The 262154-nt window shown below is 41.2% G+C and overlaps 4 protein-coding genes, 1 non-coding gene and 2 pseudogenes across 8 annotated transcripts; 5 read left to right on the forward strand and 2 right to left on the reverse strand.

Annotated features, from left to right (window-relative positions):
* Positions 1 to 200: 200 nt before the first annotated feature.
* CCDC92B (coiled-coil domain containing 92B) lies at positions 201 to 15856 on the forward strand. Its single transcript, XM_054575665.1, has 4 exons — positions 201 to 310; positions 8707 to 8859; positions 12963 to 13010; positions 15258 to 15856. Exons 2-4 carry the CDS (start codon positions 8730 to 8732, stop codon positions 15854 to 15856), a joined length of 777 nt encoding a protein of 258 aa, XP_054431640.1. The 5' UTR covers positions 201 to 310; positions 8707 to 8729.
* Positions 15857 to 25320: 9464 nt separating this feature from the next.
* CLUH (clustered mitochondria homolog) lies at positions 25321 to 45993 on the forward strand. 3 transcript variants are annotated; one of them, XM_054575891.1, is made up of 26 exons: positions 25321 to 25538; positions 32280 to 32482; positions 33304 to 33475; positions 34411 to 34554; positions 34750 to 34874; positions 34970 to 35124; positions 35204 to 35329; positions 35893 to 36040; positions 36247 to 36339; positions 37182 to 37876; positions 38576 to 38799; positions 38983 to 39087; positions 39237 to 39337; positions 40157 to 40309; positions 40397 to 40459; positions 40564 to 40808; positions 41051 to 41135; positions 41291 to 41444; positions 41525 to 41664; positions 42464 to 42544; positions 42626 to 42751; positions 42834 to 42955; positions 43255 to 43348; positions 43442 to 43576; positions 43660 to 43733; positions 44539 to 45993. In XM_054575891.1, exons 1-26 carry the CDS (start codon positions 25439 to 25441, stop codon positions 44723 to 44725), a joined length of 4050 nt encoding a protein of 1349 aa, XP_054431866.1. In that variant the 5' UTR covers positions 25321 to 25438; the 3' UTR covers positions 44726 to 45993. The 3 variants fall into 3 exon arrangements, with proteins under 3 accessions (XP_054431866.1, XP_054431867.1, XP_054431865.1); XM_054575892.1 differs by having other exon boundaries at positions 38986 to 39087; XM_054575890.1 differs by lacking the exon at positions 25321 to 25538 and adding an exon at positions 29379 to 29709.
* A 3542-nt stretch (positions 45994 to 49535) lies between these two features.
* Positions 49536 to 117360, reverse strand: PAFAH1B1 (platelet activating factor acetylhydrolase 1b regulatory subunit 1). The gene is made up of 11 exons (XM_054575893.1): positions 116978 to 117360; positions 95205 to 95426; positions 68547 to 68631; positions 68223 to 68297; positions 66946 to 67152; positions 61740 to 61908; positions 59560 to 59662; positions 58621 to 58849; positions 56966 to 57067; positions 54385 to 54541; positions 49536 to 53453 (listed from the first exon to the last, which is right to left on the reverse strand). The coding sequence occupies exons 2-11, from the start codon at positions 95234 to 95236 to the stop codon at positions 53380 to 53382; spliced, it is 1233 nt and encodes a 410-aa protein (XP_054431868.1). The 5' UTR covers positions 95237 to 95426; positions 116978 to 117360; the 3' UTR covers positions 49536 to 53379.
* On the reverse strand, positions 82657 to 85725 carry LOC129072392 (glycosyltransferase 8 domain-containing protein 1-like; annotated as a pseudogene).
* Positions 102611 to 102717, forward strand: LOC129072396 (U6 spliceosomal RNA). Its single transcript, XR_008529346.1, has one exon. It is a non-coding gene; the product is annotated as a U6 spliceosomal RNA (small nuclear RNA).
* A 27256-nt stretch (positions 117361 to 144616) lies between the features above and the next one.
* LOC129072268 (mitotic spindle assembly checkpoint protein MAD2A-like) lies at positions 144617 to 145221 on the forward strand (annotated as a pseudogene).
* Positions 145222 to 184479: 39258 nt separating this feature from the next.
* On the forward strand, positions 184480 to 250517 carry METTL16 (methyltransferase 16, RNA N6-adenosine). 2 transcript variants are annotated; one of them, XM_054575894.1, is made up of 10 exons: positions 184510 to 184622; positions 190161 to 190288; positions 209400 to 209599; positions 213738 to 213878; positions 215781 to 215896; positions 221561 to 221703; positions 231175 to 231244; positions 232306 to 232395; positions 246241 to 246414; positions 246532 to 250517. In XM_054575894.1, exons 2-10 carry the CDS (start codon positions 190161 to 190163, stop codon positions 247294 to 247296), a joined length of 1827 nt encoding a protein of 608 aa, XP_054431869.1. In that variant the 5' UTR covers positions 184510 to 184622; the 3' UTR covers positions 247297 to 250517. The 2 variants fall into 2 exon arrangements, with proteins under 2 accessions (XP_054431870.1, XP_054431869.1); XM_054575895.1 differs by lacking the exon at positions 190161 to 190288 and having other exon boundaries at positions 184480 to 184622.
* The last annotated feature ends 11637 nt before the right edge of the window (positions 250518 to 262154 follow it).

Genomic DNA, 262154 nt, shown 5'->3' on the forward strand with positions numbered 1-262154 from the left:
AGGTCCCTCCCCTCCCCCCTTATCTTTCCCGCCCCCTCAGCTCCCCCCTACGGCTCGTTCGCCAGTTCCGGTCACGTTGCTGGGTGTTTACGCCTGGAGGCTGCCCCGGACCCCCTTCGGCGCCCCGGATCCCCCCCCGCCGGAGCCCCGGCGCCACGGCCCCGCAGCCTCGGAGCAGCTGATGGCGCGGCAGCCGGGGCGGGCGCTGCGGAACCCCGGGTGCAGCTAGTGTGGGGAAGGAGAGCTCCTCCCCCCGCCCGGCCCGCGGACCCAGGGCTCCTCTGGCCTGTCGCTCCCTCCGGTCCTGAAGGTGAGGAGGCCGGGGGGGGGGGGGGGGGCGTGGGGGTGGGCGCCGCGGCGGCCCGAGTGAGGAGCAGCGCGGCCTGAGCTTCAGCTCCCCGGGAGGGCCGGTGTGGGGCTGGGCGCCGCAGCGCGCGGGAGGCGGACGGGACCCGCGGGCTGCTGGCAGAAGTTGTCCTCCACCCCCCGACTCGGGCCCTTCCTGGCCCTGGCAGAGAGTCTGGAGTAGTCGAGGTCAGGCCACTGCCACCTCCCACTGCACACATCTTTCTTTCTGCTTGCCTTTCCCTGTCCTCCCCGGTACCTCTTCTCCGTCCTGCTTAGTCTCCACAACACCCCCCCTCACCCCCCCGCTTCTCTGGGAGTCATATTGGAGGAGAAATCAGGGCAGAACATCAAGACTGAAGAGGGTGGAAGCTCCGGTTTCCCTATACATCCCACTCCATTGCTCCTGGATCCTCTGCTTTGCTAAGGTGGGGGGTCCTGGATGTTCAGTGGAGGGGGGAGCATAACCTAGGGGTCTTCGAGAAGGGCTCTGGAGGGGAGAGGATCACCAGACCCCTAGAGGATGTGGTTCCACCACTAGCCAAGGGACCCCACCTTACACACAGTCTCAGGCATTTGTCAAAAGCTGACTCCTTGTTCTCAATGCAAATCCCCAGGAGAGCCAAGGACTTGGGCATGTGGGGAGTAATTATTTTTTAATACATGCACTTACTCGCCCTGGTGATTGCCAGTAACACTCAACTCAGTCCGTGTGCTCCTGGTCATGCAAGGAATTCCTGGAGACAAAGCCCTGCCCTCAGGATGCTTCCTGCTTAGAACAGCGCGCGCGCGCACACACACACACACACACACACACACACACCACCCCCACCACCCCCCACCCCTCAAAAGTGATTCGCGGTGGAATGCTTGGGGCACATAGTGGCAGAAGAGGATCATTTCAGCTTGGTGAAGGTCAGGGAAGCTTTTGAAGGGGCAGAGATAGGGTGGGGGAATAATAAAGGAAGGATGTTCACAGGAATGAAGAGAATTTGTTTTGAGAGCAGCAAGAGGTAGAATCCAAAAGAGGAGCGGATCCGACTGCAAACGTGGACTGCTTTCAGATTGTGAAGGGCCTTAAATGCCAGAGCGAGCAGCATGTGGGGGTTGCAAGTTGCCAGGCACTGTCAGTTGTGCGTTGGGCAACTACTTAACCTCCTCTAAGCCTCTGTTTCCTCATCTTGGAGTGGATAGATGTACTAATAGAACCTTCAATGTAGGGCTGTTACGAAGATAAATAAGTTCGTGTATGTAAAATGCTAAGAACAGTACCACTTATTATTATGATCAGTATCATTACCTGTGCATTCATGTCTGAGAAAGGTTTCTCAAGTTCCTGCTTCTCCTTACTACCCAAACTCTCAGAGTCAGATAGTTAAGAGGAATAACAACTAAGAAAAGGAAAGAACATTTTAATTCACTCATTTATTCATTTATTACCATGACTGTCCTATCTAATTTACCTCCCCTGGCAATTAGAAAGATAAAAATAAGTTTAACTTATTCCTTGAAGTAAGAAGACATACTTAAATAATTTTAACAAAATGTGGATATTGAGTGTTCAGAACAGCGCTAGAATATTTGTTGACCGAATAAATATTTTCGGTCCCATAGGAAAAGAAATACGAAGAATGAAATAGAAACTGGGACAAGAGAAGCAGTCAAGGGTGAGGGGAGGCAGACGTTGCAAACTCAAGGCAAGCGGAAAGCAGAGGCTTCAGCTCTGGTTCCTTTCCCAGCCACTGCACTTGAGGGAGAGCTGGGGGCAGCAGGGGCTCCGAGACATCGAGAAGAGGAAGAGAGGGGAGTAGTTAGCCACCCATCAGAGTGGCTTTCCACCTTTTGGTTAGCAGAAGCCTTTTCTCCAATGAATTCGTATACGCAAGCCCACCGTATAAAAGAGGGGTAAAAAAAACACTAGTGCCCTTTTCCCCAGTCCTTTTGGCAGTATCAGCAACCCCTCCGCAGAGCTCTGGGGCTCTGTGGAGCAAACTTGAAAATCACTGATTGAGGTGATTCTCAAGGCCCTTCAGAGCTGTGAGTGCTGTGCTTCTGTACTTTCTGCGGTTCTTCCAGTCCCAAGAACCATAGGAAGTGGCGAGGGGAGAGGACCGCAATTTCCTACTTGCCAAGTCAGTTGTGGGCAGATGGCCGGGGAGGACAGTGGGTACCCGGAAGCTCCAAAGAGACAAGCAGGAGGTGAAGCCTTTTTCAGGGATCAGGAACTCAGGCCTTACAGAGTCAGACTTGTGCCAGGATCAGAGTGTTCCTGCACCTGACACTTAGTCTACAGTTGGGGACTTGAACACAGAAGGTTCCTCCCACTAACATCCCCAACGGGAAAAATACTGGTAACTTTCTTTCTTTCTTTCTTTCTTTCTTTTTTTTTTTTTAACTGAGTTGAGTTGAATGTATTTGAGCCAAACAGATGGCCTGCCAGGGAAGCAAGATCTCAAAGCTCCTGTAACTTTCAGAGATGAAAGGTGTGTCAAAAGTACTTGGAATTAACTCTAGAAATTGTGAACCCTGTATGACGGGTCCTTTTTTATTCTTGATGATAATTCTTTAAAATGAACATTTTTCATCAAGCTGGAAAATTAAAACAGAGAAGTAGTCATCTTTTGCTGGGCGAAGGCGGAAGGCAGAAGCAGCGCAGTCCCCGCAGCAGTCAGGGCGGGGCACAGAGGTGAGGGGCGCTGTGAGCCTTGGCACGTGGTGGGCGGGGCAGGGAAGATGGAGCCGATCGCTCCTATGCCTTAGCTGCTGCTACTGGCCTGGCCTGTGTCCTCAGACACGAGGTCCTGAAGCCGGGAGGTTCCAGGACTGCATTTCTATGTGCAAACCTGACATTTCTTTCTGGGTCGGGTCTTCCAAAGTACCTGTGACTCCCCAGCCTCACACAGGGGACCTGTGTTGTCCCTGGTTCTGTCTTCCCCACTCCATCTCCCGCCCTCCTCCACACAAACTAAATAATGTCTAAGAAAGAATATTTGCCAAGATCGTTTGTGACCCAAATTTCTGCCCTGAGAAGAGCAGCCTGCCTAGTTGGAAGCAAATACCCAAGTCCTTCTGGGAAGGCACGGAAACAGCTGGTTGGCTCAGTCTGTCACTGTGGCCAGGGTCCAGTCTCCAGGGCTGTGTGGAAAGGGCTTTGACTCTTCCGAGACATTTGCATTTCAGCAGCTGGGAACAGATATTTTCTCTCCTCATTGTAGGCACCGGCCCACACACCTTCATCCTCCAGTTGTGCACACAGCAGATGTATAGATTCAACAGATGCAAGACCCCCCCACCACACATGCCTGCACACATACATACACGGGCTCAGGTACCTGTACAGACACACATCCCAACACAGACAGACGAGAGCACAGACATAACTCACCTGTTTTCTCCTGAATAATGCACCAGTATGTCTGACTGCTTACTTGACATCTATTTCTCCTTGTCTGAGGTCTCTTGAGCACATCAAATGTAACATGTCTCAGGCTGGATCTTACCTTCTCTGTAAATCTGCCCCTCCACATCCGTTCAGCCCGGCTTCACAAACTCCCTCACTCATGCATTCTACAGATACTTACAGAGTACCTCTTATTTGCCAGATTCTGTCCTAGGTACTAGGGAACAAAACAGTCCATCTTGTGTTGCCAACAGTCTGGCAGGGGAAACAGACAGTAAACAAAAATGTAACATATGCATCTGGTGATCAAGGCATGGAAGAAAAACAATGCCAATTCAGGGAGTGGAGAGAGACAGAGAGGTCTATTTTAAATCATAATGGAGAAAGTCCCTGATCATGTGACATTTGAACAGAGTCCTGAATGAAGGGCCATGAGGATATACTGGCAAAGGGCATTCCTGGTAGAGGGGACAGCATATATATGGAGTCCCTGAGGCAGGGGTGTTGCTTGGCATGTTCAGGAAACAGCAAGGAGGCCAGAGTGGCCGGGGTGGAGCCAGCAAGGGGAGAACAGTGGGAGACAAGGGGAAAAGGAGCTGCGATGAGGTGCAGGGTCTGGTGAGAACTTTGGGCTTGGCTCTTGGTGTGACAGGAAGCCATTGGAGGGTTTTCAGTGAGGGATGGGGTGACCTGATCAGATTTGCTAAAGGAACTCTGGCTGCCGCAAGGAACACAAGGGCCAGAGCAGAAGGAAGAAGCCAGTTAGGAGGCTCCTGCAGTGGCACACCGGAGGGACGGTGGTGACAGGGACTAGGGAAACACAACAGATATGGTGACAACTGATTGGATGTAGGGTGTTTTCTGAGGATAGAACCAACAGATGGATACAGAGATGACTAAAAGATGACTCCTAATCATTTGTCCTGAGCAGCTGAGTAACGGGGCCAATAGCGGTGCTGTTCATCAAGACGGCGAACATCAAGTAAGCAAGGGCAGGTTTGCAGGAGCGATCACGAGAGCACTGGGACCAAACAGATGTGTCTGGTGCTCAGTCTAGTGTTCAGGGGAGGGTTAGTTTACGAGGAAATGTATAAATAGCATTCACAGTCATGGGATTAGACGAGATCGCCTTAGGAGTGCTTAGGTAGAGAAAGGGCCCAATGTGAAAGAGGCGGCAGTGGGGAACGTCGGGCAAATGTGCCTTCATACTTGAGTTGCCCAAGCCAGACAAGTGTTAAACATCCCGGACAGCCCCCGCCCCGCCATGGCCTAAGTCAGCGATTTTCAACCAGTGTGCGCTAAGAATTTTTAAAACATGCACTACCTGACTAGTCAGGGTCACTGACCTCTTTTTCTTTAAATTGTCAAATAAAAAAATGATAACAGCCAACATAACAATGGCCACCTGGTGTCAGTGAATCAAAATTATAACCATTTTTGGTCAGAGTGGCAAAAAAATAAATATTTTTGGTGTGTTGCAGAATTTTAGTAGTTTGTGGGCCTTGCGATGAAAAGGTTGAAAATCGTTGACCTAATCCAATCTGTCCCCGTGCCTTGCCAGTTCTACCCCCAAAACACGCCTCGAACTTCTCCCCACCTCCACGTCTGCCATGCGGTCCCGCCGCCGTCCTCTCTCACTTGGACCGCCGCTGCAGTCCCCCGCCTGGCCTCCCGTGTCCACCGCGCCCTCTCATCTGCCCTCTCCACAGCAACCATGCTGACCTTTAAAAAAAAAAAAGATTTATTTACTTTTAGAGAGAGGGGAAGGGAGGGAGAAAGAGAGGAAGGAAGCATCAATGTACAGGAGATATATCAACTGATCGCCTCACACACCCCCATGCGGGGACCTGGCCTGCAGCCCGGGCATGTGCCCTGACTGGGAATCGAACCGGTGACATTTTGGTTCACAGGCTGGAACTCAGTCCACTGAGCCACGTCAGCCAGGGCCTACCGTGATCTTTTAAAAATGCAAATCATGTACCTCACCGCCTAAAATCCTTTAATAATTTCCCAATTCTTTTAATATTAATCCAAAATTCTCAACATAGTTGACAAGATCCTGTGTGATCCTCTCCCCGCTAACCATACTTCTGTAGCCCCCCCAAGTACTCTACACCTCCAGGCTTCATCAGCAGTTGGCAGTGCCCGTTTCTCAGAAAGACCTTATGAAGCACTTAGCACACAAGGCTTGGCACTTAGTAGGCACTCAATAAAAGTCAGCTACCATTATTATCGTACCTCTGGGCCTTCACAAATGCTGTTCCTGTTTGGGATGCTCTTCCCAGTGCTCTCCTGACTAACTCCTGCCCTTTCTTCAAGCCTGTATTACTTTTCTGCTGCTGCATGACAAAGTACCTAAGTAGCTTAAAACAACATAAATGCGTTTTTTCACAGTCTCCAAAAATCAGCAGTCTGGCACTTTTTACCTGGGTCCTCTGCATGAGGCTGAAATCAAGACCAGCTGCATTTTTATCTGAAAGCTTAACTAGAGAGACACACACTTCCTAGATCCCGTAGGTTGTCAGTAGAATTTGCTTCCTTATGGTTGTGGGACTGAAGCCCCGTGGCCTTGCCAGCCGCCGCCCCTGGCTGCCAGAGCCTCTCTCGGGTCCCTGCGTGTGGCTTGCTCCACAGGCTCCCTGGCATGGCAGTTAGCTCTTCCAAGCCACCAGCAGGACTTCTCCCAGGCTCCAGGCTTTCTCTCTTCCTTCAGGAAGGGCCCTTTGAACTGGGCCGCCCAGGATAATCTCCCTTTTGATTAACTCAGAGCAACTGATTGGAGACCTTAATTACACCTGCACAATCTCTTCATCCCTGTCATAAACCTAATCACAGGAGTGAAAACTGCCATATTCCCGGTCCCACCCACACCCCGGCGGGGAGGGAGTAACAAAGGAGGACTTGACCGCCAGGAGCTGGAAGTCCAGGGGACCCTCTTAGCAATCTCTCTGCTATGAGGTCTCAGCCTAAAATCACTTCCTCAAAGAGACCCTTTTCTGACCCCAAATCTAAAATAGGTCCCGCTTTAGCCCCAACCAGTGCGGCTCAGTTCGTTGGGCATTGTCCTGCAGGGCGGAGGGTCGCCAGTTTGATTCCAGGTCAGAGCACATGCCCGGGTTGCGGGTTTCACCCCCGGTCAGGGCATGTAAGAAGGGCGGCCATTCGATGTTTCTCTCCCTCCCTTCCCCTCTCTCTAAAGTCAAAAATAAAAATAAATTTAAAAATTAAAATAGGTCCCACTTTGTATTCTTCCATATTACACTGTAGGTTTCTTTCATGGCACCTATCACAAATAGTCATTGTAAACTTACTTATTATTTGTGATATGCATTTTCTGTTTGTTTGACCCTCTCCCCTTGGCTCTGTGAGCTCCATGAGAGCAAGGATTTTGTTTTGCTCATCAGTGTCCCCTGTACCCAGCACAGCAGTTGGCAACAGTAACTCATTGAATGAGTGAACGATTAAAGAGAGGAGCGAATCAACCTACTCACATATTTAATAGATATGAGAAGCGATGTAGGACTGATTGAGCCAGGTCCAGTGCTCCACGCTCTTTAATCTTATTTACTCCTCACTGTTACTATGAGTAGCCCCATTTTACGGAAGGAGGAAAAGGCTCAGAAAGGTTAACTTTCTTGCCCAAAGTCACACAGCAGGTAACTGAAGGGCCCAGGATTCAAACTCAAGATTGTCCTCAGTGTAAATATTGGCAACCTTCTTTAGATTCCAAAGATTTGAGATTTTTTGGATTCAGAAGGTTGGAGAATGGCATCTGCCACCACTTTGACCACATGAACTGGCACAAGTCACTTCAGTTCTGAGTCTAAGTTTGTTTGTGAAGTGGGGGTGGACATATCCACTGAAGAATGGTTGGCAGAAGTAAGATAATGTGCATGAAGTTGTTTAAACATAGCAGATGGTCCATAAATGTTGTGATTCTTACCGGCCAGAGGGCCACCCTCTGCTGAAATGAAGGGCCTGGTCGGTTGGGCCAGGGGACCAGGGGGACACGAGGGCAGGGAGCTCAGAGAGAGAAGCCTATGAAAGCACGGGTCTCAGGGGGACCAGTTTGGCATAACTGTACAAATAAAAATCTGGATTCGCAAAGACTTACACGGAAGCCAGTCTGGACGGGACCATTTGCTGAGTGGAGCCGCCCAACAACTGGCCTCCCTCTCCAAAGCCCCAGGAATTCCTGGGGCAGGCGGCGCAGGTCCTTCAGAAGCTTAGGGAGGCCCTGGTGGGGAAGGCATGCGCCCTGGGTCCTGGACTCCAGAGGTGTGGGCCTCCACTGCCCTCTGCCTCTGCTCTTCCAGGACGCCCATCACCGGAGCAGGGACTCATGGGAAAGGGAAAGGGGTAGAGCCAAAGAAGGGAGAGCTGAAAGGCCAGGCTGTCATCAGGATCCAGGGATGCAAGTGTCGCCTCCCATCAGTGTCTTAAGTTCCACCTTTGGTTCACCGCATGGGGCTCCTTAACACCCTCCCCCATTCTTCCCTTAAAAAGGGCTTCTACGCACAAAGTCAGTGTTAGTAAAATGTTCACCTGGTCTTCCTCCTCTACGACCTGGAAGAGAGCCCAGAGCCCTGGCTGGAGGTTCACTCAGAGAAATGGCGTTGAACTGGGACAGGGTGTGCTCAGAGCCATGCTGCTGCCCTGCCATGTGACGGTCACCCCCGAGCTGGGATGTTTGCAGGATGGCGGAGCTGGAAGAGACCTCGGGGGTTCTTCTACTGAACAACTCAGTTTGGCCATGAGAAAACCAAGAGCCCAGAGAGGGACAGGGCTTGCCCACTGTCACACAGCTGGGTAAGAAGCAGGCTAGAACCTGTCTGTTTCTCTTTACTGACTTTGCTGCTCCACTGGCGTTCCTCTCTGAGAAGCTGAGACTGTGAGGGATCTGAGGGTGGGCAGGGCAGATGGGCCCAGAAGATGTGGGTTCACCTTGTCGTCCTCTCCAGGTGGGGCCCAGGCCTGGGTTGCCATGGATACCGTGTCCCTAGAGCATCAGATCCAGAGCGTGCAACGCCACATCAGCTTCCTGAAGAAAGAGCAGATGGCCCTGCTGCGGGACCTGCACCTGGAAATCCTGAGGCTGCAGAAACGCTGCTCAGGTGAGGCCGGGAGGGACGGCTGGGTGGTTGCGGGGCAGGGGCGACTGTCACCATCAAATCATTGTCTCTGATGGGGGTCCCCCATGGGCCTCTCAACAATGCTACCGTTTTTCTGAATGAGGAAACTGAGATTGGGGGAGGTGAGAGATGAGTTTCAGGGCGAAGGGTTCTGGTTCGGCAGCAGAGGGAAACCTGGGAACCGTTCCTGGGCATTTCCTGTCCCTTTCTAATAAACGTTCACCAAGTGCTTCCCAGCCCCAAGAAGCCCTCCGCCTAGTTGGGGAGACACACACACGGAGGGGAATATTAAGATAGACGGAAAACAAAGAGGGCGGACAGGAGTTCAGGAGCAGGACGGTGTCTGGCCTGAGGTGCCAGTGGTGGAGGAGGGGACCAGGCACCCCAGGCTCCCCGGAGGAGGGACGCATTTCCACCCCCTCCAAGCTGAGTAAGACTTGGGACATGCTGAAATGTTCGGGAGGAAAGGGGGTGGAGAAAGCATTCCAAATGAAAGGAACAGCATGGCAAATGGTAAAGTCCTTAGGAAGGAAACTGGAAGCTTAGGAAAAGTTGACTTTGATGGATAAAACTGAGCTTAAAGGAGACTGGTGAGAAATACGGCTGCAACCGGATCATGGAAGATCTTAACAAATACCAGGACAGCGAAGAAGTTTGGCCTGTCCCCTGGGGTAGCAGGGAGCCACTGAAGGTTTCTGAGCAGCAGCACGCTGCCTCAGGAAGCTCGACCTGGCAGTTGTATGGAAGGTGAGTTGGTGGGAGAGGGAGGCAGGGGACTAGTGACAGGGCTGCTGAAATGGTGCAGAGGAGAGAGGACCGGGCATAGGAAGAGGAGGACCAGCGGGAAGCAGATGGAAGGAAAGGACTTGGCAACCAATTGGATTCGTGAACAGGACAGAAGAAGGCACCGAGGACAAAGCTGAGTCCCAAGCCTGACCTCCGTCTTGGACATCAGGCCTCAGCTGCCTGGCCCTCTCAGAGGCCTGGCCTTGGCCCAGGGGCCCACCCAGGCCGAGTCACCGAGGGCGGGCTTCAGGCCAGTGACTCACAGTACGTCTCAGCTGGAACAGCCTGACCTCCTCTCTGTAAAAGTAGGTAAACTGAGGCCTAGAGAGAGAGTCACACAGTATGTTAATGGCAGGACTAAGACTAGAACCCAGACTTCCAGACTCTTGAGTTTTCTGCACATTCTCTCCCCAAGATAGCCAGACTTCTGTCTCCCTTCCAGCCTCTGCTTATAGGAGGCTCCCCATTCTCCAGAGGGAAACTGAGGCCCAGAGCGTTTGAGCGACCTGCTTGGCTTCTCACTTTGGCATAAAAATCCAGTTGTCCTGACTCTTAGCCCCCACAGCCTCCTCCCACTCCAAGTGCAGGTTCGGCCGCCACACTCCAAGGCCAGGCTCTGCGCAATCTCCCTCAAAGCCTGCTCGGCAGCAGAGCCAGCGCCGCGCCCACTCACCCCTGCCTGGCACCGCTTTTTCACTGCAATAACATTAAAGGAAAATTGAGATGAGCGAACCCTAAGACGCTACAGCTCTTCCTCTAATTTCTTTTTATCTTACCCTGATTCTGAAGACCTGGGTCCTTCCACTCAGGACACTGGCAAGAATCCCAAGAAATTATAATAGGAACAGAGGGCCCTCGGCTCTCACCACCTTTCTCAGATGGGCGTGGGCCTGCAGTCTCTACGTTATTGATTAAGGAGATAAAAATAACTCTGGCTGGTGTGGCTCCATGGATTGAGTGCTGGCCTGGGAACCCAAATACCTCCAGTTCGACTCTCAGTCAGGACACATGCCTGGGTTTTGGGCCAGGTCCCCAGACGGGGGCGGATGGGTGCATGCTAGAGGCAATCAATTGATGTATCTCTCGCACATCGATGTCTCTCTCCCTCTCTCCCTCCTTCCCTTCTCTCTAAAAATAAATAAATAAATTTTAAAATAACTCTGGGCTGGCCTAGGGCAGCCACTCATGGGGCCAAAATGACTGAATAAGGCTGTGCTCATGAGGGGCGGGCGAGTGAGAAGAGAACAGAACAAAAAAGAGGGCTCCAAAGACTAGGAAGGGGGTGGGAGAGAGGAGGGGCCGGAGAGAGGAGGGAGCCAAGGGGCAGGCTGCCGGGAGACCTGCCAAAAAGAGGTGAAGATTCAGAATGAAGGCCTTGGAGGTGGGTGAGCGGGTTCTGGCTGGTGGGGCGGCTGGATGATAACAAGAACGGCCGCCGCGTACTCAGCGCTGACTCAGGCCTGGGCTCAGCCCCCTGTTTCTTTCTCTCGTTTAATCCCAGCAGCAGCCCCTTGTGAGGCAGGAGCAGTTTTATCCCCATTTTGCCGATGAGAAAACTGAGGCTCAGAGAGTGCTATCACTGGCCCAGGGTCACAGTGCACCAGATCTCACAGCATGTTCATTGAAACCGAGGGAACTCTGACCAGAAGATGAGCAGGGAAATTTGACGGAGCAGGGAGAGAGGCCCAGCTGAGATTCATCTGCCCCCAACTCCCATGATTAAGGGCCAGGAGAAACCAGCCCACAGGGAGTTAATGGCACAGCCAAAGTCCCTGGGCCGCGTCCCTGAACCCACTCCAGGCTCCCTCGAGCTACAGTGCAGGGCCCAGGAGGAGGGGCCCGCTCGGCCCCCGGGAGCCCTTGGGGCAGAGGCGTCAGCGTCCTCCAGGGGCCCTAGGGAGGAGGTTCAGGCTCCGGTCACAGCAAAAGCCCCGTACCCCAGCTGTCTGGCTCCTAGCAACAGCTGGCCTCCCCAGGGGAGGCACCCGGCAAAGGCCTGGTCTCCAGAAGAGCTGGGTGGGGGCGGAGAGGAAGGCCTGGCAGAGGACCTGCAGGCTGTCTCCCCAGGTGCTGCCGCAGTGGTGGTCCCAGAGGGGTGCTACCTTCTTCTCCTGCCCCACGTTCACACCTCCTCCCTCTGGGCACCCCACTGAGCTCCTGCAGGGACACAAAGGTGCTCCTGAGCAGGTGCCCTCACCCAGGCAGCTGTGGCTCCCCAGCTCCCTCGTGCCCCTTCTCCAGCTGGGGCGGAGCGGGGAGGCGGGCGGGGAGCATGGGGGAATGGCCAATCCCAGCTGGCTGAGGGCTGGGGCCTTGTGGCCTGGCTGCCAGGGCCCAGGAGGAGACTGCTCTGGCTCTGGCACCCTTGGTGGGCTCCTGGGCCGCCCCGCACCGCCAGTGCCAAGCCACGCACATGGTGCCAAGAGCCCACAGGCTTTTTGTTACCAGGTGGCGCTGACCTGGTGGAGCCTGGAGGAACCCCGGCTGCAAAAGGGGCAGGGCTGATAATGACAAAAAATAACATTGGCACAGCAGGACTGGCTGTGAAAACAGTCAACACATGTGATCTATTGGTGAATTGCTGCTACCTTCAGTCCCCCTCCAGGGCCCCACGCATCCCAGGACACCCCAGCCTCCCTGGACCCAGCGACTAAACACTAAAGCAACTGTGCCCTGTGCAGCAGGGCGTCCTTCAGACCAACTCTGATGGGTTGGCATGTTACATATTTGTACATCACCCCTGGGAAGGAGCAACACTTCCCAGCCCCCAGAGCAAGCCAGGCTCCTTGGTCCCACCAGGGTTGAACCAACCCCCAAATCTAGGCCACAGAGCTCACACTGGAAAGATCTCTGGGCTCAGAATCAGGCAGGCCAGGCTCAGGCTGTGCCTGGACCCCTTCCCTCATCCCCTCGCCTTGCTAGGCTGTAGTGAAATGTGTGTGGCAGCCAACCCAGGTGCCTTCTAAGGATCCGTATCGCCGCTTCTCCTGAGCCGTGATTCCCCAGTGTGTGTGTGTGTGTGTGGTATACAAAGGGTCCAGCACAGATAACATCCTTTTTTTAATTACAAAATCATAAGCATGTAATTCCGTAACATAACAATATCACACTCAAGCACACCATATGACACTTTAGGTGAAATGCTCAAATTAAAACTATAAATTATTACACCCATGTTATTACCCTACTGACCACACTCAAGCAGGCGTTACTTCTGCAGGACCCTGTGTATATCTCTCTCTCTTTTACACACGCGCGCGTGTACACGCACAACTGCCTTTTCTTTTCTCTTCCCCCAGAACTGACCCATGACCTGGAAATGAGAGAGGCCCAATCTCACCAGCAAGGTAAGAGGGCAGTGACTGATGGGGAAGTGTCATGGGGGCCCAACAGGTCACCTTTCCCCCCACTTAGTAGGACACAAGCCTTCTCTGTCCCCAGGCCAGACTGGGGGACAGCCACTCCTCAGCTTGTTGCGCACAGTGCAGGATGTAGCCCCACCTGCCCCTTTTGCTGTATGACCTTGTGCAGGGAACGGCCTGCACCACCATACATAGTGCCCTGCACCCACGTTCCTGGGGAAAGGAGGAGAAGGAAAGCTTGGAGGAGATGGTGGCCGGGAGGTGCCCTTGGCGGAAGTCATTCCCCTCTGTGACCTACCTCACCAGTCTTTCCCAGCCTTGCACAAGTGATTCCCACGGTTGGTGTCCATGTCCTCCAAGATGCTGAGTGTCAGGCTGCAACACTGACAGTAGAAGGTCCTTGACTTCAAGGAACTAAGCCTGGAAGAGAAAAGGGACACATGCGCATTAGCACATCCTTCGGTTTACGAAAGCGTGACTTCTGGCCAGTGGAACAATTCCACTAAGAGATTTCTTTTTTTTACAAATTATTCCTTCACCCATAAAATGGCAGGTGAGGTGGGAAGATGATATTAAGTGGATATACAGTTTCAGTTTTGCAAGATAAAAAAGTTCTACAGATCTGTTGCACAACACTGTGAGTATCCTTAACACTGGGGAACGGTACACTTAAAAATTGATAGGATGGTAAATTTTATGTTATTTTTATCAGAAATAAAACTTTTTTTTAATAAAAAGGGTTGCATGGTTGAGATCTTAATCACCAAATTATACAATCTCTAAAAATTAGAATTGTGTGGTACCCATTGTCTCAAAGTACAAGACACATTATCTGACATGGGGAGGGATTCCATAAATGCTTAACTAAGAATGAATCACAAAAATAGTCTTTCTTAGTCAGGAGAGATTTAAGAATGGACTCCCTGCCATACTGATGTGCTACTTATAGATCGAGAGTTAGGGGTGAGAAAGCTGGAAATTTAAGGTAAAAATGTTAGGCGCCCTACAAATGGATTTGGGTATGTGTGTATAAAGATCTAGACTCTTGAAGACTTGAAGCAGTTCAGCTCACTTCTTTAAGTGGCAACTATGCGCAACCTTTTACCTACCTTTTGTCACCTTTCGTCACCTTTCAGCTTCCTGTGTCCCTACACTCACTCACATGTGCCAACCTCGGGATCTTGTTCCTGCTGAAATGGAGCTAATAGCCCAGGAGCAGGGGGCCTCAACTCTGAGGGTCCATAGGATCACCTGGAAAGATTTAAGAAGTGCCAGGTCCCGTGTTCAGTCCCAGAGATTCTGATTCAACTGGCCTTTGGTAGGGCCCTGGGAAGCTTTCTTAAAGCTCTCTGGATGTTTCCAGTGTATATCTTTGGCTGAAACCCAGTGCAGTGGCCAAAGGTAAACAATCAAACAAAAAAGTACAAGATGTAATAAACCCTCTCTCTCTGTTGAAATAAGGTTCTGTTACACTGACTCCCCTTTCCTGCCCACACTCCCAGTTCTTTTCAGTCCCTTGCTTTTGCACAGTCCCTCTGTCCCAAGCATTGTCCCCTCCCCTCTTCACTACTTAACATCTATTCATCCTTCAGAGCCTAGCCCCAATCGCTTTTCTGCTGGGAAGCCTTCTCTGATTAGGCCACATTCTCCGTGAGTCATGGCATTGGTCCATGTCACATGTGAATCCCACCTTCATTTGTACTTATGTCCCATACTTCTCCAACTGTGCCTGCTGTGAGCTTCATGAAGAATGTTTTCTTTTCCACCATAGCCCCAGTGCCTGACACAGTCCACATAGTAAAGGTTCAACAAACATTTGTGGGGTAAATAAAATGGTCACGGAGAGTTCCGGGGCTGTCCAACCCTTTGGCAACCACTCTGTGCCAAACTGGAGGAAGAATTGTTGTATTGCGCCACACATTAAATACATTGCAACATATGTAATCACACACAAAAATCTCATCATGTTTTAAGTAAACTTAGATTTTGTGTTGGGCCGCGTCGGCAACCATCCTGGGCTGCAGGTTAGACACCCTGGAAGCTGAAATCCCAAGAATTAGAGGAGAGGGCAAGCAGAGAGTAGGAATAGATGCAAAGGCCCTGATTGAGGAAAAAGTGAGGCCGGTGTGGCCGTGGGGAGTGAGAGAGAACTGGGGAGTCGCAAGCTTTGTTGGGGGGTGGGGGGGTGAACTGTCCGCACCATCACCTCTCCTCTTTCTCTCCTCTTTCCAGAGGCGGCGTCGCGGGAGCTAGAGAGCAAATGCCGGGAGCTGGAGTCCCAGCTAGCGGAGCGGGCAGCGGCCAACTCCGAGCTGCGGCGGGAGGTGGCGCAACGTGAGGCGCTGGTGTCCGCGCTGCGCTGCAGTCTGCGCGCGGAAGAGCGCCGCTTCCTGGAGGAGCTGCGTCGGCGCAGCCACCGCGCCACCGTGCTGAGCACCGAGCTGCAGAAGCACACCGAGGCGGCCGCCTACCTCTCCTGCCAGCTGTACGCGGCACGCCAGAGACTGCAGGCACCGCGCCCGGGCCCCGGCGCCGCAGCTGAACCCCGGCCCCGCCGGCGCGCACAACGGGCTCGTCGCCCGCCCACTACGGAGGCCGCCGCCAAGGGCCCCCCCGGCCGGGACTGGGCCGCCTGGGACCGCGCGGCCTGCGCCTTGGACGACGCCGACCCCATGCCCGACCCTGCGCTCTTCCTCTACGCTCGGAGGCCCCCGCGGCCCAGCGGCCGCAGCCCGCGCCAGCCGCCTCCCCAGGAGCCCCCGGACCAAACCGACCCACCGCCTGCGCCCAGTGCGCCCAGTGCACCCAGTGCACCCGGGGCCCCCGAGTAGGCGCTGCGCTGGCGGGGCGGCGGGGAGTGGGGGAGGCCGGCCCCCGGCTAGGGATGCAGCCCGGCCCTTGCTGACAGGTCCGTGGAGGCCGAGAGAACCGGTCCCTCCTCCAGGGAGCGGGCCGAGGTGGCCCCGGCTTCTCCATCCCTTCCAACGCTCCCCCCCCACCACCCCGCCTTTTGTATTTCCCAACGTTTCAAAAGCTTCGAGCTCTCCCCTCATGCAAAGGAGCTCCTCTGCGGGGCTCCGCGAGTGCACCTTTTCTGGTAGAGGACTCACAATACTGATCCTCCTACGATCCCCACCCTGCCACTGGGAGGGGAGGGGCGGGATTCACGCCCTGTCCCGGGAAAACTGACAATCGTTAGGCGGGAAGGGGAAGGCTGGGCTGGCCCACGGAAAGGAACCGGAGTGGCACTTAGCGCCCTTAGGCCTTGCTGCCCTGCCTCTCCCCGCCTCCACCCCAGCCCCCCGCGGCCTCTCTCAGCCCCGCACGGCTGCCCTTCGTCCAAGCCTTCCTCCTAGGAGAGGCTCCGGTTCAGGGGCTGGAGGCTGGGCCTTTCTCCTCGAAGCCGCTTCTCTTTCCCCTATCCCGCTGATAGGTCCTTACAGGTGAGCACCTAACACTTTAGAAGACACCTCCTCCCAGAGCCTCTGGTGGGGAGAGTATAGCCTGCTGGAAGTTTGACCTTCTGGAAGGTAGTACCACAGACCTTTAGGGTTACGGATGGGTTTGGTGGCCGAGCCTAGTCTACAGCTGTCTCCAGTGCCGTCCCCACAGGATGCCAGCTTAGGGGTTTAGACTGGGAGTTGTCCTAGTGCGGTGTGTTGGTGTCAGTTTTACCTAGTTTCCTCATTAGCTGGATGCATCCAGAGGCTGGAGGAGGGGCCTGGCTCCTTGGAAGTGATCGTTGACAGAGGTTTGAGTTTGCTGGCAAGGAAGTCCCCAGCCCAGCCCCCTCCGGGACGTCCCAGTGCTGTCCGACCTGACAGTGGTGGGGTGCTCGCAGCCTTTCTGTCTAGGTTGGGAAATGGCAAAATGGAAAGTGGAGTGTCCCACGTGCTAACTGCCTTTCTCCCCTCCTCCACGCTCATGACCAGAGGCAGTTTCCAGTCCAGCTCTGCCCTCACCCCAAGCCCAGCCTAGAAAGAGAAACCCCCACCTTCAAAGCCATCGTCCTCTCGGTCCTGCAGGTCCTGCAGGTCCTGCTTTGAGTCCTAAGTGCCTGTGAGGTCTTCCAGGGACTGTAGAGGGCGGGCGTGGGGCGGGGAGGGGCCTTTTTTTTTTACCTCACAAACACCCCATCCTGGCAGGTCCTGGCCCTGGCTGAGGCCGAGCCTTCTCTGTGTCACCCAGGGATCCAGGAGGGGAGCAGAGCCAGTCTCTAGGTGAGATAAACCCTTCTCTGGCCACAGCCCCCATGAAGAACGGGGAAATCCCCAGTCATACCCTCTTTCACTCCGTACGTTAGAGGGGATGGGAAATGGGCAAGAAGCAAAGCCCCGGAGCGCACTCGCTGGCCACATGCGCAGCGCCCGCCCCAGCCTGCCACACGCTGGACAGCGGAGACCGCTGAGCAATAACCAGCCTGGTCTAGGGGTCCAGCCACTGGGATGCAGAGGCCAAGGAGTTGGCACCCTTGGGACAGGCCATGCTCTCCAGTCTAACTTGGGCCACAGTGGTGGCCTAGAGTCCTTGCCCTGCCGGGCCCTGTTCCTACCCTCCCCAGTCTCCGGGGCTGTGCCTCTGCCCTCTGTGTCTCCCCTCAAGTGTGTGTAACTCAATGTACCCTGTCACCGCCCCTTCACGGTATGACTGGGTGGGAAGGCCCCGCTTCTCTCTTGGTTGCACTCACTTGAAGGGGCCAGAGGACTGTGGAAAGGAGGGCAAGGGTGCCTTTCTGGAGGTGCCCACCCAAGCCCTCGTCTTCCACAACTACACTTTTGGAGTGAACAGGGTGGCTTTGTTACTGCGATTCTACAGAGATGGTGAAGTACTTTATCTGCCCACCCACTAAAAGCCATAGTTACTCCCATCTGGCCTCCCCCTGCTCTATAGCAATAGCCCTCTTCCCTCTTCTCTCCTGAGCCCAGGGTGTCCCTACCCAACCCTCGCCCCAGGGATCCTCAGATAACCCACCTGCCTCTCCCTAAGTGACCTCGATCAGCACCTCCCAGCTCCTGTTCCTCTTCCAACAACCAGAGATAATGACACTTCATTGTCTGTGGGGCGCTTGGAGATCCCCCAGATGAAAGGTTCTAAGTGCTGGGGCGGCTGACTCAACTCTCAGCCTGGGAAAGGAAATAAGACAACCCTTCCCACTCCACTCAGCAAGCTGGGGGAGAGGCTGAGGCAGATACAGGGTTCCAAATTTAACAGACATCCCCTTTCCCCATCGCTCCCCCAGACTGGAGACTTCCCTCCACCCCTCTGCCCTGCCCCAAGTTCGGAACAAAACCCTCAGGGAGCAGAATGGGATTGGAGACTGGCCTGCCCTTGGCCTCGGGGGTTCAGAGCTCAGCCTCAGGGCCTGGGAGAAGCCCTACCCTCAGCTTCTGGTCCTCCCCCCACCCAGCCTGGGGGACCCACCCTGCCAAAGGAAGACACCCTCCCACAAATGCTTGAAGTGCTTAGGTGACCAGAAGAGAGGACGGTTTCTTCGTCACCCTTCTCTGCTGCAGAGGTCCCCCTGGGGGAGGGGCGTGTTGACGTGGACAGTCAAGGGCCCTAGTTGGAGCACCAGCCACACCCCAAGTATGGACAGACCCAGGAAGGAGAGCGGCAGGAGGGACCAGCGGGCCATAAAGCGTGAGGATCTGTACCCCTGCCTCCCCATATCCTTCCCACCGTGGCCTATTTGGGAAACCAGTCCAGGGCTGCTAGGAGGTAGCCCTTCCCCAAACAAGCAGCAGGTTGGGGGCCTAGTGTGTAGTAGCACCTCCTCAGTGCAGACAGCCGGGCATCTCTAAAGCACCTGCTCACGGAGTTGCCAGCCGGGAATGGGGGACGTGCAGGGCAGGGCGGAGGCATCCTGCTCCAAATTCTCTGTTGGCTGTGCTTTTTAATCCAATGCTTTTCCAAGTGTATTCACTCACCCACAGAAATAGAGCCCTGTGCTTTAGGGGTGACTGTCATATGCCTTATTCTTAATAAAATATCTGAAAAACACAGAAGCCAGACTCTCTGTGGGCACTGCATGCCATCTCACCCCTGTTCCTGCAGGTGCGGGGATGGGGGTGTGTGGAGGAGATCTTGGCTTGGGAGTCAGCCATCGGAAGCTGCGACTCCAGAGGACCCTCAGTAGATGTTTCTCCCAGGGGGCAGAAGGCACGCATCTGAGATGTCCCAATGTCCAGGCCAGTCCTGTCCCTCTCCATGCTGCCCCAATTCACATGGACAAATGAGACCTTACACAGAGGCTTATGGCTAGGGCTGGGAAGGATTGATTGGCAGTGCCGCATCCCTGGAACTGACCATTGTCCTGGCCCGGAAGGAATCCTGATATTCTGGCATCTTTAGCCATGTTGGTCCCCTTCCCTGACACCAACTGCCATCTGATCCAGCTGCAAGAAGCCCAGTGTCCCACAGAAGAGCCCTATTCTTGTCCTCCACTAATGACGGTTGTCCCGGGACTACAGTTGGACGGCTTGGCACACCCGACACCCACAAGAATTCGAGCCTTCATGTTCAGTGGAGGTCTGTGCTGTGGGTGGCTCTAGGGCAGCAATTTCCCTCCACTGTGCCTTAAGGATTCTTAAAACATGCAGTACCTGACTATTTAGTTAGCGGCACTGACCTCTTTTTGCTCAGTTTGTTAAATTAAAAAATGACAACAGCCAACACAATAGCCGCCTGGTGTGAATTATTCAAAATTATACTTATTTTTGTCAGATCGGCAAAATATATATTTTTGTGTGTACCTCAGGAATTTAATAATGAGTTTATGTGTGCTGTGAGATGAAAAAGGTTGAAAATTGCTACTCCAGGAGCAAAAGCCCGAGCCCTGAGGATGCAGGGGACATACTAGTTTTGCCTGTAACCCTTCTTCTGATGACAGGACCCATTGCTTCCTTTCAGACTACTGCCCTTCTTCCACCTCAGTCTTTGTGTTGGGGGGCCTGACCCCACACATGTAACTGAGGTAAGGGAGGTCACGCTGATTCGTTTGTGGAGATGGGCACATGACTTGGTCTGAGCCAATGAGAGTTGATCTCAAACTTTTACTGGAACCACTCATTCAACACACCAAGTTAGGTGCTAGGGACCTAGCAGGGAAGAAAACAGGACTATTGAGAAGGTCATACTCTTGGGTGACAAAAATCAACCTGGAGGTCTGACGGGCTGTTTGCCATCACAAAAGATAGGGCTGCCTGAGTATGAAGCTTCACAGAAGAAGAAGAATCAGTTGAGATGGGGAAATTTCCTAAGAATTATGCCACCTGGATCCAGCTATGCCTGCAGCCCATATACCCTTGCCCTTTTCAGTTATGTAGACCAATAAGTTTTACTCCCCCACACACACTGTTGTGTTTAAATGGTCAGCATTAATTTGTCGAGTTTTCCTACTTTTTTATTTTAAACAATTTTAGAATTAGAGAAAAATTGCAATGATAATACAGAATTCCTATATATCCCTTACCCAGCTTTCTCTAATGTTAATATGGTTTACTTGATCATAGTACAATTATCAAAACCAAGAAGTTAACATTGGTACTTGACTATTAACTAAACCACAGACCTTCTTTGAATTTCATCAGTTTCTCCTCTAGGGTCCTCCTTCCATTTCAGTGTCCTACCCAGGATCCTACTGCATTTAGTAATTTTTCCTTGGTCTCCTCAATCTGTGACACTTTTTAAAGTCATTTTGAGTTGAGTTTCAGTAGCTTGCCAACCTCAAGAGTCCTGATGACGTCCACGAACAATCAGTGAAGGAAAAACAAGAGGACACCAACCAGTAAAATCTACTGGATGAAATATTCACAGAGCTCTGGGGAGGGAGTGACCGCTCCCCACTGCCAGGGCTAAGGAGGAGTTTAACATGCACGATGGTATCTCTTTGTAGACATGGGATGGCTTCCACATCTGTCCCCAGCACACCTCTCTCAGGGAGGCTGGCATAGAGAAAAGGTAAGTGGCTTGCTTAAGGCCACAGAGTGAAGAAGTCAAAGATGGGGCTAGACTTGAAGGCACGTACCCAGTGTGTCCAGGTGGAGCAGGCAGGCAGGCCCAGACTGCTCCGTCTCAGTTCAGTTCCTTGCTCCAGCCTCTGGGGATCAGGTTTGAGCCCAGGATGGGCCGGGACCAGACCTGCAACAAGCCGAGGATATAAGGCCCAGGCCTCTACTTGTCCCTGGCCTTTTATCTTCTGGGGTGACTAGAGTAGGAAAGGCCCAGCCCTGGATAAACATCTGCCTGGGACTTTGGGGTCCAATGTATAATTTGGGGGGAAAAAGGGAGAGAAGACAGGGAAGGAAGAAAAAGGGTTGGCTTTAGGGTCCCCCCACAGACCCCTGGGGATGCTTTGCTGAGCGCAGCCAGGATCACAATGTGGGGCGAAGATGTGCAAGGTCAGATGTGTGTAGTCATCTATACAACCACCTTATTTGACAGATTGGGAGACTGAGGCCCAGGGCATCTCGCTGATTTTCATCCCTTCCCTCCAGGCAATTCTGCCCACACAGGTTTGGGGTTGAGGGAGATGGAGCATTTCCTTTCTTATGGGTCCCTAGAGTAAGGCCAGTGAGGTATGGGGCTCCCTCTTGCTTTCCAGAGGGCTGGGAATTCTTAAAAGGAGAGGGGAAATAGGAATGCCTAGCTGAGCAGGTCCATTTATCATAACGATAATTAGGAAGGTGGGAGGCTTTAAGCAGGCTAATTATGTAGGCTAGGTCTCAGCCTCGATAAACCTCCCTTCTGCATACACTTAGCATCTTTACCCAGAGGCCCTAAAGATAGGAAACTGCGGTGCTCAGGAAAACCACCCAGGCATCCCTGCAGATGGGGGCTATGGAACAAGAGCCTGCTAGGGAAGGGGAGAGGACCCATGGAAGTCAAGTTACAGGTTCAAAGGCTTCTGGGATCCCTTAGTCACCGGCACCCATGCTGACCAGTGGGCACTCACAACCCCTGACCATAAGGAGAACGGGGAGGAAGGCCAGTGCCTTGCCAGGATTCGGCCTGGTGGGTTTCAGCCAGGCACTGAGAAAATGATCTGAAGCTTAGGATTCAAAGGTCAAAGCATACAGTACACAAAGGGGATGTCTGCAAGGAAAGCCCAATAATTATAAATAACGATGGGGATCAAAGGTGAAAGGCTGGGCTGCTAGAAATGCTCCCCACCTCCCGGCACCCTGTGGAGCCCTCAAAAGGACTGCTTGCCATTCCTGACATCCGGCTCATCCATTCAACCAGTGAATGAGCATTAAACACCTACAATACATCCGGGAAGATTCTGGGGATACCCAGATAAACAAGGTGAGGTCCTTGTGTTCAAGTAGTCCCCTGGTCTATCAGCTGGACTCATCACTTGAAAAACCAAACATCTCAGTTCGGCCAAGACAGTCTTGGTTTTGATCCAGTGTCATTATTAATAGTGTCCACTTTCAATCTCAGAAGTGTCCTGGTTTGGATGATAAACTATATGGTCACCCTACCCATAGCACAATATATATAGGCAATGGTAGAAATAGGGAAAGTGGTGGGAGTAGTTACTGCCATGGAAATACATTGATGCAGGCAGCCTGAAAGCAAGAAACAATCTGTGTACTATGTGATCAGAGGTCAGAGCACCTGCCCATAAAGAAAGTGGTCAGATGGTGACTCTTTTTATATGTATCTGCCTTCCCATCCCCAAGCCTGCTGTCCCCAGTGTTAAAACTCAGTTGTGCTTCTGGTTAAGAGTAATGTTACCAACATGGAGGAGACTTCCAATTTCAGCTACACTGGACTTGATACAATTTTCATTGAATTTCATGTATACAAACTAAGCACCCATCAGTCAAGAAGTGGGTTAAAAGAATTTTGACACAACCACACAAGGAAATATTATCCAGCTGTAGAATGGAATGAGAAAGTTCGTTGTTTGCTGATATGGAACAATCTCCAGAATATATTGTTAAATTTAAAAAAATCAGGGTGAAGCCCTGGTTGGATAGCTCCGTTGGTTAGAGAAACATCCTGATAGGCCAATGTTGTAGATTCAACCCCCCATCAGGGCACTTACAAGAATCAATGAATACATAAGCAAGTGGAACAACAAATCAATGTTTCTCTCTCTCTTTCTCTCTCAAATCAATTAAAAATTAACAAAAATAATCAGAGTGAAGAAGAGCAGGTACAGTATGTTACCGCAGTATAACTCAAGGGATACACACACACACACACTTTTCTTACTGATTTGAGAGAGAAAGAGAGAAACATCAATTTGTTGTTTCACTCCTTTATGCATTCATCAGTTGATTCCTGTATGCGCCCTGACTGGGGATGGAACCTGCAACCTTGGTGTATTGTGGAACAATGCTCTTAAGCAACTGAGCTACCCAGCCAGGGCCATAGACACACATTTTTATATGCAAAGAACATCTTTAGAAGAATATTAAAAACTTGATAAACTTGGTTGTCTGGGAAGGGAAGCTAGATGGTTGGGGGCAGATGAGAAATTGCACTGTATAGACTTTTGTACTTCATGAGGTTTGAACCATGTGGATTTATTACAAAATTATAAGTAAAATGTTTTTAAAAATAAATAACTAAATGAGTGAACAAGTTCCTAGAGTTCCCCCTTCTGTGTCTGCCCATATGATTCCACTGACTTGCTCATTAGAATCCTTTTTACCCTTCAAAGCTCAGTCCAGAGCAGCCTCTTCCAAAAAGCCCTCCTGAACTGCCTCCTCTGCATATTCATTGCAGCCTTCTCTCTAAAGGCCTTTATTCAGCAGCCTCGTGCATGAAGTTGCTGTGTGCACCTCATTTCATCCACCAGATTGAAACGTTTCCTGGCAGGGACTGGGTCCAGTTCATCTCTGATCTTCCTGTAGCACTGAGCTCTTCCCAGTGCTACCACTATCCCCTCCCAACAGCTAAGTGAGGCTAGACAGACATGGATTTTTACATGACAGAGGGGGCACCTGAGATTCAGCGGGGTGAAAGCCAAGAGACTTGCTTATGTTTAGAAAAAAAGAAAAGGTAGTGGTTGCAGGGTGCAGATTTCCAATCAAATCCAGTGTTAGGTTCGAGCACTGCCCTGGCTTGCCTGCCTTTTATGCACACCCAGCAGTCTGGTCTTGCTTTTATTCCTAGGCTTCCTGTACAATAATCCTCACTCATCTCATGCTAGTCAAGCTCAGTCCCCCTTACCCGCCACACAGCCAGCAGCCAGAGCATTTCTCCCTTCTCCTCCTCCTGCTTAAATGTTCAAAAACTTTTCAACGGCTCCGCTTCCCACCACCCGTACTCCAGGACAAAGTCCACCTTTCTTTGCAATTTTTATGAGGCCCTCGTGCCTGTCCTAGCCCACCTCTGCAGCTTCAGCTTCCCAGTTCCCATTAAATCCTGAAAAATGTCAGGAATATGGCTTATGTGCTGCCAATGGTTTCCTGGGCCTGTGCATAGAAGACCCTCCCCACTCTCTGCAGCTGGAACCTGTCAGTTCACTGGCAAGACCTGGTAAAATGTCACTGAGGCAGCATTCTCTGCCCTCACATCTTAGTCCCCACCAAACCTCAAACACCTGAAAACATGAACTGCTGTTAGTGTCCTGGCTGTGGATTTGGTTGGACCAACCTCTACTTCTAGCTCTCTGTGCCACCTTGGTGTCTGCTTCCTCCACTGTAAAATGGGGACACTTGTACCAGTCTGGAAATGAGAAATCACCTGGTGGGGCTGTCGAGGCCGCTGGCAGGAAGAAGCCCTTTGTGGCTCAGGGCAAAGTTTACTGGGTCCATTTCTGACACTTCAACACCATTTGCCATTCTCCACCCCTGCCTCTAGTGACAAAACCCTAGGCTGTCCTCCATCCTCTCTCCTCAAGAAGCCGGGCACACCAGCCCCACCCCTTCGGCGGCAAAGGGCAGGTTTGGGGAGGAAGGCGCTGAGGGTCACGCTAACCTCGCAGATTAGAGACCGCGTGGTCACTTGGCACATTTGCAATTGGAAGCAGAGGACCATTGGGGGAGGAGACGGTTGACAATGGCAGTGTTAAAAGAGTCTCCACTCAAGGTCAAGGTGCCCGCCAGACGGGGAGCGAACTGCCAGGACGTCTCCTCGAAGGCCCGCCTTTCCAAGGGGCCCTAAGCCTTTCTCTGCTCTGAATCAGTGTACGTCCCCTTTAAGACGTTCCGGAAAGTCACCGCGTTGGTGGCCGGCCAACCTAGCGGGATGAGTTTTGTCCCTCGCAGGCCGCCGTGAGCCGGGTCGGGCGCGGAGGCGGGGCAGGGGAGCGGCGGTGGGGTCAAAGGTTACAGCGCGCACCACGTGGGCCGGTGACTCCGTCCTTCCCGCAGCGGCCGCGGAGAGCAGGGCACTTGGGTTAGTGGCGCGGCGGGCGGCACGGACAGTTGAGCCGGACGCCGGGTCCCGCCGCCATGGTCATCAAAACGGACGAGTTGCCGGCGGCCGCCCCGGCCGACAGCGCCCGGGAACCTAGCTCGCAGGCTGGTGGCAAGGGGCGGCCGGGCTCAGCCGGTGAGTAGGGCCGGGACCAGCAGGGAGTCAGGCGGTGTAGGCTGGACCGGGCCGAGCAGGCGGGCTGGTTCGGGGTTCCCTGGGGACCGCCGCCTTCCCTCCGGCCGAGCTGGGTAGCATCTCGCTGGGCCCTCCACCGGGCCGCCCCCGCCCTGAAGGTCACCTTCACTGTCGCCCCCGGCTGCGGTTCGGGCTTCGCACGTGGGGTCTCGGGGAGGGCAGTGGCGGCAGGCACACGCGCGCCAAATCGCGGGGACACGTGCGCGCACACGCGGTTTCGGGGTGCGCCGCTGCCGTAGAGGGATAGAATCGGCAGCCCCACCCCCTCTGTGCTCCGGCCCTGAGCAGCCCTCTGGGCTGGGGTCACTGACACTTACTCCCTCTTGTCAGGATCGCAGGCTTTCCTTGTGCCGGACTGCAGCCCTGCAAGTAGGGCTCCACTTGGACTTCCCAGGCTTGGTCTGTGGGAAGAGCGCTGGTTAGGCTAAGTATTGCAAGGGGGATTCTCTGGTTCATTCTCAGAGTTAAGGCTTCAACCCCAGATGTTCAGGTTCCGATCTCTCTGCCAGGCTAGGGATTGGCCTCGTGAGCAGACCAGAGGGTCTGCCTGTGTGTGGGGGGCCAAAGCCAAACTCCTTGGCAGGAGGAGGTGTTTGTGCCAGAACTTGATCATTAACTCACGTTATTGCGAAAAGTGAGTCGGCTCACAGTGGCAGTTTTTAAGGCAAAGGTCGTCAGTGTGGAGTGGAGCTCCCAGCTCTCTCCCACGGGCGCTGTGTGGCCCTGGCTTTGGGAGTGGCTGCAGCTTTCTCGGTGGGGCCTGCTTCTGTCCACTTCACCTGGACCTTCTGTTCCCTTCCATCACGTCTCAGAGTCCAGCTTTGAGGCTGAAGCTTCTTCCCAGCCTGTCAGTTGTCATCTCCAAGGCTCCCTCAGAACCTCAGGGATTGGCTGTGTTCCCTTTCCGCCCTAAGTGATGGTGGGAGGGTGGAACTACCTGTGTTTCCCCCTTCTCCCATCTCTCCTCAACAGGACTTGTCATTTCCATTTCCCTTCCCAGCTTCTGGGGTGAGTTAGGATGGGAACAGTGTTCGGTAGGCTCTCTGACCCTGTCACCTGTCACAGCCAGTTTACCTTGTGGTAGGGGATGGGTACCGTGGCAGCTTTGCTGATTGCCTGCACAAGGCCAAGGTTTGGGCTAAAGGACAGATGCTGATGACTCCAGCCTTCCGGGCTTTGCCCTGATGTGGGCCTGAATAGAGGAGCAGATAGGAGGGACTGGCTGATTTTCCCTCCAGCAGAAAGACCCGAAGAGATGAAGCGACTTGCCCAAGGTCACACAGTGATTTGGCTGTTGAGAGCATTTGGATCTCCAGCTCAAGGCCAACATGTGAAGGCTGCCCTGCGTATCCCAGAAGACGCTGGGACAGACACATTGGTTGGGATCATACGCTGATTTGAGGGCTGAGGAGGGAGAGTCTACGGGAGGGTCTGAGTGAAACCCCTCCTCAGCTGTGTGCCCAGAGGCTCTGTATGGGGCAGCCTGAGTCAGGGGAGAGGCATGGCTGTTCCTGCTGGGGAAACTGGGAGCATACAAGTGGTGGAACATTGATTGGCTCCTCACGTTTCTGGGAAGCTAGGATAGATAGGTAGGGCTTGAATTACAGCCCACCTGACTCTTCCGAGAGGGAGGGGGCATTAAAGGAGACCCACAGCAGGCTCTTACCCAGGCTTCTGACCTCAGGACCCAGCTCTGGAAAGCTGTCCTGTCCGCCTGAGGAGGTGATCAAGGCTTTTTGTGGGGGGAAGCAAAGGTCAGTTACCTTCTTGGGAATAAAGTTGCTTTTAGGGTTTAAGAGAACGGGCAGGTTTTTCAAGTTCGCAGTTGGTGTGTCTGGTTCCTTCCGCTTAGGGGAGGGCTCCTTTGAGTTAGGGCCCAGAGCTGAGAAAGGGCTGGCAGGCTGGAGAGGAGCTTGGGGGCTTATAGGAGCCCCCTGATGGGATCCCACAGCTCTTCTCTTGGGTAGGTCAGAGTAGAGTAGCTTGAGGAGCCTTGGACTATCCCTAGATCCTGCAGACCTGCCTCTGGCCGGGGGGGACTGGAAGGAGGAAAGAGAAGTGCCCGTATTCTTGGGGTCTCCCATAGGCTGCTTGCCCACCCCTACCCTTTCCCCTGAAGCCCTGGGCTCCTGGGATGGGTGATGTGTCTTTTGGGGCCTTACTTCCGGTTGGAGCCTCACGTGCTGAGGGGCCGTGGCTGGGGCGGGGCCTGGCTCTGGCACCGGCTACTGAGCGAGGCCATGCCAGGCTGGGGAAGGCACACAGGCCACCCGAGATGGCCTAGTTTCTTTTCTAACTCCTCCTTTCTGCTGTTCAAGGGGTCCCAGTGCTCCCAGGCCAGGCCAGGCCTTATCTCTTCATTCTGATTTAGCCAGTGAAGACTAGGGGCGTGTGTATGCAGTGTTGTTTGGGTGACCCCTTCCCACTCTGCAGAGGACCACCTTCGTCCCTTTCCTTAATGCCCAGATACTCAGGGATGCTGCCTGTGAGGAGGAGACGGGGCGCTGGCCCAAAGCTCTGGAGGCTTGCGGGGGAGATCTTATGGCTGGAGAGGGGTTTGCCTCCTGGGCACGGTCCTGAAGCCTGGAGGAGGAAGGGTGTCCCTGTGGGTGCTGCGACCTGGGGGAGTTGCCCTCAGAGGCGGGAGCTTGGGCATCTGACGGACCTCAGGTTTTTTTGTTTTGTTTTGTGTTTTGCTTTTCACTTGGCTTGGCTGCCCGTTGCCTCTGTGACCTTGGGCAGCTTGCTTACTAGCTATCTGGAACCTCAGTGTCATCAAGTAAGATGGGCTCCTCGAGCTGATTGAGGGAACTGCTGTGGGCTGGGCCAAGAAGGAACGTTAGCTTTAAGGCACCCCGAATGGAGGTGGGTGCCCCGAGCACTCAGGGACCATTGCAGAGGCCTAGGGTGTGTTTTGGCAGGAGGGCGGGATAAGAGGGGCTCTGCCAGGGCCTGGCCCTTAGTACCACATCTGGTACATGCAGGCTGAACCCTTGGTGGGGACTCTGGAGAGGCTGAGGGCCTGGCCCATGCTGGGCCATCGGGGCCACCTGGGGCAGGACTGGACTGGAGGGGGGCCCTGGAGTGAGCCTGGCTCCCCGCCTCCACCCTGGTTAGTATGGATGCCAGAGCAGCCCTGGCTGGGCCATGGCAACAAGTCAGAGGCCCTGGGAAGGCGTCCTGGCGAGGCTGGGCATGTTCTTTCTCCACATGTTTCTTCTTTACAGCTGAACAGCCTTTGGCTTCTTGCTGCCAGCTCTGTTTCCCTCCCAGGGGAAAGACTTGGTGTTCTCCTGGCAGAGCAGGGGCTGCTGGGAAGGGAAGGCAGAGCCTGCCAGCTTCTTGGTGGAGCCGGAGGCCTGGGGCACGGGTGCAGTTGTTCTCTGGGAGGCCGGGGGCCCATCCCTCCTCCCACCAGAACCAGTGACTCTTAGGAGGGGTCGCCTGCAGGGGGCAGCATGAAGAGGCCCCAGCCAGCCCCTTGACCCAGGGGGCAGACAGGGTGCTCGGCGTCTGCGACTGGTAGACAGGGGCGGCCACCTCATGGCCTGGGTCTGGGTCTGCACCAGCTGTTGCCGGCAGCTGGCTGAAGCGGCCCTGCCCGCCCGCACTGGGCCTGGGGCTGAGGAGAGAACCCCTCTGCTGGGCCCTGCCTCTGCCAGCCAGGCCCCAGGGCCCTCGATCCTGAGGGACCCAGGTACCCCGAACGCTGGCTTCTCCTGCCCCCCTAACAGCTTTGTCAGTAGCGACCCCTTCTCTGGGGGTGGCAAGGAGGTGGGTCTGAGTGCCGGTAGCAGGTCTACCTGGGGTCGTGGAGCCCCCAGGGCCTCCTGGCCCGCAGCTGTCCTTCTGGCCGACCTTGAGCGGGATTCGAGGCAGGGGGAGTGTGCCCTTCCCGTGGCCGCCCCGGCAGGCCTGGCCCCACTGAAACCCGAAGCCAGCCCAAGCTCCAGCCCTGGGACGACCAGCTGCATGGGGGCACGGGTAGTGGCAGAGGCCCGAGTGAGGGACACAGACAGCGCCGGGCCTGAGCTGGAGAGCTGGTTGCCTCACTGCAATGGCGGTCAAGAGACTGCAGAGCCTGAGAGAGGTCAGCCGCTGACCGTACCAGGTGGGCTGTGGGGGCAGTGGCCCGCCTTTGTGGGGAGATCACTTGGCCTTAATACAGTGGTAGGGACACTTTTAGGGTCCCTTAGAGGGAGGAGGAAGGGTAGGTCTCGCGGTCCTGGGGAGTGGAGGCCCCTGGGAACCAGCCACATTCTTTTGAAGTCTGATAGGGGATTGGGTACCCCCCTGGGGTGGGAACCTTGTGCCAGGTGCCTTCTGGGCAGGCTCCAGAAGGGGGAGTGGGGGCTGTGGCCTCCGCTGCCTTGTCTTCCCTGCCCTCGTCCCTGTCCTCCCCAGCCAAGACTCGGGGAGTGCTGGCCGCCTGCCTGCACCTGGTCCTTGACTTCCCACTTGTGGAGTCTCAGACCTCAAAGCTGCTGTTCCACATTGGATGGGGGCTCTTTCTTGTGTCTCCTCACCCCGGGGGCTCACCCGCCTATAAAGCACTTCTCAGAGACCCAATTGGGGGAAGTGGCTCCTCGTATCTTCCTCCATCCGTTTTTCTGCCTTTTGAAAGTGACCAACCACCGCCCTTCTCCCCGCCCGCCTGTCCCTGTCTGCTTCACCATAGAGCCAGCCAGGTTCTCCCTTTTTGGTCTGGCTGCTCACTTGTTAGGGGCGTGGGGTCTGGCTGTGCGGTGCACTTCCTGGAAGAAGCGGCTCTTGTGCATCCTTGTGATTCTCAGGAGTTTCACTTCTGGTGTGGAGAGATGGGCTGGAATGGGGACTTGGGAGATGATGGCCATTGAAAGTTCACGGTGGCCAGGGTGGAGGGCAGTGTGGTGGCATGGTGGTGTCAGAACCCAGGGATCCCTCTTGTCCCTTGACCTTGGACAGGGCTCTGAACTTTTTCGGCCCTCATACATCCTAATTTGGAGGAAGGAGGAAGGGGCTGTATCTGAGTTCCTAGCAGTCCTGTTTATCACTCAGTTGAGGGGACCCAGGGAAAAGGGAGAGGCCTCCCTGGCCTGCCCTTTTGTGCCAGTCTTAGCTCTCTTCCCAAGGGCCCTGCTCCACGTTTCTGTGGGCTGGCGTAGGGCCCGTACAGCTCTGGGGAAATGCACCCCAGCCCCGCTGCTCACAGCTGGGAAGAAGAGGTGGGGTCAGGAAGGGATGAGTGGAGCCCAGAGCGGAGCTGGGTGAGCTGGCCCCCCCGGGGCTCCCAGGCATGCAAGGGGCCAGTTTGGCTGCCAGGGTTGGAAGGCTCTGTGGACCAAGTGAGCACCCAGGCAGGTCCAAGGTTCGTGGGAGGGTTTCTGCAAGGAGGTCCCTGTACCCCGGGTGGGAGGGGACTCACCTTTGTTCCCCTTAGTATGTGGGTACAATTGGAAGGTTTTGTCACCTCTTCCCCCTTTGTCCACAGCATGTGAGTTGGGTCCTTTTCACAAATATTGGACTTAACGACATGTTTACAGTAATGAATTAATTAATTTAGTGCCTCTCTGTTGTGCCTGCGCAAGAACGGGAGGAGGAAGATAGAGCGCTGGTGTGAACGGCCACCCAGAGGGCAGCAGAGCAAGTACTCCGGGACCACGGCCAGTGACTCTGGGGGGCAGTGGGAGGCAGTAACTCTTTAGAGACGAGGGTGTATTTTACGCAGGTCTTGCTGAATGAGTAGGAGTTTGCTCAATGGAATGTGATACCAGGGGCAGAATAAAGAAGAGCAGAGGTGGGAGGGAAAACTGTGGCCTGTCCCCAGGCTCTGGAGCGGTTTGGTGTAACTACATCTGTCGGAGAGCTGTCAGGAGCTGAGATGGACTTAAGGCTGGTGCCTAAGGGTGTTGGCCTAAGAAGCTTGGATCCACTTCTAAGAGCAGTGGGGAGTATTGAAAGGTTCTGAGTTTGAACTAGGGAAAATGGCCTGTACTAGAGCCGTAGCCACAGAGTCCCCAGTCCTGGGGCCGGTGAGATTGGGGTGGGTGACTAGATTGGGGTGGGTGTTCACTAAGCAGGGGCTGGTTTGTGGAGGAAGGTGAATTCCATGCCGACACGGTGAGTGTTTGGTGACGGTGGGAGGGGAGGCCGCTGAGAAGCTGGGTATGCTAAGTGCAGAGAAAGTGCTTGGGTTGGGCCCTCAGAGTAGCTTTGGTGCCCTGGCTAGTGTGGCTCAGTTGGAGTGTTGTCCCATAACTGAGGGGCTGCGGGTTTCATCCCCCGGTCCAGGTGTGTACCCACGGTAACCAACCGATGCTTCTGTCTTGCACTGGTGTTTCTCTCTCTCTTCTCCTATCTCTTTAAAAGCAATGAAAAAAAAAAAATCTATGGGTGGGTGAGGATTAAAAAAAAAAAAAGGTGGCTTCAGTGACTCTGAGGAGGGTGGTTTGGGTATTGTGCTCAGCTGAAAGCCGGACCGGTAGACTGAGGGGCGCATGGGCGGGGCGGGCCCGGAGTGCGGAAGGGCTCTGGCAGTGGCCCGCGGTGGGCGTTGTAAGCCCAGGGTGAGGTGGGACGTGGAGTCTGGGGTACAGGTAGGAGCCATCCTAGCGGGCTGCGCCTACCCTCTGGTGGGTGAGATGGATGCGCCACCTGTCCAAGGAGGCCCATCTAACTCAGTTCCTTTCTTGTTGCCCATAGAGCTGCCGTCAGTCATGCTACTGAATGGGGACTGCCCAGAGAGCCTGAAGAAGGAAGAGGGGCCCACCGAACCACCCCGGGAAAATGGGCTGGATGAGGCGGAGCCAGGAGAGGAGTCCACTGGACAGGAAGTCATTGTCATTCAGGACACAGGCTTTTCTGTGAAGATCCTGGCCCCGGGGATTGAGCCCTTCTCCCTACAGGTGAGATGGGGGAGAGGTGCTGGGGACCAAGGTCCAGGCTTCTTGGGGAGGACAGGGGCAGAAAGCCAAGCCTTGCCCCTGCTCATCCTGGCCCCGTGTTGCAGGTAGGAAACCTGCCTTAGCCTTGCCCCGTGTCACTCAGCTAGCCTGGTGGATGTGGGAGTCCAGGGCCCAGTCATTGTCCCGTTGCTATCAGTCCACTTCCAGCTGGGATTGCCAGCCCTGTTGGGGACATAGGGTAGTGGCTGGGTGGCATTGGGGTCCCAGGGCTCCCAGCCCTCTACTCTGTACTCTGAGGGAAGTCTCCTCTCTCTGGCTGTGTTTCTACCATTTGCCTGAGAGGACAGTGGTACCGGGTGGTCTCTGAGAGCAGAGCCCACCCAGGGGTCATGCAGACTGGCAACTCATAGAGGAACTAGGCGGTGCCTTCCTATGTTTTCTGTACCCACAGGCTTGGGCCTAGAGCACCCCTTCTTGAAGAGGGGAAGCCATTTGCCCTGGAGACCTTGGCATTGGGCAAGGGAGAAGGCAAGATTGCTGTTTTCTTTCCACCATTGTTGTATCTCCTGCTGCTGTGCCCTGGGCTTACTCATAGTTTAGGCCTGAGGGTAATGGGACCAGCCTCTGTCCCACAGACACGTGTATGTGCCCTGCACTCACACACACAGGTGTGGTTGGGCACGTATGTATGGACAGGGCCTAGAATTGAAAAGCCAAAGAGTGGGAAACTGATTGTTTGAGGCAGTGATTCTAGGGACCCATGTGCTTTGGGCTGGTGAAAGTGTGTCCTCACCAGGGTAGTTGGGGCTTCTCTCTGGCAGGTGTCCCCCCAAGAGATGGTACAGGAGATCCACCAAGTGCTCATGGACCGTGAAGACACGTGTCATCGCACCTGCTTCTCACTGCACCTGGATGGCAACATGCTGGACCACTTTTCAGAGCTGCGCAGTGTTGAGGGGCTGCAGGAGGGCTCGGTGCTGCGCGTGGTGGAAGGTTTGTCAGGCAGTCGGGTGGTCTGCTAAAGGGGGCACGTAGAGGCAGGGCCAGGCGGCACGCCACCCGTCCTGGCTGGTCAGCGATGAGCACGCGGCGCCTCGGAGTGGCATCAGACTTGTGGGGGCAGGTTGGAGCACAGGTCTCCTGCTCAGGGTATCACCTGTGCACCTTTCCACTTCACGGGTTGAATATCAGAGTTGATTAAAACAGACAATACCAAGCAAGGGCTTGAAATTGGTCCAATGACATTCAATAGAGAAAAAGTTAAATCTCTTACGGAAGTTAAACTTTCACAACTCCCGAGTAAGGAAGTCAGGCGCAGTGTGGAGTGATCAGCTGGTGTGGTAAGGCTGGTTCGGTTGCAAAACAAAACCTATAAACAGGAGTCTCCTGGGGAGGATCGGCTCAAAGGCTCCAGGTGTGTCAGCTTATTAAGGGGGCAGTGTGGGAAAAGTGTAACCCAACTGTGTCCAAAGTTGATTGACCATGGAACCTCTCTCCTCCCCCACAAGAGCCCTCAGTAACATTTCATGAAACACATACTGGGGAGCGGGGGAGTGTTGTAATTCGGGTCCGGGTAGGTCCTTGGGGCATCCCTAGGTGAGGGCTGCCTGGAGCCCCCGGTCTGCAGGCCTGCTCCCCCATGACACTCGTGAACAGAGCAGGGCGCTGTGTGCACCTCCGCAGGCATTTCTTGTTCCTTTTGGCAAAAGGTCCTTTGCAAACAGGGATCCCTGCTGACCAGCAGGCAGATGTGTGTGTGTTAGAACCAGAACTCCAGCATATGTGTTTATAATGGAATTTGTAAATGGAGGCCTACAGTTGAAAAATCAAGACCACCCATGGTAGCAGCATGCCAGGCTTCCCTGCACTGTGTGGGTGGTTGCAGGGAGCAGAGCCCTGGTAACACCCTGCTGCTTCCCTCCCATCAGAGCCGTACACAGTGCGTGAGGCCCGAATCCACGTGCGCCATGTCCGAGACCTGCTCAAGAGCCTGGACCCGTCCGATGCCTTCAATGGGGTTGACTGCAACTCCTTGTCTTTCCTGAGCGTCTTTACCGATGGCGACCTGGGAGGTGAAGGAGGCATTGGGGCCAGGGCTAGGCAGAGGGACCAGGAGCAAGTTAGCCGGGGGCTGGCAAAAGGGCCGAGGGTCAAGCTGTCTCACCTGGAGGGGGTGGGGCCAGAGGCTGCATCCTGGGGCCAATTTTGGTGGGGAAATGGTTGGCCCCTGGGTGGCCCTGTGCTGACCACAGCCTCGGGTCCCTCAGACAGCGGGAAGCGGAAGAAGGGCTTGGAGATGGACCCCATTGACTGCACGCCGCCTGAGTACATCCTTCCGGGGAGCCGGGAGCGACCATTGTGTCCCCTGCAGCCCCAGAACCGTGACTGGAAGGTGGGATTCCCGAGTAAAGCTGGGAACAGGTCTCTGGTGGGTTGGAACTGCTACACCAGGAGGCCTGTCCCACTCACCCTTGGCCATTCCTGCAGCCCCTGCAGTGCCTGAAAGTGCTCACCATGAGTGGCTGGAACCCGCCCCCTGGGAACCGCAAGATGCATGGGGACCTCATGTACCTGTTTGTGATCACAGCTGAGGACCGGCAAGTCAGCATCACGGCGTCCACGCGGGGCTTTTACCTGAACCAGTGAGTCTGCGTGCGAGCCCTTTTGGGGTCTGTGGGCCACCTGTCGGGGCACCGTGCACAGTGACCGCCCTCTCTGCAGGTCCACAGCGTACCACTTCAACCCCAAGCCCGCCAGCCCCCGCTTCCTCAGCCATTCCCTGGTAGAGCTGCTCAATCAGATCAGCCCGACCTTCAAAAAAAACTTTGCTGCGCTGCAGAAGAAAAGGTAGTGCCTCTGCCCCATCTCTGCCCTTTGTCTTGTGTGCCACCACGGGATGGGGTAAATAGCCAGCCTGAGCTCTAGCGGTTTTGTTTTTTTTTTTAAAGAATTTTATCTACTTATTTTTAGAGCAGGGAAGGGAGGAAGAGAGGGAGAAAAAAACATTGATGTGTGAGAGAAACATCTGTTGGTTGCCTCTCACATGCCCCCTGCTGGGGACCTGGCCCACAACCCAGGCATGTGCGCCCTGACTGGAAATTGAACAAGAGACCTTTTGGCTCACAGGCTGGCACTCATTCCCCTGAGCCACACCAGCCAGGGCTGAACTCTAGCGTTTCTGCCCTAAGAAGCTATGCGCCAGCACCCCAGAGCCTCCCTTAGGGAGCTGTCAGCCAGGCCCTGAGACAGCAGATCTGGGAGAGGTGCTGCATGGTTCTGTGGGACTCTCCAGGAGCAGGTCCCAGGGCGGGGAGGCCCTGGAGCTGGGTGGGGGGCTCAGAGAAAAAGGGCCCAGAGCTGGGCTCTGAGCGGGGTGGGCTACCCCATCTCCCCTCCTCTGCCTGCTGTAGGGTCCAGCGCCACCCGTTCGAGAGGATTGCCACCCCATTCCAGGTGTACAGCTGGACGGCCCCCCAGGCAGAGCATGCCATGGACTGCGTGCGCGCGGAGGACGCCTACACCTCCAGGCTGGGCTATGAGGAGCACATTCCTGGACAGGTGCCTGCAGACTGGTCCTGCCCTCCATGCTCACCTCCCTTCCCCTCCCCTGCTGGGTGCCCACTGGGCTCCTTGTGCCTCCCCGGAAGCTCCATCTGCTCATCTGTCTTGTTCACTTGAGAGCCTGTGCGCTGTTCATGGGGAGGTGGAGGAAGGGACTGCCCGCGTGGGCTGAGCCAGTGTCTCCCTCCCCGGTCCCTTTGCAGACCCGGGACTGGAACGAGGAGCTGCAGACCACAAGGGAACTGCCCCGCAAGAACCTGCCTGAGCGGCTGCTTCGAGAAAGAGCCATATTCAAGGTACCCACATCCCCTTGTGCCTGACTGGCAGCCCCAGGCCCACCTGCCACCGTCGGCCATCATCTCCTGGTGGACAGGAGGGAGACTGGGACAGGCTGGCCGGGTGCCCTGCGGCATGTTCTCCCAGCCTCCGCCTCTGAGAAGACCACCCCAGCTCCTTTGTCTGGCCTTGTTGAGACTTGGAGCCCATGGGCAGGGGCGGGACTTGGCTCCAGTATGGGCTGAGTGACAAGGTCCATTCCAGCTTTCAGCTGCCACTAACTGCCATCGGGTCCGCGCCTGGGTACAAATGCCCAACTGTGATGTTATTAGCACTTTTCCTGAGATAAGAGACTTGAGGGAAAAATAGTGCTTTAAAAAAAAAAAAAAGTTAAATTTAAAATCTCCCTTAATCTCACAGCCTAGAGGTGACAATGGTAAGAATAAGATCTAAATGTTTCAGGTACTGACTTTGCCAGGGGCCGTACCAGGTATTCAGTCATTAGCCTGTATTCTCTCGGGCACCTTGTGAAGGTCGATACTTCTGTTGTCACTGCTTTATAGACAAGAAAATTGGTCAAAGAGGTGACCTGTCCGAGTTCACCTGGCACATAGTCATCAGATCCTACACCTATACCAGTCCTTCCACTGCTTGCTAATCACTAAACTCTGTTCTCTGTGAACATAAGTGATGGTTTAAAAAAAAAAAAAGACTTCTTGCCCCTTTTCCAAATGTGAGGAAACTGATGCTGGAGCCCTCAACCCCAAGGTAGCCTGGCCGCCACCACCAAGGTGGAACACAACCTGGCGCTCTTGTGGATCCGGCCTCTCTGACTCTCCAAACTCGGCGCCTTTTCCCCCAGGTACACAGTGACTTCACAGCAGCGGCCACACGGGGCGCCATGGCTGTCATCGATGGTAACGTGATGGCCATCAACCCCAGTGAGGAGACCAAGATGCAGATGTTCATCTGGAACAACATCTTCTTCAGCCTGGGCTTTGATGTCCGCGACCACTACAAGGACTTTGGCGGGGATGTGGCGGCCTATGTGGCACCTGCCAACGACCTGAATGGAGTGCGCACGTACAACGCAGTGGACGTGGAGGGGCTGTACACACTGGGAACGGTGGTGGTGGATTACCGTGGCTACCGTGTCACGGCCCAGTCCATCATCCCCGGCATCCTGGAGCGGGACCAGGAGCAGAGTGTCATCTATGGCTCCATCGACTTTGGCAAGACGGTGGTGTCACACCCGCGATACCTGGAGCTCCTGGAACGCACCAGCCGGCCTCTCAAGATCCTGAGGCACCGGGTACTCAATGACCGTGATGAGGAGGTGGAGCTCTGCTCCTCTGTGGAGTGCAAGGGCATCATCGGCAACGACGGGCGCCACTACATCCTCGACCTGCTGCGCACTTTCCCACCTGACCTCAACTTCCTCCCCGTGCCCGGTGAGCAGCTGCCTGAGGAGTGCACCCGGGCTGGCTTCCCCCGCAACCACCGGCACAAGCTGTGCTGCCTGCGCCAGGAGCTGGTAGACGCCTTCGTGGAGCACAGGTGAGGATAAGGCCAGGCTGCACCCAGCCAGACTGCGCTTCTGGGCCTGATCTTGACGGGAGTGGCTTGGTAAAGTGGAGAAGAGCTGGCCCTGGCCACAGTCATTACAGACTCTACTCTAGCCCTGCCCCCTCTGACGTCAGACTCCAAAAGTAGCGAGTGGCCAGGCCAGTGGCTCTCAACCAAAGCAGTATTGCTCCCGTAAGGAGCATGTGGAAATCTGCTCGGCTGTTTTTGAAAGTGTCAGGGCTGGGAGGAGGGGCAGGGGGTACCGAGGCTGTTGACACTTAGTGCTTAAGAGTCAGGCACATCCAATGTCCCACACCACAAATAATTCTCCCTCTCACCATGCCAGTGGGGTCCTTTCAATTTTAAGACCCCTGGCCTGCTTGGTGAGCCAGTCCCTGACCCGCACCCCATCCCAGTTGTCCTTTTCCTGTCTGGGAAGGTCTCGGTTTTTGCTGGGACTTGCTGCCACCTGGTAGAGTGTCTGGGCTGGCATGTGCACACATGTACCAATGCTTGCACGCAGGGCAGGATGTGTCTCCTGCCATCAGGGTGTCCAGCCCCAGCGTTTGTTAACCCTGGCAAGCCAGGAGCCTGGGCCTGGCTCTAGTCCCTGTCACCAGCGGGAAGGCCAGCGAAGCTGCCACCAGCCCCTTTCTTGTCCTTATTTCTGCCCTGTCTGTTGCATTCTAGGTACCTCCTCTTCATGAAGTTGGCTGCCCTTCAGCTGATGCAGCAGAAAGCCAGCAAGGTGGAAAACCCCACCTCACTGGAAAACGGCAGCCCACCCTCTTTGGAATCCAAGTCTGAAGACCCTCTGGGACCGGAGGCAGGAAGCGAGGAGGAGGGCGGCAGTGCCAGTGGCCTGGCCAAGGTGAAGGAGCTGGCAGAGACCATCGCCTCGGACGACGGGACAGGTGGGGCTGCTGTGGGTGCTGCGGGAGCCTCAGACCTGTCCTGGCAGCTGGTGCGCTTGCTACCAGCGGCTCAAGACCGCGTCCAAGAGGCAGGCCGATGTCTCGGCAAGGAGCTGTGGGGAGGCTTGGGACAGTGGGCCCCCCAGTAGTGGATGGGTCTCCCAGCGGGCCGTGTCTCCACAGCAGACCCACGGAGCCGGGAGGTGATTCGCAACGCGTGCAAGGCAGTGGGCTCTATCAGCAGCACGGCCTTCGACGTTCGCTTCAACCCTGACATCTTCTCACCAGGCAGGTGGTGGGGCAGGGTGGGCAGAATGCCATGGGGTCATCTTGGGGCCACGATGCTGGTGGACCTGGTCCCCCACCTGAGCGGTGGCATCTGTCTTGCAACCCCCCCTCCTTTCACCTGGCCCAAGCCTCTGCTCTCCCTCCCGCAGGCGTTCGCTTCCCTGAATCCTGCCAGGAGGAAGTGCGGGACCAGAAGCAGCTGCTAAAAGACGCCGCTGCCTTCCTGCTCTCCTGCCAGATCCCCGGCTTGGTGAGGGCGGGGCCCCAGGGCCAGGGCTACACTGAGGGCACTGGTACAGGCCCTGGTACTCACCCATCTCTTTTGGAGGCTGCGGGACCTTCACAGGAGCGACTTCCTTAGACGTGCTGACTTGCGAGGCGGGCGGGGCGGAGCACTTACTGTGGTTGTACAGAGGGGCCGCTGACCGAGAGAGACCAAGGGAGACTGCCATGGCAGCTCGGCTCTGCTGTGCCCTCCATGTGGGCTGGCAGCTGGGGGCTGTCTCCTGAGTGTCTGTGTGATGGGGGTGGCTGACAGGGGCAGGGGGGCATCTGGGAGACAAGGCAGGAGTGGTGTCCTCTTCACCCTCACGAGCTTTGGACGTAGACCCCATGGATGCCAGGGTGCTTGCTCCCTGTCACGGCGGCTCCGGGGTCAGGTGTTGCGCTCATCTCAGACCTTTGAGCCGAGCCTGTGCCTGCTGCCCGGCCGCCTGCCCCGCCCCTCCAAGGGGTGGTCACCCCTGTTCCTCCCCTCCTCATCCAAGGGGAGCCTGTGCTGCCCGCTGGGCTTCCTTGGTTCATCACCTGTGGGGTTCCCTCATCCCTGCTTCCCCGTCAGCTGGGCCAGGCAGTCACCCAGTTCTTGGCTTGTATGGAAGGTTGGGGGACAAATTATATCCTTGCTGCTACTTTGTCTCCTTCCCTCTTCCTGACTGGGAGCTGGGGTCTTTGTCCCCTGCTTCCCCTTCGGATGGGCCTCATGATAGTGTGAGCTCCCCAAGGACGACCCAGGGTGGGAGGAGGCAGAGGGCCTGGGCTGGGGGCCCTGACCTGCTGCAGCCTGCAGGTGAAGGACTGCACAGACCACGTGGTGCTGCCCATGGACGGGGCCACCCTGTCTGAGGTGATGCGCCAGCGTGGCATCAACATGCGCTACCTGGGCAAGGTGCTGGACCTGGTGCTCCGGAGCCCGGCGCGAGACCAGCTGGACCACATCTACGTGAGTGGCGCTCAAGGCGGGCTGCGGACAGTGGGGCCCGGCCAGAGGCTTGGGCTGACCCAGACTTCTCTCTCTGAATCATTGTAGAAAATTGGCATCGGCGAGCTCATCACCCGCTCTGCCAAGCACATCTTCAAGACATACTTACAGGTACGACTGCTTCCTTCCCGGCCCAGGCAGTGTGGGGGCTCAGGGAAGAGCTTGGGATTGGGGCCACCAGGCCCTCATGACTTTGGTCCAAACCTCCCTCACAGGGAGTCGAGCTCTCGGGCCTCTCGGCTGCCATCAGTCACTTCCTGAACTGCTTCCTGAGCTCCTACCCCAACCCTGTGGCCCACCTCCCCGCCGATGAGCTCATCTCCAAGAAGAGGAACAGGAGGAGGAGAAACCGGCCTCCAGGGGCGGCAGATAACACCGCCTGGGCCGTCATGACCCCCCAGGAGCTGTGGAAGAACATCTGCCAGGAGGCTAAGAACTACTTTGACTTTAGCCTCGAGTGGTACGTCAGGGGCATGGCAGCCAGTGGGGACGTCGGGCAGCCCGAGGGGCAGAAGGAGAGGAGAAGGGAGGGAGCTGTGGTGGAGCTTGTTCGAGGAGGTGGGGATGAGAGCTGTTTGTCCTGGCTAGAGGGTGACGGTGGTCCGGAGGGCACGTGGGCTCTGCTCGGGCGGAGTGGCAGCTGTTGAGAAGGGGCAGAGACGGGAGCGGGGCCACCCAGGCCCACCTGCCGCTTCTCCGCAGTGAGTCGGTGGACCAGGCTGTGGAGACATACGGCCTGCAGAAGATCACGCTGCTGCGGGAGATCTCCTTGAAAACCGGGATCCAGGTAGGCACCGGGCAGGCTGTCCCCCCCCGCCTATCTGGAGGCCCACAGGACCAGGGTTGGGGTGCCCGCTCTCCACACGTGGCAGGAGGTTCTGGCCACTTGATCCCGGGGCTGAGGCAGCCTGTGGGTACGTGGGTGTTGGCTCTGTCCCCCAGGTCCTGCTGAAGGAGTACAGCTTCGACAGCCGCCACAAACCTGCCTTCACTGAGGAAGACGTGCTCAACATCTTCCCAGTGGTCAAGCACGTCAACCCCAAGGCCTCTGACGCCTTCCACTTTTTCCAGAGCGGACAGGCCAAAGTACAGCAGGGTGCGTGGCCAGGTGTGGCCAGGGGGAGGGGGATTCCCAGGCCTGGCCCTGACCTTGCCGCCCTTGGGGGTGCCCTGCAGGCTTCCTGAAAGAGGGCTGTGAGCTCATCAACGAGGCCCTGAACCTGTTTAACAATGTGTACGGAGCCATGCATGTGGAGATCTGCGCCTGCCTGCGTCTCCTGGCCCGCCTCCACTACATCATGGGCGACTATGCCGAGGTGGGCCCCAAGTATCTGCTGGGCTGGGCCATCAGCGGCCTGGGGGCTGGCAAGTGAGGGAGGTAGGGCTGTGTTCTCATTCCACAGCAGCAGGAGGTGGAGCTCCTGTCTCCGAGGGGCTTAGGATGCTGCTCACCGGGGTTGGGGGGCGCCGGGGGCACATGGAGAAAGCGGGCAGAGACCAGGAAGTCACTTGTTCTGCCTGGGCTTCCTCCCCTACCTTCACCACTCGGTGGTGACGTCCTGGTGGGCTGCCGTGACGGGCAGTGAGGGCCAGGCTTTGATGGGGACATCCTGGGACTCACTGGGCCCGGGACCTCATAAGTGCTCTGTGAAGCCACTAGGCGTGTCCCTGCCGTTGTCCCTAGCCTGTGGCCTGCCTCGCCAGCCCCAGGGCTTTACGAAGCCGTTCTGTGTCGCAGGCACGCTGTAGGCCTCCCAGTCCTTGCGATCACTGACTGAGGCTTTTTGTCTGTGTGTAGGTTTCTTTTTGTTGTTTTTTTTAAATTTTTGCACAATTTTATATTTGTATACATGTATTTCCATAGATTTTGTTACCAAAAAAAAGGTTTAATGCCCATTTTTTACAAGGTGAAATAGTCTGAGTGGGGCGCAGGCTGCCATGGTCACGTAGCTGAACTTTGACCCCTTCTCAGCTGCTTTTTTGTAAAGCAGAAATAGGAAGTGTGGCCAGAGAGGACTGGGGCCAAGCTAGTGTGGGGACCTGAGGGTCCAGAGTCAGGCAGGCTGGCCGTGGGGAGCCGCGCACCCCGGGATGACAGAGCCCCCGCCCTTCCAGGCCCTGAGCAACCAACAGAAGGCCGTGCTGATGAGCGAGCGAGTGATGGGCATCGAGCACCCCAACACCATCCAGGAATATGTGAGTGGCTGTTGGGGCAGGGGCTGCACAGCTAGGCGAGGCCGCTCAGGCCGTGCTGGCCTGACACAACTTCCCTTGCAGATGCACCTGGCCCTGTATTGCTTTGCCAGCAGCCAGCTGTCCACGGCCCTGAGCCTGCTGTACCGCGCTCGCTACCTCATGCTGCTCGTGTTCGGGGAAGACCATCCTGAGATGGCACTGCTGGACGTGAGTGCTGAGGAGGGGTGGCGGGGCGAGCCTCAGCCCCAGGGGCGCGGGAGCTGACCAGGGCCCTCCCGACTGCCCCCAGAACAACATCGGGCTGGTGCTGCATGGGGTGATGGAGTATGACCTCTCGCTGCGCTTCCTGGAGAATGCGCTGGCTGTCAGCACCAAGTACCACGGGCCCAAGTCCCTCAAAGTGGCCCTCAGGTGAGGCTCAATTGGGTTAGGGGGCTGGGGGGCCTAGGCCCAAATACCCAGGGCCACAGGGACAGGGTCCCAGGAAGCACTTGGATTGAGCGTGGGCACAGGACCCAGTGCTCCGTCTTTGGTCTGACTCCTGAGGAAATTTCTCACCCTCCATTCCTTCTCTGAGTCCTGCACTTGATTGTTCCCCTCGGGTAGATTCCAGAACAGGATCTAGATCAGTTGCACGCCCCCCCCATCAGGCCCCCACCGCCCCAGCCTATTCATGTCCTCCCTTTACCCCCGCACCACGCCTCCTGTAGCCACCACCTTGTTGCCCGGGTCTATGAGAGCAAAGCCGAGTTCCGGTCGGCCCTACAGCACGAGAAAGAAGGCTACACCATCTACAAGACCCAGGTGAGCCGCAGCAGGGGCCGGGGGGCGCAGCTGGCCCTGGGCGCTCGGGCAGCCCTGACCCCTTCCTGCCTGTGCCTCTCCCCCGCCCTGTAGCTGGGCGAGGACCACGAGAAGACCAAGGAGAGCTCCGAGTACCTCAAGTGCCTGACCCAGCAGGCTGTGGCCCTGCAGCGCACCATGAACGAGATCTACCGCAATGGTCCCAGCGCCAACATCCCGCCCCTGAAGGTATGTCTGGGGTGGAGCTGGGGGGCTCCCCTCCCTAACCGTCCAGCGCCCACACCGTGGCTCGTCTTCCCTGCCGCCCTCAGCTCACAGCCCCCAGCATGGCCAGCGTCTTGGAACAGCTGAATGTCATCAATGGCATCCTCTTCATTCCGCTCAGGTGAGGCCCCTCTGCCACCTGCCCGCTGTTCCTAGGTTGAAGTTGGTCTTTTGTTTTTTGTTTTTTAAAACATATAATACACTGATATGGCTCAAAATTGGGAAATACAACCAGGGGTGAGAAGTTCCTGATGAATCTTTGTGGAAATACTCTGCATAATTGAGCGAATAACTATATTCTCCCCCCCCTTTTTTTCTTGCACAAAATTGTAGCCAACCATGCACACGGGTATTTTTTTCCCCCCTTAATTTATCTTGGCGCTCTTTCCAAATCAGTACGTAAAGAGCAGCTTCCCTCTTCCTCTGGCTTCCTGCTATGCCGGGGTAGGCCTGCGACCTATGCCCAGCCCCCAGAGCTCTGTGGGGCTCTTACAGATGGCACTGTCTTCGTGAGCTCCTCCATCGGGTGTCCTTCCCACAGGGTGGGATGCGGCTTTGGTCAGCCCATGGTTAGGGAGTTTGTAGCTGCCCTTCTGTGTGCTGCCTGCCCTCCCAGCTCTCATTTTCTATGCGTGATCTGTGGGGGCGAGCACAGGAGGCAGCAGGTGTGAACTGGGTGTAAAGGCTGCAGGGGAGCCAGGCCTCAACTGACGGCTCTGGCGAGTGCACGGAGTTCTTACTCTCTTAGCACTGAGGGGCCTTTCTGCTCTCGGGAGGGAAGGAAGCACTTGTTCCATGCGTGTCTCTCACTGAACAAAACGCAGAGCCTGACCTTGTCCCGTGTTTAAGTTTAAGCAAAGCCAGTGAGGTGACGGAGGGCCCAGGCCTGCTCTGACACCCACCCTCACCCCCACCCTTCTACTCAGCCAAAAAGACTTGGAGAATCTGAAAGCCGAGGTGGCGCGGCGGCACCAGCTCCAGGAAGCCAGCAAAAACAGGGATAAGGCTGAAGAGCCCATGGCCACCGAGCCTGACCCAGCAGGGGCCCCAGAGGATGCGGCCTCCCAGCCCCAGGCGGCCAAGGACCCTCCTTCCCCAAGCTTGCAGGGGTAGAAAGAGAGAGACATGGACAGTCAGTCAGCTGCCCCGTTACCCAATGATCCAGACTCCAGGAGAAGGGGGGCACGCCCTGCAGATCGGGAGAGGAAGCAAGTCCCTCTTCTTCCACATTTCCAACCCCACCCCCACCCCAGCATCCTCCTGGGACCCCGGCCTGGCCTGCCTGCCCCCCAAGAGATGTTTTTGCACTGGTTCAATGAATATACCGATGCAGAGGCCTAATTGAAGACACGTGAATGGAGTGTGTGGGCATCAGTTCCCAGCAGGGGGGCAGGTGCCCCATCCTCAAGCAGGTGTGTGCGTGTGTGTCCATGCCCGTGAGAGTCTTGATCCGTCCTTCCTAACTTGTACATAGCCCGAGTCAGTTCTGAGTGGGTGACGTGCGATGCGATTTCTCAGGTCATTTGTATGTTTGACATTACGGCTGCTGCTTCTGCTGCCACTACCCCTGGGCCCAACCTGGCTTGCAGCCCAGGTTTGAAGCCAAAAAAAGGGGAGCTTTCCTGTGTCCTGGGATGGGGAGTCAGCCCTGTGGCAGGGCTGGAGAGCAGGGGTGCACTTTAGCTCTGTGGCAAGACGAGAGCTGCAGTGGCTTTAACAATCGTGGTTGGGCCTGGCTTGGCTATGCTCGGGGTGGGGAAGGGCGGGGTGGGCCCCTGTGCCCAGCCCGCACCTATCTGCGTCCCACTCCCTGCTCCTTAGCTGGGGATACCTTGGGGGCTGCAGTCTGAATGTATCCTTCTCACCGTTTTAACCTGAGCTGCCTAACGCACAGTGGGAGTGGGTAGGGCAAGGGCCTAGGGGAACCAGGCCTGAATCACGAATTCTGGGGGTAAGTTACCAGGTACAGAAGTGATTGTCCTTTGTTTGTGGAGCCCAGCTCCCTACCTCGTTCTTGCCACACAAGCACCTTCCACAGAGAGTACCTCTGGATGGGGCAGGTGGGGACAGCATGGAAGGTGGTGGCCCCACAGGCCCGGCTGCTCCCTCCCCCGCCTGCCTGTGCTGCTTCTGTGCCTGCTGTTGGAGCCCCAGGGGTGCAGGGAGACGCCGCCCTTGTGAGCTTGAGGGAGCCGTCAGGGGGTGGGGGGAGGCCTCTGCCTGGGGGAGCTGCGTATGGGTAAGGTCTGTCCAAACACCTTGCTTCAAAGGGAGTGGGTGTGAGCTAGCAATCAGAGCATCCCCACAGCTGATCGAGAACTTTTTCTTGTTTTTAAACCATCACATCTTCATTTCACATTGGAATAAAGTGAGTTTTTGAAACCTACTGTCCCAGCGTCTGCTGTGTGTTCTGTACCAGTCTCATTTGTGAGGGCAGTTGTTAGAAATGTTAGTGAGAGTTTAAAGCATGTGAATATGTATAAATTAGGTCAAATTCCAATTCAAGATTATAATAATGTCATTTAAGTGGGAGGAAGGGGTTGGAGTCACAGACAGCTGGCTGGGGTTTACCTGGCTGCCAGTCACTAGACCCATGAGAGCGACACATAGATGAATGTCACCTGCTGGTTACAGGCTAAGGAAGGCAGAGAGTTGGGGAGGTTTGTGTGATGCAGGCTAGAGGGAAGGCTGCTGCAGGGTGGGGCGCTGGCCCTGGGCTTGCTGGCTCTGGTAGGTCACTGAACGCCGAATTCTGGGCATCTGCCCTTGTCCCTCAGTGTGAGTTGGAAGGGTTAGGTAGTGCTCCTAGAAGGTCAGGAATGGAGGACAGAGGGCTGTCTGAAGTGTCTTGCTAAGGCACTGGTGACCTAGTGGGATCGGGGGAGGAGAGCCCACCGAGGCTGGCTTGAGTGGCAGGGCCTGAGAAGTGGAAGGGGTTAGAGAGGTCCCGGCTCGTGGCTGCTGCTTGACCATCCCCCTCCTGAGCGTGCAGCCCTTAGACATGCACACTGGAACTCCCTTTTGAGTACTTGGAGAGTTGTGTCTTTGACATTCTAATAGAAAAATTCTAACCCTAGTCCTAGTTGTCCTGAGTCAACTTGAGGTTTTCTTTCAGCTGATGCCCTGGTTACCTTGACACATGCTCCCCATCCTCCCCGCCCCCCCCCACCCCCCCAGCCACCGATTGACGTTACAGTCTCATGGTTTTCAACGTGCCCTCCTATGGCCTTTCTCCTATGAACACTGGTCACGTATTTCACAGCACTTAATGGGGGGCATCTTGTAAAGCCAATGGAAGGCGAGAATGGATCAGGTTTAATTGCTATTGTGCCCTCCAGTCACCTGGTAAGGCCCATTTTTTCATGGTTGACCCCTTAAGCATATTAGTGGTGTCAGATACCTTGACAACCCAAATGACAAGGGGCTGTTTTACCAAGGAAATGAGGCTCTAAGTGTAAAATCAACCCTATGTCCTTCCTTATTCTTAGTTGACAGATTTTAGTTTTTAAAAACCAGTGAGCGGAGGCGCTGTCCAGGGGAGCGCGCCTCACCTTTCCCGTGCTCCACTTGCCCCCAGGTGCGTCCCTTTGCCTTGACCTCCCCTACGCCGCAAGGGCCCTTTTGCTTCTGTAACTTGCTTCCTGAGCCTACGCAGCTCATCTGGCTCACTTCCACTACCTCCGAAACTTTCTAAATAAACTTTGACACAGTTTGAAAAAGGAAAGTAAAAGGTGAGTGGTGCTATCCACAGGATGGGTTAGTGGGAGAACTGGCCAAGTGTCAGGCCATCGTCTGTGTGGACTGCAACTAAATCTTGCGTGGTGTGAGCCACACTCACCACGGCTCCATGTCCCCACGCTGGTCTTTCACTTTCCACTCTGAATTGTCTTCTGTTTGGATTTCTTTTTACATACATATTTTATAACTTAAAAGTTTTTAAAGATTATAACCAAATTAAACTATTAAGGTATCATTTGTCTGCACTCCTGCCCCTCCAACTGTCATTGTTAAATACAAGTATTGAGAACTGTTAAGACCTCATTGAGGAATTCTTAGATATCCTGAAGCTGAGAATAAGGTATTTCCTCACCCCTAACAGTCTTAAACTACCAGATGAAATAAGCCATGCAGAATCGGGACACCTACGGAGGGCACAGGTGATTCTGCTCAGTGGAAAGTGAAATGCTCCCATTAAGTTGACAGATCTATCCATTAGAGAGAGATGCAGGCCATTCAAGACACAACCTGAGAGTAGTCATCTCATGTAGAATGATCGAGGAGCTTTAAACTGAATGTGTGGGCAACCTAAGTCTTACCCATTCCCAGCCTCCACCCCATTCTTGGCCATCCCACAGTGGGGTGTAATGTAATAGGTGCTCAGGGGTGGAATGAGGGCCTTTCCTGCATTACTAGTTTAGAAACTGCTTAAAAGATGTCAGGTCTTTTTAACACTTAAAATAGCTAATAAGATGAATAATTATTAGCTGATAGCTAATAAAATAGCTAAGATAATTAGCTGATAGCTAATCATGCGCCATCTGCCAGCAGGAAGTATGTAAGAATGTACATTGAGAATGAGGTGTTGCCACCTAACAGGCATTCAAATGCCAGGTAATTTCCCTCCACCTCCACTTTCAAAGCGGGCTGGTGACCAAATGGGAATGACAACCATGTAAATATTCACAAAGGGAACAAGCTCCACTTGTCAATAGTGATGGTGAAAAAGGGAGATGTGAGTTCAAAGCCCAGGGACCACTGATTTTTGTCCAAATCTCAGTAAGTTTAGCTGAGTAAGCTAAACAAGTGGTTTTTAAACTCGAGCCTGCCATCAGTTGCCTGGGAGCTTGTGAAAATTGATTTACTTGGATACAGCAGGTCTGAGATGGAAGCCACGAACCTGCATTTCTAACAAGTTCCCCAGTTAATAACGCTGCCGGCCTGGGGATCACACTTTGAAAACCATTTTGTTAGAGGACTCAGGTATGCCAGCAGTTGAAAATTGTATGAAAGTCAAGTTTCACCCAAGACTAAACAAGGACAGAGCTGTCACATGGGGGATGCACAAGGTTGCAACATCATTTCCCCACCGTTTCACATTCCCATCCCTTGTTCTCCACCAGGGAGAGAGACAACCATGAATATTGGAAGCAAACTTGGTGTGTGTGAACCAGTGAGTTACTCCACAGGTTTTGAACAGCTAACCCATTTCAAGATAGTGATCATAAGGCTAGAACTCCACACCTGGATTTCAGTCTAGGGAAAAGAGAAGCCCTGCACAGAAACGGAAAAGCTGCAAAAAAGCCCCAGGAAACTAACCTTGAGCAAATTACTTTGCTACTCTTGACCCAGCTTCCCACTTTGGGGGAGAGGCTATTCCCAGTAGGCGGCTGGACGGGCTTCTAAGAGCCACACCATTCAACGTGTCCTTTACACGACAGTTATTTGGCTGGAGACTTCTTGGGTGCTAGCTGAGCTATACTCAGGGGATGAGAGGTAGGACATCCAACCCATCTGAAGAACAGAAAGCTGAGGGTTTCCGGGGCAAGGGTCAACGCTCCTGGGACGTTCCAACCAAAATTTTAAAAACCCCTACCCTGGGCCCTGACCACCACAAGAGGGCTGTCTTTTAAAGAGGGGCTGTAATAGGTCATCCCAGGCTTCAGCACTCTGGCCTCGGCTGTAGAGACTGTCGAAGGGACTGCTGGATGGTAGGGAGGGTTCTTGGAAAACAGTCTGCAGCTCCCAAATAGGGAAAAGGAAGCAGACAGCCAAGGCAGAGGTGACACTTCAAGGAAAAGCAAGCCTTCCATCAAGGCCCTGCTGCCCTGCCACCAATTTGCATCTTACTCTAAGACTGGTGCTTAACACAGTCCCATTTCCTATTAGGACTCAAAAGGTTTTACATCTGTGCACAAGGAGGGGAAAAAAATAAATCACGTCTAGTTTTATAGGCATTTAATAGTTTACCAATTGGTACAATAAGATTTTTTAATATGCAGAAAACATGAATAAATTTTGTTTTACACAGTCTGAGCAACAAATCTTACTGTAAAACACAAGAGCAATATTATATACATTCCTTTACTGATTTTTTTAAAATTGTGTCAATATCTTCAGTTAACTCTTACAATCTGGGGAACTGTTTTCTCCAATCACCACCTCTGCAATGTTCATATGGAATCAACGCTTGCCTTCATGTCAGTGTCAGAATCAACGTCTAACTCCGAAGAGTTGTGTTTGTCTCTGTCATCTTCAGAGTGAGCTTTAGGGATGCCTGAAGGATAGGCAGGACAAGAAAGCAGCTACTTACATGATATAGTGGAAAGATAAAAAGGCCAGTTCAGTCCAGTCGTGACTTGTAAATCCAGCTTGCCCGCCCCCCACCCCACTGGAAAAAAAACCCCAAAAAACAAAAAACCTTTTCCACCAATGTTGTACATGTCGTTTCTCTACCAGGAGATTCTTCTTTGCATCATCTAGATTAACACATTGGACTTATATACAGCTGGACAGAAAGAGTAACCATTTTAAGTGCCTTGTCCTTCAATCCAACAATTTTAACGTCAGTTGCTTAAGGATTATCAAGCCACCACTGTCAACAAAACGAAATATCCTTTACTTTTAAATAGTTTTTCTTTAAATAAATTTACAAAAAACTATTTAATGAGTGATATCACCTGGAAGTTCACACAGAAACAGAAAGAGGCAAACAGGAGAGCAGGGCACTGACAGTAAGGAGACTGGGCTTGGTGATCTAGAGCCAAAGCTTCCGAAGACTACAGCGAGCGCCCCATAGCCCAGACTTGCTAACACTAGTGATTTTAGAGCACTGCTCGGGGCACACCATTGGTCACACCACACATGGACAAAACTGGACGGTCTTAGTCTCCTAAAGTGCAAGATGCCATGTTAAAAAGCAACTATTCTCCACGCGATGTCTAAACCACAGTTTCCGTGGCTTGCACTTTCAAGAGTGCAGCTAGGACTTCTTGGGCACATTATATTAGGGTGGCACTGGAATGTCTTTCACACACACAAAAAGTCAATAATCATCTGAGGATGCAATTCTACCAGCATTTTATTTCTTAAATAAATGGCCAATCTGATTTGAGAAAGTGACAAAGCAGCAGTGAACCTCTAAACCAATTAATAAATTCCTCTACTTACAATCCAAACCAGTAACCTCATCATTGTACTTATCCCAGGCAAGGCACAGGGTTAGACGGCAGACAGAGAAAACAGAGGAAACAGGAGAAAGGGCATCAACAGGGCAATTTCAAACAACAGTGCAGGAAACCTTTGAAAATCTGATTCTGGATTGTGGATGGACCACTCCCCCCCCCTTCATTATTCAAACAGGGCTCCTTACATTTGGATCCAGTTGAGGACCATCCCTGAGATTCAATGTTCGCTGCTTCTTAAATGGAGGATGTCTGGTAACTCAACTAAGCAGCAGGCTGTGGCAATCTCCCAAGTAAGGATAACTGTGTTTACAGAGTAAGAACGTTTTTCCTTCTTTGTCAACAAAAGTCACTGTATGCTGCAGCTAAAAAACCCAGCGGACAGCAGCTTTGTTTCTTCCTAAATCGGTACCATTTTTTCCTTTTGTTGTTCATATCTATGATTTCTAGATGTTGTGGCTTACCCTTAAACAATTTGTGTTGCTACATGCTAAACATTAATTAAAATACAAGACATTTATACATGTACAAACAAATGTTAAGATGCACCATTTCTATGTATATTTCTTAAAACAGTACAGGAAATAGCAGCAAACAAGAACAAAGATATTTTCCATAGCTTTTGTAGAAAAATCCAGTCAGAACAGCTAAGGGGAAGCAGAAAAGGCTTCTCAATGTGAGCAGGGTTGTGAGGCAGTATTGTCCTGAAAAGTTATTCTACTGTATTTAAGCAATTAGCTTAAAGTATAATTTTTGTCCTCAAAAATAGCCATTAGTTTTCAAAACACCTTTCCTTCCAGAGACGGTTCTCAGGAATTAAAAACAAACAAGCAAACGAACAAAAGACACAAGCTAGACATAGAGCTGCTTCTAGTAAATACATGGGCTATTCTCTGTGTAGCTACAGGACATTAACTCTAACCCTTTGTCTTTTTCAGAAACCAAATTTCCATTAAATACTAAAAGGAACATTTAAAAAAATCACGTATTACACAAATGAATAAAATGAAATTCAGAATAAAATTCTTTGTTAAACTGTCTTTGTTATTTCATTAACTTTTCAAATGACCTAAAAAAGGAAAACCCTGTTGGTTAGCTGAACAATGGAATTATTTATTAATAATCTGTAATGGAATATTGTTTCCAAAGTCATAGGCAAATATTCTCTTAAATTGACTTGTAGTAACTTTGGATCACAATATATAGTACATCAGGGATGTGTAAAATGCTGAACAGCCAGATTGGGGGTGGGGACAGATAACGGATATGATTTTTCCTTTAAGTGGGAAAAATTCCCACAGACTCACACCAAGTTTTCAGAAGTGTTAGGATCAAAAAGGGTTTATTCTAAAGCATGGTATTCCACAGCAAGATTTATTCTACTTGTATGTTTTAGCACGTCCTCTAAAACCCAGGACCCAAGGACATGGAGGTTGTATGTGCGTGATATACATATACAGACTTATCCACTTAATAGATAAGTCCATATACTTTTAAACATTTATATATAAACAAAAGGTGGAAAACAGTACATTTTTATGCACACTCCATTAAACCCTGTCTTTTTATAACTTGTAAGTTAAACAGTTCAAATTGGTACCAGATTCATGTAGAAAAACAAACTGCTGTATTTCTCCCACTCCCTTAAAATGAGCATACATAAGCTTTTCAGTATTTCTGTCATTATGTAATGCACATTGCACATCTCTAAAAAACATCAAAAACAAATAGTGATTTGTATCATGACACACTCAATGGGAAGATTAAATTCTACTTGTAATTTGGAAGTCACATCACTATACAGTATGGAGAATACAACTAGAAGTGTGTCTAATGTGGAAAATAGAAGCTTACAGTATTACAGTGTTTTTTTTTAAACTGCTTAAAAAGCGTTAAAACCCAAATGAAATAAATGATTTGCTATTAGCCATTGAGATTTTTCTTGAGATTTACAGTCATTTTCTTATATAAATATACCACTAGCCTAAGGCTGCCAAAACAAATGTATCCTATTGATTTGGCAAATGTGTCATGACAAAAATTCCAATGTGTAATCCTCAATAATTACATAGATGGTTCAGAGATTTTGAATTGTAGCCTTATTATCTAACATTCTTGAAGATTTATTAAGCACACTTAAGTGATGTTACATAGATACACATTTCAGAAAAGAGCCCTAATAACCACCACTTTCCCCCAAATGAGGCCATCAAATCAGGCACCAACAGAGAGCAGAAAGAAAAACAGGAATTAATAATCCAACATAAAATGACACTGTCAATTTTTCAGTTTAGTGCCCTAGTTCAATTTATTCAATTTCTGCCTTCTTAGGCCTGGTGTGACCAATGCCAGCCCAGGTTTTTAAACCCTATGGTACTTCTAGACAACGTATGTAAATTTACAGTATACAATTTGGATTCACCATGCATGAATACTTTGTGTGTAACATTTAATAAGCTCAATCTACATCCAGAATAATTTACATGAAAGGACAATATTTATTTAAACAGAGCTCAATAGGGTAACCACGGTATCATCAGAGTGCATCCAGAGGAAAAGAGGGAGGAGGGGCCAAGTGAGACCCAATCAACGGCACTCCCACACCTTTACTGTTTGGTCTACACTGCCAGTGACCACATATGGTGCCGTCTTGTGGAAATCTGAAAGAGAAAGAAAAGACTTATTTTAAAATCAGGTTGAGCTGCATACAATTTTAAATGTCACAAAACAAGGGCAAGAAAAAGGAATACCCATTTTCCCCCTACACATACCCACATATCCGCCCCGACAAGGTATCAGGCTAACCACCTATGTTAGGGAAACTGAGACTTACTGATTAAGTTCTGTATTAACACCTCAGAAACAAAACAAAACAAAACAAAACAAAACCACCCCTACCTCCGCTACCTCCATCCCAAATGAGGCTGAATAAACACTCAAATCTAACGACGATAGTGGTCTCGATGTATCCATTTACTGAACACTTGCTATGTTCCAAGCTAAATACTAATGTTTTATACTCATGCTAAATCCTTGTAACCATCTAAGAGGTGGGCATTAGTCCTATTCTGCTGAGGCTTTACCTTCATAATTAGACCCATCATTCCCTAGTGTATTATATCTTACTGTATTCACTATCTTCAGTTCTACATTCAGGTCCAGATGACAGTACAGACGCTTATGAAACTTAAACAGAATTCCCTGAGTTTCTAGTACATGATCGCATGTACCTGCCAGAGGGAAAATGTTGAGTAAGATTTCTTCTGAGAAACTTACAAACTAATAGGGGAAGAAAGAGTATTCATTAGAGTCATCAGTAAGCATCCTCTTCATAATTCTATTTTCCAAAACCAAAGTTGTGCAGTGGAGAAAATAGCTTTTTTATTACAAGGCTGATAATGGTGAGAGGGAGTTAAGGAAAGGAGAATTTAAAACAATAAGAATGAACAAACTTTTTAATCTGTCTTTTCTATTCTGCCCTAAAAGTCACCATCATTTCTTACCTGTAAAAGTCCACATGGTTACATAAAACTTGTTACATCTGGCACTCCAAAAATCTAACTGCTCAGAAGCCTTGTAACTAATACATACCCAAGGAGGTAACAAAGTGTTCATGCGCATTGAGGGTCTTCATGCATCGCTTGTTCTTATAATCCCATACACGTAGGGTCTTGTCATCAGCACAACTCAAAATAAACTTCCCCCCAGAATGGAACAGAACTCCACGTACCCAGTTATCATGACCCACCTTAAAAACAAAAAGGTATGTGACTTAGTGAAAAGATAAAACTATTTAAATAGTATCTATAAAACATTAAGTCATAACTCAAAGCACACTGAAACTGTACGCACCAAAACACTGCCAAAGAAGAAAAATGGAAAAAATAGTCTAAGGAATTCCAGATTAAAGAAAACTGAAAACTAACAAGAAAATTCAGTGAATGATGCTTGACTGACTCCTGGATAGAGGCAAAATAAAGTTATGCAGAACACTACTGGAATAATTGGAGAAATTATGTAGTATATTAACGTTAATTTCTTGCGTGTGATAATTTTATTCTGGTTAATGGTAGGATACCCATGATCTTCAGAGATACATGTTGTCATGTCTACAAGTAACTCAAACTCTTCAGCAAAATATACATAAACACATACACACACACGAACATGTTAACAACTAAGGATTCTAGGTAAAGGACATACAAGTATTCACTGAATATCTATTCATCCATCTATCCCGTCCCAGCATTTTCATTTCTTACAATTTAGCCTAAGAAACAATTAAGAACATGCCCAGAGATTTAGTAAACAAAAATGTTCATCAGAACACTGCATGTAATCAGTCCTGGCTGGTGTGGCTCCGTGGACTGAGTACCAGCCTGTGAATCCAAAGGTCACCGGTTCAATTTCTAGTGAGGACACATGCCTGGATTGTGAGCCAGGTCCCCAGTAGGGGGCGTGCGTGAGGCAACTACATATGGATGTTTCTTTTTCTCCCTCCTTTCCCCTCTAAAAATAAATAAAATCTTTAAAAAAAGAGAGAAAACACTGCATGTAATCAATGTAGAGTGTATCTAACAACATGAGCAAGTGTCATATACCTCTAAATTAAAAGTGTGCTTCTAAGCAGTATGTACAGTAATACATTTTTATAGAAAAATAATAGACCTATTATATTCACCTACACAGTAACATAAAAAACAGGTTTAGCACTGCACGGTATAATGGGTCACCATCACACATCGCTATTTAAATAAAAACTAACTAAAATTAAATACAATCAATAATTCAATGTTTCAGACTCACTAGCCACATTTCAAGAGTTCCATAGCTGCATGTGGCTAGTATCTACAGTACTGCATAGTGCAGATTAAAAAAAAAAAAAAAAAAAAAAGACAACCAAGTAACATATCTTTTGCCTTATCCTGCCCTTGCCCTTACAAAACTTTGTTCTATTATAGTTACTTATAAAAGTCACCAATCACTAGATGTAGAAGCCTCAACAAATGTCAAGTCAGTCCTCACTGGTGTGGCTCAATGGGATGGGCATCGTACTGCAAACGGAGAGGTGGCCTGATTGATTCCCAGTGAGGGCACATGCGTTGGGGGTGTGTGAGAGGCAACTGATCAATGTTTCTCTGGCACATCGATGTTCCTTTCCCTCTTTCTCCCTCCCTTCCCCTCTCTCTAAAAATAAATAAATAAAATCTTAAAAAAATTGTCAAGTCACGTGTTGTATGGCCACATCAAAATAAAGCAGGAAAAAAAGCACCCCCTCCCCATCTTTCTTCAACTGAAAAATAGGAGTCAGAAACTTCCTATTGGAAACTTCCTATCAGAAATTGATGGTGACCTGTGTTATTACAGAAGAGGAGAGCATATGCTTTCTGATTTTAAATGTGAACTATCATAACAGCAATACAGTATACATCCGAATTTGGTTCAGACTACTACTAGAGAGTTTAATTTTCTAATCAATTTTTGATGATACCTCTATGTGTCTATCATATTCTACAGAGAGATAATCACTTCAAAATATAGCTAGCACCTAAGGAATCTCTATTAACAAACATGGATGCCGCATTTTAAAAACTGCTATTAGATTCATGTCCACAGATTCCCTTAGAAATCTCTTAGGCAAACAACAATGTTCAGAATTAATATATCCTCATACTGAAATCAAGGTGATCCTAAAATGAAATAAGCATTTCCAAGTCATAAAGCCAGCACCATTAATTTCAGAATAGTAAAATAAACCAAATAAACTGTAACATGTGAAAAAATAGGTAATAGTTAAAGGATTCAGGTAATAAATAAAGGATTCTATTTCACAATGAAATATAGTGAAATAGAGAAGCAAACAGCTTCAAAAATAAATGAGTCTATACAAATTTCTTCATAGGAGATATATTACTTTTAAAGAGACAGTGAACTAGGATCTCCTTCTGAGCACTGACTGTCTTTGTAGATCCTTTATTTAACATGACATTGATTAGCAATAACCTTCATGTCACCAAAACAAGGGAATGATAAAAGTCTAAGAAAACATATCTTTATAAAGAAATTATTTTAAATCCTGGAAGAACTTAAATAGATAATACAAGGCATCAAACCCAAGAAAGTATACACACAGTAAAGGTAAAAAAGCAGCAGTAATACTATCCAAACTTACAAGAGTCATAAGGCACATGCCAGTACTGACGTCCCACATCTTAATAGTCTTGTCTCTGGATCCAGACAGCAAGAACGGCCCAGGCTTGCCACTTTTTTTAGTCTACAGAAAACATAAAAATTAAGTTTCCCAAGCAAGAAGTTATGTAAGAACTTTAAATGACTTCTACCAGTGATCCATATTTCTAATTTTATAAAAACGCAATTTTTTGACAAATAAAAATTATATCTATTTAAGCACACAACTTGATGTTTTGAAATATGTATACATTGTAAAATGATCACCACAATCTAGCTAATTAACATATCTGTCTCCTCATATAACTTCCCTCTTTTTTGGTGATGAGGACACTTAAGAACAAGCTCCTTAGCAAATTTCCAGTACACTGTATATTACATCTCCAGGACTTACTCATCTTGTTTTACTGTATTAAAATGGACAAGTCTTTTAACATACACAGGCTACACAGGAAGGACCCAGATACTACAGAAACACAAAATCTCCCCTTCGTTTCTACAATACCAAGACGATAAACTTACTGCTCAAGAGTCTGTAATCAAGAAGTATTTAAAAACTATTTAATTCAGTCTTCAAATTTCTGACATATGGTAAGTAACCACCACTAGAGGGCAGTAAAGAGAATTTGAAAATGCAACCAGCCTGCGAAAACAGATTACAATAGAAAGTTCCTTTAAAAAAATGGGAGGGGGCACGCAGAGGAGTGTGGGGACGCAGGGGCCATGGTTTGGAGGAGATTCTCCTTCTTTGTTTGTTAAAATGTAATCTTAAAAAATCAACAGAAAAATCTCTATAAAAAACGTGGTTATTTTGGGCTCACAACTTATTCCCAGAGATACTCTATAATTTACTTTTAAAGTACTAATCATAAAGAATAAAGTCATGAAGAACACAAGAATAATGAAGAAATATAACAAAACTCAAGACTTTGTGCTTCTAATGATCAAAGGTATCAGAGGTCTCCATATGAAATATTATTCTTCATTTAAAGCAAATATTTAAATAGTAAACTGCATTCCACCAAAAATTATTTTATAAATAAAATAATCATGTTCATTAAAGAAGGTGATTTTTCGTCCTGGCTCATGTGGCTCAGTGGACTGAGTGCCTGCCTGTGAACCCAACAGTCACCAGTTCAGTTCCCAGCCAGGGCACATGCCTGGGTTGCGTTCAGAATTAATATATCCTCATACTGAAGGTCCCCAGCGGGGGGCATGTGAAAGGCGACCACACACTGATGTTTCGCTCCCTCTTTCTCCCTCCCTCCCCCTCTGTCTAAAAATAAAATCTTTAAAAAATAAAAGGTGATTTTTCTAAAAGGTAACTTTAACTTCTCCCATAAGTTTTGTTTTGCACTGGTATCATCTTCTCTTAAAACAATGGTATTTCTGATAAATTCGAATGATCACTTTACTCTTTAGGAGAGCCCTCACCACCATCACAGGCCAGCTGAGAGAAATAATCATCATCACTGGTTAAAAAATATAAACACAATTGCAAGTTGAAAAGAGTAAAGAATGTCAAGATTCAGAATGTTGGAATACAGACTTTCAAATGCACTAATGGCTCTGAATTTGAGAATCAGAAATTCTGAGATATCTGCAATAAAATCATGAAATGACACAGAATCACAATACCTCAGATCCTGTTGCTTCAGAGATGGAAGAATATGAGCTTTCTGGAGCCCAGGAAATGCATTCTACCACATGCTCATGTTCTCGAAGCTCAGCCTTGCATTCTTTTGTTGCTACGACCCATACGCGAACAGTCTGGTCATTGGAACAGCTGGCTATCAGAGTGCCGTCCTGATTTGGCCGCACCATACGTACCCATTCTCTGTGTCCTGTGAATGTCTTCACACAGTAGCTGTCAAAATAAGCAATAATTTACACTGTGAATGGTAATCCATTGGGAACATGTCCCAGAAGCAATACAAAACTTGCTATGTGTACTGGAATAAAGAGAATGGCAACAAGTTAGTGAAACTGTATGCGAGTCAACAGAATAAATGTACATTCCTGGTTAATAAAAGATGGGGACGGGCTGGAGAGTCAAACATCAGTTAAAATAAGCTGATGGGAGTATCATTAAGGAGCTAACCAAATCAACAAAATATGGAAAGTAAAATATATAGAGAAATTATCTTTTCAAAACTAAACACACAATAAACCTAACAAAAATATTTCTAGCCACAGTGGGGAAAAGGCATGCTCTACTAATCTGGGTAAAACCAGTCGGTTATGGTTCTATTTTAACAATCGTGTAATTCTAAGCACAACCAAATGAAACCTAATAGGGGCATACCTGCACAAATGTTATTTACGTTTTATTTCAACCCAAAGAGAGATCACCTAAAAGAAGACCACAGAGAAAATAAGCCATTACATAGAAAATGGCTCCCAAAGACATGAGTTCCTTTTGTAATTTCTCTGTTCTTTTTGGGGATACATTTAGAGATCAAAACTTACTTTTAAAGTGTCATGGTGATCATTACGGGCGAAAGCCAAAATTGCCAGAACATTCTAAACACCATTTTGTTTAATCTCTTTAGCAGATATTTAACTAAATCTACTTACCCAGTTTGCACTTCCCACATTTTTATAGTTTTATCCCTTGAAGCAGACACTATATGATCTCCATTGGGCATGATGGCTACTGAAGAAACATTGTGGTCATGGCCTAAAACACATAACATGGCAACATATTAAGTGATGTACCACCGAAAGAAGTTAAACCTCAGTTTACCATTAGATTTCACCATGGAATTTCAAAAAACACTCAGCAACTTTAAATATACTGGGCTTTATATAAATTTCATTAAAAAAAAAACAACTTGTATTTACACCCAAAAGTTAAGGAACTAATGACAATAAAATAATCCAGAACAAAATAAGCAGTCAACTCAACTTATGATTAAACTGCAACCTATACAACAGTTTTGAAATCAGAAGGTTTAAGTATCATCAGCATCTGAATATACAGGGGTGGACAAAAGCAGGTTTACAACTGTAAGGACACAAAACAGTTTATTCTTGTATTATTAGTTATGTATTAATTATTGTTATTTATTTTTATTACTTTTCTTATTTATTATTTCATATCCTTTCTTATGATTTATCTTTTAAGTAATGATGGTTGGTAAATTAACCTACTTTTGCCCAGTGTTGTATTAATACACTAAATGCTTATGTAGGAATACTAGGAAAAAAAAACCGTATTTCTCCACTGTTGATATCCTAAGATATAAAATACAAATAAAATGTGTAAAGCTAAAAAAAATTAGATAAGAAAAGTAACCACTATATTTAAAATAGTGGTTGAAAATTATCTTGTTGATGTTCACAGAAGTAAAAAAGTGCATTATTCCATATGTATTATTCATAATCCTAATCAACTATCCCTGAAGGAAAAAAAATATTATTTTAAGGAAAATAAAATGGCTGGAAAGAACTCCTTTCTTCCTAAGTTAGAAAAACAAGATACAGACTCCTTAAAAACACATACTAGATTTTACAAAAGGATTCATCAGAATTCCTTCACTTGGTAAGCTTCTTGAATGCATTTACTTTGGGAAGAAAAGACACCCTTCAAATTACACATTCTCTGTAATCACAGAGCTTACTGATGTGCTAACATCACTGGATAATCTATTTTGAAAGAGTTTTATTACTAACAGTATGTGTTCTGTATATAAAATCCAAATATTCAAACTTTACCATGTTTATAGAAACAAAAACCATTATTTACTAAGCACCTTCTATGTGCCAGGTACTAAACCAAGATAATTAAGTACAGGCACCCCACTGGTTTATTGCGTTTTACTACGCTTTGTTATACTGCGCTTCACAGATACTGCGTTTTCATCAACATTAAGGCAAGACCTTCCACCAGCAAAAAGATGACTCACAGAAAGCTCAGATGATAAGAATTTTTTTTAGCAATATGAAGTTTTTAAAATTAAGGTATGTGCATTTTTTTTTACACATAATACTACTGCACACTCAAGAGACTACAGTATAGTATACACAACTTCTATATGCACTGGAAAACCAATCAAAATATTCATGACTTGCTTTACTGCGGTATTTGCTTATTATGGTAGTCTGGAACTGAACCCGCAATTATCTCCAAGGTATGCCCATATGTGATCTCATTTTATCCTCACAATACGCCTATGACTTAGGTATTATTACCTCTATCTTGCAGATGAAAGAGGTTAAAATTTCCTAATGCCATTAGTAAACAAGTAGGAATTTGAACCCAGATACCTGATTCCAAAGCTCTTTCCACAAAGCCAAACTGCATCAGAGAATAGTCTCCATGACAAAACCTGGGACAACAACCTAACAGTGTAACTACAGTATATGTGGAACATTAAAAAGTGAGCAAGGGAATCTGGATTCCAGTTTTTACTACACCCACTCTCTCTGAACTTCAGTTTCCCAATTGAGAAAAGTGAAGAAACCCAGTAATTTCATTTTCTCAAAGACAAACAGATGTCCTAGCAGTTTTTCTTATCCAAAAATATTTGTGAAAACAAATACTTTATGTAAACCATTAAGATACTTAAAGCTTCATAACAAAAACTACTTTCCACTACCGTGGCTTATCCATGGACTGTATCTATCAGATGGTCCTCCACTGACACAGACAATTAACAATTAAATGAAGGGAACCTGAACACTGGTAGAAACAATATTCTCTCTGGAATGCCACATTAGAAATCAGTATCAAAATACTATCCTCTACTCCTTACCGTGCATGGTTCTGATGCATTCAAAGCCCTGAAAATCCCATAGTTTAATGGTCATATCTGCAGAACAGGAAGCCAGAAGCTTGCCACTGTGGTCAAATGAAATATCCTGTACAGAGTCTGTATGCCCCTTAAGAGTTCGTTCAAAATCTCCAGTCTCATAATCCCACACCTGTCACATGAACAGAAAATTGGTTATTATCGACCCATCACTTTCTCATTTCACATTTACTCTTAGCAGGCCAGTCTGGCACCTTACTAATTAACTGAGAAAGTGACAAAGGGTAACTGTCTTAGAAATTAGCACATCCTCAAGTATAAATTGATCTTTCCTCTATAGAGAAAATTGATAGTGCAATTATTAAAATGGACCTCCAGTATGACGTTATCTACCATATAACTAATTATGCTCATGATTAGGTAAAAAAAGCCACAAGACAAAGCCCCTTCCCAGTCTGACAACAGGCAACAGACATGTAAGTAAATTTAAGTATAAAAAAAAGTTTCAGGGGGGCTATACATAGAAAGGAACGATAAAGGAGTAAGAGTATTCAATTCTACTAGACAAGCAGTGCTCAGATATCTAAGAGGCCAAGAAGAGAGTTCACATGCTATGACTCCATGAACAGCAGATTAATGAAAGAATGTCATTCTGGTACAAAAACAGTCACAGTCATGTATTTTAAAGATGACTTTCCTAAGGGAACAGAAATAATGAGCTACCAAGAATAAATATTATTAGAAGCAGATCTCAAGAACATTCTGATGGTCAGATGCAAGTCTGACGTTTAATCTAACCAACAGCAGTTACATTGCTCTAAAATCAAATAACTGATTCCATTCTTCCCATATGTTTAAATTGATCTGTGGCAGGGTGTATGTCAACCACTTTAGAGAAACTTACAAATGCATTTTGAAAACTTGTAAACAATCTAAATATCCAACGTTGGGGAATGGCTAAGATATAAAATTTGCAACTGTAAGAAATTTATGACAAGCAGGCAATATTATATTAAAAAAAGAACACAAAATTACACATGATCATAATGACATAAAAAAATGAACCCAAGAAAAAAGAAATTATCTTCTAAAAATATTTAATGGAAAACTTCGATACCCAACATAAACAAAATATTTTTTTTCCATTTAAGTGTCCACATACATGGAAGTGATTGCTGTGTTTAATTTCGTGTAATTTTGTTAGATGTAGCCTTAAGTATTTTGTAGCTTCTTGATGCTATTGTACTATTACGTGGTATTTTTAAAATTTCAATTATTCATTGCTAGTTTATAGAAATAAAATTACACTTTGTATATTGACCTTGTATTTGTTGACTTAAATTTATAAGTTCTAGCAGCTTTTTTTGCAGATTCTTTGGGATTTTCTACCTAGATCATGTCTGCAAATACACAGTTTCATTTTTTTTCTTTTAAATCTGTATCCCTTTTATTTCTTCTTCTTTTTACTGCACTGGCTAGGCATTCTCGTACAAAGGTGAATGTAAGTGGTAGTGGTTGGACAGCCTTGGTTCCCAGGGAAAGCATTCAGTTTTCCAGCATTAAGTATTATGTTCACTGTGGGTTTTTTCAGATACCTTTACCTTTTATCAGGTTAAGGAGGCTCCCTCCCTTCCTAGCTTGTTCAGTTTTTCTCATGAATGGATACTGAAATTTTGTCAGATGCTTTTTCTGAACCTTTTATGTTTCTCTGTTGATACATCACATTTCCTATTTTTCAAATGTGGAACCAATATTGCATTCTGAGATAAACTCTACTTGGTTATCATATATTAATTAACATTTTAATGAAATGTTGCATTCAATTTGCTTCTAATAGGGATCTTACATCTATGTTCATAAATGGTATTGTATTGGTCTATTTCTTTTGTAATATCTTTGTTATCCAAGTGTTTAATTCTGACACCAAGAATTTAAATAACTATTTCACTGAAAATAAGTAAGGTGATCTTGAAATTCACTTCAGTTTCAGTTAATTTCCTTTCCCTGTATTCATTAAATAGCACTAAAATGTTTTCTCTAAAATAAATATAATCAGGAAATGAACTGTGTATCTCTTCATAAATGATGAGCAAACAAGGCATTTCAGTTAGTTTATAAATGTCAAGAATTAGTAAGAATTTTATTTTTCTTTATATTTATCTTTTGGATGATTATAAAAGTAGTAAATGCTCACGATAAAAAAATCTATAATGTACTGATATAAAGGAAATAAAAAATCTCTGATTCTAACAACGGCTTTTTTTTTTTTTCATTTTTTTCCTATGCCCTTCAAGTATAGTGATTGTGTGTACTTCATTATCCTGTTTTCCTTTTGCTTCTTATAAGAATTTTTCCATGCTGTTAAAAAAAATTCAGCATTCTTTTTTAAAAGAATTCCTGTTGCTGGCTAAAATTTGTCATTATTATAGCAAACATTATATAAGTGAAAAATCTTTGAATACTGAAAAGTAACTGTCCTCGTTTTGCAATACTTAGGTCACATAGTCATGGAAAAAAGAAAATTTGGGTCAAAAAGTATACATTTTTTAAGCCCTTCATACTTTCTGCTAAACTGTTCTCCCATTAGATTGTATCAAAGTAATGAGAATGCCTGCTTCATCAAATTCTTATTGCCACTGGGAATTCTCACTTAAAAAGCAAAATATCTTGGCAGGTTTGGTATCTATTATAATTTTCATTTGCATCTCTTCTATTACTAGCAGTAAAATCAAAACTTGTTATTGTTGATTAGCCATTAGTCTTGTGTGAATTGTCTGTTCATGTTCTATGGTCCCTTTTTAAAAACTGAGATATTTGTTTTTTATATTTGAACTCTATGTATTAAAGTTGGCAATCCTTGATGTGCTTTATTAGTTAAGTGTATTTTTTCAGGTTTGCTGTTCATTTTTTATAAATATATAAGAATTCTGGATGACAACTGGAACTATTTCAAAAATTTAAATGACACAAGTAAAAACACTGTCATGAACTATTTCAAATACCTACCCTCTGTTGGTTTTCCTGCATTAAAGTTCAAATGTTGATTATGTCAATGAATGGCTCCAATAGGAAATTTCTGACATTGATAAACTAACACAAACCTGTTGTATTTACCAGATGCACACAAAAATTATTTAATATAATAAAAAATTTAATTGTCTTGATAACTATAACATTTAGCTACAGTTTTTTGAGTCCTTACCATCTATCTAAATCTGTGGGGCACTATACTGTTATGCACATTATGTATACATTACTTCATTTTAAGTAAAAGAATCTTGTGACTTATTTTTAATCCTCCTTCCCAACGAGAGAAATGAGCCTTAAACATAATCACTTTATCCAACATAGTCACAAAATTACAAAAACCTCCTGTGTCTCCTTTGAGTTTTCTAGAAAGTAAATCTATCACCACCCTCACTTAGAAATCACCTAATTTAACAGAACTGAATAAAGAAAATATGAAAGGGGAGTAGAAAGATTTTTTTCATTCCACAAAATATTGAAAAAAATTTAGGAGAAAAAGGCTTTTATGTATAAAAATAAACAGAACATTATGATAGCAGATGGCTAAAAAGAACTTAAAATCCACAGGAAGACCTGTTAAGGATGCTGAAACACTGCTGACACTAAGTACTTCTTTACAGTATGTGACCAACACTGTGTTAAGCAGTTTCCCTGTAATAACTCATTTAATCCTCCCCCAAAGCCCTGACATAGGAATTAATTATCTTCATTTCACAGATAAGGAAAGGGAAGCATAAAAAGTTAATTTGTCCATGATCACATTAATTATCAGATGGGCCCTGACTAGTATGGCTCAGTGGGTTGGGCATAGTACCACAGACCAAAAGGTGGGTGGTTCAGTTCCTGGTCAGGGCACATGCCTGGGTTGCTGGCCAGGTCTCCATGCGAGAGGTGACCAACCTATGTTTCTCTCCCTCTCTAAAAACAAATAAATAAACTCTTATTTAAAAAAATTACCAGCCCTGGTTGGTGTGGCTCAGTGGATTGAGTGGTGGCCTGAGAACCAAAGGGTTGCTGGTTTGATTCCCAGTCAGGGCACATGCCTGGGTTTGTAGGTCAGGTTCCCGGGGTTGGGGGCGGGGGGGTGCGGGGGGCGGCGCATGAGAGGCAACAATACATTGATGTTTCTCTCCCTTCCCCTCTAAAAATAGATAAATGAAATCTTAAAAGAAAAAAAAGACTCTCCTTCAATGACTCTGCAGCCCACCCCATAGATCACCAGCCTATAGGATAGAAGGAAGCCACTGATTGAGAAACTAAAGAAATCTCCTAAGGAGAGCATAAAACAATGTTTAATACGAAGAACAGGTCACAAAGAAGTGTGTCCTGCATTTTATGTTAGACTGATGCTGTGTGATATATACAATCTTAACAATCTACCTACATTTTCTTAAATCTCTACAAATGTAACTTAAGCTGCAATAAGCCTTAGAAGAGAGAAACCTACCTAAACCTTTTAACTGTATTTTACTTGTCTTTCCACAGGTGGTTTATGCAACTGTCATTGTCTGTACTAGAGAGAATTATAAATACAACCTTTATTTCTGATGAAAAGATCAAACATCAAAATGTGTATGATTATTGTGAAAAATAAAAAAATGAAACAAATACATAACTTATACAATGATAAGCCTCTATTCTTACACATGAAAGATAACTACTGTTTAGTTTGGAATCAAAGCCCATACTAAATACTTCGAGGAGAGTTCAATCTAAATAAATCCTTTACTGAACTCTTTTGCACAACATATTCATCTACTGAATTACTAGTGCTGTAATCCTGTATTTTCATCTATCACCTCCACTTAAAAGGCACACACATCTTCGTTATTCAAGAATAAAAATTATTAAAGCACTAGGTGACTGACCTATTGTGCAACACTAAATTAGCAACACCCAATTCTCTCCAATTCATCAGTGAGCTATTTGGCAGCTTGCCTTCCAGGAACTACAATTTTATTCTACAAATTTTATTCTAATTGTTTTTTTTAAAAAAAACCCTAACCCTATCTAATTTTGTATTTTAAGGTTTAGAATGAATCACAGAGTTTCAAAGAATCTCTAGTTTCCCTCTTTTTAGGACCTCATTAATAAAATTTGTTTCACTCAATTAAACTTCAATCTTTTCAGAATTATCTTATTGCACATCTTTCATTTCGAAAACAAAAAACCAAAAAACTACCTTAATTGTAGCATCCTCTGAGGCAGAGACCATAACACTGAACACAGGGTGGAAAATGACTCGAGTGACTGGACTCCTATGACCACTCAATGCATATTTTTCTGGTGGACGGGGAATCCATTCTTTTGGGTCTCGTTTCTGACCAAGAGGTCCACCTGACGTAAATTCTTCTTTTGCTTCATTTAGTTTTGATTCTAATTCCATAACCTGGAGAATGAAAACATGGTTATATACACAGATAGACTCAAAAAAAAAAAAATACATATTTGACATTTAAAAAAACCGCTTCAATTTTGCAGCTCCCTCATATGCAGGATACTTGAAAAAATTTTGGTAATTTACAGAGCATTCATCATTTATTAAAAATTATGTTATCATCAAAGTTTTAGATGTGTGACAAAACTGAAAATTGAGAAACATTCAGTACAAGTTTGACTTTAACCGAAAGAAAAATTTCAATTTATATCTACTATTTAGAAGAAGAGCAGTGCAACAGTTTTGGACCCACTAAGGCTGCTACTCTTAGTAAATTCTTCCCAAACCAAGTTTACATTATACATGCTAATAATATTTATAATAAAAGCCAGTATTTATTTAACATCTGTGTAGTAGGTACTTTTCTAAGAGTGTTTTATGCATTAATTCATGTTGTAATAATGTTCTTTATTTATTCTAGATTTGCCTACCAGAAGTATTAATTTTAGGACCAGAATATTATTTATTGCCTTCACTTTACAAATAAAAATAAAACCTCTTTATTTTATCTTTTATCTTATCTTTAGTGCTCTTTTCTCAGTATCATATTGGCTCCATGTGTTCTTCCCATCCAAACAAGCATACAAACAAGTTGTCTAGTATCAATTCCCTAAAGTCTGGTTTATGTAGATTGAATCCAGCCAGTACCCAGATTGCACAAGTTGGCAGGCATCAGCACTGATCTGTCTGGGTCAAAGATTTTTTTAATGCACAGAAATATATTCTTATTTTTTCAAGATTATATATAATTAGCTCTGACTGGCATGCCTCAGTAGGTTGAGTATCATCCTGCAAAGCAAGGTTGCAGAGTGGGGACATGTGAGAGGCAACCAATAGGTGTTTCTCTCACACACTGATGTTTCTCTCCCTCTCTTGCTCCCTCCCTTCCCTCTTCCCTGAAAATAAATAAATTTTTTAAAAAAGAATTATTAATTAATACAGAAAAATGTTATTTTAATATTTCAGAAAGTTTATGTAAGAATATCCTAAATACAACTAACTTCAAAGAAAAACTCAGTTACCTTCTTTTGTAATCTAATAACGGATGTCCATTTTTTTTCCAAAAGACCAGCATATTTCTTATCTAATTCTTCATTCTAGAGGGGAGAAAAAATGAGAACCTTTTAAAAAAAAAGGCTCAACTACAATAGTTCAATCCATACAGACCATTTACCTTTGAGCCTAACCGAACATTACTAAAAATCTTGTTACACCAAAAAAGGGGTGAAAATCAGGTTTAGTGCCAAGTAAATAACAAATGATTAAGACCTGTGAATAATTGAGGTGACTGTTAACTACTGATACTTAAGTAAAATCCACTTACATTTATAAAAAGTCAAACATACCATATCTAATTCAGCTTCCTTTTTAAAAACTGAATATGCCTCTTCATAGCCATTTGAACGAAGATAATCTGCTATAGCTCGATTTCTGAAAGAAAACAAATTCATATGACTGCTAAACAAAATCTCATTTCTATTTTGAAGAAATAATGTTGTATTTAAAATTTCATGACAGTATTCCCTTCCAAAAAATAAGTGTTTCACCAGAAAGGGACCCCCTCCACCCCCACAAGCCTCTAAAATATTTTAGTCCTGTCACAGAACATCCATATATTGTATTATTCTTGAGCTTTTAGCTTTAAGTTTCTAATGTGATTACCTTACAAATTGTGGGCACTCTATGTAGGTCAAGAAATGGCTTATATAACTAGCTCTCAATTTATAACACTAATCATTAATTTTGTTCTTGTTTACATTTTGTCTTCCCTTACTGCTTGTTATGCTCACAGACCCTCAAGGGCTGGCAACTGAAATCTGAACAAAGACTTGTTCTGATAAAACTGTTAATTTGTATTTTAATATTATAGACATCTTTAAACCATTACAGTGGGTGAAAAAAGAGCACAAGCTATACCAAGTTAGTATACTACCACAGAATAAGACATTTCAGGTACAATGACAAAGAAATCGAAGCTGAATTAACAGACTTCTTTTCATTCTCTCTTTATATTCTTTCAAAGAGAAAATTAGCTACTTTCCTCTTCAGGCAACCTATTTCTCTATTTCAATTTTTTTGAGCCTTAAGTCCACTGTGATACAAATAATCGTTTGTGTGGGATTTAAAACATCTAAATTAATTTAAAACTTAATATATACAAAAGGTTAAACAAATTTTACATGTATCAGTACACAATAAAGTGTCCCTTCCACCACTGACCCCCAATATTCCATCCCTGAGGCAATCACTTTACCAGTGTTTTATGTTTCTTTCAGAGATAATCTGCCTATTAACACATCCCTGCATAGTCTTCTAGTGATACCCGTTTTTAAAACAAACTGTAGTACATTACATATGTCTTATGATGTCACATAAACTAACTTATTCTTAGCAATCATTCTTTATCAGATTTAGTAAATCTGTCTTTTCTTTTATATTGTATTCCACTATGGAAACATGCATTTACTACTACAAACAATGCTGCTATGACTATCCCTGTGTAACTGTCAATGCCACTGCCCACCTAAGGCTTTCAGGAATAAAAACACTATTAGTAGTATAGAATTGGTGAGATTATTCATGGCATGTTAAAAACATCACATTCCTGAACAACGGAATTGAGGAATTGTAAATTCTTACTATTACTCTGAGTCTGTGCATATGTGCTGCTCATATCACAACCACCTGTGTCTTCTGGCCTGCTCTCTACTAATGATAACTTCATTAACAAGTATCCTCTTTACACAGAGCTGAAATCTACTTCTTAATTTTTTCCAAGTAGTTCTACTTGGGCCTTCCAAAACACGACAAAATAGGAAACAAGCAACATCTACTTCTTAGATTTTCTTCTTTTGCTCTAAAAAACCAACAGCAAGCAAGTAATGGGCAAAATGTCAAGGGTAAACAAATCTTATGTAATACTTAAACATACTTAATGTTCCTCCTTAGCTCCACTCCTACTTCAAGGTCAATCAAGCTCTAATGCCTGAAACTTTGCCTGCACACACTTTACAACTCTGAAGCTCCAGTAACAGATGATATGTACATGATTCTTGTACATATCATCTGCACAAATTATATGATAATAATGTTAATAGACTTTAAAAAAAGATGGTGATACTTTTCCTGGTAAAAGTATTAAAAGGAGAAAAATGAAAAATGACTGTTTTCCTTATTTAAAAAAAAAAAAAATCCAGCCCTAAGTTGGTGTGGCTCAGTGGATTGAGTGCCAGCCTGCAAACTAAAGGGTTGCTGGTTCGATTCCCAGTGTAGGGTAAATGCCTGGGTTGCAGGCCAGGTCCCCAGCAGGGGGTACGCAAAATGCAACCACACACTGATGTTTCCTTCCCCTCTCTAAAAATAAATAAAAACCTTAAAAATAAAAATAAAAAATTCCAACACTCTGAGCTGACCACTAACATGTTCTTTTCCCCTATTTTCAAATCACCATGTATGCGTATGCATAGCTTTTAACAAGTAACTTAATCAGCTAATTGCATTCAAAATGTGAAAATCTTTCCTTATCAGTAAATATTGTTATTTGAGTTCCTATGGCATCTCATCAATGTTACAAAGAAATGATGTTGTTCAAGGACCTGCCTTGCTGTATGGCAGAAATTTTAAAACTTTAACACCTACTCCACATTGATACAAGTCATAGAGCTATTATACTCAAACCACATTTCATTATATAGATGTACAAAATTTTATTTACCCAATCATCTATTCCTACATGGTAAGGTGTTTCTAATTTTTTACCAGTAAAACTATGTTGCAAATAAATACTCATATAGCTAAAGCCCTTTACACATACATTTCGGTCAAAAGATACTACAGACTGAATGTTTGTAACCCCCTATACCAAAATCTTATATTGAAACCTAACCCCCAATGTGATGTATTTAAAGGGGGAGCCTTCAGCAGGTGATTAGGTCATGAAAGCAGCCCTTACGAATGGGATTAATATCCTTATAAAAGAGACTATACACCAGGAATTGAACCTCACCAAACACAGAATCTTCTAGTGCCTTGATCTTGAACTTCGTAGTCTCTAAAAATGTCAGAAATAAATCTTCCTTATTTATCAGCCACTGGGTTTATTGTATTTTGTTGTAGCAGCTTGAACAGACTAAGACAAAAGTTGTATACATTTTTGGACGCTATGATAGTTATTGCCAAACTGCTCCCCAGAGTTGTACCATTTATACTCTTACCGGTAGTTGTAATTGTCATCCCTTTACCATCTTTGCTTTTCAAACATTTGGGTTACTATGTACTGACTAAAATAAACAGTTGACAGCTTTTCATTTTGGTTATATAACTTTTATTAACATGGACTAGGTGTTAAATTTTTAGAACTCCTCCAATACAGCAGGTCCTCAAATAACATTTCATTATACCACTGATGAGTGCCATAGGAACTTAGCTCTTGTTTATAAAATAGTTATCTTCTGTTCTAGAACCTATCAATGACATTAAGTGAGTACTTACTGTATGTCCAAATTCTGAGAACTATGACTAGGACCTTTTTAAACAATACAAACTTATATTTGCTTATTGTGAAGTAAATCAAGTTTCAATGTTTCTACTAAAAAAAAAAAGGTAGAAAGGTCTATTATCCCTATATTATGTATTGGCAGGCTGATTTATCTAAGGTCACAAAACTAGCAAGTACTGAAATATTTAGGAAAATAATTCCAGTTGACATTTATTGAGTGGGTGGGGGAGAAACTGGCTAAGCAGGCAGAATTCTGCACCTCCCTCTTTTAACTAGAATTGTTCCATATTTAATATATTTCCAAGTATTTTAATCTTTCATAATTGTTTTCAAGATGGATTTATATTGCTCATAAAAAGCCCTACATATATATCCTTGAAACCACGAATGACTCAAACTTTTAACCACTAGGCTTTTGGTTTGGTGACTGACTAGATGTGTAAGATGGGAGAAAATAGTTAATACCCAAGTTTTGGGTGGATAACAGTAACATTTATTTGGTTAGGAAATACAAAAGGAAAAAGAAAAAGTAAGAATATATACAGCTCAGTTTTAAACCTTTTGATTTGAAGTAGCCAAAAGATATTTAAGTAAAGGTGTATGCTAGAAGAGGTAACTGAATACACAGGTCAGAAGCTCAAAAGAGATCTGGCATAAGAAAAGGATTTTTGAAAATCAGCAAACAAGTAGTAGTCATTCAAACTATGTAAGTGATGAAAGAATCTTCAGAAAAGGTATATAATGAGAAGGAAAAGAAGAAACTAAAATGTAAATAATGAAAACTTGTCGGATACCAATACTTTAAGAAGCTTCAGGCTGTATGTCAACCATACTTTAGTAAAAAATTAACTTAAAAAAAAGAGGATATCAGGGAGTGAAGGAGTCTAGTAAGTTAATTAAGAGATGCCAGCAAGCCAATGGAGAAGGGAGTTTCAGCAAATAAATGAAAATGGATAACAGTGACAAAGATCTGAGAAAGGTCAAAATACGTCTAAAAAGTGTCCAAGCAATCTGGCTACTAAAAGGTCCCTGTTGATTTTATCAAGTACATTTCCAGAACTTAAAGAAGGCTCAGCATTCCGCTCCACAATAAGGTTTCAAAATAAGCACTGCAAAATACTGGAGTTGGGAAGAAGCAGTGAATTTTGAAGATAACAGTGATGGGAAGCTCCTGTCAAGATAGCATAAGTAAACGTGGTACTTGGAACCTCCACAACCACATCAAAATTACAACTAAATTATAGAACAGTCATCATTCAGAATGCATGTCCTATAACTAAATACAGAAGCCACATCAAAACTGGTAGAGACTGGTAGAAGGGATGAGACTCAATAAGGGCTGGCTTCACATCCACATATGGAAGTTAAAAAGGGAGGTATCTTGGTTTCAGAGGTCACTCCTAAGGAACAAGGAATCCCAGCCGCACATCAGAACCCTCAGCCCAGGATTCCAGTGCCGGGAAGAGAAGACCCTGTAACTTCTGGCTTTAAAAATCAGCAGAGATTGTGGTTGACTGATACAAGGGTTCCTGGAGCCTCAAGATTCCTATTAAAGGCCCTGAGCACTGACTTGGACTGACTCTGAGCTCCAGCACAGGGGCACCAGATACAAAGGCGCCAGGGATACATGGGGAAAAACTGAATTGTCTGGCTTCAAGACAAGGGCTGTAAGGGCAGCTTTCTCCCAAACAGAAATGCTGGCAGATGCTCTGTGTGGGGAGGGCTGGCTCCTTTGCTGAGCCCTTGCTCACACAGAGCATCAATCTGGCTAACACTGTTCACCCTACCCTGATGATGCCCTGAGATGCAATTTGTGGACCCACACAAGCTGCTTTCAGTGACTTTTCTACACAAACGGCCTCTCTTGGTTCATGCTTCATACTTGCTTAAAAATCTCTCAAACAAGCAGCCCTGGCTGGTGGTATTCAGTGGATTGAGAGCCTGCCTGTGAACCAAAGGGTCACCAGTTCAATTTCCAGCCAGAGCACATGCCAGGGTTGTAGGCCAGGCCCCCAGTTGGGGGTGTGTGAGAGGCAAACAATTTGTGTTTCTCTTGCACACTGGTATTTTCTAAAAAAAAACAAAAAAACAAAAACAAAAAAAACCCCCACACCTAAATCAATCAATCAATCAATCAATCAATCTCTCAAGTAGCATCTGGCCTCGGCATGTCCCATACATTTTGCTAGGCTGGTACTAGTGACAGCCAGCCTTACTTTGCAGCTTGGCCTCTCCCAGGCACTTCCAAGCCCAGCACAAGTAGCAGCCACTTGCAGATTGCCAGGTAGTCCTGGGCAGGGCACAACTGATGGCTGACCGTGCACCTCCCAGGAGGCCCCAGAGCCAGAGCACCTGGTAGACCTGGTAGATAGCTTCAGACCACATCAGATTACAACCCAACTGCCTCCTAGAACAAAACATTCAAGGGGTGGACTCAGCAGGCACCAAACCCCCACTGAAGACAGTCTTGCTTCATGGGATCAGCCCCTGCACAGCAGTTCCTCGACTGTAGTCACAGCCGAACAGCATGGAGGATCAATTCCTCCCAGTGACGTGCCAACAGAAATCAATGCTCAACTACAACAGGACAATGTACACAACCTACACAGGGGGCCCATCTGGGAGGCTGCATCACTAAATAGCCTACTACATAAGGCCACTGCTGAAGGAGAAGATAGAGTGCAAGAAATTGAAAACCAATTTGAAAAAATGATGACAGAAAATTTCCCTAACCTGGTGAAGAAAATAAGACATTAAGTCCAGGAAGCCCAGAGTCCCAAACAGTGTGAACCCAAGAAGGCCCACACCAAGATACATCATAATTAAAATGTCAAAGGTTAAAACACAGAGAGAGAATCTTGAAAGCAGCAAGAGAAAAGCAGTTGAGTACCAACAAAGGAGCTCCCATAAGACTGTAAGCTGATTTCTCAACAGAAAGTTTGCATATCAGAAGGGACTGGCACAGAAAGTCAAAGTTATGAAAAGCTAGGGCCTACAACCAAGATTACTCTACCCAGCAAAACTATCATTTAGAATCAACAGAAAGAGCTTTCTAGACCCCCCAAAAAAGATGAAAAGTATGAATAATCATATGGCAATAAATATATATCAACAATTACTTTCAATGTAAATGGATTAAATGCTCCAATCAAAAGACATAAGGGAGCTGAATGGATAACAAAACAAGACCCTTACATATGCTGGCTACAAGAGACTCACTTCATATCAAAAGACACAAAGACTGAAAGTAAAGGGATAGAAAAAGAAACTTCATGAAAATGGAAATGAAAAAACAAAAACAAAAAAGCTGGTATAGAAATACTTATTCCAGACAAAATAGACTTGAAAACAAAAACTGTAACAAGAGACAAAGAAGGACTCCGCAATTCCACTTTTGGATATTTATGCAAAGAAACCCAAAACACTACATCAAAAAGACATATACATACATATGTTTATTGCAGCATTATTTATAATAGCTACAATTAGGTTAGGAAGTAACCTAAGTTACTTCCATATATATGGAATACATTTATAATATATAGAAGTAACCTAAGTGTCCATCAATAGATGAATGGATAAAGCAGAAATGGTACATATATACTGTGGAATATGATTCAGCCACAAACAAGAATGGAATCTTGACATCTACAACAGGGATAGACCAAGAGGGTATTATGCTCAGTGAAATAAGTCAGAGAAAGACAAATGCCACATGACTTCGCTTATATGTGGAATCTAAAAAACAAAATACACGAACACAAAGAACGGGAATGGACTCATAAATACAGAGAACATTTTAACAGTTGCCAGATGGGAGAGGGTTTGAGGAAATGGATGAGAAAGGTAAAGAGATTTAGAAGTACAAAATGGCAGTTACAGAATAGTCATGGGGATAGTCAAGTACAACAGAGGGAATATAGTCAATAAATTGTAATAACTATGTATGATGTCAGATGGATACTAAATTTATCAGGGTGATCACTTCCTAAGTTTTATAAATGTATAATCACAGGGGTGTACACCTGAAACTATATAATATTGTATATCAACTGTAATGTAAAAAAATATGTATAAGTAATGGGACCTCTTTCTATATAAAGGAGGCAAAATGTTTAATTAATAACACTATGACATGTGAGAGTTTAGAAAAAGAAGAGAGAGAGCACATGGTGTCAATAATACAATACTGACCCCCTTCACCCCACAAAAGCAAGATACATGTAGAAAGATACGGCAAATTAATTAGGCTTTAAATGAGTCTGATACCATTAACGATAGCTGTACAACATACTGCTGTTGTATAAAGTCTACAACCCAGTCCCAGAAGGGTCTAGTCAATTTTATTTCCATATAAAATACAATACTGTCAGACTTCTTAGTCACATGTTAGGTTAGTGATGTTGAAAGAGTCAAGAAACTGAAGTGAGGTTCCCGTGGACAGATAATTTTGGCACCATCGCTCTCATTGCTTCACCACTCAATATGGAGAGCCCAACTACTGACCCAGTGAAGGAGTACCATCTAACTCAGGCAAGGAGTAGCACTGTCACTTAACATAAAAGTAAAACTAAATAATCCTTTGGTTTTAACAGCCTATAAGGTGCTTTTTGGGTTTGCTACTAATTTCTGTTGCTGACCTAGAGTTGATTTTCATCAGTTTTTTATTAAAGATAAAAGACTTATCTCTTTTAAAACAAATGGACATCAAGGCACAAGTTTATAATAATCTCTCAAAGCTTTAAATTAATGATTTAAATTAATCTATTAAGCTTCCGGAGATGAAGAAAAGTAACCAATCACTAGAATAAAGGAAAAATTCATGTAGAAGTTAACAGGTCCTTCTGAGTACATCAATCTTACACAGAATGAGAAATGGTTAAAATCAAGAGAAAGAACTGAGATCAAGGATTTTTCTCCAGGAGCTGACTAGACAGAGCTTAAGTTTACATGTGGAATAGCACCACATTGAAAATATTCGATCGCTGTTTTTTTTGAAACTATTACAATAACAAGTAATATTGTGTTTGTTTTCTAAACTATTCTAAATTCATTAAAATGTCAGGATTAGGTTTTAAGCATTTTAGCTGACGTCCTACACTTCGTTCACTGTCTTTTATTCCCCAGGATAATTTTGTAGCTGTAATATCAGTCATAATACTACACCAGTACCAACCCACACACACATTCACAATTGCATAAATGGAGATAAGATTTTTAAAAATTACTCTAAATGCTATGAACTGCTAGTTAAAAAATAACATCTGTTAAATTGGATAGCATCATCAATAAAAGCAGACTACTTCAGTGTCCTGCAGCATCTCTTACAAATTTAAACTGGAGCACCCAGGATCACAGAGCATACATTAGAGGAGACTGAAGTAGAATCTGTTTTTCATAAAGAAACAGGCTCACAGAACTTGACTTTCTAGTAGCAAGTGATGTAGCTGGAAATCAAATTTGGGTCTTTTGAAGTCAAAATGATGATGACAGTGTTTGTTATTTTTTAACTATGTACTCTAGCATTCTAAGATTGAATAAAAACGTTGTGAGAATTCTATATTTTTTATTTCATTGTTTATATAAGGAAAAACAAGGTTAAGTCAAAAGCTGGCTGACTAACATGTTTTCTTAAAAGAGATACACTTAAAAAGACTGATCTTACATATTCAGGAATTAGGAAAGCAATGAAGTTAAGGTGCATTGTTCTAAAAGGCTACAGTGCCCTAATGAATCTGGGGTGCTGGCAGGGTTATGCAGACACATGTTAAGATAACAGAGAAGACCAGGCAGGATCAAACATGTAAGTTCACATCACCAGGAACACACTGCTATCTTTAGTGCCCTGTTCCTGACGACAATCCTCACACCATCAAAGGCTACACTATTTTAGACAAACACGAAGACGATCTCCATAATCCTGGGGAAGATGTGAATAAAGTTCACTTTAAGCACAGAGATGCTACTGAGGGTTGTCACAGGACATCAGCCAAATCTCAGACAGATAACGACTTCTTATATATGCAACAAATGCCCACTGAGTCTTTGGGGAAAGGGGAAAGGACAGCACAGATGTGATGAGTTCCTGGCTACAGGTCTTATACCTTTTTAACCTCATGTGCCCTAAAAAAGGGTAACTGATCTTCCTTCACCATCACACTTGAAGGTACCTACTTTAAAAGGGTAATTCAGGATCCAACTACTACCACTTTGGGGACTAGAATAGCAAGAGGTCAAAACAAGGCCACCCTAGCAGTACTGAAGAAAAGGAGAATGAAATGTTGACAAGTCAGGGTGAGTGGACCTTCATCTTCACCATTAAGCAAAATAACATGTGCTTGGTATCCTAACCTATCAGTTACCATCTATCTTCAGCAGAGACCTGGGACTAAGGTAACATCAAAACTTATCTACCAACTAAGGATACCATGTTGTATTTTTAAAGCAAGTGCACACGTGCGCGCGTGCACACACACACACACACACACACACACACACACAGTATTATTGCTGTTCATTCTCATACTTAGACAAAAATTTTTGAGTATTGAAACCAAAAAGCAGAGGTCACCATTGAACAGCTGTTCTGATACACCCCTTATTTATGTTTGCTTCTTTATTTTTTAAACTTGTTACTAAAAATAACCTTACTGAAAACTAAGATAAATGAAGATAATGCTTATATGACTTGACTTTAACTGGGCTAGATTCCCAATTATGTTGTTTCAAAGTAATGATCCATGGCCTAGTATTAGTCAAAGGTCAGCAATGTCTCCAGAGGAGAGACTTTGCCTTAGTTCCTCGGTATAATTTACAACTTTTAAAACATATTCTCCCTTTTCCTCTTACTTAACTATAAGTCTACAGTAATTGTAAGACATTTACTTAACTGTGAGATCCATTTAGAATACAGTAAAATATTATTTTGCATACTTAAAAAACCTATAAGGAAAAGTCAGGCTGTATAATAGTAAGAATAGTCAATATACTATCATGTATTAAGAACATGGAAACATTTACATTTTTAAAATGTAAAGCAAATTTTCACTATAAAACAAGGAAAAGGGAAAAGATGAGTGTCTGTTACGTTCCCAGATTCATACCAGGGAATATAAAAAAAGGATTAGGTTATAGTCCCTTGCCTTCATTGAACACTGCAGTAGTCCATAATCTACAGTACTGCTAATAATGGATGTACATCTTTAGAATCAGTATGGCTCAAGTCATTAATATATGTTTTCTTTTCACTGCTGCCTGATGATTCATTTACTTGTCCCTTACCTCCTTTCACTGCTCTCAAATACCTAAGTGCATCTCAGCCTTCAGCTGACCTCCAACCTCATATGGGAAACAGAAGCAACTTAGCATACATCAATTTCTCAACTCCCTTACTGGAAGTTATGGCACTGCCTTCTATTCTGTACGCGTCTTTTCTTAAAACACAATCCTCTAGAATATAGTCAAATCCTTCAGTAAAATGAAATGTGACGTGACAGAATATAAGGGCTTTGTATGAGTTCTACAGAATGTAAACAATTTTGACCTTGAGGACAACATCTTGATTATCTTTAGGGATGCCTACGTTTCACCCTGTCAACAAATGCTGAAATACATTTTTGAGACAATCAGCAATTTTGTCATTTTGGTTCATATTCACAAATAAAGCATCTGTTTTTGTTTAGTGGCTTATTGTTTTTGACAAGTCAAGCATTAAAAAGAGAAGAAAACACCAGTACTCCTACAGTATAGGACGTCATTACTTGTTACCTGGAATAATCAGAATATAATGCATTGTACTAAGTGAAAAATGTCTATTAAAAAATGTTCAAAGAATAAGAAGATTAAATATAACACAAACTAAGAACACCTTAAATCTCCCTTTGAAAACTCAGACAACCTTTTATAATCTATTACCTCGAGGCAATAATCTGGAACTTTAATGCTCATGATACGTGAAATGGTAATATAATTAATCTGGTTATAGGTTCCATGATTATCAACTATTTAAAGTTTAAAAAATAGCAGAACCACAAAACCTAAGCTGCATAAAAGCAGTATGTTAAGAAGTTTACGTTTAAATACTTATTTACTTTTATAGTCAATATAAACATAGAAAACTGAAATTAAAAGAATATGAATTACAATTACAGTCTCATTTCAGTCCCTGCATCCAATTCATTCATGTACTTTGCTTCTGTTGCCCAGTATGAAGAAAAATTCTAAGTCACACAGGGAACTAATGCCAACAGCTCAACTTGCAGTGTCAGAGGATTCCTCAATTAAATAGAGCCATAAGATTTAAAGACCTTTTTTATTTTTGACTATTGATTTCAGAGAGAGAGAGAGAGAGAGAGAGAGAGATTGCTGTTCTGTTATTTGTGCATCCATTGGTTGCTTCTTGTATGTTCCGTGATCGGGGACCAAACTTGTAACTTTAGTGCATCAGGATGATGTTCCAACCAACTGAGCTACCTGGCCAGGGTTGAGCTATGACATTTAAAAAGGAGTAGGAAATACCTGTTTCAAAGCTGAACTACTAACAAGATCAAAACCTTGCTCTTATTCCTATTATATAGATCCCAAAGCCAGACAAAAGGTGTCCATAACTTTAGGGGATAAACAATGGTCAAATCTCGGTTCTCGAAGAATTAGGTTCTTGACCAAGCTATTCATGGAAAAATTGTCTCAGTTGTCTAACAAAACTTCAGATCTCAATTCTCTACGCAACAATCCTTTCATGCCAACACCTATGTGATCAGTCACACGTCTCTCAGGTGACAAAGGAGATTCGGTTTTTGAACAAATCACTTCTCCAACAGTTTTTCAGAAGAAATTAAGTTCGAGAACCGAGTTCCACTGTTATTTGTAATAGGATACTGACATGATGCAAGATATTGTGCCCACACTGGTCTTTTACAATTATTCAGAACATGATGACAATCTGTGTATGTGCCAGAGGCCTTGTCTGACATCTAACTTAACTCTATAAACATGTGTTGCTGTTGTGTATTCTCTAGTACAATTTTAAGTGTAGTAAGTAGTAAAGTTCAGATCTTTACTTTTTTTGAACACCAGGGCAGAACCACTTTCTAATCAATGCTAAATATATATAATATTCAAATATATGCACAGGAAAAACCTGAATACCTCAACAAACTGCAAATGTTAGTTTATTAAAGTAAAACATCTTAAAAATATTTATAATCACGAAAAGACATGGAGGAAATCTTAAATGCACATTGCTAGGTGAAAAAAGTCATTCTAAAAAGGCTACATACTGTATGATTCTAACCTTCTGGAAATGACAAAACTGTAGAGACAGTAAAACTGTAAAAAGATCTGGGGTTTGAAGAGAGGGAGGAATGGACAAATATGTGGAGCATAGGATTTTAAGGCAATGAAGCTGTCTGTCTATCTATCTATCTATCTATCTATCTATCTATCAAGCAGGATTTAAGAGAAAGTTATAGAAAATCAGCTTTACATGAACTCATAAGAATTAGCTAACAGAGGTAAACAATAAGTTATCCACAAAATAGCTTGAGATCCTTTAGAAAGATAGTAGGCTCAGCTGAGGAAGATCTGGAAAGCTAAGAGGCAACGTGTCCTAGAGCAAAAGCCTGTACTAATAGGGAAGAAAGGTATTGTTAAGACAGCACACTCAATTTCAAACTGTTCTTTCCCACAAAGAGAGCTGTCTGCAAAGATGTTAGTAAGAAGGAAGGATGCAATATGGGACCCAAGCAGATTTTCTTAAGAGGAAAAGGAGAAAAGTAACAATGCAAATAACACAGAGAGGAAACCATGTTTTAAAGAGGAAAAATAACCCCAGGAAGAAGCAGAAAATAAGATGAATACTCTATACTCTCAAAGAAATCAAAGGTAACAGGAAAAGAAAAAGATAAAAGGAATCCAAAAGACACGATATGATAAAACCAAATATAATAAAAAATAGGATATATAGTCAATAACATTGTAATAACTATATGGTGCCAGGTCGGGGAAGTAGACTGACTGGGGGATCACTTCGTAAATTATAAAACTGTCTAACCACTATGCCGTACACCTGAAATGAACAGAAAATAATGTAAACTATAATTGACCAAGATATACATACTAAAAGAAAATGTTCCTCAAATAAAAAATACCCAAAATCTAGTTTGGCAAACATAAAGATAAAATTACTATGAATACCGTGGTAGAAAAGCAAGGAGAAACATCAGGCTGACCTAAAATTTTTCCACTGCAACCTATGATATCAAAGATTATTTATAGTTTATTTGTTTTAAAAAAGTCCATTAAAGTTTTACTTTTATTAACAAAAACAAATACAGTTGCCTTATAAATACTGAAACAATACTGTCACAAATCTTTATTCCATCTTTATTCAATCTCAATCTCTTCAGAGGCAACCACGGTTAACAATTCAGTATACCCTTTCAAGCCTTCATCAGTGCAACTATACAGATAAAGGCACAAAAGAACAATATAAATATAGTTGTGGGAGGTGTTTAATATAAATATGTCATCCCATCTTATTTAGCAACCTGATTAACTCACTTAATAGGTCTTACAACTCTTTCCATGTAGATACACATAAACATACCACATTTTTAAACTGCTATATAGTATATCATAGAATGGGTATAGGTTTTAGATTGTTACCAGTTTCTTACCACTGAAAATAGAACAAACATCCTTTTACATAAAAACATTTGCAAGTGTGTTAAAAAAGTTCTTTACAAATACAAATTGTTAGATCAAAGAACCTATATATTTTAAAAGATATTGTCAAACTGACTTGGAAAAAAATTCTAACACTGCATATTCCCACCACCAGTAGCAAAGAGCCCATTTCTCCACAACCTTGCTAGCAAAGGCTATCATCAGAATTTTTTTCACTTTGGATAATCACTTGGAGAACAAACTGTATCTTGTTCTGTTTACAGATGTTAAACATTACTTAATGTTTACTAGCGAATTTTTTATTTGGTTTGTGGATGGTCTTTAGTACAATCTTTTTCTCACTCTTCCACTGGTTGTGATAATCTGTAGCAATTTTTAAAACTCCTTTATATTATTCTACATGCCACTTCTTTGTTACATGTGTTGCAAATATTTTCCCAGACACTTACTCCCTTGTATTAGAATTTGGAAATTTTATATTTTGATACAAATTGACTAATTTTTCTTTTGGTTTCCATATTTAATATCTTCAGGAAGTCCTTTCCTACCAAAAGGCAGTATTTTTCTTTTCTTTAAAATTTTTATTTACTGATTTTAGAGAAAGGGTGAGAGAGAGAAACATCAGTTTGTTGTTCCACTTATTTACGCATTCACTGGTTGATTCTTATATGTGATTTGATTAGGGACTGAACCTGCAACGATGGCACATCCAGATTATGCTCTAACCAACTGAGCTACCCAGCCAAGGTCAAAAGTGGTATTTTCTTTTACCACTTTTACATTATTGTTACTTTTGTGTGTTTAACATTTGGGCTTTCACCTCATCTGGATTCAAGTTTATTTCATTTATTAGTACAACCTTATTGTACTAACACTATTTGCCAAATAGCACATCTTTTTCCTACTGATGTAAAATGCCATCTTTATCTGATGCTGATTTCCCTAGATAAATGTGCCTGCCTCTGAATTTTAATGTTCTCCTAACCTATTTGCCTACATCATAGTATTTTATTTACTAGCTTTACAGCAATGTTTGAATACGTGGTACAATTAGTTCCTTTCTTATTAATCTTTTTTTCCCTCAATTATTTTTCTCTTCCAGATTTTAGAATTAAGATGGTCAAATTCACAGAAAACTTAAGTTTAAATTTTTATTGGGGTTGTATTTAATTTGGTCAATAACTTGGGAGTTCTGACATCTATTATTCAAGTTTTTTTCACCATAAGCAGGCAAAAAAATCTTTTCTACTACATTATCCAGTAACAAAAAAATTTATTTTGTATGCCATCTTGTTTCTGACCACCTGACTAAATTTCAGTAAGTCTGTTGATTCTTTTCAATTTGTTATACTATTCAATATCTTTATGTCTGCATTCATATTTAAAAACTGGCTTATTATGTTTTATAACATTCTGTACTCATTATAACATTCTCTACTATTCTGTACTAATTCTTGCATAGTATTTCTACCAGGGTTATTCTAGCCTCATGAAATGAGACCCCAAGTTTTCCACCTCTTTCTATTACGGAAGAGACAATATAATCTGGAAAGTTACTGGTCCTTACAGACTCAAAAAAATTAAGAGTCTAGACATGAAGTCTGTAACTATGTTACAATTTCCACTGTAGTTAATGATCTATACAAATTTTCTACTTCTTCCTTAACCAATTTTATAGTATACATATTTTTTTCCTGAGAAAAATCACCCAGGTCATATATATATTATGACATTTAATAGAACATCCCCATCATCTTGAAAATCACCTCTTAGTTGACTTTATGTTGTCTTTTTCATTACTATATTGTTCATTTGTGTATTTTCTATTAATCAGTTCTACTTTATGGTCCTTTTAAAAAGCTAGTTTTTAATTTTACAATCAAGTTTACCAGGTTGTAGTCTCTATTTTATTAATTTTTGCTTTTATTTATTATTAATTCCTTCCCTCTGCTTCCTATGGGCTTATTTTGTTGTTCTTATTATTTATTTTGAAAAATGTAGGCTTCACTTTATTTATAGATCAGGCCACAGGTTACAAATTTAAAACCAACTAGCAGTAGTGAACTAGCTGTACCAGCCTTATCAGTCCATCACCTCTGGTCATTCAGCACTGCAGTAAACAAACATTTGAGACACATGTAGTCTATCACAGAAGCTGACTGCCAGGCAATGCCACTTGTCCTCTTTACGCAGTTGAAATGTCCCCGTTTCCATGGGTTGCCACAACTGCTACTTCCTATCTTCCAGGATTTCCTGAAAAATGCTTATAGCATAAATTACATTTTACATTTGAGATTTCCATCTGAACTTGTCTGTTGGGTCAGGAATGTACCATTTTACCCAGGCGTCAGTATATGAAGCAGTTCTTCCCCATAGCTTAAAGTGTCCATTCCAATGAAGTAACTTGGCAGCTTTTACAAACGGGGGTGAATATCATTTTCCAGTACTGAAGCCAAGGTGGCAGGCATTCCACATTGGATCAATGGTGGAGTGCTGTTGATAAAATACGATCAACAGAGGGGGTGTTATGATGCTGCCAGCAAGAGTTCTGCTATACAGTCCCTCTTCTATATTGAGTCTCATCCATTTTTCCAGCTGATTAGTTGTACAGTCTTTTCCATTCTGTGTCAGGTTTGCAACAAAAACTCCAGCATTAAAGGAGCAGGTGCTGGCTTTCATGCAAAGCTTACAAATTCTTTCCTTTTTATAGTCAAGATATCTAATGTAATTCTACTGGTTTCCAGCTCCACGGATGACAACTTTAGCAGAGGCGGAATCACAATCTCCTGAAAATGCAGCTGCATGTCCTGGCTTCAGTGGTATGTTCAGAGGGCAAGAATATCACCTTGTACAATTATGTGATCATCCATATATATGGCTTTGTTTGCATCAAAAACCAGAATAGGCAAGTAGAACCTTGCAAAGGTTAATGGTTTTAGGGATTCCTCCTGGTCAGGATCCTCCTTTACTTTCCCTTCAAAAGTTTAGTGTCAAAAATCCCAATTTTATACCTGATGCTTTTCAGGGTACTGCTGCGCCACTGAGTGTAACAGTGTAGAAAATGACATTGGAGCAAGTGTTGTGCTGAATGCTATTTATGGATGCAATGATCCCCCCAAGCCTATCTTCAGATGCAGCAAAAACCACAGGAATCTTCTGTTGTCTCCCATCTACCACATGATGGGGAGCATTTGGGATAAAGTTTATGGACTGAAGCCCCAAAATTCCTGAACCTGAAACCTCATTCCTTAGCAAACTGCTCAGTGGTTATACTGCAAAACCACTAAGAGGAAAACAACAGCCAGGACCTGAATGATGATGTTTACTTTTCAGAATGACATCTTTCTCTTCTGTCTTACATAACTATTAGTTATTAATCCTGCAGCTGCAGGAGGAGGAGGAGCTGCCCTGTTGCTCTTATTTTTGAATTGAATATACTTCATTTCTGATCTTTGTTTTTTTAAAAAAAGATTCATTAAATATTTATCTAATTTTCTGTATGCTATGCTGGCTACACCCCACAAGTTTCTGTTAGGAGTAGCCTCATTATTACTGACTTCTTCACTTCCTAAATTTCATTTTGACCTTTTGTCTCCAGTTTTAGAAAGACGCTTTCAAATGTTTAAGCAAATAGTTTTCTCTTCGCTCTCTTTTTGCTATTAATTTTTATTTCATTATGGTCAGCAAAAAGGCCTATGTGATTTCTGGTTTTCTGGAATTGAAGATTTTTCTTTGTAGCTTACTGAGTGACAATTTTTTCCCTTAATATTTATATAACTCTGAGTGGGAAAAATGTGTAACCTAAGAATTGGTCACTTAACCTTCTACTTGTCATTCATTTATGGGAGCAAGAAAAATATTATTCTCTAACATGCAAAGACTCAGGGAGGTCCATTTATGAGCCCATTTTGAGAAAGGTACACAATGCAAAATCTACCCAACTAACAGAGTGATCAAAATTAGAATACAGTCCTGGCTGGTGTGGCTCAGTGGACTGAGCACCAGACTGTGAAGCAAAGGGTCAATTCCCAATCAGGGCACATGCCTGGGTTGCAGGCTAGGTCCCATGTAGGGGGGCTCTGGAGAGGTAACCAAACATTGATGTTTCTCTCCCTTCCCCTGTCTAAAAATAAATAATCTTTAAAAAAAAATTAGAATACAAGGGTCCAAGCTCATCAAATTATACATATTAAATACGTGCTGTGCTTTGTATGTCAATTATACTTCAATAAAGCTGTTTTAAAAAAACATGCAAGAATAGGAAAGTTGTAGCACAAAAGAATTACTGATGAACAACAAATTAAGCAGAATGCAAATATCATCAACCAGGACAACATAAATATAAGACTTCATTCATCTTTTATAGGGGGGAAAATGAATAAAATTTGATAAAAAAATAAAGGTCTAAATTTTGTTAAAAGTAACTATTAGATGAATTAACAACAGATAAAACCATTTCCAAATTCACAGAAAGGGTGACAAAAATAGGTTGTTAAGTACAATTCTATTTTATAAATTTTAAGAAAAAATTCATGAATTTGAAATAAACACATGAAAAATACCTGAAAAGATTATAATATACAAAGGTAATGGTGGCCACCTCTAAAAAGTGAGACTGAGAAACTGAGGTGGGGGGGGTAATGTTTACATTCTGCTTATTAATTTTGGTAACAGAATTCTGTTCAACGAATAATGAACTAGAAATCAGAAAACGGGTTTTGTTCCTAATACTACTCATGAAGCTAAATAATTTTACTTTCTACAATCTTCAATTTATCTATAAAATATATTTGTCATACCCACATAAATTTTTTTTGTCATTATTCAAGTTTACATACCTAAAAGTAAAAAGAACATAAAGGGCAGGCAATACACATTTGTTGAGTTGAATCACATTTAGTAGCATTGCTCAAAATTACCTGTTTCAAGTATGTAAAAATTAATCTCATTTCTACCTATACAATATATCAAAGAATTTTACAAGTTAAATGCTATCCAACCTATTGGAAATGCTAAAATGTGGGAGGCACACCTAGAGAGGCTGTGCCACTGGACCCTACAGAACACCTACTACATTAGGCCACTCTACCAAGCCTGGGAGATGTAGCAGCTCTATCTAATACATAGAAACAAACTCAGGGACATTGCCAAAATGAGGAGACAAGAAACATGTTCAAATAAAAGAACAGAACAAAACTCCAGAAAAAGAACTAAACAAAATAAAGAAAAGCAATCTATCAGATGCAGAGTTCAAAGCACTAACGGTTATAAGGATGCTCAATGAGTTTAGTTGGAACCTCAACTGCATTATAAAAGGACCAGTTAAAAACAAAGGATACACTAACTGAAATAAAGAATAATTTACTTCATTACAGTAGAGGAGGTGAAGCTGAGGATTAAATCAGCAATTTGGACAATAACGAAGTAAAAAACACCCAATCAGAACAGCAAAAAATAAAAAGAATTTAGAAAAAGGAAAGTAGTGTAAGGAACCACTGGGACAACTTTGAGAGCATCAACATTCTCATCATGGCAGCACTGGAACGAAGACAGAGCAAGAAATTGAAAATGTGTTTGAAAAAATGATGACAGAAAACTTCCCTCACTTAGTTAACAAAGAAGACATACAGGTCCAGGTACTGTAGAGAATCCCAAACAAGATGAATCCAAGGAAGCCCACACCAAGGCACATAATAATTAAAATGCAAAAGGTTAGGCCTGACCAATTGCTCAATAGGTTGGAGCATTATCCTGTACACCAAAATGTTGCATGTTCAATCCCTGGTTGGGGCACATATCCATTGATGTTTCTCTCTCTCTTCTCTCCTCTCTGAAATCAATACACATATCCTCAGGTGAGGATTTTTAAAAACCAGAAAAGGTTAAAGACAAAAATAGAATTTTAAAAACAACAAGAGAAAAGCAGTTAATTACCTACAAGGGAGCTCCCATAGACTGTCCACTGATTTCTCAACAGAAACTGCCAGCTGCAGGAGTTAGCAAGAAATATTCAAAGTCATGGAAAGCAAAGACCTATAACCAAGATTACTCTGCCCAGCAAAGCTACAATTTAGAATCAAAGGACAAAGAGATTCCCAGATAAGAAAAAGTTAAAGGACTTCACCACCACCAAACCAGATTGCATGAAATGTTAAGGGTCTTCTTTAAGAAGATAAAGAAGAAAAAGATTTTAAAAATATGAACAATAAAATGGCAATAACACATATATATCAACAACTGAATCTAAAAAACAAAATAAAAGAACAAGCAGAACAGAAACAGACTCATAAATACGGAGAACATTTTTGGGGAGGTGGAAACTGGGGGGGAGGGAAATGGGTGAAAAAGGTAAAGGAATTAAGAAATACAAATTGGTTGTTACAGAACAGTCATGGGGACGTAAAGTACAGCACAGAGAATACAGTCAATAATATTGTAATAACTATGTACAGTGTCAGATGAGTGTGAGATTTACCAGGATAGTCACTTAATAAGTTATGTAGTGTCTACTCACTGGGGTGCATACTCGAAGCTAATATAATAATGCATGTCAACTGTTATTGAAAAATAAAAATGATTTTAAAAAATAGAAAAAAAAAAAACCCAAAAGCTACCTTGTTATTAAGGTAAATTGAGCTCCGACCAGTGTTGTTCTGGTGGTTGGGCATTACCCTGGAAAGCAAAAGTTCACCAATTCAATTCCCAGTCAGGGTCCATGCCTGGGTTGCAGGCCATGTCCCTGGTTAAGGGTGTGCTAGAGGCAACTGATTAATGTTTCTCTCTAACATCAATGTTTCTCTTCCTCGCTCTAAAAATAAATAAATAAAATCTTAAAAAAAAAAGAGAGAGGCAAATTTAGGTCCAAAATTTATCTTACTTGTAAGAGGTAAGGTAATCATGTTTCATCATAATAAATATATATTCACGTTTTTTTAAAAAATCTAAGAAAAAGCAAAAGCTGGAAGAGTCTCATTTCCTAAGTTTACATTTAGATCTGTAAGACAAATTTTCTTTACTTGAGCACCATCAAGTCAATTCTTATCTAAAAGTCTCTACAAATTTAGCCACTGAAATTAGGTTCTACCATTCTCAATTTTTGTCCAAATGAAAAGTTCTATTTTTGGCCATAATGTTTAAATATTCATCTAAAAATGAGAGTAAAATGCATGACTTGCAGTCAGCTTACACAAGGCATCCAGGAAAAAGACCTGAACTGACTTAGAACAGATAAACCCAACTTATTTTAAGTAATATAAACCACACAAAGAGGAAAAAAAAAAAACGAATCAAGTAACTTCCAAATCCAGTACAGTAAGCCCTCACTTCACATCATCAATAGGTTCTTGGAACTGCAATGAAATGACAGATAATGAAATGAATTTTACCATAGGCTAAGTAATATAAAACAAGAGTTAAGTTTCTATGGCATTTCATCAATGTTGTAATGAAATGAGATGCCTCTAAACCAAATGACATTATCTGATGACTTGCTATATTTGATTTATATTGTCTTGGGCAGGATGGATGGGTGGAAAACAGCATACAAATTCTGAACCCTTTCCAGGAAGATTTTTTTCTTTCTGAAGTGATATGAACATAATTCTGAAACTATTTTAGAAGGATTACAGGACTGAGCAAATGACTTGAGAGACTGTAAAAGAAGAGAGAGAGAAATACCACAGAAAGACAAGAAAGGAACTAGTAGAATTACAAATATCAGTGTAGTCTAATGACTTCTAAAATAAGTATGTGTATATGTATACATCACTGGTTCTCAACTGGAGATTTCGCCCCCGAGAGGTCAGTGGGAACATCTGGAGACACTGTTAATTATGGCACCTTGGGAGTAGAGGCCAGGGATGTTGCTAAACAACCAAGAGGGTACAGGACAGCCCCCACAGCAAAGAATTACTTAGCCCAAAATGTCAACAGTGCCAAGATTGAGAAACCTTAGTACACGTGTATACCAGGTGTCTGTACATGTGTATTTCCTAGCTCTGTCTCTGTAAAGGGCTCAGAAGCAAATACAACTCAGTAGCAATAAGTATACTTAGTGTTCATATCTTGATGTCTAACACCATTCTCCACTAACAAGTCATCAGGGCTTGTTGCAGCAATGGCTGACTCTAGCATTAAGGCAGGACTGGGCCACAATAAGCCTGGAACATCTTTTTATGCCGGAAAGTAAGGAAGTAGACATAAAAAACGTAAGGGTATATATAAAAGCCAACTATCTCCTATGGGACAATCTACAACAATTCATGCACCAAAGCAGTAAAAACAGTAGTGATTGACGAAACTACTGAAGATATGAGAATCCAAGAGTTTATATCAATAATGAAAAGACAAGTAAATAAAAAGGATAAGAAGAAGGACCCTTGGTTACAGTAAAATGCTTAGTGCTGATAAGCAAATGTACAAAGAATAAAAGCATTGAAAAAGTATACTATGTAACCACAGGGAGCAAAGAGTGGAGGAATACTGGCAAGAAATAAGAATGTTTGCATGACCTTAAAGTATCACCCTCAATATTTGTTAAAAAGGATTAGTAACTATACAGCAGAGAAATTGGGCATCTTTACTGAGGGATCAAAATTAACATCATTAAGGGGCAGATGAACATTATGGGTCTCCTGAGAACACAAAATTACACATGCAGTATGCTGGCCAAGAATGGATACACTGAATCTAATCATGAGGACACATCAGACCAATGCAAAATAAGGAATATTTGGGGGAAGCAGGAAATCAAGATGGCAGAAGAGTGAGTGGAAGTCACATTGATCTCCTCCCAGGACCAATCTACAATTACAACTAAACTGTAGAGAAATCACCCGGAATAAACAACTGAACAATAGCAAGAGGAGCCTTATAACCTCAGACAGAAGAATCAGCATTAGCACAACCTAACTGCTAAGGAGTGAGGTAGAGACTCGAGAAGGTGGGCAGGGTGCCCAAGGGTGGCAGCACCACAGGGATACTGAAACAGCCAGTGGGATCCCCCTGAGAAGAGCATGGTCTGAACCACAAGCGGGGATCTCCAGCCTATGGCACCAGAGCCCAAAAAGTACACAGAAAACAACCAGCTGCAAAAAGTGGCAGGGTTGCTCTCTGCCAGAGACAGGAGGCTGGAGACACAAAGAGACATTTAAAGGACCAACACATAAATTTTTATTTGCAGCCACTTACCCTGGTCTCCAGCAAAAGCAGGGGCAGAGTGGGCTGGAGACGCCAGAGGAGAGACTGGGGAAGGAGGCTTTGGGGAGAGAACTGAGAAAGTAGCCAGCGGGATCCTGGTGCTGACTCATCCCCTGTACAGCAGCCACCTGGCTCAGGCAGACCACTCCTGAGTGGCAACAGCATGAGAGGACACAACAGCCCTGCCCCAAGGGGGGGACTCTGCCCTGGCCCGGTGGTGCTGAAGCCTGATGGCTGGCTACAGAGTGGCAGCCACAGATAGTACATCCCTGGTTAAAGAGGGCGCAGAGTGATCTAGAGACACTTGAGGAGAGACTGGAGATGGAGGCTTTAGGGAGAGAATGGAGAGCGTAGCTTGCAGGATCCTGGTGCTGACTCCTCCCGCACACAGCAGCAGCTAGCTGGCTCAGGCAGACCACTCCCCTGAGCAGCAGCAACTTGAGAAGACCCAATAACCCTGCCCTCAGGAGGGAACCTCCCCCACCCTGCGGTGCCCAAGCCTGACTGCTGAGTGCAGAGTGACTAGATTAACAACTGAAGAAGAAACCTACAGACAGTAGATTCCTGAAAATCTTGAACAGACTGCCTAAGGTCAGACAGAGTCAACATCTGACATTATCAGAGGCAGATCCAGAAATTAAAAACAGCGTTCTCCTATCATAGAAGTTCACACCACAAAGTCAGGAAATAAAGACAGATCAATTTAAGAAGCAGAAGCAAAAAAGAAGAGTCTCACAAATAATGGAAAGACAAAGAGACACCCCCCAGTCGAAGAGAAAGGAGCAATCCCCACAAAGAGAACTAAATGAAATAGAGGCAAGCAAATGATCAGATATTGAGTTCCAAACAATGGTTCTAAGCAGCTCAACGAGCTCAGTGAGCTCAGAGAGAATTACCAAAAACTACAGGGAAACTACAAGGAACTTACTGCAAACTACATCAGCATGAAAAAGGACACAGAAATTATCAATAAGACACAAGAGAAAATGAAGAATACAATCTCTGAATTGAAGAACACAGTAGAAGGAATCAAAAGCAGGCTAGATGAAGCAGAGAATTGAATGAGTGGGCTTGGAGCATAAGGCAGAAAAAAGCTTATAGAAAGAGAAAGAAAATGAAAAGACTAAAAAAGAATGAAGAGGTGTTTAGGGAAATGCAGGACAACCTGAAATGTAGTATTATCCGTATAATAGGGATGCTAGAAGGAGAAGAGAAGCAAGGGATAGAGAACCTGTTTGAAAAAGTAATGGAAAACTTCCCTAATTTGAAGAGAGATAAAGTCACTCAAGTCCAGGAATCACAGAAGGTCCCATTCAAGAGGAACCCAATGAGGCCCACTCCAAGACACATCATCATGAAAATGGCAACTATCAAAGACAAAGAGAATCCTAAAGACGGCAAGAGAGAAAAAGGTAGTAACATACAAGGGAGCCCCAATACGGCTAACAGCTGACTCCTCAGTATAAACACTACACGCCAGAAAGGAATGGCAAGAAATATTCCAAGTAATGAAAAGCAAAGGCTTGCAACCAAGACTGCTCTACCCAGCAAGGCTCTCAATTAAAATGGAAGGTGAAATAATCCTATATAATCCTATATAAAAGAAGGCTAAAAGACAACTCCACCAAACCAGCATTGTAAGATATACTAAAGGGATTGCTTTAAAAAGATGAAGAAAAAGAGTCTATGAATACCCAGTTCCTTTCACAGTCGCCAATACTGGATATTACTAATATTTTTAATATTTATTAGTCTGTGACAATATGTTATATTAAGTATTACTTTATTATCTGTTGAAATAACCTGCTTTTGTATGTTTCTTGCTTATTTCTATTCTTTTTAAAAAGCTTTAAATAACTTTTTGGTATTCTTTATCCATTTTTTGACTAAATGTTTATAGAATTTTTTCCCTAAAAATGAAAAAAAAAACCCCAAAAAACTATTAACCCCTTTTTAGATGTGTTGCAAATACTTTCCTATTCTATTACTTGTCCTTTAACTTTTTTTATATGTATATTACTGTATAGTCTTAAATGTTTACTATAGTTATATTGTCAATATTTTACTTTATAGCTTCTGGGTTTGAATATTTTACTTCAGGGTAAGAAAAATATTTTTAATTTTCTCCAAAAACTCCTTAGATTTTCCATACGGATTTTTAACGCACTGAATATTTTGTGTATAATATGTGAAACAGGGCTCTATGTTTGTTTTATTTCAAGTAATAGTGGTCCATGCACATTATTTGTTGAATAAGCCTTATTTTCTCCATTGATCTGAAATGTCAGTTTAATGACATATTACGGTGTCAGATATATACGTTTGTGTGTAAAATGCTCATTTTATTTCACTGATCTACTTGATTATTTCTGTGCTGGTGTCATGTTGTTTTAATTGCTGAGACTTTATAATGGATTTAATTTTTTAAGTATTTTAACTGATTTTGACATTTAAAAAATAAATAAAATCAATCTGCATTAAAAAAAAAAGAGGAACATTCTATTAAAGGGGGAGGAGGGCTTCAAAAATATCAATATGCCATAAAAGGCAAAAAAGGAAGGTTGAAAGAATGTTCCAGATTAAATGACACTTTTGACCACTGAACATAATACCTAATTCTCAACTGGATGGTGTACAAGAGTATTAAAATATTGCCATAAAGGACATTATCAGATCAACCAACAAAACTGAAATATAGATGGTAGATTTATAAATAAAAGAATTGTTTCAATGTTAAAGTTACTGAAATTGCAAACTCTACTGTGGTTTTATAGAAGAATGTCCTTATTCTTAGGAACTGCACACTAAGGTATCTGGGAGAAAGGTCATTTGTGCTTTCAAATGGTTTAGGAAAAAAATATTTGTGTGTATACACACATACACAGCTACAGAATGCAAATAAGAATGCAAATAGTAGAAAATGTTAATAATAGGTGAATTTGGATAAAATGTACATAAGTATTCTTTGTACTTATCTTACAAACTTATAAATTTTAATTTACAAATATAGTTTTTTAAAAAAAGGAAATTTTAAAAAACCAGAACACAAAGCTGAATCTTTTCCAAGATATTCTTCACCTACAAAAATAGAATGCTATAAAATCCTACATAATAGCAGTGCTCAAATAATTTTCATGCCTATCTAATTAATGCATTTGCACATTAACTGTTATGTTAGCCATTGCATAAAGTTCAAATCCTCTAACACCCAAAGGATGATAAAAAATACAACCAGGCAAACAAAAGGCTTCACCAGTAATAACAACAAATGCTGTCATTTTTCTAACACATGGATCCAGATAAAATAATTTAGAAGTGCTCTGAAGCACCTATCCTCCAAATGAACATGATAATTGATATATTTAAGACACACTTAAGATAAGACTTATCCCAAATAACTTGTTTGTTTTGCTTTAAACTTATACACACAAAGGTCACAAGGGTAAAGAGTGCTATGTCAAAGTAAGACCCAGTTTTAAAATCAGACCAAACTGCCCATATCAATATTTAAACACTCCCAACAATAGTTTTAACCTGAGAATAGATCTTCCAAAGCTGTATTTTAATTTGCTACTTTATCCTTTATAAGAGAATATTAAAAAATGAAAACAGAGGAACTTACAGTTCATCTCGTTGTCTCTGGGACAGCACCATTTTGGCTGTAATGTCAAGCTTGTTTGATATAGTGGTATGTCCCCTCCTTTGGGAAATCGAAAGGCTTTGCGATCCCTGGATTTATAATTAAATATGCCACTGAGTGGCTTCCACACAGAGGAAGATGGTTCTTTTACAAGTGAATTCAACAAGCAACCAGGAGACAGTCAACAAGTAAGATTCATTCCACCTAAGGAAAAAGAGAGAAAAGATTACTTCTTTCACTTAGAATTTAAATTACTTCTAAATTATTACTTCAGTACACACTTTCAAAGATGAGGTTTACTGTGATGCTAATATTATTAGCTGACATTTTCAACCTACTGTGAAAAATCAATGCCAAAATATGTAGTATTTTATATATTTTAAATTATCTTCAATAGTTTACAGCACTATTTTTAGATTTATCCACTCCCAACCTGTACTTTATTAACCAGTTTCAATTCAATAAATTCTATAAAAATGAAAAAAACACAAATTAAAAAAATTAGAAAAATAATCTACCCACTCCCTACTATGTTACCCACCAGATATATTGATACTAATTTTATTTTTTCAAATATTAACATGTAACTTCTCTAGAAGACTATAATTTTCTCTTAAAGATAAAAAATCAAAAATTCTAATTTACAAAAAAGGTATAATCTGAAAAAATCATGACAGATGATTTCATAAACTGTCCACAAGCCAAAAGGGGACAACTGTAACTGAAGTAGCCTTTAAGATTAAATATTAGTCACCAATAATCTTAGAATAGCTTAATACTGGGTTGGCCCATTACATTTTTTCTGTAAGATGGCTCTGGTAGTGCTTAGTTGTCTTTAACGTCATTCAAAACAATTTTGTTGTATTATATTATTATATTGTTGACAGCTGCCACATCAGCATGCATTTAAAAAGATTATCAAAATTGGCAAATTTTTAAAAAGATTTTATTATTTATTTTTAGAGAGCAATCAAAGGGAGAGAAATATCAACGTGTGAGAGAAACACTGAGTGGTTGCCTCTCACCCATCGCCTACTGGGGACCTGGCCCACAACCCAGGCATGTTCCCTGACTGGGAGTCGAACCAGAGGTCTTTCAGTTCACAGGGCTGATGCTCAATCCACTGAGCCACACCAGCCAGGGCAAAAAGTGGTGAATTTTTCTGCAGCCATTTTATATTAAAGATGAAATACACAATATTTCAGGATATTATGCTTTGATATTTCAAGAAAGGTAAAAAACACAACCAAAATGCAAAAAAGATTTGTGCAGTGTATGGAGAAGGTGCTGTGACTGATCAAACGTGTCAAAATTGATTTGTGAGGTTTCTTAGTACTACTGATATTTTTGCCAAATAATTCTTTGCTGTGGGGCTCTCTTATGCACTGAAAGATGTTTATCAGCATCCCTGTCCTCTACCCACTAGAAGCCGATAGAAGGAGATAGCCAGCACACTCAAAATATCCAAATCAATCAAGTTATTGGTGAAAGGAAAAAAATGCGTCTTTATTCTACAGAAAAAACAGACCTTTTGGTCAACCCAATATTTACAATGTAAATAAGTAGTAATTTAATGCCCTCTTAACTAATGCATTTAATCAAGAAATAACTTAATATTATTTTACTTTATTTTGTGTCCTTCAGAATGTTTTTAAAAAAAAATGGAATGACCTATTCTAGATTTTATGTACTCACACAGGTTTTAACCTAGTTTTTAGAAAATATTACTTAATATTTCAGAGCCGTTTCTTCACACTTATAACATTATAAAATCAATTTCTATACAGTATCTAAAAAGTATGATGTAGACAAGAGATAAAAGACAAATCAAGCTTTCTTAAAGACTTTTTCTTCAAACCTCCCATTTTACAAAAAAAAAAAAGTCTGTCTAATCACATTGTACAAAAAGAGAGAATTTCTACTGTATTAAGGAAATTTACCTGAGATAATCTTACTTAAAATGCAGACTATTGGTATGTACAAAATTCAACTGGAAGGGACACTTCAAAGAAATAGAAAATCATCCTCCAAATGAAATGACATTAACATTTAATGAAGGACGTGTGGAACCACCAATATATCAAGACAAAACATGGACAGGAGTCAAAGAGTACTTCTTTAGTACCTTTCTCATGCCTCAGCAGACACTATTCCAGGCACTGAGGAATACTGGTGAATAAGGTAGTCCAGAAAAAAATGAAAGAGCAAACTCTGGTTTCATTTTATTTTTTTAAAGATTTTATTCATTTATTTTTAAAGAGAGGGAAAGGGAAGGAGAAAGGGAGAAAAACATCAACGTGTGGTTGCCTCTCAAGTACCCCCTACCAGGGACCTGGCCTACAACCCATGCATGTGCCCTGACTGGGAACCGAACCGGCAACCCTTTGATTCACAGTCCAGCGCTCAATCCACTGAGTCATGTTGGTTTTAAATGTGAACTCTGAATCAAAAAGTGAGTGCCGAGATGTTCCCATGGCAGCTGCCATTTTAATGGAAATCCTTCTCCAATGAGCAATTCCAGTAATATAATCAGATATTTATTTTACGATTTTTCCCCTTAAAATTTTTATTTTTTTATTGTTCAATTACAGTTGTCTCCATTTTCCTGCCACCACTTTCCCCTACCCCACCCCACCCTTTTTAAATATTTTTATTTATTTATTTTTAGAGAGAGGAGGAGGGAGAAAGAGAGGGAGAGAAACATTAATGTGTGGTTCCCTCTTGCGTGCCCCCTACTGGGGACCTGGCCTGCAACCCAGGCATGTGCCCTGACTAGGAATCAAACCAGTGACCCTTTGGGTCACTGGCTGGTGCTCGATCCACTGAGCCACACCAGCCAGGGCTATTTTATGATCTTTAATTATACTTACAACATGGTGGCCAGCTAGTTCAAAATGATACTTGAAAACCACTCTGTCTAAATCAGAGAAATATGACTGTCAATAATAGGAGATTGAGAATCAAACACGATGGACAACTCAGAAAACCATCCCTCTTTGGTATTTAGCAACTCCTAATTATTGAAGCCTCACTTTCTAAGCCTTAATTGTCACAAGGTTACAGAATCTAGGGTTGTATACACTCTGACAAAGGTCACAGTAGGGTAAGGATTACTTGATTGTGGTGATTATCTGAACTGTCTACAGGTTTCTATTAACTGAAACAACAGGAATCCACTGACAGAGATTTAATCATATAAACTGAAGTGAAAAACAAACATGGCAAAAATCCCTATTCTAATCAGGATAAAAATCCACTATATTATGTACATTACAAGGTCTTGTTTAATTATGGAGGCTGTTTCTCACAAAAAAATAAAATCAATGTAGAAGAATAACAGTACTGGAATACAAGGATGATCTAATAACAAAACAAGACAAACATATCATTGAATATATATTAGTGTACTGTGTAAGTTAATTTATTCATTCAACAAACATTTATAAGACACTATGTTATGTACCAGGCACCATGTGCAATGAAGAAAAAAACTTGGTCTTTACACTCAAGAAGTTACAGTCTACTGAAAGAGTCATCCAAGAAATGGGCAATTTAACGCGTGAAAAGTGTGACCAAGTATTACCGCATAGGGGGATGATGACTCACGATGAGGCTGAGTAGGTTAGTAGGGGCTTGATCACAAAACACACTCAGGTCTTTGCAATTTGTCCTAGGAACAATGGGGAACCTTTAGATGAGCTTTTAAGAAAAATCATTCTAACTTTTATAATGAAGAATAAACCAGAAAGACTAGAAAGGAAGAGACCAAATAGGCAGCTCGCAGTAATGAAAGTGTTAGGTAGATAATGGGGATTCATACCAGCAAAGCAGCAGCGAATGAAGAGAATTAGATGAATTTAAGTTATTTAATGGGAAAATATTATAGGGCTGGTGACTAGTGGGCAGCAAAAAAGTGAGAAAGGTCAGCCAAGGAATCAAAGATAAGTTCCAGAGATTTCTGGCTTTGAACTAAGTTGAACAGAAAATATATGAGGGGATGAGGAAAGTGTAATTTATTCCATTTTAGGTATGTTAACTCCGAGGTGCCTGTGAGATTTCTAGTAGGAAGTTGTACAAAAAAGTCAGCTCTGAAGAGAACCAAACTACAAAAATGAAGATTTGGTCCTACCTACCAGCTTAGAGGTAATACAACTGAAGCCATTAAAACATATGAGATTTAACCCATAGGAGAACGTGTAGAGCAAGATAAGCAGAGCCAGGCCAAGCAATGCCAACACTTAAAACACACATACCCTCCGAATCTACAATTGAGGCTGAGAGAAAGCAACTAAAGAAGTAAAAGTAAAAACAGAAGAGAGAAAGTAGAATTTCAAGGAGAGACAATCAAGAGTACTCAAAGTTATCCAACGATTAATAAGCTGAACAGTCTTAAATGGACCTGCTCCATTAAGTATAGAGCTCACTGATAACCTTAATAAAAATGGTATCAGTAAAATGGTTGGGACATGGTTTAACACAGCAAAAACCGTATTTAAATGGACTGATCCGTATAAGGAAATGAAGTAAAAAGATGGCATCATAAATAAGTATCTTAGAAAGAGATGGAAATGTGGAAAAGCTATTTTTCTGGTTGTTTTCTACTTCAACTAAATGAAATGCTTAAATGCTAAAAGGAGAAAAAAGGAAAAAAAAAAGACACAGGGAAAGTGGAGATACGAATTAAGAATTTTATTATTACCATTTTCACCTCCTAACCAACCAAAGGCAGACAGACAACTAGACATGACAGAAAGACATGATTTCTTGCCACAAAATCAAATCTGATTCTGTTCAAATGTCTGGCTCCAACTATCAATTTGCAAGAAGTAAAAATGGCAGAAGAATATGCTAAAGACACCATGGAATAACCAGCAATATCCAGACTATGAAAAGCCCTATAAAATAAATGACCCAATTTCTTAAAGTAAATTCCAAGAAAAGAAAAAGAGTTAGAAAGGGAAATTTAAAAGAGACAAGTGATACATCAAACACCTGCAGTTTATAAACCTTACTTTGATGTGGATTCAAAAAATTACTAGTAAAATGAACAAACCAGTGAATAAACTGGGGAAGTTTGAACCCTGGCTGGATGTCTGATGATATTAAAGAATAATTTTGAATTTTTCAAGAGTATTAACAGTATTGTGGTTATTTTTAAGTCTTTTAGAAATACACAATAAAAAATTTATCAGTTAGGCCCGGCTGGTGTGGCTCAGTGGATTGAGTGCTGGCCTGTGAACCAAAGGGTTGCTGGTTCAATTCCTAGTCAGGGCACATGCCTGGGTTGCGGGCCAGGTCCCCAGTGGGGGAGTACAAGAGTCAACCACACATTCATGTTTCTCTCCCTCTCCTTCCCTCTCTCTAAAAATAAGTAATTAAATCTTTAAAAAACCTTATCAGTTAAGTGATATGTCTGGTATTTGCTTCAAAAAATTTATCTTGGTTGGAACATCGTCTCGTACCCCAAAAGGCTGTGGGTTCCATCCCTGGTTGGGGCACGTATAAGATGTAACCAATGGATGTTACACTCTCAAATGGACGTTTCTCCCTCTCTCTAAAATCAATAAATACATCCTGGGTGAGGATTAAAAAAAAAAGAAACTGGGTGAAAAGAGTAGGGGGGAGATATATAAAACAAGAGTTGATAACTACTAAGCTGGGTAATAGAGGGTTCATCACACTATTCTCTAATTTTGTTTATGGGTCTGATATTTTCTATAATAAAGTTTTTTTTTTTAATCATAGGGAAATAATGAAACGAAGAGTTAAGGAAGGAGAGAGAGAAAGGAATGCGATCCACAGTAAAAATCTTACACATAAAGATGAGTCACCTTTTCCACCGTGTTGGAAAGAAAAGGATGCAAATGTTTTTTATATTTCAGGAAAATAGGAAATAAGGTCATTTGCTGAATAGGCAGGATAAGGAAGAAGGCATTAAGAGGCTTGAAATAGCTGCTATGGAGAACAAAGAAATGGAACAGGAAGAACATTTTTTTAGATGGAAGACTGAATTTTTGGTGTTACCAATGTACAAAGATGTCATTTTTTTCTTTAGCAAGTATGTACAGTCTGGCTGCAGACACAGAAAAGTTGCATATTTAGAGATCTAGGGTTGGGTTAAGGGTTTGCAAAGTTGTGTGAGATGAATGCATAATGAGAGAAGAAATAATGGATCAAAGAGCCTAAAATGCATTGTGCAGAAAGTGAAAACAGGAAAGGAAAATTGAGAGCCCTAGGGATCAAGAAAGTAGGTCTCTATAACCTGGGAGAACAGAGAATAGAATGATTAAATTTACGATTTTCCAATTTGTTGTTAACTGTATGTTAATAATGCTTTCATACAACTAGCTAAGTATTGAGGATACATGGTAAAGAAAGGCAATGGATATGATGAGCTCTAAATGCAGATGAAGAAAATATAAGCTTAAGTCTGTCATCACCTTTATAACCCTGAATAATTCATCTAACTTTTCTGGAAAGTAGGTAACATCTAAGGTTCATTTTAACTCAGGTTATTTCATCCTCCATCAACTTTCTATCTTTAATACTTAATTTTTTTTTGCTATCAAAAAATTGAGCTATCATACTTGAGAATATAATGTATCTTTCCAGTTACCTTTTAGCTTAGTATTTTAAAACGTAATTGCAAAATATCACATGACAACAGAAATAAATGATTCTGAAATGGAACAAAGGAGATACTCTGAATTATTTTGCAATTAACAATATATGAGCAACAGTACAAATAAAGGAGTTCTTAATCTTTTTTTTGGGAGGGGGGAGGTGTGAAGTCCATCGGATTCCTTTGAGAATGTAATGAAAGCCTAGATCTTTTCCCTCAAAGAAGCACTTATAAACGAAATACTGCATGCATTTTAAGAGGGTTCAGAAATCCTCCTAAAGTCAACATAATGAATGAAAAGACTTAACATTTTTGAAAAATATTTTGGCAGTCCTTCAATAATCCCTAAGTACTTGTATATATTACAAACATATTTCAAGAAGTCTCATTTATTCATTTGAATGTCAATATCCAGACATTAATTTTAAAGATCAGATCTGTGTTGCCTAAGCACTAGAAACAGAGGCTTCAGTATGCTTTTTGGAATGCAGAATTCTTTAGCATTCTATACTCTTAATATTATATCCACTTATCTGCTACACCAATGCTGCTCTCTTAGCAATGTTTTACTAGCTGGGTAAGTACCTCATCACAGAAAGAGAAAGGGAAAGAGTAAAAAAGAAAAGATAAAGAAAATAATATCACATTAAAAAATAATCTTATAAAACAGAATGGTGAGTGACAATAAATTCTTTTCATTTTAAGTTTCAATGTGGTAACATAGGTTTCACACTTACCAAAACAAACTTTATAAAATATTATTTCAGTGCTCACTTCAGCAGCACATAAACTAAAACTGGAATGATACAGAGAAGATTAGCATGTCCCCTGCACAAGAATAATACACAAATTTGTGAAGGATTCCATAATTTTTTTTAAAAAAGAAAAAATATTCGTTCACTTATGATCTATTTCATACGTTGGCCTTTGCCAACTAGGACTTTATGTAATAGAGGGAAATATCAGAAAATAAAGGATGTGTGTGAGGGAGAACATAAACAGTAGATGAGTATTAATATGCAAAGTGGAAATCATCAGACTTACTTATTATTAGATGTAAAGTAGGCATTTAAGGAAGCCACTAGTAAGTGGATGATTACCAATAGCACTTGCTCTTAGGAAACTGGCACTTGACAATGCTTTATTTAAAGAGGATCAGTAGATTATCTACCTTTCTTGAACAGCACATTTTAGAATCCCATTCCAAATACTTTCCAGATACAACAATGTGGCAAGGCAAGGCAGAAGCTTCTATCAATCAAGATTTATTGGGTATGTTTTCAGATTAGCTAGTTTTCAAGAGTTAAATAAAATCTGTTGTTTTCCAATCAACTGTATGCTTCATGATACTCTGCAAATCATCAGGATTTAAAAAAATTAGTTTCAATAAAACACTATATTTTCCTCAAAGTCACTAATGGCACATAAGACATTTTATTACTCTATATGACTATTCATATTACAGATATATCCCTCTTGATGTTTCCAAATATTTTTACCATCTTACCCAATTATCCTTACAGATTCTGTACACAATCCAATGAAGAAAACAAAAGCTAATCTGTCCTTAAAACATTTTTCTATAGAAAAATATTTGTCTATAATTTAACAAATTAAGATCTTGATTTGAGTTAGGCAAATAAAAGCTACTTTCTTAGTTATGCTGGCTACACATAGTTTAGAAGAATTAGATCAAAGTTTAAACAACACAAGTAACCAGCATCCAACAGAGAGAGACATAAAACTTGGTTATTCACATCACCTGTCTTAATGTTCCTAATAATGTTTTTTAGAGAATCAAAAAAGAATTAAACTGCAATATCATGTGAGAGATTACTGAGGTAAAGTTACAATAAAGTTAATGAGAATTAGGCAGAAATTGTTTGTTTATAACCTGTACATTTCTATTCTAAGGTGAATGTAACAGTTCCAACAATGTTCTGAATGCAAGACTTCCTTTATTCAATATTCAAAGCTTTATTTTAATAAAATATCATCCAACACTGTTATACAGGATTGGCAAAAAAAATTAACAATGTTTTATTTTCTTGTTTTAATTGCCATACTGAAATACTAATAGAGTTAAACCATATAAAACTGCCAATAATGACAATCACACAGGTTCAACCTAATACTTACCAATGGTATTTTAAGAGCATTAGCAAAGTTCTTAGCAGCTTGCATAAATAGCAGAACTGGGACTTATTTACAAAGCCTTTTTTTAAAAAATTTACTTTTAGAGAGAGAAGGGAGAGAGGGAGAGAAACATCAATGTCCAAGAGATACATGGATCTGTTGCCTCTTGCTCGCACCCAACTGGGGACCTGGCCTGCAACCCAGGCATGTGCCCTGACTGGGAACTGAACTCGTGGCCTCTCAGTTCGCAGGCCTTCACTCAATCCACTAGGCCACACACCAGCCAGGACGATTTATATAATTTTGATAAAAACTAAGCAAACAGAAAAACTCCCTCCCGTGATTTCATAGTTCTTTGCACATACATGTATTTAACACTTCTCACACTACACACTGTAACGATCTGCCGTAATGTCTCCTCAACAACTGTCCCCCAAAACTGCAACGTATTTATTCCTCATTGTACCCCTACCAAATATCATGGTAATTAACACAGAGTAGGTATCTAGTTGGTTTTTTTAGTCCTCACCCAAAGATATTTATTTACTTGGGGGTGGGGGGGAGATATCAATGTGAGAGTCAAACATCTATCGGTTGCCTTCTGTATGCCCTCCAACCGGGAATGGCACATGCAACCTTTTGGTGTACAGGAAGAGGCTCCAAACAACTGAGCTAGATACTGCTAGGGAGGTACCTAGTGTTTCCAAATGCCTACATAGGCACCACAGTAAAACTAAAATAAAAATTTATTGTATTCTCAGAACAAAAGATGCATTGTATCACTTTATTTTCTTCCTCTTTTCTTAAAAATTCAGAAAAATCAAAATCTGAAATATGGGCAGACATCAAAGTCCAGTTGCTTGGGGCTGATTTTGGTGTAATGCTTTCTCTTTTTAAAGATTGAACATTAATTAACATACTAGAGAAAGTATACCAATTTTAAAATCCTGTAGAAAAATCAATTGGCTGTCTTAATTTTATACTGAAACTTTAACAATAAAGACCTTTATTCATATTACTCTTCTGGTTTCCACTTACAAAAGCTACATTTTCAAGTGACAATTAGACAAACATAGCTCCAAGAGGCTTATAGATCTGATTTTTTAAAGTCAAAACTAAGTCACATACATGTACACAAATAAACTGCCTTAAAACAAAAAGAAAAAAGCTTGCTAATATTTCCAAGCATACAAACAATAATAGAAAGATATACTGTTGTTCTATGTATATTTTTAAACCATAAAGTATGGTGAATACTAATGCAGTTAGCCCAAAGGAATTACAAGGCAGAAATCACTGCCATTCTTAAGAAAGGGAACAGAGTTCTAAAACTGGTTATTTCATGGCGATTGTTTTGGAGATAACATATGAGATACTAAAGCAGGGGGAAGCGGAAAGTAAAACATAAGAGGGGCTTGGGCTAGGATGGAAGCAATTAGAATTATTTGAAAAAAAAAAGGGGCTTTATGGTCAAATTGCAATTACACAAAAGAACTTTTTCAGGGGGACACAGTTCACTAGTTGCTCTTGGAGAATGGCTTTCTCTAGGATACAGTCTTGGTCCTAAAGACAGATCTCTTGTTTACATCCAAAGACAACTGACCAGGTGTTACTTGACAGCCCAACTGGAAAACCTGCTGTATCTGAACTGAATTAATTTTAGTTTATACTATTACCCACACCAATGTCTGCCTCCAATGAAACAAATAACTGAGAAATAACTACATTCCCAGTGTCAATTATTCAATTTATTTACTGAGAATGTACCAGGTATCCAGTATGCAAACTAAAACAATGCATATTTGTGGACCATATATATAGCTTCACACATAGTTAACCTATGTGCCTCATCTATGGAAAGATACATGTGACATAAAAGCAATGTGTAGTCCCTTGCCATAAGAAACTTACAATATACATGAAGATGTAAGCTACACATACCCTTTCATTCATTCATTGACTAAGATGCTAGGGTCCGTCTATGAGGTTTTAAAATAAACAAACATGAATAAAATGTAATCCACCTCTATGGGAATGTACAATCTCGTTAGAGTGAAGTGGGAGGGTAGGGACTGGAAAAGAAAGTGACAAAGAGACTGTAACACAAGCTGAGGACTGACGAAGTCATTCTTTTAAACTCTTTTAAAAGAAAAAACAGAAAGAACTTTTCTGAATATAAGTCCCATGACAGGCCCTCTGACAGCAAATTGGATATGTACATGGAGGTTCAGATATCAACTTGGTCACTTACAAATTATGTGATTTGGGGCAAATTTTTAAACTTCCTAAGCCTATAACCCTATAAAGGGGCTAATATTGTCTCCTACCTCAGACAGCAGTGGTGAAGCTTTATGAGATAATCAGTGTTCAGGGCTTGTCTATCATTTTACTCCCCTCCATAGAGCTCAAGAACAGTGAAGATGTGTACAGATGGTAATTTCATTTTAAAAGCTACGACACAGCATGGTACCTTCTGCACTAGGTACATACACAAGCAAAGTAAAAGACTGTTATCCTAGTGTCCAAGGACAGAGAAAAAATCAGTTTTGCCATCACAAGGACACAGAAAATGAAGGTAGACTGCTCTATTACTATTATCATCAATCATCTTAATCACTGTCAAAATAATGATTTACCAACATTTACTGAGTATTACTGTGTGCTAAGTATTCTTCTAAACTCTTTAAATGCAATTAATTCGATACATCAGGAAAAAATTTATACAAACTACACAAGAGAAAAACTTGTGTAGATTACCAATTCATAGAAAAAGAACATTTCTTTCAGGTGAAAAAAATTAGGGATGGTTGCCAGGAAAAAGAATCTGGTATGCAGATGCAAAGGATAGGCCTGAGGATACACAGAGAAGAGAGGGAGTGGTAAAGAGTGACAAACAAGAACAGAAAGCATCTTCCCTTATAAGGCTGAATCACAGTATACCTGGCATGCAATATGACAAAGGATGAAAATATAGGCCAGGACACATTAAGTCCTTGAGTGCCATTTAGGATCAAACTAACATATTAAATACCATGTTTCTACCAACATGCCCTTTGCATTTTCACCACAGCTCCCTACAGACAGTAAAAAGTTGGCAATGGATTTTTAACAATAAAGTGACTTGCATTCTGACCGCTGTGGCTCAGTTGGTTGGGCATTGTCCTGCTAAGCAAATGGTTGCCGGTTCGAGCCAGGGTCAGGGCACAGGCCTGGGTTGAAGGTTTGGTCCCCAGTCAGAGCACCTATGAAGGCAACAGATTGATGTTTCTCTCTCACCTCTATGTTTTTCTCCTTCTCTTTCTCCCTCCCTTCCCCTCTCTCTAAAAATAAAAAATAAAATCTTTAAAGAAAAAAAAAAGGAAAAGAAAGTGTCAAGAACTGTGGTTCAGGAAAATTAATCTAATTGCTTTATGTAATATCCCACATAATTCTTCCCCCATTCTCTACTATGGCCAACAATACCCAGTTTTTCAATTCCACCCAGTCACCCAAGCTACAAATCTGAGATGTCTTCTAATATCTCCCTCTCCTCATCACAGTACTCATTTACAATTCCACCTCCCAAATCTTTTTCTCCAGTCAACAACTTTGTCACTACTGAATTTCAAGCACTAATCATTCTTTCCTCAAAAAGCTTCCTAAATGATTTTCAAACTCCAGTTTGTATCATTCACTGGCTCCCACATTAACTATATAAAATACACATCTGATCATAATGCTTGCCTTTGCTTGAAACTGATTTCCAAACGGCCTACAAACTATAGAGAGTATAATTTACAAATTCTATCAATCTGACTCACATGTACCTTTCCAGACTCAGATCCATGTGTACCCTATACCGCAATCCCTCTACCAAACTACTTTCCAGACCTTCTCCTTGTCGACTCCAATTTATTCAAGGTTCAGTTTAAATAGCATCTTTCCCAACTGTCTTTGGTGGGGTATTTGCAGGCACTGGAAAGGCCTAAGTGACAGGTATCATATACAATGTAAACCATATAATCCAGGACCCAAACTTTAAAACTACACTGAATTTCCTACCCATTTAATTATTTCATTAAGAACCTAGAAAAAAATCAGCCCTGACTGGTAGCTCAGTTGATCATGCAATGTTCCGCAAAGCGAATGGTCTCAGATTTGATTTGCAGGTTCAATTACAGGTCAAGACACAGGCCTGGGTTGTGGGTGCAGTCCCTAGTCTGACAAGAGGCAACTGCTCGATGTTTCTCTACCTCTCTTTCTCCCTTCCTTCCCCTCTCTCTAAAAATAAATAAAATCTTTTTTTAAAAACCTAGAAAAATTCAAAATCTAGCAAGTTCTAATTTCAATCAAGTTTTTCTCCCTTTTGTAAAACTGAATGACCAAAAATAAATAAATGAATGAATGAATGAATGAATGAATGAATGAATATTTGGCAAATCTAGAAATAGGGAGAGGAGCTAAGATTTATCCAAGGAATGAAGTAGTGATGAAATAGTCTGGCTATCAAAGTTTATTTCTTATATATGAATAAAAATGAGCCCTGGCTGGTGTGGCTAAGTGGACTGAGCACTGGCCTGAACCAGAGGATTGCTGGTTCAATTCCCAGTAAGGGCACATGCCTGGGGTCCAGGCCAGGTTCCCAGAAGGGGGTGCAAGAGGCAACCACACACTGATATTTCTCTTTCCCCCTCCCTTCCCCTTTCTCTAAAAATAAATAAAATCTTTAAAAATTATTTTTAAAAAATCAAAAACTGGATATAATAGAATTAACAATTTTTAATGTTTTTAATGACTCAGCAGTCACTGAAAATTTTTGCAGTATTACCATGGTGCTATTACCTTTATAATTACAACCTTAACATAAAGATGTAATATAAAAAACAACATAAAATCATTATTCAAGCTTTCTGGCTCTTCGGACTTGGGCTAAATGAGACTTTCCTGCATAACAATATGTTGTTAAAGAAAAATTTATCTTCACCTACTTAAAAAAAATAGCAAAGGCCTAGAAATTAAGAGAAATCAGACACTATTTTAGGCTGTTTTCATTTTTATGGAACTATCACAATATGCCCCCAAAGCCTCAAATATCACTAGCACAAGGGTCATCTAAGATCCAAAATACTTTAAAAATACCACTTTTAAAATGTTAGAAATAATACTTTATGTGGGAGTCAACCTTGACTCTTCTTTCTTCCTCTATATCCAATCAATTACCTTGATCTGTCAAGTTTACCTCCTCAATATTTGTTGAATTATTCTATTCTTACCATTACCTACCATAGTTTACACCATCATCTTTTACCTGAACTAATTTCAACAAGTCTCCCTAAATCCAGTTTTGGCCTGTTAGCATCTATTCTCCAAAGAGCCCTCAGAGTTATCTACTTAAAATACAATCTAACTATATCACTTCTCCACTTTAAACAACCCTTCATTGGCTCCTATTTTATACTTATTTAATAAATATTTATACAGCACTTACTACATAGTAGTGACTGCTTTAATGTTTTACAGGTGTTCATTTACTCCTCACAACCACCTATGAGAATTTAAACAACCGGCCTTTATAAAGTTGACCCTGAAAAACAGGAGGGTTTAGGGCTGCTGACCGCCCCGACACACATTCAAAAATTCATGTGTAACCCCAAAACTTGACTACAGTTGTCCCTTGTCCCAGGGGACTGATTCCAGCACCCTCCAAGTCCCTAATATAAAATGGCATAGAAAAATGCCTACAGTTGTCCTTGGCACCTGAGGATTCCCAATGGCAGATGAGAAACCTAGAGATGGAGGGCTAACTATATAATGATTATTTATTGAGAAAAGCCCACACATTAGTGGACCCAAGAAGTTCAAATCCTTGTTGTTCAAGGGTCAATTTTATATTTTTATGTATTTACATATATACAGTAATATACCAGAGCTATCTAAGCAGCAGAAATGGAAGCTAAACCCAAGCATCTGGGCTCTTCCACAGTCAGGTCTCTAAATCACTACACTATGCTGTCTTCTCTCTACTTCCTAAAGCCCACATGCTTTAACACAATTTATAAACTCTTTGCCTGAATTTCAACTCTCATTTCTATTCAAGCCCCCACCTTGCTCACACTCCAGTAACACTGAGAACCTTGTATGCCTTTCCTCTCCCCACTTGGTGACTTCTACTGCTACCTGTCCCATCTGTAGCACCTTCTAGTACCTCAGGACAGCTCCTTCAACAGAGTGCACTGAATACATTCTAATGAAAGCATGAATTATAAAATTCCTCACAAGGTTAGTGAGCAGTAATAAACAAAAATGTTCTACTATTTATTACACTAGTGGACATACAAAACTCAAACATACCCTGGCCAGGTGGCTCAACTAATTGGAGCATCATCCTGTATACCAAAAAAGGCTGTGGGTTTGATTCCTGGTCAGGGCACATACCTAGGTTGGGGGTACAATCCCCAGTCAAGATGTGTGTGGGAGGCAACTCATCAATGTTTCTCTCTCACATCAATGTTTCTCTCTCTCAAATCAGTAACTATATCCTCAGGTGAAGACTTTCTAAAAATACAGCATTTAAAAAAAAATCCACACACATACCCCCCCCCCAAATGTTTTAGAACTCAAGTCTCCAATACACCTAACGATTATCCTGTACCTACACAAAAAACAATAAACTGTCCCCAAATTTGGTCCTCTCTCAACTCTTTCTTGTTCCTTCATAACAGCTACATCTATTTGACAGCCCAAGTAAACAAACAAAAAACGCACCTCAATTCCTCACTTTCTTCATTCCTTGTTTCCCTCACTTTCCATATCCCAACTATTTCCAAACTTTTTGGCACCAGGAACCAGTTTTGTGGAAGACAACTTTTCCACAGGCTGGAGGTTGGGGAATGACTTTATAGCCAGCCACCAGATGCAGCTTAATTGTCCCTTACCCCTCACTGCTAGGGTTTTGATATGAGTCTGCAAGCAACTGGTTCACTATAGTCTTTGCGCAGTCAAACCTCTCTGCTACTGATAATCTGTATTTGCAGCCACTCCCCTGCACTAGCATCACTGCCTCAACACCACCTCAAGATCATCAGGCGTTAGATTCTTATAAATAGCATGCAATCTAGACCCCTCACATGCGCAGTTCACAGTAGGGTTTGTGCCTCTATGAGAATCTAATGCCGCCACTGGTCTGACCTAAAGCAGAACTCAGGCAGTAATGCAAGCGATGGGCAGAAGCTGTAAATACAGATGAAGCTTCACTCACCACCACTCACTTCCTGCTGCGCAGGTCTGTGGTCTGGGAATTTGTGCACCACTGCCATATCCAACTGATTTACATAGCACTTCTTATCTACTAAGAAACTTTGAAGCCATTGCTGGTTTCAGATACCCATAATGGATACCAAAGGATAAAGAATCCTCAATACTAATTCTTAAAAAATATATTCAAAACTGCAGGAACTATATATGCATATTTATAAGTTTAAACTGTATGTTATCTTCTTTAAAGTCTTTAACAATAAAAAACATTTTTCAAAAGATTTTATTTATTTATTTTTAAAACAAGGGAAAAGGAGGGAGGAAGAGTGGGAGAGAAATACCCCTGTGAGAGAGAGGCACTGATTGGTGTGCCTCGCAGACAGCTGGACAGGTACTGAACCCGCAACCCAGGCATGTGCCCTGACCCGGAATTGAACCAGCGACCTTTGGCTTTGCCAGACTACGCCCAGCAAATGAACCACACTGGTCAGGGTCAATAAAAAACATTTACTGAAGGATTTATCAGACTTTTATCATTCAGTAGTAGTAACCACCCTATGAATTAGATACTGTCAACATTCTCTATTTACAGATAAGGAAACTGAGGCTTCTCCCCAAGGGACATAGCTAGTAAACTGTATAGTTAGGATTACAATTAAAATATTCATATGTGGTTTTAGTCAACAGCTTTGATTTTCTCTGATAATGGTAAATGTATGGCTTTTTCTCACCCTTAAACCTCCTTCTATCTTTGCCACAGACTAAAAGTGGATTAATCAACATTGTAAAAAAATCTTAATAAACATAAAACTGTGTATAATGCCTTCAAAAATCAAATTCCTTAAAAATTTTCTGATTGTTATTACTCTTTCACTCTTATCAAAAGACCATCTCTTAGAAAAATTTTAACAGCCTCACCTGTCAATAATTCTTGTCAACACTGAAGAGTCTTAGAGCAAGTAATCAAAATGTAAAGAGCAATTATAAAATGCAACTGTCGAGTTGTGTTAATTCACTTCTTACAGTTGAGAATTTTGTGGCCCTAATACAACTATATTACAAATGTGATGATGTTCCCTGGGACAACATAAAGTCTCTATAAAGGAAATATAAACACTTTCCCCTCCTTTACCTTAATTCCCAAGAGATCACAGAGGTTAGCTATTACAAAGAACTATAGAATAGCATATTTCCCTTCACATAACCCTGTACTCAATCAAATGCAACAACTATCTACTGATTAACACTACTTTTATTTAAATATTAATTTGATATTTAATTATTCTTACTACCTGTATACCACTGTATACATGCAACAAGTCTTTATTTATTACTACTGTAAAGCAATATTGGGCACTTTCTGGGCTCTTACTCAAATACCTAAGGCCTACTATTTATGCATGCAAAACAGTTAATACAAGACCGCATGTTTTAAAAATGTCAATTTAAATAATGCAGGCAGTAAATGCCACTGATTTTCACCATTTTAGAAATTAACAAAGAATAGTCATAAAAAGAGTCCACTCTGTTAAAAGAAAAAGTGTTTCATTGATCATACAAGGTAATACCCAAGTGGTTCAGTGCCTGTAATATTTACCTCCTTCTAGCTGCAAACCTAACATGTGAGCTTAAAGAAAAGAAATTCTGAGTTTCAGTGTTCTGATCCATAAAAATACGAACCTACCTCAAAAAGTAGTTGACAGGAAAAAAAAATGAAAATGAGTACCACATATATTTACAAAACTCTAGGGAAATGTTTATGACAATGTTAAATGACAACTTCAGAGGATACCTTTCCAGAAGTATCCTAGGCAAATGCACATACCAATCCTAACTAGGTTTCAATAAAGAGGCACTGTCTTTTAAAGAGAAAAACAATAAATCAAAATAATAAGCACTTAGGATGTTTATATCCAGTTAGTATAAAAACATTTCATCAATATCAACTATGGCTGTAACTGCCATGGCAAGTTTAAAAGATTATATACCTGCAGCAGACGCTAAACTAAGGTTCCATTTAAATGATTAGCCCAAAGTGTCATACTAAACCAGCAACAAGGCTAAAACAATGCAAAAAGCCTTCACTGCAGTTAACTATTAGGCTTATATAATACAGTATCTTTCTTCATGAAGAAACATTCTCAAAATATGTGTCCTTCAGTAATTAGGATTCACTCTACAACTAAGTATCTTCAGAAGAGTAGATTCTCTTTTTCTTCTCAGAACTTGTATACCATTAGTTTTATTTTAAATAGAGCAACTTTTTAAGTAAAAACAATTACAGCTGCAATGCAGACAACAGAACAGTGGCAAAGAATTTCCACTTCAAACTTAAGTATTTCTCTTTTTTCAATGTACATGAAGCAGGTTGCTTGTCATTATGAAATATTTTCACAACAAAGACATAGAGGCAGTAAAATAATCTTTTATAAGCACAGCAGGCATGACCAGCTCAGTTTAAAACCAAGTCTCAAGTCCCTTTGGCAAAAAAGTGCATGATTCATTGTTTTAGAACTCAATGGGAAGAATTGGAAAACTCAGTTTGTCCTAATATATGTTTTGCATTTGTTTTTTCAGACATCTCGATTCCACTATGGACAACTTCCAGTTTCCATGGCTTGCTTATTAATATAAGTTGTGAATAATATGAAACACATATAAGTAAAATGTAGTCATATATATTTGATATATACTCTTGCACTATGTTTTTGTATGTATGTAATTTAGTATATAGGAGAGAATCACATTGAAAAAAGTATAGACTATGAAACACAGATGTGCTAGCTAGAAAACCAAAAATTATGGTACTGGCTTTTCCATTCCAGAAACATATCCAAATCTATTATATACTATAGTTACTTTATCTGGAAAAAGATACCAAGTAATTTTACTAAAAAATCTATCCCAATCTCATTAAAAGTGTTATGAATACTGAATTATGAAGAATTTTAAAAATGGATCTCCAAATTAAGCAAAAGATTCTGCCACAACTATCAGTCACAAACATACAAAGATACACATTTGGAACTAAAGCTCTTCTAAGTCAAATTATTTGAAGCTCCTGATCAACTACTAATCTACTGGGGGAAAAAAAATCACTGCTCTTAATGCACTTTTATAGCTACAAATACTAGGATGGGGATATGTCAGACACACAACAGCCATTTGCCATTCCTAACCTTATTCATTCCTCACTACATGGAACCCTCCTACTTTCTAGTCACCTTAAAAATAACAGAAGCATAAAAATATAACACACACTGAGAATTATAAGGCTCGTCGAAATCACAGTTACCACATGAATTTAGCATTCTTTTGAAGATGTCTATTCGTATGAATATTTGATATAAAACATTAAAGTAACCTCTCCTCTCTTCTGGTAATACCTTACAAAAAGGACCCTTTCAAGGGACAACACAAGAGCCTTTAACACAAATTATCTTATCCTTTTTACTCACCTTTGAGATTCATTATTTTCTTAAAAACATCATAGCTTTACTGTTTTAATGCAAACTAAAGTGAAAGAGAATATCTGTAGTATTTTTATTAGATTTCTGCAATATTTCTATTATTTCTTGCCAAACATTCCTGGCATTCATTAATTTACACTTAGTTGACTAAAACAATAAAAAATATTAAGAAGGGCATGTGGTGTATGTGTACATATATACAGATACATATGGACAATAAGTGTCTGCTTTAGAACAGGGACATTGCTTTTTACCTCAATTATTCAATATCCACTTTGTAAAAAAGGTGGAAATTAAAAACATGAGATTTTAAGATATACTACAGAGAAATGCATTTGTAGTAGCACCAATTAGCACCCAATAACCTTACAAAACATAAGCTAGAGAAAAAATGCAGTGAAAGGGCAATCTAAACCTAGCATTTCATAGCTTCTGCTCTCTTACTCCACCCAGGCTCAGTGGCTGTTCATAGCATCCACAAATATTAGCCCATTTTTAAAAGGGGGTGGGGGGTAGCCAAAATAGGGCTAGCTCCATCAAAATCAATATACAGAGAAATATTGTGAAAAATTGGGTTCTAGTCTCTTATTTTTTCAAAATAAAAAAAAATTGTTTTAGGTCCTCCCCTTCTGAACAAACTAAACAATGATCATTTGTAACAGAACATGAAAAAATAAATCACTCTAAATACAAATTACTCTTCTGCTTTAATAAAAAGTGCAATTTGCAACTGCCAATTATTTTTGCAAAACTGTGTCCTGAAAGATGCCCATGAGATTAAAAGCTAGCTTTAGATCGAAATCAGAATTTAAGTAAAAGCTTTTTATATATTCAACATTATATCACTACCAACATATAAAAGCAGAAAATTTTCTTAAGAGAATGGACCCTCAGCAATCAAGCTCTGCTATAAAAATAAAAAATTTAAGCAAATACTACTGTGGCAAAAGGGGAGGGATGACATATGAAAGGCCCAAGCACCCTCCTCCGCCCTAGCCTCAAAATGAAAATCACACTAAACAATCCACTCCCCATCAAAAATAGAAAGTACCAAAAATAGCACAAATTTTTTGTTTAGCCTTTAAAATGTTACGAATCTCGAGGACTGTGTGTTTAAGTAGCGGCCGGAATAACAACAGTATTATCTTCATTCTCTCCAGATTGCCTCTTAAGGAAAGGGGGAGGGGGGACCTTGGCATGACATCGCCCATTGAGAACCACAAATCTGGTTCTTCTCTTCAAAAGCACAATTTCCCAACCAACGGGTTGATATAAATTGGACCCAAATACAAACAGATAATCTGCCCTCCTCCCAAGGAGTTTCTTGCCCAGTCACTGAAGAAAGACGGAATAACAAAGCCAAAGCACCTTGCTCTCTCTTATCTGATACTAAAAACCTCCTCCTCTCCACTCGAAGGCTTAGAAAGGTAGTTAAAATTTGCCCACCACCTCAAAAGCACTTCTCACCTGGGAGGCTAAGGAAGAAGGCACTGCGTTTCTTCAAAGAGTGGGGAGATTAGATGAAGGGGAATAGCTGAGGGCCTCGAAGCTCAGTGTTACAACGTCAAAAGACAACTCCCGCTTGAGAAGCCAGTGGCAGAAAAAAAAAATCCTGCCTCATTTGGTGGGTGGATGCTGCAGATGGTTCAGCGGGCCCGACCGCTCCTCTTAGAGGATGTGAAGGTTGGACCACCGCACAGGGAGGCCAGGGAAGAGGTTGGTCATCCTCCTCAGGTCAACCCCATCCTAAGGACAGGCGGGGGACGGAACTCCTGGAAGGCCTGTGGGTGCCGAGGCGACGCTAGGCTGGGCCCGGTCCCCGAACTGCCAACAGCGGGTAGGGTGGGGAAAGCTGAGCTCGCTTTCCGTGGCCGAGGAAAGGAGGGCCGAACCCTTTCTCCAAGATCAGAGAGCGACCTGCTCTCCACGCCCTTCCTACCGAGGAATACTTTTCTTGCTAAGTCACCGAGGGAGGAGGGCGATCCCTTCCCGGGGAGGGCCGCGGGTGGAGCTGCGGCGGCCTGGCACTCTCGAACCCGCGCCGGGAAGGACGGGAGTGAGGGCAGCGCCCTCAGCGGCCTGTTACCCCTCCTCTTGGGTGTCTCACTCAACGGCCGTCGCGGCCGCCATTTTGAGAGCGAGGAGAGAAGAAGAAGGAGGCGGCGGCAGGGGGAGGGGAGAATGGGAGGGAGGGGACCGGCGCAGCCACATCGTCAGGCCGCCAAGCTCGGCCCGCAGCCGCCCGAGCGCGGTGGAGAAGACGGAAAGAAGGGCGTAGACCCTTGTCGCCTTACCGGAGCGCTGCACAGCCGCCTCCGCAGGGCCTCTTCCGTCCTTCACTCCCATCCACCGGCGGGGGAGGGGGAGAGGGAGAGGGAAGGGAGGAAGGAGGGAGGGAGGGAAGGAGGGAGGGGGAGGATGGCGCGCTGGGCCCGGGCCCGGGGAGGGGGAGGGGAGGGGAGCGGACGGGCTCCTCAGCCGTTCCGGGGCTCGAACCCAAGCCCGACGCTCGCGGTTTCTCTCGCTCGCGCCCGGGCGCTCCCCTCCTTCTCCTCCTCGATTCCCAGACTCAGGGGTTGCTGCTCGTTCGCTAGCTCACTCGCTATCTCGGCCGCCAGACTCCGCCGTCGCCCCGCCGCTCCAGCTCCGTCTGTCACAGGAGCTGCCCCAACGCCCTGACGTCACCGCGCCGCCGCCGCCGCCCCAGACCCGTCGGGAAGAGGGAGGGGAGAGGGCCGAGAGCGGAGGAGGGGCTACAGCGCATGCGCCAGCCTGGGCCCGGCTCTGAGCCGCGCTGTTTTCCGCTTAGCGGGCGAGTGGCCGGCTGGTGCGGCTTGGCGGTACCCAAGCGCGGGTGAGCGAGTTTGCGCACTAGGCGCTTCTTCTGGCGCCCCGCACGCCTCGGTAACCTTGGAAATTGTCTCTTGGTTCCCGTTTCGTATACCCTCCTCTGACTGTTCTGGCCCCTCACTAACTCAGCTCTTTTCACCTACCCGCCCATCTCTTGCCCACAAACGACGCTATCCCGCTTCCCCAGCCAACAGTGGGAGCCGTAGGCATCCTTGGATTCCGAGGCCCCGATAGGCTTCAGAATAAAGCCGAGCCTGGGCCAAGCTGTCGATTCCTCCACCTTCAGCCTTCGGGTTTATTACCCACTTTGGGGGCAGGAGTTGGAAGTAGGTAGGGTTCACTTAGGGAGAAGAGATGTTGAGGTTAAAAGTCTGATGGCACGCGCAATTGTTTTCACTTTTAATACAGATTTTTAATTGGGAGGATTCGCTTGTAGATGTGATTCAGCTATTCATTTTCTTAGTGTCTCACACACACACAATTTAGATGTGATTCAGCTATTCATTTTCTTAGTCACACACACACGCGCACACACACACACACACTCACTCACTCACTCACTCCTGAGACTCTTGAAGTCTAAAAATTGAAGCCCGAAGAAAGATCTGTAACTTTACCCCTATAAGGCGCGCGCGCGCGCGTGCGTGTGTGTGTGTGTGTGTGTGTGTGTGTGTGTGTAGCTAAATTAGGGGTTGAAATACTGATGACAACTCTGGGGGATATGTAGTCAATTTATTCACGCAGAGACATTTTATTAAAAAGAGGCCATATTGGAGGTCCTGAATCATTCAATATGGGATGTTCTTTTAATAACAAGTATCTAGTGTGAATATTTCATCATTAACTTGCATTGTCCCAGGGAACTTCCTGAAACATAAGTTTAGGGTTATGCCCATTTATTTTATTACTTCCCTTTAGGTAACTACATACACTGCCTTTAAGAAGCAGCTCAGTTAATGAAAGACATAACGGCTACGAATCCTGGATCAGCCACTTAACCAGAAATAGGACCTTGGCTAAATTACTCTTTCTGGCCTGGGCTTCTCTATAAAATAGACTTAATAAATAACTAATTTGTAAGGCTTTTGCAAGAATTAGAGAGAGGATGTTGTACATGTATATTGTCTTAGTGGAGAATCATAGATAATTCCTGTAGCTATTACCGGTAGCACCAAACCAAGTTTCCTTTTATCATGAAAGGTTGTCTCTATCCCTGGAGGGGTTCAAAAGGAACGAGCGAATTGTCTGGAAAGTTTGGGTTTTCTCCTTAATTAAGGCAGAGAAGGCAATCAAATGGTTTCTGGAAGGCCTTTTCCAGCTTTATAGTTATGGAATTCTCTAGTTAGCTGATGACAAGATGAGGCATAGAGGCTTGGTCTATGCTACGTCCAGCAGCAGTCAATAATCATGAAATAAATTAACATCTCTTGTTCTAAAACTCTACCTTCATTTCATTTCTTCCTTTTAAAATATTTATTATTGCCTGATATCACACTGTTTAATATTTAATCAGCTGAGTAAATCAGTTCTTTATTTTTTAAATGTCCAGGAAGAAATCAGAATCACGTTGATAAACACTGATTTAATAGAAATAGTAACGCTAACCCCTCTAAACCTTGAGCTCATAGACTCATGTATTTAGAATATTTTAAAATCTTGTTATTATGTAATTATGTACTAAATTGAGAGCAGTTTGTATTTCTATAGCAATCCTTAAAAAAAAAAAACCAATAAAGTCACTTGGGAGGAATGTATAAAAACGTTCTTCCTCAATAGTAATTTTTCTAAGCAGAAATGAAATTGTTACGTGTTTAACTTGATATGGAGCAGTTCTGGTTCTGTGCAGTTTCTTTTCAGTTGCTAAAGCGATAAATCCATCTTAATAAACACTTGTCTATTGAGAACAGAAAATTAGGATATCAATCATAATTCATAAGGACTTAACACGGAAACTACAACATCCATCCAGGAAACATTTAATAATGAATATTTTGGATGATGTTTTTTAAAAAATTTAAGTATAAACATCCATTTTACTTAAAACAATCTAACAAGCTTCCCATTCATTTGAATTGCAAATCTTTATTTTTCCAGCAGATATTTTCAAAATGGAAACATTTGTTTCAATTGCTCTAGTAAATTAGTGTTAGTTTCAACAATTCTGCAAATAAGCTGATTGGAAGAAACACTCCAAAAATACTGCTATTGGGGAGAGGACAAAATGTTTTCTAAAAGTACCGCCAGAGCAAAAATCTCTTTACAATGAGCACAAATGTTAAAATATTATTTTGGGAATTAAACTGTCCTCTGTTTATAGACAAACACATTGCTGTGTGTATATATTTGATAGAAAGCCATTAGCAAATGGTGAGAAGGTAGCTTTCAGCGCTCTAAGTTACATGTATCATTTGAAAGAGAACCATGACCCAACTGGTAAAAGACTCGCTCCAGGAGATTATAGCTCACTAATTTGTGTACCTGCATTTCTCCAAAGCATGGACATGTCAATGAGGGCAAGTCCAACTAAACCAGTCATTCTTCATCTCAGCTTCATGACATCCTCATGTGTCATAAACATTGGGAAGCCATAGAAACAAATTAAAGGCTATTAAAAGAATTGAAACTCAGCTGGACATAGAAGTATTTAAACCAGCACTTTATAATCTAAAATCTTTAAAATATATACAGAAAAATAATTTTAAAGTGCTAACTTAAACAATACAAAAAGATGTATCAAATTCATTCTGGGTTTCACCACAGTAGAGCAGGTGAAGGAGTAAAACAAAACTTTTTCCCTTTTGTGCCTTTGCAGTTAGTAGAGTAAAAAATTAATTCTCAGACAACTTATAGAAGGTTTTATGAAGGAGGTGATTTAAAGCAGACCTTTAAAAATTGCTAGAGTTTTAATTAATTCATTCAAGAAATATTTATTAAATGCCTTCTATCTACCAGACCCTGTGCTAGGTGCTGAGTATACGCAATGAACAAAACACGTAGAATCCTTGAGCTCATGGAGTTTATATTCTGGCAGAAAATAGGCAGAAAAAGATGACAAAGCTGTAAAGGCAATAAACAGTAATGAGGTGGAAAAAAACAGGTGGGACTGCCTTAGTGAGTGCAGTAAGAGAAGATATTTCTGAGGAATGAGTGACGTGACATTTAAACTGAGACTTAAGTAGCCAAGGGATTCCAGATTAAGGAACAAGTACAGAGGCAGGAAATGAGAAAATGTCCAGGCAGATGGAGTGAAATGATGGTAAGGAAGAAGGCATCTTGACCACACTGGCCTAGGTCAAGGCCTATTCTATTATTCATATTCTATTTCCTGAAAAACCAACAGAGAATAAAGTAGCAGGAGACAAGATCAGAGACACAGGTAAGAATCAGAAAATGCAGGGCCTTGAGAATGTAGTAGGAAGTTTGGATTTCATTTTTGTAGTTGTGGATAAAGGTAAGGACAAAAAAAAAGAAAAAGCACATTTTGACCCCTGCCTTTTGATCTTAAGGACTTTTAACAGATAACAATTCTATTATTTTACCTTTTTAATATGGAAAATTTCAAATATATACAAAAGTAGACAGAATGATATAATAAAATCTCATATACCCAGCATCAGTTTTCATAATTATAAACTCATGGCTAATCTTGTTTTACCTATATGCCCACTCATTTCCCCCTCCTTATTTTGGTGTAAAGGGATGATGCTCTAACAAACTGAGCTACCTGGCCAGGGTGACCCCCTCCTTATTTTGAAGCACATGCCAAATAGCACATTATTTCACTCATTAATAGTTTAGTATGTACCTCTTTAAAAAAACTTTTTAAAAACAATCACAACACCATAATTACACCTAAAAGAATAACAATTTCTTATGGCTATTTTGACACTTCCCTTTGATCTTTGCCTCATCAAAGACATTGACTGATGGTAAGTTATGGGGTAGCTGGACAAGCAATACAATTAAGCAATCTTGGATAATAGAACTATCCTGCGTTATTTGAGATTTGTCCATAATTTTCTTATTGTTAAATTAAAAATTAATGTAAACAATTGGTCTTTTATCCAATTAAAATTAATATTACTAGTAGAAATTATTTGTACCACATATAAGTGGCAATGGCTAAAACTTCACACATTTTATCTGCAAAACTTGACCCAGGATAATTGCATGTAGTCAAAATCATGACCACAAAAGGATACTCACAGTAACAAAAACCATAAAAAAGGGACTAAATAAAAAAAAACAAACAAAAAAAGATAAATGTCAAATGCCATTTGTAAAATTATTAGAGGAAAAAAAGCCAATCCCCATGAAAATAATTTAATTAAAATGAAAATAGAAAGAGTGGAAGTGGTTTAATTCTGTTAATAAATACTTTTCCCTAAAAATTCACTGAAATTAGTATAATTCTGATTAAAACACTTGGTTTCACAAATGCTGAGTAAACGTGTCCTAAAGGTCAACACATAACAGTAAAACTTCTGGATCTAGAGCAGCACTGTCCAATAGATATATATCATAAAAAAGGAATGTACTATAATTTGGAATTTTGTGGTAGTCCTATTTTAAAAAGATAAACTTATATTTTATCTTTTTTCATACTCTTTGAAATGCAATGTATACATATGTTATAGTTATAGCATACCCAAATCCACACTAGGAACATTTCAAGTGCTTAATAGTCCATGTGGCTAGCAGCTACCAGACTGGATAGTACAGGTCTGAAGGAAAGGCAACGCAGGTAGGAAAAATGGTTTGAGCAAAGGTATGGAGTTAAAAATGTGGAAGGAAATTTCTGGGAACAAGAAATGGTTCCAGTATAGCTGAAAAGAAGTATTTGTACGTGAGAGAGGGATGGAAATAGATGAAGGGTTGCGAAGAGCTGAAGGAAGAAATATTTGGGCTCTAAGCCTGTGAAGATCATCTGGACTGCATTTGAATATCTTGAAGCTAGTCTATCCTGTTTGCTCTGCGACTGCTTATATTGTTTTTGTGCAACACCATAAACCAATAACCTTCATCTTCCAAAGAGAACTTTCCCTACTCCCTTCAATAACACACTCTTATCCCCTTGCAGTTGCTAATTCTACTGTTCCTCCTGCCAGCATTGACTCTACAGAGAAAGGAAGGACTGAATTCCAGGTCTCCAAATGATGGTCCAGAAAACCACTAATGCTAAGTTATATCAAGACATACCCTAAATCATGGTTTTCAGACTTTTCTTTTTTCTAAAGCTTATTTTTTTCCAAACAAAATATTGTACAGAATGGTCACATATGTTTTTAAAAAGTAAACAAATATAAGCAGAGCTTCCCTGTTTGAAATAGGGGCTTGGGAACACAAACTGACACTCCTTCCACCATAATATAGCTGTAGGAGAATATTTCTATCATCTCACTGTACATCTCTGACAGCATTCACAAGTCAACCAGATTCATTTCTTCATTTAAAAAAAATTAGTACACTAACTCTATACTTTTTTAAAATGAGTCAGCGATGGCTGCATATTTAGAATTTATAATTTCCTCTTGGATTCCAGTGTACAGTACTTAGATGAACAACATAATATTATTTTCCCCCAAATCACTTTTGATACATGTATATATATTCTTAAAATATGTAAAACTTTATTCCAAATATCTTTCTCATAAAATTGGGCCTTGTTTTAAACATGTGAATTTTCTAGGACTAAAAACAGGTTAGTGGGAACAATCACAGCTGAGATGGGAGATAATTTCAGACAGAAAGCCCATATCCTTCCCAACCCACAGCCTGCTTATCTGTGAGACCGCTTCTTCCTTCTCGCTAGGTATTTGTTTCATATATTGATAATTTATGCTATACCAAAAAATTTGGAAAATGCAGAACATAATAAAAAGTGAAAATCCCAACTAATTCCATAACTCAGATATAACCACAATGAAAAAAATTATACACATCCTTTCAATTTTTGACTTATATGTAATTTTTTTTTTTTTTACAAAAGCAAGATCTTAGTTTAAATGCAGTTTTGAATCCCAATAGTTTTTACCTGAGGGTTAAAAGTCAACATTTTCCCACACCATTAAATAATCTTCAAAAGCACGATCTTTTAATGGTTGCCAACTAGCCCCTAAATGTAGTTTGGATGGGACAATCCTTTTTTATTTTTGAACTGAACTTTTTATTTTGAAATAATTGTAGACTGATATACAGTTGGTTGTAAGAAATAATAAAGAGATCCTTTATCCTTACATTCTATCCCAATAGTAACATCTTTGAAAAACTCTAGTACCATATCCAAAATAGGATATTGATATTCATACAACTAACATATGAAACATTTCCATCAATAGGATCCCTCCTATTGCCCTTTCATAGCCAGTCACACCTACTTCTTTCCCACCTCAGCCCCTTCCCTTTGATCCATCAATACTCTACAGTCTTGAGTATTGTAGTTAAATGATAAAACAACATTGAAAAGAATGATTCCTCCTACTTTTATCTACTTTCTCAAGATTGATTTAGCTCTTTTAATTCCTTTGCCTTTCCATATAAATTGTCAAAAAATCTTGTGTATATATACAAAAAAATTTGATGGGATTTTAATACTAGTTGTAGTAAGCCTGTACATCAAACTGACCTTTTTACTACGCTGAGTCTTCCAATTAGTGAACACTACATGTCTCTCCTTTTCTTTAGGTCTTTTCTCCATCAGCAATTTGTAGATTTCAGTATATAAGGTTCTGTACACATCTTGTTAGATATACACCTAAGTATTTCACGCTTTGTTTTTTTGAGTGACTATAAATGAATTATATTTTTACTGTTGGTGACCACATGTTTGTTCATTGCTTATATATAGAAATGCAATTGATTTTTGTTTATTTATTGTATATCCTGCAATTTTGCTAAATAACTGATTGATTCCAGGAGGTTTTTTGAAGACTCCTTGGGATATTCTATGTAGACAATCGTGTCATCTGAAATAGGGACATTTTTTTTTTCCTTTATAATCTATACGGCTTTCATCTCTTTTTCTTGCCTATTGCACTTCCAGCACTATGTGGAGTAAGAGTGGTAAGAGTATCCCTGGCCAGGCATCTCAGTTGGTTTGAGCATCATTCTAACACATCAAGGTTGCAGGTTCACCCCTTCTCCGTTCCCAACCCCGTCCAGGTACATACAAGAATCAACCAATGCACACATGAATAAGTAGAACAAACAGTTGTTTCCCTTGATCTTGTTCCCAATCAGTGGAAGAAAGCATTCAGACTGTACACGTTAGCCCTAGGGTTTTAGCAGGTATTCTTTATCAAGTTGAGAACATTCTCTATTTCTTTTTTTTGTGAGAGGTTTTTTTAAAATTATTATTATGAAAGGGTACTGGATTTTGTAAAATGATTTTTCTATAGCAACTTTTATGATCACGTGATTTTTCTTCTTTAACCTGTTAGTATGTTAGGTTACAATGCTTGATTTTTGCATATGAAACAGCCTTGTATCCCTGGAATAAATCCCACTGGGGTCATCATGTATAATTATTTTTAAATATTGCTGAATTCTAATTGCTCATATTTTGTTGAGGGTTTTTGTTTATGTACTCTTGAGGAATATTGGTCTATAATTTTCTTTTTTTGTATGTACTGTCTTTCCCGATTTTAATATCAGGATAATACTCGCTTCATAAAATTAACTGGCAAGTGTTTCCTCCTCTTCTATTTACTGAAAAAAATTCTGTAGCATTGGTGTTAATGTTTTTTGATGTTTGATTTCCATCTGGGCCTAGAAATGCAGTTTTGGAAATGTTTAAATTATAAAAAAGAGAGAAGACACAATTTACTTATATCAAGAATGAAAGACGGGATATAACTACAGACCCTGCAGAAATAAAAAATAATAATAATAAGGGAATAATATGAAAGACTCCACACACATAAATTTAACAGCTTAGATGAAATGAACCAATTCCTCAAAAAACAAAATTCCAATTCACCCAATATGAAATAAGTAATTCAAATAGCCGTATAGCTATTAAGGGTATTGAATTTATAACTTAAAAGTGCTTAATCCAAAATTGCCTTTGATCTATTTTGAGTTCGTTTTTGTATATGGTATAAGGTAAGGCTCCAACTTAATTCTTTTGCAATTTTCCCAAAACCATTTATTGGAAAGACTGTCCTTTCCTCATCGAATAATCTTGGAACCATGGTGAAAATCAATTGACCATACATGCAAGGGTTTATTTCTGGGCTCTCTCTTCTATTCCATTGGTCCATGTCTGTCCTATGCCAGTAGCACAGGATTTTGATTACTGGGGCTTTGTAGTAAGTTTTTAAATTAAGACATGTAAGTCCTCCAACTTCATTCTTCTAGTTTTGGCTACTTTGGATTCTTTAAGATTCCACAGGAATTCAGATTGGGTTTTTCTATCTCTTCAAAAAATGCCATTAACATTTTGATAAGAATTGTACTTAATTTGTAGATTGCTTTGGGTACTATTGTCATTTTAACAAGGTTAAATCTTTCAATCCATAAACACAGGATGTCTCTCCATTTACTTAGGGCCTCTTTAATTTCTTTCAGCAAGGTTTTTTTTTAGAGAGAGAGGAAGAGTGGAAGAATGAGTGAGAGAGAGGGAGACATGGATTTGTTGTTCCACTTATCTATGCATCCATTGGTTGATTCTGTATGTGCCCTGACCGGGGATCGAACGGACAGCCACGGCATATAGGGATGACACGCTAGCCAACTGAGCTATCTGGCCAGGGTCTACAACATCATTTTTTAAAACAATAAACATTGTCTTACAGTTTCTGTGAATCAGGAATTTGAAAGCAGTTTGCCTGGGCACTTCTGGCTTGTGGTCTCCCACAAGGATGCAATCAAGATATCACCTGGGATTTTACAGTATCATTTTTAATAACTGTTGTATTACTACTCTTCTGGTTATGAGGAACAAATACAAATTGAAGTAGCTGAGGCAAAAAGAGGAAGGTATTGGCTCACATAACCAACCATAGAAAGGGTCGGAGTAAAGGACTAGAACCAGAAAAATGAATTTCTCCAGGAGACACTCTTTCAGCCTCTTGGCAGGGATTCTTCCTTTGTGTCCAATCCATTCTCTCACATGGACTTCTTTCAAATATTTTTTAAAAAATGTAAACCTAAGCTCACACGCACTGAAGTTGAAAAACATTCTACTACATAGTTGTACCTTAATACATGGATATTCATAATATATGAAGAACTGCAAATCAGCAATAAAAAGACAACCCAATTTGTACATGTTTTATACTTGGATATTTTTAAGAGAATAGCATAGAAATTATCAATTCCTTGAAAGTTAGAAAATTTAAGAAGGTATCTGTACTTCACCACTTTTTCGAATAGTTCTTCGATAATGTTTTCAGTTTCTGTTGTGATCACTGGTGTTTTAGGTTTTCATCTTTTCCCTGAGGTGTTTTAAAAAATAAATAATATTTTTCTTTCTTTATCAATATTTTCAAATTTTTGGCATAGAATTATACAGAGTAGACTCATTTATAATAAATCTTAGCTGGATTTTGACTGAGGATGCATCAAATGTATATAAAATTGACATCTTAATTTTAGGCTTCCAATCTATAAAAATGGCGTATTTCTGTTTCTCTTCTTTAAATTCAGTCAGTAGTTTGAAGGTAGAAAATATTACATATCTTTCATTAGATTTATTCCTCAGGACAATGTTTCTTGATGCTATTATTATTTGTTTTTGCAATTGCTTATTGGTTGTATATAGTAATACAATTTGTGTATATTGACTTTATATGTTGTGACCTAGCTACATTCATTTATTAATTATAGTAGTGCTTTTGGGGATATGTTCCACAGAGTTTGCTGCACGTACAATAGTGTCATCTGCAAATAACAATTGTTTTACTTCTTCTATTCCAAACATTAGGCCTTTTTTTTTCTTGCCTTATTACTCTAACTAGGACTTCCAGTACCATGTTGTCTAGAAGAGAGAAGAACAGACATCCTTGCTTTGTTTTCATTCTTAAAGGGAAACAGTTCACCATTAACTACCATGTGAGCTGAGTTTTGTTTTAGGTGCCCTCTATCAGATTGAAGAATTTCCCTTCCATTCCTAATTTGCCGAGGTTTATTTTACTCATAAATGGTTTTGAGTTTTGTCAATGCTTTTTTTCATCTACTGAGATGATCATATGATTTTTTTTTATTTTATGAATGAGGTGAATTATATTGATTGGTTTTGGACGTTAAACCAAACTTGCATTCCTGGTATAAATTCCACATGGTACTCCTTTTTTTTGTTTGTTTGAACTTTGTACCATGTGCATATTACTTATTAAAAAATAATTACTTAAAAAATTTTAACATATACACCAATAAATGAGCAGGGCCATTTCTGGGCATTTATCCTATGAAAAAAATTGGACAAATGCACAAATATGTTTATTGTTACATTTTTATAATATCCAAAACAGTTGTAAAAAAACTAAATATCCACCATTAAAGAAGATTAATTTTTATTCATAAAATGGAATAGCAGTCAGCTGGTAATACTTAGATTCACATATGAGCATAGATAGATGATTAAGATAGTATCTCACACTTAAAAAACAAGTAACAAATCATATGTGTAGAGTTATCCTAGTTTCCAAAGACACACACACACACACACACCCCCCAAGAAAGATACCTGAAAGGATGAGATAGAACAATAGATGTATTGACATGGAGAAATCTCCAAGATGTATAATTAAGTGAAAAAAATTGCACTTAATTTAATCAAGTTGCAGAACAATGCAAATAGTATGCATCATGGCAAAACAAAAACAAAAAATATATTGCAAATAGACTTATAGTTCTGCGTTCAGGGTCATTTGGTGGCAAGCAACACAACCTGACTGGCCAATTTAAGGAAAACAAAAAACAATAACATAAAGAGTCTATTAGTGATTAGGAGTCCCTTGGGGAATTAAGGAAAATGTGAGGAATCATGTCTTAGAAAGAACATGAATCACGCAGCCCTAAGAAGCTGGAGAAAAGCAATGAATGATAGACTCTTAATGGTACAACTGTTAAATTAACACATTCCAATAGTTTTTTTTTTCATTTTCCAACTCGATATTCAAATTAACAGAAGAGAGATTTTGATTGTCTTAGCTTGGGTCATGCATGTGCCCACCCTTTCATAACAACCCAAAAGAGAAACTCCCTCTAATATGGATGGTAAAATTAGGGGGCTATTTGTGCACAAAATAAAGAAATTATCTCCTTGGTATATGATGAAGTGGGACACCCTAGATTTGTGCAATTTGGCTAATGTGGGAAGATTTACACTATTTACTTTTTTAATTATATTTTTTGATTATCTTATTAGAGTGATTCTGATTTTCCCCCTTTGTCCTCCTCCACCCAGCACCGCACACTCCCTCTGGCCATTCCCCCACCTTTATTCATGTCCATAGGTCATGTGTGTAAGTTCTTTGGCTACTCAATTTCCTATACTATACTTTACATCCCATGGCTATCCTGAACTACCTATTTGTACTTCTTAATCCCCTCACCTCTTCACCCATTCCCCCACACCCTACTCCTATCCAGCAACCATCAAAACACTTTCTAAATCTATGATTCTGTCTGTTCTTGTTTGCTCAGTTTGTTTTTTACATTCACTTGTTGATAGATTTTTATTTATTTCCATTTTATTGTTTATAGTTTTGATCTTTTTCTTTTTTAATTTTATTTATTTATTTTTAGACAGAGGGAAAGGGAGGGAGAGAGGGAGAGAAACATCAATGTGTGGTTGCCTCTCATGCCTCATACCTGTGACTTGGCCTACTACCCAGGCATGTGTCCAGGTAGGGAATTGAACTGGCAACCCTTTGGTTCACAAGCCAGCGCTCAATCCACTAAGCCACACCAACCAGGACTAATCTTTTTCTTAAATAAGTCCTCTTAACATTTCATATAATAATGGTTGGTGATGATGAACTCCTTTAGCTTTTCCTTTTCTGGGAAGCTCTTTATCTGCCCTTCAATTCTAAATGATTGCTGGGTAGAGCAATCTTGGTTGTAGGTCCTTGCCTTTCCTGACTTCGAATAATTCTTCCCATACCCTTCTAGCTTGCAAAATTTCTTTTGAGAAGTCAGTTGACAGTGTTAAGGATACTCCCCTACAGGTGACTAACTTCTTTTCTTTTGCTTTTAAGATTCTCTCTTATCTTTTACTTTTGTCATTTAAATTATGATGTGTCTCGGAGTGGGCCTTTTGCGTCCATCTACTTCAGGATTCTCTGTGATTCCTGGTTTGAATGTCTATTTCCTCCACCAAATCAGGGAAGTTTTCTTTCCTTATTTTTTCAAATAGAGCTCCAATTTCTTGCTCTTTTTCTTCTCCTTCTCGCACTCCTATGCGGTGGATGTTGGACCTCTTGAGGTTGTCCCAGGAGCTGCCTATACTATCTTCATTTTTCTGAATTACTTTCTCTTCTTGTTGTTCTGATTGGTTGTTTTTTTCTTCCTTATGTTCTAAATCATTGATTTGATTCTCAACTTCATCCACTCTGCTGTTGTTTCCCTATAAATTGTTCTTTATTTCAGTTATGAATCCTTCATCTCTGACTGGATCTTTTATGTTGTCGAGGTCCTCACAAAGTTCCTTGAACATCCTTATAACCAGTGTTTTAAACCCTGCATCTGATGGATTGTTTAGTTCTTTTTCTGGAGTTTTGATTTGTTCTCTCATTTGGGCCATGTTTCGTTGTCTCCTCGTTTGGCAGCCTCCCTATGTTTGTTTCTATGTATTAGGTAGAGCTGCTTTGACTCTATGTCTTGGTAGTGTGGCCTAATGTAATAGGTGTCCTTTAGGGTCCAGTGGCACAGCCACCCCTTTCACCCAAGCTGGGTACTTGAAGTGTGCCCTTTGTGTGAGCTGAGTACACCCTCCTCTTGTAGTTGAGCCTTGGTTGCTGTTGGCAGATCAATGGAAGGGAATTACCCAGGCCAGTCAGGTCCAACGATTGGCTGTAATCACTTACCACCAACTTCCGCCTTCTGTGGTAAATCAGCTGTGCAGGGACAGGGTGGTGGTGCTCTGATGTGGTCTGTAGCTGTCAAGTGGATGCACTGGCCCTGTGGTTTCCCTGGTGGTGCAGGCCAAGGTCAGCCCCAACCTGTGATCATCCTGGGGCCACCCTGCTGGAGCTATAAAGCAATCTGAGATGGCTGCTACTTGTGTTGGGTTTGGAGAATCCCAGGCAAAGCCAAACTGTGAATCCAGCCTGACCACCGCTAGTACCAGGCCTAGGGCTCACTATGCCAGCTGTTGCTTGTTTGATAGGATTTAGAAAGTTGTGAAGCATGAGCCAAGACCAGCCATTCATATGGAAAAGCAGCTTGGGTGGGCCTGTAAGTTGGATGGGGCAGAGTCTCAGGGCATCCGTAGAGCAGATCAGACACTGTTAGCCAAGTTGATGGAGTCTCAGAGTCTCAGATACGGCAAGAGCTTGCTGACTCTGTCTGGGGAGGGTTCAGAAAAGAGACAATGGCCTCTGGGCACCTTGATGCCAGGCACTTCCACTGGTGCCTTTCAAGCTGCTACCCCAGTGTTGGAGCTCAGAGGGAGTGAGTCTGAGTAGGTGAGTCCGTGTGTGGGTTCTTTAAGAGGAACTGCTTGGGGCCCAAGCAGTTTCTTTCACCGACTCAATCCCTGCTGGTTTTGCAACCAGATGTTATGGGAACTCATCTTCCTGGTTGGAACCCTGGGCTGTGGGGCCTGGTGTGGGGCTGGGACTCCTTGCTCCTGAGATATCCCTCCCGAATTTTTATTCACCACACGTGAATGTGTGACCAGCCTGCTCTGCACCTGCACCCCTCCTACCAGTCTGGATGGATGTGGTTTCTTTAATTCCATAGTTGTCATACTTCCATTCAACTTGATTTCTGATGGTTCTGAGTGATGGATGGTTGTTCTATATTTTAGTTGTAATTTTGATGTGGTTGTGAGAAGAGGAGAGCCACGTCTGCCTATTCCACCACTCACACTATTTACTTTTGAACCCATGTTATCTAAATTTTGTTACAAGTAAAATGTATCCTTGTGCTCTCCATGTCAGTTGAGGGTCAAAGCTCCGTTTGACTCCAGTCCATGACAAATGCCAATATTAGAAATGAGCCTCATGCAGAAAAAATGGCAGAGACATGAAATAAAAAGAGGAAAGAACCAAAAGCCAATATTAACTGTAAAATATAAAAGATATTACTATTAAAGTCAAGACCAAGACAAGAATGTCATCCATTACTATTTTAGTTAGAATTGTTCTTAGAATTCTAAGTTAATAAATAAGATAAGAGAACTAAATAAAATATATTAAAATAGGGAAGAAAAAACAAATTAATTTTACCATTTTTAGAAAAATAAATGCCACCCTGGCTGGCATAGCTCAGTGGATTGAGCACTAGCCTATGAACTGAAAGGTCAGTGGCTTGATTCCCAGTCAAGGCACATGCCTGGGTCATTGGACAGGTCCCCTATTGGGGGCATACATGAGGCAACCGATTAATGTTTCTCTCCCCTTCTTTCTCCCTCCTCTCCCCTCTCTCTAAAAATAAATATATAAAATCTTTTTTAAAAAAAGAATAAGTGCTTATTAAAATATTTTTAAAATATATGAAGTAAAAAGGCAACATTTTCCATTATTCTCTCAATTCTATCACTCTGAGGTAATCACCTTCAACAAAAAGTTTTCTATATATATTCAGGCATATATATTTCTGAGTGTATAAACTTGGATTTTGAAAAAATAAAATTGAGATCATAATGTATTATTATCCTGCAAAACATTTTCTAAAAATAACAAAATAGCATAGACCAAGTTCCACAGTGGTATAGAGATCTACTTTATTCTCTTAAATGGCCACACAGTATTTCATAGAATAAATGTACCATAATTTACTTAACTATACCCTACTGATGATTTTTAAATTGTTTTAATTTTTTTTTTTTTTGCTATTAAAACAAAGTGCTTCAATCAATACTTTTATTCCTATATCTTTGTTCACTTGTAAAGGATAGCTTTTAGAATTGAAATAGCTATGTCAAAGGGTATGCAATTTAAAATTTGTCACAGATACTCTCAAATTATCCTTCAAAAATACTTACCAATTTACACTCATAGAGTTTGATAACATCCATTTATCCATGTTCTCACCAACAATGAACCATTATAAATTCTTGCAACTTTTGCTCACCTGGTAAATGAAACAAAACTAAAAGTCATTATTTATAGATCATATCATCACTTACCTGGAAAAACCAAGAAAGTTAACTAAAAAATCAAGAAAATTAAGTTTTGACTGAAAAGCCAGGTGTGTGTGAAGGAAAGCACTTTCATACCTACAGGAATTATAAATTGTACTCTGGAGGGCAGTTTCTCAGCATGAGTCAAAAACATTAAAAATATGCATCTCTTCTGACCCAGAAATCAAAACCCAGGATTTTTTCCTAGGGAAATAAGGAAATGTGTAGATTTAATTACAATAATTTTTACTGAAGAATGGTTTATAGCTATTAAAAATTGAAAACAACCTAAATGTCCAACAACAAGGAACTGGTTAAATGATGGTTCATTCATAGTTACACACAACACATTCATTAGAAGTGATATTGTAGGTTAAAATTTGTTGACAAATTAATATTTTCATATTATAGTGCTCACTTCAAAAGATCACAGAATAGTATGTACAATATGATATCAATAAAAATATATATAGGTAGTCCTAAATTCCCCATCAAATTTATTTTGGTCAAATTTAGTCTGCTCTAAAGATGTCTTTAATGAGGCCCAAGCTGATACACTCATCTAAATGTAAGCTTAGCACATGACATCTCAGCTAAGCTACCAGGAGTAGATGCAAATATACAACTCAGAGATAACCCTGATGTGAAAAGAAATGCCTGTTCTGGGACCTTAAACTGAGTCTTCTTAATGAAATTAACAGCTGTTTGAATAACCTCTCTCTGTTTGTTTATAAAGAGCTCAAGCTCTGCCAGCACACCTCAGGATTATTTTAAGCACCCCAGGGACATTGGGAACCCCATAATGCTCCTGTCATTTAGATGTTTATCAACTGGTTGGACAAATCCAAACAAGATGCTTTCAACTAAACATTGTAGTGCCCCCAGCAAAAAGGGGGGTCAGTGTTTGCTCTGAGACAATTCCCTGTTTTCCCAAACCATGAATCAGCCCCATTGTCCCACCAGCCTTTGTGCATCATTTATTCTGCTCATCACAGCAAATGGTAAAGAAACTGAGACTCTGGGTGAGGAGGAGAGCACAGGCCATAGCACTTAATCCTGTCTGTAAAGAGAGTCAAGATTTCACAGGGGCTGCTCCAGAGAAATAGCTGGCAATGTGTCAGAAGGCTGATTTCATGGAGAGTATCTAATTAACAAAATAATACCTGGAAGCTGATCAGTATTTTTTCAATTCAAAAGAGAAGGAGTCTCCAAATGTGAAAGTATAACATTTTTCTGGGCACCAGTCCATGTTGGACTTATCCTTTCATCCTCCACTGGCTTCTCTTTCACTCATGTTTCTCTTCTCCATCTTTCTCCTTCCTGCTCCTTCCCAATTAGAAAGAAATGATAGTCTAACCTGGATAATACTCTCCCTTGTTCTCATTGTCTAAACTGATGTTCACTCAGCTGGCCTAAACCTTTCAAGCAATTTATTTTACAAAAAATGAAAGGGGAGAAATTTTTGTCTCTCTGTTACAGTACCAAAAATTCAGCTCTCTTTTTAAATCTCCATAAGGTAGTTCAAGGCCATGTCTTTCTACTCTGTGATAAGTCAATTTACCTCTATTGTATTAGTTAGGACTCTTGGGCTGTACGTAACAGAAACCCACTTGAGTTAGCTTAAAAAGAGGGGTGGGAGGATACAATTTTTAAAAGATAAAGAAGTGATTTCACAGCTCCACAGGCCAGCCATGAAGCGAAGCCACTGAAAAGGTCTGGAACTAAGAATAGGAAAGCAGTCTGGAGTCTCTGCTTCTCCCTCTCTGCTTCATTCCTTTTCTCTCTTCAAATCTGCTTCTTTTCTCCTCTGAACCACTTGACAAGCAGAATATGACTGCTATATAACTTCCAATTCACATGTTAAAATTCCAGTCAATTGCAGATTGATTATCTGTTTAATTCCAACCCTAAATTCCCCGAAGAAACAATCTAATCATCAACCTGGATGACATGTCCACCTACCTGTACTATCGTAGCCATGGCCAGGAAGGCAGCCAGGTGGTAGCAAAATAGCTCCCAAGAGCCCACTCCAATGGCCTGATATATGGGTGTCCTTCCCAGAGAAAGGGGGTGGCAAATGGGGGGAAGAAATGACCAAACACATAAACCAACTCAGTTTATTGCTTTGATATTTGGACTATTTAGTAATAGGATTTTTCTTGTTGAAGCTCAGGAATAGTCTAAAGAAAATATTTCTAATTACATTTTTACTGAATAAAGTTTGCATGACCATGGCCAAGTCACATAGCAGAGTTGAGATGTATGACCACCTCTCATGGTTAGTCCAAATGACCATCCTCTTGGATCCCAATTGCATCAAATCTCTTAGCCTTCCCAGTTTTCAAAGTCCAGTAAGTTCAAAATTAAGTAGTGAGTATTGCCTTGTATTTCCAGTGATCCTGGGTACTAAACATATTTATGTAAATAACTTGAATCTTGGAAAAAGCAGCTCAACGTTTATTGAAGGTCAATAATATATTGACAATAGCACTGAAACTTTGTCCTCCTGGCCAAGTGCTAGCTTACCTGGGCCTCTTCATCTGTAAAATAGGAGGAATATAATTTTTATTCTTACTTCACAGGGTTGATTGTGGGTCAAATGAGATTATATAATCAAAAGTACTTTTAAACTATAAAGAATAGTACAAGTATGTCACCTGTATATCTCATGCCTCACCAGGTTTTGGTACAAAGAACTGTTTTATACAAAAAATGGAGGTTAAGAACAGTCTCATTTCAACAAGTTGTACTGGTACAATGATCCATACCTTGTACCATATACAAAAACGAACTTGAAATGAATCATAGGCCTAAATACAAATCTAAAACTACAAGCCTTCTAGAATAAAATATAGGAGAAAATATTTGTGACTTAAAATTAGATAAAAATTTCATAAATGAGACATATATAAGCATAAAGAGTAAAAGAAAAAAATTGATAAATTAGACTCATTAAAATAAAGCTTCTGTTCTTGATAAGGCACTATTAAAAAAATGAAAACAAGACAGACTGGAAGAAAATAGTGCAAAACACACATCCAATAAAAGATTTGCATCCAGAATACATAAAAAGTATGTTAAAATATGAATAAAGAAAAAAATTAAAGTATTATTAGCATTTTAAAATCTCATTCCATTTTGGTGTGTATCCATGACACACTTATACACATAATACACAAATATTCTCTGTGTGTGTGTGTATACCCTCACACTCAATAATTATAAAGCAAACAAAGAAAAAAAACAGCCCAGGTCAAGAATGGGCAAAAGATTTGAAAGATACTTCACCAGGTAACAGAAAAAGACGGTAAGTAAGGTAAGTAAGCATATGGAAAAAAAAGTTCAACATCATTAGCCATTAGGTATGTGAAATTAAAGTTATAATGAGATACCACACCACATAGATATTAAAATGGTTAAAATGAAAGTAATCAAATTGACAATATCAAATGTTATAGAGGATACAGAATGACTGGAACTCTCATACATGCTGGTAAGAATGCAAAAATGTACAGCTGCTATGGAAAACAAATAGGCAGTTTAAAATATTTAAACATATATTTACTGTATGAACTAGAAATCCCACTCCTAGGTATTTACCCAGATGGATAAAAACATACATCTGCACGAAGACCTGTAGGCAAATGCTTATATCAGCATAATTTATAATTGTCAAAACTGGAAACAAACCAAATATCCATTAACTGGTCCATGGATAAATACAATGAAATACTATTCAGCAATAACAAGGAGCAAATTATTGATACACTGACATGGATGTATCTTAAATAAATTGTGTTGAATGAAAGAAGCCAGGCTCCAATGATTCCATTGTTGGATATTCTGGAAAAGTCAAAACCATAGGAACAGAAATCAGATCAGCAGTTGCCAGGGTTAGCAATGGACTGCAAAGGAGCATGCGGGGACTTTTGGGGGTGATTTCCTGATTGTGGCGGTAGTTACATGACTGCATCTGTGAGACAAAAGTCATAGAACTGGGCACTTACAGAATGAATTTCACTGTATGTAAATGATTCCTTAATAAACCTGACTTTAAAAAAAAACAGTTTGGCAGAACCTCAAAAAGTTAAACATAGAATTAGCATATGATCCAGCAATTCCACTCCTAGATAACACACTCGAAACAAGTGAAAGCAGGGGCACTGGCCAGCATGGCTCAGTTGGTTGGAGTGTCTTCCAGTAACTGAAAGGCTGTAGGTTTGACCCCCTTCCACCTCCGACCGTCTGGGTACATGGGCATGGGTGAGGATTAAAAAAAAAAGTGAAAGCAGGGACACAAAGAGATATAGCAGCATTATTCACAAAAGCCAAAAGTCCACCAAAAGATGAATGAATTAAAAAAATGTGGTATATACATGCAATGGGATGTCATTCAACCATAAAAAGTGAACTTCTGATACATGCTACAACATGGATTGGCCTTGAAAACCTTATGCTAAGTGAAATAATGCACACACAAAAGGAATATTGTATTATTGTATATTAAATGAATATTATAAATGTCTACTATGCTAATCTGATATATGAAAAATGGGATTTTATTTTATTTGCATTCATTAGGGAGGTCGAATGTTCCCCTATGTATTTGTAATCACTTTTTTGCTTGTTTGTTTACTTGGTAATGTTCTTGGTGCATTTTTCTATTGTTGAATCCATCTTTTTCTTTTTGACTAGTAAGAGGTATTAACTGTCTGTTGCATATATTCCAAATATTCTCCCCAGTTTGCCATTTGTATTTTAACTTTGTGGTGAGATTTGGCATAAAGAAGTTTGTTCTTGTTGTTGTTTGTTTTTTCAGTCGGAACTGTTTTCTTTTTCATTTTTCTTTTTACCATTAGGGTCATATTTAGAAAGTCCTTCTGTTCCCCAAGATTATAATAATACTCATTTATTTTTTTCTGGACAATTACAGTTTCATTTTGCATATTACTTTGCATGTGCTATAGGGTAGAAATACTAATAGCTAATATTTATAGGGCACAGTTTGTGTGATATGTACCATGTTCTCATTTTTTACACATCTTTTTTAGTCCTCACAAAAAATGAGGCATTTACTTTTACTACCTTGTTTATAAATATGGGATAAATGAGGTTTAGGGAGGTCAAATATCTGGCCTGCAATTATGTAGCTAATCAGTGCCCAAACTGGCATTCAAACCCTAAGTCTATTTACCCTCAGAGACTTTATTATTGCTGTGTATATATTGTCTACCTTCCTCCATAAATCATTAGCCAATTTTTCAAGTACCATTTGTTGTAAAATCCAGCATTTCCCTCACTGATTAAAATGCCACTCTTAGAATCTAGTAGCTTTTGCTAAGTTCTTGGGTCTATTTCTGCCCTTTTCTATTCTATTGATTCTTCTGTCTATTCGTGTGCCAGTAGCACACCGTTCTAGTGACTGCTGAATTATTTATACATTCTATTCTCTGGAATGCCAAGTCATCCCTAGATTCTCTTCTTTTTCAAAGTTTTCTGATCTTCCTTCATTATTTATTCTTCCAGAAAAACTTTAAAACTTTGTTGCAGTGTCCTCAGGAAACTCCACTGAGATTTTTGCTGAAAAATAAGGGTGTTGGGGGAGGCTGGGGATGTCTTGCCTGCTGAGAACTGAGTTTATCAGATTCCTCAGTTCATAGTATATATGGTCTGCGTAAGGCCCTTCACTTATCTTAATTCCTCTGGGTCTACATTCTCCCCTTCCACTCCCTCATAAGTAGCCACTGTTATGTGTTTGAAATGTGCCCTTGGATATGTATGTATTCGTTTAAAATACATGCTTCTGTTTCCTGCCTATGCTTTAAACTTACATAATTGGTCTAAAGGTCTTTTTATCGGTTTTTTTTAATCCAACACTTTGTTTTTATGACCTATTGATATTGATATGGTATGTAAAAATCTAGTTCATAGATTCTACTGCTGAGGAGCATTATAAAGGATACGCCCAAATATTCCACTAGTGATTGACACCTAGGATGCCCCCAACTCCTCATTTCCACAACAGAGTTGCAGTGAACATCCTTGTACATGATCCCTTATGGACCTGAGAACTCTCCAGAGTACATACCCTGGACTGGGATTGCTGGTTGTGGGGTCTTTGCATCCTTGGCATCCCCAATTCTGCTAGATTTCTTTCTAGAACATCTATCCCAGTTTGCACTGCCATAATAATGCAAGAGGATTTTCACTTATCTAATTCTTACTACCATTGGCTATTTTCCATTCTCTAACTTATGCCCCTTTGATAGGTATAAAATGGTAACTCATTGTTTTAATTTGCATTACCTGTGAATTTGAACATTTCTTATGCTAGTGAGTCATTTGCATTTCCCCTCCTGTGAATTACCTATTGATAGTCTTTGCCCATTTCTCTAATGGGCTTCCTGTTTTGTGTTTAATTCCTCTGGAGTGCAGATTAGTGTATAGTACATATGTAGTAGGATCATACTCTATTTTCCTCCAAATAGCAGTTTTCCTGACCTCATCTACTGAATAATTTGTCCTCTTCATATTGACTTATAATGTCATCCTCATCCTGTATCAAATTCCCAAAGATGTACAGGTCTATTTCTGAGCTTTCTGTTCTGTTCCTCTGGTTTACATATCTATTCCTGTAGTGAATCATTCTTGTTTTATGACAATGGCTTCATACTATATAATAAAATCTGATTGAGCTAGTCCTCCTCCCTGCCATTGTTCTTTATTTCAAAAATTAATTTAGTTATTTTAACAAGAATAAGTTTGTAGGATTCCTCAAAAACTCCTGATGGTATTGCATTTAATTTATAGATAAATTTTTGGGAGAATTGACTTTTTAAAGTATAAGTGCATGCATTTTAAAATAAAATAGAATTATAAAGTTCAGCAGTTCCTTGTTCTATGCCTCCCTGTCCCTAAACCCCACTCCTTAGAAGCCACCACTTACAATGTCTTAGCTTTTTCTTCTGGTATTTTTCTCCATACCTCTAAATAAGGTATTTACACTGTTATTTTAACTGTTCCTATTTTAAATATTATCTGTTGATTTCTTACACTGGAACAGGATTTTTCTCTATTTTGCAGGAGACATTGATATACACATACACACTTAGATAAACATAGTCCTTCATCCCTCTAGTATTAGTTGTATTACTATTACACTTTTAAAAAATACTCAGTGCCTAACTTCTTATAAACATGTAACATTGTTCACAGCTAAGCCATATAGTATGCCATGAATGTATGTCTTTCTTTTTTTTTTTACAACTTTATTTTCCCTGGCATTAAAAATGACTTTGCTTTGACCAGACAAGAAAAGGCTAAAGGAACTCATCACCACCAAACCAATATTACAAAAAATGTTAAAAGGGTTTCTTTAAGAAGAAAAGATAAAAAATATGAATAATAGAATGGCAGTAACTACATACCTATCAATAGTTACTTTAAATGTATTAAATGCTCCAGTCAAAAGTTAACGGTGGCTGAATGGATGAAAAACAGTACCCATGCATGTGCTGCTTACAAGAGATCCACCTCAGACTGAAAGACACACACAGACTAAAAGTGAAGGGATGGAAAAATATATTTCATGCAAATTGAAATTTTAAAAAAAGCTGGGTAGCAATACTTGTATCAGACAAAATAAACTTTAAAACAAAGGCTATAATAAGAAACAATAAATGACCCAGCAATTCCAATTTTGGATATTTAGATAAAGAAATTCAAAACACTAATTCAAAAAGACATGTGCATCCCTATGTTCATTTCAATATTTCTTATAATAACCACGATATGGAAGTAAATTAAGTGTTCATCAATAGAGAACTGTATGAAGAAGCAGCACATATATGCAATGGAAAATGACTTAGCCATAAAAAATCAATGAAATCCTGCCATCGGCAACAACATGGATGGACCTACAGAGTATTATGCTGAGTGAAATAAGTCAGACAGAAAAAGACAAATACCACGATTTCACTTATATAAGGAATATAAAAAAATAAAACAAACAGAAACGAACTCATAGATACAGAGAACTTTTTGATTGGGAGATTTGGGAGGATGGGTAAAAAAGAGAAAGGGATTAAGATGTGCAAATTGCCAGTTATAAAAACAGTCACAAGGATGTAAAGTACAGCATAGGGAAATATAGTCAATAACATTGTAATAACTATGTGTGGTGTCAGATGGGTACTAGATTTATTGGAGTGATCACTTTGTAAGTTATATAAATGTCTAATTACTATGTTGTACACCTGAAACTAATGTACTAATATTATATGTCAACTGTAATAAAAAAATAAAAATTATTGCCCTGCCCAGGTAGCTCTGTTGGCGAGAGCACTGTCCCAATACACCAGGGTAACAGGCTTGATATCTGCTAAGGGCACATGCAGGGATCAAGCAATGACTGCATAAATAAGTGGAAAAACAAATCAATGCCTCTCTCACTCTAAAATCAATTTAAAAAATTTTTAAAACGAAAAAATTATTTTAAAAAAATGATTTTGTTTTTTTGTTGGTTGGTTTTCTATGTACCTATCACATGCTCAAAGTCTATGGAATCTAACTCTAAAACTGCTCTCAGTTAGTCCAACACAGCTATCTTGGCAATGCTGCCTAGACCTTTAGGTTGGAAACAAACATTTCCTTAGAATTTTGAAGACTTTCCTCTATTGTCTTCTAGCTGTCTCTCTCTCTCTAAATAAAATATATAAATATTTTATATAAATATATATAAATATATTATATATATTTTAAATATATATTAAATATAATATATATATTTAAAAAGTTTTCATCGTGTGCTTATATAGATTTTTAAAAATTATTTATCTAGATACAGTTGACATGCAACATCATATTAGTTTCAGGTGTACAACTAATGATTTAGTATTTGTATATTAACCATATGGCATAAATATAAGCCAATATTTATGATGAGAAATCCAGTGTCATTTTGATTTGTGACTCTGTGTGTGACCTGCTTTATTTTACTTAAGATTTCTGTTGCTTCCAGCATTCTGAAACTTCATGAAGATTGGTCTCATGTGGGTCTTTCCTCAACAAACAGGCTGGACAATTTGTACATCCTCTCCATTTGAAAATTCAGTCTTTAATTCTGGGTAATTATCTTGTGCTTTAATACTTTCCTCCCAATTATTTTTTTCCGTGTTCTCTTAGTTTCTAAAATTCCTATTGTTAAGTTATTGGACCTTCTAAACAAACAATCCTTTCTTTATTCTCTTCTCTTGCCCTCCCCCCTCTCATTCTTTATCTCAGATTTTCTTAACTTTATCTCTCAACTTTTTCTGCCTATATATTTTTATTTTCAAAGAGGTAATTCTTACTTGTTCAATGTTCCTTTAATAAAGCATCCTGTTACTATTTCATAAATGTATGCCTCTCTGAGCACTCTGGGAATATTAATCATACTTTTTTTTTAAGTTCTGTTTTCTTCTCTCCATTGTTTCTATTTCACCTGAGGACCGTCAGATGTCTGATCCTTATCTGCCCATTTCTTTTTAAGAGGGAAGCACAGAAAGGCAATTAGAAATTCTGCATAAGTAAGGCTTGATATCTGGTAGCTTCACTGTGTGTGAGGGACCCAGCCATTTGTTTGAATGACCCACACACATCAGTAACTGTAGAACTCTTCTCTCATGTGGTCAATTTCTCCAGAGAGAAACTCTCCAATTCCAGAGTGAGAGTTGGAAAGTAGTAATAATCTCAGCAGTCAATGTTCCTGACACCAGGAGAAGGAAGGAGGCTGTAAAAGTATGCAGGCTCCCACTCTATCTTCCTCTTTTCAGTAGAGTAAAATACCTCAGCCCTACTCAGCTATGCCTCGTGTCCCCAGTCCAGAACCTGTTTAAGCTTTTTAGGTGGAGTGCCTCCCATCTTCTGTTGGGAGAAGAAGTTACCTGCATTTGCAGCCTTGGAGAGTGAACTACTCCTTTACACAGACTGTCGACTAATGCTTCTGTGCTTAGCTTTAACCTCCACTCTCACCTGAAAAGGTATTAGATGATTCCAACTTCTGAAGCTTTCTACAGCCATTCTCCAAAATGAATCTACTGCTTCTTCCTTCCTGTGGCCTTATTTCTCTGGAGAACTTAGCAGAACAGAGACAGCTGACACCTAAATCAGTTATTACTAACTCATTCTCTTTCCATCTTCCAAAATGTAGTTGACATCATTTATACGTTTCCTCTGCTACTGTTCTCTTTGCCCTATGGGCTTATCATAGTTTTAATTCTTTCCTATGATTTTAATATGGTAACAGAAGGGACCAAAAAAACATTTAGATTTAACTGGCATGATTAACTAGACAGCCATTATGCTTTCTGTTTATCATATATTTTCTTTTGTCTCCTTTAGTGCCTTATATTGAATAGGCTAAATTCTCTATTTTTGATTTAAAAGGTACACCTATTTTTTATTCTTCTTGTGGTTATTCTTAAATAACATAGTGGTGATAAATGTTTACTGATTTGTTCTATGAGGGAAACAAGAAAGCCCTGATTTGTAGTGTTTGCCAACTTCCAGGGTACAAATACTCTTATCATGGCCAATTTCAAACCTCCAAGGTAGCATCATTGAACATGGAGTCAGAAAGAGAGGTGCAGCAGCATACTATTACATAATATTTCTACCATACAGACATGGTAGATGTAAATAATATCACAAACAGAGATCAGTGAAATATACTTACAATGAATTTCGAGCATTACTTTTTAAAAAATATAATCAGTTTAGCCCTGACTGGTGTGGCTCAGTGGATTGAGTGCTGGCCTGTGAACCCAAAGGTTGCTAGTTCAATTTGCAGTTGGGGCATATGCCTGCCTGGCTTGGGGCCAGGTCCGCAGGTGGGGGCATGCAAGAGGCAACTGATCGACGTTTCTCTCACACATTGATGTGTCTCTCCCTTTCTTTCTCCTTTGCCTTCCTTATCTCTAAAAATAAATACATAAAATCTTAATATATATATATATAATTAGTTTAATTGTAAGTGTGTATAAATTATGTTTTAGTGATGGCTACAGTTAACAACTGGTTTGCTCAAATTTAACTACCAACTCTCACAAGCTGGACAAGCCAGTTCCAGTACACCACTGCCCTGTATTACTAAAATCCAAGCTTATATTTATTTTTACTATCCAATTTTTGACTATTTTATTGAAGTATAGTTGACACATGGTAAGACGAGCATACTAAAGTATTGTTTTATTTTATTTTATCTTTTTATCGTCACCCAAGGACATTCCTTCATTGCTTTTAGAGAGAGAGAGAGAGAGAGGAAGGGAGAGAGAGAAACATTGATGAAAGAGAGAAGCATCTATTGGTAGCCTTCCCTAGGCATGCAGGGACTTGGCCCTGAACCCACAACTTAGGTATGTGCCCTGACTAGGAATTGAACCGCAACCCTTGGTTATGGGGTGACACTCCAATCAAATAAGCCACGCCAGGCAGGGCAAAAGTATTAACTTTTTTTAAAGATTGTATTTATTTTTAGAGAGAGGGGAAAGGGAGGGAGAAAAAGAAGGAGAAAAACATCAATGTGTGAGAGATACATGGATCGGTTGCCTCTCACATGCCCCCAACTGGGGACCCAGCCCACAACCCAGGCATGTGCCCAGACTGGGAATTGAACCGATGACCCTTAGGTTCACAGGCCAACACTCAATCCACTGAGCCACACCTGCCAGGGCTAAAGGTATTCAATTTTATGTTTAGACTTTTGAAACCAGTTGCAGGGAGCTGCTGAGGAGCCCTGTGGTCACCATCTGCGATGGGTGCCGGGCCATGGAAGGGTAGCACTCCTGGGGGAGCTGAAATCATGGCTAAATTCTTCTCATTTGGCATCAACAGCATTTTATTTAAATAGTGTGGCATATATCCATTGGGAACCTTTACTGGAGTGCAGAAATATGGATTCACCTTTCTAGTAACTACTGATCCTGAGCTTATGAAATATCTAAATAATGTGGTGGAACAACTAAAAGATTGTCTGTACAAATATTCAGTTCTAAAACTGGTGGTAGTCATCTCCAATATTGAAAGTCGTGAGGTCCTTGAAAAACGGCAATTTGCTATTGAGTGTGACAAGACTGCCAAAGATGACAATACACAAAGTAGAAAGTCTCAGAATACAAGGTGAAATCTGTTCAGTGATCAGAGAGATCACAGCAATAGGTAATTTCTGCCACTGTTGGAAATTTCTTGTTCATTTGATCTTCTAATTTATACAGACAAAGATTTGATTGTACCTGAAAAGTGAGAAGAGTCAGGACCAGAGTTTCTTACCAATTCTGAGCAAGTCTGTTGGGTTCCTTCACTACTACAATCCACAAAGTAAACCGCATGGTAGCCTACAAAACCCCTATCTATAACTGAAGATGAGCTGAGAACAATAATGTAATTATTGGGACTTCTGGTCAAGATGGCAGTGTAAGCACACATGGCTCACCTCCTCCCACAACCACATCAAAATTACAACTAAAATATAGAACAACCATCCATCACTCAGAACCATCAGAAATCAAGTTGAATGGAAGTATGACAACTATGGAATTAAAGAAACCACATCCATCCAGACTGGTAGGAGGGGTGCAGGTGCAGAGCAGGCTGGTCACACATTCACGTGTGGTGAATAAAAATTCGGGAGGGATATCTCAGGAGCAAGGAGTCCCAGCCCCACACCAGGCCCCACAGCCCAGGGTTCCAACCAGGAAGATGAGTTCCCACAACATCTGGTTGCAAAACCAGCAGGGATTGAGTCGGTGAAACTGCTTGGGCCCCAAGCAGTTCCTCTTAAAGAACCCACACACGGACTCACCTACTCAGACTCACTCCCTCTGAGCTCCAACACTGGGGTAGCAGCTTGAAAGGCACCAGTGGTACTCAGGGAGAAACCAAAGTGCCTGGCATTAAGGCGCCCAGAGGCCATTGTCTCTTTTCTGAACCCTCCCTTGACAGAGCCTGCAAGCTCTTGCCGTATCTGAGACTCTGAGACTCCATCAACTTGGCTAACACTGTTTGACTTGCCCTAGAGATGCCCTGAGACTCTGCCCCATCCAACTTACAGGCCCACCCAAGCTGCTTTTCCATATGAATGGCTGGTCTTGGCTCATGCTTCACAACTTTCTAAATCCTATCAAACAAGCAACAGCTGGCATAGTGAGCCCTAGGCCTGGCACTAGCGGCGGTCAGGCTGGATTCACAGTTTGGCTTTGCCTGGGATTCTCCAAACCCAACACAAGTAGCAGCCATCTCAGATTGCTTTATAGCTCCGGCAGGGTAGCTCCAGGATGACCACAGGTTGGGGCTGACCTTGGCCTGCACCACCAGGGAAACCACAGGGCTAGTGCATCCACTGGACAGCTACAGACCACATCAGAGCACCACCACCCTTTCTCTGCACAACTGATCCTCCACAGAGGGCAGAGGGTGGTGGTCAGTGGTCACAGACAGTCCTTGTAGCTGACTGGCCAGGGTAAATCCCTCCCATTGACCTGGAAACAGTAATCGAGTCTCACCTACAAGAAAATTGGGACAACTGTAATAGCATAATCAATAAAATATAATAAAAATATTTCTTGTATGTTATGAAATCAAGCTTTAAGTGTCCATGTATGCTTTTTAAAAATATTTAAAAAATAAAATTTTCAGCCCATATGAATGGCGCACCTTGAATTTGGGTGAAAGAGGAGGTTGTGCCACTGGACCCTACAGGACACCTACCTACTATATTAAGCCACACTATCATGACAAGGAGTCAAAGAAGCTCTACCTAATACACAGAAACAAACACAGGGAGGCTGCCAAGTGAGAAGACAAAGAAACATAACCCAAATGAAAGAACAGATCAAAACTCCAGAAAAAGAAATAAACAAAAGGGGGATAAATAATCCATCAGGTGCAGAGTTCAAAACACTGGTTATAAGGATGCTCAAGGAACTTAGTGAGGACCTCAACAGCATAAAAAAGATCCAGTCAGAAATGAAGGATACACTAACTGAAATAAAGAACAATTAACATTAGCATGGATAAAGTCAAGAATCAAATCAATGTTTTGGAACATAAGGAAGAAAAAAAATAACCAATCAGAACAATAAGAAGAGAAAGTATCCAAAAAAAATGAAGATAGTATAGGCAGCCTCTGGACCAATTTAAAGAAGTCCAACATTTGCATCATAGGGATGCCAGAGGAGAAGAGAAAGAGCAAGAAATTGGAACTCTATTTAAAAAAAAAAATGAAAGAAAACTTCCCTGATTTGGTGAAGGAAATAGACATGCAAGTCCAGGAAGCACAGAGGGTCCCAAACTAGATGAATGCAAAGAGGCCCACTCCAAGGCATATCATAATTAAAATACCAAAGGTTAAAGATAAAGAGAGTCTTCAAAGCAGCAAGAAAAAAGCACTTAGTTACCTATAGGGTAGTTCCTGTCAAGACTGTCAGCTGATTTCTCAGAAGACACTTAGCAGGCTAAAAGGGATTGGCAAGAAATATTCAAAGTCAGGAAAGGCAAAGACCTACAACCAAGATTGCTCTATCCAGCAAAGCTATCACTTACAATCAAATGGCAGATAAAGAGCTTCCCAGACAAGAAAAAGCTAAAGGAGTGCACCATCACTAAACCATTATTATATGAGATGTTAAAGGTACTTATTTAAGGAAAAGAAGATCAAAACTATGAACAATAACATGCAATAAATACATATCTATCAACAACTGAATCTAAAAAACAAACTAAGTAAACAAGAACAGAGGCAGAATCATGGTTGCCAGGTGGGAGGGGATTGTGGGGGAATGTGTGAAGAAGTGAGGGCATTAAGAAGTACAAATAGGTATTCACAGAATAGCCATGGGGATGTAAAGTATGGTATAGGAAATGTAGTAGCCAAAGAACTTATACACATGACCCATGGACATGAACAATGGTGTGGGGATGTCCTGAGGGTGTGATGATGCTGGGTGTAGTGGGGCAAAGGGGGGAAATTGGAACAACTGTAATAGCATAATTAATAAAATATAATTAAATTTTTTTGTGTTATAAACTCAATCTTTAAATGACAATGTATGTGTTTTAAATTTTTTAAATAAAATTTTATGATTTGACATATATACATCTGTGAAAATATTACCACTATTATCAAACATATCAAAATTTTAAGCTGGAAAGAAAACTATAATGTCTATTATTGTTTTTTATTGATCTGAGAAACAGAGAGAAATAGAAATAGAGGGAAACATCAGTTTGTTTTTCTACTTATTTATGCATTCATTGGTTGATTCTTGTATGTATCGAATCCACAACATTGGTGTATTGGGTGATGCTCTAACCAACTGAGTTATCTGGCCAGGGCCAATCTCTACAATTCTTTCATTCAGAATTTTTCCTACTGAAAATATCTATTTGCTGCTACAAGAAAAAAGTGAATAAATTCTAGACAGGCAAAAACAAAAGATAGATGCTAACGGTAAGATAGGAAGAGAAACTGCATGAAGAAACTATCACGTATAAAGTATCTTCCATATCAGTTATATATTGCTGCACTATAAACTACCCCTAAAATTACTGCCTTGTTCATGATTCTGTGGGTCAGCAATTTGGGTTGATGTAACCTGGGTGTTTCCTCTGCAGGTCTTACCTGGAGTCATTCATCTGTCTTTAGTGATCTAGGGTCTTGACTGGGGCTGAATGGTCTAAGATGGCCTCACTCACTTGTCTGGCCTTTGGCCAGTTGGACATAGGCAGGCTGCTTACTGAGCATACTTTGTTATCTTTTGGTCTTTGTATTGGGCTATTTCAGGCTTGTTCACATCTCAGTCTCAGGTTTACAGCAACAGACAAAAGTGGGTCAGTCCTTTTGTGCAAGCACATTTTAAACCTCTATTTGCATCACATTTGCTAATGTCCCATTGGCTAAGCCCAGGCTCAAGGAGTAAAGGAAAAATCTCCCAATGGGAGATGCAAAGGAACTTGCACATAAATGTGGGGGAAATCATTGCAGCTATGTTTGTAAACTAATGACTACTCCTACCATCTATTTAATATATATTTGTTTAGTAAATGTTATGCGTCACATGTTAGATTCTAGGTCTAAAGAGAAAAAAGGCACATCATCTATGCTCAAGAAAATCTGATTTAGTAAAGAACACAGAAAACTAAGCTAACATCCCAACACAGCACAATTGGAGCTACAAGAAATTTAGAGGATACTGTGCTGGTAGGTGGGAGGGCACATAATTCACACTGGGTGTGGAACATAGGAAGGCTGCCTGGAGGAAGTGACTACAGAGAAGAGTCTTGAGACCCTCTTAATTTGCCCTCTTAGAGGGTAGACAGGGAGGGGAAGGAAGAGGGAAACATTGAGAAATGAAGTGAAAGAACTAGCGCTGCTATCAGCCTTCAACCTTCAACTATCCTCCTCTCACACAGTAAGTGTGAAATCACAAAATTAAAATGGAAGCCTGGAGTTAAGCAGAACGACTACAAAAAAATGTCAAGACCATTTTTCCTGAAGCTCGTCAGTGTCTCAGTCTCATCAGATTTTCCTTAAAAGACCCTTTGTCAAAGTGATTTTCCTAGAGAAATGTTGTGGACAGAATGGCTACTGCTTACAGCTTTGGGTCTGGAGCACAGTCTTTTCCATTTATTCTCAGTGATGCCATCCAGCATAGGTCACTGGAAGCATCAGAGCCAAGTGCCCTAAAGCAAAGCAGAAGAATGAGGAGGAAAATGTAACAGTGGTACAAAGCACATGGTGCTCAATAAATGTTGATTTAAACAAATGTTTGGAAGGAAGGATGCACAGCCAACAGTTGTTTGTATTTACCTCTGGTCTGGTCATTGGAATTTACAAGAAGTGGGAACTTTCATAATTTTTTATATTTACTTCTATATCACTTGAATATTTAACAGTCAGCAGATACTACTGTTGGTATTGTAAGTTTGAAGACTTTGAAAAGAGAGCCAAAGGTCTGCTACTACTACCAATAAAAATAAGTCTTAGTGTTTAGTTGGTATGTGCTAAGCATTTTATTAAGTATTTAACACATCACTAACTCTGTTAGGTATAATCATCTTTCTTGTTTTACAGATTAGGAAACCAAAACTCAGCTAGGTTGCATAATTTGTCCACAGCAACACAGCCAAGAAATGTCAGAGCAAGAGTTTAACTCTGGGTTGTTTGGCTTGAGGGTCTATTCATAATCACTGCACTATACAAAAACACTGCTACCAGCTGGAGGAAGGGACAAATATTCCTGGAAACCTGAGAGTAAGGTCTAAAGCAGCAAGTGGAATTTCTTTAAAACTCCTGTTTTACCTTTAAACTTCATTCTAAGTTACTTTCTGTCTCATGACACAAGTACATTTGTTTGAAAATAAAAGCATGCAAGTTATTTGCCATCTAGTCAGATGAACTCTCCAGGAAGATGCCCCATTCCAGGGTTTCATGTGTCCTGGACAGGCCATTGTGTATATCTAGAGAACTGTTTGCCCCAGGCTGAGAAACACAGACAAAATCAGTTCTGTGTTGCTTCTGGCATTTTCTGGTAGATCATCGAGGCCAGAATGTTTTCTTAAGATCCTGAAAGAGAGTTAACTCTGTCTCTACTCCAGTTCCAGTTCAGAGGATATATTCTTCCTATTAAGTAAAGGACTCCAAATGATCTGTCTGGTGACAGCTGACAGATTGGCAGACTTGCTGGCCAGGGTATGACATTCCTCAGGCTGGCCCAGCTGACTCTGACTTGGTCAACTGTTCCTTACAGTTCACAGCTCACTTTCGAGGAATTCACACACAGTGGCTGCTGCCATGATACAATTCAATCCAACACAGCTGTAGAATGTTTAGTAAGTGTAAAAGTTCATCCACAAAAAAAAAAGGGGGGGGGGATATGTAATGGTAATTGTTGCACACCATTGTGAACATAATTAAAGCCACCGAAATACACACTTAAAAACATTTAAAGTGGCAAATTTTATGTAACATATTTTACCACAGCAATGAAATTGTAAAAAAAAAGTTTATCCACAAACAATATTCGGTCTGGGCCTCAAGAATATTCTGGGATTGAGGAGTAGTGCTTCAGATTGATGGAACTATTAACTAAGGGGAGAGCAAATCCAATTCTGTAACCTCCCGCTGAAATCCCTTCAATGGCTCCCCATTACTCTTGGGATAAAGACCAAAAGTCTTAACAGCTTATGAGGCCCTATGTGGTCATCTTTCTGATCTCATTTTGTGCCACTTCTCTCCTTGCTTTTCCTGTCCCAGCCACCCTGGCCTTTCTTTTCTTCCTTCCAACACTCAAAGCTCCTTTCCACAATAGGGCTACTGCAAAGGGACTTTTTCCCTCTGCTTTAAAATCTTTGACACCCCACTCTATTCTTGGCTAACTCAATCCAAGAATCACTTCCTCAGAGAAGCCCCCACCATGGGTCAGATTCTATGTTATATATGCTGATAAAACCACACATCTTCCCATTGTAAATGAAAATCACAGAAAAACTCCAAATAACAGGAGTTTAAAAAAAAAACTAATGCTCATTTCTCTTTCACATTCAGAAGTCCTGAGCTACTCCATGGTGCCTGGAACTAGGATTTCTTCTATCATTTTGTTGTACTACAGATGGCTTTCATTCCCAAAGTTGCCTCACGATCAAGACAGCAGCTGGAGCTCCAGCCATTAGGTCCACATCCCCATAAGCAAGAAGAAGGAGGAGGAGAAAAGGGCAAGCCTCCTCCCTTTAAAGACATTTTCTGGAAGTTGTACATGCCATTTTTGCTTACATACCAGAATTTAGCCACATGACTGCATCTAGTTGCAAGAAGGCTAATAAATGCGTTTGTTATTGTAGGTAAACATACGTATACCTGGTAGTGGACATTTATTTACATTACTCTTAAAGAAAGGAAGAATGGACAGTGCAGAATAGAACATTACATTCATCGCAGAAAGCTCTATTAGACTGTACTGATCTTTAACACAGATAAAAAAATTGCAATGCATGGGCCAAATATAGTTCACAGTGGTAAAGCATGATGATTAAAAGTAGTTTCTAAAGACAGATGCCTGAGTTCAAGTCCTTCTCTGCTGCTTATAAATCATATGACTTTGGAAAACTTAATCTCTGTGCCCCAGTGTTCTCATCTGTAAAGTGGAGATAATGATAGTAACTACTTTACAGGTTATTATACAGACCAAATAATTGATACTTATAAAGTGCTTAGGAGAGTACCTGACCCATAATAAGTACAATTAAATACTTTGATTTGCCTGTTCGTTACTAACAAATGAAATTGAAATAAAAATTAAAATCTAGGCTTCTGGCTTCCTTTTTTCCCTCTTTTGCAAGGCCTGGCAACCCTGGCTCACAATATTCCTGATATGCCAGAACAGAGTGGCAGCTGCCCAGTTAAGATGGAGCATAAACTGTTCAGTTGCCAACACAGATGTTCTTTTGGGGCAGGTGTTACATCGGCCCCCCTCAGAGCAGGCATCTTTTTCTAATTTGCACAAAAACAGAGTGTAGGCTAATGGGCAGCCCTGGCAAAGGTGGCAAGCACAGGAACATTAAGCAATGTCTTAAGGAGGGAGAATGGCAGGTGATTATCCAGGGCACTGATATCTAATGCTCAATTTTAAGCTGTAACCCAAACTGCAAAGTGTTGGGATTCTGTATTTCAAATCTTCGATAAAGTCTGCTGCACATGAAGTTTGAGGTTAGTAGTACAGCATTTTTGGTGAAATGAAGGAATGAGCTTGTCCAGCAAGGAACAAAAAATGATGATGAAAACAGTGAAGACTGAAAATTGTATAGTCTCTAGAACAGTGAGCCCCTTGAAATATTTTGGGAGCTTAGTTGAGGGTGGGCACCAGAGTATGTGGAATAGAGGCTAGAATCCTTGCATTTGAATAATTAGGGAAGCATGACTCTCCAAGGCTGGAAATATCAGCAATCTCCCGAGGCAGGTATCTGGGTTATAGACTCATATACCTTAAGGAGAGGGAACAGAGAATCAGACAATTTACAACTTCGTAATGCCCTTTTATTTCTTAGTATATCATGAACATCTTTTCATGTCATTTTTCTTTTACATCAGTGACTCTGAAGGAGGGGAGAGGTCATGTCAGAATCAAACCAACTTGGTGTTTCTTCAAGCCACACAGATGTAAGAGTCAGGAATCTGGTGAGAGGACAAAGTCCCTTCAAGTGTTTAAAAAGAGAATGGATTCAATACAATGATGAAGCGATGACCAAGCCCCTGGAAGGGTGAGAGGAGCAGGCTCCAGGCTAACTTTCACCAGGGACTCCCAGGACTCTCCCAGGGAGACATTCCCTTTGTTTCCTTTAAGAAGGTGAGTTCCAGGACATGCTGCTCCAGCCACAACCCAGGTATGAGAAAGCTGGGACCAGGAGGCTCCGGTCACCAGCCTGGCCTGGACACTGGAATGTCCACTGGACAATGGAACAGTGGAATTCTGCCACTGCTGCCCCCAGAATTTCCTCTCAAGATCCTTGAGCTTGGAGATGGGACACTGGCAATCTCTTCCCAAGAGTATACCGCAACCTCTGCCTCACTTCCACTTTTCAAATCTCGCAGAAATGCATGTAAGTGGCTGAACCTAGTATGCACCCAGAGTCCTAGCTGCATGGAATGCAGCTTCATCTTTTTAGTCTCTGTAACACAGGAAGACACCTGGAATCAATGCTGGTTCAACCATATCCTTTACAGAGATTCTAGTCTGTCACCTCTAGGAAATCACTGTCTCTGTTAAGCACAGAGCTATTCTTTCCTCCCTGCTACCCATGTCCCCTTTTTCTATTAATAGTCCCCTGATTTTCCTTTTGAGAACCACTCTTCCCGCTTGCGATCCATGTCAGTGGATGAGGCTGACCCCAGACCCCAGGCCCAGGGGAGGGCTCATGTCCCAGCCCTGGGCAACTAGTACACTCCATCTCCTATTCTTGTTCAGTGCGTCATCCGTCACAGGATATGTGAAGGGATGGATATCATCCCCCTGGGGACATCATGAAAAGAAGTTACAGTCATTTATCTTGGACTGTTGAGAAATTTACCAACCTAGAACCTGGGGGCAGAATACTATGATTCACTGTCACTTTCTACTCTGAGATTTGGCAATTGCCTGGTCTGTGTCATGCAGATAAGCAAGTCATTCATAGGTATCTTTCAGAATTTTAAACTACAAAAAAGACAACCCTGATTTGAAATATTCTGCCCTTTAATTAAATGAAACACTAGATCACAGTCTCATATCTTCACACTCAGCCTAAACTTCTCCCCAACATACACACGCATGCACACACACACACATTCTAGCTCTACCTCTCACTTTCTCTTTATCTAGTCTTTCTAGGTTGGGAGCTCTACTCCTCAGTACCAACATCCGCAGATGCTGGTCACTCATCTCTCCAGGAACTGAACAAAAGAACACTAAACTAAAAAAAAAGGAGGGAAGAGAGGTACAGATAGTTATCTGCTTAAGAAGTTCCTGTTGACTGAGTGTGCCTCGTGGTGTTTAGTCTTGTTTGGCTGAGGGCCTGGACCAACTACTATGAAAGTAGCGGTGAATGAGTCCAGAGGGCTGGCTGAACCTGGACAGCTAAGTGACCCTGGTTAATCTCTCTAGGCCTAAGTTTCTCATGTGTAAAACAAATGGGTTGAGCCCATTTATTTTCTAGTTTTGATGGTTTATAGTCATACATCAGGTCAGTGTTGATTTGAGGGTAAGATAGCATAAGACAAAAGACAGTGTGCTTCGGAAACACCCCATTTGTGAAGATAAACAGGATTTTATTGAAGAGCCCTGAGCCAGGAGCCAGGAAACCTGTACTCTGGTACTTGCTACATCATAAACTCTGTATCAGTGAGCAAGTCGCTTGGCTTCTCTGTGCTATGAAGGGAGAGGCTTGGAGCAGATGATGTCTAAAGGCGTTTCCAGCTGTGAGATCCTACATGAGTCCACTACTGGGGGGATAAGTCATGGGAGAAAGTGAATGCCCTCTGTGGGAGAAGAAGCTGCACCTGAAAGGTTTGCCCGCCTCCTGCGTTCATGGGAGTCTTCCCTGCCCTTTGTGTCTCCCTCACTTCCAATGGCCAGGCTTAAAGAGCTGGCACATCTGAGGCCCAAACCAGCTGAATGAGCAGGACCTTCAGTTCTGCTGAGTCCTCCCATGGCTGGAGTCCAAGGGTTGAAGACCAGACTTTTCAAGCAGTTTATCAGGGTACATTACTGGCCCAGCCCAGGTGACTTCTTGGCAGTGGACTTTGTTTGATCTATTAAGTGCCCCAGAAGTGCCACTTTGGTTGACTCCCTCATCCATACCAGGCCCCATGCTGCAGGGGACTTGTGACCTCTAAGTCTGGCTAAAATGAAAGTCAATAAAGGGAAACTGTCCTTGGAGATTTTCCAGATTGAAACAGTTCAGAGAGGTGTCACAGGGTGGGACTTAGTTTTTGAAAGACTGTGGATGAAAGAAGTCTAGTGGGAATAGAATAGGGGCTTGTGGGAGAGTGGAGAATTCTGGAGTTACCTACAAGGAAGAGCAAGGCTTGAGCTGAATGAAGTGAAAAGATGCATGGAGTCCAAGAAATCTATTTCAGCTAGACCTTCATGTGAATAACAGATTAAAATGCATAAAATAACATTCTAAGCAGACTAATTACATATGCTACCTTCCAGTAATTTCCCCTGATTTTAAAAGTAAAAAAATAAATTAAAAATATATATATATATGGAAAAGAATAACGAAGAAAAGAGAAAGCAGCTATAATTCTACCACCTAGTAATAACCACTATTAATATATTGGTATGTTTTCTTCTGTTTTTTTTTAAGATTTTATTTATTTTTCCAAAGAGGGGAAGCAGAAAGAAAGGGAGAAAAACATTGATGTGAGAGAAACATCTATCAGTTGCCTCTCGTATGCAACTGATGTTTCTCTCACATCAATGTTATCCACAGGCCAGACCCACAACCCAGGCATGTGCCCTGACCAAGAATCAAACTGGCAACCTTTTGCTTTGCAGGATGATGCCCAAACAATTAAGCCACACTACTCAGGGCCTGATCTTTTATACTTATGGACACCATGTAATTTTAAAAAATATTTTTATTTATTTATTTTTTTAGAGATGGGAGAGAGAGAAAGAGAGAACCACATTGATGTGAGAGAGAACTAGCAATCAGTTGCCTCTTGAATGCACCCTGACCAGGGGCCAAACCTGCAACCCAGACATGTGTTCAGACCCAGAATCGAACCAGCAATCCTTTGCCTCACAGGATGACACCCAACCAACTGAACTACACTGGCCAGGGCACACAATATGGTTTTTAAAGGGATAATACTATAGGTACTTTTTTCCAATCTGCTCTTTTCACTGGATTTCTTTTTTCAGTCAATACTGATTCTTGTCATCATTTAAAATGACTGCTCAATATCAGATCATGTGTATGTACTATTTTTTATTTAATAATCTTTTATTACTATATATTTAAATAATGTCTATTTTTAACCATTACAATCATGCTTCTTTGAACCTCTTAGCACATACATACACCCTTGTTCATCTGTCCAATTATTTCATTCAGATAAATTTCCAAAACTGGAGGTGCTAGGTCAAAGTGTATTATACATATTGACAAATTTCCCTGCAGAAAGATTGTACCAATTTATTCTCTACCACCAGTGTCTCTGATGCTTGATCACCCGGAGTTAACAGCTTTGGCACTTTTTGTATTAAGACCATGGCTGTACATCTCTTCTTTAATATCAAAATTTTACAGATTTTATTCTTTGATTCAGTAATTCCACTTAAGGGAAAATGTTTAAAGAAAATATCTAAATTATACCTACATAAAGGGTATAGATAGATCGATAGATACATACATACATACATTGATTTGGGTGGCAGGGGAGGGGCTATGCCTGAGAAAGACAAATGTTTTGGACAATCATTGTCCCTGTGGACCGGAAAGGGCACCCTGCATTGTGTCAGGGCCTCCACCTCATCTTTGCTCATTGAAGGAGAAGGGGCAATTATTCCTAATTCCTTGGATAGTGGTAGGTTGTACATAGGGTGAATCATCTGTTTATACCACTCTTTCTAGGCTCCAGAACCTCCCCTCACCTTCCTTAATGACATCAGGCCTTAGCTCATACATAGCATTCAGCCCTACCCTGTCTGTCAAAGGCCACTGGTGACATATGCCCAAGTATTTTTGCAGCATTAGTTATGAGGCAGGATAATGGGATGATGACCAGCATGTTCTTTCTCCTCCTTTTGGGTTGTGAGACTAGAGGCCACCTAGAGAAGTTGCTAGTATAGGACCGCAGAAGAAAGTCAACAAAATCTCTGCTTTTAAACTCACAAACTATGTATTCAAGTCTAAAAGTAAATAATGTATGAAGAGACCTGTCAAAACATGTCAAACAGCCCCAGCTGGTGTGGTTCAGTGGATTGAGAGCTGGCCCGCAAACTGAAAGGTTAAAGGTTCAATTCCCAGTCAGGGCGCATGCCTAGGTTGCAGGTCAATGTTTCTCTCTGTCTCTTTCTCCCCCATTCCCTTCTCTCTAAAAATAAATAAATAAAATCTTTTAAAAAAAATTTTTAAAAATCATGCCAAACAATAGTCAAAACCAATTTTCCCCACCTCCACTCTACAAAAGATCAATCTTATTAGAGAAAGAAAACAAGAGGAGAGTGTGAAAAGGAAACAGCACAGCACAGACTGAGCATCTGACCCCATCTGAAGTTCAATAAACCCCCCAGAGTTCAATTAACTGGGAATTGAAAAGACCTTGATTCCTAGGCAAGACCTACGCAAGCAACAAGCCTCATAGGCAAATCTCCCACCTTTACGGTGCAGGTTCTATGTAGTAGAAATGACAGCTTTGCATATCTAGGCTTGAGACAAGTAACAGAAGATTCTCCCAGCTTCTAGGGAGTTGGAGGCAGGGGAATCTCCTGGCTGAGTTAGGAGGTTGCCACATGGTCAGGTGAGTCTGTGGCTACACATCAGCAGATTGCCAGCATAGAGGAGGGACCCTTACCAAAGGTAGGTAATGAGCTGGGAAGAGCAGAAAGATTATGAATATAATTGAGTTTACCTGGAAGGACTTGATTAAGTTTTTTACTTCTAGAAATCTGGGGTTTAAGAAAGAAATTTATTCAGTTATGGAAAAATAAAGGAAGTTATTTTTTCCACACCTGAATTCATGCAACTGTGAAATTTTTAAAAAAGACTTTAGTTATTTATTTTTAGAGAGAGGGGACATGAGAGAGAAAGAGAGGGAGAGAAACATCAATGTGTGAGAGAAACATGGATTGGCTGCCTCTTGCATGCCCCAACCAGGGACCTCACCTACAACCCAGGCATGTGCCCCAAATGGGAATTGAACCATCGACCTCTTGGTTTGTGGAACGACATCCAGCCCACTGAGCCACACCAGTCAAGGCTGAACCTTCTATTACAGTAGTGAAAACACTGGAAAAACTGAAGCATTCAACAAGAGGGGAACAGTTGAAGTGTTACACAATTATTCACTGTTTACAAATACTATACAATAGTATAAAAATGTTTATGATATAGTGTTAAGTGAAAAAGGAGAATATAAAAATGTACATCCTTTTTTATTACTACAATGTTTAAAAGAAAAACTTCAAAAACCTAGTTGAAATAAAATTTGGGAAATTAACTGGTTGTCTTTGGATAGGAAAATTGTGGGTAATTTTTTCTTCTTTTTACTTTTTCTTCATTCTCCTCCATGAGCATACTTTTCTTTACAATTAAATACACACACACAGTGTGTGTGTGTGCATTGTTTTAAGCAGAGCTTGATCCATGGCCTAGAGCTTTGAGGAAGTTGGAGGAAAGAGAGAGGAGGGTAAAAGGGATTTTTCCGGGTCTGTTGAACTCTGTTCGTCTCAGTGACTGAGTTGGTCATCAGTTACCTCCTTCTTCCTGCCTGGTAAGTAAATGTTGGGTGATCTCATGGACAGAATGAGCCACGAAATGATAGGCTGTGATGAATGGGAGCCTCTGTTCATGACAAATACAGGAAAATTCATACAGCTTCAATTTTATGTCAGTGGTTCTCAAAGTGTGATTCTCAGGTCAGCACTCTCAGCATTGCTTATTAGAAATGCAACCTCTCTGGCCCCTTCCCAGACCTGCTAAGTCACAACTCGTGGAGTGGGACCCGGCAAGGTATATTCTAACAAACCCTCCAGGGGATTCTCATGCCAGCTAAAGTTTGAGAATCATTTTATTTTTCTAAGTTTTATTTTAATTTATTTTAAGATTAAGTTTTTAAAAATAAATGTTTTATTTTTAATAGTTTTAGATTTATAGAAAAATTTCAAAGATAGTACAGAGAATTCCATATATTCCCCCTCTCAGTTTTTCCTACTGTTCCACATCTCACATTAATACGGTGCATTTGGACAACCACTCTTTTAGTGAATAATCACTGATGAGCTCACTTGAGATTAGTCACTGGTGTAGGTTTCAGTCCTGATGCTGGAAGGAGCTGAGAGAGGTGCTTATAATCACCATCACCTCTGTTCACATTTGAATGAGACTTTAAGATGGTTTGTTTCATTTTTATCCTCAATAGATGCCTTTGAAATAGGCCAAGGAATTGGTCTATTTCCACTTTATCTCCAATTTACAAATGAAAAAACTGAAGATTAAAAAAATTAAATGATTTGCCCAAGATCACACAACTAACGGGTATTTATTTTACTTTTCCAATAGGGCAACTCTTATTGATAATATATCAATAATATATCAAAAGCAAGTATATATTATCTCATTTAAACCTCACACAAATCTTGTACAGTAAATACCATTGTTATATCTTCATTTTATAGGCAAGAAACTGAGGCACAGAAAGACTAAGTAACTCACTCTTCAACATACACTTTTTAAAAATGGAGTTCAAATAGTGTTTTTTTTTTGTTTTTTGTTTTTTACAATTCACATTCAACATTATTTTGCATTAGTTTCAGGTGGACACACAGCTTTAAACAAAGGAACTGCAATTCAAACTTGGGAAGTCTGATTCTAGGGCAGGTGTCCATAACCTTTGAGCTACATAGTAAGTATAATACCTTTGAAATGTTTCAGCTTGGCTAGACTAAATTAAATTTCCTAGAGTTCCATTTTCAGTATGTTTCCAGTTAGCATGAGCCACAAAAGAGCTTCTTGTGGCAGGTCTGTAAGGTGGAAATGAAGCAGCAGCTATTTTGTAGCTGACATATATTGTGGATTACCTGTTGCCTCACCTCACTGACATGAGGCAGCAGCCATGCATGTAACTGCTTTACCTTCCCTTGAATCTTCCTTCAGCATCTGTGACTTCTGGGCCAGGTATGGGTGTTTAGCTCTGTGCAAAGAGCCTTGGCCTCTGCAGGACACCCACACCATCAACTCCACAGGCCATAAGAACTGACACTGGCTTCAGTCAGTCCTCCATGTCTCCAGGGCTCCAGCTCAAGCCTGTGAATTCCAGCTTATTTGTGTCCCCCTCCACTTTAGATCCGTTTTCTATTCCCAACTGCCTGCTCTGTGGACTTCAGGCTTCTGTGTCAGGCATGAAGACAACAGCCTTGTTTATGAGTCCAGCGCTTCAAAAGGCCAAAACTCAAAATGTAAGAGTTTGGAGTAAGGAAAGGTTTATTGATCAAGAAAGCACCAACTGAGAAGATGGGAGACCTAATTGTGCCTCAAATCCATCTTGCTCACTGGAGAAAGTTAAGGAATTTTAGGGGCTTGGGGAAACACGTATGCACAAATGCTGGTGGGGCAAGTTTTAATTAGAGGACCTTGGAACTTGGCCATTTATGGTACAGATGCATCAACACCAAATCTTCCTGGACAATGTGGACCCTTGGCTTCTGAAAGCCTTCAGATGTTCAAGTTCCAATTATGTCCTCCTCCTTTATTCTGTTGGGGAGGTGGCAAGACTTTGTTTGCAGGTGCAGCTGGATGTCAAATTTCTCTTCTCTGCTCATGCTTCAACTGCATGACTTGCAGTGTTGGTCTGTTGCTTGTGGGATGCCACCGTGCTAAAGGAAAGTTTAAAATTTCAAATACTTATATCAGAAAGGAAGAAAGGCTAAGAATCAGTGTTCAAAGCATCCATGTCAAGAAATTTTTTTAAATGACAGATTAAACCCAAAGAACATGAAAGAATAAATAATTAAGATAAGAGCAGCCCTGACCGGTGTGGCTCATTTGGTTGGGCATCATCTCACAAGGTGGCAGATTGCCGGTTTGACTCCCAGGCAGGACACATGTCTGGGTTGCGGGCATGGTCCCCAGTTGGGGCGTGTGCTAGAGGCAACTGATTGATGTTTCTTTCACACATTGATGTTTCTCTCTCTCTCTTTCTCTCTCTTCTTCTCTTTCTAAAAATAAATAAATAAATACAGTCTTTTAAAAAAGATAAAAGCAGAGCTTAAGGAAGTAGAAAGCAAACATATGATATCGAATATTCATAAAGATAAATGTTGGTATTTTTGAAGAGACTAATTACTAAAACTTTGGCACAACTGATCAAGAAAAAGAGAAAAGATTTAAATAATCATTATCAGGGATTTAAAAAAAGGGATAGCACTACAGAATCTGCAGGTATTTTAAATGAGATTACAAACAACTTTATCCCAACAATTTCTATATTTTGTTGAAATGGGCAAACATTCAATATGATAAAAAGAAAACTTCCTAAAATGAACACAAGAAGAAATAGAAAAGCTGGATTGTTCTATACTTACAAGTAACTCTAAGCCCAAATGTCTTTACCATTGAATTCTACCAAAATATTTAAGAAGAAACAGTGCTAATTTTACACTAACTTCATCTCTTGGCCTCAGTTTCCTCAACTGTAAAAGAGAGGTTTGGACCAGCCAAGTTCAGTATCTGCCCTTGATCTCTCTTGGCGCCCCTTCTGCCAGGCCCTGGTCCCAGGGTGAAGATGAGGACTTTTGGTTTTAATGGGAAAAGATGTCTTAGTTCTGTGGGTTAGGACCTACTGGCCATCACTGGATGACTGGGAGTCACCCGGGTCCTGTTCTCTATGCTCTATCATTCTCTATGGAGGTTGCCATTTGAACTGAGAAGGGTTCTCTTCCAGGGGCCCCGTAATCTCCACCACTGTCCTGTATTCCCAGGGGAGGATAGGAAACTTCAAAGTGTCCTGTAAGAAGAACCCCAGGACTAAGGATACATAGGGTCATGGGTGTAATATTTATTTCAAAACCTGCGGATTTACCTCTTTAAGCATCAAAACTTTATTTTAACCGTCTTGCTTGTAAGCGGTGCTAAGTCTATTACATCCAGCACTTCTTCCTAACTCCAGGTTAACAAGCATACATTCTTTAGTTCTTTCTTCAGACTATGGGGTCATAGTGATGAACATCAATTGTTGTAATCTCAGTGCAGCGAAATGTAGTTATTTGCTCCTGCACCAACTAAATCTTTTCAATTTTCTATGATTTTTGAATTCTTGTCTGTCTTAAAAAAAGTTTTTCTCCCTACATTTCAGGCTGTTTGCAATCACTCTAGGTATTATAAATGTGTTTTCTTAGCAGCTGCAGATCTCTTTTTTACTCTGCTATTTCTATTTTTCTGTGAGTTAAAAAAAAAGAGATTATCAGGCATGTTAATTTTGTGTGTAAACTGAGAGTAAATAAACCCCATTAAAGATAAAATTTTTTTATTTAGATGTTAACCAATGTACACACTATCTCCCCTTTATTCAAGCAGATAATAGGTCTTGTGCTACTAGTCTCAGGCAGAATCTGTGGCTGCTATTAATGAAATTGGGATTGAGAAAGATTAATTTCCTCTGACCAGGGTTTCTTATGACTTAGGCCCTTGAACTTGGATGGGAAAAAAATTCATAATTTTCTTTTCATTAATCTGTATCTGAAATGTAGCATTTCCTCTCATTATGAATGTAAGCAACAAACCTTGGTTGTAATAACAGTACCCATGCCTTGTCATCAGCAGAAATCAGCTATTTTCATATCCTATTATGGTTGTTGCAATATGTTCAAATATTGTTAACATTCATCACCACTTCAAAAGTATGAAGTTGTTAGATCCATCACTAGATCTTAGTATTCAATTTTTAAAAACCATACATTCCTATATCGTGTCTGTTTTTAAAATATCTTGATAATTGTATAGACACCAGTATTCCTTCCCAGGCTGGTGGCAGGAAACAAGAGAAGGGCAGAGAGGGCTGTGAGGCCAAGAGCAGGAGCGCTGGGTCCCTGCGGAGGGGACTCACTGCGTTCGGGGACTGCGTCCCATGCCACCGAGTTGGGAATGGAAACAGTTGACAGAGCCACTGTGCCCTGCAGGGAATAAATGCCCTGGGGCCTAATGGCCCCACCCAACAACAGCCCTCCCAAAACTGCGCAAAACTAATGGGGAACCCCTAAAAGCTAAGTTCTATTTTTCATACAACTGAGTTTGAGGGCTGAAATTCATGGCAGCTATAAAGACTCCTCTAGTCACTAAAAGGCAGAGCTTCAATTACAGGACTTCTGTGCACTGTAAACATAAACAGCATGGAAAAGGCTCAATATTTGTGCTCAGACTGTATGATGTAGCTGGACTTCCTGTGCATGTTGTAAAGTTAAATGAAAAAAGAACTCCCCTTTGTGTTTTAGTCAGGCAGTCTCATATATGACAGTTGAATAATAATAAAAAACAAAACAAAACAAGCCCTAATTGGGTTGCCCAGGGGCCTTTGATGGAATCCTGAGCAGTGGCTATGTTTGGGATGGGGGCTGACATGTGACAGCCTGTGTGTGTGCCAGGGCAGGGAAAGGCCATGTGTAGTTCTGGTCTCTTCATTTGCCGCCTCACTGGCCAGGGGACAAAAAATGGGACCCCAGACATCTTTGTCTTGTGTCCAGTCTCCATTGCCTCCATTCGAATCAACACTGGCAGCCCCATGGACCAACTCAACTCTCTGTGTCATCTTCTCCTATTTCTTAATTTCAAAGCTTTCAAATTCTCAGCTCAGGGGCTGAGGGAAGGACCAGGCCAAAGCTTCTTCCTCCTCCTTTCTACCTTGTCCACAAATTCCTTCCCCAAAATTAAATACTCGTTCAGGGTGAGGAGGAGAACTAGCCCTGCTCCCCATCAACTCTTGTGGAAAGCTTGCTTTCCCAACCCTGCGTCCCCTTCTCAGGCCCTTCTTACCCTCAGTGTACCCCAACCCCTGCAGGGGGAGGGGGAAAGGTCACAGGGTGAGGCAGGGATAAGTGTCCAAATTTTTGTTATTTCCTGAACCCTGACTTTGCCCTTCTATAGCTGGGCCTGGTGTGGGAAGAAGAGTCTCAGGCCTCAGCTTGCCAGATTGTGCAATGGACCAGCTGCCGGGTGAGGCAGGCTCCTTCTGCCCCCAGATAGTGTCAGCAATTTCAAAAGCAGCATCTTCAAAGGTTGAATGTCCTTCCCTCGGATGAAGCTTGGGCAGGGCTAAGCTAGTGGCTGTAAGTCCTCTTCCCTCACCTTTATGCCTCAGCAACAACAGGGAAGTAAAGTGATGGAGAGACTGGATATATGGGTTCTAGTCCAGTATCTGCCAGGAAAGCATCCCTAGCCCATGCAAGTCTCCTCCCCATTTTAGCCTTAGTTGTTCCATCTTTGATACAAATAGGTGAAACTAGATGGACTTTAACACCTTTTTCATCTTTTAATGGTCCTTGCACATTATCTACATCCCCCCAAAACAATACTCTTTCTTAGGCAAACGACAGGCTCCGTGGTGAGGAGGGGACTTACCACAAGCCACACAGTCAGGCAGGGGGAAGAGGGGATTGGAACTCACCTATTTAGAATCCTAATCCACTCAACTGCATCATTCAAGGCTAAACCTCACTCAGGAGCTCTTCCCCTCTTCTAAAAGTTGGGTGGTCTTTCAATTAAGATGCATGCAAGAGGGAGAATGTCAAAACCCAGGAGACCTCTGGCCTTGCTGCTGAGCTCACACTCAGGAAGGGGGCCAAAGAAGCTCATGACCAAGGATGCAAAAGGAAGCCTGGAGGCCCAGCCTGATGCGAGATTGGCAGGTGAGACAGAATGGATGCTAGTGATGCATTAGGATAAGAAAAAGTAGGTGCTAGAATGGCTTGGTTATTCAGAAAACAATGTTCCCAAGCATATGTTGTTGGAGAAAAATAGCATCTTATCTAAATATGCAATCAGCTTGGCTGGTAAAAGAGGCCATTAATTAGTGACACATACAGTCTATGAGAAACAGGTTGGAAAGGGGCAGAACAGGAGCATGTGACTGGTTGCCTCTTGCACGCCCAACTGGGAACCTGGCCCACAAACCAGGCATGTGCCCTGTCCGGGAATCCAACCAGCGCTGACCTTTCAGTTCACAGGCCAGCACTCAACCCACAGAGCCACACCAGCCATGGGGGAAGTGAATTTTTATGAGCTGCTATTGGCCTCTTCAGGCTTGACATCTTGCTTCCTGGTCCACAGTGCCTGTTGGAGGAGAGATGGGGTTCAGAGGATAAATAACCTTGAGAGACCACAGTAGTGGCTAGGAGTTTCATCTTTCTCTATTTTTTAAATTTTAAAATATTTGATATAGCCAAAAGGATATATGCTATGTATATGTAGTCATATGCCTAATAATAAAACAAACACCTGTATACCCACCACCCCTCTTAAGAGCTAGAACACTACTACCTGAGCTCAAAGATCTCACCCCTGACTTAGCCAGTGGTAACTGTTATTCTGAATTTGCCCCACAATCTTTTGCTTTTCTTTATATTTTGCCACACATAAAGCCCCAAACAATAATTTTTTTAGTTTTGTTTATTTTTAGATTAAGCAAGAATGTATTTTATGAATTACTTTTTTTCACTCATATTTCTCAAATTCATCCATGCTGATGTGTCTATAGTTCATTAGTTTGTACTATGTGTAGTATTTGCTTGTGCGCATATACCACAAGTAATTTACCCATTCTTTTGTTCAAGGGCATTTGGATTCTTTCCAATTGTTTGCTGTTTTGGTGTCTGTGTTTCCTGGAGCCCAAGTATAAGAATTTCTCTGCGGTATACACCCTGGAGTAGAATTATTGGCTCAAATTGTTTTTCAGAGTGGATGGACCAATTTATGTTCCACCCATCAGGGTTCCTGTTGTGTCGCATCCTCTCCAAGATGGGATAATTCTCCCACTTCCCAGCAGTATCTCTAACTGGGGTATCTCTGCTGGGGACCCTGAGTTAGGCTCCCACCTTTCCCAGCCAGAGCCCATGAATTTTTAAATGCCCTAGTGAACATGCTGAGCTGTTTCTATGTACCCACATTAATAACTGATTAACATGGAGCAGCAGGGAGAGGAGGAAATGACAGTGTAGGGATAGACTAGGGAACATGGGTTCTTTCTATGTGACTATCAGGATCATTGGATCCTTTCATTTATTTATTTATTTCACGAGGACATTTTTTTTTCATTGCTTTTTAGAGGGAGGCAGGGAGAGAGAGTTTAGAGAGAAGGGGAGGGAGGGAGAAAGAAAGGGAGAAAAACATCCACGTGAGAAACATTGATTGGTTGCCTTTTAGTATGTACTGAAATCAGCCCTGATCGGGGACTCAACCCAGACATGTGCCTTGACCAGGAATCAAATAAGTGACTGTTGGGTTTTCAGGATGACATCCAACAACTGAGCCATACTGGCCAGGGTGATTACTGGCTCCTTTTAGAGAATGAAGGCATTTCTTAAAACTTTTTAAATTTTTAACTTTAATTTGTTATTTTTAAGAAGATTTCATTTATTTAGTTTTTAAGAGGAGGGAAGGGAGGGAGAAATAGAGTGAGAGAAACATTGATGTGCAAGAGATACATCGATCGTTTGCCTCTCGAACACCCCCAACTGGGGACCTGGCCCACAACCCAGGCATATATCTGGACTGGGAATCGAACCAGCAACCTTTTGGTTTATAGATCAGCAGTAAATCCACTGAGCCATACCAGCCAGGGCTAATTTTTTATTTTTCAATTACAGTTTACATTCAGCACTATTTTGTATTAGTTGAAGGCAGTTTTGTTAGTTCTGCCCTAACGAAAACACCCTGGAGCCGGGGCTCCCCTAGGTTGACTGAAGGTGGGTAATTAATTTTCTTCCACATCAACCCCTGACTCCTGTTTCTCAGGTGAACACTATTTACCTCGCTCTACTCTTTCTTCCACTCTCTAGGTCAGTATTTCTCCAAATGTGGTCCACCATCCACCCACATGACAATTAGCTAGGGTGCTTGTTGAAAATGCAGATTCTTGGACTCCTTCTCAGACCGAATGACTTTCTGGGGTGCAGCTCCAGAACCTGCAACAAGTTCCCCAGGTGATCTGTGTGCACACTGAGGTTTCAAAGCTGCTGCTCTAAGCACTGCCATTAGGGAGGTAAGGCAAAGGTAATCTCCAGGCACATTCACTCTCCCAATAGCTCCTCTGTAAGGGACAAGTCAAATCCCATCTTCTCATAACCCTTCCCTTACTGCCACTCTCCCCCAGGACAGCAGAGATAAGAGGACCACTTAGCATCTGTGTGTACAAGATGTGCAGCCCAACATTTTTTTTATAGTAAAGAGAAACTGAAAACAACTGCCTGCCAGTGGATTTCTGGTCAACTAATATAATGCTCTATCTTTCTAATGGAATCGTATGCAACTATTAAAAGTGACTTTATGCTTTTATTATTGCATCTCCATTTTCATTGAATCTTTTTATTTAAAAAAATTTAAAAGATTTTATTTATTGGTTTTAGAGAGAGGGGAAGGGAGGGCAAAAGAGAGGGAGAGAAATACCAAAGTGAGAGAGAAACATGGATTGGTTGCCTCTCACATGCGCCAAAACTGGGGACAGAACCTGCAACCCAGGAATGTGCTCTGACAGGGGATGGAATCTGTGACTGGTCAGGGCAATTTAACACGCTTTTTAAAGATTCAGTGAGCCCAGGGTGGTTGATTGGCCATTCCACAAAGCAAAAGTCTCTTCCTTTCTTCCTCCCTTCCCCTGTCTCTAAAAAAAATAAAATATTTAAAACTTTTTAAATAAAAAAAGCATGTTAACTTATACAGTTTCTACTTTTGTTTGAGTTTCCTACATATGTAGGCATTATCTTTATAATCAGAAAAACACAATGCAAAAACATCCAGAAGTGTTTGCTGGATATTTTTAAAGAAGCTGGTTTAGGTTATTCAACAAATAGTCCTGATAACAAATATGTTTAAATTATCAAAGGAAATACTACATGAAAATATTTCCAGATCTGAAGGACCTGAGTTTCCAAAATAAAAAAGCTCACCTAAAGGCTAGCACAGCAAACAAAAACACAATGCAGATATTTGTCATCAAATTTCAGAACATGAGGAATAAAAAAAAGATCCTCAGCACTTCCAAAGAAAACAGAAAAAACAGGCCAAATACAAAGCCTCAAGAATCAGAGTGGTATTTGGAGCATTTGGAAAAAAGTAGCAACACAGAGATAGGCACACAGGAAACTAAGCAAATGAAAATATGACAAATGATAATTTCAGGAAAACCAAAAAGTTGTACAAGAAAGAAAACAACGAACTGAAGTCAGCATAATGTAATGCCTAGAATTAATAAACTATGAAATTATAGCATATGCATATTATTTAAAATATGGTTAAAAACAAGGGAAAAAGTTAAAAGAGTTGAAAGTAGTTGCCTCTGGGGAATAGAACAGAGGGATGGCTAAAGGACCATTGTATTTTACCATAAACCTTGTAGCAGTATTTCTTTTAAACTATGCATACTTATTATTTTTATAAGAAAAGTTGGAACATGCACACACTACTGACTGAATATAAAATGATACAGTCATTAATAGAAAGAGTTAAACACAGTCCTGGCTGAGTGACTCAGTTGGCTGGAGCATCCTCCTGTATACCAGAAGTTTATGAGTTTGATCCCTCGTCAGAGTGCATATGGGAGGCAACCAATCAATGTTTCTCTCTTACATTGATGTTTCTCTCTCCCTACCCCCCTCTCTAAAATCAATAAAACACTGTCCTCGGGTGAGGATATAAATACATACATACATACATAAAATATAGAGTTACCATATAATCTGGCAATTCCACTCCTAGGAATATATTTAAGAAAATTGAAAAGAAGTGTTCAGACAAAAAGTCATACAGGACTAGTTCAGCACTATTCACAATAGCCAAAAAACGGAAACATCCCAAACCCCCATCAACTGTTGAATGGGTAAGTAAAATGTAGAATATACCCTGTAGTGGAGTATTATTCAGCCATACAAAGGAACGAAGTATTGATACATGAATGAGTCTTCAAAACATTAAATTTAGTGAAAGAATCAAGACACAAAATGTTACATATTATATCATTACATTCAGAATAGGGAAATTCATAGAGACAGAAAGTAGATTACCGGCTGGCTGAGGCTAGAGGAAGGGGGTGATGAGGAGGGACTGCTTAATGGGTATAAGGTTTCTTTCTGGGGTGAAGAAAATGTTCTGATGATGGTTGCACAACAACCACTGAATTGCACACTTAAAAATGGTCAAAGGGTGAATTTTGTTACATAAATTTTACCTCAATAAGGAACGCCCAATTCAAACTGCCTTCAACAACAAAAGAGCTATTTCGAGTTTAAAGTATTAAAACACATACGCACCCCAATATGTATGTTTCCTTCCATTCTTCCAGGGCTGAAATCTATTGCGTTTCAAGACCCCCACACACTGAACCTGCCAGGGGGGTTGGGGAGGACGGTACATTGTAGTGACAAATAGATGTCTGCAAGCCAGGCAACCAGGCTACAGCTCTGTCACTAATGTGCCATAAGACCTGCAGAATTCTTAATTTTTAGTTTCTTCATCACTAAAATGGAGCAGTAACAGTCCTTACCTGTATTATGGTGAAGAATAGAAAAGACAACATATTTTAAAAATCCTCACCCATGTTTGAAACATCAATGTGACCGAGAAACATCCATCAGTTGCCTCCTGTACTCAACCCAACCCAGGATCCAACACACAACCCTCCCGTATATGGGAGAATGCTCCAATCAACTGAATCACCTGGACTGCGTGGGATAACATTTTCAAAGTCTCAGGCACAGTGCCTGGCCCATAGTAAACACTTAGATAATAGTAAACACAATCTCACTTAGTAGTCTCTTAGTTTAATATTAATATTAGACAACCTCTAAACACGAATGTTTTGGGAACACTCCTGCTCCCAGAATGAGCAGTGTAAGCATAATGGAGCAGAGCAGATAGAAGGAGAGGATTTCCAGAAATTGCAATACTGGTATTTATTGAGAGTTCACTCAGTAACAGGCCCTGTTCTTAGGCCCTTTCCCATATGAGCTCAGTCTTCCTCACCCACCTGACCTGCCTGTCAAGAACCGTCTTAGGCAGGCATGTCCTTGGGGCCAAAGATGCTGGGGGCTGCGATTAAGGCCCAGTAGCAGGAAGGAGGCTGATGCTGATCAGAGAATTTTGGAGCAGCGGTCAACAGTCTCAGCTGGGACGCAGAGGTCGGGGTTGGGGTGGACCCGGTGGGAGCAGGACGCAGTGCAGCCCATATGGAAGACCTGCAGGGACTTCTGTACTGGCCTCATGCGGAAGGTCCCTGGGACAGAAGGATGATGAGGCATGAGGGTGTAGGGCTGAGTCACTGTAACCAAAGGGGCTTTGAATTGCACTGGACAGAGCGGTGGGGCCCTGCCCCGCAGGAAACCTCCCTGGACTGAGCCCTGCCCCTTCCCTAGAGCCCTTGCCCTCTGGGCTGCCTGCTAACCCTCCCTGTTCACAGGGCTCAGTTTACTCACTCTGCTAGCCGGGGATTGGTGGCGAAGGTACAGTTTCTTCATTTTAAACAGTGGACAAAGGATCCAAATTGTGTATGTCTCATGAGATCCAGCAGATCCCTGGGCTCCTTGAGATCAGAGCTGGTCTTTCATCTCTGTAACCCCAGTGCCTAACCCTTCGTAGACTCTCAGTAGATGGAAGTTGAATACAAAAGGAATGGGTGTGTGACTGAACTGTCTTTCTTGGGACCCAGATCTCACCCTTGGAACTCTAGAAGCAGAGGTGGAGGGCTGTGATAGGAGCCCTGGCCCAGAAGCACTAACAGGCAGTTACTGTAATCCCTTACATGTACACTCTGATGAGCAATGTCAAAGCACACTCATTACTTTTTTCTCTTCTGAGCCTGACATTATCCTTGGGAAGTAATGTGGCTAATGCTGTCATTTCATTCTGCAGGTGAGGAAACTGAGACTCAGAGGGAATAACCTAGTTGGATGCTGTGTAAAACCCATCTGTGCCTGCTTTCTGGGGATCAGTCCTCCTGGAACTCCTGCACCAGGCTTGCAGCTCTAGACGCCACGCAGCTGGCATTTCTCCTGCTTCTTCCTTTGTCCACTGCTGCATTAAGGACTGTAGGGTACAAAGGGAGGGCCTTGGGCTGGTGACAATGGCTAACATTAGATAGTGTGGTGGTAAGGACATTGAAATAAGGAGAGCAACATTGTCATTTAATGCTAATCCAGGTTTGAGGCAATGCAAGTGGACTTACCAAACTTTACTGAGCTATGTACTTACTTGGGGAGGAATGCAACGATGAAAGGGATACAGCAGGCCTTGCACTCAGGGAGCCAAAACTTTGTAGGACAACAGTCACATATATTGTGGGGGAGGGGAAGTTTCCCTGTTTGCCTTATACCTCCTATGGCTGGTCCAATACTCAAATTGGTATGAGAAAGATGGACAGGAACCACATTTAATTACTTACGGACATATGGAGGTTCCGTAAGGACAAGTTGACCTTTGAGCTAAGGAGAAAGAGGGCAGGGTAATGGTTTGGACTTCAAAGGGAAGGTAGGCACTTGACAGGTAGATGAGAAGGTGCAAACATCTGGCAAGCAAATTCAGCCACCCAAAAACAATGGGACACAGAGGGGAGTGTAACTAACAGACTTGTCTGTCACACTTGTTCATATTATGCTAAGGTGATAGTTCACCTTCTTTAAGCAGGTTTTCACTTCATCTTAGCCAAAAGGCCAAGAACCAATTCTTCAAGCAGGTTTTCTATCTCAATTACTTTAGGTAGGTAAGGTGGGGATGGGGTGGGGGGTGTAAAAGTTTCTTCTTGAGCCTTTTGTTTCTTAAAAATAACCAGCTTAAAATAATCAATATCCAAAAAAAGGTATATTTTAGGATGGCAAACTCTGGTCCATATACGCATATATTCAGGAGTTCATGGAGTTTATCTAAAAACAGTAATTCATAACCAGAGTTCACAGAATACCTGTAGAGAATACTAAGTATACACATGCAAAATACTGATGTTAGAGTTCAACCTCATAATTTCCTAGAATGGGATCAAAGCATGTGGATTAAAAAAAAAAATGCTTTCCATGGCCCTGGCCTGGAAGCTCATTTGATTAGAGTGTTGTCCCAATATGTCAAGGTTGCAGGTTTGATCCCTGGTCAGGGCAAATACAAGAATCAACCAATGAATGCATAAATAAGTGGAACAAATTGATGTTTCTCTCTCTCTCTCTCTTTCTCTCTCTCTCTCAAATCAATAAATATATTTAAGATGTAATTTTAAAAAAGCTTTCCCTGGATTCTGATGTGCACTCCTACTGTTCTAATGCAAAATTGTTGAGACCTATTGTTCTAATACAAAATTGTTGATTGTAAACCACTAAGAAAGGCACACAAATAACAACAAAGAACAAATTGGGGTTAGCACCTTAATGAAGTGACAAACTGAGTACTATGGACTTTCAAAGGAGGGAGAAGTCACATCTGGATGAAGAGATCAGGAAATATGGGTAAAGTGGCATTTTGTGAGGGAACATAAAATTTGTATAGGTTATGGACCAGTTGAAATTGTGGAAAGGAGAAGAAGAAGATATTTTAGTAAGAGAGACCAGCTTGAGCAGAGAGAGAGGGAGAGAAAGAGAGAGAGAAGCTGGAAAGAATACAAAGTGTGTTCAGGGACAGCATAAGTATACATGGCTTGCCTCCTCGCACAGCCACATCAAAATTGCAACTAAATTATAGAACAACTATCACTCACAACTATCAAAAATCTAGTTGAATGGAAGTCTGACAACTATGAAACTGAAGAAACCACATCCATCCAAACTGGTAGGAGGGGTGGAGATTTGGAATGGGCTGGTCCTACATCCACATGTGTAGATAAAAATTCAGGAGGGCTACCTCAGAAGTGAGGAATCCCAGATCCACACCAGGACCCCAGCCCAGGGTTCCAGTACCAGAAACATAAGTTCCCATAACTTCTGGTTGCAAAAACCAGTAGGAATTGAATCAGTGGAAGAAACTGTTGGAATCCCAAGAAGTTCCCCTTAAAGAATCTGTACATCGACTTATTCAGACTCACTCCCTCTGAGCTCCAACACCAGGGTAACAGCTTGAAAGGCACCAGTGGCATACAAGAAGGAATTGAAGTGTCTGACATCAAGGTGAGACCTGGGGTACAGCTTTCTCCCAGACAGAAAGGCAGGCAGAGGCCATTGTCCCTTTTCTGAGCCCTCCCCCCAACAAGCCACTGAGCCAGCAGGCGGGTGCCATATCTGAGACTCTACCAATATCGCTAACACTGTATGCCTCATCCAGGAGATCCCCTGAGACTCTGTCCCACCCAAACTGTTAACTGTGACTTTTCCATATTAATGGCTGGTCTTGGCTCATGCTTCACAACTTCCTAAATCCTATTGAACAAACAACAGGTGGCCTCAGGGAATCCCAGACCCATACCTCTTGCTAAGTAGACCCAGACCCAGCACTAGCAGCAGTCAGCCCAGATTCACAGCTTGGCTTCATCTGGGAATCTCCAAGCCCAGCACAAGCAGCAACCATTTTAGATTGCTCGATAGCTCATGCAGAATGGCCCCAGGAAGATCACAGGTTGGGGCTGACCTTGGCCTGCACCACGCTGGAAACCCCAGAGCCTGCACACCCAGTGGACAGCTACAGACCATGCTGGAGCATCACCACCCTGTCCCTGCAGAGCTGATCCTCCATGGAGGGCAGAGGGTGGTGGTCAGTGGTCACAACCAGTCCTTGAAGCTGACTGGCCTGGATAATTCCCTCCCATTAACCTGACAACAGAAATCAAAGCTCAACTACAAGAGGAGGGTATACTCAGTTCACACAAAGGGTGCACCTCAAGTACCCAGCTTGGGTGATAGGGGAAGCTGTGCAACTGGACCCTACAGGATACCTACCTACTACATTAGGCCATGCTACCAAGACAGGGAGCCAAAAAAGCTCTACCTAATACATAGAAATAAACACAGGGAGTCTGACAAACGAGGAAACAAAGAAACATGGCCCAAATGAAAGAACAGATCAAAACTCCAGAAAAAACTAAACAAAAAGGGAATAAGCAATCTATCAGATGCAGAGTTCAAAACACTGGTTATAAGATGCTCAAGGAACTTAGAGGAGACCTCAACAGGATAAAAAAGATCCAGTCAGAAACAAAAGATTCACTAACTGAAATAAAGAACAATTTACAAGGAAACAACAGTAGAGTGGATGAAGCTGAGAATCAAATAAATGATTTGGAACATAAGGAATCAAAAAACAACCAATCAGAACAACAAAAAGAAAAAATAATCCAAAAAGCTACGATAGTGTAAGCAGCCTCTGGGACAACTTCAAGCATTCCAACATTTGCATCACAGGAGTGCCAGATGGAGAATAGAAAGAGCTAGAAATTGAAAATCTATTTGAAAAAATAATGAAAGAAAACTTCTTTAATTTGGTGAAGGAAATAGGAGTCCAGGAAGCAACAAGATGGATGCAAAGAGGCCCACTCCAAGACACATCATAATTAAAATGCTAAAGGTTCAAGGTAAAGAGAGACTCTTAAAACCAGAGTAAGAAAAGCACTTAGTTACCTATAGGGGAGTTCCCATTAAGACTGTCAGCTGATTTCTCAAAAGAAGCTTAGCAGACTAGAAAGGATTGGCGAGAAATATTCAAAGTCATGAAAAGCAGGGACCTATAGCCAAGATTGCTCTACCCAACAAAGCTATCATTTAGAATGGAATGGCAGATAAAGAGCTTCCCAGACAAGAAAAAACTAAGGACTTCATCATCACCAAACCATTATATGAAATGTTAAAGGGACTTATTTAAGGAAAAGATCAAAATTATGAACAATAAAATGGCAATAAGTACATATCTATCAACAATTGAATCTAAAAAACAAACTAAGCAAACAAGGAGAACGGAGAAAGAATCGTTGATACGAATGTATCGATGGTTGTCAGAAGTAAGGGGGTTGTGAGGGAATGGGTGAAGAGGTGAAGGGATTTAGGAGTACAAACAGGTAGTTACAGAATAGCGATGGGTTGTAAAGTACAGTATAGGAAATGGAGTAGCCAAAGAGCTTATATGCATGAGCCATGGACATGAACAATGGTGTAGGGATTGGCTGGGAAAGGGGGGAATGCTGGGTGGAGGGGGACAAAGGAGGAAAAATTGGGACAACTGTAGTGGCATAATCAATAAAATATAATGAAAAAAGAAAAAAGAAAAACAAGTGGGACTCTGTTGTGAATGGTCTTGTATTAAATATAAATGGAAGAGTATATATTGTAGAGATGCTAATCCTCTCAGAATTGATCTGTATATTTAATGTAATAAAGAATAAAAAATCCTAAAGGATTTTTGTAGAAAACTTAATAAAATGGTTTCAGAGTTTATCTAGAAGCATAAACTTGGGAGAAGAGTTAGACAAGTAAAAAGCTATGATAATTAAAACACATGTTTACATATGTAGAAATAGGCAGGCAGATCAATGAAATAAGTCTAGAAATAAACCTAAGTATATATGGGAACTACATAAATTACTAAGAGGACAAATTCAAACTGATGGGTTAAATATGGTATTCAAATAAAATAAGCCAGTCACAAAAAGATAAGTACTGTATGATTCCACCTATATAAGCGATCTAAAATAGTCAAATTCATAAAAATGCAAGGTAGAACTTTGGTTACCAGGGTCTAAGTGGAGGGGGAAAAAGAGAGTTGTTTTTTAATTGATAGTTTTAGTTTTAGTTTTGCAAGTTGGAAAAGTTCTGGAGATCTGTTTTACAGCAATGTTCAAATTAACACTTCTGAACTGTACAGTTAAAAATGGTTAAGATGGTAAACTTTATGTTATGTGTATTTTACCACAATTAAAATTTTTAAACAGTATTCAAACATTCAGCTAGCCATTCAGAAGAGGGCCAAACTTCACTAGATTCCAGATAGAATAGATTTAACAATAGTGAATACTTAAAGAATGAACACCAGTCCTCCTCAAACTGTTCCAAAAAATTGAAGAGGAAGGAACACTTCCACACTCATTCTATGAAGTCAAGATTATCCTGATACCAAAAATCAGACCATGATACTATGAAAAAAGAAAACTGCCCTGGCTGGTGTGGCTCAGAGGATTGAGTGCGGACCTGCAAACCAAGGGGCTGCTGGTTCGATTCCCAATCAGGGCACATGCCTAGGTTGCAGCTGGTTCCCCAGTGGGGTGCACACAAGAGACAACCACACATTGATGTTTCTCTCCCTCCCTTTCTCCCTCCCTTTCTCTTTCTAAAAATAAATAAACAAAATCTTTTAAAAAAGGAAAAGAAAATTACATCAGTATCACTTATTATCATTAATGCAAAACAAAATTAAACACTATTCCTCAAGAAAATACTAGCAAAAAGAATTCAATAGCATATTAAAATACACCACGACCAAGTGGGCCTACTCTTGGAATGCAAGGAAAATTCAGTATATGAAAACCAATCCATTAATATACCATATAAACAGTATGAAGGGAGAAAAATGATTATCTCAACTGATGTAGAAAAAGCATTTGACAAAGTGTAGCACCATTTCTTGATCAAGAAAACACTAAAAAAACTAGGAACAAAAAAAAAAACTACTCCAACATAATAAAGGCTATATATGAAAAGCCCCAGCCAATGGCATACTCAACAGTGAAAGACCAAAAGCTTTTTCTTTAAGTTGAGCAATAAGACAAGGATGCCCACTTCTGTGGCTTCTGTTCAACATAGTACTGGAAGTCCTAGCTAGATTAATTAGGCAAGGAAAAGGAATAAAAAGCATCAAAATTGGAAAGGAAGAAATAAAGTGACCCTTGTTCACAGATGACAACTTATGTGTAGAAAACCCTAAGGATTCCAGGGGGAAAAAAGGTAGAACAAACAAATTAAGCAAAGTTGCAGAATGTGAAATCAACACACGAAAAATCAGTTGGATTTCCACATACTCACAATGAACAATCCAAAAAGAAAATTAAGAAAACATTTCCATTTACAATAGCATCAAAAGTATAAAATATGTACTTATGAATAAACATAACCAAGGAAACTATATTAGTTTGCTAGGGCTTCCACAACAATATACCACAGACTAGGTAGCTTATACAACAGAGATTTATTTTCTGGCAATTCTGGAAGCTTGGAAGTCCAAGATCAAGGTGTCAGCAGGATTGGTTTCTCCTGAAGCCTCTTCTTGGCTCGCAGATGGGCACCTTCTTGCTGCGTCCTTTTATGGTTGTCCTGCATTGTCTGTGACCTAATCTCCTCTCCTTATAAGGACACGAGTCACAATGGCTTAGGGACAACTCTAACAACTTGATGTGGGTCTTTTAAAATTCATTCCGTTTAATACACAGTTAACTCTTTTAATTTGAAGACTTGTATCTTTCTCAGCTTTAGGAAATTTTCTTCCATTCTTTTATACTCTGTATTCTCAACTTCTGGGACTCCTGCTAAACAGAGTTGGAACTTCTGGACATACAAATCTAAATCTTTATCTCATATTATCCAACTTTGTCTCCCAAATCGTCCATCCCCTGCGTGAGTTTTTAGGCTGTGATTTCTTAACAAACCTAATTTTCTTTTCTTTCTTTTTTATTTTTAGTATGTTAAGTCTATTTTAAATTATACAACTTTATTAACTCATTATCATCATAAAACACTTAAATAATACAGAAAAAATTAAAAACTCTCATTCTCCATCACTAGTATTCCAACTCAGTTGTCTCAAAGTAATTGCTATTATCAGTTTAGGGTTTTTCCTTTCAAATCTTTTCCTATGGCTACTTTTATAATATTTAGACTTTTATATTGAAAAAGTTGGGTTTTTTTTGCTTTATATAAATCATATCAAATTGAACCTGCTGTTTCACAATTTCCTTTTACCTTACATATATTGGAGATTTTCCATGTTTATAGATATAGATCTATTATTTATTTTTTAAAAAGATTTTATTTATGTATTTTCAGAGAGAGGGGATGCGAGGGAGAAAGAGGAGAGAAACATCAACTGGTTGTATCTCGCACATCCTTGACTCAGGACCTGGACTGCAACCCAGGCATATACCCTAACAAGGAATAGAACAGGCAACCCCTTCACTTTGCATGCCGGAGCTCAATCCACTGAGTCACACCAGCTAGGGCTACTTATTGATTTTAGAGGGGACAGAGAGAGAGAGAGAAAGGGAGAACACATCAATTTGTTGTTCCACTTATTTATGCATTATATGTGCTCTGACCAGGGATTGAGCCTGAAACAGTGGTGTATTGGGATGATGCTCTAACCAACTGAGCTACCTGGCCAGGGCTGATATGGATTTATTGTTAACAGTTATATAGCATTCCATAACAGTGATGTATCATAATTTATTTACTCAGTCTCTTATTGAGGGATATTTACGTGGTTCCATTTTATTCTCTTTTATAAGCAATGTGACGATGAACATCAATATGCCTCCCTCAACCTCACTGTAAATATGCATTTCTCTGGGACGTAATTTAAAAATAGAATTGCTGGTTGGGAGAATATATACACATTTATTTATTTTCAATATACTCTTAGTACAAAATGCAAAAGTCACTGAATCAATCATATTGAAATGCAAGTCTCCTTCTTACTCCTATTTTCCAATTATCAGTTCTTTACTGCTGAAGTAATCACTGCCATCAGTTTTTTCCTGTCACAGATATTCTAGGATTGGACATTTTAGATTTTTAAATATATACTGTTAAATTAGCCTTCAAAAGGGCAAGTTAGCACTGGTTAATGCGGCTCAGTGGATTGAGCGCCTTCCTGCAAACCGAAAAAGGTTGTGAGTTTGATTCCCAGTCAGGGTGCATATGTGGGTTGTGGGTCAGGTCCCCAGCTGGGGGGGTGCAAGAGGCAACCTAATGATGTAGATGCTTCTCTTCCTCTCTCTCCCTCCCATCCCCTCTCTGTAAAAGTAAATAAATAAAATTTTTTAAGGGTAATTTATATTTGCTATGGTGGATTGCAATTGATCACAAATTCTTTGCTGTTCCTCCCACCCAGAGATGAATTCCATTTCCCAACTCCTTGTATTTAGGTTGGTCTAGGCCTTAAGAGATACTGTAGCTTACTTTCTCATGTTCTTGGAATGTTGCTGCAATGTGAATAAACCCAGTCTATCCCACTGGAAGGTGAGAAACAATGTGAAGCAGAGACATACTTCCAGTTTAGGTTCCCTAAAGCAGCAATTGGAAAACATTCTCTGTGAAGGGCTAGATATTAAATATTTTCAGCTTTGTGGGCTATATGGTCTTTCTTGCAACTACTGAACTCTGCTGTTGTGTTGTGAAATCAGCCATAAATAATATGTAAATAAATAGGTGTGGCCAGATCTGGCCTACTGGAAGTAGTTTGCTGATCATTACCCTAAATCAAGGAGCTTGCCAACAGCCAGACATGTAAAGTCATCTTAGACCACCCAAGCTCCCATGTAGCCTCCAACAAATTGCAGAGGTCAGCTGAACAAGCCCAGATCAGAATAACTGTCCAGGTAACACAAAGAATTTTGAATAATAATTACCTGTTGTTTTAAGCTACCAAGTTTTGGTTTGTTACACAACAAAAGCTAACCAATACACCAACCTTTGCCACCATTGAACATTATCAATATTTTTTACTTTTATTAGTCTGATGTATTAAAAATAGTATATTACAGTTACTTTACTATGTCTTTCTATGATTACTTATGTGTTTGAGTGATTTTTTTACATATATTCATTGGTTAACTATATATGCTCTTTTTTAAGGTTCTTCTTCATACCCATTGCTCATTTTAACACTAGATTATTTTCTTATTGATTTGTCAATATTTGAGAACATATATTGGATATTAACCCTTTGTCTGTTATATATATATTGCAAATATTTTCTCCCTGTTTGTTGTCTGTCTATTATTTGTGGCATCTTTTTTATACTGAATTTAAAAATTTTTAAAACCTCACTTGAGTATATGTTTATTGATTTTAGAGAGAGGGGAAGGGAGAGAAAGGGAGAGAAAGAGAAACAGAGGAACATCAATATAAGAGAAAAACATTGATTGGTTGTCTCCCATTCTCACTCCAACCAGGGATCAAACCTGCAACCTAAGTATGTGGCCAGACCGGGTATCAAACCTTCAACATTTTGGTGTACAGGACAGTGTTCCAACCAACTAAGCCACTGGGCCAGGGCATACTTTAAAATGTTTATATGATCAAGTTTATCAATCATTTCCCTTATGGTTTTTCAGTTGTGTATCTTTAGAAGGGCCTCCCTACTCTAAGTGTATAAAAACATCTCCAAATGCTTCCTCTAATACTTCTATAGTTGACTTTGTTTTTATAATGGTTTTATTATCCACATGAGATTTATTTTATGTATGGTATAATTTTTATTATTTCCAGGTGGCAAACATTATTAGCTATCCTGTACATTTTGTTTTTCAGATAAATTTGAAAATCATGTGCAGTTCACTATAAAAACCTCTTGATCTTTTACTTGTTATTCCTATTTGAGTCCTATTTTTTCAGAGTACCTTAAAATTTTTTTGTCCGTCACCCTGGCTGGTGTGCCTCAGTGGACTGAGCACTGGCCTGCCAACAAAGGGTCACCGGTTCAATTCCCAGTCAGGGCCCATGCTTGGGTCTCAGGCCAGGTCCCCAGCATGGAGCATGCGAGAGGCACCACACATTGATGTTTTTCTCCTTCCTTCCCTATCCCTCTCTCTAAATATAAATAAAATTTTAAAAATATTTTGTCTATCAATGGCACTATTTCTGGGTTTTCAGTCCTAATTGGAATTTACTTTTTTTTTTTTTTAAGATTATTTATTTATTTATTTTTAGAGGAGGGAAGAGAGGAAGAGGAACATCAATGTCTGGTTGCATTTTGTGCGCCCCCTACTGGGGACCTGGCCTGCAACCCAGGCATGCGCCCTATACTGGGAATCAAACTGCAACCCTAGCATGTGCTCTACACTGGGAATCAAACCGGTGGCCCTTTGGTTCACAGGCCGGTGCTCAATCCACTGAGCCACACCAGCTAGGGCGAGTTTACTTATTTTTAATTAATGTCTTCTGTTTTGGGAACTTGGAACAGGAGGGAGAGTAGTCAGGTGTACACTTAGATCGAGTTCTTCCATCAGCTACTAATAGTTTGAAATTTACTTCCCAAGTTCTTGAAAGAATTCAGCATTATTTTATAAGAATAAAAATATGATGTCCTTAGTGTAAAGTATGACTTGAGTAGCTCTCTGTTGTGTGAATGTAGGCAGAGAAAGTCATTATTCTGGGATTCGGGCATAGCTTTTTTGAGTTAATTAAGGTGGCCATTAGGTCTCTAATATAATAACTTAGTCCGTAAGATGGAACTGGATAAATTTACATAAGAAGGCCAGGGTTTTCTGGGATAGTAGGAGTTGATACTCAAGCATTGCTCTCTGAGACAAGAAGTTAGAGACCTGTGAATTTTGACTGGCTGGCCTTGGCCAAAGGACAGTGGCAGGGAAGAGTAACAAGGTCTTTGAGGAATTAACTTCTGTAAAGTGGGAGTCCAGACTGATGCCCTCAGGGGTTAATTTCAGCCCTGCAAGGTAGCTGATGCTGAAAGCTGTTCTGGTACCAGCTAGGCAACATTTCAGAATTACCAGCATTATCCATTGAATGTGCAGAATCAGTTTCCTACTACAAAGGGGCAGCATAAGGCAAAGGTGTAATTAACTAATTGGATGCCTATACTGTCCTCACTGGTCCTATCAGATTATATTCTTGGTGATTTGAGGGTAAGTCAGAGAGATAAACCCTAAGAGGCAGAGGCTGAATAGCTTATTAATCTATTTTGTTCAGTATCTAGACAATTTTAATTTTATGTAAAAAATTTTATAGGAGATGTATTTATCATAATACCACAATTTTAGTAGCCGGTGAACTTACATCCACCCATAAGGAAATTAGTTAAAAAGCTGTGCTGTGTCCATACAACAGAATACTATGTACCCATCACAAAGGACTATATAGGACTATATAATTAAAGAGAATCTACAAGACTTGTATTTGAGTAGAAAAATATATAATATTTATATAAAATTATTTAGTTATATATCCTTATGAAAATATAGAGGTCCAGAAATAAGGTTACCAAAATTTGCTGATTGGCTCTAGATGGTGATTGAGATAATATTTTCTTTCTTTTTCATACTTTCCTGTATGATTTAAATTTTTAAAAATTTACTATAATGAACATGTTTTATCTTTATGAAATAATTTTTTAAAAATGGAAAGTGATGAGAGATGTTATAAAGAATATAGTGATATGATGATGATAATAATAATAGCTTACTATGTACCAGAAACTGCTAAGTGTTTTATATGCATTATCTGATTTAATTCTCACAACAACTCTATGAGATTATTATTTGGTTTTGTGATATTGAGGAAACAGAGGCTTGAGTAGTTTAAATTCTGTCTATACTCACAGTGTTAGTAAGTGGTGGGGGTAACATTAAAGCCTAAATTCCCTGGCTGCAGAGCTAGGGTCTCTCTGGTTTGAACCACAAGGGAGTTGGATCTCTGGAGCTAACAGAAAAATTCACCAGCATTTTAAATACAATCTACTTTAAACCCTACTAGTCATACCTCCCAAGGCCATTTTCTCTTTTACCTTTCCAGAAGAAAGCACTAAATATCGTAAAATTACCCACTACTAAAGTTACTACCAACTAAAGATAAAACTTTCTGTGGTAATTTGCTACAACGGTAAATCCAGTGAACCATACCTTATAGTACTGGTAAGTGGCATTGCCCCCTCTTCTTTTTTTTTTTAATTTTTAAAAAAGACTTTATTTATTCATTTTCAGAGAGAGGGGAAGAGGAGAGGAAGAGAAGTATCAATGTGTGGTTGCCTTTCACACCCCGCACTGGAGAGGTGGCCTGCAATCTAGGCATGGGCCCAGACAGGGAATCGAACCTACTCAGCCCACTGAACCACAACAGCCAGGGATTCCCTTTTCTTCAATGTGGGCTGGTCCTTTTACTTGCTTTAGCATACAGAATACGGCGGAAGCACCAGTTCTGGACCTAAGCCTTAAGAATACCTATAAACTTCCACTTTTGCCTTTTTGGGAGTCCTGAACCACCATGTAAAAAGCCTGGCTACTCTGCTGGAGAGATTATGTGGAAAGGGCACTTGGAGTGGGAGAGGATTTGAGCCTCCAGGAAAAGAGAGACCCAGTCATTCCAGCTGAACCAGCCCCAGTTAATGTTACTCACGTTTTGAAGAAGAATGGCCTGGGGTGGGGGTGTCCTAATGGGATGTTTTTAACTAAACATTTTGGAGCGGTTTATTACGTAATAGGTTATGAAGACACCTCTCCACTTTTCCTTGGACTACTGATACACTCGGTTCTGCTTAAGTCTGAGATTGCCATTCCTTACTCCCTATCTCTCAGTTTTATGGCAATAGTTTGCCAGAAGCTTTCACATTAATTACTAGGACCTAGGCAAGCTTTTTTTTTTTTTTTTAAATGTAAACAGGTACTAGGGGGGTGTCCAGAGATTTTAGCCCTAATTTTGTTACTAGTGGTATACCTTTTGTAAGTAATTTACCTTTTAATCTCAATTGTAAAATGGGGAAACTAAAGCTGACTCTATTTTCCAGAAGGTAAACATTAATAAAACTGAATTAAAAACATAAAAATGAAGCGCCACCTCAAGAGGCAGGTGAAGAAATAAAGAAGTGTACTTGATCTCATCCGGGTGTAAGATCTTGAACAAACGACCCTCAGTTCTTCCTCCGTAAACAAGACTACTCTTTCGTACCTCACAGTTTATTTGTGATGTCTAAATAAGACATTCAGGACAGACCTGTTGCACGATAAACGCTAACTGCCCGCCATCAAATCCAAAAGCCTTCTCCCCCGCCCCACCCCTTCCCTTTTACTTTCTGACCAACCCCAGAGACTGACTTAGTAAGTAAGTAGTGAGGCCCAAAAAGCAATTTTGTTTAAAAAAAAATCTACATTTGTAAAAAACAAGTTACCTAGCAGATTCTAATGCAGGTGCCTTCACGCAAAGGACTCCGCTTGCTACCACGCCCCTTTTTCTGTCAGGAGGAGCCAAACTCCAGATCTCGCGACAGTTTCTCCTTTCTTCAGCGTCTACTACGGATCGCGCGAGGTGTTGGTCATCCAATCACGAGGCTGGATGGCTCTTCAAGATGGCGCCGCGCTGAGATCGTATGCTCTGCGTTTCTAGGAGCTTCGTGCTGCGGGTGGTTTGTCTCTGGTGTTCAGAGGCGCACGCCAAATTGGTAGTTTGGCTGGAATTTGGACTTCATAGGTGAGCCACTTACAATCTTTCGTGCAGGTTGCAAATTGACTTAATCCCTGTATCACCCAGGTTTCTTATTCTAGGGTTTTGGGCCCGTGAGGTGCTGACTTCGGGGTCTAGGGAGAGAGACCCAACTAGGGTTGGGTGCGGGGTGGGGTTGACTAATAGAATGCAGGCTAGGATTGAAGTAGGGAAGACTCATGCGGCTGAGGAGGCTTAGAGAGATCCGAAACTGAGGCGGGAAGACAAACTGAACGGGTAGGTTGAGGATGTGGAAGGAGTGGAAGAAAGGGAGAACTGCCTGTGGCGGGACCAGAAGAAAAAGGCGGATTTATGAGGGAAGGCAACGAGGAAAAACGGAGATTGGGGTTGAAGTAGGAGATATCTGTTAATCAGAATTAGGAGTTCTGAAAACGGAATTTAGACTGCGTTAAGTGGTAGTTGAAGATTACTTAAGGGTTAAGAGAAACCTACTTGACTTTTTGAACGGCCTCGGGGAACCCGGGAGAAAAAGCCCCAGCCCTAGGACTGAGCGTTTTTGAGAATCGAGATAGGGAACTCTTTACCAAGAATGAGGTGCTGTGTTTCAGTGGCTTGGACGGTGAAAACAGTTACACACCACGTTTTCAATCAACAAGTGCTTACTCTCCCAGGTCCTCATTTAGGTGCCGGGAAATCGCAGTGAACAAGATAGACATGAGGTTTTTCCTCATGAAGCTTATTGGCAGGGCACATTTAAAAAAAAAAAAAAAGTAGACTATATGGAATGTCACATGGGTAAGTTCCCATGTAGAAGATTGAAGCTGGTAAGGGAGACCAGGAGCGTGTTCACTTAGTGCAATTTTAAGTAGAGGTATTCAGGAAAGACATCAGTGAGAAGGTGATATTTTATTTGAAGATCTGAGCAAGGCCAGGGTATCTTGTATTCATGTATTTCTGGGGAAAGAGAAAACAAAGCAGACTACCAGCAAATATAAAAGTCCTGAGGTATGAGTAGACCAGCATTGATAAACAAGGAGGCCAATGTAGCTAGAGTAGAATGAGCCAGGAAGAGAAAAGTAGATTAGGTTAGAGAGAAGGAAATGTTAATGCTGATGCCAAGTACGAGTTGACACCCAGTGAAACTGAGGAACCTGAGAGATTTGGCTAAGAACCCATTGTATGAGGAGCTTGGTTAGCAAAGAAGTGCCTTTATTGACTCATTCTCTATCTGTTCTGGCCAAAAAGGTTTAGTAATGTAGGAAATGAATTGAAGCTGCCACACTTGAACGAAAAGAGATCTATGTATTATAATAAACCTGACAAGCTCAGTGACCAGCAATAACCACACAAGATGGTCTGATCACAAATTCCAACTGGGCAAGTCATAGCAGGTAGTTAATCTCGGGCTTTACCTTAGGTGAGCCCTGTCTATTGTTCTTAATGCATCTAAGTAATGCATCTTACTTTTAAAATGTCAGAGCAAATGAAAGAAGGAAAATGAAAAGACCACCATGTCTGGACTATAGCGTTGGAAGGCATAAATGGTAACAAAGGAGGCTAGAGGGATAGGCAAGGTCTAGATTATGCATGCTTCGTTAATAATTTTGGACTTTATCAGCCTAAAAGCTTTAGGAAGCCACTGAAGGGATTTAGCAAAGAATATTTAGATTTACATGAGCTAGGGAAGGGAAAACTTGTCTGCTGTGTAAAAAGGGGTTTGCAGGAGTTACAGAGAAATAAGCATGACTTGGGCTAGAGATCTGTTGTGCAGGGTGAGAAGTAGATAGTGTCAAGAAATAGCAGATCGAGAACATTAGAGACATAATATGTTTGGGATGGGAGAGGTGGGGTGGAAAAGATGCTAAAGATTTCTGGATTGTGAGCCACAAGAAAGATAGTAGCGTCATTCAGCAAAATAGGGAAGACAGATGAGGACCATTTCAGGGTGGGTAGAAATTACTTAATTTTGGACATGTGCATGAAATACTTCAGAGCCATTCAAGTGAGAAGTCTAGTGGGCAGTTGAATATATAATTTGGAAAGGTGAAGACAATTATTTTTTGAAAGTGTTTGTTAAATTCCCAGTGTAAAAAGCTGTCATAAAACCTCCAGAAAAAAATTGTTATTTATTGTTATGTAGTTATATTTCTAACAAAGCCTGCGAAAAAAAGGTGCTTGTTGATAGGAAACTTTATAATAGGGGATAGAACTTAACTGGGGAGATTAGGGAAGGAAAGATTCACGAAGAAGAGATGCTTGAGCTGTGACAGTAAGGAAGAGTAGGAATTCATCAAGTGAAGAGGGGAGGAAAGAACATTATAGACGTGGTTTTTGATCTGTGTACAAGACGCACACTGGTGTACCTCAAGAATTTTTTTAATTAATATTTGTAGCTGGGGGTCAAATAGCAGGGCTTGGGGTGGAGTTTTTGTTTCTTTGTTTTTTTTATCCTCACCCAAGAACATGTTTATTGATTTTAGAGAGAGAGTAGAAGGGAGGGAGAGGAAGAGAAGCATCATCAGTTTGCCTCTCGTACACACTCTGACAGAGACCAAACAAGAAACCCAGACATGGGAATCCAAATCTTTCAGTTCACTGGACGACGCTCCACTCCAACTGACTGAGCCATACTGGCCAGGGTGCCTATTAAGACATGTGCCTGGGTTGTGGGTTCAGCCCCCAGCTGGGTGTGTATACAAGGCAGCCAGTTGATGTTTCTGCATTCTCTTTCTGCCTCCCTTCCCCCTCTCTAAAAAAAAAGGAATTTTTAAAATATGCAGTACCTGACTATTTAGTCAGTGCACTGATCTCTTTTCCCTTAGATTGTCAAGTGAAAAAAATGACAACAGCCAACACAACAATGGCTGTCTGGTGTGAATGAATCAAAATTACACCTTTTTTTTTTTTTTTTTTTTGTAAGATCGGCAAAAAGAACTACATTTTTTGGTGTGCGTCAGAACTTTAGTAATTGCTTTATGTGTGCCACGAGGTGAAAAAGGTTGAAAATCGCTGCTACAGACGATAGGAGTAACCTGTGTAAAGACCCAGTTGCCAGAGGGAAGGGACAGAAAAATAAAGTCAGGGTGTGACAACTGATAGTCAAGAGATAGGCAAGCCCACAACAGGCTGGACTTTATTTGTATGCTGAAGTAAGGTTTTAAATTTATCTTCATTTTTTTTTATTAAAATTTTTAAAGTTGATTTTAGAGAGGAAGAGAGAGTGAGAAACGTTGACTTGCCGCTCCATCTATCTATGCATTCGTTCACTGGTTGACTCCTGCATGTTTACACAACCTTGGTGCATCGGGATGCTGCTCCCACCACCTGAACTACCAGACCAGGGCAGGCTTTTAAATTAAAAGGTTTTATTTATTTATTTTTAGAGAGGGGAGGTCAGGGAGAAAGAAGGAGAGAAATACAATGTGTGGTTGCCTCTTGTGTGCCCCCTACTGGGGATCTGGTCTGCAACTCAGGCGTGTGCCTAGACTGGGAATCAAACTGGCGACCATTTGATTTGCAGGCCAGGACTTAATCCACTGAGCCACACCAGCCAGGGCAGGTTTTTAAATTTTTATCCTGAGAGTAAGGTTTTGAGCAATCAGGTATATGCAGAGGTGGAAAAAGGAATAGAGAGAATAAAAGTAGATTCAGGGAGACCAATTAAGAGACTGTTAAAGCAGTCCAGGTAACCTGTATGGGGCTCATATTGGTGGAGATAAGGAAAAGATAGATCGATTTGAGGAGTATTTTGCCGGGTAAGTCCACATGACTTGGTTTCTTGGGCTGAGAGAGAGAGAGAGAAATCAGGTGATTCCTAGGTTTCTGGCTTACATAATACTGTTCATATGAATGCTCATTATAGAAAAGAGTGGAAAATCATGAATGGTATAAAGAAGAAAATGAAAATCACCTACCACCCAGAGATATATAGTATTCTAAAAACAATTTCTTTTTGATCCTCAGAGACTTTTTTTAAATTGCTTTTATAGAGGGTTTAGAGAGGGGGGCAGGGAGGGAGAAAAAGGAGGAGAGAAACATCAGTGTGAGAAACGTCGGTTGGTTGAACTTCTGTAGGCTTCCCAATTGGGGGCTGAACGTGCAACCTAGGCATGTGTCCTGACTGGGAATCGAACCTGCGACCTTTGGTATTTGGAGCATCGCCCAACCAACTGAGCCACACTGGCCAGAGCTCTAAAGTATTTTTAAATTACCAACTATTTAGAGATTTATTAAACCACTATAGTCTCCTTTCTTATAGTTTTTATTTCTTGATATAAATATGTTAACTTTTTTCTTCTTTGTAACCTGGTAGAAGACAAAATTATTTTTGTTTTCATTTGGTTTTAGCTCCCCTGGAATGACAAAACTGAAATTTATAAAGGAAGTTGGAATAGAAGATATTTTTTTGAAACTTCAGTGATTTTGGTACACTAAATATATTCAGTCCATGCAAAGTCACTGTAAAAACTAATCTCTGATTATAATATTTCTGGCTGTAGATTATAGTACCTTTTGCCACTTTGATGCTTTTAAAGGAATAGTTTCCAGTTCTTTCCTTGGTTCAGAAAAAAAAATTTTGTCATATATTTTGTGTACATTTTTTAGTGTGGCAAAATATATATCACATAAAACTGACCATTTTAACCATTTTTAAGTATACCATTCAGTGACATTAAGTATATTCACAATGTTTTGGAACCATTACCATTATCCCTTTCTAGAACTTTTTTTAATCCTAAATAGAAACTCTGTACCTATTACAGAATAACTCATCATTCCTTTCTCCCCTCAATCCCTAGTAACCTCTATTCTACATTACGTGTATGAATTTGCCTAGTTTTGGAAACTCATATAAGTGGGATAATACAATATTCAATATAATACAGTATTCCTTTTGGGTATGGCTTATTTTCCTTAGCATAATGTTTTTAAGGTTTGTCCATGTTGTAGCATGTATCAGAATTTCATTCCTTTTTATGGTTGAGTAATATTTTATTGTATGTATATACAACATTCTGTTTATCATTCATCTGTTTGTGGACACTTGGAGTTGTTTCCACCTTTTGGCTGTTGTGAATAATGATGCTAGGAACATTGGTAGGCAAATATATGTTTGAATCCCTGCATTCAGTTTATACTTTGGAGTGGAAATGCTGGATCATATGGTGATTCTGTGTTTTACCTTTTTAAAGAATCTCCAGACTGTTTTCCATAGTAATTGTATTATTTCATTTTTCTACCTGCAGTACATGAGGGCTTTAATTTCTTCACCTCCTTTCTAATATTTGCTATTTTCTTCTAAAAATATTTTAATAGTAGCAATTCTAATGCACAGAAGTGATATATTGTGGTTTTGATTTGCATTTCTCTAATGACAGATGATGTTGAGCCTCTTTTCATGTTCTTATTTGTTGTGTATATTTAAAAATATAACTTCTACTTTCTCACTTGATTGGCAAGGATGTGTTGGCTGAAACTGTTGACTTGGCAACCACAGTTTTTCCTCATAAAGATTTTTTTAAACCGTATATGCTGACTCCCCCCCCCCTTTTTTTCTTTTTAAAGATGGCTCTGAGTAAATCAATGCATGCAAGAAATAGATACAAGGACAAACCTCCTGATTTTGCATATCTGGCATCCAAATATCCAGATTTTAAGAAACATGTTCAGATGAATCTGAATGGAAGAGTGAGGTAGGTAACAGATGAAGAATTATTGATACTGTATTATTTTAGTGTAATCTAATGGATACAGTGTAGTGGAAAATGTTTTGAACTGATAGTAGACCTGAATGCCAATCCTAGACATTTCATTAAACATTTCGTCTGACCTTGGACAAGTCACCCTCTCTGGGTTTCTTTTCTTTTTTTTTTTTTTAAATTACTACCTTTTCAATCCTCACCTGAGGATACGTTTATTGATTTTTTAGAGAGAGAGAGAAAGGGAAAGAAATACTGATGTGGGAGAGAAACATCAATTGGCTGCCTCCCATATGCACCCCAGCCTGGGTATGGGCCCTGATTGGGAATCTAACCCTCAGCCTTTTGGTGTGTGGGATGATGCCCCAACCAATTGAGCCACCTGGTCAGGGCTCTGCCTTTCAGTTTTTTAATCTATAAAATGAGAGGATTGAACCAAATGTTTTTAAGTTTCCTCTGGTTTAAAAAATAAAAAAAAAACCCAAAACTTGTCAATGTCCAAATCATTTCTTACCTGTCAGAGATCCCAGAGCAACTGCAGAAACCTTAGAATTGTGCTCTAGAACTTGGTGACTGGTGAGGGTTTAAGTCCTTTTTTCAAGTGTTATTTTGAGGTAGGAAAATAATAACTAGGAAGGACATCAAAACTGTGATTTCACAAGTTAAAAAGTTGATTTTTAAAAAATTAAGAATAGTATGAGTGCTTCAGCAAAATGTCAACATTATGATAGTGGTATGGGAATAAGTGATGTGCATGATAACTCTTGAGAAGGAAATGTTTGATTGCATTCCTTAACTGTATGGTAGTTTACAGAGGGGGTGGAAACTCCAAGCTTGCCTAGGGAAAGATGTGCTGATTTAGCTATGGGGAGGAGGAGGAGCAGGATTTGTGGAGAAGAGGGAAGGTAAGTAATAATAGAATTATAAGGCTGACTTCTTCCTTTCTCCTGGCAGTCTTCTTATGACTTTAGAAATAGAAGTCTTAAAGCAGGACTTAACCTGAGGACCAAGATACCTTAGAAATCATATAAAAGTATTTTAAAAATGTATTTACATTCATTTTTCTGGGAAATAATCCTTAGTTTTCATAAGATTCTCAAAGTGATCTGTGACATTACACCCCATCCCCAAAAGGTAAGATCAAATGCCCCAGAACTGTGGTTTCCAAACTTGTTTATCTACCTCATTCAGTAAAAAGTTGAGCACAGCCCCAATTATGAATGCTTGTACTACTTAATATTTATTGATTAACTATTTTGTGCTAAGTTCTAGGAAAGCCATTATAACAAGAAAGACATGTTAGATTTGTGTTATGTGTTATTGTGACTCCTGGTGACCCTGTGAATGGGTGATGTCCACAATGTCCTGTTCTTAACAACCCTGCTCAGCTCCATAGACTCATTCCTATGGCTCCTTTTATGGAATAAATCCATCTCATAGCTGGTTTTCCTCTTTTCCTGCTGCATTCTATTTCTCCCAGCAATGTTGTGTTTTCCAAAGAACCCTGGCTTTTCACAATATGCCCAAAGTAGGGCAGCTTCAGTTTTGTCATTTTTGCCTCCAGTGATGTTTCAGGTTTAATTTGCTCTAGAACCCACTTGTTCATCTTTCTGGTGGTCCGGGGTCCTTAGAGCTTTCCTCTAATACCATATTTCACATGAATCAATTTTTTTCCTATCAGCCGCCTTCACTGTCCAGCATTCACATCGGTACATAGTAATTGGGAGTATGGGGGTGTGGGTGACCTTAGCCTTGGTCTCTGATGACACATGCTCACTCTTGGTGATCTTTCCTAATTCTTCCATTTCTGCTCTTCTGAGTCTCAGCCTTCTCTTTGTTTCTTGGCTGCAGTCTCCATTTGAATTGATAACTGAACCAGTGTAAGCAAAATCTTTAATAATTTCGGTGTCTTCATTGTCAGTGTTAAAGTTGTGTATTTCTTCTGCTGTAGTGATTTTTGCCTTGATGTTCAAGTGTCGTCCTCCTTTGGTACTTTCTCCTTTCACTTTCATTAGAAGGTGTTTCAAAGCATTGCTACTTTCTGCCAGTAAGATGGTGTTATCTGCCTATCTTATATTATTGATATTTTTTCCACAAATTTTTGCTTCTTCCCCTGAGTCTGGCCCAGTTTTTGTATATGTTTTGCCTGAAGATTAGAATAGGAAAAGAGAGACCAAAAAAGAAAAGAAAAGAAAAGAAATGGTCACTGCCATATTTGGAGTTTACATACTAGTGGGGGAAGTATACAAGTAAACAAGCAGTTAACTTTGTTTGCCTCCACATGGAAGAATCTGAGGGGTGTGCAGTGGAATCACGTAAGAGGAAGATCTGACCCTGACTGTAGGATTTAGGATTTTGTTTCATTTGAAACAGAAGCGCTCTCTTGGTTGAGTTCTGAAGAATGAATAGGAAATAGCCAGGTGGAAAGAAGAGTGTTACAGGCAGAGGGAGTAGCATGCGCAAAGAACACTGAATGGTAGTGGAACTGCAAAGCTGAACCTGCGTAGGATGTGGTAGAGAAATGACTGGAGGTGGGTCTAGGGAGGATTATGCTTACAATACTTTATAAGGCCCAGTGAGGAGTTTGGAATTTATCTTAAGGACATGATGTGGAGAGTTCTTATATCTTCAGAGTTACCTGTCCCTCTACTTATCCACTAAAGTTTTGTTTTTGTTTTTAATCCTTTCCTGTGGATATGTTTATTGATTTTAGAGATAGAGGAAGTAATAGGGAGAGGGAAACATCAATCTGAGGGAAAAACATTGATTGGTTGCCTCTCATACGCAACCTGACTGGGAATTAAATCCGCAACCTAGATATGTGCTCTGTTGGGGAATCAAACCCACAACCTTTTGGTGTACAGGACAGCACTCCAACCAACTGAGCCACCATGCCAGGGCACCACTAAAATTTTAAAGTAGGGGAATAACATGTTCAGAATTGTGTTTAGACAGTGTATTCTAGGAACATTGTGGAAGATGGATTGCAGGGGTGATTAAGACTGGAGGTACAGGGAAATAAGCAGAAAATGGTTTTCATAATCCAAATTAGATACATTGGTGGCTTAACTAGGAAATGACAATAGGGATAGAGATTACTGGATGAGTTTGAGAGAAATTCATGAATAGAATTAGCAGGACATGTTGGAAATTAGGAAGTAGGAGCCAAGTATGATTCTTTGGATTTCAAATAAGCAAGATGCTACATGGTAGTGCCATTTACTAAAGTAGGGACCAAGGGGGAATGAGTTGGTTTTGGGGGAGATGGTGTTTTCAGTTTCCGGGATATATGTAGAGAGAAGTCTGGGTAGACTGGAGTATTTTGTAAGCAATTAAAAACAGAAGTCTGAAAGGGACACAGCGGTGATACAGGGGTGGTGTTAGTGAAAGCCCTGGGTCTTTGAACTGAATACTGAAGGATGAATAGAAGCAGGGGGAAGAATTCCAAGTACATAAAACAGAATTTTGCTTTTGTTTTTGTTTTTAATGTATATTTTGTTGATTATGCTATTATAGTTGTCGCATTTTGTTTTCTCCCTTTTATTCCCCTCCACCCTGCACTGGCCTGTCCCCCAGCATCCCTCCTCGCCATAGTTCATGTCCATGGGTTGTACATACAAGTTCTTGTGGTTTCTCCACTTCCTATACTAGTCTTAACCTCCCCCTATCTATTTTGTACCTACTATTTATGCTGCTTATTCCCTGTACCTTTCCACCCATTCTTCCCCCTCCCCCTCCAATCTCCATTTTCGTGATTCTTTTCCTGTTTTAGTTGTTTGCTTAGTTTGTTTTTGTTTTAGGTTCAGTTGTTGATAATTGTGAGGTTGTCATTTTACTGTTCATAATTTTTTATCTTCTTTTTCTTAGGTAAGTCCCTTTGACATTTCATATGAAAGGAGCTTGGTGATGGTAAACTCCTTGAACTTGACCTTCTCTGGGAAGCACTTTATCGACCCTTCCATTCTAAATGATAGCTTTGCTGGATAGAGTAATCTTGGATATAGCCCCTTGCTTTTCATGACTTTGAATACTTCTTGCCAGCCCCATCTTCCCTGCAAGGTTTCTTGTGAGAAATCAGCTGGTAGTCTTGTGGGCACTCCTTTGTAAATAACTGTCTCCTTTCCTCTTGTTTCTTTTAAGATTCTCTCCTTGTCTTTAATTTTGGGTAATGTAATTACGATGTGCCTTGGTGTGTGCTTCCGTGGGTCCAACTTCTTTGGGACTCTCTGAGCTTCCTGGATCTCCTGGAAGCCTTGTGTCCTTTGCCAGATTGGGGAAGTTCTCCTTCATTATTTTTCAAGTACGTTTTCAGTTTCTTGATCTTCCTCTTCTCCTTCTGGCACACCTATGATTCGGATGTTGGAACGTTTCAAGTTGTCCCAGGGGTTCCTAAGCCTCTGCTCATTTTTTTGAATTCTTGTTTGTTCATTCTGTTCTGGTTGAATGTTCATCTCTTCCCTTCTGCTCCCAATCGTTGATTTGAGTCCCGGTTTCCTTCCCTTTCCTGTTGATTCCCTTTATATTTTTCTTTATTTCACTTTGCATAGCCTTTGTTTTTCCCTCCATTTTGCAACGATACTCAACCACTTCTGTGAGCGTCCTGATTACCAGTGTTTTGAACTGTGTATCTGATAGGTTGGCTGTCTGTTCACAGGCTAGTTCTGTTTTTGGAGCTTTGGTTTGTTCTTTCATTTGGGCTGCATTTCTTTGTCTCAGTGTGTGTGTTAAGTTGGGAGAGGTGGAGCCTTAGGTATTTGCCAGGGCGAGGCAACCCAGGTCACTGTGACACTGTATGTGAGGGAGGGGTCCAAGAGGAAGCAATGCCACTTGCTTGGCTCTCACCCTGCTTTCAAGTCACTTCCCCCAGGGTGTCAAAAATGGATTTTTAAAATTTTTTTAAAGATTTTATTTTTAGAGAGAGGGGAAGGGAGAAAGAAAAAGGTAGAGAAACATCAATGTGTGGTTGCCTCTCGCACGCCCACAACCCAGGCATGTGCTATGACTGGAAATTTAACTGGTGACCCCTTCGTTCACAGGTAAGCACTCAATCCACTGAGCCACACCAGCCAGGGGAATAAGGGATTTTTAATAGATGCATTTGGAAGAACCATAGGAAGGGTGCATTATATTCTCTTTCCTACATGCGATACAAAAGAAATTCCTGATTTTTTAATTATTTCAATATATTAATTTTTTTAAGTGCTAGAAAAACAATAAAAGTGAATGTCTATAACTGTGCGTGTAGTAATGGTCTAAGAATACTCCAAGGGTAGAATTAATTTTAAAAAAAGTAAAGATAGCTATAACTACATAGGAAGTAAAAACTTTTACGTATCAAGAAATACTAAATATAAAAGGCAATGAAACAATATAAATGTTTACAGTGTATGACAAAGTATTAGCTTTCTTTATATATAGACCTCTTATAAGACAATAAGAAAAAAGCCTTAATAGATAAGATTACGGATAAAAACAGGTAATTCACAAAAAAGGGGGAAATATACTAAATTATCAAAGATAAAATATTATAGTATTCATTAATGGCAGAAATGTAGTTAAGTGACATAGTGATAAAATGCTGGTAGAATTGCACCTTAAAAGTTCTAAAAAGCATATATAAATGAAATAATATGTATTTGAGTATGTTTATCCCAAGGCTGTTTATAACAAGGGAAATTAGAAATAATTTAAGTATCCAGTAGGTAGGCTCTTAGAATGAAGTTCTGTACAGTGGAATACCATGTAGTCTATAGAATGGATGTTGTAGATTATAAAACACGATAATTTTGTTTCAAACTGAAACCAGATATCTGCACTGAAATGCTGTGGATGGTCAGGGACTAAAAGGAACTGTGATGTTCGGAATGGTTGTTTTGTAATAGGCTGAAGTAATTAAAAAAAAAACTTTGGGAAAAACATTTGTCTATGAAGGGATGGGAAGAGGGTGAGGCAAGCATTGAAGGGCTTTGTCATAGCGTGTGGCTGTACCATTTTCAACATCTCGGTGACTATCTAATAGATTGAAACCAATGTTGGGAGTAAAATTGAGAGGCTTCAGCCTTTGTTGTAGAGGTTCAATCTTAGAATGATTGATATTTTAACCATGGGTTGCAGAATATATCCTTGCACATGCTGTCTCTAATGGTAATATCGTATTCATCATTAGCAGAGCAGGAGTCATTTTGGGGAAATCTGACATGAGTCTGTTGACAACAGGCTATTTTGTGAAGCTGGATGAGTTAAACAGCAAAGACTGATGGAATAAATTGCTAATTGCCACCTGAGAGCTAATTTTAGTTCCTGTGATCTCAGAAATAAGAATGAGACCTGACTGGTGTGGCTCAGTGCATTGGGTGTAGTCTCGCAAAACAGAAAAATCAGTGTTTTGATTCCCCGTCAGGATACATGCTTGGGTTTCTGGCCAGGTTCCTGATTGGAGTGTGTGCAAGAGGCAACCAGTTGGTGTTTCTCTCCCTCTTTTTCTCCCTCCCTTCCCCTCTCTCTAAAAATAAATAAAATCTAAAAAAGAAGAAATGAGAATGAAAAAGAGCTCACCTGTGCTCAGGGTTTTTGAATGTCCCAGGGTGCTAAAGTGACCTAAATACTGAAGTAGTAAAGTCGGATGACTAGACTTTGTCCTACAAAAAGATTCCAACCCTCAGATTAGTGTCTGTATTTTCTTAGAAGTAGGAAAATGGACACCTGTTACACTAAGTCTAAGAATCAACTCTTCATTGATTTTTCAGCTTTCTTCACTTAGGCTAGCCTCTGCTTGGTGTGTCTTTTACTTTTTGGTGATTAGGATGTGGTTCTTTATTAATAAATTAATGCCCTAGTCCACCAAAGGAAATATATGTTTGAATAGCAGAACTGTTTCTATAAACAGTTCTGTTTGAAGACAGTAGGAAAACATTGCTGTTTCTCTTGCTTCAAGTCTTTCACGAAGCTGTGTAATGCTCAAGCTGCAGTACTGGGTTGGTTTTTTTTTTTGTTTCCAGTTTTTTTTAAATCTTCACTCAAGGATATGTTTGTTGACTTGAGAGAAAGAGAGGAAGAGAGGGGGAGGAAAAGAGAAATATCAATGTGAGAGAAACATTGATTGGTTGCCTCCTGAGTGTGCCTCAGTCGGGGTTGGAAACTGCAACCTGGTATGTGCCCTGACCAGGAATTATATCCACAGCCTTGCAGTGTACGGGACGATGTTCAAACCAACTCAGCCACCCAGCCAGGGCTTTATGGTTGTTATTTTGATAGAGATACAATCATAGGACTTGTTTTTACTACCACTTGATGAAAATTATAAACATTTTTCATATAGTTGCAAAACACTTATGAAGGTGATATTATATAAAATGTATTCAGATAATACATAAATATGAGGAATATGAAAGTCTCTACTCCTCATCTACCTACCCATTTCCACATTCAGAAGTGGTTCTAACCCATCGAGGCTTTTTTTCCCTTTAATTGATTTACAAGAGAGAGGGGAAGAGAAAGAGAAAAGAGAAACATAGATTTATTGTTCCACTTATTTATGCATTCGTTGGTTGATTTTTTTTTTTAAGCTAATATTTATTTTATTTTTAGATAGCGGGGAAGGAGGGAGAAAGGAGGGCTTCTTCCTTTTTTCAATGTGTGGTTGCCTCTCATGCCCCCACTACTGGGGACCTAGCCTGCAACCCAGGCATGTGCCCTAACTGGGAATCGAACAGGTGACCCTTTGGCTCACAGGCTGGCACTCAGTCCACTGAGCCACACCAGCCAGGGCTCATTGTTTTTCTTGTATGTGTCATGACCGGGTATTGAGCCTGCAACCTTGGCTTATTGGGACAACGTTCTAACCAACTAAGCTACCTGGCCAGGGCCTTCCAGGATGTTTTTCCTATGTATGTATACATACAGGGTCTATCTTTGCTTTGTTTTTGTTTTATTTTTACAAGAATGTGATCATTTTTACATACACGCTTTTACTCAGACTTTTGGCTTTTTTTTTTCTTTTTTAGTCAACAGCCCCTCTTTATACAAGAATGTGGATCCAAACCCTCTTTATACATGGATGTGGATCAGCCCAGTCTAACTCTTTTAATGACTACAGAGAATTTTCTTGCGTGGATATATTATAACTTTTTCACCCTACTCACCAGTTTACTTTTGGGTCATTCCCAAGTTTTTTGTAGTTTAAAAAATTTTATTTAACTATTTCTCTTACTGTTGGACTACCTTTTTTTTTTTTTAAGTTTCATTGAATGTAGAGTAAGTCACTGGGCTTTGCTAGAAAATTGCTATACTATTAACTGTACTTGGAAGAAGTAAAGAGGTGTTTGGATGACCAGGTTTTTCTTTTTTGTCATTTGCTCTCTAGCTAGCATGGGGCTCAGCATTTAAGAGATAATCCAAGGTAGTGTTTTAATATTTTGCAAGTAGGATTTTGGGTTCTTTGGCTAATTTAGGGTTATCAGTAATGATCATTTCCACTGTTCCAGAGTCTTTGCTTTTCTATGTTCTAATTGCTTATTTAACCAATGGGGGTGTTAATGTTTTAAAAAATTCTTAAACTCGGTTGTAAAGAGGAATGAGTTAGCAGAAAACGCAATGGAAGGCCATGGGTTTGGCCTTGGTTCTGTTCAACAACCAAATGTTCTTATTATTACTACCAGTAGTATATTCTAATTCAATTCAATATTCTATCTGTACTTTCTCTACTATCTTCCCCTTATCACAGGAACTTTACACAGTCTGGTATTCCTTCTCTTATATTTAATCCCTCTCTGTCTACCAGCTTCTCCCCTATGACTTTTTAAAAAAAATAGAGACATAATTTACATACCATAAAGTCACCATTTTAAAGTATACAGTTCAGTAGTATGTTTACAAAGGTGTACAAACATCACGACTGTCTAATTCTTTCATCACCCCGAAAGGAACCTCGAACCATGAAATAGTCACTCCCCACTTCTCTTCCTTAGCCCCTAGCAATCATTAATGTACTTTGTCTCTACAGAAATTTCATTTATGTGACCTTTGTGGTTTTCCCACTGAGTAACATGTTTAAAGTCTTCTATTAAATTTTTAATGAAACCCCTTCAGACTTTCACAGCCACATTACTCCCTTGCACAACTCCACTTCTTGAAGAATTGTCTGTTTTTACTGTCTCCATTTTTTTCACATCCTTAATCTTTTTCTCATTCCAGAGTGGTGTTTAATTCTACAGCTACCAGAGCAGCTCTTGAAAAGGTTGCCAGTGACCTTGTCACTCAGTTTCAGTTCTCAGTTGACTCCTGAGAAGCAGGTCACTCTCCTCACAGTGATCTTCTTCATGGACACCCTCTTGTCTTGGCTTCCTTGGCACCACACCACGTTTTCTGGTTTTCTTTCTTCTACCCTTTCTGTCTCCCTGTGTAGATTTCTCTGTAGTGATTGTATCTTCAACCATTAAAAGATTCTTCAAGGCTTAGTGTTAAGCACTTTTCACTTTGTATTTTCTCCTTAAGCGCCCTCCTTGCCAGGGCCTCACTTGTTTGTTTGCAAATCACTTAGACATTTGTTTCTGCAGACCAGTTTTCTGAGCTCTGTACCTAGAGATCACTGCTTACTCAGTATCTCCACTAGGATCTCTCAGATACAGCTCAAATTTATGATACTGCTCCTCAAAAATGGGTCTCTGCCAGAGTTCCCACTTTTAGTGAATGGCACTGCCCATCCTGCTGAATAATCCAGACTCAGAAGATATATCCTCCTATACTTCACACATCAATCCATCACCAAATCTTGTAAATTTTTCCTTCTGAATATCATCTCTCTTAATTCCTTTCATTTTTCTTTTCTATTTTTGCCACTGCCACTTTTACCCGGCCTCTAAACTCAAATATACCAATCGTTTTCTAGTTGGCGTCTATGCTTCCATGCTGGCCTGCTGGTCTGGCTTTATTTTATTCCAAACCTAAATGTTTAAAATAGATTATAATTTTATAGTGTGATTATAACAGCTTTTACTTTGATTTTCAATAGAGTCCTGGATTAGAGGATAAATTTATAGTTACCCTAATTATTAGGCTCTACATAATCTGGCCCATCTTTCTCTCCAGCCTCATCTTGAACTATGTATGCTTACCTTGCCTTCTGCATTTTAGACACAGTGGCCCTCTCAGTACCTGGAATTCCCCATAAATTCTCTCCTGTTTCAGGGTCTTTGTACCTGCTCTTCTCTTTATCTGGGACCTAGGATGCCATGCAAGTTTCCTTTTCCTAGTTTTTCCATAGTTAATTGTTATTCTACTCTCATTTCTTAGCTCATTTACCTCCTCACGGAGGCTGCCTCTGACCTTCCTAAGACAGTTCCACTTACTATGCAGGTTTCATAGCACCTTGTACCTACCTTTTACAGCATTCTTCACAGTGACAATTTTACATGTATTTGAGTGATTTTTGGATTATTACTTATCCTCTTCCAGACCCTCTGCTGCATAAAGGGGAGATCATATCTGTTTTTGCTTACTGCAATATCTCCAGCATTTTGCACAATGGCTGGCACATAGTTGACACATAATAAATATTTATTGAGTGAATAAAGGAATGAATGCCAACTATCACAACTTCTTAAAAATTCTAACCTATTCCATACAACTCAGTTGTAAAATGATGCTTAAAGAGAGTGAAATATTTTTATACTTCACCTTTAAAAGTAGCCAAATACCCCAACTTATTAATTCCCTTACTTAGAGAGTACAGTCTATAAGCCTATGCATTGTATAAGGCTTACAGTTATTTATTGCCCACAAGGATTTTAAGAATCAGGGAAATTTCATATAAAATTATGGGTTGCTGGTTCATTTGAAAAGAGATTTGGCAGAACTGGGCTGCAAACCCACTTCACATTAATAACCTAGAGCTGAGTGTTGGCCATACCCTTTGAAATGGTTATTTGTGTCCTCTGGTGTCTTTTGACATAGCACTACTAAAAGTGTGGTCATTGAACTGGCTGCTTGGCTGCAATCTCTTTGTTACTATCCAGTGATAAAGGACCGTGTACCACACACTTAGTTCAGCAGACATTTCATTGGTTTCATGACTTTCTTTAGTGTATTGATTTACATTCTAGCACAAGGCTCCCTATCTTGTCAGGGACTGGCATTTTGAGTAGCACCTTGTACATATTTGAGTTTGCAATTCCTAATTTTCACAGTTTTATATAAATGCCAATACAAAATTACATTCAGAAGTCGTAAGGCAGTAATTAAGTCAATTATGCTGCTCTTAAGTAATGCTGTTCAAGGTTATTTTATAATGGATGTAGGTTAAGTTTCTTCAATACAAAAATTCTGAAATTTTACATTTCAGATTTTAAGGCTTTGAACATAGACATTACATTGGGATATATTTCTTTTGTATGTTTAGCAATGAAGTTTAGAAATAGACTGAGCTACTATTATAGAATAAAGAGTGTGAATTTACTTGAATGCCACAGTATGGTACTCAGATGTGAACTTTCCATGTGTTAAAAATTGACTCATTGCTCTGCCATTGAAGAAATGGAGTTGGCTCGTCTTTTTTACATGTTTGATTGCTTTCATAGGAATAAAAATACAATATTCTCGTATTTAACACCTTTTTATTGCTTCATTATTTACCTGTTGAACCTGAGTTTGTACTAGTCTTGAATGAGGAAGAAATACAAAGGTAGTGCGAGGTTTTGTTTTGTTTGTTTTTTTAATGTAAAAATTGATTGAGTCAATTGCTCCGATTGAGTGAAGCAGAAATAAGTTCCTGGTTGCTTGCCCGTGGATTAACTCTATCAGTCCACACAAATAACGAAATTAACATATCTGTACTTCTGATGTCTAGGGGTAGACTTAATACGCCTTTAAATAGACTATATATTTTAATGAGATTTTTTATTGCTAGCACATATTTATATAATAAACTTACTGTTTTATAGAAATAGTGTTTAAAAGGTTACCAATTCCCACCTACGTGTAACCTCACTTTTGCAGTTATTATCCTCCTGATTTTGCTCCAGCATTTTGTATATTTGACTGTTCTGCACAGGTTTTATTTCCATCTCATTTAATCCTTTTTTCCCCCTCAAAATGTAAGGTTATCTGTTGTAAGATTCATGACTGCTGATTCTTTTTTATTTACAGTTAACTGGAATACTGTTGCTTAAGCTTCAATCTTAGGATTTTGGTTTGGGCATAGCTTTTGTTTACAGCATAGTTTAACAGAGTTGGTTTTGGCTTTATAATCTATTTGAGTCTTATAATATGAATTTCCTATTTATATGTATTCACATTTGTTTTATGTTGCGCTCTGTTTTTATTGCTTCTTTTTTTTCTTTACACTGTAAGATCCAGTTTTCACCTCCCTTTCTTTCATTTATTTATTTTTAGGGAGAGGGGAAGGGAGGGAGGGAAACATCAGTCGGTTGCCTCTTGGTATGCCCTGATCAGAGACAAAACCTGCAACCCAGGCATGTGCCCTGACTGAAATTGAACCCGCGACCCTTCACTCTGCGGGACAACACCCAGCCAACAGAGCCATACCAGTTAAGGCTCACCTCCTTTTTCTTTGTCACATGATTTTATCTGATTATATTAATTCTCTTAATTTTTGTAGTATTTATAATCTTACATGTCAGCTTTTATCTCTGCTACTTTTGTCAACTCCAGAAGAAATCTTTTGACCCCTTGAATAAAAGCTGAGGAAATAATGTAATAAATACCTCTTCTTTTCCCATTCCCCTTCCTGAATTTTAATTATGGGTACATTATCATAGCTTACAAACATTTACATTGTATTTTGTAGCTACTGTTCACAGGTGTTTTAATCTTAGCTCTCTGGTTAAAATAGTTTCAGTGCTTACTGCTAGTCCTTGTGCCATGGTTTTTTCATTTCTATCTCTATTGGTTGAACTTTTTCCACTGGGAATTCTTTCACAAAGAGATCATGAGAACTGTTTTGTTCCTTGAGTTCTTATACGCTCAAAAATGTTTATCTGCTGTCATTGTGATTGAAGTATTATTTGGCTGAGTATAAAATTGTTGAGTAACATCCTTTTATCACCAAAGAACATCAGAGTCACTCTTCTTTTATCTTTGTACCTGTTGGACATCTGAGGCCAGCTTTCTTTACCTTGCTGCCTACCCCACCCCCCTCAACAAGTGATTTAACCTTTTTGCCTTATATGTCTAAAGGATTTTTTTCTCTTAATCCTTGAAGCCTAGTAACTTTTTAGGTATGTGTTTGTGTTGCTAATTCTGTATTAGTTTTTCTTGGGACATAGTGAGTCTTTTGTTTTTGGAAAATTATCTTGAACCATATCCTAGAGTATCTCTTTGTTCTGCTCCTTTGATTCTCTTATTCTACAACACCAGTTATGTGTATGAGGAGTCTCTATTATCTCCCTTTCCCATATTATATTTTTCTCTAATTTTTAAAAACATCTTGTTCATTTCCATTTTATTTGGAGGTAGGGTTTGCATAGTATAAATACACCCTTTTATTTATTTTAAGATTTTATTTATTTATTTTTAGAGAGAGAGTAAGAGAGGGAGAGAAACATCTGTCAGTTGCCTCTTCCACGCCTCCAAGTGGGGACCTGGCCCACAACCCAGGCATGTGGCTGGACTGGGAATTGAACCGGCAACCTTTCGGTTTGTGGGATGACACTCAATCCACTGAGACACACCAGCCAGGGCTCAAAGACTTCTTTTAATCTATGGTCTCTAATCCCTTGCTAGCATTCTTCATTCAGGTTGTTCCAGATTTGGCTAACAGAAGCCCTTTCAAGCTGGCCTGTGTCCTTTTGACTAGTCCTCATCTTTCTTTGAGCATGTTCTGTTCTCTGATACAACAAAATATTCCACACTAATTTTGTACTTTGATTACTCCAAACTTAGATCAGCCATTCATCTAAGGAATCCCGATTCCTTTTAGTGGGGAGTGGTATTGGCAACAAAATTCTGGAATCCTAGTTATGCTCATTACTATGAGAGTGCCATTGCTTCTAGGCTTTTACTGTATCTCTTTCGATTTCTCTGTGGCCATTTTCTTTCTCTTTGCTGTAGATTATTATTAAAGTTTTGCTCTTAATTCTTCCATTTTTTCCCCTGTAAGTTAGTACCCTACAGCATTTTTAAAGATCACAAGAAATAGTTATATTCAAGTATAGAGTACAATTTTTGTATATGCAATAAGCAAATATATATTCCTGAAATCTAATCCTGCCTATCATTACTCTTTTCACAAGTTCTTTTATTATTAAAGTTGTGTTTTTATAGGTAGTTTTTTTAAAGATTAGGGCATGTCATCTGACAACAACTGTATATTCTTAATATATATTCAGTAGTGTTACTGTATGCTTATATCATGTAGCAGAAGAATAAAGAATTTTTATGGGCTGCAAGTGGAGAATTATTGAAATGTTTACTATTGTTTGGTTACTATATCTGTCTTCAATAACTCTATTGTTTCATGTCTCTATAATTCGCTCTATAACTATTTAAATGACTACTTTAGTACACTAGTTCACAGTGTTCTTTATAAAGCCATAAAATTTTACCTGGAAAGACCCTTAGATTATTGTGTCCAATCCCTTAATTTTACAGATGGAGATACTGATGCCTAACACTTGAATTGTCTTTAAGTTCATGGCTGGTTTGATTGTAGAACCAAGATCAGATTCTACAATACATTTCTGAACTCCTATACTAGGACATTTTTGCTGCGGGTGTTGGAGGTGCTTGGGTCCATGGTACCTGTCTAAAGTTTCCATGGTAACCTAGTGGATAGAGCATTCTTCTATCTTTGCACTCAAGCATTGGGACATTGAGTTTTTCAAAATGATATTGGTCATTTGATGAATAAGAATGGAAAAGAAGATGGGTCAGTTCTTTTTTATTTTCAATTACACTTTACATTCAATATGACTTTGTATTAGTTTCAGGTATGCAGCATAGTGTTAGACGGTCATATACTTTACAAAGTGTTCCCACTCCCCTGAATTTCCAGTACCCACCTGGAACTGTTATTACATAGTTATTACAATATTATTGACTATATTCTGTGCTGTACTTTATATCCCTATGACTATTTCTGTTGTCTTTTCACTGTCCTATTTATAAGTAAGATCTGTTGGTTTTCTTTTTTAAGGTTTTCACTTTAGCAGCATTTTGACATGAAAATAGTTAAATTGGTACAAGTTTCTTAAAAAGTTAAATTTATTATATGATCCATTCCTAGGTATTTACCCAAGAGAAATGAACACATTCATATGAAGACTTGAATGTGAATATTTATAGCAGCATTGTTAATGATAGCCAAAAAGTAGGAACAATCCAAATGTCCATCAAATGGTATATGGATAAAAAAACCCACAAATGTGGTTATTTGTGTAATAAAATAGACTGCAGTGTGGCTATCCATACAATGGAATATTACTTGCTCATAAAAAGGAAGAAAGTACTGCCACATACTACACCATATATGAATCTCTAAACATTGTGCTAAATCAGCAATTTTCAACAGGTTTGCTGCAGCTGGCACACTGGTGTCCTGCAAGAATCTTTAAAATGTGCAATACCTGACTATCTAGGCAGGGGCACAGACCTCTATTTCCTTAGATTGTTAAGTCAAAAAATGACAACAGCCAACACAACATTAGCCATCTGGTGTGAATGAATCAAAATTACAACTTTTTTTCTGTCAGGATTGGCAAAAAATATAATACTGGGTTCACCAAACAGTCTTTTTAGTTTTTCCCATAAAACAAAGGACACGTGTTTACTTTTCACCAATAACTTTATTAGTTTGGATATTTTGAATATTTTGGCTGTCTCCCACTATTGGCTTCTAGTGGATAGAGGGCCAGGGGTGCTGCTAAACATCTTCCAGTGCATAAGACAGTCCACAGCGACTTTGGGACAAGATGGAAGTGTAGGTAGATACACTTGCCTCCTTGCACAACCAGAGAACAACAACAAATTTAAAAAGAAGAAATAACCAGAACTGCCAGAAAATTGAACTGTATGGAAGCCTGACAACCAAGGAATTAGAGAAGAAACAGTCATCTTGACTGGTAGGAGGGGTGGAGACTGCAGCTGGGGTGGAGAGGATTCATGGCAAGACGCTGGCTGGCGGACCAGGCGGGCGAGGCGGGAGCTGGAAGACCAGGTGTTCCCATATTTGTGTGTGGATAAACTGGAGGAACAGCCGGAGAGCAAAACAGATCATGCAGTGCAGGGTTCCAGCATGGGAAAAGAAGGCCCCAAAACCTCTGGCTGTAAAAATCTGTGGGAGTTGCAGCGGCAGGAGTAATTCCCAGCCTAACAAGAGAGTTTGTTGGAGGGACCCACACGGTCCTAGAACATACACAAACCCACTCACCCAGGAATCAGCACCAGAAGGGCCCAATTTGCTTGTGGTAGCGGGGGAAGTGACAGAAAGCAGGCCAAGGGCTGAGCAAGCAGCATTGTTCCCTCTCAGACCTCTCCCCTCATACAGTGTCACAAGGCAACAGCCTGGGTTGCCCCACCCTGGCAAATACCTAAGGCTCCGCCCCTCCCAACTTAACACACATGCTTGAGACAAAGAAATGCGGCGCAAAAGAAAGAACAAACCAAAGCTCCAAAAACAGAACTAGCCTGTGAACAGATAGCCAACCTATCGGATACACAGTTCAAAACACTGGTAATCAGGACGCTCACAGAAGTGGTTGAGTATGGTTGCAAAATGGAGGAAAAGTGAAGGCTATGCAAAGTGAAATAAAGAAAAATATAAAGGGAATCAACAGGAAAGGGAAGGAAACCGGGACGCAGATCAACAATTGAGAGCAGAAGGGAAGAGATGAACATTCAACCAGAACAGAGTGAAGAAACAAGAATTCAAAAAAATGAGCAGAGGCTTAGGAACCCCTGGGCGAAACGTTCCACATCCGAATCATAGGTATGCCAGAAGGAGAAGAGGAAGATCAAGAAACTGAAAACGTACTTGAAAAATAATGAAGGAGAACTTCCCCAATCTGGCAAAGGACACAAGGCTTCCAGGAGATCCAGGAAGCTCAGAGAGTCCCAAAGAAGTTGGACCCACGGAAGCACCCACCAAGGCACATCATAATTACATTACCCAAAATTAAAGACAAGGAGAGAATCTTAAAAGAAACAAGAGGAAAGGAGACAGTTATTTACAAAGGAGTGCCCACAAGACTACCAGCTGATTTCTCACAAGAAACCTTGCAGGGAAGATGGGGCTGGCAAGAAGTATTCAAAGTCATGAAAAGCAAGGGGCTATATCCAAGATTACTCTATCCAGCAAAGCTATCATTTAGAATGGAAGGGTCGATAAAGTGCTTCCCAGAGAAGGTCAAGTTCAAGGAGTTTACCATCACCAAGCTCCTTTCATACGAAATGTCAAAGGGACTTACCTAAGAAAAAGAAGATAAAAAATTATGAACAGTAAAATGACAACCTCACAATTATCAACAACTGAACCTAAAACAAAAACAAACTAAGCAAACAACTAAAACAGGAAAAGAATCACGAAAATGGAGATTGGAGGGGGAGGGGGAAGAATGGGTGGAAAGGTACAGGGAATAAGCAGCATAAATAATAGGTACAAAAAAGGGGGGCGGGATTAAGAATAGTATAGGAAATGGAGAAGCCAAAGAATTTACATGTACAACCCATGGACATGAACTAAGGTGAAGGGGACCACTAGGGGGCAGGCCAGTGCAGGGTGGAGGGAAATAAAGGGAAGAAAAGATGGCACAACTGTAATGGCATTAATAAAATATGTATTAAAAAAACCAAAAGGCAGTCCCACAACAAAGAATTATTTGGCCAAAATGTCATCAGTACCAAGAAACTTTGCAAACCACTTTGGCACATTTAATCAGTCGCACTACCTTTTCAGTATACTGCAAAAATCTCTTGTATTTCAGTTGCATTTTTACCTTTCTTGAAATAATAAAGCCTGATATGCGAATATGTTGCATATTTTCTCCTATCTTCAATACTAAAATGGTTGCAGAAAAATTTTGATAAGCTTTTTAAAAAGTGCATGCTCACATGACTGCTGTCAGAATACAATCTTACAAAATTGTTTTGAAGTTAAAGACAACTAAGTGCTACTAAAGCCATTGTGGGGAAAAAACTAAATGAAATTTTTGGCCAACCCTATATTTTTGGAATGCTGCAGAATTTTTGTAATTAGTTTATGTATGTCATGAAATGAAAAAAGTTGAAAATCACTGCTAAGTGAAGAAATCCAGGAAAAAGAACATGTATTGTGTGATTTCATTTATATGAAGTGTCAACAAAAGGCAGATCTATGGATACAAAGTACTTCAGTGGTTGCCTAGAGCTGAGAATAGGAACAAGGAATGACTTGCACATAGGCATAGGGTTTCTTTTGGGTTGATGGACGTGTTCTAAAATTGGATTGTGGTGATGGTCGCACAACTCTGAATATACTAAACACTACTAATTGTTTACTGTAGGTGAATTTCATAGTATGTAAGTTACACCTCAGTAAAGCTGCTAAAAATCACATTTTAAATTTGATGTTTATAATATTATATTTATCATATTTTCATTGTTAAACATTTTTTCTGCTTCTATTTTTAATTTTCTAAGAATGCTAATGTCAAATCATGTTAATTGATAGTAGTAAAAATGGCCAGCATTTCTAAAAGTTACTATGTACTGAGCATTATGGTAAGTACTTTTCACAGACTATCCCTCAGAAGAAGCACTATGATATAGGTACTGTTATCCCCATTTTGCAGCTGAGGAAATGATGTTCAACCTGTCCTAAGTCTCATAGCTAGGAAAGGAGTCAGTCAGATGGGAATGGAATAGAGACACTCTTGTCCTCTCTCTTTCATGAATGAAAATGCAGTGTTTTTCGTGGTAATTTATATACTGTTTGTACCCTGAGAGTGTGTTAAATACCCTTGTGTGGATGCCACTGTACTGAATACTCTACACCACTATTTGTATGTCATCAATTAGGAAATTCAAATAGGTGTTTGGTATTGCCTGTCTGCCACAGAGCTTGTACAGCATAGCAAATCTTATTGGTCAGTTTTTTTTCTTTTTCTCCACCCTGCAGTCTTAATTTTAAAGACCCTGGGGCAGTCAGAGCTCTGACTTGTACCCTCCTGAAAGAAGATTTTGGACTTTCTATTGATATTCCATTGGAGAGACTAATTCCCACAGTTCCCTTGCGACTCAACTATATTCATTGGGTAGAAGATCTGATTGGTCATCAGGCCTCTGATAAAAGTACTCTCCGAAGGGGAATTGACATAGGTATGTGGTTTTAAATTCTTTTTACTAAATGTAAGTTTAATAAACTTTCCAAGGTCAAATTCTTTGTAAACCTTTCTGGGTATTTGTGAAATAATCTGGCTATAGGTACTACTGCTTTTATTTACTACAAGTGGGCTTTTCTGCCATTGATTTCTCTTGAGAAGGTGTTGTCAGCACCAAATAGAGAGCAAATGGGTAAGAGGGGGAAAATGAAAGTGAGGTTCTTGTTTTCTTAGCTCTTCAGATTACCATGTTGATATCTGTGTATATTGGGTATTATTTTTACTCTGAATTATCTAGTATTAGTAATGTAGTCTCCAAATTGTGATTTTTGTGGTGATGGACATATGATAAAAGATCATGTAGGCCTGAATGCTTTCAGGAATCTCTTGGATGATTATTTGTAAAGGGTTTTAAAGAGTGAAGAAAAGTCATTGAGTAAAAGTAGTATGTTCTCATAATTGTAAACTTCTACAATGGAGAAGACTGTCTAACTTAATTTATTAGGAGAGTAAGTGGATATACAGAAAGAAAGAAACCCAGCGTATGTTTTATATTTATAAATGTGCTATATGTTTGTCATAGTTGATATTTTTATTTGATGGGTTTTTTTTTTAACCCTGTGCTCTTTACCAGTCCTTTATGAAAAAAATGAATTTTTTAATGAATTAAAAGCTTTGTGACTCTTATTTTTAAATATAGTACAGTTAATTGCAAACACTATTTTTAGATAGTAGTAAATGTTTAACTTTGACATTTGCATGCATTTTCAGTCCCAGCCATACATGACCTTTTCAGCAGCATTCATTATTGACCTCTCCTTTCTCCTTTATACACTCTCGTCCATTGGCTTCCATGGCACCAGACTCCTGGTTTTCCTCTTTCATTTGTAGTCTCTCTTCTTACCTTTTCAGGCTCACTTTCCTGTATCTGGCCATTAGGTGTTCAAATCCTTAAAGCTCAGTCTTCATCCCTTTTCTTTTTCAGCACCTTACCGCTAGCCAATTTCATCCACTTTTATGACTATTTTCCACCTCCATGCAAATAACCTACAAATTTATATATTTCTCCAACTGAGATTACTTTCCTAGTCACGTATACATGATAAACTTCATTATCTCAAAAACATTTTAGACTTTGCCATGTCCAAGACCAGGCTCTTATTTTTCTTTTGAACCTTGGTCCTCTTCCTTTATTTTTTATTTCAGTGAATCCACCACATCCCACCCTGTTATCCTTGATATTTACTTCTTCCTATCCTCACTGAGAATGTGTATCATCATTCCCTGTTGATTTTCTTTCTCAAGTATTAAATTACCTACTTTTCTCCATCTTTACTGCCACCATCTCAGTTCAAGTCACCATCATCTCTCTTGGTCTACAGAATAGCTTCTCAGCTACTCTGTTCTCATCGACTCTGTTGCCTCTCTATTCCATTCCTCAGAAAATATGTATAAACCCATATCTGATCACATCCTTACCACTTTAATGACTTCCTGTTGCTTCTGTGATAAACACCTAAACCCTTACTTGGCCTGTGAAAATTTTCATTGTCTGATTTCTGTCCTCTTTTCTAGGCCTCTGTAAGCCTCATTTTATGTGCTACTCTTCCTTTTCTTCTGCATTCTTTAGTTCGTCTGTGAAGGCATCATACCTCCAGGCCTTTTTACACGTTGCTCCCTCTTATGTGGGGCTTCCCACTTTTACCTTATTAAATAGTGTCGTTTATAGTAGTTCTTAACTCAAGCCTTATTTCATCAGGAAAGCATTCTCTGACCTTTTAGGATAAGTTCCTTGATTATGAACTTTAGAAAACCATGTTTCTTCCTTGGCATTATTTTTTAGTTTTTAACTACACATTCTGTTAATTTGGTTGATTTCTCTACCACTAGATTGCAAAGTGCAGAGCCTTTTACTTTTTTGTTTACTAACAAGGGCTAACAAAGGTTCTGGCACATAGTAGGTATCCAATGAGTAATTTGTTTAATATTGATAAATATGTGATTCTTTTTCTTTCAACATTTAAAAATAATGAGCATCCCATATAAGCTAAGCACTATATAAAAATACTGGGGTTTAACAAAAGCTTTTGCCCTTTTATGTTTATGGCAGAAGATTGGCTTGATGGGTTATATTAAGCTTAAAAAGCTTGAGAGCCTATTTGGTACTAATTTATTTTAATTATGCCCTAAACCTTCTAGAATAACACTTGGGGATATAGGAGGTTAATGGATTTTAGCTCTTCATAAGGGCACTGGTGCTGAAATCACATTCATTCTAATTAGGGTTTTATATAAAGTCTTCCCCTAGACTCTCATCAGTTTGCTCTAATTCTATGATTATACAGTTTCCATTTTTATTTATCATTACAATTTTTTTTCCATTTAAAAATGTCATTCAGCTTTCTGAGGGGATTCGAATTTTAGAGGGCAGGTCTTTTGGTCTAAAGAGTTGAGAAACTTGGTTTGTTTGTTTATTTATCTATTTAAATTTTTTGGCAGAAGACAGGCCTTTTACCTGTGTTTATCATTAGGCAACTGAAGAAAAGTGTAATTTATTTATTTATTTATTTATTGCTTTTAAATAAAATTGAAATATGAAGAGAGAAGCAGTTATGTGAGAATCAAGGGCCTGGTATATGGTCTGGATTTTTTTTTTTGTCTTGTTTTTTGGTCTCTGCATAGATGAAAGTACTACTTGAAACTCCTTGTTCTGAGTGACTGTGGCTTACCAGAATGGCTAGCAGGCAGCTAAGTAACTATGGCCTCTGCGAGGAGCTTGAGTACCCTTTACCATCCTTTCCCTCACCATGTCACACATCCTCACGGCGTTGTTTGTTCAATAGCATCAGGGCCTGAATGTAAACATGATAGAATGTTTAGCAATCACTGTGACTGTCAAAGAGCTTAAATGTTCTGGCCATCAGTTGTCCTGTCTTTTATTAGACTACTCAGAATCCTTAATGAAGAAGCAGTAAGATGAGCTTGGGTTTTCTCTGGGTTAAGAGTATCTCTAGCTTCCACTCTTCTGCACCAAGATGTGACCAGGGGAAAGCAGGCCTGGAGTTGCTCGTATGAGTTAACTACTTAGGCCCTTGGGAGAAACGTTGGCTTTTCTTCTCTAACGTCTTACTGGCCAAGATTAGTCAGTGGTTGTAGAAACAATATTTGATGTTAGTATATAGTCCATCCAGTCCATGGTTAGGGGCTCTACATACAAATTATGATGAAACCCTGGTTGTCAAAGAGTGATCTTTGCCTGGAGCATTTGCCTCTGAATGTTTCCCTTGAAATTTTGGTGGGACAAGCCAGTGATATCATGATGTTTTGGATCTGGATCAAATGTGTTTCCATGTCTCCACATGTAAGATGAATTTTCTCTTTAGTGTTTTTAAAATTCTGGTTTCCTTCAAATAACAACTCACAGATTATGTGTGGAATTGGGTGATTCATTATTGTAAAAACTTTATACCTTACGTATTTTTTCTACTTTTGGGGAATGGAGTATCTAATTGAGTACTGTGGTGTTTTAACAATTAGCATTGATTTCTTTTAAAAATACCAAGTTTTGTGTGAAATTTAAAATGTTTTATACATCAAAATAAATTGTTTTGACAATTTTCAGTTAATTAGTCCTGTATTCCTTGATCACCAGCCAGTTATGCACCCTTTGTTTTATATGCAACACACAAAAAGGATCAGCAAGATTTGTATCCTCTAAGAAATTTGAATCTGTCCTGGCTGGTGTGGCTAAGTCGGTTGAGTGCTGGCCTGCAAACCAGGGGGTCGCTGGTTCTATTCCCAGTGTAGAGCATGAACCTGGGTTGTAGGCCAGGTCCCCAGAGAGGTGCAACCACACATTGATGTTTCTCTCCCTCTCTTCCTCCCTCTTCCCCTCTCTAAAAATACATAAATAAAATCTTTTTAAGAAAATTTGAATCTAATTATGAGGCAGGACTAACACACATAAAACAGCTAGAGAACGCAGTAGCCACAGTATGTACATAATTAGGTACCAGCTTGTGAATTAAATTGTCAAGGCTGTAAGAATTCTAAAACAAGAAGAATGGTGTTTTTGCTTGTTATTCTCACCTTTCCCTCAGGTATGTGTAATGTGATTTGAATTTTCATTTTACTAGGTACTGGAGCATCCTGCATCTATCCTTTACTTGGAAGTACCTTAAATGGCTGGTATTTCCTTGCAACAGAAGTAGATGATATGTGCTTCAACTATGCAAAGAAAAATGTGGAACAGAATAACTTATCTGATCTTATAAAAGGTTAGTTCTACAGAATAAATATCCCTTTTAAGCTTTCTTTATTAACCTATTTTTCTAATTTAACACATCTTTTGCTTTAATATGCAAACTTTGGTAATTGAAGAAATCTGGTACATTGTAATTGGATTTGCTCTTTTGTTATCAGAATTAATTCAGAAAGAAATAGAGTAAATACAGTTGATCCTCATAATTTGTGGATTCTATATTTGTGAATTTGGCTACTTGGGGTCATTTTTTAATCCCAAAATTAATTCTCATGGTACTTTGGTCGTTATCCGTAGACGTGCAGGGTGGCAAAAAACTTGAGTCACCCAGCATGCATGTTCCCAGCTACAGATGAACAAGATGATGCTCTGCCTTCTTGTTTCAGCTCTTATACTGTAAACAAGTGTCCTTTCCATGGGCTGTTTAGTGCTACTTTTTTGCACTTCTGTGCTTTTTCTTGGTGATTTTGCTGTTTAAAATGGCTCCTAAATACAGTGCTTAAGTGCTACCTGGTGTTCCTAAGTACGAGAAGACCATGATACGCCTTACAAAGAAAATATGTTAGATAAGCCTTGTTCAGACATGAGTTACAGTGCCATTGACCATGAGTTGTGTTAATGAATCAACAATGTATGTTAAATAAAGTGTCTTTAAACAGAGGCATGTATAAAAATTGGTTGATGGAAATGCTGGACCAGAGGATTGCAGTTACCTAACCCACCTTTATTTCTCCTCGGAGCCAATGGTTCAGTATTTACTAATTCAGTAGTTGTGACGACTTGATAGAACATAAATATTTATTCATATACTGCAAATAGGATCAATAGTATATGAAGTAACCTACTCATCAAGATTTTAAAAGAAAACCCTACTGCTAATTAAATTATACCATCTTTTTAAAAATTATTTTTTCAGTACATGGAACTGTGTTACAAATAGTTGAATTTCCTTAATAATTAGTTACTTTTTATTTTTGTGCTTATGTTATACATAAAGGACTGGGTTTTTTGTTTTTGTTTTTCTTTTCATTAAAGTGATCCTATAAAGAGACTCCATAAAGTTTATGGAAGAAATAGGCTTTTATTGCTAGTGTTAAACATAGGATTGTAATGGGAGACAGTGATATTATTAATGTATTTTTTAAGTTACCCATTCCTGTATTACAAAGTACTCTAAAATCTAGCAGACTTAAACAATGGACATTTATTACTCATGGTTTCAGTGCATCAGGAATTTGGGCATGGTCTAGCTGTGTGGTTCTGGTTCAGAGTTTTTCCACATGGTTGCCATCATCTGAAGGATTGACTAGGAGTAAAGACTTGCTTCCGCCCTGATTGGTGTGGCTCAGTTGTTTGAGTGTCATCCTGCAAAGCAAGAGGTCGCAATTTCAATTCCTGGTCAGCATACAAGCCTAGGTTGCAAGTTCAGTCCCTGGTCAGGGTGCATGTGAGAGACAACTTACGGACATTTCTCACATTGATGTTTCTCTCCCTCTCTTTCTGTCTCCCTTCTACCCTCTCCAAAAATAAATAAGTAAAAATCTTTTAAAAAGACTTGCCTCCAAGATGGCTCACTTACATGGCTGTTACCAGGAAGCCTTAGTTCATTGTCATGTGAATCTCTTCTCAGAGCTGCTTGACCATCCTTACAGCATGTTAGCTGGCTTCTAGAGCAAGTAATTCGAGATAGGACAAAGAAGAAGCCACATTACTTTTTACGGCCTAGCCTCTGAAGTGACACCCTATCAGTTCCATCATATTCTATTCAATAAAAGCGAGTCAGTGAATACTGCCTATACTTAAAGAGAGGGAAGTCAGCCTCCACCTCTTGAAGGGACTAGTGTCAAAGAATTTGTGGACATATTTGAAAACTATCACAGCTTTTATAGTAATTAACAGTTCCTATTTTTTCTCCTAGTGGTAAAAGTACCACAGAAAACACTCCTGATGGATGCTCTTAAAGAAGAATCTGAGATAGTCTATGACTTTTGCATGTGCAATCCTCCCTTTTTTGCCAATCAGTTGGAAGCCAAGGTAAAATACCTTTTCCTTAAAAGCAATTGAATATTCATCTAAGTTTACTTTGCAAAAATAAGAGCAAAGAACAGCTTTTGTTTTTGAATCTATATGTGGCTGCTTTTGTAATCAGGCACGTGAAAACCCAATTCAGATTGACATAACCAGAAAGGACGTTTATTGGCTTATGTATCTGAGAAATCTAGCAGTAGTCTTGACTTCAGGAACGATTTGATCAAGGGGTTCGTAGTAGTATCAAAACTGAGGCTCAGGTTTTCCAGGTTTCTGTGGGCTTTGACCTGGCCCTTGGGTGATTTTGCTCTCAGGCTGGTTTACTTGTGGCAGAATAATATTTGAGGAGGGGAGAGAGTGAGGACAGAGCTCTTTGCTTCCCCCAAACATTCAGCTTTTGGGTTTCTTCTGATTGGACCAGTTGAGGTCACAGGGTACTCTTATATTGGGTTTATTGGCTTAGGGAGGAGGTTAACTGTTTTTATTGCCACCTGTCATTTGAGAGTAAACAAGTATCCAATTTAGTCTTTCCAACTTTGAATGAAAAATGTATTTGCTTATGAATATGGGAAGAGATACATTGGGTGAAAAACAAAGAACCTATTAAAAATCTCAGTACTATAAAATACTGATTTAAACTATTTTCTTTCATCTGGTTAATTCTCTATTAATAGAAAGGTAGTAATATTAATCAAAAGGAAATAAGAGGGTATATATGCTCAAAGCTTTAAAAGAATATATTGTTTTTAGAATCAGTAAGGTAATGTAAAAGTACCATTTACATACCTCATAACAAAATAAACTCTAGATGGATTAAATTTGGTGTTGGAGGGTGGAGCAGGGAGTTGGACAGAAACTTATTAACAATACCAACATTCTAAGTTGGAACATAAAGAGAAGCAGAATTTAAGAAATCTAAATTTTCACCTTTGATGCAGATAAATTATAAGAACTAAAATAGCCATATAACCTGGAGTACTTTTTTTTTAAATATTGAGATACAACATATGTACATGAAAGTACATGTCATAAAGGTAAGCTGTGGATTTTCTAAAGTGAACACTCCTGCAGAGTTAGCATCCAAATAAGAAATAGAATACAGAGTGAGGCAAAAGTAGGTTTAGTTATGAGTATCCAAAACGCAGGATTTATTCTTGTATTATTATTTATTGTATTATATTCCATATGAACAGCTGTAAAACTCCTTTTGCCCCACCATGTATTACCAGCATCAGAACTAAATAACTTTTTATAATGCACCCACTTAAAAGGCAGAATTTAATTATTTTTAGTATATTCACAGAGTTGTACAGCCATCACCACAATCAGTTTTAGAACATTTTCATCATCCCCTGCTCCCCACCCCCCAAAAAAAAATCCATACCAAATTAGTCTCAGTTTACTTACTGTTTCTATGGATTTGCCTGTTTCAGACATTTTATATAAATGGAATCATACAGTATGTAATGTCTTGTGACTGACTTTTTTCACTAAGCATAACATATATTCAAGGTTCATTCATCTTATAGCATCTATTGGTACTTCATTTCTTTTTATTACCAAATTTTTTTTATTGTATGGAAATACTACATTTCACTTATCCATTCATTAGGTGATGGCATTTGGGTTGTTCCCATTTTTTTCCATGAAAATGCTACTGTGAACATTTGTGTACAATGTATGGGCATGTTTTCATTTCTCTTGGATTTATACAAGGGGGAACCCAGAAAAACCTGGAATTATCTGCTGGAGGGCGGGCCCCTTGTAATATAGGCTTACCCCACTAAGTGGTCTAGGAACCGATCTCTATCAGTGGTTCAGTTGGGGTTGCGAGAGGCTGCGTTCAGCTTCAGTGAGTTTTTTTTTCTTGAAGGCTTTTTCAGTGCATTTACCCATTTCATGATGGGTGGTTTGCAAGCACACCTGCCCACATGGTGCTGAGTGTTCATCATTTTTTGACCAAAAATGGCATGACCCTCATGTCCCACCCTTCCTGTTTACCCAGTCTTGCCCCAGGAGACGTTTTGTTTCCCTGGATGAAAAAAGTCCTCAAAGGGAAACATTTCTGTTGATGTGGAAAAGGTGATACAAAAAAACAGCAGAAGCACTAAAAGGCATCAAAAGCAATGAGTTCAAAACCTGTTTTGAACTTCCCTAATTTGGTGAAGGAAATAGACATGCAAGTCCAGGAAGCGCAGAGAGTCCTAACAATAATGAATGCAAAGAGGCCCACTTCAAGACATGTCATTATTAAAAAGCCAAAGTTTAAAGATAAAGAGGGACTCTTAAAAACAAGAGAAAAGAAGTTAGTTACTGGAAGGTTGCCAGGTGGGAGGGGGGAGAGGAAGAAGCCAGGTGGGAGGGCGAAGGAGGAGTACATATGAAGAGGTGAGAGGATTAAGAAGTACAAATAGGTAGTTACAGAATAGCCGTGGGGATATAAAGTACAATATAGGAAATAGGGTAGCCAAAGAACTTATACACATGACTATGGACATGAACAATGGTATGGGGATTGCCTGGGGGCATGGTGCTCAGTGGAGGGGAGCAAAGGGGGAATAATCAGGACAACTGTAATAATATGATCAATAAAATATAATTTTTAAAAAAAAAAGCTATTTTGAGCAGGGGAAAAAAGTCTTGATAGGTGTATTGCATCTAAGGGAGAGTACTTTGAAGGTGACCAAAGTTTAAACATGTAAAAATATATAATTTTTATAACCAAATTCCGGGGTTTTTTGGGTACCCCCTTGTTTTACAGAAAGTGTGGAATTACTGGGTCATATGATAACTCTATGTTTAATTATTTGAGAAACTACCAGACTGGTTTCCAAAGAATCTGCATCATTTTTCATCCTACCATGAGCAGTGTATTAGAGTTACAGTTTCTTCATATCCTTGTTAATTATGGCCATCCTAGTGGGGATAATGTGGTATCTCATTTTAGTTTTGATGTGCATTGATGGCTAATGATATTGAAAATCTTTACATGTGTGTATTAGCCATTTGTATATCTTTGGAAAAATGCCTATTTGGATCCTTGCCCCTTTAAAAATTGGGTTATTTTTCTTTTTATTGTTATAAGAATTCTTTGTGTATTATAGATACATCTCTCATTAGATATATTATTTGCAAACACATTCTCCCATCCTGTGGATTGTCTTGTTACTTTCTTGATGGTGTCCTTTGCAGTTCAAAAGTTTTTAATTTTTATGCAGTCCAGTTTATATAGTTTTTGTTGTTGCTTATGCTTTTGGTGTCATATTTAAAAAACCACCTGGCCAAGAAGGAGGTGTAGGTTGATACTTTGCCTCATCGCACAACCAAAAGGACAACAGCAAATTAAAAAACAAAAAATAAACAGAACTGCCAGAAAATCGAACTCTATGGAAGTCTGACAACCAAGGGGTTGAAGAAGAAACATTCATCCTGACCAGTAAGAGGGGTGGAGACAGGCAGCTGGGGCAGAGAGGATGCGTTGCAAGGCAGTGGCTGGAGGACCAGGTGGTCCCACATTCACATGCAGGTACTGAGAAGAACAGCTGGGGAGCGAGACCAACCATGCAATCTAGGGTTCCAGTGTGGGAAAAGAAAGCCTCGGACCTCTGGCTTTAAAAATCAGTGGGGGGTGCAGAGGCGGGAGAAACTCCCAGCCTCATAGGAGAGTTCTGTTGGAGAGACCCACAGGATCCTAGAATGTACAGAGACCCCTTACCCGGGAATCAGCACCAGAAGGACCCAGTTCGCTTGTGGGTAGTGAGGGAAGTGACTGAAAACCTATCAAGAGCTGAGCAAGAGGCATTGTTCCCTCTTGGGCCCCTCCCTCACATACAGCATTACAAGGGAGTGACCTGGGTTGCCCTACCCTGGCAAATACCTAAGGCTCCACCCCTCCCAACTTAACACACACACTGAGACAAAGAAATGCGGCCCAAATGAAAGAACAAATCAAAGCTCCAAAAACAGAACTAGCCTGTGAACAGATAGCCAACCTATCGGATACACAGTTCAAAACACTGGTAATCAGGATGCTCACAGAAATGGTTGAGTATGATCGCAAAATGGAGGGAAAAACAAAGGCTATGCAAAGTGAAATAAAGAAAAATATAAAGGGAATCAACAGGAAAGGGAAGGAAACCGGGACTCAAATCAACGATTGGGAGCAGAAGGGAAGAGATGAACATTCAACCAGAACAGAGTGAAGAAACAAGAATTCAAAAAAATGAGCAGAGGCTTAGGAACCCCTGGGACAACTTGAAATGTTCCAACATCCGAATCATAGGTGTGCCAGAAGGAGAAGAGGAAGATCAAGAAACTGAAAACGTACTTGAAAAATAATGAAGGAGAACTTCCCCAATCTGGCAAAGGACACAAGACTTCCAGGAGATCCAGGAAGCTCAGAGAGTCCCAAAGAAGTTGGACCCACGGAAGCACCCACCAAGGCACATCATAATTACATTACCCAAAATTAAAGACAAGGAGAGAATCTTAAAAGAAACAAGAGGAAAGGAGACAGTTATTTATGAAGGAGTGCCCCACAAGACAATCGGCTGATTTCTCAAAAGAAACCTTGCAGGGAAGATGGGGCTGGCAAGAAGTATTCAAAGTCATGAAAAGCAAGGGGCTATATCCAAGATTACTCTATCCAGCAAAGCTATTATTTAGAATGGAAAGGTCAATAAAGTGCTTCCCAGAGAAGGTCAAGTTCAAGGAGTTCATCATCACAAAGCCCCTTTTATATGAAATGTCAAAGGATTTATCTAAGAAAAAGAAGATCAAAAATTATGAACAGTAAAAGGACAACAAACTCACAACTATCAACAACTGAACCTAAAAAAAAACAACTAAGCAAACAACTAGAACAGGCACAGAATCATAGAAATGGAGATCAGAGGGGAAGGGAGGGGTAAAAATGGGGGAAAAGGTACAGGGAATAAGCAGCATAAATAGTAAGTACAAAATAGACAGGAGGGGGGAGGGGTTAAGAATAGTATAGGAAATGGAGAAGCCAAAGAACTTACATGTACAACCAGTGGACAAGAACTAAGGAGGCAGGATGCTGGGGGGGAGGGTTGGTGCAGGGTGGAGGGGAATAAAGATGAAAAAAAATGGGACAACTGTAATAACATAAAATATATATATATAAAAAAACCATTGCTTGATCTAAGGTTATGAAATTTACTGTTATGTTTTCTTCTAAGAGTTTTATAGTTTTAACTTTTATATTTAGATCTTTGATCCATTTGAATTATTTTTTTAAATATGATGCGAGGTAGGAATGGACTAAATTTTAAAAGTAAAACCGTGACAATGGTAGTAGAAAACATAAGTAAATATTTATATAATTTTTGGATGTAATATTTACTGTACATGATACCAAGACAGAAAACAAAGAAAAAGTGACAGAATTGGGTGCATAAAAAGGTAAAATTTCTGTATGTTTACCCACAAAGATGTAAGGTAAAAGATCCTAGGAAGGAATATTTGCATGAATGCATTTTTTTCAATGTAATATTGGAAGGATTATATGATTTTTAAATCCTAAATCCAGAATGATATTTGGAAACTAAAATTATGTCTCAGCATTCTTATTTGGCACTAGATTACAGTCAAAGACTTGATCATAAGGTGTAAAATTTTTCACCAGGGTTTTTCGTTGTTGTTGTTCAGGGAGTAAACTCTCGAAATCCTCGAAGACCTCCACCTAGTTCTGTAAATACAGGAGGTATCACAGAGATCATGGCAGAAGGAGGCGAATTAGAGTTTGTTAAAAGGATCATCCATGACAGTTTACAACTTAAAAAAAGACTAAGGTAAGTTGATCATTACAGTATGGGAATATTTACCCCCTGTGTAATTACAAAAGAAACCATGCCACACAGTCAATGTAACCACAGTGATCTAAAGAACAGACAGAGAAAAATGGAAAAGGTAGTAGGTCCTACAGTCTGCAAAGACCCTGTTTCTGAGGATGCACTCATGCCTTTAATTGATTTGCGTTTCCTGTAATCATCTGTACTACATGGATAGAAAGGAGGAAAATACCATATGATTGTATTACTTTTATTTCGATACTGTGATGGAACAAAACAGATTCAAATATGGCTTTTGATTAGAAAACAGATGGATTCAAATCTGTCCCATGAAGCAGAAAAAATTTGTTGCTTAGTCCTTGAAGCAATTTATGTTCTTGAAATCAGTCTCCCAAACAATGACAGATGTGAGGAAATTGAACTGTCAAGAACTTAATGAAGGGAAGCTGAGATCACTAACCAGTTCCAGAGGAAAGTTAAGTTAAAAGCTAATTATTTTGCGCAACACACCTGTTATTAAGCAGCATCAGGTACTCAAAAAGAGCTATTTGCCTCACTTGACTTCTCACCCTGCCAAGAGTTGTTGAAATGATGGATAATGCAGTACAAAACTAAAAGGTTTTGAACCCTAGAATTTAGCTTTGAGACAGAGAAGATTTTTTAAAAATTGAGGTAAAAAATACACATAACAAAATTTACCACCTTAATTGTTTTTAAAGTACGAAGTTCAGCAGTGTTAAGTATGTTCATATTGCTGTGCAGCCAATCTCCAGAACTCTTTTCTTCTTGGAAAAATAAAACTCTATACCCATTAAACAACAGTGTCCCATTCCCCTCTTCCCCCACACCCTGACGACCACCATTCTACTTTTTGTCTCTATGAATTTGACTATTATACCTTATATAAGTGGAATCATGTAGTTTTTGTCCTTTTGTGACTGGCTTCTTTCACTTGCCATCATGTCTTCAGGTTCATCCATGTTATAGTGTGTCAGAATTTCCTTTTTAAGGCTGAATAATATTCCACTGTATGTATATACCATATATATTTTTTTTTTATCCCATTTGTCTGTTGATGGCCATTTGTCTGTTGATGGACACTTTGGTTGCTTCTATCTTTTGGCTATTGTGGATAATGTTGCTGCGAACATGGGTATGCAAGTATCTCTTAAGACTCTGCTTTCAATTCTTTTAGGTATTTTCACAGAAGTGGAATTGCTGGATAGGGAGACTTTTTTTTTTCTTTTTCTTTTGGGTTTATAGGTATTTAATGCTGCTTATTTTAGTAAAAGGCCAATTCTAAAACCAGATATTCTGATTTGTTAAATGAGTTTATTTAAATATTTGTGGGAAGCAACTGGATTATTGGATAGTCTGCCATAGAAAATGTACACATTGTTGAAGCCAAAGATTAATAAATTGTTGTTGTTTTAAATTGGTTTATTCTAAGATCCATTAGGGTATGTAGGGAAAAAAGAGGCTTTAAGTAATATGAGCACTGAGAAGAGTCTGAGTAAGTAAAATAAACTTAAAGAGCCTGAAACTCATACAAGGAGGTCATCAGGGCCATTTCAATACCTGTCATTTTTTGAGGGGACTGGTGCTAATCAGGAAAATGGGGAAGATTGTTTTCAGGAGGCTTTTAATCAGTAAATTTCTGTTATTTCCAAAGTCCCTTTGAGCTACAAAAATATTCTGTAAAGGAACAACATTCTAAGGGAGAGAAGTTGGTCAATATGTTCCAAGTCTGCCTGTACCTGGCTCTGTCGTAGCCCGCAAATTGAATAAAAGGTATACATTTGTTAGGAAGGATAAATTGCCAGAGCCTATCATCTCTCTAGAGTTGACTGTTTTGAGGTTGGTGGCACCTTACCCAGTTAACGATTTAAAATCTGGATTCAGCACTGGCCCAGTAGCTCCATTCATTGGAGTATCATCCTGAGCATCAGTGGGTTGCGGGTTTGATCCCTGGTCAGAGCACATCCTAGGTTGCAGGTTTAGTCCCTGGTCGGGAGTCAGCCAATTGCTGTTCTCTCTCACATCAGTGTCTCTCTCTAAAATCAGTAAACATCCTTGGATGAGGATTTAAAAAAACAAAAACAGGGTTCAGCAGTCTTGTCTGCTCTGGCAAGTTGAGAGGAATGAATTTCTTGAAAGTGTTGCAAATATTGTTTACAATTTCATATTGTATCATGACAACTTTCATTTGTACATGTGCATATTATCTGTTCATGTCCCTCTGCATGTTTTTATAGTTAACATAATGTTTATCCTACTACACAATTCTCAGAAGTTTAGAATGCTATGGAAACTGCGTATTTCAAAGCTCTAAAAATAGACTGATCTCAGTGATGGCACTCACCTGTAGCAACTGCAGTCTTGTGTTGTATCTTTAGGAATTTTGCAGCTGGGAGTCCCTTGGGAGGTAAAGTTGTACAGCCTCTTAGTTTTACAGATTAGAGACTTGGAACCCATGTGTCCTGATTCTGGTCCAGTTCTGCTCTTTCCTCTACTCCATGTCTCTGGGGCCCAGTCTGCAATCAGACTTCTAGTTAGACAGCCTTTAAAAAATAATTGATGTAATTGACATAACATTATTAGACAGCTCTTCTATCGTTGGTGACTTGCGGGTGTTTGTTGTTCCTGTGATTTGAGTTTACTTACTAGCATTTTCTTTTTTAGAGACTCACTCTCTTAACCTTTTAAGTAAATTAGCGGACTTTATCAAACTTCCCATGGCCTGAATTCCGTTCTTGTCATTGTTTAGTAGGTCTATAGCTGATGCTCTTTATGGCAATGATTTTACTATTTTTCCAGGAATCAAACCTCTGTGTCTAACAGAGTTCCAACTTAATACTGGTTTCACCCAGTCTCCCTCTTTTTGCTTCTTCCCTTTCATTCCCTACCCCCAGCCAGATGGTGGATACTTCTTGAATTTGGGTATAATCTGCATACTTGGTGAGTGATGGGCAATAAATTTAATAATCTGGGTCTTTGGAAATGTGATTCATTGACTTATCTTTTAAATTTTGTTTTCTTGTTGGTAAAAAGGGATAACAGTAGTTACCTCATAGGGTAGTCATAGAATTAAATGAATATATACTTGTTACAATTAATAATAATGAATAATAAATAGGATCATTTTAACGCTTGGCCATTGTAGGAATTCAGTAGATTGAAAAGTAGAGGTCCACAATATTGAAAGGAAACATTACAAGGACATTACTGTAGAGCTTCTCCTTCCTTTCTGTTTTTTAAACTAGGTGCTAGTATAGTTAAGGAGTGTTGTAAGTATTGGTTGCAGGGAGCAACTGCAGATTTTATAACTGGGCTTTTGGTTAATTCCCCAGCTGAAAGATTGTCCGGTTCTACTGTGAACTTTGACTCACCTTTATAAAAGGGTACGCCTATAATATTTGTGTAATACCTTCTATGGTGTTAAATGTCAGAAGAACATTGGAGTCAGCTCAAGCCAAAGATAAGACAGTGTGAGTTCAGAATGAATAATAAAAATAATGGATCATAACCTATCAAATAAAATAAGCAAGTGAAATGCATAAGGAAGATAAAGGAAATGTTCTTCATTATGGTAGAATGCCAACTAATAAATGTAGAAGGAATAATAAAGTTAGAAAAATCATTTTGCAATCATTATAGTAATAATTGATTTATGGACGAATCAACAATGGAAAATTTAGAGAGGAACAGGATATTTACATAGTTTCAAAGTATCTCCCCACAGACTACTTATAATCACAAAGAGAAACAGGGTAACTTTACAGTGGAGAAACCTGGGGGAAGCCATCTTGTTCAGGTGATCACCTCCTGATAAGAGGGACCTGGAAGGGCACCGCAGGACCTTTCTTCTCTTCGTGCCCAAAATATATAACTTGAGTCAAACTATGAGGAAGCTTTAAACAAACCAACTTAAGGGATTTTGTAAGATCTTCAAAAATACTAAGGTCATGAAAGTAAAAAAAAAAAAAAAAAAAAGACCTAAACTGTTTCAGATTGAAAGACTAAAGAAACTTTACATATAAATAATATGTGTGATCCTAGATTGGGTCTTGCATCAGAGGAGAAACTTGTCATGAAAGACATTATTGGGATAATTAGTGAAATTTGAATTTGGACTGTATTCCAGATAATAGTATTGTTTGAGTGTTAAATTTTCTCAGTTTCATAGTATTTCTGTGGTTATGAAAGAAAATGTCCTTGTTGTTAACATGTACATGCCGCCCTGGCTGATGTAGCTCAGTGGATTGAGTGTCAGCCTGCAAATTGAAAGGTTGCCAGTTCAATTCCCAATCAGGACACATCCCTGGATTAGAGACCAGGTCCCCAGATGGGGGCATACGAAAGACAAGCAATCATTACATCAATATTTCTCTCCCTCTTTTTCACCCTCCCCTTCCCCTCGCTATAAAAATAAATAAGTAAAATCTTTAAAATGTACATGCCAAAATATTTATGATTAAAGGGTCATGATGATGTTTTTAGTTAGGTCTCAAACGGTTTAGAAAGAAACATAGAGAACAAGGAGATGGAGGAAAATGTTAATTGTTGAATCTGGACGACAAGTATTCCAGAATCATTTGTACTAATCTTGCAACTTCTATATGTTCGAAATTATTTCAAAATACTTTTCCTTGAAACATGTTGTTTCAGAGGAATTGCTAAATGTTGTAAATTGAAGAGTGCTGTTAATACTAATCGTTAAAATAGTAAAATGGGTTCAAAGCCTCTTGGGTAACTGGATCTTCTTTTTGATCATTTTTTTCTACGTGCATTTTGATTAGTTGTCACAGGATGCCTGTTGAGAATAGCTGGGATCTATTAGAAGTGAAGTGAACACAGAATTTTTAGTATAACCAGTTACCTCTGCTCTTTTCTATAAAAATATAACTTGCAAAACACAGTTAAATACATTGATGTTCACCTTACATCAAGGGTTTAAAGGAAACATGAACTCTCCCAAGCTTATATAAAGTACCAATGACATATTTAACCATTACAAGACTTACTTATCTAAACATTTGCTTTTCTTCATCTCCTGAGGGACTAAATAGTTTTTTTTTTGTTTTTTTTTTTTTTTTTTTTTTTGGTCTCTGTTGTGGGCTATTTCGGTGGCTTCTGGTGACTATGACCTAATCTGTTCAGGAATGTTAATTTTAAAAGAAAGGTGTTAATTAACCTATTTTATAGGTTACTATGTGAGCACTAATTGCCTTTTTTTTTTTTTTTTTTAAGATTTTACTTATTTTTAGAGAGAGAGGAAGGGAGGGAGAGAGGGAGAAAAACGTCAACCAGCTACTTCTCACATGCCCCCAACAGGGGACCTGACCCGCACTCCAGTCAGGTGTCCTGACCAAGAATCAAACTGGTGTCCTCTCAGTTTGCAGGCTGATGTTCAATCCACTGAACCACACCAGCCAGGGAAAATTGCTCTTAATTTCTTTAAAGGCTTTTACATTCCTTTTAATTCTCCATTTATATACACTGTCTTCTTAAAGGGAACATATTGTTTTTCTTCCAAACATTTTAAAACCACTAAATGAAGTTGATTATGCTCTAGGTTAATTCACCCAGGTTTGTTTAAAGTGGTTTATGTAGAACAAGTATTTCTTCATATTTTCAAAGGGAAAAGAGATTGATGACACAAAAATAGGGCCAGTCACCTGTACTTGAACCCACAAACAATGAAAACAAAATATTTATTAGTAAACTCTATTTCTAAAGCAGTATAATAGTATATCTCCTTAATCTGTAATTTCTCTTTAAAAATAATGTGCGCCCTAGCCAGATGGCTCAAACGGTCTGAGCATTGCCCCTGCATACCAGAAGATTGTGGGCTTGGTTCCTCGTCAGGGCACATACGAGAGATGACCCAAAAAATCCTGAAATTTATAAAGAATTGTGTATTTATTCTAACATGTTTAAACTTTAGTCACCGTCAGAGTACTCCATTTGATGCAATACACCTATTGAGACTTGTTTCCCACTGCTCAAAACAGTTTTTGAACTCGTTGATTTTGATGCCTATTAGTGTTTCTGCCATTTTTTGTTTCACCTCTTCCACAGCAGCAAAAATATTTCCCTTTGAGGACTTTTTTCATCCAGGGAAACAAAAAAAGCCTCTTGAGGCAAGATTGGGTGAAAAGGGAGGGTGGGGCACAAGGATCATGCCATTTTTAGTCAAAAACTGGTAACACTCAGCACGGTGTGGCAGGCAGGTATGCCTGTAAATCCCCCATCATGAAATGGGTAAATGTGTTGAAAGAGTCTTCAAAACAATTCACTGAAGCTGAACACAGCCTCTCACAACAATGGACCACTGATGGAGGTGAGTTCCTAGAACACTCACCTAGTGGGGATAGCCTGTACTGCAAGTGGCACACCCTCTAGAAGATACCAGGTTTTTTGGGGTCGCCCCTGATACATAGGTTGTGGGTTTGATTCCCCAGTCAGAGTGGGTATGAGAGGCAACAGATTGATGTTGCTCTCTCACATTGATGTTTCTGTCTCTCTAAAATCAATGGAAATAACCTCAGGTGAGAATTAAAATAATAATAATAATAATAATAATAATAATAATAATGTGCAATTAGCTCTGGCTGGATCTCAGTTGGTTAGAGCATCATTCTGATATACCAAGATTGTGGGTTTCATCCCCAGTCAGGGCACATACAAGAATCAAATAATGAGCCCTGGCTCATGTGGCTCAGTAGATTGAGTGTGGGCCTGCAAACCAAAGGGTCGCTGGTTTGATTCCCATTCAGGGCACATGCCTAGATTGCAGACCAGGCCCCCAGTACTGGGCACTTGAGATGCAACAACACATTGATGTTTCTCTCCCTCTCTTTCTCCCCCCCTTCCCTTCTCTAAAAATAAATAAATAAAATGCAAAAAAATCTATGATTACCGTACTACCTTAAAAAAAAGAATCAAACAATGAATACGTAAGTAAATGGAACAATAAATTCATATTTCTCTCTCTAGCTCTCTCCCCCTCCCGCTCTCCCTCTCTAAAATCAATAAATAAAAAAGTTTAAAAAATAATGTGCAATTAGATAAAATTCAACTGACATAGGAATAATTGTGATAATTTGAAAAAATGCAGGATACAGTACATATTGCTAGCATAACTAAGTTGTTATAAATGAGAGAAATATGTGAAACATTACTATATTAACTATTCTTTATGTATATTTGAAGGTATAAGATACCACATTTAGAAATTTATGTTTAAATGTTTTATTGAGATATAACTTGTATACAGTAAAATTCTCCAATTTTAAGTGTACAATGGATGAATTTTGACAAATGTGTATGTAACTACCACCACAATCCAGTTATGGAACATTTCCATCACTAAAAAGTTCCCTAGTGCCCCCTTTGCAGTCTGTCCTCACCCATTTCAGCCTCCAGTGACCACTGGTCATTCTGTCAGATAGTTTTTGCCTGTTCTAGACTTTCATATAAGTGGGATCATACAGAATGTAGACTTTTGTGCCTGTCTTTGCATTGTAATTATTTTCCATTTTCTATATATTATGTTTTGACGCCTTGAAAATCTTTCTGGTTAGAGAGAGACTGCCCCTCCCCCGGACTAGCCAGTTTTTAGAGATGGCAAAGGGCCCATCTTGAGCATGCCTTTGATATGCAAAATAAAGATGTGGGTTATATGTATATATAGAATGGAATATTACTCAGCTGTAAAAAAGAATGAAATCTTGCTGGCAACAACATGGATGAACCTAAAGGGTATTTTGCTAAATCAAGTCTTGATCTATTTCTAATGATTGATTTTTAAATCCTGGCTCTGAGTTATTTTACTACTTCTTTAAAAGACTGGTAATTTTTTTGGATCCTATACATTGCAAATCTTATATTTTGGGATGCTGCGATTCATTGTTATTTCTTTAAAAGAGTGTTGGACTTTGTTCTGATGCTTTCTTAACTTGTGATCAGTTTGATCCTTTAGAGTCTTGCTTTTGAGCTTCAGTAGCGGACATACAGATAGCTTCAAGCCCCATTACAAAACAGTATGCTATGCTTTCCAGAACTCTGCTAGATATATACCCCTTTTATTAACAGGGGCTTTCTGCTCTCCCTAGTAGAACCACAGATTAATCCCAGCTCTCCCTAGAGTCCAGGAATTGTTCAGTTTACTGCTGTCTGAGAGTACTTTCCCTAGCCTCTGGAGTTCCACCCCACATAATTATTTATTCTGCAGAATATTCCAGGGAACTCTTCTCCAGATACCCAGAATTCTGTCTGTGCAGCTCCTTCTTTTGTATTTTGCTCTTCAAATACTTACTGCTTTGTCCTCTCAGAACTCCAATATCTAACTCATCAATTCAGTGAGATTACACAGCTCTGTTGGAGTTTTCTTTCCCTGCATTGCAGCTTGGAAATTTCCTTCAGGCAACAAGCTCTGGCAATTGTAGGACTCCCCTTGTTTGTTTCTCTCTCTGAGATCATAGATCTTCAGTTGTCCAGTGTCTGAATAACAATTTTTTCATATACTTTGTCCAGTTCCTAGTTGTTTATGATGAAAGGGAAATTCCCATAGTAGTTAATCCTTTATAGACTAAAGAGAAGTCCTGTATAATGTGTATACTTTTCAAACTTTTTAGAGTGATTGGAAGACATAAATTCTTTTACTTTTTAACCAATTCACTCCATCTTCTCTGCATTTCCTCATCTGAATTTGTATATATTGTAGAAGAAATTGATTTAATGTTCTGTTGAAACTCTAATATATATCCTTAAATTATTTACAGGTGAGGGCATCTGAAAATACAGGTTTATACTAGACTTTATCATTTTTTTTAATATGGAGAAAGGGTGTTTATATAGTACTTTTTTTGTTGTTGAGGTTCAGTTGCAACACATTATATTAGTTTCAGGTATATATGTTTTTATTGTTATTTATTAACTAATTTCTGTCCTTAGGCTAAATGGCCTGTAGTCTGAGCATCACAGGTGAGACCTCTCACTCTTTCACTCTCTTTACCATAATATATCAGCCCTGAGTCATTGGAGAGGCTAAGTGGATTTTTCTTTTTTAAATTGCTTTGGGTTTATTTTCCTTGGCTAGAGTTGTTCTTTGTCTAGGTACATTGTATACAATTCTTATTATTGTCAGGTGTAACTTAATTCAGCATTTGTTTACTACTGTTCTTATCTTGTTCACTTGAATAATGCTTAATGTAAAAATGTAGCCACATAGTCCTGGCCTACTAGATTGGAGCGGTGTCTCGTATGCCAAGGTTGTTCGTTTGATCTTCGGTCAGGACACATACAAGAGGCAACCAATGAATGCATAAATAAATAGAACATCAAAATCACTGTTTCCCTCCCTGTCTCTCCCTGCCTCCCTCTCTCTCCCTCTCTCTCTCTCTCAAATCAATTTTTTAAACATGTAACCACACGAACAGTGTTTTACTTGTCTGATTTCCCACCTAGGTGGTATAGCTGTATGCTGGGAAAGAAATGCAGCCTTGCTCCTCTGAAGGAAGAACTTCGTATACAAAGGGTAAGCCTTTGTTATTTCTGTTCTTGTGTGCCTACTTTTAGTGGTAGTTGGAATATAGAATTTTCTTTTATACTTTAAATTGGGTTTTTTAAATCTTTTTTATTTTGTAATCTTTGGGCGAAAAGGGTCTTTTCATAAATTATTTAAATAAGGCCTTTTTTTTGACAATTATAACAGAGAAAAGGTAGGAAAACAGGATGAGTAGAATGTCAGAGAACCCAGAAATCAAAAAGGTTGTTGTCTGCCTCCTACTGACCTCACATCTGACTCCTTTATAATTGTAGAAACTCAAGGCTATGTAAGTTAAGAGACTTGTTCTAAGTTATGTGTCCAGTTTTCAAAAGAATAGCTAGAACTAGAACGATTCTCAGTATAGTTTGTTTCCCTCTATGGTACATTCCATACAGGTTCAGCCCCTTGATTCAGTTTCGAAAAGCAGGCGGCAAATAAATACTTCCCTGCCGCTCCCATTGCCCCTTTCAGTCTATGGTGTTTTTGCATGACTAAGCCTGAGCAGGATAGCTTTTCAGAGAAAGAGATCAAATGCAGGGTCAGTGGTAGAAGCCAAATTTCTGATTTCGGGTTTCTCTCTGACATTCTATTTATCTTATGTTTCCTACCATACCTTTTCTTTGTTAAAATTAGAATAGCTACAAAATAGTTTTTTTCTTTCCTAAAATCTCATAGACAAAAGGGAGAGCACAGAGCTGGGTTTAGCCATTTGGTAGCTCTCGTTCTTAGAAAAAGAAAACAAAAAACCATTCAAATCGTTTTACTAATGATTCTTTGAAGAGCTGTGTTTTGGGTGTTTCATATATTTGGATCTCAAGCCAGAACTATAAATTATCTCTAATGCTTTATAGGAAGGGGGAAAAAAACACCCATAACTTTGTTGAGATAATTTATTCATTGATTTTAGGCAGCTGTGCATAATTCTTTTTGGATAGTACTGTTTGTTAACTGATAAAAAGAAAGACCAACACAATTTCACATGAGGCAGCAGCTAAACATATTGGTAGAATGTCTTCAATTTGATAAGATTCTGTGCTTGCTGGTTTCAGGTTCCTAAAGTCACCTACACTGAATTCTGTCAAGGTCGGACAATGAGATGGGCCTTAGCTTGGAGTTTTTATCATGATGTAACAGTACCAGTAAGTAGAGACCTTGCTTCAGCTTCTCCAAATGCCAGCATATGGTGGGTTTTAGTAGGTCATAAATGAACTAAATTTCTACTATCCTGTATCCAAATGCTCCAAGTGCTTGCATCAAAATGTAAAGTGGTTGTAAATAAGACACAGTCCTGGGAGGATGACTGTGGTAACCGTGGGGCCTTTCTCATAAGCTGGAGCAACACAGTGATTCTTGCTCAGCAAACATAAATGAATTGGAAACGCATCTTTTAGGAATTAAAAATTCAGATAATATAACTTACATAGAAACACCTTGTGGGTATAAGTATTCTGTTGGACATGCCTCAAGAATTGAAATGGAAGTCTGTTTGTTTTTCTTTGCCCACTGCTGCTTTCCTAGAATAGCTATCTCCTGGGGTTCCTGGTTGTATACAGAAGTTTGCCATTTGGGTTTGCAGGCTTTTGATGTGTAACACTTTGAGCCCTTCCCTAGAATGATCCCTATGTTGGCTTTAAGATTAGCTCTAGAGTATTGATAAGTTTTTTAAGCTGGGTGATAGGTCATTTTCCTGTTTTGTTCTGTTTTGTGTGTGCTTGAGCTTGAACATTTTCTGTAATAGGACAGTTTAAAAAATGATTTGTTCCACAAACTTCTCCTTGTCCTCTGTGTTGCTATATGTAAAGGGAAAAGACTTAGGAACTGATGTGACTGAATAAAATTTTCTGGGCTATACTGAAAAGTCAAAATAGAATAGCATCTGTTTGTTCTCACACTTCCCTCATAAAAGTGATTGACTGTTCTCTGTAGTTTCCCCCCTTAAGGCACACTTTGCTCTGTCTGTGCTCCTCCTGCCCATAGTATTGATGGAGGCCTAGTACCCAATCCTTTAGGTCTCTAGACCCTTGCCCATAGAATAGGGTCATTCTCAGTGCTCCTCTCCAAAAGTCTTGTCTACTCGCTGTCTCTAAAGTCATCTTAAATGTTGCTGTATCTGTGAGCTGCTTTCCTGCCTCTCATAGGGCAGAGGAATAGAGACACATGCAGATGTAGAAGGGAGCAATTTGCAGATGTTTCTGAGCACATGAGGTTGAATTTGAAACTGTCCTTCCAGATATTCTGCAACTAGATGTGCTGCTGAGTTTAAATAAGTTTCCCAGTAAAGCTTGAATGGCCTGTCCCATGGAGCCTAGACCCGCCTTCTCCATACAATGACTGCAGTAAGGTTTCTAGAGGTTAGAGTTTGAAATAGTCACTGGTTAACAGGATGTTTTTGCTTTTGGGACCTTGCTCCTTTTTCTGTCATATTCTAGAATACCACTGCTTTCACTCCAGATTGTTAAAATCATTAGTAATGGCCTGGGTTATTTCTATGCAGACACTAACAGCTGCAGGACAGTGGAACTGCACCTGTTTCCAAATGTTTTCTGTTTAACTTGCTTCCCACATTTGTTGGCACCACGGGTGGAAGAGCTAATAATGAGCCCTGGCACTGTTCACATCATCCCAGAGACCAGAGGTGCCGTCACACTCTGGGGTTAGTAGCTATGTCAAATCAAAGTATCAAAGGGCACTATGTTTCTGTGTTAGCAAAATCACCCTATTTTGAAAAGGAATCTTTTAAGCTTCCCTCCCTCCCTGTCTGTCTTTTAGGTCCTCCTCGAGCCTTTTTCATAGTTTCAAACATCAAAGAATGCCTTCTGCTGAGAGCCTCTGGTTTCTTCCATGCCGGAGTACTCATCCCTCCCCATCACTGCCCCAACCGAAAGCTGTTAATAATGCATTCCCAAGTGTTCGTTAGGTGCACTTAAACTGCTACAGGGAAAATGGCAATTTCTGATATGTGGTAACCCAGCAGCAATTTCTTAGCACTGGTGCCCTTCATCAGTGACTGTTTTTCCAGGGGTAGTCCCAGGACATGCATGAGGTTTTCAGCGGGATGTCTTCTTGGTTCTCCTTGCCCTCTACTTGGATCCCCCCTCACCCCTTGCTTTTTGGAATGACTATCACCCAGTTTTCTCCCTCTTCCTCCCTTTGGGGGTGGGGAGGAAGGAGGATGCTGCTTTAGATGAGGAAAGGAAGCCAAGAACCAGAGCTGGTTAGGCAGAAATATTGACCTACTTCCCCGCCTCTCATCCCCAGTCTGGCCTTTTTAGGGTAAATGTGCAGGTTACTATGGCAACTTCTGTTTTTACTTATCTCAGGCCTAAATGACTCCTTCCTGTTGGTGCTGAATGCTGAAAAATTCTAATTCATTTCTGATTCAAGTGCCTACACTAAGCCCATTGCTCTTCTCTGGATCTATTTTAGCGACAAAAAGACAAGTCTTAGTGTTGATAGAATTTTTGTACAATCATTTTATATTAATGATGAATATAAGGAAGCTTCCTGTAAGGACTGTTCTTTACAGAATTTTAACAAGCACTTAGAATGCCTTTTTGTCCCAGCTTCTTTCTAATTGTTCCTGGCATTATTTTAACTTTGCTTTCAGGAGTTTGATGCTTCTTAAAAGAAAAAGGGGGCCCTGGTTGGTGTAGTTCAGTAGATTGAGCTCTAGCCTGAGAACCAAAGGGTCGCTGGTTCGATTCCCAGTCCAGGCACATGCGTGGGTTGCAGGCCAGGTCCCCAGTAAGGGGTGCATAAGAGGCAACCACACATTAATTTTTCTCTCCTTCTCTTTCCCCCTCTCTTCCCCTCTGACTAAAAATAAATAAATAAAATCTTTAAAGAAAAATTATAAGATCCTCATGTGACTTAAAAAAGAAAAGAAAAGAAAAAGGGGAAATAACATGTCTCCAGCAAGATGTGAACTCTCGGTATGAGCATCGCCCAGGAACTTTGGTTTTAAAAAATTCTTCCTCTGAATTCAAGACATTTCCTAGGACTTCCCTGTCTAGGGAGTAGTAACTAGAGGGCCTTTTGGATTGGAAAGCAGGTGGAGGGAAGGGGTCAAATTAATTAGGTAGCCTTGTTAGTGTCAGAGTTTGGGGTCCTCTGACAATGGCTCTATTTACAACTCCATAGGTTTTCAAACTACTTCCAGATAGATTAGGGATTCCTTGTAAATGCATCAGGTTGGTACTTTTGGCCTGACTCTCATTTTAACCAGAGCCATCTTGCTTTTAGCAATGTTATATATCAATTTTATTTAAAGGATTCACTGTTAATAAGTGGTTTGAAAACCAGTATTATTTCAAGTTACACCTTATAAAACAGGCGGGATGATTAGGGAGTTGAGCTCTTGAGCAAAACCAAAGGTAAGGACCCTTTTTTTATTTACTTTTCTCATTAAGTATGATCTTTATTGTGATAATACCAAAGAAATGACACCATGTTCTGGCCCTTATGATGATTAATTTTATGAGAGAGAAAAACACATGAAGCATTTATGCAAAATTATGTATGAGTAAGTACTGAAATGAATGGTAGGGACCAGAATGAGAGAGAGTTCAGAAAGGCTCGTCAGAGATGACTTCATGGAGGAGGAATTGTTACTGTTGGTGCTTTTTCTGAATGTTGAAAGGAATGATTTAGTACAGCTGAGATACAACATTGTGAGCAGAACATTAGTATGTTTGAAGAACTGGATATTGTCTTTGTTGTTTGAATGGTTCACTTCATACACATTATCTATCATTTTATATAAACCTGACAACAATCAAGTAAATTAGATGGCATTATTACCATTTACTAAATGAGTAAACTTGAGGCTCTAAAAATTCAGGTTGGAACCCAGATTAGTCTGATTTCATAGCCTGCACTCTTCGTCACTCTGATACTCTGCTTTCCAAAGTACTGCCTTTTGTTCCAGTCTGGCCATGTAATAACCTGATCATGTAGGCCCTCATCATCTTGTTTGTAGACCATCCTCCACAGCCTCTCTTTTCTTATAAGAGCTACTTGGGCTTATCCTTAGCTCACCATTCTGCTCAAAAATGCAAGAGTGGCTGCCTACTACCAGCCCCTTGTTTGGCTCATTGGGCCTTCCAGATCTGTCTTTGACTTCCATCTTAATCACTGTTTTTCTGACTGTACTGTTTTCTACTATATTGGCCTCCACAGACTTTTCAAAGCTGACTTTGTGCAGCCTTTGTTCACAGTCCGTTCTCTGTCTGGCCCTTCTCTCGGACATCCTCTACTGCAGCCCAGCTCAATCCCAATTTCTGCATAAAGCCTTCTTAACCATTCAGCCTACAGAAATCTCTGGACTTGTAATTATCTTTTTCAGTCCTTTGTATTCTCCATAACTTTAGTTGTGATATACTTGAAATTGGTAATTTGTTTCACTCTGGCATGGTGGATAACACCAAAACTATTGCATGATGTATAGAAAACGCCGTTTATGAGCTTGCCCCTACCTAGTTTTATGTTGAGCAGGTTACTTGACGTCTCTAAGCTTCAGTTTCCTCATTTGTAAAATGGGGGCTAATTATAATACCTACCACATAGGGTTTTGAGGATTAAATATACTTTACACAGTGCCTGCTATATAGTAAGTGTTCAGTAAAATATATTTTATTATCATTTTCCAGTTTGATGCTACAATAATGTTGAGTTACTGCTGAGATTCCTTTTGGGGGCGGGGGGGCATAGACTATCCAGGCAGTCACGAGATTGCTCTCAGACCATCGGACTCCTCATCTAGCAAGTTAGTTCAGATACTACCTTCTGTGAAGCTTGTCCTGACTCTTCCTAAACTGATACTGGGATCCTTCTCCCATCTTCATTATAGTACTTATCCGTATTCCTATCGTTGTATCTTTTATGTAGCACCAACCTAGCATAAATGTCTGGTCCTCAAATAATAATCATTAAATGAATGAAAATAAAGAAACAAATGATGTAGGACAGTGAATCTCAGACTTTTCCACTGAAGTACCAGCTATAGCAGAAAACAGTTACTGACAAACTCCTGAGCATCAAGATGATGATAAAGCATGGTATGCCCACAAAATATCCTATACTTTTATCATTTAAAATCCATTTGAAGTTTGTATTATATTCAATATATGTGTTTATTTTTATTTTTAAGAACTAATTTTAATATTGAGTCAAATTGACAATCTAAGAAGATACACTGTATTTATCATTTGGTTCCATTATTTTTACAAAGTATGATAAGTAAGTTTTATTTTATAAATCATAAAAAAAGATTCATTCTGTTTATGGAATCATTTCTATTTTTATTTACTTTTACCTTTCTAGTCCCAAAATGCAGCTTGCAGAATTAACTGCAATGCTAGATTGATAAATCTTTTTTGTTTGTTTGGATTGTCACTTATAATTGAGTTACAAGTTGAGATGTACAGGTCCAGGAGTGCCAGCCACCCCAGACACTCCCTCCTGGGTTACTAGGTATTACATTTATTCTATTGCTGTTTGTCAAAATATTTTATTTTGGTTTCAGTTTCTAATCATTTTTAATTCCTAAAGGAACTCTTTTGGAGTTTGGGATTTTGTTAAAATTGCTTTCAAAGCTCATACAGCTTATTTGGAATATTATTCAAAATAGGATACCTTTGTGCTTTAAAAGTGGGTTTGATTTTTTTTTTTTTTTTAATAGATGGAAGGTATTTCTTAAGACTATTACATGGCTTCTTCTTCTTTTTTTTTTTTTTTAATCCTCATCTGAGGATTTGGTTTTTTATTGATTATAGAGAGAAAGGAAGGGAGCTGGGGGAGGAGGGAGAGAAGCACATCTATATGAAAGAGAAACATGATTGGTTGGTTGCCTTCTGTATGCACCCAGACTGGCTATCAAACCCACAACTCAGGTGTGTGCCCTGACTGGGAATCAAACCCACAACCCTTTGGTGTACAGGATGATACTCCAACAACTGAGCCACCCAGCCAGGGCAAGTAGTTTCTTTTTTAAAATTAAAATATAATTTCTACACATACAGAAAGTTACACATCAAATAGTACAAAAGAATTTATCATACAAGCAAGTTAGCCCCATCTTGACCTTTTATACCATCCCACTCTCCAGAGAGAAAATATTGTAATGGATTCTGTTTCCTATGGTGATGCCTTTGTAGCTCTTTTTTTTTTTTTTAAATTCTCACCTGAGGACATTTTTTTTCATTGCTTTTAGGTGGGGGTGGAGGGTGGGGAGAGAAACATCAATGTAACAGAGAAACATTGACCGGTTGCCTCTTGTAGGCTCTCCAGCTGGGACCAAGCCTGAAACATAGGCATGTGCCCTGATCAGGAGTCAAACCCCAGACCTTTCAGTTTGCAGGGTGGACAACACTCCAACCAACTGAGCCACACCAGCCAGGGGCATGGTTGCCTCCGTAGCTCTTGCTTGATCTGTGCTATCCAATATGCTGGCCATGAGAGCATTGACTTTTTAATTAAAAATAAATTAAAATTCAGTTTCTCAGTTTCATTAGCTACATTTCAAGTGTTCCAATAGCCACACATTGCTAGAAAGCTACCATATTGACCAGCACAGATATAGAACATTTCTGCCATCACAGAAAGTTCTACTGGACAGCAGTGCTCTCTCTGGATAAAAATGTACTTTTACCTTTACTTCTTCATTAATCAACCTTAGACCATTTTAATTGCCTTGGTTCTTTTTGTATTCAGATAAAGTTTTATAAATTTAAAAATGGAAAGGTTACATGCTTTTATAAAAACATACCGGTTATAAATTTGAATCTTTACCAGTAACCCAAATTCCTCTCATGCTTGCTTCTAATTACTAACCCTCCCTCCTGTTCGTGATCCTTAGTATCTGGTTTCTATTCATGTATGCGGGATTCATGCGCATTAGTTTGAAGAAGAGTTTGTCCTTTCAAACAGTATTACTATGTCTTATGAGTATACTACAATTTATCCATTCTACCATTTAGAGACATTTGAGTTGTTTCCAGTGTGCAAGTGTTATGAATAACGTTTCTGTGAACATTCTTGTACATGATTTTTCATTTCAGTTGAGTATAAACCTAGGAGTGGAACTGCTGGGTCATGGAGTTTAACATCTCTTTAGATATTTTATACACTCTCATATTTTCTTTATGTCAAGTGTCTGCATTTCTTGCATATTTTATTACAACATTTTTTAAAAAATTGAATTGCTCTGGAGTTTAGGGGGTGGAGGGATCAAACAAAAAAGAAAAACTCATGGACGTGGACAACAGTGTGGTGATTGCTGGGGGCAGGGGCACGTGGATGTGGAAGATCGTATATGGGGGGATAAATGGTAATGGAAAAATACAATAAAAAATAATGTAAAAAAGGAAAAATTGAAGTGTAGGCATTTTCATTATTTTTCTGAATATGGACCTCCTTTTAGTACAGAGTGGGGCAAAAGTAGGTTTATAGTCATCAGTACGTGAAACAGTCTGTTCTTGTATTATTATTTATTAGTTATTGTATTATTTTCCATATGAACAACTGTAAACCTACTTTTGCCCCATTCTGTGTGTTGCTAATATTTTCTCCCAGGTGTTAGCTTGTCAATGCCTTTTGATAAACAAATCATAAAAAATTTTATTTAACCCATTGTATCAATCTTTTCCTTTATGGTTGTTAGTGCTTTTTGTGTCTTGTTTAAAAAAAGTCTTTCTTGCCCTGGCTGGTGTGGCTCAGAGGAATGAGTGCTGGCCTGTGAACCAAAGTATCGCCAGTTCGATTCCCACTCAGGGCACACGTCTGGATTGCAGTCCAGGTTCCCAGTTGGGGGCGCACAAGAGGCAACCGTACATTGATGTTTCTTTCCCTCTTTCTCCCTCACTTCCCCATTCTGTGAAAATAAATAAATAAATAAATAGTTAAGATCTTTCCTTATTTCAAGGTCAGGAATATTTTCTCCTGTGTTATTTTCTAAAAGCTTTATCATTTGATTTTTCACATACAAAAGACTTTTAAAGAAAACTTGATTATAGGAAATTTCACATTTATAAAAAGATAGATCATTTTTATGAACTCCCATTTTACCTATCACCCACTTCACTGTGGACAGGTTGTGCCTGTTCTTGTTTCATCTGTAGTCCCATGTACTCCTTTACCTCTGTCCTGAAATTCTGAAGCAAACCTCAGTGTATTTCATCTGTAACTATTTGCATATTAATCTCTAAAGGTAAAGATTCTTTAAAAAAAATAATAACCACAATACCACAATCACAACTAAAATAATTTACAATAATTCCTCATGTCAGCTCTGTATTTGGTCAGATGTTGTAAAGTTTGTCAAACTGGAATCTTAAGTTTTACACGTTGTAGTTGGTTGACATGTCCTTTCAATTGCTTTTACTGTGTAGTGCCCCTCCTCTTTTCTTCCTCTTTCCCTCCCTCCTCCTCTCCTTCCCCCCTCATCTCACTCTCTTGTTTGTTGAGGAAACTGGGATATTTGTCCTTTGGAATTTTTTGCATCTCAATTTTTCTGAGTTCATTTCCAGGGTGTTCCTCAGACCCTGCCTTTCCTGTAAGTTGGTAGTTAGATCTAAAGACTTGATCGAATACAAATTTGATTTTGAGGAATGGAAGGGCAAGACTGATTTCTAGGTGTGTGGTATACTTCTGTCAGGAGGCACAAAATACTTGCTGGTGTCTTTTTGTAAAGTTTCTCTTTAGAGAAACTTATCTGCCCTGACTGGTGTGGCTCAGTTGGTTGTGCTTCTTCCCACAAAGCAGAAGGTTCGGTTCCCAGTGATGGCACATGCCTCAGTTTCAGGTTCGGTCCTCCCTCAGGGTCCCTGCCCCTCTCTCTAAAAATAAAGTCTTTTAGAGAGACAGAGTTAGAGAAACTTGCCCTTAGCAACAGTTCATCTGGTAAAAGCAGGATAAATGCTTGATTATTTTGTTTTATTTTAAGAATGATGAGTTGGTAGTTCCCTAGCATCTCCAAAAGTGGCCAAAGAGGGTAATTTAGTTTTTGTTTTTGGAGTATTATGAACCCATGGATTTGCCACTTTCAGTATATTTCAATCCATTACACTTATTATCTTTATGGATGCACAGGTTGTCCATCTTTGGCCCTCGGGAGTTCCCTCAAGTTGACTCCTGAGTTGTCTTATTGTTACCATGATAGTCTTGGGTAGCTTCTTTGCTTTCTAATGTGACAGGTTGTCCTGGCCCATATCTTTTTCTGTCCCAGACCTGGAATCAACTGTTTCTTCAAGGACCTCTAGTTTATTTTAGTGGGAAATGGTATTTAGAGGTACTTACGTGGGCACGAAGTTGGCCATTACTGAGTTGGTCATTGTTTCTAGGCTTTTTCAGTGGATAGAACTAGGAATTTTTTTTTTTAAGATTTTATTCATTTATTTTTAAAGAGAGGGTAAAGGGAGGGAGAAAGAGAGGGAGAGAAACATCTGTGTGAAGAGAAACATTGATCAGTTGCCTCTCACATGCCCCCAGCCGGGGACCCAGGCTACAACCCTGGCAACTCTACGATTTATGATTTGTGGGGATGATGCCTAACCCACTGAGCTACACCAGTCAGGACAGAGGTTTTTCTTTTTTCTTTTTTTGATTTTATTTATTTTCAGAGAGAGGGGAAGGGAGCGAGAAAGAGAGGAAGAGAAACATCAGTGTGCAAGAGCAGCATCAGTCGGTTGCCAACTGGGGATCTGGCCTGCAACCCAGGCACATGCCCTGACAGGGAATTGAACCAGCAACCTTTAGGTTTGCAGGCTGGTACTCAATCCACTGAGCCCACCAGCCAAAGCAGAATTATCTTCTTTTTAAAGGTGAAATACATTATAAGTTTATGCTGTACTTTCTATTCAGTTTCTACTTAATATCACCATTTTATCTGTATCTCCTAATGAAAAAATCCCATGTCAGTAGGGTCAGCCATTAACCGTACTATATAACAGAATTGCCATTTGTTTTAACCCACCGATACACCACAGGTCTCAGCATTACCAGTAACAAAGACATTTGTGGAAATAACAAATTTTTTTTTTCATTTTTTTGTCTTTGGGAACAATCTCACAGTGGATAGATATTATCTTTTCATATTATTTAATTTTGTTTTGTAATTGTAAAATATATTTGCATAGTTTCAGTATCAGATCTTTAAAAAGGTGATGTAGTCAAAAGCCTGGCTTCTTTTTCTTGCCTCTTTTGCTCCCTCACTACTCCATGGTTACTATTTAAACAATTTTATCATTTATTCTTCCACTTTTTTTTTTAAAGAGAGAGAGAGAGGAAGGGAGGGAGAGAAAGATTGATGTGAGAGAGAAACATCCATTGGTTGCCTCTTGTACGAGCCCCAACTGGGTACTGAACCCGCAACCCAAATCGAATTGGCAACCTTTCGTTTTGTGGGACAATGCCCAGCCAACGCAGCCACACTGGTCTCTACTGTTTATTTTTTACTATAAGGAAAGGCACCTATAGAGTTATAAACACTCCCTTTCAGGTAGGTAGCATTCTGCATAAATTTTTCTTCCCCTTTTTTCCTTTTTACTGTTATTACCTATATACCAGGGATGATCAGGACATTTTGAACAGTGACCCATCAGATAAAGATAATAGTAGAAATGCCCACTGGACTGTTAATAAGGAGGCTATACCCTTAGACAGCAAAATATCTAGTTTACTTTATGGCAGCAGAGAAGATGCACAGTTGATTAAGGTGTAGTTGGTGAGATAGTCTGGCTGTCCTTCCCAGCTTACCTCCTGTCCGTGTTCCATACATGTGTCAGTGTTGGCCCCTTGGCTCTGTTTCTCAAAACAAACAAACAAACAAGATGGCCTGTGCTGACTCCTGGCTCACAGACATTCTGCTTGTTTCTGGGGGACCTGGGGCAGTCGTCCTTCAGAGTACAGCAGAGCAGCAAGGCTCCTCGTGCAGTAAGTGCTCCTTTCTCCTCCATACCATTCTAGAAGCTGCTTTGGCAGAAGAAGGAGGCTGTGGCTTCATGTTCAGCAGATCTGTAGTGAATGACTCCCTCCTTTTCTTGCAGATACTAGGGAGAACCCGGTGATTTCATTCAGTTTGTGGCTTAGAAACTATGAACAGTAAAATGATAAGAAAAAACCTCCCAACTGTCAACAACTGAACCTAAAAAAAAACAAAAAACAAAGTAAGCAAACAACTGGAACAGGAACAGAGTAACAGAAATGGAGATTATGGGGGACGGGAAGAGAATGGGGGAAAAGATACAGGGAATAAGAAGCATAAATAGTAGGTACAAAATAGGCAGAGAGAGGCTAAGAATAGTATAGAAAATGGAGAAGCCAGAGAACTTATATGTACGACCCATGGACATGAGCTGAAGTGGGGGGAATGCCAAGTGGGATGGGGGGTGCCAGGCGGAGGAGAATAAAGGGGAGGGGGAAAATGAGACAACTGTAATAGCATAATCAATAAAATATGTATTAAAAAATAAATTTCTTAAGACCTGCTCCTGTATTTTATTCTGGCCCTGCCTACTAAGAATTTTCAGTACAAACATGAGGGGGAGGGGAGTGGTTGCTATAAGCCAGGTTTAAGTTGATCTTTAATCATTTAAAAACTTTGCTTGAGAATTTTGAGAGTACAAATTATCTTTCTTGAGTACCTACATTGTATAATAGAGTAAAACTAAAATAATTCTAAGCCTATGTATATGCGTGTATCCAGATTTGTCGATTATCATTGTATATGGAAAAGCCGGGTCAGGGTACAAGGTAAAAGAGCCATATCTGAGACAGAGTTTCATTTTAGTCCTGGGATAACTGGGCAATAAATTGTCTTTTTTGTTGTTTCTGACTCCCTTGGAACTTGGAAAGTGGATCCTTGATAGAACTCCTGTTAGATTTGGTGAGGATGCATTTCTCTCGTTTAAGTTCTAGAAATGATGAGTCCATTCTTACTTTTGGAGACAGAGTATTTCCGGCTGACTCTAGCAAGACAAACGAGAAACAGCAATGTCTTCACTTCGCTAGTTGGAATTTGTGAGCACAAGGGATTATCACCTCTGTCAGAAGAGAGATAAGGCCTTTATCTCTCTTTCACCATGTGTAGGTGCCCCTTGGAGCGCTGGCAGGGCTGTGGGGGACTGCCCTGCCACAGTGGCCTCTCTGTGGTCACAGCCTTGGGTGTTGGGGAGTATGATGGGGAATCTGATTATTTTTATTTTCAATTTTTAAATTTAATTTTCAATTACAGTTTACATTCAGTATTACTTTGTATGAGTTTAAGATGTACAACTTAATGGTTAGACACTCATGCTTTACGAAGTGTTCCCAATAGTTCCAGTCCCCACCTGGCACCGTACATCGTTATTACAGTATTATTGACTATGTTTTCTATGCCGTATTTTACATCCCTGTGACTGTTTTATGACTACCAATTTGTACTTCTTATTCCCTTCACCTTTTTTACTCAGTCCCCAACCCTTCTCACATCTGGCAACCATCAGTCTGTTCTCTGTATCTGCAAGTCTGTTTCAATATTATTTGTTCATTTTGTTAGTGAGTCTGATTCTTGTTCCCCACCCTCCTCTATACTACCACCTTTCTCCCCACCCCACCCCACCCCCTGCAGCTGAACCTCCTTAGTGCAAAATATTAGGCCCTCAGTACACTGGAAATTGTGTTTCTTGTGGTAGGTGACTGAGTAATAACAATACTGTTGTCTTAATGTCAAAATGAGTTTGTCTCATCAAGTCTTGTAGCAGAGAATAAAATGGCTATTTTGTTGTATATGGATGGGGTATGGAGTTGCTGGTTAGTTCTTCGAAGGCCTTACCAAGTAATCAGACCTTTGTGTGTATGTATTTGCACGTACTCTGTCGCTGCTTCCAGGTAGATTTGGAGTTAACAGTAATGCAATTTAGCAGGGGCTCATTTTTTGTAGGAAAATACCCACAGAGCTAACTAGGTGTTTCTCTTTTTGAGCCTTTCTTCATATAATCTTCATCTGTTCATTTTGACCATGAACTTAGAATTATCTTAATTTTTTTAAAGCTTTGATAAGTTTTGTCAACAAGTATGAGACTATCTCTGAAAATAAAGTGTCCGTAATGTATCTGGTCTTGGCTGAGTTGTTCGTTTTTTTTTTAATATTTAGAAACTTTTTACTTAAGTAAATTTTAAATACAGCAGTGTTATTTGGTTTATAAAATGGAACTTGAGTCCCTCTAGTGGGTAGAGTATAATTTACTTTTGGAGCTTGAAATAGAAAGAAAGATGACAGTCTTGAATTACGTGGAACCAGCTTTCAAATCCACTGTTCTCGTTGGTCCTGATGCCTCTTCTCCACAACTGAAAGGCGGTGCTTAGTCAGTCACTGGATTGGCTCTACTATGAAGCAGGACTCAGCTGTCCTTCTCTTCTGCACATGTGATCCTAGCACCTTGATTATTTTTAGCATGTGCTCTCACAGGCCATGGCTCACCAGCTTCTTTCTTTCAAAACTCAGTAACTATAAACTCAGACTACAAGGTCGTGATTTTAAGCCATGAAGTTCTTTATAGAAAAGAACACAGTGCCTTCAGGGTCTTTGTATTGCCATGAAGGAAATAATTACACAAGCCCATTTGGGGTGCCGCAGGTAGATAAGGATATTTAGTTATTGGAGGAGTTGTCGCATATGATAAGCAGAACACCAGAAGCATGGTATTGCAGAAAGAACCTGGGTTTGCGGTTCACATCCTGACTTTGCAGTTACTACCTGTGTGACCTTGAGCTGGTTACATAGCCTCTCTGTATTTTAGTTTTTTCCCTTCTGTAAAATGAGGAGGTGATAAATCTGTTTTCTGCGGTTAAGTATTAAAAACAGACATGCAAAGAAAGACCTTTGTGTTTTGAATGCTCTGTGATTGGTAACAAGTCATGGATATTTCCCTAGCTGAGTTCGCTATAATGCATTAACTTATTTGGATAACTTTCCCCTCTTCTCCCATGCCTTCTTTTTCTTTTAGTCACCACCAAGTAAACGAAGAAAACTAGAGAAGCCAAGGAAGCCCATTACATTTGTAGTGTTGGAATCTGTGATAAAAGAATTATTCCTCAAAGCATTCCCTTTGGGCCCTGAAACAGTCGAAGGCATCGTAGTTGTAACGACATGGATTGAAAAAATTCTCAGTGATCTGAAGGTACCTGGTTAAGCACATTGAAAAAGTACTTAAAATCTCTTTCTTTTTTTCCTTTTTAAAAAGAAGTTCTGAGTAGAAAAGTGATTTCCTATAAAATTCTGTTTTTTCTCCAAATAGGTCCAGCATAAACGAGTTCCCTGTGGAAAGGAAGAAGTTAGCCTTTTCCTAACAGCCATAGAAAACTCCTGGATTCATTTAAGGAGAAAGAAAAGGGAACGAGTGAGACAATTGAGAGAAGTTCCTCGAGCTCCTGAGGACGTCATCCAAGCCTTGGAAGAGAAAAAGTTCACCCCCAGAGAGTCTGGCAGTAGCAGCCAAGATGTGGCTCAGGGCCCCCAGGAGAGTGCCCCGCACGGGTCTGCTCTGCAGGAAGGCGGATCAGCGTGCGGGCCTGCTGTGCTGGAAGGCGAGTCAGAGTCAGCAGAGTCAGCAGAGTCAGCGTGCGGGCCTGCTGTGCAGGAAGGCGAGTCAGAGTCAGCAGAGTCAGCGTGCGGGCCTGCTGTGCGGGAAGGCGAGTCAGCCCCTGTGAAGGGCCATGGCCCAGTCCAGGACTCACTTTCCCAGGAAGAAAACCCAGAACCCATGGAGGATGAAAGGAGTGAGGAAAAGGGAGAGATGGAGGGTTTGGAAAGTTGTAAAGGCTCTAGCAATGGAGCCCAGGACGGAGAGGGTTCTGAGCAGTCCAGCAACCCGGTATCTGACAAAGGGAACCATCTCGAAGGAGTGGCCGGACATTACCTATTCAAGTGTTTGATAAACGTTAAGAAGGAGGTAGATGATGCCTTAGTTGAAATGCATTGGGTTGAGGGTCAGAACAGGGATTTGATGAACCAGCTTTGTACCTATATACGTAACCAAATTTTCAGACTTGTTGCTAGTTAACTCCAAACTTCTGGCACAATCAGGAAAGATCTGTAGAGTACCTTGCTTTGGAGTGGCCTGTGGGTGGCAAGAGGAACTTTACCATTGGCCTATTGGTGGGGAGCATTATGTGGCATTATCTTTAAAAACAGAAAAAATTCATTTTTTAACCCCCCTTCCTTTTTTTTTTCTTTTTTTTTTTTTTTTTAAGTTTCAGGGCAATGTAGTATAGTAGTTCAGGAGGAAGAATTGTGGTTATCAGCATCAACAAAAAGCCATCAGAAAACTCAGAAGGAATTTAAACCTGACTTAAACTGCTCACCTTTGCTTTAGATTTCTTCTGAGGCCAAAAGGATTATTTTTGGAATCTGGTCGTGGTCAGAACTGTATAGAGCATCATGCTGTCTCAGCCCCCAAGTCGAGGCAGTACACCAGGGCAGAGAGGCTCTGTGTCCTCTTCTAGAGACACCTTGAAGACTGAAGACTTTCTCTGGGTGCATATGATTGATTACCCCTGTGTCAGTCCTAAAAAAGAACTGGTCTGATGGTAGGTGGTGGGAGAATCAGGGAGAGAAAACTTAGTAATGCCAGAAGGGCTGATCTGGGCAGCGCCTGAAAACGTCACTTTGCTGACTCATGTCTGTTTTGATGACACTTCATAAACAGTTAGGGAAGCAAAACTCCTACATGTGACTGAAACACAGCAGAATGAAGCCATACCCCTACCTCCAACCTGTGGGAAGTACTGTCTTGTAGCAGTTTTACTAGTGTGTGCCATTTGAAATGGAGCTTTGTTTTGTGTTTTTTAATATAAGAATATTCAGAATTGAAAACTGCCCATCCTGTTTGAATCCTGGGATTGGGGAAGATATTTTCTTGGCTTTGAATGGATGAATGATGATAGAAGTAAGAAATGGAGCAAGATAGTTATATGCAGTAGTAGTTATATGCTTGAGAAATTCTCATCTATTGGCAGATAAGTTGTAGCTGATCAAAGAACTGTCTTTTGTGGGGCCCTTGGTAATCCCCCTCTGTGCTTAACTGTTAGCATAGGAGAATTCGGAGGCCCAGGTAACCGTGTTCTTAAAATGCATTTCCAGTCGGAATGTTAGGGCTCAGCAGGAATGCCTCTGGAAAAGGAGTTTCTTTTTTTTGTTCTCTCGGTATTTTGGTTACCCTCTGCTGTGCTTCACTTTCAGCAGCCCAGTGTTCTATTTAGTCTGAAATTTTTTAGTATGATGCCAGAGTTCCTTATTATCTGCAAAGAAGACTGGAGCCAAGTAGTTAAGCCATACTTTAAAAGGTGGCTGTTGGTTAGGGCAGAATACTGATGACCTCAGCATATGTTGGCAGTAGCTAGACCAGGCCCCCAGCAAAGATACAGGACATGAAATAGGGCTCTAATATACCTCACTGTGGCAGTGGATACAGAGATGCAGAAGATAACACATTAACCCATCATTGTTCTTAACCTGTCTGTGAATCTCTAGAGAATCCATCAACCTCCTGGATTGTTTTTAATAGCTCTGTGAGCGCATGTGGGGTTTTCTGTTTGTTGTTTGTTTTTTCCTGGAGAGAAGGGTTCCTGAATTAGAGTGACCAGTAACCCACTGAAGATTAGGAAACACTATTCTAGTCCAACCTCTCATTTGACAGAAAGAGGAAACCAGCCCTGAGCGCGGTCACACAGAGTCAGTATTTAACCTGTGGCCTGAGTTCCTCCAGTCCAGCCATCCTGCTGCGCTTGCCTCTGGCGACACGTTGGATCGTACGCCAGACCCGAACCCAGTTTCTACCTTGAGAGAATTTTAGGGTAATTGAGTTAGGTGGCAGCTATTCATTCAGTAAGTGGTCAGTAAGTATTGTTTGTTTGTTTATTTATTTCATTAGAAAAGAATAGCACATGCCCATTAAAAGTTCGGAAAAGTGAAAGAAAACAGTAACAAAGTCATCCCTAGTCTCAACCTTCTTAAACACAACCACTACTGGTATTTTAGTATTTCCTTCTAGTCTCCTTTTCTGTAGTTGGAGTGTGTGATTGTGTGGGTTTAACTTTGGTTGTACTCATGGTGTTTTCAGTTTTATATTCTGTTTTTCATTTAGCACCTTATAAGTATTTTTCCATGTTATTACAATAGTTTATTTATTTATATTCCTTGCCTGTTCAAAATGTATTTCAGGCGCAGTATTAGCCTTTGTTTAGATCTAGTACTTAGAGATTCCCAGGGAATATGCTACATAACTAGAGGCACAAATGATTTGTCTTGTGTCTGTGTTTCAGTGCCCCAGGTTTAAGGCTTCGTGTCATGGATGAGGTTTTATTGATACTGTGTTAATGCTCTTTTACAGTTTAAACAGTATGTGACAAGGAAAGCTTCCACTGCTAGAGCTGAGTGCCTTTTTTGCAATTGGATGTCTTCATTTCCTTCTCTGAGAATCGTTTATCTAATGAGAGAACACTGAAAACATTTTAATAAGACATAAAAATTCTTTTAGGCATGCGTATACTTTATGATTGTGGGATATGTGATGTGATAGCATATACCTCTTGTAGAGGGGGGAAATAATTTATTTTCTTTAAAGAAATAGGTTATTGACCCATGTATCATGTTGAATGATACTTGCCTTAAATGTCTAGAGATCAAGTTCATGTTGGTGGATTGGTATGGAATTAAATCTTTGTGATATTATCTTAAATTCTATTCTAGTCCCTGGCATTGGCTTGTGATCTCCTATAACTCAAATGGGAACAGAAGCTGGGCTTGTTTTCTAATGGGGACTAAAGCTGCTTTTGTTCTTTGGAATCTGCTTTGCTTCCAGCAGTCTGGTTGCCTCACCCCACATCCTTGCCCGGCTGTTCACTTACCAGAACATTGCTGCATGTCCTTGCAGGGTTGGCGTGTCTGGTAGGGTTTCCACCGATCTTAAGAGTTCATGTTTATTACTTAAAACTTTAGTATAAATATTTAAAACATAAAACCTCTCTTCTTGGTAGAAATCAAAGCTTATGCTGCAAACATACCAAATTCTACAAGTGATAAGAGTGAAAGTGTGGGAAAGATGCAAAACCCCTTGGAAAACCAGAGGCCCCTTGAAGGTGTTAGCCCCTTCATCTTAAACAGCAGCATTTTCCTCTGTGGCCACATGGGGGCACCTTTGGCCCTTTCATCAAGCACCTTAGCTGCACTGTGGGAATGGATAAAATTGTGTCCTTGGTATTTTCTTGAAATACCCATTTGCTACCTAGATAAATATTTTTATGTAAATAAAATTTGAAAAATAAAAATAGGAAAAAAATCCACTATCCCATGGTCTTTTTGATTTGGGCATAAGCTTTCGGCCTTTTTATATTTATTTATGGTCCTAGTTGACACTTCATTTTTTTCTTTCCATCTGTCCTGCTACTCTAGAATATATCCAGGTTGGGTCAGTCTTTTGGATCAAATTTTTATTAGTGTCTAGTTAATTGGGGTACTGGAGGGGATGTTTAGCAATCTTAAACAGTAAGTTCTCAAAAAGCCTCATGTTCAAGGGAGAGAAACAGGGAGCTCTAAGAAAGAAACTGTTTTCAATGTTCTTTTTGTATTTAAATTCTTTTGGTGTGTCTGACTGGTTGACTAGGATTCATGTACTGTGTTGTTTACATCAAAAGTTGGCATAGTTGGTTCTGTGTAGTGTGTGTTCTGTAGGTTAGCTGGGCCTCCTTTCCCACAAGGGGTGTTTCTGTATAGAGCATGTACACTACTAACCCTGGGGTCTGTGTGGGCTCAAGGAAAAGTTCATCCTTATTTTTATGGCACAGGGTCAGATGTTATAGGTGGCCACCCAGCAGATCTGCACATTAGAAGGAAGTCCAGTTTGGAAAACTAAGGAGCCCTCTAGGAGTAGGAAACTCTCAGAGGTACAGCAGTTTTACCGCCATCCAGGAGATACCCCAGGTAAAGGACCTGACCACGTGTTTTTTAGGGAAGTTGGTGCTTAGGAGATTGGGTTTGCCAAATGGGCAGTACTCCCAGTAAAACCCAGGAGAGGCTTACTGGTGGAATGAATTGTCTCCTGCCTCCTGGAGCATTGGTGATCTTGAGCCTTTCTAATGCTCACAAGTACAAATCCCTTGGTGGCGCACGCCACCACAGTGTTAGCTCCACGTGGGGCTCACCCCGCAAGCAGCAGGGCCTCACACGCCTTCCAGAGTTCCCAGTCTGCTCCGCAGAGGCATTCAGGCCCTCTGCTGTGACTCACCCAAATGACTAAAACAGCAGTTTATTATTTTAATTGCTGGTTGGAACAGCTAATGCTGCCTTTTGGAGGCTATGCTTTTACTCTGGGGGACTGTGTTGTGACTGAGTGAAGGCCTTGCACGGCTGAATGCCCTTTGAGGTGTAGCCCACCCGCCTATCTCAAGCTCAAGCAGAAACATCGGAGACTCTGGGCTCTCCTCAGGGAAGCGGAGGATCACTGGTGCTTATTATGAGCCTGGGAAATGAGACAAGAAGGAATGAGCCAGAAAGTGCAGGTGAACTTGGCAGAATTGGCTTGCACGTGATGTTCTTAAGAGGGCCGTGGATGTGTAAACCCCAGATGCTTTTCCAGTCACCCTAAGGGAATGAAAAACAGAAAAGAGCACAGGCTTCACAGTTTGTCAGACTTCGGTTCATGTTCCAGTTCCACTTACAGGGTAAGTCAGTTTCACTAAGCCTTGGCTTTTTCACGCGTAAGATGAGGAATTCTTGCTTCCCAGAGTTACAGCAGCAGTTAGGTGAGGGAAGTATTGAAACATCTGGAAGCATATGTAGACAAAGAGTAGGCTTCTCAACTTGTTCATCTCTTCTTATTCTTTTGAGTTTTCAATTTCTAGTCAGGAAATCTTCCTATAAACTCAAGTGAAAAGACCAGGGCCTCAGGTGTATAATTGCAGGTGTAGACTACCGCTTTTTGACCAAGAGCGAAAACCCAAGCTTCCGTGTACTGGAGAATGAACAATATTGATTGGCTATCTTCTGTATAAATTATTGCACTTAATAACCCTGCAAAGTGGTGTGGTATCCTTATGCGATAGCTTAAGGAAATAGAAACTCAGAGAACCTAAGTGACTTGTCCTAAGGTTCTTCACAGAGCTAAGGCAGAGCAATGGGATTCGGACTCAGGTTCAGAGATCCAAGACCAAATCTCAAATTTTGGAACAAGTGCTGCATTTAGGGTGGACATAAACTTCCAGGCTGATTTGATCCACCTCTAGGAAAGGAGACGTCAATTATTTGACACAGGGAAGATAGAGAGCGCGCATCTCTTACCCAGCCCCACAACTTAGCACTTTAAGGTAATATCATTTTCCAACCTATGATCAATGAGCTAGATTTAGTAAGTGAAATTGTAATTAGTTCTTAATTTATGCTACCAAATCTTCATAGAATTTTGCATTTGGCAGTAGTGCAGATAATTATGTAGTCAGTGAAACCACAAAATAAAATGTCTAGTGCATGTACATGTTGGATCAGAATTAATGTAAATAACTGATAATTAGGTAATGAATCTTAGACAATACCTAATTGTATAATAATTGAAGAAAGGTTTAAGAAAATATTTTAGTAGACAGAACTAAATATTTCACGAGCAGAATGCAAAACTGATTTGCTTTTTAATCTTGCTGGAGAGGATAGCAATTGTCAGAAAAACAGCAAGTCATCTTTCTCAGGTGGGGTGAATGAACTCAAAATCTGGAGGAAAGAAAAGGCTGCTTGCCATCTGGTGGACCCATTCAGGGAGTGTGGCCTGAGAATCTAGAAACTAGAGCCAGCACATTCTCAGCTGGGGGACTTGGCTGGCTCCAGCAGCCCGTCAGCCCCTGGGGAGACACGCTGCCCAGAAGAGAAGCCCGTCCAGAGAGCGCTGCTGGACCTGGGAGTGTCGGCGAGGGGAGCCTGCCCCCATAGATTGGCTGGGAAAGGGGGAGTCCCAGTCCGATGTGACAGGATCCTTAATTGAAATTTGTCTGTCCCAGGATTCCTGCCTTCAGCCAAACATGGGCGTTATGGATCAAATTCGGGCCTGTATTTTGGTGACCTCTAGATGAACACTAATAAGGACTTCTTCATTTGCAAAGGGAAGTACAGTACTTCCTCATCTTCTACACCAGGGGCCAGGCAAAAAGGGATAGCTCATGCCCTGACGAAAGGAGCTAGTTTTTATTCAGTTTCTGCTGCTTATTGCCGTGCAACAATAAGTGCCCAGTGTTGGTGGATCTTTTAATTTTTTTGAAGGAAGCGAGGAATCCAGATTTATGAAAAATTTACCTAATTGTACATCCTGACAACTAATTCAGTATTCTATAAAAACCTGGTAGCCCATCAGTTTGTGGACTCTTCAATTCCTAACTCATGTACTTCAGCTACTGAAGTCTAGTTGCTCCTCACCCTCCTTTTTTGGAGTTATTCTCACCTCTTTAAGAGAGTATCCCAAAGACTCTCTCCATGGGCCATGTTCGTTGTTCTCTCCCCCTTATGGCTGACCTCATTTACTTCCATGACTTCAACTCCTGCTCATCCATATGTTCATCATCCCCAAATCTAGGCCTTGTCTGAAGTTCCTACATCCACGTATCGAACCAACCAACCATAGAACATCAACCCCCAGGGCTGTGGCTGTGTCAAACTCAGCGCATTGTCTGCACTTGCTTCTCTCCTGTGTTCTTGATTACCATCCATCCACCCAGCTGTACGGACATCTCTGCTCCTCCCTCTTTTCACCACCAGGGACTAAAATCTACCAGAGACGTATCTTCCAAGTCCAGCCCAACCTCTTCATCCCTAGTGCCACCGCCTTAGTGCTGTTCCTCATCTCACCTGGATTCTAAGGGTAGCCAGAACCATTTCTGGGGAACGTGAGAGCCAAGCATCAGAAAGAGCAGCTTAAGATAGGTTTGAGGGGGAAAGATGAAATCTGCTTTTGAGGGTAAAATAGGAGGGCTTTCAGAGTAAAGACTCAGAGGGAAGTAGACCCACAGCAACAGGTCAAGATAGTTGAGATCAAGAATTATGAGGCCCTTCCTCATAAAACACAGGAGAACATTTTTCTCCTTTGACATTTCATTTTACAGAAGTAACACATATTCATTCTAAGAACTACTCAAATGGAGTTATTTTACATGTTACCTAAGTATTTGTATATGCATATGTTTTTAAACAGCAAGTGTGGAATCATACTGTATATTACGGTTTTGTAATCTTTTTCATTTAGCAACATATAATAACCTTTTTCTGATTATAAAATTAGTTTGTATCAGAAAACTTGTGAAAATAAATACTACCAGCAATCACACTGCCCAGAGACAACCATTGTTAATACATTGGTTTATTAACAACTCACTTTTCTTCACATGCCATATTGTGAGCATCACTTCACCAAACCAGTTGTTCCTTGTTGGAACTTTTAAGTTTGCTAGTTTTCACTATTGGAAAAAATGCTTTAGTGAATATCCTTATAAAAATATATGTAATTGGTTTAGTATAAATTTACACAAGAATCACTGAAGCAGAGGTTATGACTTTTAAAGGATCTTTATATATATTGCCAGTCTGCCTGCTAAAAAAGCTTGGCCTAGTTTATATTTCCACGGGTGCCTGTTTTTACCACACCTTTGATAGCACTAGAAGAATAATATTTAGAGATCCTTTATAAATTTATTGTGATATTGACAAGGTCAAATATTTTCATATATTTACACATTTATGTTGTATATACAGGGTCTGGTACAAATACTCCTTTATTAAAAAATCTTTTATTACAAAATCATAAGCATGCAATTCTTCAACCTAACAATATAACACTCAAGTACACCGTATGACATTTTAGGTGAAATGTTCAAATTAAAACTATAAACTGTTACACCTGTATTATTACCCCACCAACCACACTCAAGCAGGCGTTACTTCTGCCGGACCCTATATTATTTCATATATTGTTTTACTAATTTTAAATTATGTTTTCATTTCTTTCTATCCAGGTGTTCTTTCTGTTACTGAATTGCAAAGGCACATCTTGCCAGTATTTTCCTCCATTTTGTAATTTATCTGTTCCTTTTATTTATGGTGATTTTGTTTTGTTTTTACAGAACTTTTTGTTAAGGAACTTTTAGAAGGTTTATGTAATCAAACTTGTCAGGCTGTTCCTTTCCTTTTTTTGTTGTTGTTGTTGTTGTTTGTTTGCCTTTACAGTAGACACCTCCTTCACCACCCTTGGAGCAGGAAAAACATTTGCCTATATATTATTATGGCCCTTTTTTTGGCCTTTTTTTTTTACGTTTAACACCTGAATTGATGTTGGTTTATGGTGTGAGGTTTAAGGACCTGTGTTTAATGAACGGTTCAGAGTAGTCACAGGGTAACGAATCAAGAGAGATGACTGGTAATCTCCAGCATCGCTGTCTGAGGTGTCTGTGATGGGAACAGGGACTTGAGCAGATTGGGGGTGGGAGGTATATACCATCCCAGCCCCTAGCCTGGAAGTGGTGGGAGAGGCACAGGCTGCTCTGTAGCTCCTGGAGCATCCTGCGTATCCCCAGCACTGCACTAGACTCTCCCAGTAGACCCTGGGACCTTGGTAAGAATTCTGGTTGCAGGCATAGAGCTGAGCCTAGGATCTAGGCAGTCCAGCCAGTGACCCACCCCTGCTCCGGGCCTCACATAGTCTTCTGAGAGGATATCAGTTATAGCGCAGGGAGCTGATCCCTTGGGTTTAAAGACTAGGTCCTGCAGCCTTGCTTTTAGGTATGAACTTGGGTTGCTGGGGCAATAGACCTTAGTCCTTTCTGTGGGGCTGATTGCATTCTACCCCCTATGCCCTGGGCAGGGCCTTCCCTATCGTCAATATGCCCCCGCCCCCACTGATCCAGCTGGCCCTTGACTCACATTGTAAGACTTTACCTCTCTGTACTCACTGCCCAGTCTCACTCCCATGACCCGGAAGTAATATACTCTAAGGCCACAGTTCACTCCCACCCAGATTAATAAGTGAAATCCTCATCCTTTTCCTTCTCCCTTTATCATCTTCCTCCTTCCTAAGTCATCCACACCCCCATCTCTCTAGCTACGTAGTGTGGCTAGCTTCTTTGTTTTCTCAGAAAAGCTCATAGTGCATGACTCCTCCCTTTTTGCTTTTGAACTGCATTTCTTTCCTTATTACTCAGTGTCCACACCCAGGGCGGTTGCCTGGATAAAAATCTGCCCCTTTCTCCAGTCACCTTTTTAGGCCAGCTCCGGAAAAGTCGCTGTCTACACGGGCCCAGTTAGCAGCAGTTAATTCCTCAGAGTGGCCTGAGGCGGTACAGTGTCCTCTGAAGTCCTAGGTTGTGCCTTCTCACTCATCTGCTAAGCTTGTTTATTGAGCACCACTAAGCAAGGTTAATGAGTATTCTTATCTTTAACCAGGAAGAGAAAGGTTATCTCCCTATCATCACCTATTTCTGTGAGGTCTTCAAGGACTCTGGACCCACTGACCCCAACTGGGCTTTTCACACAATCAAGGAGAACCAGGCCACTTTTCATCCCAGCTGACACTAAGCAGCTTTGTGACCTTGGATAAGATTCCGTGTCTTGGAAGTTTGGACTAAGTGATCTCATTCTTCCAGCTGTGACAACATGTGAGGCAGTGAGGAGGGAAAAGTACATGAATGGGAAGGTGGAACTTGATTGTACCTGTTTTGTAGGTTCAGGAGAGGTCCTTTGACAACTCATCAGGTAGAGGAAGATAGATAAAGACTTCGATGGAAACTTTGAGCTCTGCAGAGCCCACTTCACTGATGAGTGAATGAGGACCCCATAGGATATCCCTCTGTCAAAAGTAATTCAAAATCCTGCTCATCATTCAGGGTGGGCTTATCAGGAATCAGGTTCAGTTGGTTAACCCAACCTTAAACCCACTTAATTTTCTCTTATTCCTTCTTACAAAAATATGATTACCTGGGAACCTAACCTTCTAAAATGAGTATCTCAGTACTCTTAAGGGTCTTTATGTGGTCATACGATCTTATGCTACAACCAGCGTGGTGGTAGAGAGCAAAGCTGTTTCCAGGTATTATATGGAGTTCTGCTCTCTGACCTTTTACCTCACTCTGGCTTACCAAAGGGTCACCTGGCCTTGGCTACAAGGATACCCAGTGCAGCGCCTGGCACATGGTAGGCACACAGTAAATATTTGTTAAATTAATGTCTGGTGTGTCCCTGGGTGTACTAGTCTTCTGTTCCTTCCTCTACATCTTATAGCTGATTTTCTTCTTTTGGTCTTATTTGGATTATGGTAAGTGAAAAGCTCCCTAAAACCACTTGCAGAATTTGAGAGGTCAGGCCTGGAGTGTTAGGACATCTCTGGGATCTAATGGGAATACCTTTACTTTTGGCCTCACACCTTCCTCCAATCTCATTATTTATGCTTTGTAGGGGCCAGGGAACTGATTTTCCTAGCTCTTGGAGTTGGTATATATGTTAAACTTTGTTGTGAATAGAGGGGTGGAAGACAGTCCATTAGGGAATGTCTCTAGCTCGGTGTATTAAAAACTTGAGGGACTTAGCCTGGGCATTGGGGTGCACCAGAGTGGAGGAGAAAGACTGAAAATAGAAACCTCATGAGAAAGCACATAATGATGGCTGGCCCACGTTTCTTCCTTCCCCAAAGGTACTAAGCACCTAGGAGCCATAAAAGAACTTTAGAACAACTTTTTGGAAATCGCTGAGCTTTGGATCATTCCCAAAATGTGCTAACCTTTCTGCTAAAACATCAAAAGGATTTCTTTTCCCTTTCCCTTGAATGAATACAACAATTGGCAGCTTCTACCCTAGTTCCACCGCCTTGGAACAGGAAGCTGAGGCTAAAATGTTAAACAGCCCTTCTGTTCGTTCCCCACTCCTTTTATTCCCCACCCATCCCCTTTACAGAGATATCTGTCCATTCCCCAACTGGGGGGACTGTGGTTGATGAAAAATTCTGTTTGACCATTTTTAAACTTCTGTAGGCAACAACAGGCCCAGAAAAGACCGCCTTTCTAAACCCTTTTGCCTAACATCCCCTGGCTGCTGTCCCCACATGACCCAAATAAACAGATGATCATGTGAAGCCAGTAAGGCTGTTTGTTTTAAATAGCAAGCATCTCCTCTAAGCTCTGGAGCAGATGGGGTATTGGGGGCAAGGGAGGGGCTGGCATTTGAATTTCTGTTCACTTTTACCTCCTGCTTCCCCATCCCTGAAGGAAAAGGTGTCTTTAGAATATTATTTTTCAAAGTGGTGCCTTCTTAATATGGTATAGAGTTGGTCCCTGACAAGAGTCAGGAAAATTGGACTTCAGCTTCTAGATGAGACTTCAAGAGCTCTATGTGTGCCATGACTACTTGAAAGCAGAAGGGTATGGCTGGATGTAGCTCTCTGAGCATCACGGGCCACTGGGCAGAACAGTTCAGTGCTAACCCCAAACAAAATGAATACTTTGTCATTATTTCAGGCCACTATTATATATACATTACATACACTGTTTACCCTCCCTCCACACCCACCACACACACCTTTATATGGCATTTAAACTTGCGATTTTCTTTGGTCGTGCAGTGGGCCAAGCCCAACAACACTGGTAGCAGGTTGCACATGCCTTAGACCGGCAAGGGTGTCCTGTCCAACCTGCAGCCCAGGACAGCTATGAATATGGCCCAACACAAAATTGTAAATTTACTTAAAACATTACGAGATTTTTTTTTGTATGTGTGATTATGGGTCGCGATGTATTTAATGTGTGGCCCAAGACAACAACTTCCAGTGTGGCCCAGAGATGCCAAAAGGTTGGATGCCTCTGCTAGGGGAAGCAATGTCAAAACCAGTACAGATCGAGCCCTCCCAGGAAAACAGCATTCATCCATCCCTGGAGAAGGACTGGGATATTCTCTAAGCCTCTGTTGCTTGCTAGCTTTTCATAATATCAGTGGCACCCAGGCATTTGTGTGTGTGTGTGTGCGTGTAATGGCTTCTACACTCAGATTTAGATGCTGGGGCATTAACTGCAAAGGTCAGCGTCCTTTCTAGACTGGTGCTGGCAAACAACCCCCTTACTCCTGTTCACTAGGTTCTTGATTTGCAGGGTCTCTGCAGATTTTCTTTCCTTAGGATGTACTGTGCCCTCAAAGGTAAGGAGCAAAGCCCATAAGAATGCATCTGTACCAGCTTTCAATACGTTTCGCACTCTAGTCCCCAAAATAGGAACCTACCCCTCCAGGGCACAGTGGGAATGGGATGGGATGGATTAGCACGGTGGTCAGCCACTGAGCCCTCATAAAGGTTTGATTTCTATGAACCCAAATGGCGTTGTCACACTGGTTAGCAAAGAAGAGAATCTGGGGCCACGACCGAGAAGCCCCCAGGCCTGCTGGCATTGGGACAACCGAGCTGAACAAACACCAGGATGCCCCAAGTATACCTTCAGCAGGCCTGTACGTGTCACTACAAACTACCAGGTTTCTGCAGCTTCCACCAAAGCAGAACAGGATTTCAGGTAAAGATTTTGGTGGTTGCAATCACAGTGTGTTAAGTGGTTTAACTTCTTCCCATGTGAGCAATTTGATGTTTCTCCAAGACCTTTTTTCTAATTGGGGACCCTCCCTAGAACTTCCTTTAAGAGAGTCATCAGTGGGGTCAGGAGTAAATGCTCCTCCCTACTGACCAACTAAAATACTGAGTGATCTTAGGCAAGTCCTTTCTACTCTCTGGGACTGTTTCCTTACCTGCAAAAGGAGGATCTGAGCAAGCTGATCTAAAAGGTCTAACTTTCTGATTGCACCCCCATGCGTCCCCAAACACTCGCGCTAGAAGCAGCGGTAAGGAATGCCAGCCTGGGGATCTCTGCCAAACCCGCGAAGAAGCCCCGCCCCCGCACCCGGCCTGCTGCCTCTCCAGCCCTGCCACCTAGAGGGCCGGGCTTCCGCCCTCCACGTTGTTGTTCCCGATTTGGGCCACGCCCCCTTAGCCTGGGCTGTGGCTACCTCTCCTTAACGGCCCCTCCCGGGCCCCAGAGTAAAGGGTGGCCTCTGGAGTGGCACACTTTGAACCTCCACTCACATCAGACAGGAGTGGACAAAAGCAAGAGTTTAAGGGAAGGAGAGAGACTAAAGAATGGGTGGTGAAAAGTCAGAGACCGGGGCACAAGTACGGAATTTCCCTCTCAGCGTCCCACCCTCCGTTCACATAGTGGCCCACGAATGCGATCCTACTAAACACTGGCCCTTTAAACAGAAGGCTGGCGGCGCGGGGTGTCCATGTGGAGCTGCTCCATGCCGTGTTGTCCTGCCCGCCCATTGGCCCACGGCCCGGTGACGTAGGCTAATAGGATGCTAACGTACTGAGGGGGGAGGAATGGAGACAAAACGTGGAATCGGATCGCCAGTCCGCTCCCTCCGCCAGTTCTCTGGCGGCCTGTTGTTGTCAGCTCCGCCCAGGGGCGGATCCCGGGGGAATTGCGACAGCCGGGTGGTTGCAGGAATTAGGTCACGTGTGGGTAGGGAGAGGAGACTCAGGGATCAGGCTGGTACTACCATCCAAGTGTTTTCCCTGACCAAGAATGTCCTCATTTGAGCTAACTTAAGTGTTGAATTTTCCACCCTTCCTTCCCTCCGGCAGGACAAATTTCGTTGTGAATGACCCAAACACACAGCCTTTTCTCAACTTGTGGGACGCGATCGGGGCGGGGCAAGGCGGGAAAGCGGAAATGAAGGGCGCGAACCCGGCTCCAGCCTCTACCACCCCCACCCAGACCACGTGTGCTCGCGCCGTGTATGTAGTGGGCGGGGATAGGTCGCTCGCGACCCCGCCCCTTCTTCCGTGAGACGCCGCGGCCCTGCGGGTGGGGGCTCCGGTCCGGGCTTTGGCTGCGGCCCCGGTGTAGTAGCGGGGGGCGGCGGCCGGGGCAGCGCGGCTCCTTCCCTTGTTGTGTGTGTCGGTGCCTCCTCGCCATCTTGTTGCAAAGCCTTTTCTTGTCGGCGGGACTCCTGGGGGCCGCGGGGCGGGAGGCATTAGAAGGAAAGAAGAGAGGGAGGGGAAGAAGGGAGGCAGTGCCGCCTTTTTCTTTTTGCATCAAATTATTTTAAATTTGCAAATTATATTTTGCAAAATTTTGGGAGACATTGATTTTTTTCCCCCGGTGCTCCCCCGTGCTTCCCTGCGGAGTGCGCTGCGCCGCCCAGCCCTGTCGCCCCCCGGAGGTGATCCCTCCCTCCTGCCTGCCCGCCAGCCTGTCCTGTGCCTGGCTCGCGGGCCGCAGTCTCGGCCCCGGCGCGCCCCCGGCAGCTCTCGGCGCGATGAGCATAGAGACGCTACTGGAGGCGGCCCGCTTCCTGGAATGGCAAGCGCAGCAACAACAGAGAGCACGTGGTGAGCGGCCGGGCTGGGCCCCTGGGGCACCGGGAAAGGGGAGGCGAGCGACCCCAGTCCCCGAACCCACGCCAAAACCGCAGGCTAGACGCCCCCCCCCGCCGGCGACCCGCGAGGACGGGCAGCGCAGGGCTTGGCGCAAGAGCCGCCGCCGTGGGAGGGAGGAGTGTTGTGGGCAGTGAAATTAATGACTTCATTAACATGCAGCGAGGGACCCGGCTTCTGTGAGCGCCACCGCAGCTGCCTGCCACCCCTTGTGCACCTTTCTTGGGGGCTCCTTTCGCGTGGGTCAGCGGCGCCCTCGGTAGCTCTGAAGATGTGTGAGCCAGGGGTGGGGCGGGGTGGGGTGAGCAATGGTGTTGCGTAGGGGTGGCAGACCCGCGTGTGCGTGCGTGTGTGCACGGGGGATGTGTGATGGGAGCCTCGAGGAGAGCGGATGAACGGATGTGTACACGGGCGAGTGTAGAGTGCACACGAGTGGG

The sequence above is a fragment of the Pteronotus mesoamericanus genome, unplaced genomic scaffold (assembly GCF_021234165.1).
Source record: "Pteronotus mesoamericanus isolate MK-2021 breed Mesoamerican mustached bat unplaced genomic scaffold, CSHL_Meso_final contig_317, whole genome shotgun sequence".
Taxonomy (NCBI): Eukaryota; Metazoa; Chordata; class Mammalia; order Chiroptera; family Mormoopidae; genus Pteronotus; species Pteronotus mesoamericanus.

Bases quoted from the DNA above. Each gene is read 5' to 3' on its own strand.
- METTL16 (XM_054575894.1), top strand. From the start codon at position 190,161: ATGGCTCTGAGTAAATCAATGCATGCAAGAAATAGATACAAGGACAAA. The intron at 213,879-215,780 runs GTTAGTTCTACA...TTTTTCTCCTAG, and splicing joins CTTATCTGATCTTATAAAAG to TGGTAAAAGTACCACAGAAA. The intron at 215,897-221,560 runs GTAAAATACCTT...GTTGTTGTTCAG, and splicing joins CCAATCAGTTGGAAGCCAAG to GGAGTAAACTCTCGAAATCC.
- CCDC92B (XM_054575665.1), top strand. From the start codon at position 8,730: ATGGATACCGTGTCCCTAGAGCATCAGATCCAGAGCGTGCAACGCCAC. The intron at 8,860-12,962 runs GTGAGGCCGGGA...CTCTTCCCCCAG, and splicing joins GCTGCAGAAACGCTGCTCAG to AACTGACCCATGACCTGGAA. The intron at 13,011-15,257 runs GTAAGAGGGCAG...TCCTCTTTCCAG, and splicing joins GGCCCAATCTCACCAGCAAG to AGGCGGCGTCGCGGGAGCTA.
- PAFAH1B1 (XM_054575893.1), bottom strand. From the start codon at position 95,236: ATGGTGCTGTCCCAGAGACAACGAGATGAACT. The intron at 68,298-68,546 runs GTATGTTTGACT...TCTCCCCTCTAG, and splicing joins AGGAAGCTGAATTAGATATG to AATGAAGAATTAGATAAGAA. The intron at 61,909-66,945 runs GTAGTTTTTTGG...TTCATGTGACAG, and splicing joins CAGAGGATGCTACAATTAAG to GTGTGGGATTATGAGACTGG.
- CLUH (XM_054575890.1), top strand. From the start codon at position 29,571: ATGGGGGCACGGGTAGTGGCAGAGGCCCGAGTGAGGGACACAGACAGC. The intron at 39,088-39,236 runs GCAGGTGGTGGG...TCCCTCCCGCAG, and splicing joins CCCTGACATCTTCTCACCAG to GCGTTCGCTTCCCTGAATCC. The intron at 41,445-41,524 runs GTGCGTGGCCAG...GGTGCCCTGCAG, and splicing joins ACAGGCCAAAGTACAGCAGG to GCTTCCTGAAAGAGGGCTGT.